Here is a 265,604-nt window from a genome sequence, read left to right as displayed (position 1 = left end):
CACTAAGCCACCAAATAGGTCTGAAAGGAAAATATCCAAGCTTTTTTTTGAGCAAAAAAAATTAAAAAAAGTGTCCATTTTGAAAAAAAAATCAACAAAGTTTTTGATTTTGCAAAAAATGTCAAAAATTGCATGTTTTGAGTTACAAAACATTTTTTTTGATAGATATCAAACTCGCATCCCACTAAGCGACCAAATAGGTCTTCAAGGAAAATATCTAAGCTTTATTTTAAGAAAAAAAAAGGGCCCATTCGGAAAAAAAGTTTTTGATTTCGGAAAAAAATATTAAAAATTTTTTATTTTTTTTTTAAATATTTTTTTTTCGAAAGAATGAAGAAATAGCTATCTAACTATTTGGAACACATTTTGCTATGAACAATAGGTAATAAGTTACATGGATGAGAAAAATCACATGTTTGGCTACTCGTTTTTTATTTCCAAATAATAGATAATCCCTAAATAAAATAAAATACCACAACATTAAATTGGTTGAAGACCTTCATAAAAATCTGTGTTTAAAAAAATCGCAACTGCAAAACTTTAACCCTCTAACCGGCCAATTTTAATTTGAGCGAAAAAAATATACCAGGTTATTTTTTGAAAAAAAAAAAAATAAAAATCGTTGGATTAAAAAAAACAAAAGACAAGTGCACAAGTTCATGTTTATCACAATAAGTAAATTGTTTGTCTCTTTACACATATTTACCGTTATAACGGCAAAAATAAGCAAATAAAGCAGCATTACATACTAGAGATGAGCGATATTTCCATACCTGTGATTTAATCACTGTGATTGAAAAATCACTGGTAACAACAGTTACTGAATATTGCAAGTAACAGATACAATTAAGTCGTTCTTTTATATTTTTCAACATACTGTTAAATGTTGTTCTTTTATTTTCTTCAACATTCGCAGGCAACGTTTTAGAAAAATCACTGGAACAACTGTAGTAACAGGTACTTTTAATATCGTTCTTTCACATTTTTCAACATACTGTTAAATGTCGTTCTTTTGTATCTTTCAACCAGTGATGCCGTTTGGTTACATTTGTTACATTTTTCGTAACTTTTCAACCATGTACGTAACATGTAACATTTTCTTGTTTTGGACCATATTTTCGTAACTTTTCAGCCCTGCAGCTAAATAAAGTACTATCAATAAAAGTAGTAATAATTTTTAGTACTTTGCACACCAGTAAATTTCTAATAAGTACTTAAAAGCTGTAAAAAGAATTTCACGTCTCTGACAACCTTTTTCTTGTAGCATATCATTTCGTGATGAATAGGGAAGAATTAAGAAATAAAGAAAAAGAAAAACGACATTTACAGTTAAAAATTTTGTTTGCGTTGTGTATTAGGTGACATGTGTATTGACAATAAAGTGTATTAAAAATAAAAACTAAATAAGTTGTAAAATATAATTATAATGGGTATGTGTAGTTTATATTAATAACATTTGAAAAGTTTTAAATTATTGTTGAAATTTATCCATCCTACAGCACAGTCAAACAAAACGTACAATTTCAATGATAAATGGCTATTACAAAAAGAATTCAATGGCTGGCTAATAAAAAAGGTTACCAAAAAAGAAGTAACAGCTTTCTGCAAAGTGTGCGATATAACCCTCGTAAACCATAAACCAGCTTTAAATAAGCACATGACTACCTGTAAGCACGTAACAAATTGGAATGCCATTAAAAAATGTAAATCCATTGAACAATTGCTTACAATAAATAATGACGATCATGCAATCAGGAGAGCTGAAATTAAAATATGCACTTTTCTTGCCCACAACAATCTTCCGTTTTCCCTGGCGGATTCAATTATTCCTTTTTTGCTAATACGTTTTTGGACTCCAAAGTTGCACAAAAAGTAACTTTAGGACGCACTAAAGCAACTAATATAGTAACCAGATTAATTGGTCCATCGTTTAAAAAAGATATGCTGAATATTATTAGAACACCAGGCAACTTTTTTAGTATTGTTATGGATGAAACCACGGATGTGTCTATTAAAAAACAATGTGCTTTATGTGTCATTTATTACCATCTGGAAAATAAAAGGGTAGAAACGCATTTTTTAGATCTTTTTGAGACAGACTCTGGAAAAGCGGAAGATCTAAGTAATGCGCTCTTGAGTTGGCTAAGATCCAATTTGGTGCCTTTACAAAATTTCATTGGGTTTTCGTCAGACACAACAAATGTTATGGCAGGATCACATAATTCCGTTTTTAGTCATCTAAAGAAGTCTGTTGAAAATATCGTATGCATTAAATGTAGCTGCCATCTCATACACCTAGTGGCCTCAAAAGCTTGCTCGAAGTTACCAGATTCAATAGAGGATATGCTGAGGAATATCGCGGGACATTTTTGCCGAAGCTCTAAGAGGATATCTAAATTTCAAGAATTTCAAAATTTCTTTCAATTAGACAACCATAAAATTTTAAGTCCAGCAGCAACAAGATGGCTCTCACTTAAATCATGTGTTGACAGAACTCTAGAGCAATACACTAGAGTTGTGTAGCTCATGAACGATTCACTCAACTGAGCGAAGTGAATCATTCATCATACTGAGCGTTTTCAGCTCAGCACTGAGCGTTTTCAACTGAGCACTGAGCGTTTTATGCTCATGTTTCTTTCAGTACTCATGAAAGAGCTGCACAAGCACATTCATTTTTCATCTTCAATGTTTCACATGTTTCACTTTACTCGTCAATTCTGTAACATTCTTTCGCTCACTGACATTGAAAAGTGAGTGAGTATTCTGTCCTACAAAAATAAAACGATCATTCGAATGTAGGTTTGTTATGTATGTATATGATCGTATGCTGCCGCGAATATATTTTTGCTTTGATATGATACAACGTTTGTATGAATTGTTTCAAAAATTGTTAGAGTTATTCAAATTGTTTTTGTTTTTATGAAAGAATTTTTATATGTGTGCTATTGAATGAGTGAGAATTTATTTATGGTATGGTGATGTAGAATGAAATAAAGAAAGAGTATTGCTACAGTTTGTAAGTATATTTCATAAAATAATAATGGAAAAGGGAAATACATAATTGTTATTGTTAAAATAATAATTGTAATTGAAATTATGTAATTAGTAAAAAAAATACTATTTCAAAAATACATTAGTGGGATTATATCTACCAAAAAACATAATTAAAAATATTTTTCCTTTTTAAAATTCTAGTTAATATCTTGAGTTTTTTGTTAATTTTATTATTTTGTGGTAAAATAATACCTTATAGTTAATGAATGATCTGCTTAACAAATATTGTCTAAACATCTGCTTACCATCGGAAATTACCAATAATAAAAAATTAACTCTTTTTTCCGCAAAAATATTAGTTTAAATAAAATACAATTTGATTTTTTAAAATTTTAATCAATTATTTCACGCATAAATCTCTAATTGTCAAAAGACTGTGTGTTTTTACAACTAACAACAGAAATAATTGATTTAATTCATTACAAGCAATTCTCAAAATGAAATGGTCATTATACAACATACTGAGCTAATGAGCTAAAAGAGCGACCTAGTTCATTTCAGTGAGCTGAGCTGAAAAGAGCGGTCACTTCACTGAGCTAATAAACCCAACTCTACAATACACAGCTTTAAAGGAATATTTTCGATTAGAAATTTTTGAAACCCCAACTACTGGCACAGAGAAAATATTTGATTGTTTAAACAGCGATATAACAAAAATATATTTGGAGTTCATGTCATACAATCTAGAACTTTTAAATGATTTCAACAAAATGTTTCAAACAGAAAAGCCGCTACTACATATTTTGCAAATAGAAGTGGAAAAATTAATTAAAATAATCGCAAGCAACTATTTAGATTTCTCCTATACCAAAACAACGTCTGCTTTTGAAATTGAATTTTCAAATCAAAATTATTTTTTACCGTTGGACAAAATGTATCTAGGAGTTCTTGCACAGTCGTCTCTTATGGATACAAAAGCAAGCCCGGAAGAAATATTAAGTTTAAAAAAAAGTTGTCTCTCATTTTACATTGAACTTATAAAGCAAATAATGGTTAATTTTGAGTTTAAAGATATTTTCAAAATCATTAAAGTTGTAAACCCAAGCGAAGCACAATGTTTCAAACAAAAAGATTTTTTTGATTTATTAAATCAATTTCCTAATTTAAACAAATTTGTTAATGTGCAAGCTTTACATAAAGAATGGCGTGAGCACGCACTCCTAGACCATGATAGCCTAGGGCTATATCCTGATTTAAGTGCTGACGAATACTGGGAAAGAGTTTTTAATCTAAAGAATGCTGCGGATGAACCAATATTTAAAAATTTAAAAAAAGCAATTTGCCTAATTTTTGTACTTCCATTTTCAAATGCTTGTGTGGAGAGAATATTTAGCCAACTAAAACTTATAAAAACTGATCATCGTAACCGGCTTAATACGGACACAATAGCTGCCTTGATGATAACAAAAGAAAATATTAAAGATCTTCCAAAATATGAGCCTTCTAGATCACTCATTACCAGCAATATAAAATTATATTGATGTATCAATATCTTTATAGTGTAAGTAAAACAAACAAAATAAGTTAAAAAAAAGTTATTAATCTTTTTATATTTTCAGGTAATACATATATTAATTAAAAACCAAAATATACTGCTATAATGTATGTAAGAAAGAGTACATACATACTTTTAATTTATTTTTCATTGTTATTTTTTTATCACTTTTTTCAACTGTGGAATAAATGTTTTGTGATTTTTCATAAAAACTACGTTATATAGTATTTATTTAAGAAAAATTTGTAAATGCAACTTTTTATGAAAAAATTTAACTTTTTTTACAAAAAATTTTAACTTTTACTAAGCTACCCCTGGCAACACTGCTTTCAACATTCATTAGTAACGTTTTTAAAAAATCACTGGTAACAAAACAAGAAAGTAACAGGTACTTTTAATGTCGTTCTTTTAAGTATTTCAACAAACTGTTAACGACATTTAATATTTTTCAACATTCACTGGTAACAACAGCCTATTTTTAGGCGCATAATTTTATTTATCTCCAACACTGTATAAAATAAAATGTTAAGTACCATATCACTTAATTCTCTTAAAATTTTGTTACATTTGCTTAATTTTGTTATTTTCCTATTAAAAAAAAAACGTTTTTAAATCAGTAAATATTAGTTTTTGGTTAACATACGAGCAGATTTAAGAATTCAAATAATACATAATATATTCTTCTTAACATAATTGTTATTTTGTTTAAAATAGACAAAACGTGATCACGGTCACTGTTTAAAAGAACAGTGATTTATAAATCACGTTCACTGAGAACGACGTTCTTCAAAAATCACGGGATCGCTCATCTCTATTACATACATTTAACATAGCCCGTCTAAAGGCAGTCTTGCCAGTTAGAGGGTTAAGTTTTTCCTTCTCCTTTAAAGTAATGAAAACATTAGATAGGGCCTTTCTATATTTAGGTATGTAATGTATGTATTCTTTTTAGTGTGTAATACAAATTAATTGCTAAATAAAAAATTTTGTTTAAATTGTAAAATCATATATATGAAAGAATTTTAAGTTTATACCAAGTGGTAAAGCAGGTACTCTGTTCATAATTTCGTGCTAAATGCTGTCAAACTCCATATAAAATATTTGGAATGAAATACAGTGTGAGACAAAAATGTGTAAATGATGGTCATATATTTACACTTTGTGACACCATTTTTAAAGTGCAATGTTTATAAAGAAACTTTTTGTGTTTTTTTAAACAATATTTATTAAGGATATTTTAGGACTAAATAAATAAAATATTTCCTTAATTATACTCCAGTAATCTAAAAAAAATAACTGCAACCCATTTACACACTTTTGGCGCAGATTACTAAAGTAACTTTTTTAGTACTTCGAATAACCTGCTTTCGCGTCAATGACAGTCTGAATTCTGGAGGGCATACTCTCCACCAGTTTGCGACACTCTTCTTGCATTATAGATCCCTAGATATCATGGGAGCGCTCCTAGTGCTGAGTTGTGTTTCTAAATGCATTTTGATAATTATAAACGCGACGTTTTAGAATTCGCACCAAATTCTCAATCGGATTTAAATTCTGAGATTGTGGGAGTCAATCTAGCAATGTAATTTTGGCGGTTTTTAAAAAATTAAGGGTCTTTTTAGACTTATGTTTGTTGTCGTTATCTTGTAGTATCACAGTGTTTTCAATTTGTCCACGCCAATCATTCAGACTATCCACATCTGTTGTCTTGATAATGTCTATATACATTTCTGCATTCATATTACTACCAATTTTATGAAGTCTTCCTACACCTTTCACAGAAAAACAACCACAAAATGGCAATATTCCACCACCATATTTCATAGTCGTCATAAAATCACGGTCTTTTAATGGCGCATTTCGTTTTTGGTAGTCATATTTTGGTCCATCAGTTCCAAAATGGTTAATTTTCGATTCATCTGTACAGATAACTTTTTCCCAATCATCAAAGGTCCATTTCTTAAAAAAATTTACAAATGTTAGTCGAAGAGACTTGTGTCTTTCAGTTAAACGAGGTTTTTTAACAATCTTTATTGCATAAAAACCACATCTTTTGATTTCTCTTAGAGATGCACGTTTTGAAATCTTAATTTGGTAGCATGAAGATAGTTTTGGTTGTACCTCACGGGGACTATTTTCTTCTCCTGATGCAACTAGACGTTATACAGTGAGACCATCTTTTAACAATAGAATTGAATTCCGTCCACAAATTGGTGCTGGAAAATCCAAACCACATATATTCGCTATGTTCTCAACAGATTAAAAGAAATATTGAATTTGGTGGATATTTTTCGATAGCAGATACCATTTTTCAGCTGCTCGGTAACAGAATTTGCAACTTCGGTGATAATCTTCTTCATATTCAATATTCCTTAAAGAATTGTAAATTGTTAACTAGTAACATGTTTTAACTAACTGTTTCAACTAATGAAATTGATTAAAATTGTTCTTTTTCTAAATAATAATAACAAGATTATTTAACTTTAAAGAACATGCGACAAAATTGTGTAATTCAGTTTTTAACTTTTTGATATCCTGGTATTTAAATGCCATTACTTCACATTCATTTTTTTGTATTGCTATACTTCACTAATCATGATCTTCATATTGTGTAAAAAATATTGTCAGATTGGTAAATGTTGAGCATAAAAATCCAAATTATAGATATTTCCAAAATTTATTTACACATTTGTGTCTCGTACTGTATATCGAGGGTTTATATTAGGGTATTCAATCGATTAACCGTTAATCGGTTAACCGATTAATTTTGGACGGTTAACTGTTCGAATAATTTAAAATTGCCGATTTTCAAATAACAAATAAACCGATTAAAATGTGTCGATTAACCGATTAACCGAAATTCCTTTTTTTGCACTTTAACATATCTTTTTGTATTTATTTTTCCATTTCAATTCAAATACAAATTTCAAATTAAAATTTTATATTTTTTCAAACATCCAAGAAAAATGTTTAGTGAGAATAACAACTGACATATTTAATTTACATGTATTTGAAACTTTGTTTGCATTTACATGTTTATTTTTTATTTTTTTTATTTTATTTTTATTTTATTCAGTAATAAAAAGCCAATTTGGCCAAAATAATATTACATAGTAATACAATAAACCTAAGTATAAAAAGGTTTAAATATTCAATAAATTTCATGTTACAATACTTTCAAATGGGCACAACTTAACGAAACTATCAAAAGTATTCAATATTTAAAACAATCCGATGATATAACGAAATATTTGATATGCTTAGAAAAAACTAAAAAAACCGAGATATTGGATATTCTTTATCATGCTTTCGATTTCTCCAACATCTACAATCATCGAGAGAGTTTTTTCCAAGTCAAGTTTTATTAAATCTAAAGAAAAAAATCGTTTAAGAGGAAAAAAATTAAATTATATTCTTTTTTTTAAAACATTATTTCAGAAGATCTCACTAAAATCCTAAAAAAAAATTTAGTTTTTTGTATACAAAAAGGATCTAAAATTTTTGTACTCAAAATTCGTGGTTGTATTTTCAATGTAAAATTAAAATAGACATTATTCGGTTAATCGAATAATTTTAAATTAACCGATTATTAACAGAATAAATCTAAACCCCGATTAATTATTTGCTCGGTTAACCGATTAAACTAGAAACCCGATTAATTGAATACCCTAGTTTATATGCAAATAGTGCTATACGCAAAATCAACATTTTACAGGAGAGCAAAACAAAAAACTGTTTTTTTCGTTAACTAAAGTTTTTTACAATGTTATGTAAAAACGACGTCTAAATCCTACATATGTTAAGTTTTTATTAATTCCTGATAATCGCGCTTATATGTTAGATAGCACTTTTTACAAGTTTAAGTTTTTTCGATTCTAAAAGTGAAATAAGCATATAGCTTTATTTGAACAAAAATAAAAATTAACTTTAATGTAAACTTTGAGGTTTTTATGTAAATATGACCCTTTCACACTAGGCAATTTAGTTGCGAAAGTCTCTTGCCCAACAACAAAACAGCATGAGAAATTTTCTTCTGCTTAACCCGACATTACCTCTAGCATCTACAAACACAAAAGACTTGCGTAACTAAATTACCTAGTGTGAAAGGGGTCTAATAGGGCCAGTGTTGCCAATTTAGCCCTTTTTGGGCTAAATTTAGCCCTTTTCAATTTTGTTTAGCCACAATGATGTGCCATCAGTGATTGTGAAATTAAGTTGGACACTAGAGTGCTCCAAGATTGTATGGACGAAAAAAACTTTTTAGGTACAGGCCGTCCCCCCTCTAGAATTGTTCTATGTATTGTAGAAACACATTGTGTAAAATATTAGGATGATAAGATAACGTTAACTGGTGGCGCAACGACGCTGAAGTTTTGAGGTGCATTTACAAGGGAAAAATATGCAATTTTTTCAGTTTTTGTAAAAATTTTGCCATTAAATAATGACTTTTACAATTTAATTTAAAAGAATCGAAATGTGTACGTAATTGTCGTTATAATAAGATATAAAAGACAAAAATTGGTGAAAAAATGTTAAAGTTATTAAAAAATCGCCAGGCCATTAACGTGTCTCAGGCCACTAGAACAAGAAATGTATGAACAAATTAACATATTTTGAGAAATATTAAAATAAAAGCTTATTTTTACTTAAAATATATCCATATTTACTTGTATATGAGTTTTTGTCCTCGTAGGATACCGTTAACCTATTCGCAGGTATGACCAAAAAAATTAAATTTTTTTAACGGCAGTTTCAAAACTCCAATATCAAATTTTTAAAAATTTTGTTAAACAAATTTCAGAATTTTCTGATCATCACATGGGGATTTATTGACAACATAATAGGGAATAAAAATGTGAAAAAAGTATATCAATACCTCCTACAGTTATTCCGTACCTGCGATATAAATTTTGCGATTTTCGAGAAAAACTAATTTTTTGGCCATATTTTTGGGAATGACCAGAATTTCCTTACTGTAATGATTTTTAAGTAAAAGCTATTCAGAATAATATAGTCCAGGTAATTTTAAATATAGTCTGAAAGTTTTACTAAAATCGGAAAACTTTAACCCTTAAATCGTGAAGGTCAAAGGTAAATTTTTTCAATATTTGGAATTTCTCATGGAAAGATTGCGAAATATTATATATTTTTGGGCCGATTTTGATGAAACTTAAGAAAAATATAAAATGAAGTCTAGTATTCACAATAACAGTACAAAAATGGAAATTAACCCTTAATAGCACTTGGGGTCCAAATGACCCTCAACTTTTAAAATCACGAAAAACACATTCATTTTGACCCCAAGTACTCTTAAGGGTTAATTTCCATTTTTGTACTGTTATTGTGAATACTAGACTTCATTTTATATTTTTCTTAAGTTTCATCAAAATCGGCCCAAAAATATATAATATTTCGCTATCTTTCCATGAGAAATTCCAAATATTGAAAAAATTTACTTTTGACCTTCACGATTTAAGGTTTAAAGTTTTCCGATTTTAGTAAGACTTTCAGACTATATTTAAAATTACCTGGACTATATTATTCTGAATAGCTTTTACTTAAAAATCATTACAGTAAGGAAATTCTGGTCATTCCCCAAAATATGGCCAAAAAATTAGTTTTTCTCGAAAATCGCAAAATTTATATCGCAGGTACGGAAAAACTATAGGAGGTATTGACATACTTTTTTCACATTTTTATTCCCTATTATGTTGTCAATAAATCCCCATGTGATGATCAAAAAATTCTGAAATTTGTTTAACAAAATTTTTAAAAATTTGAAATTGGAGTTTTGAAACTGCCGTTAAAAAAATTTAATTTTTTTGGTCATTCCTGCGAATAGGTTAACGGTATCCTACGAGGACAAAAACTCATATACAAGTAAATATGGATATATTTTAAGTAAAAATAAGCTTTTATTTTAATATTTCTCAAAATATGTTAATTTTGTTCATAAATTTCTTGTTATAGTGGCCTGAGACACGTTAATGGCCTGGCGATTTTTTAATAACTTTAACATTTTTTCACCAATTTTTGTCTTTTATATCTTATTATAACGACAATTACGTACACATTTCGATTCTTTTAAATTAAATTGTAAAAGTCATTATTTAATGGCAAAATTTTTACAAAAACTGAAAAAATTGCATATTTTCCCCTTGTAAATGCACCTCAAAACTTCAGCGTCGTTGCGCCACCAGTTAACGTTATCCTATCATCCTAATATTTTACACAATGTGTTTCTACAATACATAGAACAATTCTAGAGGGGGGGACGGTCAAAATTCGCAATTTTATTTTCTTGGAGCACTCTATTGGACACACACACTACACCAGCATGCTTGTACAAAATAAATGTTTTACCAACAATTTTGTGGAAAATGTTGTAATGAATAACGATAAAATTTATAATGCATTTATTATTGGTATTATCCTAAAACGAAAAAGGAGTAAAAAAGGCGTTTGATTGAAGAAATTGCAAGAAAACAAAGGAAAGCTAGTTTTTTTAACATCTATGAGCTAATTTTACAACACTCGATTCAATCATACTGGTACAATCAAAAAAAATCAAATTATTTTTGATACCAGCAGCTGGTACAATCACACCACAAGCTCATCTAATTTTTGGCGGTGTTTTACTCTACTTTTTATGCAAGTTTTCGATAATCACGCGGGTCCAATTTCTCTTTGTTTTCTTGTTACATTTTGTTTTACAACTTTTCGGTTGTCGAAAATCTTAAATATCGCAGCCCCTTCACACGATTTTTCTTATTTTCTAGTCGGGTTTTTGAAGCAGAAAAATGCACTCGTTTTCTTCTACGACAAGAGACTACATTATGGTTAATATGTTCATTCTCGGAATCTGTAATACATTTTTAGTTAAAGTCATGATACAACAATAACCAGGTAGAATCAGTAGGAAGAGTTTAAAATTGTATGCCTTGTTATGTCAAATATGAGAAAAAAATATATGAATAAAAATAAAGAAAATTTAAAAATTGTTTACATTTTAAAAACCTTATATCTTTTTGATCAAATGAACATTTACACACAGCACATTTCACACGCATATTTCTTGTTATATTTCTTGTTTAATATTTAAATTGATTTCTTCCCAAAAAATATTTGATAAACTTTTTTAATTTTTGATGTTTTATTTCTATTTTTTATTTTATATACATATGTAAGTCTGACAATTCAAGGCATGAAAAATTGAGAACTTACTTTTCTACTGATTCTACCTTGTGATAGTTATATTATGGTTAAAGTTATAACTGTGACAAATTTTGAACAACAAACCTGTTATTATATATGTTAAGATCGCCCTCATCTTCTTTAGATAAAATATAATCGATTGCAATACGCTGTAGGGAATTCATTTTTATTTTATAAAAAAACACTTTTAATATTTTATTATATACAAGAATATTTCATATGCATATAGCACTTTTTTACTAACAATACTAACAAAAAAAATAGCACAATACAAATTTTATGAAAAAAAAAAACATTAGAAATATTTTTTTTTTTTAATTAAAATGACAGATGACAAATTATTAGGGAATACGTTGCTAAAAAAACATTCGAGAAAATGTCGTATATCAGTATTTGAATATAAACCCTCGATATGCAAAAGCAGTAGAGTAACTTCGGGTAATGTGGACTACCGTTTTGTTTTTTCTAAATTTTGGCCACAATATATATGGATATTAAAAGAGTTGTGAAGCAATAAATTAGCTAATGTATTCTCTAATGGTTTTTGCAGTTGAAAATTTTTTCCGTTAAAGGATAAAAAATTTATGTGAAAATATTTTAAGGAACCCAAAAATCAGCATTAAAAAAATTGGAGGGTAATATGGACCACTATATGAGGGTAATGTGGACTAGTATTTAATACATAAAATTCATGAACCAGCTAATCATGAATGATTAAAAAATTTAATTTCAATCTATTTTTATTAATACAAACTAAAAAGTCGCGTTCTTGGCTTAGATAGATTGCTTACAAAGTACATAGTTATTGTCGGGTAATATGGACCAGTAGTACATAATCAAGTAATTTAAGTGGTCCACATTACACGAACTTGGGTTACAGTGGTAAAAAGTTATTTTTACCTAATAATCTAAATGTTCTTAAATTCTTACCAAATATATGCCAAACTACGTGTCCACTTTAACTATAAAAAACAACCAAACATTAAATTCTACCAAGTAACTGTACCAAATTTTGTTTCTTACTTGAGCCGAAAAAAATGTTGAGCAGGCGCATTAATTTCAATACAAGAATAAAAAGTCAACATATCAATAACTCATGAAAGCAAATGTGCAATTGTCGTTTCAAACAAATTGTAAAATGTACGACAAATCAGTTTTATCATACCTTCAATAGTTTCTGAAAAAAGACACTGGTCCACATTAGACGCATAGTCCACAATACCCGAAGTTACTCTACTCTGTTTGTTTCCTTGAAATATTTCCTCGAAAATATCGGATTTTTAAAAAATACAAATTAGTTTTTGGTTTTAAATATAAATGGGGTTTTATTAGTTTTTTCTTCGGGGTTTTATGTACTTACCGTACGCTGTGGGTGATCTTATTATAATAACAAAAATGAATGATCAGTGAACAATAACTGGCCATACACTGTGCGCATAAACATCTCGCCCCTTGCTTTACTGCACAGTGGGGCAGAATCGAATTTTTTGGAAATAAATCTGGCATTTCTAAACGGCTGGTCCGATCGGGATAAAATTTGAGTTGGGTGTAGCCAAGGAGTATTCGAGTTTAAGTCAATAAAAATTTCAAGTCAATATCTCAATTAGATTCAAAAATATGCCACTTTAAAACTCCGTCCTTCAAAAATATTGCACTTTTTCATACTAAAGAATTTGTATAAATTTTCTTAATGTGACTGAGTCAGAACCAATGATTTGTGTTGAATAAAATATTAAGAAAATTTATAAAAAAAAATTTTAGTATGAAAAAGTGCAATATTTTTGAAGGACGGAGTTTTAAAGTGGCATATTTTTGAATCTAATTGAGATATTGACTTGAAATTTTTATTGACTTAAACTCGAATACTCCTTGGCTACACCCAACTCAAATTTTATCCCGATCGGACCAGCCGTTTAGAAATGCCAGATTTATTTCCAAAAAATTCGATTCTGCCCCACTGTGCAGTAAAGCAAGGGGCGAGATGTTTATGCGCACAGTGTATGGCCAGTTATTGTTCACTGATCATTCATTTTTGTTATTATAATAAGATCACCCACAGCGTACGGTAAGTACATAAAACCCCGAAGAAAAAACTAATAAAACCCCATTTATATTTAAAACCAAAAACTAATTTGTATTTTTTAAAAATCCGATATTTTCGAGGAAATATTTCAAGGAAACAAACAGAGTAGAGTAACTTCGGGTATTGTGGACTATGCGTCTAATGTGGACCAGTGTCTTTTTTCAGAAACTATTGAAGGTATGATAAAACTGATTTGTCGTACATTTTACAATTTGTTTGAAACGACAATTGCACATTTGCTTTCATGAGTTATTGATATGTTGACTTTTTATTCTTGTATTGAAATTAATGCGCCTGCTCAACATTTTTTTCGGCTCAAGTAAGAAACAAAATTTGGTACAGTTACTTGGTAGAATTTAATGTTTGGTTGTTTTTTATAGTTAAAGTGGACACGTAGTTTGGCATATATTTGGTAAGAATTTAAGAACATTTAGATTATTAGGTAAAAATAACTTTTTACCACTGTAACCCAAGTTCGTGTAATGTGGACCACTTAAATTACTTGATTATGTACTACTGGTCCATATTACCCGACAATAACTATGTACTTTGTAAGCAATCTATCTAAGCCAAGAACGCGACTTTTTAGTTTGTATTAATAAAAATAGATTGAAATTAAATTTTTTAATCATTCATGATTAGCTGGTTCATGAATTTTATGTATTAAATACTAGTCCACATTACCCTCATATAGTGGTCCATATTACCCTCCAATTTTTTTAATGCTGATTTTTGGGTTCCTGATATTGCGGGGGTTGTTATTACATATACTGCTGTGGTCGTTGCTGTTGACTTCGAGACGGCGATTCACACTTGACATCATGCTAAATGAGTTAAATAAAAAATGGAGAGATTAGTCAGTTTCTGACTTTGGCAAGAGAACAAGCTTCACTATGGGCCAGGTAAAAATGCCCGAACCTGTTCTCATGTCCTTAGAGCGGACCTCAGTATCTTGCCCTACAAGAGTCTTCTCTATCCTACTTAAGCGCCATTTATTCGGGGTGGTACACTTGTGAACATGTTCAACAAACAAACGGGTAAAACTGGCTGCATAAGGCAGAATTTTAGGGTAACGCTCATCGTATGTTAAGCCAGGGGATCGAACTAATCAACTACTGATTCTGACAAAACCATTCGAGTCAATAAACGGGTTCAAAGTGAGTAAATTCCTCTTCGAAGATATGGGTTTACCTTTTGAGAGTAATGAATATTCAGGTATATAATTTTTTTGACATACTAGAACTAATCGATCAAGAGTAAATCTCTTTTCTGATTGGGTTAAATCTAAGGTGTTGTACAAGCATTTGCGGGTTTTCTGAAAAACGTTCCACTATGTCAAATTTTTGTTCAGTCTGAACAGAAAAAGGTTTAACTTCTAATTGTTGACGTTCGGTAACGGTATTTTGTGGCCAGTACTCTCGCGGTTGTCGTAACCACGAGGGACCATTCCACCACATTTCTTTACTATTAGTGCAACTCTGTTCTTGACAAAGTTTGGTCAATGACACGGGGGTTTTTTAAGCCAAGATAAAACTATAGTATAATCAGTCCACATATAAATCTTTCTATTGTCTAGATGTAATTGACTACACAAAGATTCTACCATGTTTGCCATCAAAGTTCTAAACGGGGTAATGTTTCAGACTTAACAGGAGCTACCTTCGTCGTTGCAGAGAGTACATGTGAAGTGATTTCATTCGACGAAATACTTCGAAAATAAATAGCACAGCCATAAGCCTTTTCTGAAGCATCAGAAAATGCATGGTTCAATTTCATGACTCGGGTGAAAATTAACCCATCTTGGAATGTTAATTTTCTCAATTTAAAAATAAGCGCCATTGCACAAGGTTTAAGGGTATTAAACTTTCATCCCAATCTGTCTTGTCTTTCCATATTTGTTGCATTATAATTTTTGCAACAATAATTTTTGGGGTGAGCCAACCGGCGGCGTTAAATAGCTTAGCTTATTCTGACAACATAGCACGTTTTGTCACAATTGGTCACGTTGGACGTATATTACAGGGTTTTCCAGCAGCATTTGAGGACCTCGTAGTTGAATGCAATAACAACGATAGCATAAATGGCATTTATAAATGGGGTTGTGATGGAAGTAGTGGTCCCTCTACTTACTGGCAATGCTTTAATGTTCCCGAAACGGGAACTATTGATCAGCATTTATTTGCTGTATGTATTGTACTATTGCTAATAAAAAATGGTTCGTCAATACTATGGGAAAATAATCAACTAGGTTCTGCAGACCTTTAAACTAATTTTTGAAAAAGAGACTTAGTTCGAGATGAGGTTGAAAATGTTAAGAGGCAAATTGCTCAAATTTTACCTACAACATTAAATTCATGTTGTATTCCATTTAACAATGATTGACGGAAAAGTTTTCAACACCATAGCGGAGTCATCATCACAGGCTTGCGGAATTTGTGGGGCAACTCCAAAATTGTTTAACAATCTGAATATGATTCAGTTGAGACAACCACAAGAACATTTCTACGAGTATGGGTTTTCAACACTCCAATGCGTGAATTCGCTGCATTGAGTGTATAATTCATATCGCGTACAGACTACCAATAAAAACCTTGCAAGTTTGTGGAAAAAATAAAGAAATTGTTCAAGAAACAAAAACAAAAATTCAACTAGAACTAAGAAAACAAATGGGCATCCTGGTGGACATTCCAATGACGAACTCAGGGAACACAAACACGGGAAATACTGCCAGAATATTTTTTAAGCAACCGATTTTGGCCTCTACAGTAACTGGCGTACAAATGGAATTAATTAGAAGATTTGGAATAATTTTGCGCACAATGGCGTGTGGGTATACAGTAAACACAGAAGCTTTTCGCATATATGCTTGGGAAACTGCAAATATATTTGTAAGTGAATACCCCTGGTTCTACATGCCTCCATCCCACATAGGTCTAGAAATACACAATTTATGGCCAAAACTCAAAAAGTGCAATATTTTTGAAGGACGGAGTTTTAAAGTGGCATATTTTTGAATCTAATTGAGATATTGACTTGAAATTTTTATTGACTTAAACTCGAATACTCCTTGGCTACACCCAACTCAAATTTTATCCCGATCGGACCAGCCGTTTAGAAATGCCAGATTTATTTCCAAAAAATTCGATTCTGCCCCACTGTGCAGTAAAGCAAGGGGCGAGATGTTTATGCGCACAGTGTATGGCCAGTTATTGTTCACTGATCATTCATTTTTGTTATTATAATAAGATCACCCACAGCGTACGGTAAGTACATAAAACCCCGAAGAAAAAACTAATAAAACCCCATTTATATTTAAAACCAAAAACTAATTTGTATTTTTTAAAAATCCGATATTTTCGAGGAAATATTTCAAGGAAACAAACAGAGTAGAGTAACTTCGGGTATTGTGGACTATGCGTCTAATGTGGACCAGTGTCTTTTTTCAGAAACTATTGAAGGTATGATAAAACTGATTTGTCGTACATTTTACAATTTGTTTGAAACGACAATTGCACATTTGCTTTCATGAGTTATTGATATGTTGACTTTTTATTCTTGTATTGAAATTAATGCGCCTGCTCAACATTTTTTTCGGCTCAAGTAAGAAACAAAATTTGGTACAGTTACTTGGTAGAATTTAATGTTTGGTTGTTTTTTATAGTTAAAGTGGACACGTAGTTTGGCATATATTTGGTAAGAATTTAAGAACATTTAGATTATTAGGTAAAAATAACTTTTTACCACTGTAACCCAAGTTCGTGTAATGTGGACCACTTAAATTACTTGATTATGTACTACTGGTCCATATTACCCGACAATAACTATGTACTTTGTAAGCAATCTATCTAAGCCAAGAACGCGACTTTTTAGTTTGTATTAATAAAAATAGATTGAAATTAAATTTTTTAATCATTCATGATTAGCTGGTTCATGAATTTTATGTATTAAATACTAGTCCACATTACCCTCATATAGTGGTCCATATTACCCTCCAATTTTTTTAATGCTGATTTTTGGGTTCCTGATATTGCGGGGGTTGTTATTACATATACTGCTGTGGTCGTTGCTGTTGACTTCGAGACGGCGATTCACACTTGACATCATGCTAAATGAGTTAAATAAAAAATGGAGAGATTAGTCAGTTTCTGACTTTGGCAAGAGAACAAGCTTCACTATGGGCCAGGTAAAAATGCCCGAACCTGTTCTCATGTCCTTAGAGCGGACCTCAGTATCTTGCCCTACAAGAGTCTTCTCTATCCTACTTAAGCGCCATTTATTCGGGGTGGTACACTTGTGAACATGTTCAACAAACAAACGGGTAAAACTGGCTGCATAAGGCAGAATTTTAGGGTAACGCTCATCGTATGTTAAGCCAGGGGATCGAACTAATCAACTACTGATTCTGACAAAACCATTCGAGTCAATAAACGGGTTCAAAGTGAGTAAATTCCTCTTCGAAGATATGGGTTTACCTTTTGAGAGTAATGAATATTCAGGTATATAATTTTTTTGACATACTAGAACTAATCGATCAAGAGTAAATCTCTTTTCTGATTGGGTTAAATCTAAGGTGTTGTACAAGCATTTGCGGGTTTTCTGAAAAACGTTCCACTATGTCAAATTTTTGTTCAGTCTGAACAGAAAAAGGTTTAACTTCTAATTGTTGACGTTCGGTAACGGTATTTTGTGGCCAGTACTCTCGCGGTTGTCGTAACCACGAGGGACCATTCCACCACATTTCTTTACTATTAGTGCAACTCTGTTCTTGACAAAGTTTGGTCAATGACACGGGGGTTTTTTAAGCCAAGATAAAACTATAGTATAATCAGTCCACATATAAATCTTTCTATTGTCTAGATGTAATTGACTACACAAAGATTCTACCATGTTTGCCATCAAAGTTCTAAACGGGGTAATGTTTCAGACTTAACAGGAGCTACCTTCGTCGTTGCAGAGAGTACATGTGAAGTGATTTCATTCGACGAAATACTTCGAAAATAAATAGCACAGCCATAAGCCTTTTCTGAAGCATCAGAAAATGCATGGTTCAATTTCATGACTCGGGTGAAAATTAACCCATCTTGGAATGTTAATTTTCTCAATTTAAAAATAAGCGCCATTGCACAAGGTTTAAGGGTATTAAACTTTCATCCCAATCTGTCTTGTCTTTCCATATTTGTTGCATTATAATTTTTGCAACAATAATTTTTGGGGTGAGCCAACCGGCGGCGTTAAATAGCTTAGCTTATTCTGACAACATAGCACGTTTTGTCACAATTGGTCACGTTGGACGTATATTACAGGGTTTTCCAGCAGCATTTGAGGACCTCGTAGTTGAATGCAATAACAACGATAGCATAAATGGCATTTATAAATGGGGTTGTGATGGAAGTAGTGGTCCCTCTACTTACTGGCAATGCTTTAATGTTCCCGAAACGGGAACTATTGATCAGCATTTATTTGCTGTATGTATTGTACTATTGCTAATAAAAAATGGTTCGTCAATACTATGGGAAAATAATCAACTAGGTTCTGCAGACCTTTAAACTAATTTTTGAAAAAGAGACTTAGTTCGAGATGAGGTTGAAAATGTTAAGAGGCAAATTGCTCAAATTTTACCTACAACATTAAATTCATGTTGTATTCCATTTAACAATGATTGACGGAAAAGTTTTCAACACCATAGCGGAGTCATCATCACAGGCTTGCGGAATTTGTGGGGCAACTCCAAAATTGTTTAACAATCTGAATATGATTCAGTTGAGACAACCACAAGAACATTTCTACGAGTATGGGTTTTCAACACTCCAATGCGTGAATTCGCTGCATTGAGTGTATAATTCATATCGCGTACAGACTACCAATAAAAACCTTGCAAGTTTGTGGAAAAAATAAAGAAATTGTTCAAGAAACAAAAACAAAAATTCAACTAGAACTAAGAAAACAAATGGGCATCCTGGTGGACATTCCAATGACGAACTCAGGGAACACAAACACGGGAAATACTGCCAGAATATTTTTTAAGCAACCGATTTTGGCCTCTACAGTAACTGGCGTACAAATGGAATTAATTAGAAGATTTGGAATAATTTTGCGCACAATGGCGTGTGGGTATACAGTAAACACAGAAGCTTTTCGCATATATGCTTGGGAAACTGCAAATATATTTGTAAGTGAATACCCCTGGTTCTACATGCCTCCATCCCACATAGGTCTAGAAATACACAATTTATGGCCAAAACTCAAATCTTGCGATGACATTTTTGGTACTGCAATGTTGAAGTAAACACATGAAATATACTTATTTGGACTTCTGTTTTTTTAAAAACCTACTACACTTAGACCGCCATGAAACAAAAATAAAATATTTTTCGAAAAAAAAAAATATATATTCCTATCATGTTGGTACTATGCTTATCCAACAGATTTTTTAGTTAAATAAAGAAAATAATAAAATATTTCTTATTTAGATTAAGTTGATGATATTTTATATGTCAAAAGTTAAATCTTAAAAAAATTTGCTGATGTGCAGAATATATTAGATATATTTTATTCATTATTATTTTTATACCCTCCACCACCATAAGTGGTGAATGAGAGTATATATAAGTTTGTCATTCCGTGTGTAACATTGAGAAATATTCATCTGAGACCCAACAAAGTATATATATTATTGATCCTTATGAAATTCTAAGTCGATTGAGCCATGTCCGTCTGTCTGTCCGTCTGTCCGTCTGTGTAAAACACGCTCACGTCCAAAATACGCAAACAAACTTAGTAGAGTTGCAAGAAAAATGTTTATTATTGTCCTAAGCAGTTTGGTACTGAAAATCAGCGAAATCGGTACAGTGGAACCAAAGTTATGAATGAAAATGTGGGACAACCTCAAAAAAAAATTGATAATTTTCACATATTTTTGGACATTTTTTGTAAATATATTGCAGCTAATATCATAAAATTTTGCACTCGTTACTTTTATGATAAAAGGAGTAACTCTGGTGAAAATTATAAGAATCGGTCCATGATTTCTCCTAGCCCCCAATATGGTTCTATGGTCTATAAATGCCTACAAAATAGGAATATCCACATGAAATTCAGCAAAAATAAGTTTCGTGGTAAAAGAAATTATATTACAAAATTTTTCGTGGATCGGCCCATATTTGACCATAGCCCCCATATAAAGTACACTTCCGAAAATCTCTTAAATAAGCATAAATGTCTTATAAATATCGCTATCAAGTTGAAATTCGACATGAATAATCCCCATATATACCAAAAATCGCTGTACCTAATTCTATGAAGATCGGCCGATAATTGGTTATAGCTCCCATATAAGGACCACTTCCGAAAAACACAATAACCTACATAAATATCTAAAAAATATCAATATCAAAACAAAATTTCACACACATCCATAGTTTATATTTAGAAATCATACTACTGGATTTTGTGAATATCGGTCCATATTTGACCATAGCTCCCATATAAGGTCCACTTCCAAAAATCAGTTAAGTACTCATAAATCTCTTATAAATACATTTATCATGCTAAAATTCCACACAAATTGTACTCATATATATAGATATCACTGTTCCAAATTTTATGCAGATTGGCCGATAATTGGTCATAGCTACCCTATAAGGCCCATTTCCGAAAAAAGATATTAACCTTAAAAAGTATTAAAAACATATCGATATCAAAATGAAATTACGCACAGATCCAGTAATTTGAATCCAGTAATCATACTTCTGGATTTTGTGAATATCGGTCCATATTTAACCATAGCTCCCATATAAGGTCCACTCCCGAAAATCACTAATATCCTCATAAATTTCTTACAAATATAGTTATCAGGTTGAAATTCAAAACAAATTTATTCAATATATACAAAAATCGATGTACCAAATTTTATGATGATAGGCCCATAATTGGTCATAACCTCCATATAAGAACTACTTCAGGAAAACACATTACCGTGCACAAATATCCATAAAAAATCTATACTGAACCAAAATTTTACACCGATCAGTAATTTGTATCCCAGAATCGTACTACAAGATTTTTTAAATATTGGTGCATAATTCGGCATAGCTCCCACATAAGGTCCACTCTTGTTAATAGCGTTGTTTATATGAAATTCTACAAAAAAAAGCCCTTAAATACTTAGGATCATAATAGGTCATAGCATCCATATATTTAACCAAAATGGTACACAGATCAGTAATTTGTATTCAAAAATCATAATACTGAATTTTGTGAATATTGGTCCATAATTGGCCACAGCTCTCATATAAATACATAAAAATCACGTAAAAATATTTTATGACAATCGAATCATAATAGGTCATAGCTCCCGCAAAAGTCCCACAACCAAATATTTTGAAATTTGTCTAAATATATTTGTATACCCTTTTTTTATACTCTGTTTCTTCACTTGAGGTTAAAAGGGAAAAATGTTGATCCAAACGTATTAACTAATTATTAAGTATATAAATTGTTAAATTTCATTTCATGAGGTCCAGACTTAAACTCGACAACACTTCCCCTTTGCGCATGTGAAATTTCATTAAAATCGGACTAAGGGTTTAGAAGTTACAGATTTATTTCCCTCTTTTTTTTCTCATACCACTGTGCGCCACTTTGACACTCAGATATTGTAGATCGTTTAACCCAGTTCCAACAAACTGTTAACGGTTACCTATGTAAGAAAATAATAATTTACACGAAGATTTAGAAAAATTAAGTTTAGACGACAATTTCTCAATTAAAAGACAATAATTAACTGTGTCAAACGTTCTAATAGGAATTTCAGTTATAAATTGCTGAATTAGATACAATTTTTTGTACATTTGAAATAAAATATCTTCTGCGTAAACTAGTCTTTCTAACAATTGTTATATTATTTCAGCTTTTATACCATCATATTTAGGTGGAGGGTATTTAAGATTCGGCACGGCCGAATATAGTACTCTTACTTGTTTTATTTTTATAAGTGTTGAAGAAATTATCAAATAGCGAACTTAGATTAATATGTTAGGAATTATTTGCAATCAATATATTTTGCCATAACTTGCCCGTGCTTCAAAAATTAATTTTTTTTAAAAAATTTAATTTATATTCATTAAAACTTCCACTTTTATTAAGAATAAAACAAAATGTTTAAAAATGTTGAAAAATATATAGTAACCCGAAATTAGGCAAATATGTTTGGAAATTTTTGCAATCAAATTATTTTATCATAACTTGCCCGTTGTGTTAATAATGGACACTAAAGCAAATTTTTACTTAAAATATTTGGTGTGAATTTGTATATAGACTTTAAATAAGAATAAAACAAAATGGTTAATAGCAGGGTTTAAAATTAGTTAAACGTTTTTACATTTGACTACCGACTGCGCAATAAATATGAATCATTTTCATATTAATGTGCACAAATACTGAAAATATACAAACTATAAACCAATGCCATATATGCACAAGCTTCATGGTAGAAATATTTGTCGCAGTTTTTCCAAAAATATTTTGCCTTACACAATATTTTACGTTGCAGCTAGAAGACAAAATGAAAATTTTTCATTTTTAAAACTTTTGCTACCTAAAGTTTGCGCGAAATTATCGTATGTTACAGAAACCAAATTCTACAGGAGAGCTTTATTATTCAATTTCTTTGCTTTGGCTAGTATCATCAATACCAAATTTTAAATGCGATACAATAACCGATTTAGTAAATTAAATTTCACATACGTTAAAATTAACTTAAGTAGTAATATTTCCATAAATTTAGCGAATATCGATATAATATTTTACTATGTATAAATGTGACATACGATAATTTCGCGCAAAAGGGTCGATATGTATATTTTTGGTTAGCAAAAAAATGAAATTGCTTGTGTATAATATACAAAAAAATTACTACAAAAACATCATACATGCAAACAAATTGCAGCGTGAAAACCATAAACTGCAAACGATATGCGCAGTGAAAAATTCAAATAATGAAAATATGGAAGATGCTAAAAGTAGACTGCCAAACCATACGAAGTTGAAAAATGTAAAATACGAAATTGTGCAAAGTTAAAAATGTTTAAAGCGAAAATGTTTATTTTTAAAATATTTCCGCCGCATATATGGTTTTGTTTTGCCGCATATAGTCATTGAGTAGAAAAATGTGAAAAAAACTATGAAGTTGATTTGGGTGTACAAAATAAAAAATTGTACTGAAATGTGTGTTAATAAAGAATTTTAGTGCAATGAAATAGAAGTTTTATTTTTTGAGGTATATAATTGTATGTATTGTGAAAGATAAATTAAATTAAATAAGATTCTGATCAAAGGATAGCTAGCGGAGGATATTATTATTTAATTTTTTGATTGATTGGCTTTTTTAATACGAATTCAAATGTATTCATGCTGGTGGTAATAGGAGTCCAGAAAAATTAGTAAGAAAAAAAATAATTTTGTATGTAAAGCGGTTAAAAAAGGATATATAATGCAACAACAAAATGTGACAACAACAGCCAAATACCATAAATAACAGGATCATTCATTTTATGAATAAAATCTATCATAATAAAGTGTTGTACATTCAAATGTTTCCTTTCGTAAAATTTGTAAAAAAATGCCAAAGGCCTTGCAATACTAAAACTTTTAACGTATTATACATTTAATTTACACATTTTAAATATTTCAAAATTATAACACATATTATTTAAATTGTAGTCATGTTACAAAAAGTAATAAGTAGTGAGCAAAAACATTTTTCTTTCAAAATTTCAATAATTTATTTTCGTGAGTGATTTTCAGAAGTGGGCAGCTATGACCAATTATGTACCGATCGCCATGAAACTTATTTGTGTTGAATTTTGTCGGGATACCAACACTTTTAGCAGTTTTATGCTCCTTAAAATAAGTTTTAGAAATGGGCCTTATATGGCTTATGGTCAATTATAAAACGATTCACACACAATTTTTAGATGTGACATATTTATGATTGTAGTGTAATTAAATAATATTCATCCTCAGGGTAATGATATAGCAGCAATAATATAATTTTAATTTAACTATTAATTTTGAAAGGAATCCAAATAGCATTTCACAAATATTTAAAACTTGGTAGGTTTTGGTAGTTTTTAATCTAAAAGTTGGTAGGAAAAATATTTTATGAGTGGCAACGCTGACTTATACACACAAGTAGGTAATTATCCCAGCAGTTAAGCAAGTAGTCAATGTATCCCTTAAAGACAGTAATTGTCACAAATGTCTTATCACTTGGCTAACTCCAATTTATATATTTTGGTCATTTGACACGTGTGTGCACTTTGTAGTGCAGAGAGAAGGCAATTGGTTACTTTATACATCCCAAGTAATCTAGCGTAAAGACAATTGACACTTAAGTGTCTCTAAGTAATCTGGAGTGTGGTCACTTTAAACGTTTTGTGAGTAATTCGTACAAACTGGTTATATACAAATTGTGTTGATATAATTCTCATACAGTTTATTTTTATTTTTGCTTAAGTATCTGGTATCCCATGTAACATAGCATGAAGTCAATAGTCACTTTAGTGTCTCTTAATAACCTATGGAGAAGTCAATTCATATTTTTTTTGTACTGCACTTTATTTTACCCACCAGAAGCGTTGACTACTTTCGATCAGCTATCAGATAGTCACATTATATCAAAAGAGTCAATTGAACCCCTACTTACGACATGTACGTGTTAAAATAACTAGTCAAGTAGCTGATCAAGTAACCAGTTACAAAGCTAGTAAGGTAACGGACGCTATGTAACCAGTATGTGAATCTAATGCGTTGCCTACTTTGGACCAGCTATTAGACAGTCCCATTGTAATCAAAAAGAGACAATTGACCCCCTGCCTAGGACATGCCCGTGTTAAAATGACTAGTCACGTGACTATCGAAGTAACTAGCTCCCACCCTAAAGGATGGGTAAAATCACTAGTTCGGTACTGTCTCCTCGAACTGCTGGGTATCCACTAAAGATTTACAGTCATCAAAACCACATAATGTTTTATCATTGTTTCGTCATAGGACCAAATTTGGAAACGTTGTAATTGCAGAATTTGAAGATGCATTTTTATACCTCCCAAAACAATACAACAATTTGAATGATAGCGTGCTTGAAGGAGTTGCTACTGAAAAATTTATACTAACGAAGAAGTTGGAAAACAACAATAACGTTTTAGAATTGGAAGAGTCAATCCCCGCCGCTGAAAAGGATAAGGATTTTGATGAAACCTTTTTCATTCCTAATCCTCAACCGTTTTTTAGTTGGGAAACACCAAAAGTATCTAGAATTAATTAATATTTTACATTAAATAAAAAAAAAATATTCTAGGTGTAAATATATGTAAACAAATTTATATAAATATTCAATTTAAATAAAAAATGTGTTCATTCAAACTAAAAATATTGTAGTAGTTAGTCGAATTCAAAAAATTCTTATATTTTTAAATGATTTTGATGATTTCATTTTTCCTGAGCATAAAAAATTGGTAGATGACTTTTTAATTTTGGATAAAAGACGGAATCACGATGAGATGATAAATTCAATGTATGGTGTTCATTATACAAGTTGTCCATGGTCGAGGAATGATGCTACTGAGGGTCCGGATAATTGTAGTTGTATGATGTATAATAAACTAAAATGCAATGTAGGGAATATAATGAACAAATATTATTTGTTATCAAAACGTATATAAAACTTTATAGTTGTATTTATTATTAAAAAAAATTATCTAATAGTTTATGAATATAAGTAAATTTTGAAGAAATGAAATGATTTGAAAATAAATGTTGTATAAAAATTATTAAACTTTGTTTTATTTTTATTACTAACTGATTAAAGCACACAATTTCTTAATATTTTCTTTGATATGTAAATATCAAACTATTGCAGGTTATTAACTTCTGCTTCCCATAATATTGTAACCTAATGCGACTCACATTACAACATGTGTTGTAATTGTTTAATAAAAAAATACTTAGTTGGTTTTAAAACATATTTCCACAATACTTAATTATAAATTAAAAAAAAAAGTTGAATAAGCAAAATTTTATTTTTGAAAAATAACGAATAATTGACTTTTGATTTTAATTGAAGTCTAGCACTCAAATTGAACGTTTATTAATTTCACATATATTATAGAATTTAAATTCACTTATTTAAAATCATTTTTATTTTAAAAACCAAAAAAATAACTGCAAAAATTAAAAACCAAAAAAGTGTGAAAATTTACATAAACTATAATTATTTATACATTACCAACAAACATTTAAAAAACAATACTATTTAAAATGGTTGCTTCCTTCAAGTGTTCCGAATGTCTAAAATCTTTCTCCAGCATAGAATTTCTCCAATTGCATGAAAGGACTCATGCTTCAACTTCCAGGAGTAATGTAAACCCATCACCAGTGGTTGTGAAGAGAACAAAGAGCGCATTCAAATCGAGAGTTGTAACTCTCTCATATAAATGTGCTAATGAGGAATGCCTAATACCTGAGGTATTTTTAAAAGAATCATATGAGGCATTTAGGAGCGAAGTTAGCTACTTCCTTAAAATGCACAATGCCTTAAAATTCAACATAGAGCTTCATGGATTATATGCTAAGCCAAATTTGGATGATTTGGAAAATACACCATTGGAAATAAAAACATTCCAAACTAAAATGGTTCGAATTTATGAAATTGGAGAATTTGAGGAAACCTTTACAAATAAGAAGGAAAGTATTGTTAAAAAAACAGAAGAGTTCCAGGAAAAGGATAGTGGTTGGACTCTAGTTCAATTGATAAAAGTTGAACTAAATCTGAATAAATACTAGGGTATTCAATTAATCGGGTTTCTGGTTTAATCGGTTAATCGAGCAAATAATTAATCGAGGTTTAGATTTAATCGGTTAATTTAAAATTATTCGATTAACCGAATAATTTATATTTTCATTTCAAATTGAAAATACAACAACGAATTTTGTATACAAAAACATAAAAAATGGCAAATAAGGTATTTGAGATCATTTTTGTAAACATATCGCCTATTTGCTGCAACAACATCATTACTCAAAATCCGTGTTTATTGAACTGAGTAATACAAAATATGCGCTGTTCTATAATCTTTCATATAGTTTTATCAGTTTTCAAAAAAATAAATTATTTTTTGTGTGAGGGTGTTTTTTTGTTGTAAACATTGTAAAAATTCATGTTTTCTCGTATATTTGATAAGTAAAAATTTGGGTTAAATACAGGTTAGAAAGATATTAAAATCTCCTATTTAAATTTCTGAAATCGCATGACTTGTTGAAAATTTATTTAAGAAATAGTAAAATGTCATAAAATATTCAAAGATGTTTTTCTCGAAACGACTTTTTTTAATTATGACGTTGTTGCAGCAAATGAGCGATGTGTGAGTTTTTTATAGTTTTAGTGAGATCTTTTATAAAAAGAATATAATTTAAACGATTTTTTTCTTTAGATTTAATAAAACTTTTCTTGGAAAAAACTTTCTTGCTGATTGTATATTTTGGAGAAATCAAGAATATTCCTTTTTGGATTGTTTTAGATATTGATTAATTTAATAGTTTCGTTCAGTTATGATAAAAGACTCATTTCAAAAAAAAGTTTCGTCTATACATGTAAATACAAACAAAGTTTCAAATACATGTAAATTAAATATGTCAGTTGTTATACATACTCACTAAACATGTTTATTGGATGTTCAAAAAATATATAATTTTAATTTGAAATTTGTACTTGAATTGAAATGGAAAAATAAATACAAAAAAAAATTTAAAGTGCAAAAAAAGGAATTTCGGTTAATCGGTTAATCGACACAAATTAAACGGTTTATTTGTTATTTGAAAATCGGCAATTTCAAATTATTCGAACAGTTAACCGTCCAAAATTAATCGGTTAACGGTTAATCGATTGAATACCCTAATAAATACGCTCCACTGAAAGGATCAAGTTTCATACCTCTTCCCAAAAAACTGCATTTAAAAAAAGCATGTATAAATATCAAAAATCAGGATGAATTTTGTTTTAAATGGGCTATAATTTCTGCAATTGGTGATGTAAAAAAAGATGCTCATCTTCCGTGTAAATATAAAGTAAATATTAGAGCAAACATTATTAATCTAAATGGACACAATATAAATTTTAATGGGTTATGCTTCCCATTAAAAATTAAAGATATACCTATTTTTGAAAAAAATAATGCAACATTTAGCATTAATGTTTTCGGATATGATTCCGAAAAGGATTTAGTGGTTGGACCTCACTATAAAACACATCAAACAAAATCAAACCACATCAATCTGATGTTTCTACAATCAGCCAGTGGGGATAATTCACATTATGTGTGGATAAAAGATATGTCTAGGTAAGTTTAATAATATAACTAAATATAAATACATACATATATGATTTTTAAAAAAATTATATATTATTTTTAGATTAATCAAAGCTCAAACAATCATATGAAGGAAGCATTTTCATATGTAATGATTGCTTACAGCATTTCCATCAAGAAGAGAAGTTGGAATCACATAAAAAGAATTGCGGCAAAAAGGTTTCATACGTTCCCGAAAAAGATAAGTGCTTTTTAGAATTTAAAAATTACAACAATACATTAGATGTACATTTTGTTATATATGCAGATTCGGAATGTATATTTGAAAATATTCAAACTTGCATTCCGAATGAGGATTCTTCATCAACAACACTTGTTGATAGACATATCCCCTATGCATTTTCCTATTTTGTAAAATGTAATTTCAATAATAACTTAAATAAGTTTAAAAGTTTTAAAGGTATAGACTCGGCTAGATTGTTTGTAGAGAGTTTAGTTGAAGATGTAAAATATTTAAATGACAATTATTTAATGAAAATTATATTGATGACACCCTTAACTGAAGAGGAAAATTTAGATTTTTCTTTAAATGATATATGTCACATTTGCTCTAAAACTATTTCAAATGAAAATAAAGTAAGAGACCACTGTCATTTAAGTGGCAAATATAGAGGACCAGCTCATAATACTTGTAATATTAATTACAAAATACCTAAATTTTTCCCAGTCATTTTTCACAATTTTTCGTCATATGATTGCTAAGGGTGTCAAAAACAATGTAGTTAGAAATTTAAGTCTATCAGACTATAAAAATTGTTTGTTTAATTAAAAAGTATATTATGGCAATATGATTGTCTTCAAGTCAAAATTACATGAGTTGTACACAGCACATATAAATAAAATTAGTTTAAGTTATTTAGATAATAAACGTTTCATATGCAATAATAATATTAATACCCTAGCTTGGGGTCATTATAAACAACAATTTTTAATAAATAATGATGAAGATCATTTTATGTTAGATTTAGATGAAAAAATGAAAGAAAATTGCAAAGAAATATTCATGAATGATGAAAATGGAGATGATTTATTGAAAGAAATATATACAATAAAAGAGTCATTCATGAATGATCAAAATTGCGATGAATATTTTATGGAAATAGAATATTAAGATTTTTTTTATAGAAACAAACAAATTATTGTTATTTATTTAATAAGACCTTAAATGTATAAAAAAATACAAAATGCTCATATTTTAATCATTAAATGTGTTTTATTTTTTAAATATTTTTCCATTGTACATTTTCTATTATATAATCTAACTTTTTACGATTTCTAGTTAGTCGAGGAGAATATTGGTATGGTAAAGTTGATTGCTTCAAATCTTTGTGTTTTTCATCCTTTGACAATATTCTTATTTTTGGTGTTCAATTATTTGAAAAATGTTGTTTAGCTACTGAAGAGGCAGAAGTAGGATTCAGTTTTTGAACTGTTGTATCCATATCAATTACATCATAATTATCATTAGCATAAATGTCCTCAGGTAAATTTATATTGGATTGTGTTGTTACACTACTTGACTCTGGTTGCATTGTTTGAGTTTCAATATGTTTCTTATATATTTTCCTTGTTTGTGTTTCATTATCACGTAGGTTATTCAATTTCGAACTTTTAGTTTGATGAGAAGATGGTATTTGGCTTCCAATTAAATGTTTGGCTAATTCTTGTTTAATGTAATACCATTTATTAATATCTTTTAGTGTGTGTGAACCATATAATGGTAGTAGTTTTCGATGTAGAAAATCAGAATCCGAATATTTAATTTTAAATTTATCGTAAGTTGATGGATTAAGAACTATTATTTTGGATAAATTATTTGACATTTTCTAAAATTTTTCCAATAACTCCACTTAAAACTGATGAAATAATAATTGGTAGAAATCCTCCTTTTTAAATTAGATGTTTCCTCTTTTGTTTCATTGAGGTTTCTGGTGAACAAACTTTTCTAATTGTATTTTTATATGGTTTTGTTTTGTAAAGAACTGATTTATTGATTTTATGGTGCTCATTAATTATATTAAAAAGTATTTCATTTATTGTTTTAATAACAACATCATCAACATGTTTAAGTATTGCATTTCGTAGTTTAGGATCTGCTTTCTTAAGAACATAAAGAATATGTTTGTTCTCCTTCAACAGTTTTAGGTTCGAGGTCATTGTTTATATTTGCAAATATTAAATAGTGATTTTTTATTGAAAATTTCAGTTCTGAATCCTAATGCGTTGTGTATTTGTTGAGTAAGATAAATTAATAAATAACCATGGGCTTGTTGCGTACAGTTATTATATACATCAACGAGAGCTTTTGAGTTTTCTGGGTATACTTGGCGAGCTAAATATTGAAATTGTAACTTATCCCTCGGATTTTTAAACATAACGATATATTTTGAGTTTAAAGAAATATCTCTGGAATAAGCACCTTTATGAAAAATGTTTTGTGTTACTAAAATCACAGCTAAATTTCTATGATGAGATCGCTTAGTAAAAAGTTCACACACTTCTTTATTAGATGATTCAAGCATTAAATCTTCCAATATTGTTAAAGCCGATTCATTTTCAGCAGTAGCAAAATCCTCTGGAATACCTTCAATAAACTCTACATTGTTAATTCTCGGAAGTGAATTTTTTCAGCAAAACACCAAATAACTCGATCTATGTTTTTAGATATTAAATGTTGATTTTTTATCAAATTCATAATAAATGTAGATTTCCCACAAATCATCATAGTAAATGGATATATAAAGTGTTGAAACATGTTTACACTTTAGTACACAACATTTAAATGAAGTGAAGCATTAACATTCTATAATTATAAATATGAGAAAAAAAATTCTTGTTAATGAACTACATCGTCAAGCGAGAAAGAACTTTCAGCGTCGACGATTTAATCAAATGGATATTTTAGATACATGGCAGATTGACTTAGTGGAAATTATACCGTATGCAAAATTTAATAAAGGTTTTAAATATATGCTTACTATAATTGATGTATTTTCAAAGTATGCATACGCATTACCATTAAAAACTAAAACAGGAATAGAAATTTCGAAAGCATTAAAACATATTATAAAATTGAACAAAGGAAAATCTCCAAAAAATATCCATTCTGATCAAGGAAAAGAATTTTATAATATCAACTTTAGAACTCTTATGAAAGAATATAAAATTAACCATTACCACACTTTTTCAAGTATGAAAGCATCAATAGTTGAACGGTTTAACAGAACTTTAAAAAATAAAATGTGGAAACAATTTAGTATGCAAGGAAATTATAAATATTAGATAAATTAGTGAAAGAATACAATTCTTCATATCATCGTTCAATAAAAACAACACCCAATTCAGTTAACAAGAAAAATTAACAAAAGCTTCTTAATAGTGTATACAGTAATTTAAAAGTTTTCAAGGGAGGAAAATATAAAATAAATGATTTAGTTAGTTTAGTTAGTAAATATAAAAATCAATTCGAGAAAGGATATACACAAAATTGGTCTACAGAGGTTTATAAGATAAACAAAATTTTAATAACCAATACTATAACCTATCAACTTGTAGATTTTAATGGTAATATAATTAAAGGTGGATTTTATGAAGAGGAATTGTTAAAAACAAAAGCTTCGAAAATTTTTTTGATAGAAACAATTTTAAAGCGAAGAGGAGAAAAACTATTTGTAAAATGGCTTGGTTTCGGAAAAGAATATAATTCATGGATTCATCAGAAGGATATTAGTAAATAATATATGTATAACAAACAACATACTATATTAATCATTCCTTTTAAAGATGGCTTCAAGTACACAAGAAGACGATATTTATGTTACTTTATTAAGTAATAATTCAATGGGTATTTATAAAAATACTCCAAACACTTTTACAAATTTGCTAACACAATCTCTAAATTTGGATGATCACTGGGTAGTTGGATTATCAGATATTTCATTTTCGTTACTGGAAAGAAATAAACAAAATATTGTCAAACGTAGAAAAGCAAATACTTCAAATGTCGATACACAACCTACAGTACATGGAAAATCAAAAATAGCAAAGCATAGTGCAAATAATGAATATGAAGGCGTTAAGTTAAAATTTCATGAACTCTTAGAAAACTCTGATGATTTTATGATAACAAACCCCAATCTGAATCATAAAACAAAACTTTTGAATAAATTAAATGTTACTCCAAAAAGTAATGTATCCACAGAAAAAAATGATTTAGGTGATAAAAAATCAGATTCTTTAAATAAGTTAAAGAATGATACCTCACAAACAAATTTTAAAATAGAAAAGACAAATAATAAACATATAAACAAATCTTACAATGAATTTAATTCTCATACTAGTAGACGTGAATTGGAAAACGTAGAAAAAGATTCAATTTTAACATCAACAAACCACATTATGCAAAACTCTTTAAACAAATTTTCAGATAATATGACACATTATTTTACTAAAGTTTTATCATCAGATATAAATGAAATTGTATTTATTTACACTGACATAATTAAACCACGACATGTGGGTAATAAAAAAACTAAATGTTTAAAAATATTTTCAACATCAACATTGAAAAATTATATTCATTTTAATCGAATTGAATACTTTCCTATTGAATCTTATAACATTAATAATATATCTATAATGATCCGAAATGATGAAGGACGAACAATAAATTTTGATGAATTCTTACCAGTTTATTGCACTCTGCACTTTAAAAAACAAAAAATGTATAAAATAAATGTTCAGTAAAATAATAAATCATTTTTATTATAACCATGGATGTGTTGTATACAAATTATTATAATAACCAGTCTGGAAATAATGTGCAGAATATTGGTGAAATATATCATACACCAAGGTTTGTGCAATATGGACGATCACTGATCACTGTTTTCATCTCTGTTCTCACACCTAAAACCATTCTTGAGGACAGGATTAAATTATTTAAAAAATAAGTCATTAGACATTGGAAAAGAAATTTTGAAGGAAATCGGAACAAAACCTGTGAAAGATATTCTATTTAATCAGGGGAGAAAAATGATGAATAATATTAAAGAAGCTACTATTGAAAAAATAAAAACAATGCAGAAAGGTAAAGGGAAGCATATAAAACATAAACGTTTAAAACAAAAACCGCATAATAAATCCAAACGTTGTAGAGGAAAGAAGTTCAAAGATATTTTTGGAAATTTAAAATGTCGGGATTTGTAGAATAAATGATAAGTGAATTGGATTTATTTGAATCTCCTCCAATTCAAACTAGTGTAATTAAAAAAGGAAGAAATATGTTATAATCCAATTGCTACATTGGACAACTCTAGTACTATTGAATTTGTATCATTGGGGAATGGTGAAACATATAGAGACCTTAATAGTATTTATCTCAGATTAGTCGTTGAATTTAAAGGAAGTGGAGGTGTTGTTAATAACATGTTACATTCCATATTTAGGAATTGTACAGTTCATCTTAATAATAAAAATGTGTCTCAGCCTGACAACAATTATCACTATAGAGCATATTTTGAAACATTATTAAACTATGGAAATGACGCTACATCTACACATCTAGAATCGTGTGGTTGGTTTGCTGATTTTAGTAAAATTAACTCATTAATCGAGAAAGAAAATCCTGGATTAGATAAAAGAAAAAAAAATATTTAAAAATGGAAAAAGGGTGGAGCTTTTTGGGAAACTTCATGTAGATATATTTAATCAGCAAAAGTATTTGCTTAAAAATGTTGATCTTAAGGTTACATTAAATTTGGAGAAGCCAGAGTTTTATATTTTAGAAATTGGAGAAAAAAATGAATCTCATCTAAGAATACATGAAGCTAATTTATATATAAACCATCTTACTATCAATAGTAGTATATTAATGGCACATCATAATGTATTACAAACCAAAAATGCTACTTATCCATATAAGAGAGTAGAAATTAAAACCTTCACTTTACATCCAGGAAATCACTCGTTAACTCTAGATAACATTATACTTGGACAACTACCAAACTTTTAATTTTTGGAATGGTATCTAACAAAGCATATACTGGAGATAGAAAAGAAAATCCATATAACTTTCAACATTTTAATTTACAAAGATTTAATTTGGTTGTTAATGGAGTACAATTTCCCCCACAGCCAATAGAATTTAATTACAACAACGGTGGAATATTAAGCACTCGTGGATATCAAACTCTATTTAAAGGCACTGGAATTCATCATTTCGATAAAGGCCATCAGATTACAAAAGAACTTTTTGATAGCGGTTATTTTTTACTATCATTCGATTTAACACCAGATCATAATAATAACTCAAATTGTGGAAATTTAATAAATCAAGGAACTATTCGTATAGAAGGACGTTTTGGAAAACCAATTACGAAGGCAATTACCTGCTTAGTAATTGAATTTGACAGTATAAGTCTCGCAATATAATTCAAACGGTGTTTGAATTATATAATAATGGTGTTTTTGCATGCAATAAATTACCAACGAAAGCAGTCACAAAACCATAATTTTATATTGCTAATACTGATCCATCTTATAAACCTCGACAACACTGGGTTGCTTTTTACTTTCCTCTAAATAAACCAGCTGAATTCTTCTGTTCTGCAGGTCAACCACCAATTCAACCATTTATTTCATTTTTAAATAGAAATTCCAAAACATTCATATGCAATAAAAGACGAATACAAAGCGAGTCTTCAATTTTATGTGGTGTTTATTGTTGTATTTTTATTTATTTAAAATGTAAAAATATATCTTTTAAAAACATTTTAGATATATTCAATTATTTTAATTTACATGAAAATGATATATTAGTCTTAAGTATATTTAATAATATTTATAGATAAAAAGATATATAAAAAATATATAACAATGAATTAATAATTATGTTGGTTTTCTTTTCAAATTCTAATAAGGCATCTAAAAGTATGTTGTCGACAGGAACAGTGGAATATCGATGGGGGGAAGGATAAGAACCTCCCTTATTTCAATGACATCCTTTTTTGGTTTGTTGATTTTTTCGCCTTCTCCAGTTGTATTCATTTTTGATTTTTAGTGGTTGTTATTTATTGAATTGATAATTAAACAATAAAAGGTTTTACAACCATTTATTTTTTATTAGTATTGTTTTCGAGTTTTTCTTGAAATTAACCTTGACCATACACAACAAAATTAAACAAAGTATTTTGTTACACTTAAGGTTAATAATCTTTGAATATAAACAAAAAAATATGTAAATGTATATTTCGACAAATTCTCATAGTTGAAACTATGTATGTATGTTAAAAATTTCTAACTACAATAATTTTTTATTTTAAATATTAAGGTGTTTTAAATTACATCTTAATTATGGCACGCGACAAAAAAAAAAAACATACATACACATATGTATTTAAATATTAATACTCAAAAATAATATGGGAAAATAAATTTTCCATTTAATTTTTTATTTTCAAAGTTGAAAAAATATATTTTAATATTGACCAAATGCATTTTCCCACCAAAATATTTTTTTTTTTTAACGGAAATAGTATGTTGCTTCGTTAAGCACTTTTAAATTATCGGAATTATTGAATGGAAGTAATTATGTTGCTTCGTTAAGCACTTTTAAATTATCAGGAATTATTGAATTGAAAGAATAATTCATATTGGAAAGGTGTATTAATAATTTTAATAAATAATTGTTAATTTAAAATTACTTTAAAAATGGCCAGTAACAAGTTTAGTTGCGAATTTTGTCTGGATAAAACATTTTCCACAAAGTGGAACAAAAAGCGCCACTTTATGGAAGTACACAATTTCCATAGAAAGAAGGCGCGAAATTTTGAGGCGGCGGAGGAGACCGTTGGGAATATGGAAGACGCTATAGAGGCAGCAGTGGAGACCACTGTGAATATGGAGAAGTCTATAGAGGCCGCAGTAGATAACAAAGGCAATAAGGTTCCAGAGGAGTATGAAGATCTTATGAAAGAAGATGAGGATCTTCTACTGCATTTGATATATAAATGAACATTTAAATGTCATGAGTATTAAATAAAAATAATATAAAATTAAATAAAGACTATTTTAATTTAATATTAAACAAAACTGTTTTATTTATTTATTTATTTATAAAATTTTAGCTATAATTAAGTTCAAATATTGCAAAACCATTTGAAGATTGACGACCTTTGTAAATAATAGTCCAGTTTTTATCATTCACTTGTGTTAAATAGGGATCCTCCTTATTTAACAACTTCACAAATCTTTGCGGAAGATAAAACCATTTATTGTTATCTAAATATATGATAACTTTTGATCTATAATGCGTTTCTTTCCACTCGAATTTTAAAATTTTGAATAGCTGGTGTAAGGGAATATCATCAATTTTTGTATACTCCGCCTTAATACCCAGAGCCAATTTAATAATTTGTTCATATATCTGAAAAATAAAAATAAGAAATATGTAAATATATAAAGACTTAAAAGCATTTTCCAATAGTGATAGCTTACCATTCTGTTAACTATACTTTGAAGTAATCTTCAGATCAATGATAACAAATATGATATGATACCTCTTTTTATACAAATTTAAAATTATTTCTCTTTAATATTGCAAATTGAGAAAATCTTAATGAAAAAATACTCCCATTAAAATTGTATACCCTAATGTAGACTAATTAAAAGAAAATAAACCCTCTTATTAAAACTGCATTAAAAGCCTCTACACAATACTACAACAAAACTAATGAAATAAAAAAACAAAATCAATTTCAGACAATACAACACACAAAGCATTTTTCTACATTACTCAAATTACGTTTAAAAGTTTTAAAGGTATAGACTCGGCTAGATTGTTTGTAGAGAGTTTAGTTGAAGATGTAAAATATTTAAATGACAATTATTTAATGAAAATTATATTGATGACACCCTTAACTGAAGAGGAAAATTTAGATTTTTCTTTAAATGATATATGTCACATTTGCTCTAAAACTATTTCAAATGAAAATAAAGTAAGAGACCACTGTCATTTAAGTGGCAAATATAGAGGACCAGCTCATAATACTTGTAATATTAATTACAAAATACCTAAATTTTTCCCAGTCATTTTTCACAATTTTTCGTCATATGATTGCTAAGGGTGTCAAAAACAATGTAGTTAGAAATTTAAGTCTATCAGACTATAAAAATTGTTTGTTTAATTAAAAAGTATATTATGGCAATATGATTGTCTTCAAGTCAAAATTACATGAGTTGTACACAGCACATATAAATAAAATTAGTTTAAGTTATTTAGATAATAAACGTTTCATATGCAATAATAATATTAATACCCTAGCTTGGGGTCATTATAAACAACAATTTTTAATAAATAATGATGAAGATCATTTTATGTTAGATTTAGATGAAAAAATGAAAGAAAATTGCAAAGAAATATTCATGAATGATGAAAATGGAGATGATTTATTGAAAGAAATATATACAATAAAAGAGTCATTCATGAATGATCAAAATTGCGATGAATATTTTATGGAAATAGAATATTAAGATTTTTTTTATAGAAACAAACAAATTATTGTTATTTATTTAATAAGACCTTAAATGTATAAAAAAATACAAAATGCTCATATTTTAATCATTAAATGTGTTTTATTTTTTAAATATTTTTCCATTGTACATTTTCTATTATATAATCTAACTTTTTACGATTTCTAGTTAGTCGAGGAGAATATTGGTATGGTAAAGTTGATTGCTTCAAATCTTTGTGTTTTTCATCCTTTGACAATATTCTTATTTTTGGTGTTCAATTATTTGAAAAATGTTGTTTAGCTACTGAAGAGGCAGAAGTAGGATTCAGTTTTTGAACTGTTGTATCCATATCAATTACATCATAATTATCATTAGCATAAATGTCCTCAGGTAAATTTATATTGGATTGTGTTGTTACACTACTTGACTCTGGTTGCATTGTTTGAGTTTCAATATGTTTCTTATATATTTTCCTTGTTTGTGTTTCATTATCACGTAGGTTATTCAATTTCGAACTTTTAGTTTGATGAGAAGATGGTATTTGGCTTCCAATTAAATGTTTGGCTAATTCTTGTTTAATGTAATACCATTTATTAATATCTTTTAGTGTGTGTGAACCATATAATGGTAGTAGTTTTCGATGTAGAAAATCAGAATCCGAATATTTAATTTTAAATTTATCGTAAGTTGATGGATTAAGAACTATTATTTTGGATAAATTATTTGACATTTTCTAAAATTTTTCCAATAACTCCACTTAAAACTGATGAAATAATAATTGGTAGAAATCCTCCTTTTTAAATTAGATGTTTCCTCTTTTGTTTCATTGAGGTTTCTGGTGAACAAACTTTTCTAATTGTATTTTTATATGGTTTTGTTTTGTAAAGAACTGATTTATTGATTTTATGGTGCTCATTAATTATATTAAAAAGTATTTCATTTATTGTTTTAATAACAACATCATCAACATGTTTAAGTATTGCATTTCGTAGTTTAGGATCTGCTTTCTTAAGAACATAAAGAATATGTTTGTTCTCCTTCAACAGTTTTAGGTTCGAGGTCATTGTTTATATTTGCAAATATTAAATAGTGATTTTTTATTGAAAATTTCAGTTCTGAATCCTAATGCGTTGTGTATTTGTTGAGTAAGATAAATTAATAAATAACCATGGGCTTGTTGCGTACAGTTATTATATACATCAACGAGAGCTTTTGAGTTTTCTGGGTATACTTGGCGAGCTAAATATTGAAATTGTAACTTATCCCTCGGATTTTTAAACATAACGATATATTTTGAGTTTAAAGAAATATCTCTGGAATAAGCACCTTTATGAAAAATGTTTTGTGTTACTAAAATCACAGCTAAATTTCTATGATGAGATCGCTTAGTAAAAAGTTCACACACTTCTTTATTAGATGATTCAAGCATTAAATCTTCCAATATTGTTAAAGCCGATTCATTTTCAGCAGTAGCAAAATCCTCTGGAATACCTTCAATAAACTCTACATTGTTAATTCTCGGAAGTGAATTTTTTCAGCAAAACACCAAATAACTCGATCTATGTTTTTAGATATTAAATGTTGATTTTTTATCAAATTCATAATAAATGTAGATTTCCCACAAATCATCATAGTAAATGGATATATAAAGTGTTGAAACATGTTTACACTTTAGTACACAACATTTAAATGAAGTGAAGCATTAACATTCTATAATTATAAATATGAGAAAAAAAATTCTTGTTAATGAACTACATCGTCAAGCGAGAAAGAACTTTCAGCGTCGACGATTTAATCAAATGGATATTTTAGATACATGGCAGATTGACTTAGTGGAAATTATACCGTATGCAAAATTTAATAAAGGTTTTAAATATATGCTTACTATAATTGATGTATTTTCAAAGTATGCATACGCATTACCATTAAAAACTAAAACAGGAATAGAAATTTCGAAAGCATTAAAACATATTATAAAATTGAACAAAGGAAAATCTCCAAAAAATATCCATTCTGATCAAGGAAAAGAATTTTATAATATCAACTTTAGAACTCTTATGAAAGAATATAAAATTAACCATTACCACACTTTTTCAAGTATGAAAGCATCAATAGTTGAACGGTTTAACAGAACTTTAAAAAATAAAATGTGGAAACAATTTAGTATGCAAGGAAATTATAAATATTAGATAAATTAGTGAAAGAATACAATTCTTCATATCATCGTTCAATAAAAACAACACCCAATTCAGTTAACAAGAAAAATTAACAAAAGCTTCTTAATAGTGTATACAGTAATTTAAAAGTTTTCAAGGGAGGAAAATATAAAATAAATGATTTAGTTAGTTTAGTTAGTAAATATAAAAATCAATTCGAGAAAGGATATACACAAAATTGGTCTACAGAGGTTTATAAGATAAACAAAATTTTAATAACCAATACTATAACCTATCAACTTGTAGATTTTAATGGTAATATAATTAAAGGTGGATTTTATGAAGAGGAATTGTTAAAAACAAAAGCTTCGAAAATTTTTTTGATAGAAACAATTTTAAAGCGAAGAGGAGAAAAACTATTTGTAAAATGGCTTGGTTTCGGAAAAGAATATAATTCATGGATTCATCAGAAGGATATTAGTAAATAATATATGTATAACAAACAACATACTATATTAATCATTCCTTTTAAAGATGGCTTCAAGTACACAAGAAGACGATATTTATGTTACTTTATTAAGTAATAATTCAATGGGTATTTATAAAAATACTCCAAACACTTTTACAAATTTGCTAACACAATCTCTAAATTTGGATGATCACTGGGTAGTTGGATTATCAGATATTTCATTTTCGTTACTGGAAAGAAATAAACAAAATATTGTCAAACGTAGAAAAGCAAATACTTCAAATGTCGATACACAACCTACAGTACATGGAAAATCAAAAATAGCAAAGCATAGTGCAAATAATGAATATGAAGGCGTTAAGTTAAAATTTCATGAACTCTTAGAAAACTCTGATGATTTTATGATAACAAACCCCAATCTGAATCATAAAACAAAACTTTTGAATAAATTAAATGTTACTCCAAAAAGTAATGTATCCACAGAAAAAAATGATTTAGGTGATAAAAAATCAGATTCTTTAAATAAGTTAAAGAATGATACCTCACAAACAAATTTTAAAATAGAAAAGACAAATAATAAACATATAAACAAATCTTACAATGAATTTAATTCTCATACTAGTAGACGTGAATTGGAAAACGTAGAAAAAGATTCAATTTTAACATCAACAAACCACATTATGCAAAACTCTTTAAACAAATTTTCAGATAATATGACACATTATTTTACTAAAGTTTTATCATCAGATATAAATGAAATTGTATTTATTTACACTGACATAATTAAACCACGACATGTGGGTAATAAAAAAACTAAATGTTTAAAAATATTTTCAACATCAACATTGAAAAATTATATTCATTTTAATCGAATTGAATACTTTCCTATTGAATCTTATAACATTAATAATATATCTATAATGATCCGAAATGATGAAGGACGAACAATAAATTTTGATGAATTCTTACCAGTTTATTGCACTCTGCACTTTAAAAAACAAAAAATGTATAAAATAAATGTTCAGTAAAATAATAAATCATTTTTATTATAACCATGGATGTGTTGTATACAAATTATTATAATAACCAGTCTGGAAATAATGTGCAGAATATTGGTGAAATATATCATACACCAAGGTTTGTGCAATATGGACGATCACTGATCACTGTTTTCATCTCTGTTCTCACACCTAAAACCATTCTTGAGGACAGGATTAAATTATTTAAAAAATAAGTCATTAGACATTGGAAAAGAAATTTTGAAGGAAATCGGAACAAAACCTGTGAAAGATATTCTATTTAATCAGGGGAGAAAAATGATGAATAATATTAAAGAAGCTACTATTGAAAAAATAAAAACAATGCAGAAAGGTAAAGGGAAGCATATAAAACATAAACGTTTAAAACAAAAACCGCATAATAAATCCAAACGTTGTAGAGGAAAGAAGTTCAAAGATATTTTTGGAAATTTAAAATGTCGGGATTTGTAGAATAAATGATAAGTGAATTGGATTTATTTGAATCTCCTCCAATTCAAACTAGTGTAATTAAAAAAGGAAGAAATATGTTATAATCCAATTGCTACATTGGACAACTCTAGTACTATTGAATTTGTATCATTGGGGAATGGTGAAACATATAGAGACCTTAATAGTATTTATCTCAGATTAGTCGTTGAATTTAAAGGAAGTGGAGGTGTTGTTAATAACATGTTACATTCCATATTTAGGAATTGTACAGTTCATCTTAATAATAAAAATGTGTCTCAGCCTGACAACAATTATCACTATAGAGCATATTTTGAAACATTATTAAACTATGGAAATGACGCTACATCTACACATCTAGAATCGTGTGGTTGGTTTGCTGATTTTAGTAAAATTAACTCATTAATCGAGAAAGAAAATCCTGGATTAGATAAAAGAAAAAAAAATATTTAAAAATGGAAAAAGGGTGGAGCTTTTTGGGAAACTTCATGTAGATATATTTAATCAGCAAAAGTATTTGCTTAAAAATGTTGATCTTAAGGTTACATTAAATTTGGAGAAGCCAGAGTTTTATATTTTAGAAATTGGAGAAAAAAATGAATCTCATCTAAGAATACATGAAGCTAATTTATATATAAACCATCTTACTATCAATAGTAGTATATTAATGGCACATCATAATGTATTACAAACCAAAAATGCTACTTATCCATATAAGAGAGTAGAAATTAAAACCTTCACTTTACATCCAGGAAATCACTCGTTAACTCTAGATAACATTATACTTGGACAACTACCAAACTTTTAATTTTTGGAATGGTATCTAACAAAGCATATACTGGAGATAGAAAAGAAAATCCATATAACTTTCAACATTTTAATTTACAAAGATTTAATTTGGTTGTTAATGGAGTACAATTTCCCCCACAGCCAATAGAATTTAATTACAACAACGGTGGAATATTAAGCACTCGTGGATATCAAACTCTATTTAAAGGCACTGGAATTCATCATTTCGATAAAGGCCATCAGATTACAAAAGAACTTTTTGATAGCGGTTATTTTTTACTATCATTCGATTTAACACCAGATCATAATAATAACTCAAATTGTGGAAATTTAATAAATCAAGGAACTATTCGTATAGAAGGACGTTTTGGAAAACCAATTACGAAGGCAATTACCTGCTTAGTAATTGAATTTGACAGTATAAGTCTCGCAATATAATTCAAACGGTGTTTGAATTATATAATAATGGTGTTTTTGCATGCAATAAATTACCAACGAAAGCAGTCACAAAACCATAATTTTATATTGCTAATACTGATCCATCTTATAAACCTCGACAACACTGGGTTGCTTTTTACTTTCCTCTAAATAAACCAGCTGAATTCTTCTGTTCTGCAGGTCAACCACCAATTCAACCATTTATTTCATTTTTAAATAGAAATTCCAAAACATTCATATGCAATAAAAGACGAATACAAAGCGAGTCTTCAATTTTATGTGGTGTTTATTGTTGTATTTTTATTTATTTAAAATGTAAAAATATATCTTTTAAAAACATTTTAGATATATTCAATTATTTTAATTTACATGAAAATGATATATTAGTCTTAAGTATATTTAATAATATTTATAGATAAAAAGATATATAAAAAATATATAACAATGAATTAATAATTATGTTGGTTTTCTTTTCAAATTCTAATAAGGCATCTAAAAGTATGTTGTCGACAGGAACAGTGGAATATCGATGAGGGGAAGGATAAGAACCTCCCTTATTTCAATGACATCCTTTTTTGGTTTGTTGATTTTTTCGCCTTCTCCAGTTGTATTCATTTTTGATTTTTAGTGGTTGTTATTTATTGAATTGATAATTAAACAATAAAAGGTTTTACAACCATTTATTTTTTATTAGTATTGTTTTCGAGTTTTTCTTGAAATTAACCTTGACCATACACAACAAAATTAAACAAAGTATTTTGTTACACTTAAGGTTAATAATCTTTGAATATAAACAAAAAAATATGTAAATGTATATTTCGACAAATTCTCATAGTTGAAACTATGTATGTATGTTAAAAATTTCTAACTACAATAATTTTTTATTTTAAATATTAAGGTGTTTTAAATTACATCTTAATTATGGCACGCGACAAAAAAAAAAAACATACATACACATATGTATTTAAATATTAATACTCAAAAATAATATGGGAAAATAAATTTTCCATTTAATTTTTTATTTTCAAAGTTGAAAAAATATATTTTAATATTGACCAAATGCATTTTCCCACCAAAATATTTTTTTTTTTTAACGGAAATAGTATGTTGCTTCGTTAAGCACTTTTAAATTATCGGAATTATTGAATGGAAGTAATTATGTTGCTTCGTTAAGCACTTTTAAATTATCAGGAATTATTGAATTGAAAGAATAATTCATATTGGAAAGGTGTATTAATAATTTTAATAAATAATTGTTAATTTAAAATTACTTTAAAAATGGCCAGTAACAAGTTTAGTTGCGAATTTTGTCTGGATAAAACATTTTCCACAAAGTGGAACAAAAAGCGCCACTTTATGGAAGTACACAATTTCCATAGAAAGAAGGCGCGAAATTTTGAGGCGGCGGAGGAGACCGTTGGGAATATGGAAGACGCTATAGAGGCAGCAGTGGAGACCACTGTGAATATGGAGAAGTCTATAGAGGCCGCAGTAGATAACAAAGGCAATAAGGTTCCAGAGGAGTATGAAGATCTTATGAAAGAAGATGAGGATCTTCTACTGCATTTGATATATAAATGAACATTTAAATGTCATGAGTATTAAATAAAAATAATATAAAATTAAATAAAGACTATTTTAATTTAATATTAAACAAAACTGTTTTATTTATTTATTTATTTATAAAATTTTAGCTATAATTAAGTTCAAATATTGCAAAACCATTTGAAGATTGACGACCTTTGTAAATAATAGTCCAGTTTTTATCATTCACTTGTGTTAAATAGGGATCCTCCTTATTTAACAACTTCACAAATCTTTGCGGAAGATAAAACCATTTATTGTTATCTAAATATATGATAACTTTTGATCTATAATGCGTTTCTTTCCACTCGAATTTTAAAATTTTGAATAGCTGGTGTAAGGGAATATCATCAATTTTTGTATACTCCGCCTTAATACCCAGAGCCAATTTAATAATTTGTTCATATATCTGAAAAATAAAAATAAGAAATATGTAAATATATAAAGACTTAAAAGCATTTTCCAATAGTGATAGCTTACCATTCTGTTAACTATACTTTGAAGTAATCTTCAGATCAATGATAACAAATATGATATGATACCTCTTTTTATACAAATTTAAAATTATTTCTCTTTAATATTGCAAATTGAGAAAATCTTAATGAAAAAATACTCCCATTAAAATTGTATACCCTAATGTAGACTAATTAAAAGAAAATAAACCCTCTTATTAAAACTGCATTAAAAGCCTCTACACAATACTACAACAAAACTAATGAAATAAAAAAACAAAATCAATTTCAGACAATACAACACACAAAGCATTTTTCTACATTACTCAAATTACCTGAAGCAAGAAAACAAAAATTAACAAATTGTCGCTGCCTTTTTCTCTGCCAAAAATTCCTCGTCATCAAATTTTCGCTGCCATTTTCTCTGCCAACAATTCCTCGTCATCAAATTGCTCTTCAATATTCCTCATACAAATTTTCAATATTACTCTTCTCTGGCAGTTTAGAGGAAAAAAATTCCTCTAAATCACGCCAGAAACGCTATATTTATACTACTGACGGGCGTTATATAGTTCGGCTTCCATTTAAGAAAAATTTTCCCCATGAAATATTTTTAGGCCCATCAAGAAATATGGCACTTGCACAATATCACAGGATTGAAAAAACTCTTGATAAATCATCTGATTTAAAAGTTCAATATATGAAAGTTCTCCAAGAATATTTAGATCTGCACCACATGGAACCTGTTGTACATTATGAGCCTAAAATTGAAAAGCATTCATCATTTTTTCTACTACATCACGCCGTCATAAAGCCCGAAAGTAAAACGACAAAAGTACGAGTGGTATTCAATGCCTCAAAAAATACGGGAAGTGGTTTCTCCCTGAATGATTGTTTGTACCAAGGACCCACACTTCAAAAAGATTTAATACAAATTATGCTACGTTGGCGAAATTATAAATACGTTTTTACTGCTGATATCCAGAAAATGTATCAGCAGATTTTGATTCATGAGGATGATCGTTCATACCAACGAATTTTATTTCGCAACAAAACAGACGGGTATGTGAATTCGTTCAAATTGAATACTGTTACTTTTGGGGTAAATAGTGCTCCATTTTTGGCAATCAGGACTCTCCTCGAGTTGAGTAAAGATTGCAAAAGTTTGTATCCTACGGCATCCGGCATCTTGGAAAATGAAGTATACGTGGACGACATTTTGTCTGGCGAAGATTTTTTGAAACTTGATGCTCCAGCACGATGAAAACACTTGGAATTCGATGGAATGCAATAACGGATTCATTTTATTATGTTGTTGATACAATTGAAGTTACCCCTCCACTACAAAAAGAATTTTGTCGGTAATAGCAAGGTTATTTGACCCTCTAGGTTGGCTCGACCCAATAGTCATAATTGCTAAAATACTTATGCAAGAATTGTGGGAGGAAAAATCCGATTGGGATGAAGGTGTTCCTCCACTCATACTTACACAATGGAATTAATTTTTGAAGAATTTGCCATTTGTAAGAAATATTAAGATTCCTAGATGGATAGGTTTCTCACCACAGTATCGCATAGAGATACATGGCTTCTGCGATGCCTCAGAGAAGGCTTATTGTGGTTCTGTGTACATCAGCACGGAAAGCTCAGAAAGCCAAATTGATAGTAATTTGTTAGTTGCAAAAACGAAGGTAGCTCCAATTAAGAGGACAACAATTCCAAAGCTCGAGTTGTGTGGAGCTTTATTGCTTGCTAAGCTGATCCGAAGGTTAGGTACGAACTGCCAGTTCACCTACGAATTGTTCCTGTGGACAGATTCGTCTATAGTATTAGGTTGGTTACAGAAACCACCAAACACATTGAAAACCTTTGTTGCAAACCGTGTGGCACAGATCGTTAATATTGCAAGTACTCATCACTGGAAACATGTAAAAACTGAAGAAAATCCTTTAGATATAGGAACACGAGGATGCTCCCCGCAGGAACTAAAGAATTATGGTGGAATGGGCCCACCTGGCTGAAACTCTAAATCACTTCGGCCAATTCCACGTACTTTTGATCCAACAGACTTGGAAGTCAAAAATACTACCACCTTCCACTTAGAAGTAAAATATATTGATTTACTTGAAGAATTTTCTTCCTTTGAAAGGGCGTTGAGAGTTCTATGCTATAGAATTCGATTTATAAACCGCATTCTTAAAAAACCCTTCTCAATTGAAATGTTCATTACTTTAGATGAAATAAGCTCCATGAAAATTCGACTTATCTCTATTGCTCAAATGACATATTTTAGCGAAGATTACAATCGTTTAAAGGAGAACAAATCAAGTCGCAAAAGCAGATTGTTGTCATTGAGTCCATTTATTGATAAAGATGACCTTTTACGAGTTGGCGGTAGGATTGGTAATTCGGGTTTAAGCTATGGAGAACGTCATCCGATTATTGTTCCAGAAAGGTCTCATCTTGCAAAACTACTTGTTAACTTTACGCATAGGATTCTACTTCACTCTGAGCACCATATAATGTTACGAGCAATAAGACAAGGTCACCAATAACTGAAAATTCAAATGAAGTCTTACCTTTAACTCCAGGTCACCTCCTTCGAGGAGCCCCTATCACAGCTCTACCAGAAGTTCCTGATGAACCTCCAATAGAAAAAGTACCTTTTTTGAAACGCTGGGAAAGACTAAAGGCACTTCAACATATCTTTGCCAGAAGATGGAAAACTGAATATATAAACGAGCTTCAACGCCACTTTAAATGGCAAAAGGAACGAGACAACTTAAAAACAGATGATATTGTTGTAGTCAAGGAAGACTTTTTACCACCTACTGAGTGGCTTCTAGGTCGTATCACCAATGTCATTCGCGGAAGTGATAGCAAAGTGATAACCAAAAACGGAACTATTTTGCGCCCAGTTGTAAAATTATGTTTACTTCCAACTAATAAGCCCACTCAATGCAATATGCCACCTAATAATCCGCCAAATGTTCATACCCTCATTAAATACTTAGAGATCTCAATTGCACTGAATATTATTTTATACTGTACCTATTTCTTTTGTCTCCTTCTTTCCTAATCTAGACAACCGGAAAACCAAAATGCCATATCTGTGGTCTGAATCATCAGTTAATGTACTGTCGAAAATTTAAAGAATGGAGTGTGGGGATAAGACGGTTGACAATAATTAACAAACGCTATTGCCTTAACTGTTTGTCTTACGATCACATACGTAAGTGGTGTCCTTCTCGGGAGCGATGCCAATTTCAATATGGAGCCAAAAAACTATGCAATGCTAGACATCACACTATATTGCATCAATAAGAACGAGATCTCCTGTCTTCTAGTTTTGAGGATGATATGCAAGTGTCATGGAAAGATATCGATGAACCAGAACACAGAGAAAAATACGCAGCGAACATTACTCTCCCTGACGCCTTTTCAACCCTTAACTTAAGCGAAACTATGCCTGGCCCTGAAAATACACACGCAGAAATCATTACTGCGAATAGTCCTCCCCTAGAGGCTCCAGCTGCAGAAAAATTGTCTGCGGACACATTTCTTCCTGAGATTGAAGCAGAAGGTGTTTTACCAATCCATCAACATAATACAAAACCGGATCTTGTTAAAATATCAACATCACCAATTACAAGCAAAGGTGCTATAAAAAATGTTAATAGATCACGGCAATCAAACATCCATTACCTCAGACCAAGCTCTCAAAAAACAACAAAATCAAATTGTTAATCTGACAGGAAATCAGCCCACTTGGCCAATTCAACCTCCACTAGTGCCAACATACATTAACTATAAAGGAGCAAAAATGTACGCATCCTTTCTATTGAATCCAAGAGTCAAGGACTCCTATGTTCTCAATGAGGTGGCAAATTGCTTGCCAGAATTTAAACCAAAGAGAGACAAAATTGGTAGACTATGCGGTCACTTCGTTTTGGAGCCAGCACACCCTCATAATGAAGCTGATAAAATCGAAGGGGAAAAGCTTATTAAACATTGCCTTGTTGTCACTGTACCGGAATCCATAAACGACCATGCGATGATGATACATTTTAAGCAATATAAACCACTAAGTCATCCCTTTTCCAACATCTGGAGAGAAGTAGATGGAGTGCTTGGTAAAGATTTAGCTAAACTCATCGTTACTAAACAAGAGGAAGTTCCTTTAGTTGGTGGTCCCATTGCGCTAGGATCTAAGGTTGGTTGGATCGTCTACGGCACTTGGAAAGGGTGCTCCTGCCATCCCCTCGCGGGAGTATGTTGAAGCGTCTTCAACTGATTTCTTTAAGTGCAATTAGCATTCAGTTTTTGTATTTTCTTTTAAAAATGTACTCATTATTATTTTTTTTTTGTTTTGTTGCAGAATTAGATTGAGTGTTTTTTTGTTGTTTTAAAAATATGATTTTATTTTGAAGCCATAGCCTAAATGGTTTTTAGTTTAAGATTTTGCGTTATTATCAATTTTGTACCAGAATTGTTAAGAGCAAACAGCAAGAAGCTGAAAAATAAATTCACTTGAATTGGAATTTGTGGTGCCTTTTCTTTGCAAGGGATGTTAGCCTGGGGAAAGGGATCAACCAGTTCAACACTCCTAATACAATTGTTCTTCGTTCTTGTGGTTGTGCTCAACATAATTCCTGGCAAGTAAGCAGTTACCAGCTGTTAGCACACTTATTCCTGCCTTACAAGTTTTATTCCTGTATTTACTTGTACTACTGAATACCAACTTTTCGACATTCTGAACTAAAAAAAAGTCATTCTGAAAAGTAATTTTTATTCTTTACAACTTTCTTTGCACTGCGAAGATATCATGATCTTAACTCTGCGAAATTATCACTTCAACTGATATCACAATTTTTTTTGTGAATGGAAATACAAGTTGTTAATATATCGGGAAATAATTTACAGATTTTTCGTTTTCTTTATAAATTAAAAAATGAAATTATCCCCCAAAATTTATATTGGGGACTTATTTCATATTGATTTTTTGGGGTATTATTTCATATGAAATAATCCCCCAATTAAAAAAATGAAATAATACCCCAAAAATGTAATAACACCCCAAAAATCGTTGTTGTTGCACTCTGTACTAATTTTTGGGGAGTTATTTCATTTTATTTTTGGGGGTTTATTTCGTGGGGAGTTATTTCATGCCGCCATGAAAACCCAATAGATATCATTCATTCCGATTCGCCTGAATTCAATTCAAGGATAATAAACAGAATTAATGACGTGCAGGAAAGGCAGTTGGAGTATTTTAATAGGAATAGAAAAAGTAGGAAATAAGGTTTTTGTAAGGAATAATAGACGACTAGGAAATAAGCTAACACCATTATATGAGGAAGCTGATATGAGAACGACCGTTCTCATAAAAGGGAGGGTGGTCCATAAGGACAATTTAAGATAGAAAATTATTTTATATTTTTCTTTTTCAAAAAAGCAAACAGTTTGCTAATTTATATTTATCTTATAGGTTTGCATTGTTGTTTCTTCCCATCGGCAAGAATAATTGATTACTCGCATTCCGATTACATCCCCGTAATAGACGGCGACGTCATGACTTGGGATAAGTACGGTTACCTCAGACACACAATTAACCTTACTATTTATTATGAGATTGTTGATGAGATGAGGAAACTGCTAAGCATATTTCCGCATTCACATGTAATGAAAATCTTGATATCCGATATGCAACATATAGAAACGCTGCTATCAACTCTTTACGTTCATCATAGGCACGCATGAAGTCTAAACTTCACAGGGAACGATGCTGATGATCTTGAAGATTTAAGGTTAAGTCAACGACAGCTAATTGACTCCTATAATAGACACCCAAATACAGATCCAAATAGATAAGTTGACAAACACAGTTAATTCGATAATTCGGAATTCAAAAAAGGAACTTTTTGAATCTCTACTAACCAGAAATAGAATGATTTTGATGGAACTACAGAATTTGATATCCTCTGTGACTTTGGCTAAGGTAAATGTTGTGAATCCAACGATTCTGGACCAGGAGGATTTGATTTTTTTAATTAAAAATGAGCAATGTACCAATATTAGTATTTCTGATTTAATGGATGTATCTAGTGTTAAGGTTATATTAAGTCAAGCATACATATTTGTCTTTTATTATTAAACTAGCTGACCCGACAGACGTTGTCCTGTCCAAATTAGAAAAAATGTTTGTGTTCGATTTGTGAATTTGTGAGAAGCTGTGAATTGTGTAAAAAATAATGAAAAAGAGAAAAACCACGTACTTTTAAAAGATAATTTGTATTTATATAGGTTTGAGGTATGTTTAAATTACATTTGATTTGAAAATATATACAATATGTTGTTATATTTACATTTTGATTGAAAGATCATATAGGAACCAATTAGAATAAAGAAATACTTTTTTCTGTTGCTTTGCAGTGATATCGTAGTTTCATTCATTGCAATGCTTTATGATACACGACAATTTTTAGTTTTGTTGCCTGGCGCGTAAATAAATAATGCTGATGGTGTTCCTACACGCGAACAGGCGACATACAATTGACCATGCGAGAAGCATGGATTTTCAAGGTTAACGCCGCAAACACGCAATGACTACCCCTGAGATTTATTAATTGTCATAGCGAATGCAAGCCGTACCGGAAACTGCAATCGTTTAAAATCGAATGGCATGTCGGTCAGAGCCATTGGGATCCGTTGTATCAAAACGTCTTCTCCTTTGTACTTTCCTTTAAGTATTGTTGCTTCGATGACGTTATTCATCAGGTTTTTTTCTGCAAGTCGGGTGCCATTACAAAGACGTGTTTGGTTTATGTTTCGTAACATTATGATTACCGATCCGACTTTTAGTTGGAGATTGTGAGGCGGTAATCAGAGTAATTCCAGCGAGTTTAAAAACTCGGTTGGATAGTTGACATCATTTTGGGAAGTAACGGAATCCACCGATTTGTACGTCATCAATTCGACAGCAATTTCACTTTGAATCTTAAAATTCAATTCTTCGACATCAATGTTTTTCGCAGCCAATATAGCGCGTTCGCTCAACCAATCATGATTTTTGTAATTTTGTGCAATGTTTGGAAATACCTTTCGGATTAGTTCGGATTTTGATTCGGTGAACTGGCAGAAACCGGGGGGAAATTGAATGCAACCGGTCGAAATGTCAACCGGGATTTTGCCGTTGCCAATGTCCAGCAATTGTTTGGAAAATACTTCTCCAGATTGATCGTTCTGCAGATCGACACGCATGTTCACAGTCAATTTGAGTTTCTTGACGTGTTTCCACAAAACGGAAGACTTCAAACATGCATTAAGTTCATCGGCTGGCGTTGACCGTGGAATCACTGGCAATGTTTGCCGAAAATCCCCTGCCAATAGAATCATCGCACCACCAAAACGGCTTTGATTGTTTCGTAAATCTTGCAAGGTTGTATCTAATGCCTCCAAAGACTTTTTATGCGCCATCGTACACTCATCCCAAACGAACAGTTTGCTTTGCTGCAAAACTTTGGCCATTGCACTGTTCTTAGAAATGTTGCATGTTGGATTTTCAACTTCAATGGCAACTTGAGCAGTACGACCGCCTTCCAACAACGTAGCTGCAATTCCTGATGAAGCAAGTGCAATATCATTCTGCGAGCGTATCGTGGCCAAAATCAACGCGATCAACTCGTTGTAATACATTCTCCTCAGTAAAATAAACTCTTTGACCATTTTCCAAATGTACAGCTAAATGAATAACAGTGGGATGTCTTTAATGAATGGTGTTAAGCCACCAATTTAGCTTTCACAGTTTTTTGTGGGACCTGTAAAAGTTTCTATCAAATTTCCAAACAACTTGATAAAACTATAAAAAGAGGGTTGATTTTAGACACAACAAATTGTATGTTTTTATTGTAAAAGATAACACTTTCCTTTCTTTTTATGCACCTTTAGTTGTACAATATTTAGGTTTTTATTACCAAATTCAAATTAAAAACCGATTCGATATAATTCAAATTTAAGAAAATTTAACTTTACTGTACAAAGTTCAAGCAACGAATGTTAAAAAATATGTATATCTACCAAAATTAATAAAAAAGGGAATATAAAAAACTTAACGAGAAGTTATAGCTTAAAAATAGTATATGATTAAAACTAGCGCCCTCTCAAGGTTAGTTCACAAGGATGAATGTGGCACTACTTATGACGGGCAACCAAGGATAGAAGTACCAGCAGTTTAATAACTCAAACATGAACATCCCGCCGGCCTTGCTGTACAGCAACTAAAAACACCCAATCCACCTAACTTAAAAAAAAGAGAAAAAAAACTAAAATAAAGACATTGAATTCAAAACTAAAATCTATGATTTTTATTCCATTAGTAAATGTAAATGTATTAAAAAGTTCCTGTTAATATGAACATTATGGTAGCCCTTAATAAACGAAAGTTGGATTTTGGCCATTCTCACCCCCCAGTTTGGTGAACATTAGTAAAAAAATCATCCATTTTTTGTAAAAATTTTGCCATTAAAAAATTACTTTTGCAGTTTAATTTAAAAGAATAGAAATGTGTATGTAATTGTCGTTCAAATGAGAAATAAAAAACAGAAATTGGTCAAAAAATGTTAAAGTTGTTAAAAATTCGCCAGGCCATTAACGTGTCTCAGGCAACTAGAACCAGAAATGTAGGAACAAAATTAACATTTTTTGATAAATATTAAAATAAAAGCTCATTTTTACTTAAAATATATCCATATTTACTTGTATATGACTTTTTGTCTTCGTAGAATACCGTTAACCTATTCGCAAATTCTGAAATATTTTAACCACAAGTGCCATTAAGGGTTAATTTCCATTTTTGTTCTATTATTATAAATACTAGACTTCATGTTATATTTTTCTTATGTTTCATCAAAATGGGCCCAAAAGTAAATAACATTCCGATATCTTTAAATTAGAAATTCCAAATATTGAAAAATTTGACCTTTGACCTTCACAATTTAAGGTTTAACGTTTTTCAATTTTAATAAAACTTTCAATGTCTATTTAGAATTATTTGGGCTATAATACTCTGAATAGGTTTTATTTAAAATTCATAACAGTAATGAAATAGAGCACATTCGCCAAAAAATGGCCATATAATTGGTTTTTCTCGAAAATTTCAAAATTTAAATCGCAGGTACAAAAAAACTATAATGCCCGTTAACACCAACAAAATTAAACCAAAGTTAACACTAACATACACTTTTAACAAAAGATTAAAAAAAAATCATTAACACAATGCCTTTGTTAGCCCTAATTATAAGTTAAATTTAATCCAAAATTTTCTTCTAGTTAAGTTTTTAACTGACAAATTTTTAAAAATATAATAAAACAAATTTTAAATAATGGCACATCGTTTAAATAATTTCAGCCATTTATTTAACATATATAATGGAAAAAATAGAGCTGGACGAAGAAAATATATCCACAAACCCTACTTTAACCATTTTAGTATCGCGGATGAAGAGTTTATAAGAAGATACAGACTATCCAAGGAGAGCGTTCGTTATGTTGCTCAATTGATATCGAGAGATGTACAAACAAATACAAAGAGGTATAGTCTGTTATTTAGATGTTAATATAGATCACTTAAACACTGATGTTTTTAGAAATCGTGCTTTAAGTGTTAATGAAATGTTGTTGTTGACTCATCGATTTTACGCATCAGGAAATTTTCTAATAACTGTCGCCGATTATTGTGGAGTTAGTGTTATGACAGCAAAGAGAACCGTGAAAAGGGTATCAAAAGCATTAGCAAAACTATATCCAAAATTTATAGAAATGCCAAAATTAACAGAACTCCAAAATAATGCAAATGAATTTTACAATATTGCAAGATTTCCAAAAGTTCTTGGAAGTTAGATTGTACCCATATACGTATACAATCCCCTGGTGGAAATAATGGGGAATTGTATCGAAACAGAAAGGGGTATTTTTCTTTTAATGTACAAGTAGGTATATAATTATGTATATATTTCGCTTCATATCATGTTTATTTTCCAAAATAATGTTTCAGGCTGTTTGCAACGCACATTTAGAAATTATGGATATTGTTTGTAGGTGGCCAGGATCAGCTCATGATAGCAACATATTTAATAATAGCAAAATAAAAGCAAAGCTAGAAAATGGGGAGTTTCAAGATTACTATTTATTAGGTGATAGTGGCTATGCCATTAAACCTTATTTGATGACTCCATTGGCTAACCCGCTAACACATGCAGAAATCTTGTACAACGAGTCACAAATACGAACACGAAATACTATCGAACGATGTTTTGGCGTTTTGAAAAGGCGATTTCCGATATTAAGTTTAGGCATGCGTATATCACTAGATACAGCAATGGCTATAATTGTGGCATGTGCAGTATTACATAATATAGAAAACAAAAATAATGAAGAAGAAGAGTCTAGTTTGAATTTGGGAACTACGGACGATCAAAGTACTACTAATACTGAAGACTTTTCAGCAAACATAACACAATCCCATGTTAGAAATCATCTCATAAATAACTACTTTGCAATGCTGTAATCTGGAAAAATTAGAACCATTTTAAACTTTGTAACTAAAGTTGTCATATGTACAGAATCCAATATCCAAACTGTTAATTATTTTAAAATACACATATATGTAGAGTTTTGTTCATATTTGCTCTCATTTTATTAATATTTAATAAATTAATTACATACATATGTATGTATAAACAATTATCTTTGTGTTTTGTTCTTTTCTCTTTCAATTTTTATATTAATTAATTCGAGTTGTTTGTTTTTTAACTCCTCCTCCCACATTTTTCGTTTTTCATTTAAGTCTTTTTCCCATATATGACGTTCCGCAGCACGCATTTCTTCATTTTCGAAAAAAGTGGATTGTGCCTTTGTGACTTTGCAGTTGCTATCCTTATAGTTACCAAGTTTACGCTTTTTTGGTACACAAAGTTTTAGTGTTTTTGTTGATTGCACATCTGTTGGATTCCATGAGGAACATTTTTTATTCTGCAATAAACACACATGTACGTTAATAAATATTTGCATATAGGAATATGTACATATTTGTAAAATTACTGTTTGCTCTTCTGTTGTTATATTTACACCTTCATCGGTAAATATCAGCACCTCATTAATGTCTTGAACCTCATCAACTACAGAAGGACATTCAATTTCATGTAGTTCAATTCGGTCTCCATCAAAAGCATTTTCCAGCCCAGTTGCACTATCACCCATTAATGCAGCCAATCGATTGGTTGTAGAACTAGATTCTATATTAGTGCTCAGTCCACCGCCCGTAATATAGAGTTCTCGTTTTTGGGATGACATTAAAACCTTTGTTTTCTTTTTCATGTTCTCATATTTTTCACGTAGCATCTTCGAAGTACGATGAGTATCTGAATGGGCACAAAATTCTTCTTTTATTTTTTCCCATGTCTCTCTTTTCTGTTTCGAAAAAACAGCATCTGTTTTTTTGGACTCAATTACGCCTTTATATTTCTCAACTAAAGATACCAGCGTATCTTCTTCACGAGCAGAAAAGTTTTGGCAACTATAAAAAGTAAAATTAATTTTTGTAATATAATAACCATTTTTGATATATATTTGCATTTACTTACCGAATTCTTTTTTCTTTTTGATTCATTATTTTTTTATAAATGTTTAAATAAATTTAATTTTTGTAATATTTTGACTTTCAGGTTTCAATCATTATTCACAATAATACTAACTGAAAGTTAAATAACTTTTGCTTACTGTTAATGATAGTTTCTAACTTGCTGTTAAGAATTCTTGTTAAATTAACTGAATGTTAGGTAACTCTTTGTTTAATTTAACTTAACCATACTTTGTGTTAACGGGCATAAGAGATATTTTCATAATTTTTTCACATTTTTATTCCCTATTATATTCTCAATAAATCCCAATGAGATGATCAAAAAATTCTGAAATTTGTTTAACAAAATTTTTAAAAAATTGAAAATGGAATTTTGAAACTGCCGTTAAGAAAATGTTATTTGTTTGTTTGGGCACTACCAATTACATTTTGTAATTAATTACAGGACCAATTACCAATTACGTGTAATTGGTAATTGGCAATAACCAATTACCAATTATAAGTAATTTGTAATTGGCAAATGCAAATTACCAATTAAATGTAATTTCCAATTACTGAATGCCAATTACCAATTACATATAATTGGTAGTTGGTTATTGCTAATTACTAATTACATGTAATTGGTATTGGGTTATTGTCAATTACAAATTACATGTAATGGGTAAAAATTAATTGAAATTGATAAAAAATATGTAATGATTACTTTTAAAGTATTTATTACCAACAATGTAATTATTAAATAACTCGTACATTACACAATATACAAAAAATAAAAATTAATAGACACCAAACATGTTATGTTATTAATATGTAAATGCATGTTTTTTCTCGAACGTCCAAATAAAATGTAGACTAATTATCTATTAGAATCGCACATTTTGCTGTAAAATGGCATTGATTTGTTAGTGCATATTTTATTAATAATGCATATTTAGTTATATTAAAGTTCAAAATGCATATTTATGTGCATATTATCCAAGTTTTTAATAAAAATAGAATTTTTTGTTTCAATGGGCAACATATTTGTCGAATTTGTTATAGAAATAGCTCCAAATGTTGTCGACTAGCTACGTGACTAGTTATTTTAACACGTGAATGTCCCAAGCAGAGGGTCAATTGATCCTTTGTATTACTTAGAGACGAATGCATTACTTAGATTACTTAGAGGCACTTAAGTGACAATTGTCTTTACGCTAGATTACATGGGATGCATAAAGTAACTAATTGACTAATCTATCTGCAATACAAATAGCACATACGTGACCCAAAATATATCAATTGGAGTCAGTCAAGTCATCAAACATTAGTCTATAAGGGATAGATTATTACTTTACAGCTCGATCAAAATATTGATGATTTTAAAAGACAATTTTCTGAAAATAAGTGAATTCACTTAATTGAGGCTTTGCGATAAAGCAATAAATCTGAACAATTTCTGCCGTGTAGTGGTTTAGAAAGCCTCTAAATTTTTTTTCGATTTTGTTTTTGAAAAATTACGAAAAAAAATATACATTTTATGAAAGCTTAATTCTTTGCCTCTATGTACTAAAGTACTAGGATCTAACCTTTTAAAACGGTTTTAGTATGTCCTCACCTAGGCCTACAACACCCATTAGGCCGATTTTCAAGTTCTGATAAAAAGCGTTATTTTGTAGCAGAGTGTTATTATTTAATGTTGTTTAGAAATTTAGAAAAAAATTTAAATGTAATTACCTTTCATGTAATTAGAATTACTTTTTTATCAATTACTTGCAATTAATTACCATATACCAATTACTAATTACAGTAATTGGTAATTGATAAAAGCCAATTCCAATTACTTGTAATTGGTATTTGTTGGTTGCCAATTACAAAATGTAATTGGATTTGTAATTGGCAAATTTCAATTACTAATTGCTAGTAATTGGTAATTGAAAAGTAATTGGCAACGCCCAAGACTGGTTTGGTCATACCTACGAATAGGTTAACGGTATTCTACGAAGACAAAAAGTCATATACAAGTAAATATGGATATATTTTAAGTAAAAATGAGCTTTTATTTTAATATTTATCCAAATTTTTTTAATTTTGTTCCTACATTTCTGGTTCTAGTTGCCTGAGTCACGTTAATGGCCTGGCGAATTTTTAATAACTTTTACATTTTTTGACCATTTGTCTCATTTGAACGACAATTACATACACATTTCTATTCTTTTAAATTAAACTGCAAAATTAATTTTTTAATGGCAAAATTTTTACAAAAACTGAAAAAAATGCATTTTTTCCCCTTGTAAATGCATCTCAAAACTTCAGAGGGCTTAACCCCAACCGATTTACCTAAAATTTTCAGGATGATTTTTTTACTAATGTTCACCAAACTGGGGGGTGAGAATGGCCAAAATCCAACTTTGGTTTATTAAGGGCCACCCTAATGAACATGGTCCAGAGATTAAGTAGCCAAATATCGAAAATTGGGCCAATGGTTTGCCTAGGGTTCCTCCATATATGCCGTTTCTAATTATTTGACTGTACACTTCACCTCCTATCATCATCATAACTGGAGAAGCTACATTAAATTGTGGGTCAGCTAACTGAAAACCCGGAAATTCATCCACTATCTTGCCTTCAATTGATTTGGCTGGAGTAACGATCTTGTAATTTTTCCTTATCTCAGCATAAGTCTCTATTGTGGCACTAATGCCATATTGTCCACCAAGTTTCACGAAGCATCTTTCCTTCTCCGCAACCCGAACTCTTCGACCAGAGATACGACGCACCAACTCATCCGAAACGACTGAACATGCAGCACTTGGATCAATTAACACACGTTCATTCACAAATCTTCCAGCGGCTTAATCTTATTATCGCCGTGGGCTTAATCAGTATTGTTTCCCTAATTTGAAGCACTGGCAAGGTCCCAATGTACTCGTTGACGATTCGTTTGGCGTGACTCGAACGGTTAGATTTTTCTCGAGGGCGGGTGTGTCGGTTCTTTGATGAACTCAGAACCAGAGCTTGAGACGTACTGGGTATCTCATCATCATGACCAACGGGCGAACGAGGCCCTCTGGCGGAGTTATCGGACGAACTAGGTCCTTTATTTTCATGCCACGACGTAAACGTTTAGTATTCTTTCGGGCCGACGTACTAGGTCTTTTACCCTTGTGCAATAATGTATGATGCATATCACCACAATGTTTACATTTTCCAGTACTCTCGCAGGTACGCCAGGTATGGTCGTGACTTAAACAGCCCGCACAATATCGATAGATCGATACCAGCCGCATTCTCTCCTCATATTCAACTTGCAAGAACTTCCGGCAGAAACGTAAAGGATGATCTTTCAAGCAGACTCGGCAAACCATTTTCTTTGTCGTACGACGACCTTCAGCATATTTACTAGGCTTGACCATGTTCCTAAAATAAATATAAAATTAAAGCGCTAATAAGTTGGAAGAACTACGAGCTTCACAACTGGTCTTATTATTGAGCCTCGTGCTGTTTATGTAATTTTTCCTACCTAAACGCCATTCATTAGTCGACATGTTATCTTCCTTAATAACTACCATATCACCGACTTGCAGATCTTTCAGGGCAAATTTCCACTTATTGCGTTTTTGGAGATCTTTCAGATACTCATCCTTCCATCTAGAACATAATCGTTGATTTAACGCTTTAAACCTCTGCCAGCGATTTATAACAGAAATTGGACTTTCCAAAACTTCAACTTCTGGGGGAGCAAGTAGTGGTCCACCAGTAAGAAAATGGCCTGGGGTTAAACAATCTAAACATTCAAAACTGTCGGATAATGGGCACAAGGGTCTCGAATTAAGACAAGATTCAATTCGAGCTAGTAACGCAGAGAATTCCTCAAAGGTATATTTTAAACCCCCAGCAATCCTTCGAAAATGGTGTTTAAAGCTTTTAACACCTGATTCCCATAATCCTCCCATATGGGGAGCGCTAGAAGGGTTAAAATGCCATTTAATACCTTGGCGTACATACATAACTAGCATTTACATCGGAACCTACATCACGAAGAAAACAACGAAATTCAGTTTGTAGTACTCTAGATGCTTCAACAAAATTAGTAACATTATCTGAATACATATTCCTAGGACAACCACGACGGGAAAAAAATGCTCCTAATAACGCTGGAGTTGATAAGCTGCTAACGGCTTCTAAATGGATTGCTTTTGTAGCGAAGCAAATAAAAACACAAACATATCCTTTTGTTATTAAACAGCCTCGGCCAGTATAATTCTTAATTTCGAAAGGTCCAGTAAAGTCCACGCCAGTCGTGGTAAAGGGACGAGAGATAACAGTACGAGCTGTAGGAAGTGCTGCCATAATCTGACTGTGTGTCTCCTTTTTCCTAATTGTACATGTCTTACACCGACCAATCACAGTCCTTATCAAGTTTTTAGCCCGAGGTATGAAAAATTGTGTCCTTAATACTCTTAACATTAGCTGATTACCACCATGTAAAGTAATTTCGTGAATAAATTTCACAAGAAGTTAAAAAAAATGATTTAAATAAAAAAAAAAAAAAGTTTAGCAAAATGACAGCTGCTTGGTAATAAAATGGGAAATTTTTCATTGTATTGCAAATTTGGAGCATTGCCAAACGACCTTCTACCATCATTAAACCCTTTTCGTCCAAAAAAGGATTTAAATTTAGTACTTTACTTTTAGTTAAAGATCTTCTACATGAAAGTTCATAATATGCATGGGCAAACTCATGTTTTTGTGTGATTATAATTAATTTCTCTTTTACTAAATTCAATTCCTCAGATGATACCTCTAAAGTAGTAATCCAAAAAGCTCAAGACGGGGTAACGAAATAGTTTTAAGTGGGGCAACCCTAGATTTAGCTATCAGTAAATTTGAATTTATTATACCTTCACCATCATAAACCCGAATATAAATACAAGCCCCATATGCTTTCTCCGAAGCATCACAAAATCCATGCACCTCAAGAGTTGTAGAAGGCTTAAAACCAATCCAGCAATAAATCTGAATATCATTTATTGCTGGGTAATCACAAAGAATTTTTTTTTTTTTCAATTTTATTTTTTATTTATTGTATCTTCATTCATGAACTAACAACAAGTACTTCAAATCTTATATCTAATAATTATAATTTAATTAGTCCAGCCAGTGCCGGACGAAAAATTGTTTATTAATTTAGCTTTTATTAAATTGGCATTCTTCCTTCTATTCTTTGGATTAGGTCTGCTGTGTCCCTCCTTCTTAACCGAGTGTGGCCACGGTTATTTAATATGTTGCGGGCCAGTGGGTTTGGGTGAATTTCAAGTTTTTTTAAATATTTTTCTGCATTTTTCGTGATCTCAGTTTTTACAAGGGGCACGTTTAGATCTTTGTGTATATTCGCGTTTTTGATATACCAGGGGGCAACTGTGATCATTCTTAAAAACTTGTTTTGGCGTCTTTGGATCTTTTCAACATTTGACGCTGAGGCCGTAACACCATATCGGTTTTATGATCATGTTGTAAAGTAGAAGTTTACAATCTAAACTAAGCGTAGTTTCTACCAATAAGCCAATTAATTTGAATTGACTTCAATTTCATTTGAATCAACTTTGCATCTATATGACTTTTCCATGTAAGGCGACGATCGAGATGTATTCCGAGGTATTTCACTTCCGATTGTTGAATTATTGTTTGGTTATTGATATGAATAGGGGGGCATGATTCTCTACGCAATGTAAATGTTATATGGGTACATTTTTGCTCATTGACTTTAATTTTCCATTGTTTTAACCATTTTTCTAATTCAAATATGTGATTTTATAAGTAACGAGATGCTTCTTGAGGGTTTTCATGAATGCTTAGAATAGCAGTATCATCAGCAAATGTTGATGTATGAGTACGATTGTTAGTTGGCATATCAGACGAATATATCAAATATAAAAAGGGTCCCAGGATACTGCCTTGGGGGACTCCAGCTTCAATGGGTTGGGGACTACTTAAAAAGTCTCCTTCTTTAACCTTAAATTTTCGACCAGTTAAATAGCTTTCCAATAGCTTATGTGTGTTTGCGGGTAAATTTTGACTCAGTTTGTATATTAAACCATCATGCCATACTTTATCAAACGCTTGAGAAATGTCAATAAAGAGAGCGGAACAATATTTCTTTTCCTCAAACGCTTTTCTTACAATATTTACAAGTCTATGGGTTTGTTCGATAGTACTGTGTTTTCTTCTAAAACCAAATTGATGATTCGGAATACAATTGTTTTCAATTAACATCGGGTACAACTTGTTCATAAGTATCTTCTCAAATAGCTTTGATATATTGGACAATAGGCTTATTGGTCTGTATGATTCTACTTTTGTGTGATCTTTTCCCGGCTTAGGTATCATGGTAACCAGTGAAACCTTCCATTCTGGAGGATAATATTCAAGGTGTAATATAGCATTAAAAATAAAAAGAATTATTTTTATTGCTATCCGGGGTAGCTCCATAAGCATCTTGTTACTGATTTTATCAATACGAGGTGCTTTCTTGGAGTTTAAATCAACAATAGCCTTTTCGATCTCTCGAATCTCAAAACGTAGGGGTACGACTGCTCCAAAATGGGGTACAACAGGTGGCAACTCAATTGCTTCATTTGATGTTTTCGGTGTAAATACGTTTTTCAAATGATTAACAAACAGATTCCCTTTTTCAGTATCATTTCTTGCCCAACCACCACTTGAATTTCGCAAGGGGGGCTTACATATGACAGGTCTTTTAAGACTTTTTGTTGCTCGCCATAATGAGTAATCCGATTGCGGGGTTGCGTCCAGGCTTTCTAAATATTTATTCAATGATTCTATTTTTCGAAATTCCAAGAGCTTTTTAAGTCTTTTTATACAATCTTTAAGCTTCGATTTGAGTTGGGGGATCTGTGCAATTGCCACTCTCTTCGAACTCTTCTTTTTTCATTTAAGAGCCGTTCGACATCTGCAGAATAAATTCTATTATATCTGATTTGTCGGGGGGTTTGGGTAGCATGTTGAGCAGCCAGTTTGAGATTTTTATCGAAATTGATAAGAGAGTGATCGATGTTTTCTGGTGTTCTTAGCGGTATGTTTTCCGAGCAATGTGTACTGAGGTATTTTTTATATGAGCCAATCAATTCTTGTGCCTGTCATCGCTAAAGTACCAGTCGGGGATACAATTTCTCGGGGGCTCAATAAAGTAACAATAGTGGGTGAGTGATCTGAAGATAGTTCCATCGAGGATTCAACTTGAATCATTTCTCCAGGGATATTTTTCATCACGCTAAAATCAATAACATCCGGTATTTTTCGTGGGTCAGTAGGCCAGTAGGTAGGTTGGCCGCTCGAAATCACATTCAAACCCATTTTAGAAACTGTATCAAACAAAACACGACCTTTAGGGGTAATCAGTCGTGATCCCCAGAATGTGTGCTTAGCATTATAATCGCCAGCAGCCAGGAAAAGGGGGCCTAGTGATTTAAAAAATCTATTATATTGACTTTCTGTAATTGAAAATCTAGGGGGTGAGTATATCGATGAAATCACTAAGTTTCGATGAAAATCTTCAAGACAGATTGTAGTAGCTTGAAGATAATCTTCGCAAAGATCACACATTAAGTAGTGTTTGATTCGAGCTTTTATTAAAATTGCCGAGCCTCTGGGATCTTTGGTATCATATATTACGTATCCATTTATTCGAAATGAACTTCTGGACGTCAAATGAGTTTCAGAAACCAGCATTATATCAATTTGTTGGTTTCTTAAAAAATATTCGAGTTCGTTTTTGTGTTGGCGTATGCCGTTTGCATTCCAGAAACATATTTTCAAACAGTTCATGGCTTATTTAGGATAGCTTGTAATAACATGGATTGCATTTTAAGCATTTCCTGCATCATATTACTCATAGAGTTGGTAAAATTGTTAACCGATTTCACTAGGGTCTCTATTGTAGCTTCCAGTCGACTAAAATTAGAAGTGGGATGTTGGTCTGCAAATTCCACATTGATATTAGGGTTATTTTCTTTTCCTATTGGTGGGTTTTGAGCAAAAGTTGGATTCGTTTTTAGAACACTAGCGTATGAACCTTTATTATTCATGGTTTGCGAGATTTGGGGGTAATGGGTATCAACTAGGTTCTTTGATTGCACAGGATAAATACCGGGTTTCTGTGTTAATGTTCTTTTAACTATAGAATATACTGGGCATCCTCTGTAATTTGCTGTGTTATTTCCGCCACAATTGCTGCATTTTTTACTTTTGAGTCGTTTTTGGATTTATCGCATTGGGTAGAACAGTGCAATTCTCCACACACCACGCAAACAGGGGGTAGTTTGCAATATGCCCTAGTATGACCATATTCTTGACAGTTTAAACACTGGACTGGTCCCGATCTCTTATGTGGCTCTTCTATCGTAATTTTACGATGCAATAAATATTTTAAATTGTAAATTGGGTGTGTTTCATTTTTCTTGAGATTAACATCACCTGGTTCTAGTTCAACTCTAAACATTGGTTGGGGAATTTTCTCGCGATTTCTAATGTTGACTACATTTTTTATTTTAAACTTGTTATGTTCCAAAGCAGCCTTTATATCTTCAGGATCTACACAAGAGTCAATACCCTTAATAACAATTTGAAGCCCTTTGCTACTCTTCAATTGGTATGTGTATAAACTTTGTTTATTGTTTTCAAATTCGTGATTTACCTGTATCTTAGTCTCGCTTATGTTACCTCGCTTAAAAGGTACAACGTAAAAAGAATTTTCTCCGACCAACGAGATTAAATTCTTAATTAGAGCATTCGAATTTTGCTCTCTCAAATAAATAGGAGGGGGTTTGGACGACTTGGGTAATGTTGGGTGGTCAGCTGCTTCATTTTTCAAAATAGAAAATCTGTTTTCGGTAGTTTTCCTATCAATTTCCCTATCTTTAGGAATTTTTGCGGTTGATGCGATTTTTGAGGATCTTGGGCTGCGTCCTCTTTTCAGTACGGTAATGTACCTATCAATTCCCACTTGGATTTGTGCACTATATTTGGGCTGAACATTTTTAGGTATTGCTCCCGTACTATGGTTAATTGGGTTTATACTTACTGTGCAGGTTTTTGTTTTAGGGGGTGAATTATTTAGCATACCTTCAGGCGCTACTAAAAGTTTTCTTTTGGTTACCATATTTCCATCAACAGCTGTCAACGGCAAATTTTCTTTTGTTGTACAAACACCTTTCGTAAACAAAGCGGGGGATAATGAACGAGCTCGATCACTTTGTTTGGCGGTCAAATACAAGCTGTCATCAACTCTTGTATTTTTGTTTTCTTTCGAATTTTCTTCAACATTCACAAACACATATGCATTTCTGCCGTTCATGCTAAGCCTGCGCTCACTATGATTACCACTTGAGAAACTCATAAAGAGTATTCTCTGTTTATTTTTTTGCACTTGTGCTCTTTATTGGTGGAAAAAAGAAAACAAACACCAGAACGAAAATAATAAAAGATAACTTTAATTGGCACTTTTAATATTATATTTTATGACTTAATCAAAAAACGATTGTATATTTAAATATAATTTCGCGTCCATTCGCGTTAAAGATATATATATTCTTTTTTTTATATTTAATTTATTTTTAGCAGTCAATATCATAAAAAAACGAGATATTTGCGGAGATAGAAAAAAACACGTCCGTTTAGCTTAACTATACGCAGTGTACAAATAAATTGTGTCAATTTTATTAAGGCAGCCTCTGAAATATCATCATCCCATTTAGTTTTTTCGCTCCATATTTGTTGCATTAGTATTTTTGCTGTTATTACTATTGGTCCTAACCATCCAGCTGGATCGAAAAGCTTAGCAATAGTGGATAAGATCTCCCTTTTTGTAAATCTTTCTTTAGAAGAGATTGCGGAAGTGGAAAAATAAAATCTGTCAGTTTTCGCATTCCACCGTATACCCAAAGTTTTAGCTACGCTTTCGTCATTAATTTCCAAAAAATTTTCATTCAAAAGATCTTCTTTCGAAATACCTTGAAGAATTCGCTCATTATTTGATGTCCATTTCCTCATAGAAACCCCAGCGGATGACAAAGCTAAGATAAGTTGATCGCGAGCTTTTACAGCTAAAGAAAGTTCATGCGCTCCTGCCAAAGCATCGTCCACATACATCATGTGTCGTAAAATTTTGGATGCTAAGGGCCATTTATCTTCTTCTTCTCCTTCAGCTAATTGAAGCAACGTTCTAATTGCCAAAAAAGGTGCACAATTAACACCGAAAGTAACGGGTTTCAACTCATACTCTTTTAAATCTTCACTCGATTTTCTGCGGAACACAATTCTCTGCAATTTTGTTTCTTTAGGATCAACTAAAATTTGGCGATACATTTTCTCAATATCACCATTAAAAACATACCGATAAAAGCGCCATGTTGTTATCAACAACATCAAATCATTTTGTAAAATTGGTCCAGGGTACAAAATGTCATTAAGGATTAAGCCAGAAGAACTGCGGGCAGAAGCATTAAAAACCACTCTTACTTTTGTTGAAGAGCTTTCAGGTTTAAAAACTGCATGGTGTGGCGAATGCCCTAAATATCATATTGTGATATACATATTGTGGTTTGAACGGTAACGAAACCATATATCGTCCCTGAGGAGTTCTTCTCACATTTCTTTTGAAATGATCTTCACAATATTTATCTTCAGGCGTAATTGAAGAAAATTGTGGTGGCTCTTCCAAAGTCCAAAATTTCTCAAGCTGTTTGTCCAAACTGACATCCGTGTAATATGAAACGGCAGTGGTGTAAACTTCTTGTCCAGTAAGACTAGAAAGGGGACCCGTCAAAATCCAACCAAAATGGGTTTCTTGAGCCATCAAATTCCATATTAAATTTTTCCTAACACCATTGAGCATAATTCTAGGATAGTTATCACCACCAATCAAAATATCAATTATGACAACTTTTTGCAAAATTTGGATCTGCTAGTTCTAAATCCGATAAGGAGAACTTGGACACGTCCACTGAATCCACGGGTAGTTTACCAGTTAATTTTGGCAAAACAAGACCATTTGTCTCCAATCTAAAACATGAATCTTTAACAGAGCCCAGAACAAACGAACATTGTTTCTGAACAGATCCTGCTAATGCATCATTCAATCCAGATACTTTAGCGCTGATGTTACTAATAGGCAAATTAAGCTTTTTCTGCAGTCTTTCCGAAATGAAAGTAGCATGAGAACCAGAATCAATCAAAGCTCTAGCAGAAAAAACTTCACCACGGGATAAAATAGTTACCATGCCGTTCCCAATAAAACTTGTGGTTTGGCAGTTGCAAAACAATTTTGGATTGCTTGACTCTGTGTCGCTGCTTGACTGGTACTTGTCTTTCTTGGCTACTATCACTATTCGATGAGCTCGTAATTTCCCGGTGTAACATAGTATTATGTTTCAATTTACATATTAAACAACCATATTTACTACCACAACTATACAATTTATGGCCACTACCTAAACAATTGATACAGAGATTGTTTTTCTTAACCACCAAAAACCTTTCCCCGGGATTCATTTCAACAAACTTTGAACACAATGCATGATTTTTACATTTATTTTTCTATAAAGTATCAAATATTTAGTTGATTTTTATTTATTTTATTTCCTTTAGTTTGATTTAGAATTTATTTAGATGAAACTTTTTGTACTCCATTTGATTTTTCCGAATTAGAATCTGAATTAGTATCAAGCTTATATTCGTCTAAAAATAAGTGGAACTGGAATGTAGAATTGGCAACAATATGCACTAAAGGGTTAATAGATGGTTCATTGAACACAGAGCACAGGATTGTTTCGAGACCTTTGCTTGAAAAGTTCTAACCCTTTCACCAGAAAATTTCTTGTTTGCAAATAATCTCTTGTCGATTTATTTCTAGAAGAATGTCCAGAATTCTCCAAATCTGTCTTTATTTGACCAACATTCCTTATGTCAAAAACTGTTTCCAAAGACTGAAAACGATCGGTTAAAAATGCGTCCATTTGAGACCATTTAGGAATCTCCTTTTTATTTCTTACATTTTGTTCCCATAATGACAATGTAAGAACAGGCAAATTTATGGAACAAAGATATACAAAAATTGGGTCCCAAGTCGAAATATCTATGCCGTGTAAATTTAGGACAGAAATGCAATTATTTATATCCCTTTGTAGCCTTTTTATCTCTTTTGAAGTTTCAGTTTTAACGGGCACAAGATTAAATAGAATTTTTAGTTGGCTATTCGCTAAAATCCTCTTGTTTTCATAAGCCTCAGTTAAATTCTTCCATACGTTTGTAAATCCTTCATTTGTCAATGGGGAATCTTTAACAATTTCCAGTGATTCACCAGAAGTAAACTGTCTCAAATAAAACAATTTTTCAATGCCAGTTAGATCATCACAATTAATGTAAACTGCGGTGAACATATCCCGAAAAGATGGCCATGATTTATAATCGCCTTTAAAAACCTCCATCGTGCATGGTGGCAATTTCATATGATGGCTTGTTCTATTATTCACCACAGTAGCTGAAGCTTCGCCAGATCCTTGCCCATACTGAGTAGAGGTATGAATCGATTTATTAACAAAGGATTGCGACAGCTCACCCATTAGTGCAGCCACAGTAATGTAGGCCAATCTACATTCTTTAAAAAGTTGTTTTGCTTCATCACAATGATCATCAGAATCTAACATGGATTTACTTGTAATAAAAACCTCATAGGCAACTTTTACCTTCTCCCATAAAGATTTAAATTCTTCCTTCTGAATGTCTACAGTAAATGAGTTCTTATCTTCTTGTGGCATTTCGTTATAATCTTTCTCAAATTCGAGAAATAACGCTGCCGACAAATTAATATCAAAAAATACTATAAAAAGAGACTCGTTTCCTTCTCAATAATACCAAAAACTTAATAGAAACACTATTGTTTCAAAAAAGTCCAAAAATTTTCGAAGTTTCAAAAAGAACCAACCAAGAAATATTAACAATAGGTCTAGAAATCCAAAATCGTAGTGAAAACACCAAAAACTTTAAATGAAACACTATTGCTTCACAAAAGTTTCAAAAATTATAGAAATTAAAAAAAAAAAACAAAACAAGAAATCTCAACACAAAGAGTAAAAATTCTTAAAATTACACAATAAGTTTTAAAAAATGTCTTTATTTACGAAAATTTTCCAAAAACGTAAACGAAAATCTAAAAGCAACTTGTTTGTTTCTCTAAAAAGTTGCCAGAAACTTAAATAAACACTCTGAAACAAATTTCCAATAATTTATTTCAACAAATAAAGCAAAACCTTAAAAATGTTCACAAAAAGTTTAAAAAATTGTAGTGAAAACACAAAAAGTTTTACTTGAAAATCAAAATTTCCCAACACCAAGAAAAAAGACTTATAATTTTATGATGTTATTCAGAAAAAGATTGTAGATTAAACAAAAAAAAACAAATTTGTTAAAAAACCTTTAGCTTTAATGCCGGAGGAATATAAAACAAATCAAAGGAACTTATTCCTTTGCGTAGTTAAAATTATGTTTAGTAATTCCAATATTCTCATATATTATTCCGAATTTATAAAAATGTTCCTTTAAAGGCAAAAAGAATGCTTAAAATTCGGTTTAAAATTACGTAATTTAAAAATTTTTAAATTTGTACACTTAAAATCTGTTTATAAATTATATTTTAAGCTATTAAATGTTTATAAATATGATTTATAAAGGTCTGCCTAATAATGGTTTATAAACCTGTTTTAACCTTCGCTTTACCAATACCCACCCGGGTGACCACATCGATTTTATTGGTTTAATATTTTTTTTTAATTTTGTTTCGATTTATATGAAATTTGTACTCACTGAACAAATTCTAGAGTTCTATAGAATTTAATAGAACATTTTAAACTTTTTATAAGGTTTTTTCAATTTTTTAAAATTTTGTTCGTCGCATATATTTATAGAAGTGTAGTGTCCCCGGGTGGGTATTGGTAAACCATGTACATAAAAAACCTTTGGTAAAGCGAAGGTTAAGCGATTCTTAATTTAAAAAAAAACCAATGCAACTAAAGAAAATGATTAACATTTAGGCTTACCACTTGAACATTGAAACCGAATTGCCGGCTGGAAAAGTCCAATAGGAATGCCGCTTTTGTTGACACTGTTCTTGTTGTTGTTATTATTGTTTATATTTCTTCCAATGCTAAAAACTAAAACTAGTTTTTTTCTTTTTTGTTATATGATTTACTATTTTTATACTTTACTTTAGCAAATAGACAAAAACAACCAACCAAAGATATAAGAATGAAAAATGATATCTCAATTATTATTTTTTCGAATCTATTAAAAAATAAAATAAAAAAACAAATGCACCAGAATTTTTCAATTAAATGCCAACGTTAAACAACACACTTTTTAATGTGCCCTTTATCTCCGCCAGTACCGGTTTATTAGGATCTAAACAATACGATACTTTTCCCAAACGTAGAAAATCTACAGTCCGAAAGATGTTGATGTTGACTGGATGGTTGGCCTGGCTGATTGCGTGACTGGTTTTCTTTTTGGTTGAGATAGGTTTGATGTTTGATGGTTTCCACTAAAGTTTTTCCTTTATAAATTCAGCATAAAAATTGTATTTACAGCTTTTTGTATTTTCTGTTTGTATTTGTATTTTCTGTTTGTTTTTTACTTTTAATTAATTATATTTTAAGCACAAGTTAATTATTGGCACATGCTGTGCGAATTTTTTTCTTCTTTTATTTATATACAAGTAATCAAAACGTCAAAATATTGACATCTGTCATATGAAGCCAGTGTTGTTGAGCTAAAAACAGTACGACACTCAAGACACTTCCTTTGTTTAGTGTTGATAAAAATACTGATTTACTTTTAGCTAATACACAAACCACCATTGATAATGCAGATAACACTACATTACCTTATTGATGTACGACTAACAAAATAAATGTTTTGTTTTTGGTAGAATTTTATATTCTAACCAAAATATTAAACAAATAAAATTAAATATCACCTCTTTCTATATTTCCACAAAATGTGTCCCACCAAAATATCCGGTTCGAAGGACCAAATGTTAAGCCACCAATTTAGCTTTCACAGTTTTTTGTGGGACCTGTAAAAGTTTCTATCAAATTTCCAAACAACTTGATAAAACTATAAAAAAGAGGGTTGATTTTAGACACAACAAATTGTATGTTTTTATTGTAAAAGAAAACACTTTCCTTTCTTTTTATGCACCTTTAGTTGTACAATATTTAGGTTTTTATTATCAAATTAAAAACCGATTCGATATACATAATTCAAATTTAAGAAAATTTAACTTTACTTTACAAAGTTCAAGCAACGAATGTTAAAAAATATAAAAAACTTAACGAGAAGTTATAACTTGAAAATAGTATATGATTAAAACTAGCGCCCTCTCAAGGTTAGTTCACAAGGATGAATGTGGCACTACTTATGACGGGCAACCAAGGGTGGAAGTACCAGTTTAATAACTCCAACATGAACAAATGGTAAATGAAAAAATGCGCCAAATTCCTTTTGGAATTGAGTGACTTCATCGATGGAATTCTCCGCACTAACTCCAATCACAGCCATGTCACTACCTTTGGTCACATATTTGCAGTTATTTGATGGATTTCACGGTATGGCAAGATTCGACGTTGATATGTGCTTTGAATGTTTTGGAGAATAGTGGCGATTACGGAACAATCCAACGGTTATCAATTTGAATGTCCTGCTGATTCAATTTCACCATTGTTGATCTTCCATAGTCCGCAGTTGAACGGCGACGATACAGTGGGTAACCATCATTTCCGGTAATTGTCTCAGCTACTAATGGTCGTGGAAAACGCTTCGAACATTTGCCGTCGACCATACACGGAGAAAGGATATTTAATGATCCACAGGGACCATGAATCATGTTTTTAGTAACAACCTCGTGCAAGCCTGGATCTTCTACTTCATCAGGAATTTCAGCTGATATCACATCATCGATTTCACTCGGTCTTATCTTCTCAATCAACCAAATGAGGATATGTGCTTGTGGAAGTCCGCGTTTCTGCCACTCTACTGAATACATCCAGCATCGCGTCTCGCCGAACACGCGATACTTCACAATGAAATCCATCAGTGATTTTAATTTTTGTTTGAAGACTCTCGCGGTGACGTCATGGCGATCGATGGGTGATTGGCCAGGAAATAATTCTTGCCGAATTTCTATCCACTGTGGATTGCAAGTGAATGTTATGAATAAATCTGCTGTACCGTAGTGTCGATCGTAGGTTATGGCATCCTGAGCATATTCATGGCGCGGACTTCCGACGTACGTTGCTGGGAGTATCGTCATCCGGCCGATATTGTGTGCGTTTCCGTCCACATTTATGGCATCTCGAAGGTGTATGTACTCTTCGGAACGCAGTTTTTTCTGGTTCAATCTAATGAATGTCAATCTTTCTGTTTCTATTTTTACATACATATCTACAGCTTATTGGTGGAAAAGACGACGACATTTCAATATGTGATTGTCCTCATTTTCACGAACCATCAGTCGAAATGCATAATAGTTCATTGTACTTACTTTTTTGTTTGTTTCAGCGCCTGTACATTAATTTTCGCGTCAATAAAATTAATTAATCTTATAATAGAGAAAATATAGATTTGATATTCACCTGTAACCGTCTTCACCTTGCCAAAATATGATTGGATATTGTAACGCATCATATGATCAGTGCGTTTCGTACACACGCTGCTGCTGATTATTTCGTCGATGTAGAACGATATCACGGGATTCCAAATTTTCATCAACGACGACAATGGCGACATCATCAATTGTTGGTGCATTGAAACGTCTTGCGTGTTCTCCCGTAGGAGTCTTGTCGGCTCTGATAACAGTTTTGTGATTATCAGAGGGCATGCGGTCTAGTGCGGTTTTGAACAATGCAATCAATTGATTGTTTTGATGGAAAAAGGTTTGCAGTTGCTCAACAAATTGGTCTTTTTACCGAACCGTTGTATGCACAACGCTGTTCTACTTCTTGTGGAGCATTGCCCATGAAGTAAATCTGCAGAAATTTATAGTCAGCACCCGGAACTGGCAATAGCGAACCTGCTCGATGATATATTTGGTCTTGAATCTGTAATGTTTAATTTACATAAGTAAACAAAATAAAATGCTGTAAGTAGTGAAATTACCTTGAAAGTAGGCAAGAAATTATCCCGAATCACATTTGTTGCGCCAAATGAAGTCATTTGGAAACAATTGTTGTAATTCTGGATTTGTGTCAGGAAATGCTTAGAATGAGCCCCTGTTCCAGAAACCAATGAGCGCAATGGCTCTGGTGGTGGAATCAACGGTGTCAATTTCACTTTGCCACTTGCGCAACACAATCCAGGAGTTTCATTTTTATATTTCAATGCCTTACAATGTGGGCACACAACGCTCATCGAACCAATAGCAACGGAATGGTCTGCACTGTAATCAATTGTCCTGTTGTAATGGAATGCAGCTCGATGAGTATTTAACGCAAAATTTGTTTCTCTTCTTGCACGAACATTTGAATTTCTTATCACTCGGATGGATTCCATAGAACGATTGTGTCTCATTCGAAGCATATCTACTTCGTTTCCATACTCTCTTTCTTCTTGTGTACGTGCAGAACGTGTTTGTGATAATCCATTTCGTTCAATTTCATTTCGCTCTTCGAGTTGCTCCGCAGTTTGATTAGATCGAAAATACGCTTGATTTGAAGCATTGCGGGTTCTGCGACCTAAATTGCTCCTTCTTATTGGCGGTATTACAATGCGAGAGAATTTATTGACTTTGCTCTTACCTTTTAACCGTTTATAACTTCAAAACCCACAGTCTATAGTAGGTTAATCTATAAATTTGTTTGAGATAACACGATTTAACTTATTTCAATTAATGAATTGATTGCAATGTACTTACAATGGAATCTTAATTCAAAAAAAAAAACTTATCACAGTTAGTTAACTTTTTTAGAAACACTTTAAACTTTGTTTAATTCACAATTAACAATTACACTTCTTTTATTTTTCGTCCACCGATTAATTTGATCCACAATTTGACAATAAACAGTCAATCAACATTTGCATATTTAACAAAATAAATTGGATTGGAATGGAATGTAAATAAAAAATAGCGGTATTTTCGGACAAATCGCGAAACAATAAAAAAGTAATAACAAATGAGTTATTTACAACCTAAGAGTATCCCAGCAAAAACATTACTTACAAATAAGTCGAAAAATAATGATAATTTGACGATTAGACTACATATTTTTCGACTGGAGAAGTATTTATTTTTGTTCGCAATGTCCCAAAAGTAATTTCGGAGATATTGATGTATCATTCGTGTATGTAAGTTATTTGGGGGCTTCAGAAAGTTGATTTCAACACACAGACGGACATGGCTATATCGACTCCGCTATCTATAACGATTCAGAATATATATACTTTGTGGGGTCGCAAATGAAAAATGTAGAAATTACAAACGGAATGACAAACTTATACATATATATCCTTGCCACTCATTTGAAAAAAAGTAATTGTTTATATATTTGCTTTCCCAGCAAAAATTTTACTTACAAATAAGGGAAATAAGACTGGAGAAGTACTTATTTTTGTTCGCGATGCACAGTGGTCCAAATGCCCAATCTAGCCGGAAAAAAGTCATAGATCACTTTTTGGTACGTTTATACATTTCATCAATACAAACAATCAAAAAATCAAAAAATAAAAAATGTATATGTGTGTGCATTTTTATACCCTTCACCTTCGTGAGAAGGTTATATATAAGTTTGTCATTCCGTTTGTAATTTCCACAATATAATTTTTCGACCCTATAAAGTATATATATTCTAGATCCTTATAGATAGCGGAGTCGATTAAGCCATGTCCGTCTGTTGAAATCAATTTTCTGAAGGCCCCAGATATCTCCGGGATCCAAAACTTCAACAATTCTGTCAGACATGATTTCGAGAATTTTGCTATTTAAAATCAGCAAAATCCGTCCATAAATAACGGAGATATGAGCGAAAATCCGAGACAACCTCTGAAATTTTCATCAAAAAAACACAATTTATTGCATGCTTTGACATAAAAAGCAACAAACAACCGTATGTTTGGATTTTTGTTTGTGTAAAATGTTTGGCCCAAAATAAGTTGTTTTGTTATTAGTAGAGTTATTTATTGAATTATATATGTATGTATTAACAAACAAATAAAAAATATGACTACTTATTTTTCGACTGGAGAAGTATTTATTTCTGTTCGCGATATCCCAAAAGTAATCCTTTATATTTTGGTTTTATATAAGTTGATTTTTTAGTAGAGTCATTTATAGAATTATGTATTTAGAAACAAAAAATTAAAAAAAAAAGTCGCAACCACGAATCCAACCAACTGCTAGCACTCACTACACCACTGCTTACTTATTTTATTGAGCGTCAAATAATGGTTTTCACACAGTAATACTATATTATCTTCTGTATTTCTAATAATAAACTTGCAATAAAAAAATCTGCAAATTCAGAAACACTATTTGTTTATTTGCTTTCTTTGTTTATTTTGATTTTTTAGACTTTACAGTGCACTCGCTATAATATGAACAACTTAATATACGAACACTTTTTACTTCCATTGGCTATTGTAAAATATGAGCAGCTTATTTTTATTTTTTAACGGATTTTATCTATCTGTACATAAAATTACACGATTTAATAAAAGTGGGCGAATAAGTGGGAATATCAGTGGGCGTATTAGTGGGCGTGGACAATTTTTCTTTCTGTAAGTAACTTTTGTAAACTATTGAGAACATTTTAAAAATAATAAGACAAATCCGTCCAAACGTTCCAAGAAATTAGCCGTTTTCCGATTTTAGATAAATCGAAAAAAGTGGTAAATTTTTTCTTTAGTAAAATCTTATATAGGACTTTTACAAACATTAAAAAAAAAAATTAGCCAAATCGGTGCAACCGTTTTCCGATTTTAGATAAATCGAAAAAAAAGTGGGCGTGGTCAATTTTTCATTCCGTAAAAACCTAAGTTGGAGCATGACGAACATTTAAAAAAAAAAATTGTCCAAATCGGTCTAGAAGTTTTCAACTGATGCAATTACCAACGAACGACAATTGATTTTTATTTATATAGAATACCCAAAGCCCGATGAGTCATGCAAGGCTGAACAAATATGGTAGCTGATTGTGTAAATCGCACATACCCTATTAAGTGCTGCCAACAACATTCTGTAAAGATTTCAAGGAAACGACATGCGCTCAACAGTTGGTTTCTGGAGTTACGGCTCATTGCAGCACCCAGTCTGATTATCTGGTGAAGGTTAAAGAGGTCGATGATGGGATCATTATTATTAACGAGCCATGGTGAGTGTGAAGGAGGACGATCAGGCGGAGAGAACCGTGAATGGTACTTACCTCATCATGTTTGGAAATAGTGTTCGCATTAATGGGTCACTGTACCTCAATGAAAATAATACACCTAAAAGAAAACCCGGAACACCTACATTTCCTGAAATAAATATCACGGAACACCGGGAGGTTCTCGGTTTGCGACTGTTGCACGGTGTGAGCATGAAAAACCTGCACTGCATTGGCGAGTTACGATACGAAACCAAGATGTGGCCTTTGATTGTTGGATGCGCTATTTTTGCGATTTCGATTTTAGGCTGTATCGCAGTATTCATTATGCGGCAATGTTCGAAACGGCGCAGGCTGCGAGACCTCGGATCCGCTGTTGAATTCGTTCTGAAGAAGGCCGTGGACGGCCTACATTTGAGTGAAGGGGTATTTAATAGTGGTTGACTACACTGTTTTTAAACACACATGTCTGAGAGATACAACGTCATCATTCTCCCATCGAATGGCAGACGTACTACGATGCTTGAGAGTTTTGTTTATTGTAATTATTTAATTATCAAAACATTGTTAGTTTTTGTTTTTAGTTATAAGTTTTTTCAGTCGTAAATAAACACTCAAACAGAAAACATGTCAAAGTTACATTAATTTGTATTCATCCGACGGTACATGCAGACTGTTCTGCAGGTATTATTGAATTAGTTCGTTAGCAAAAGTTTAATGATTTCTTACGGGCTTCAATTTTCTGACATTACGGCGGTAGGAACAAAGATTTGATGTATAAATACTAGAACGGTATACTTGAGGTCAATGGCCCTTAGAGCAAAAATATTGATATATCATACATTAAGATCCGACTGTAAATGGCAAAGATATAACGAAAAATGTTAGTAACTGCCTTGCAGAACTACATTATATTAGGGAGTATACGGGGAATTTTTTTTTGAGGTACGGTCTATTGTTCATCCTTGGGTAGGGATATTTTTTAAAAATGTTAACGATTAAAACCGTTACATTGTTGTGCTTATAAAAATCTAATCGTAGCTTGATCGCTAAGGTATCTACAACATATTCACACATAAAAAGTAATATTTAAGAAATATATTTATTTGTAATATAAACAAAATTTTAAACACTGCGTTTTATTTATTCACACACACACAAGTGTATAAACTCTTTTTTCCCAAATTAATCAAATTACTCAAAACTAAGCTTTGAAGTTCCACATCATTAGACATTAAATAGCAATGTATATCAAATTCAGACAATGCAAGTAGATCATCCCAATCAGTCTTATTAAAGTCCCGAAACTCGATAAATTCACAACGTCGGAGAATGGGGAGACATTGTACCTGGTCCAAGAATAAAATGATCGACTGGTCACTTACTAGCAATAGTCTAATAGAGAAGCGCTAGAATGGGCCACATCAAAATAAGTCTATTTGTATTACCATTATCAATAAGAAAACAATACAAAGAAATTTGTTTTATTAATTGTTTATTGTAACGACCGATTAAAAATGCATATTACATAAAATATAAATTGTTAATTTGTTTCCTTCATAAAGTCAAAAAAATAAATATTTTGATTTAATATTTTAAGCAGGTAATAAATCAAAGTCATCGCTGACGTAAACTATTGGTACATGATCAGTTTCTACAATTATTTGTGAATTTAGATCACAAAGTTCGTATTTTTTTAAAGCTGTTTCCCAATCCATCAATTGAACAGCATGTAAACTCTCAGCTTCGTTATGGTGTCGGAGTACCATTGATTCCTAAAAAAAATGTTTATTAAGAAAACGTAACATATTAAAATTTTATAATATTTTTCGAACTTTTTTTTTAACTTTTTATTATGTATTATTGTTATGCCTATATCATTAGGCATAACAATAAGTGATTAAATCTTATAACTAAAATTAAAACTAATTGCTCTCTAAAGAGAGCATTTTTCGAACTCGTTTGAGTTTTGTTTTTATAAAACTCAATATTTAAATCATTTCCTTTAAATCAAACTCAAAAACTTAGTTAAGCTAAATGGACGTGTTTTTTCTATCTCCGCCATTATTTCATTTTGTTTTTAATGATATTAACCGATACAAATTTATATATCTTTAACGCGAATGGACGCGAAAATGTATTGAAATAAATAAATAAATAAAATATATTTAAATAAATAAAATAAATATATGTAGGGTACCTCCCTAATTCTCACATACCGACGATAAAGGGAAGTAACGGACTCTAGAAATTGCACTCAAAACAGCGGACAGAACAGACAAAGCAAGCTTCAACAAGCTTATTAGAAAAGACAAAGGTGAAGTTGTTGTGTGACCACGAGAAGAAGTTGTTTAATAAAAAGAAGAAGTTTAAAGAAAAAGAAGTTGTTTTAAGAAAAGTGAAACCAAAAGTGTATTTAATTTAATTACTAAGCTATTTAAACCAAATAATAATAATAAATAAACTGAACTGAATTTATAATATTTATTTCTATATAAAAAGTGTTTTAATTCAGACAAATTGTTCCGACCCTACAAATTTTTGGGGGCTCAACCGGGATTGGAACTGGTGTAACAAATAGCTAAAATAAATTAAATTAAAAGTCATGGATTGTTTTGAACAACAAATACAATTTGTTTAAAATAAATGTGTTAAGTGGAGTTTACTAGAATATTACAATAATAATATAGAAACTCAGTGTCAAATTATTGAACAAGTGTACGTGTAAAGCAGTAATGCGCAGCCCGTAGCACAATTGTGCAGAATCAAATCACACGTATTCTTATGCTCTTACATTTTAGTAGTCGTTGTCCACTCAACGAGACAACTAGGAATACGCATGAGCACTGGTGTATGACTTTTTCTTTATTTTTTCAGTTTTTGTATTTGTGTGTTTGTAGGTGCACTGAATAAAATAAAGAATTGAATGTGTTGGTGAGAGTAAGTGTATTGGTGAGAGGATTTATTTTTGCGAACCTCTGGTGTAAAGGAAATCAGACGTTACAACAACCTCATTGAATAAAGATCTAAGTGAAGAAAAATAGGAAAACGGTCGTATTAAAGTTGAAAGTGAAGAACAAAAAACAACAACATCGTGAAAGAACAAAACGAAAAATCAAGAGTGTGGAAAAAAAGAGAAAAAAAAGTTCCCACATTTACAACAATAGTGAACGAAAAGAAAAAAACAAAAACTCACCACCAAAAAAGTATTTGTTTTTTATGGGGACATAGTTGGGAGAAGAGACAGAGTTTTGAGTGTTTTTGAGTTACACGGAATTTAAATACAAGAAAAGAAGGAAGAAAGAACATTGATCGAGACAAACCTTCTCTTGAGTTGAAGATGAATGAGTAGAATAGAGCATACAACAACAACATAATAGACGAAAACAAATTGGTTGAACTGCGAAAACAGGTTTTGATGCCGTGTTGCTAATAGTTTTGTCGACGTCAGCAAAATTTAATTACTGATGCCTAGTGATTGATATTGCTATATTTTGAAGTTAATTGCGTTGCCGTGGGAGGAGTATATTGTGAGAGGATTGCTGCTAGAAGATTTGAGTGAAGTGAAGTTTTTTCTTGTGCTGTGTATGAGATGCTGGTATTAGCTGCAGTGGCGCAATAAGAAGTATAACAAAGCTGAATACAGTGGGGCTAATGTTGAAAAATTAGATAAGTATTTTTTATTCCATTAAGAATTTAATATCGTGTAGAGGAGTTAATTTAAAGATGAACGATGATTAAAATAAGATGAACGATGATTAAAATAAGATGAACGATGATTAAAATTAGATGAACGATGATTAAAATTAGATGAACGATGATTGGAATTAAGATGATTAAAATTAGATGAACAATGATTGAAGTTTAGGATGAAATTTTTATAATTGAGATTTGTTGAATTAGAGTAATTTTAAATAATTTGTATTGAATTAATTTGGAGAATTTATTTTTGGATTGAAGTAATTTTGAATAATTTGTATTGAATTAATTTGGAGAATAGATACTTTTGTGAACACTTACGGTTTCAGCTTATACTTTTGATTTGATTGATACGGTTTGGTTTAGTTGGACATGGATCGTGAGGAAATTTTAGGTTTGGCTGTTAGCGCCCTTAAGACTAAACTAACTGAATTAGGACTGAGTTCACAAGGTTTAAAAGAGGACTTACAAAATAGACTTTTAGAAAAGTATGGACTAAATTCTACAGAATCTGACGAAGACGATGTGATTGAGGGAGCAGTGGGGGGTAACGATACAGACGACCCTCCTGAAACGGATGATGGTGAGGAGGCCTATGCTTTCGCTCCTCAAAGGAGTATGTATACCCTTAAGGACGTGGAGGACAGTTTGTCACAGTTTTCTAGTACACCTGACATTATTCACTGGCTAAGCGAATTCGAGGAAATGGGTACAATATTGAAATGGTCGCCACTACAATTTTTCGTATATGGACAACAGTTACTGGTCGGTGCTGCAAGAATGTTTATAAGAAGTCAAAGAGGCATACGCGATTGGCGTTCATTGAAAGCAGCACTTAAAAAGGAGTTTGGTTTGCGGTTTTCCGTCAGATCCGAAATCGACGTTTTAACAGAAATGAAACTCTTTTGGAATATTTATACAGTATCATGGAGATTGGAGCTCAGATCGATTTGGACGAGAAAAGTGTGATCGAGTAATTCATAGAAGGCATCCAGGAGTCAAGAATGAATAAAGCAGTATTATATCAAGCTGATAATATCCAGGAGTTAAAGAAGCAAATTAAAGGAGTTAAAGAAGCAAAATCAATGAGAAAACGCGTCTCGCCACCCAGTCATCATACAAGGGAAGGAGTCCGTAAACAGCGTGAAGAATATTAGTTCGCCAAAGGTGGAGACCAGTGTAAAAGAAAGAAGATGCTTCAAATGTGGTGAAAAATCGCACATCGCCAAAGATTGTCCCGAAAAGCAGCATAAATATTTAAGTTGTCAAAAATTTGGTCACCGTTCCTTTGAATATACATTGAATAAAACGGAGAAAAAGGTTAAGGTGGAAGGCGATCAGGTGAACATGGTTCGAAAGGGTCCAGGATTGATATTCAAGGACATTATAATACGGGGTAAGACTTTATCGGCGTTAGTGGACACGGGTTGCGATATATGCATTGTAAGATTTGACATGTTGTTCATCTTGGGTAAAGTCAACTTTGTACCGGAAAAGGTCAAATTATTTGGAATAAGTGACAGCGCAATTGTCACAATGCACAGTGGTCGGTGCTGTATGGAGTCGGCTGCCAAAAATACTTCCAGTGTAGGTATCAACTTGTAATTTCGGTCACGGCTTTATAAATATGTCAGAACTGTTTAATGATAAAATGGGAGTGTTTGATGACTCATACCCACCCCCTACCATAACTTAGCATCCAAATTCACCACAACGCTCAGTGCGAGGTTATGACATTCTAGTTAATCAAAATTCCATATCTCGGTAATAAATAATAGTACATTTATAATTTTTGGTACAATATATAATAAGGATATTACACAATTTTTTTTCAAAAATGGGCGTAATTGTACAACTGCCACACCCACTCCCCATATAAGTGAAACTATAAACTTTTTTAAAATTGATAAAAAATTAAAAATCAATAAGAATTCTTACTAAAAAAATTGCAAACTAAATCTGGGTGTGGTCCGCCCGCTCATTTGAGTTTAATAAAATCGACTCCTTTTAGGCAAGCCAATCAGAATATGTATTTTGAACTTTTGTTTTTATACGATTGCATTTTTGCCAAAATTTGGAAATTTTTTTGCAATTAAAATTTAAGCGTGTTTCTAAATTACCTTCTTCAAATGTGCAGCCCTCATTTTTAATATAGTTTTTCACGACATCCTTCACTTTTCGAGCTTTTTCAGCATTTAAAGTACCAAATATCAAAAATATGTGAGCGCGAAAGTTTGCAATTATAAGATGTGACTATTGCAAAAACAATTTATAATAAGGACCAAATTCATAAAGTAAAAATATTAAAAGTCCGTGGAAAAGAAAAAAACAAACACAATTCTTTACATGCATAACAATAACAAAGCAACGCGAACATAAACAAACAAAACACCTCACAAAAATTCAAAGTTGGACATCAAAAACAACGAGGCCGCTTTGGTGTATGGGACATAAATCAAAGAGATGCAAAAGGATGCAGCTGAAATTTCCAATTTTAGAATCTTGGAATATTAACTAATAAACTTAAATAAAAAATCCCATTGGAGACATCAGGGGGAAACACAACTAAAACTCTAGTTGAAATTGAAATATATGGTCGAACGAACACTAAAAATGACACTGGGCAAATATTAATTTTATAAAAAATACACAAGAAGCTAAACACATTGTACTTATCTTAAAATTAAGTTAATACCTTCCAATTCAATATTCATTTTGGTTTATTTCAAAAAAACATTTTTTTATATGGTTTTAATTAATTTAAAGTTGCGCTTAATTTTTCACTCTGCAAAAACCAACTGTCAACATGCTCTCACTTTTGAAGCTATTCCTGAAGAGTATAGTTGGAATAAAACAAAGACAACTACAAATTTTAAAACCTTGTTTTTATAAGAAATAGTGATGACACATTTGGTGACAAACTTTTCACTTTGTTTTTTTATTTTTGGCCTATGGGATCGACCAGTGTGCAATGGGTCGTTTCGACGAAATTATTCGTGTTGACGATTTGGAATTTGAAGTTACTTTTTATGTAGTGGGAGAGCGTGACATCAATCACTCTATTCTGTTAGGCAATAGCCTAATACGGAAGGCTGACATCACTATAACGAATGGTGAAGTTATTTTTAAGATGCCAGTAGAGAAAAATTTACTGCTAGAAGAATTTTCTGGAATTTGTTTGAATATGGAAGAGTACGAACCAGATAGTCCAGTCGACATCGATCACATGAATGACTCCATTAAGAGCCAAGTAGTAACGGCGATTACCGAATACTGTCCAAAGCGAATTATAGATAGCCCGATCAAGCCATCGTCGATAAGCAGATCACATAATGGCTTGCAGAAGGAATAGTGCAGCCCAGTACTTCGGAGTATGCATCACCTATTGTTCTGGTTTCGAAGAAAGATGGTACGAAGAGATTATGTTGCGACTATAGGAGATTGAATCTGAAGATTGTTCGTGACCACTTCCCTATGCCGTTAATGGATGAGGTGATAGATAAACTACAGAATGCTAATATCTATACAACATTAGATCTGCGAAATGGATTTTTCCATGTGCCCTTGGAACAGTCTTCAAAGAAGTATATTGCGTTCGTGACACATAACGGGCAATATGAATTTATGTTCGCTCCGTTTGGTATAAGCAACTCACCTGCTGTGTTTACCCGATTTATATCGGTGGTGTTTAAGGACTTAATACGTGATGGTATCGTGATGGATCCCCACCGATCGAAAGATGCTTCAGAGATTTTTGGGACTAACTTCCTACTTTAGGAAATTTATTGAACAGTATGCAACAATGGCGAAACCTTTGACAGATCTGCTCAGGAAGAATAGTCAGTTCTTGATTACCGAGGAAGGGTTACTTGCTTGTCAACAGCTTAAAGACGCCCTTGTGAATGCTCCAGTTTTAAAGTTGTATGATCCAGATGCTATCACGGAGGTGCATGCAGACGCCAGTAAGTATGGTTACGGCGCGGTGCTCTTACAGAAGAGTTTGGACGAACAAGATTTTCATGAATTGATCGATTGATCGCTGCATCGAGTGCATTATCACCGATGCAAAGGTTGGCAAGAAGGAAGGTTATCTAAACCCTATAGATAAGGACGATCGACCTCTGACTACATATCATATTGACCATGTTGGTCCTATAGAAGTCACTAAGAAGGCACATAATCACCTGCTCGTTGTCGTTGACGGATTTACAAAATTTGTTTGGCTCCATCCAACAAAGTCTACCGATACAAAGACTGTAATAGAATGCTTGGAGAAATAGTCTTCTATTTTTGGTAATCCACGAAGAATTATAACCGATCGCGGGACGGCGTTCACTTCGAATGATTTTAAGAATTACTGTGTCGAGGAGAACTTCAGCATTTGTTGATAACTACTGGTGTTCCACGTAAAAAATAAACTGAACTGAATTTATAATATTTATTTCTATATAAAAAGTTTTAATTCAGACAAATTGTTCCGACCCTACATATATTTAAATAATTAAATATATTTAAATAAATAAAACAAATATTGAAGTGCTATTAAAATTCTTCTTTTTCTTCCGTGCTGGTGTTTGTTTTTATTTGTCTCCACCTATTAAGAGCACAAGTTCAATAAGATAAACAGAGATTACTCTTTATGAGTTTCTAAAGTACAAATTATAGTGAGCGGAGGCTTAGTTTAAACGGCAGAAATGCGTATGTGTCTGTGAATGTCAATGAACAAAGAAAAGAACAATATTAAGGTTAGCCCGTCAAAAACTTAAGAATGAGATAGCAGATGGGAATGGCTTTGTTATGATCAAGACCATTCCCTCTCTATAATCAATCTCAGTTTAAAAAAAACATTAATGAAATTTCCTCAAACCAAAAGATAAAAACTTTTATGTGCAATAGATATCAATGAAATGTCATCTGTCTCTAAATAAAGTATTTATTTCCATATTTAATGCCTTAAAGAAATATAAATTTGTTTGTTGTTTTTTTATTTGTCAACTTAATAATTTTAGTGTCAACTTAATCATCCCAAATGTAATATGAACGGCTTTGATTAACTTAATCAAAATTTAGCTTAAACGCGTTTAAAAGCCCAAGTGTGAACATAGCATTACATAATATTGGCAGTTGCTAAACAATTATTAAATAAGGAAGAAAACTGCTGCAATAGCATCAGAACAGTGAACATCGCATAAAACTCAACCCAGAAAACATATCCTCAAAAATGATAAACCAAAACATTGTCAACCGGCGCTCAAATGTAATTGGAGCCTGATAAACTGACAACAAAAAAGATATAAAATTTGCAGCAATCACTGATGCTACAACAACAAGTCATGTTACAAATCATCTTGCCCACAGAACATAGTATGAATTAGAAATGTTATTTATCCGGTCATTCCAAATTTAAAGCTGAGATTAACAGGAATCAGCACAAAGAACTCTACTATTTACATGCATATAAATGAACATTCAAAATATAACAACCAAATTCATTTTGGATAATGAACAGTTACCATTAACAAAATGATGTAGAATTTCCCTATATTATTCAAATACAATTTTTAAAATTAAATTCATGATTCGTGATCAAATCATCTAACAATAAAGACTAGTATAACCCGGTGCACTTCGCTACCCCTACCCTAGTAAAATTAAAAAAATATGAATGGAAATACGAAAATAACACATACATAAAATAGTCATTTTTTTAATGGACCTGATCCCGTCGGTATCAAAAATTAAAAATGTTTTTTTCATTTAAAATATTTGGCGTAAAGTTAGCTTTTCAAAAAGTACAAATTCATTATACATCCTCTTAGAAAATTTTTAGATAACCTTAAAAGAATAAAAGTACTTTTTTCCCAAAAAAAAATGCGAAAAATCGCCTTTTTTTAATTTTTTTATATTCAAATGCATGTAACTTTGGACACAGTCATGATTTTTAAACACTTCTTTCTCTATTTGATATATAGATAGATATTGTTAATCCTATAAAAGAAAAATGGATAAAATCGGAGAATATTTGGAATCGCGGTCACCAAAAAACTGGTGTAGGGTGGGTAAAAATGTTGAAAATTAAATTTTCAAATGCGAATATCTCCTAAGCTATAATAGATAACACAGAGGAACAAAATTGACATTTTGGTTTGGTGCCGCGGTAAATGTTATTGATAAAACATGTATGGGACATTTCATAGTCAAAACTATCTTTAGTTTTTTTTGAGCAGCTCTTGTTTTTAAGATATCGCGGTTTTAATTTTTTTGGTTATTCTGTATTTTTTTCTCTTTTTGTTTGATTATTTCATAAATGGAGACTAAAATTAAAAATTCATTTTTGTATTTGTTCGTAACTTGAATGTTTTACACTTGCAAGATTATACATAAACTAAAGATTTAATCAAAAATGTTTTTTTTTTTTTTGCTAAATATAATTTCTCTTGTTATATTATTTCATTATGGCTAGTAAAATGAGATGCTGTGTTAAAGATCCTAATATATTTTCTTATATTTGTGGCGAATATATATTAAAAGATCAGCGAAAATTAATAACATACACTGTTCTCCAATTGTATTTTGCTTACTTTGGTATTCAAATTCGCAACTTAGACAATGCCTGGATATATAATGTAGAAATAAATCTAAATGTTTGTAAAAATTAAATTTTTTCTATAAAATACTAGTGTTTTTAATAAAAAATTTAAGATATTTTCACCAAAAACGCTGTAAATCACGTAAATACAAAATTCGCAATATTTTAAAAACGTCAAATGAAGTATTTATATTGCTTTCGTTAGATTTACATGTGTATTAAGAAATAAGAGTAATGACTACCTAAAAATTTATTTATAAAAAAAAAATTGTTTTTTAGGATGTAAAATTTCGGGATATTATCTAGATATTTCATTAAATTTTTAACTAATTTTTCATTTTAATTAAAAACTATTTTCGCTATAATACCTTGAATGTTCAGTGCTAAACTTTTATTTAAAATTTTCATAATGCACAATTTTATTAAGGATAAAGCTAAAAGAGTCAAAATTCAACTTTCCTGAAAGATCAGACAAATATGCCAAAACATCCATTAGAATTATTATAGTCAAAAGAAGCATATGTTTACGTAGACTAGCCTCATGCTAAAAAAATTTCACATTCTTAGCTGCATTACCCAAAATTTTTAAGAAAAACACCAAAAAATATTGTATTCAATGAAAATATAAAAAACGCGAGCTGACTGGAAAAAAAACAAGTATAACATAGTAATGAGGGTTCATCAGTTTGTACAAAACATAGTTCAAATCTCGGGCACCAAAATCTCTGTTCCGCAGTGTAATTGATAGCTACGACGAGGTTTGATAGCTACGATGAGGAGATTCTGTATGTGTAATTGTTTTTAAATCAGAACACAAACGAAGAAATAGGATCATTTTAAAAATTGAACATACCCGATGTGTCCTACTTTGGGAACCGCTCCTGGTGGGGTCATGAGGTCGAAATTCAAAACATAAACTCGACTACACTTCCTCTTTGCGCATGTGAAATTTCATTCAAATCGGCGTAAGAGTTTAGAAGTTACAGATATATTTCCCTCTTTTTTTATTCTCATACCTCTGTGTGACGTCATAAGTTTTAGTATTTGATCAGACGAATCAAATTGTCCAATTCTAATTGCTGAGTTGTCATTTGTCATTATTAAATCGTAATTTACCTAATTAACTAAATTTGTCTTAAATAAAACTTAAATTTCACTTAAACTTAAACTTAACCTAAACTTAAATTTATATTAATTTAAAACTTTAATTCTACTTAGCTTAACGTAAATTATCTTAATATTAACTTAAAATTATATTAAATTAACTTCACTTACTTTATACTTAGTATTAGGGCATGGTAATGTGGGTGAAGATCAGTGCAAAGTGGGGCAGAATCAACATTTTTGGAAATAAATCTGGCATTTCTAAACGGCTGGGCCGAGCAGGATAAAATTTGAATTGGGCGTAGCCCTAGTTTAAATTATTAAAATTATAAAAATGGGCCCTACAAATACTCTAGGGGCGGCGCTATGGGGGCTCAAAGTAGGGTACCTTCGACATGTAAAATTTTAAAACACGTGCAATTTTTTTGTTTCCTATCCGATTTCAAAGAATTTTATATTTTTGAAAAGCGCTCGGCATGCTTGTGCTATTTATTTCTTATAATTTCCTAGTTATAGGCATTTCAAAATTTAAATTTTAAAATTTTGCCATACCTTGGTCCGCTTTTTTAAAAATATAGGGCGCACTTTTGGACCGAATGGACTCGATTTTTTTTGTTAGTTAGACAACTAAATTACCAATAACATACAAAAGATTTCAGAGCAATATCAATTACGAATCCAAAAATAACCGATTTTCAATTTAAAAATTCAAAAAATAGTATATTTTTGCTGTTTTTTTGGACAAAAAGGTGACTTAACTTTTTTTTTATTGAAAAACAACTTTCTTTAAGAACGTATAACAATTTTATGTTTTTCTATTGAGTTTCGTTAATAAATAAAGATTTTATTATATATTACATATTCATTGAGTTTCTAAAACTAAAATTTATATCAAAATTTTAATAGGATTGCAAATATTAGGAACAATTTGATCCACATTCATTCCGAGCTATATTTTTTTGTTTAGATAAGTATTTTTTGGTCTTACAAAAAAAATTTCAAGTTTATATCTCAATTAGATTCAAAAATATGCCACTTTAAAACTCCGTCCTTCAAAAAAATTTCACTTTTTCATACTAAAAAATGTCAATAATTCTGTCAGACATGCTTTCGAGAAATTTAAAATCAGCAAAATCGGTCCACAAATGGCTGAGATATGAGGAAAAAACCAGGACGACCTCGATTTTTTACCTATTTTTGACATATATCTGGGTTACTAAGTCATTAATATAGACGATATGGATATGTAATGATAGATATTTCAAAGACCTTTGCAACGACGTATATAAGACCATAGTAAATTGGACCTACAATAGGTCAAAATCGGAAAAAATATTTTTTAACCCGAATTGTTTTTCTCCAAAAATTGAAAAATTTGACATTTGACCAAAATTTTTAAAAATTTGAAAATGGAATTTTGAAACTGCCGTTAAACAAATTTTATTTTTTTTTTCATACCTAAGAATAGGTTAACGGTATCCTACGAAGACAAAAACTCATATATAAGTATATATGGACATATTTTAAGTAAAAATGAGCTTTTATTTTAATATTTATCAAAATATGTTAATTTTGTTCCTACATTTCTTGTTCTAGTGGCCTGAGACACGTTAATGGTCTGGCGAATTTTTAATAACTTTAACATTTTTTGACCGATTTCTGTTTTTTATATCTCATTACGACAATTACATACACATTTAGATTATTTTAAATTAAATTAAAAAAGTAATTTTTTAAAGGCAAAATTTTTACAAAAACTGAAAAAAATGCATTTTTTCCCCTTGTAAATGCATCTCAAAACTTCAGAGGGCTTGCGGCACGTCTTATCCCCAACCGATTTACCTAAAATTTTTTCAGTATGATTTTTTTTACTAATGTTCACTAAACTGGAGGGTGAGAATGGCCAAAATCCAACTTTCGTTTATTAAGGGCCACCCTAGTGTAATACACATTGAGTATATTCACCAATTATATTTTGTTTCTTTGTAAATCTTATTCTCTAACAAAATAGAGAGAGTTGTTTATGAGTTCTCATATGAGCAACTCTATCATACGTAAACAGCACAAACACCCAACAACATTCTACAACGTGGAATGAAATGAGAATTCCCAGCAGTCCGCAGGTTATTACAATTTAAAACACATCCAAATGTATACTATTATGTCAATAGGAAAACATAAAATAAAATTGGTTAAGAGTATACAACTAGCATCCGATTCAGATGAGTCCTATTGCTATTCCATTGTAAAATAAATACATATTAGAATTAAAGAACAGGACAAAATCGAATAAAATGTTGTTATCGTACTTGCATCTGAATTGGATGGCTATGTAATGTAGTATCATATTGTTAATATAGTTTTGTTGTTTGTTTTGGTTCAGCCGTTGTCCCGTTATTTATTTTTTGTTGTTTCTTTGTTTTTTTTCTATTCTTTCAAAGTAAAATTTCATATTGTAATGTGTTTTTGAAAGTACAAGTAGTTTAACCGTGATTGTGGCATTAAAAATAAATAATTAATTAAATAAAATAAATAAGTACAAATTAAAAATAGTAAGTGTTGTTGTGTGTTTTTTATATTAAAAGAAATGTTCGGCTTCATTAAAAGAAATTTAAGACGATTAAAAAAAGTCAGTGGATTTGGACCCATCCTTCGCTTACAATGTAGGTGGAGTTGGACCCATCCGACTTTCGCTTACATTGTCGGTAGAGTTGGACCCATATGACGACCTAGGCCATCGCTGTGTAAATGTAAGTGGAAACTGAATACAGACATTGGATTAGTCGCATCTACATTGTCATTGGTCTCAGTTGGAAGATGTATGGGTAAAAAAATCCGCTGGGCTATTACTTCCCAGCAGTTTGAAAAGTGCCAATTGGAAACCTTGCACTAGCTATATTACTACTTCTACAACTAACTACTTCGATGTGGCTGTTAAATTGGTAGTTAAATGGTTATCATTTGCACTACATTTCACCAGCATATTCAGTAATAAGCAATAGTCAGCTATTTGTCCTAAGTTTTTGAAAATAAATTCAAGAAAAATAAAATCCTCTAAAATATACCACATCGATGGCCACATGTAATGCTGAATGTGGCCGTTTGTGTTTTCGTTCTCAGTGATGATGTAGAAAATGCAAAAATTGATAGTAGACTCACATGTTATTCTTAATAACAATTAGAGAGCAGTACAAATAAGAGCTCTGTGGTTTAGTGGTTAGAGCATTTGACTAGAAAACGAGAGGTTATGTGTTCAACCTCGCTCTCAGAAAAATTTATTTTTTCTTTTTTTCTCAAATGCTGGAGTATTTTCACTATTGAATTTAATAGTGAAGTGTTATGCAGAGTGTGCCAATCGGCCACCCGCAATGACATCCCCGTGTTAAATTCACCAGTCAATAACATTGCGAGTGGGTTGAAAATTCACTAGTAGTAGTTCTCAGTGGCTAACTAATTCGACGTAGCGGAACTAGTGCAATGAACTGCAGGGTTGTTACTTGTTTTTTTGTTTATTTGTTTATTTGGTTTGTCGGTTTGGAAATTTGCTACATAATTTTTGAATAAATTATGTATCGAACACATAATTTTTGAATAAATTATGTATCGAACACATAATTTTTGAATAAATTATGTATCGAACACATAATTTTTGAATAAATTATGTATTGAACTTAGTTCAATCAAATAGAGGAAAGAACCATCCCATTTCCCTGAGCACTGCCGCACAGTGCGGCCAAAGGCACCTTTGTCCGGCCAAAAGTCGAAAAATGTACAAAATGATCCACAAATTTGTATATGGGTGTTTTTGGGGTCGCTGATTACGAATCCGTTATCAGAATTAGCAAATTCAAAATGGCCGATCTAATATGGCGTCATTTCATACAAAAAAAAATTAAGTGAATTTGCTAATTGTTTAAAAGTTTTTGTTTTGATATTATTAGGGTATATAATTGAAAATTTATTAAAAATTAACAAATTTACAATGGTGAAATGCTATATGGCGATGTTAGAGTGCATTCAACAAATACATGCGTATTTGTGTAGCTCTACCTTAGTTGACGTTTCTGTATTCGAGAGTTTACTGTATATTTATATATATAAGTGTGGTGTTGTATTTTATGTTATTTCATGTACCACCTTACAAATAAAAAAAAAATGCGCAGTTATCAAAAAAATTTTAATTTTTTTTGCCGAACGTAGGGCAACTTGCAAATACGTGCAGCTGAATTTTATTTTAGTTTTTAAATAATACTTTCACTTATTACCTCCAATAGCTTAGAGAACAGGAAAAAGAAATTTCACTCAATCACATCAATTTTGTTTAACAAATTAAAAATAAAAAATAGTCCTTACATATGACTTTCTAACAATTTACTATTTAGAAATTTACATTTAGATTTAGATTTTACGTATTATACTTACTTTCAGCTGTAGAATCCCTTTTGTTTCGTTTGATTTGCTTGATTACAAAAACTTTGACACGTGTTTAACGGAAACTCCTACTAGTCGATCTTTCCTACTGTAGTGTGCCATTCGTGTGAAGGCCTCTTCAAACTGAAATTATTAAGGGCATTTGAGGCAAGGGACCTTACTATGATAATTTTTTATTTCCTAGAACATTTCTTTAACCAACCCAATGACAAAAAACCCTCAACTAAAAACTCGTTTTTTCGACTTTTGGCCCGACAAAGGTGCCTTTGGCCGCACTGTGGGCGGTACTACAGGTAGCACCGCCTCTAGATGATTGAAGTCTTCTTTCACCCATAATAAGAATATTGGAATATCGAACAATAATATCAGATATTTCACCCACAAGTGAAACAAAGTCACCATGAGGAAGATATACAATCCCCACTAAAAGCTTTGTATCACCAAAAAGAATTTAAACAAAGAGACGCTCAACAACTCCATAGTTTCTACCTACATAAATGACCCTATAATCAAAATTCCTAGAAATATAAAGAGCAACCCCACCTACTCTTCCACATGGGCGATCATTTCTAAGACACACATACCCAGAAATATCAATAACGCTAGTAGAAACCGTTTCCCTCAAACAAGTCTCACTCACACCGAAAACATCATCCAATAGACGTTTAATCTCTGAAAATTTTGCAGAGTTTGGATTTAAATTCAGACTCGTACAATTTAAATGAGCTACGTTAAAGTTACGATTCTAATTATATAATTGAGATCGTAGTAAATTATTGTCTCTCGCAACATTTCCCAAATTATCTCGGGCAGACATATTAAATACAAATTTAAACAATATTCAAATGCTTAAAAAATAATTAAAAATAAAAATTAAATAATATGTATTTAAATGTATTTAAATGCAGTTTTTTTATTTACGATAATAATTATTTTGAATATTTTCTTGATATTGCTTTATTTTTGCAGATTATGCATGTGGATAAATACATACAGTCAGCGTCAAAAGAAAGTGTATAACTTGTTTTTCCATTAAAATTGTTTTGTTTACATATTAAAAAACAATTTTTTCTCCAGTTCTAGTATATTTAATAAAACATTTAATTGTTCTCTTACAACATATAAACAAAAAACTAAATTAGTTCAACAGCAACAAAAACAAAAATACTCCATTTTTAACGCGTCATTTCTTGTGGTTCTTGCGTATAGCATCCTAAATATATCAAGAAAACTTTTAAAAATTTTACATTTAAATACTGACGAACAGATTAAATTCTAGAAGTTACAAATGAAATGACAATCTTATATATGGGGCATTTCACGTCAAGTGAACCAACTTTTGAAATCGATGTCTTCCGATCGCGATGAAATGCACCAATGTTAGTTCTATTGGATAGTAATTCGGACACCATTTTTCAACAAGATCGGTCAAGAACTCTCTGAGTTATAGGAGGTCAAAATTTGACATTTTGGCCAAACAGGTGTTTTTTTTTATCCATATAACTTATTACCTATTGTTCTTAGCAAAATGTGTCCCAAATAGTTTAGATAGCTATTTATGCAATCTTTCGAAAAAAAAAATTAAAAAAATTTAATAAAATATTTTTGATTTTTTTTTTAAATCAAAAATATTTTTGACTTTTTTTTTCAAAATGGGCCCTTTTTATTTTTTTTAAGAAAGCTTAGGTCTTTTCCTAAGCGACCTATATGGTCGCTTAGTTGGATGCGAGTGGGATAACTATCAAAAAAAATATTTTGTAACTCAAGATTTAAATTTTTTGAATTTTTTTGCAAAATCAAAAACTTTGTTGACTTTTTTTAAAAAAAAATGGACCCATTTTTTAATTTTTTTTTTGCTCAGAAGAAAGCTTATGTGTTTTCCTTTAACACCCTTTTTGTCGCTTAGTGGGATATCTATAAAAAAAATGTTTTGTAACTCAAGACATACAATTTTTTACTTTTTTTTGAAAAATCAAAAACCTTTTTGACTTTTTTTTTCCAAAATGGACTCTTTTTTTATTAATTTTTTTTCTCAAAAGAAAGCTTAGGTCTTTTCCTTTAAAACCTTTTTGGTCGCTTAGTGGGATGCGAGTGGGATGGATATCTATCAAAATAAATGTTTTGTAACTCAAGACAAAGGTTTTTAAATTTGCACTATTTTAATTTTTTTTCATATTTGTGTGTAAACCTTAAAAATTAAACTTACGCAGAGAAACTAGACACATTAGCTTTTCCGATGGTATGTAACATACCCAACTAAAATTTCATAGCCTCGATACTGTAATACCCATAATATGTTAACCTCAGGAATAAAAATCACTTTTTTTCTATGGAAATGTTGAATAATTTAATTTTGTTATTTATTTGTAATAATAATTAATTTAATATATAATAATAATAATAAAAAGATGAATAATATAGTAAAATTTAATCTTAATCACAATAGATCAATTTATATAATAACTATTTTTACACTTAATTTATGAAGTTTTTAAATTTTCAAATATCCATACTTTTATCCTCCTTATTTGTCACCTTTATTAGCTGCTTTTTTTTGTCAATCCTTTCTTGGCGTTATTAGATTCAGCTACTGATTTCGCTGCTGGCTTCTTTTTTGTCTTTGGAAAGAAATCGCATTGAGTAGATGCAGAAAACTTTTTTAATTTGAGTCTTCCATCGACAAGCGGTATGAAAGCATGGTATTGAGCAGTGCCATCGATTGTTACCGCAGCATCGAATCTGCTCTTTAGTGTTTTCAATGTTTCCTCATGATCCTCTTTGCTACTAAAAACTATTTTAGTTTCTTTACAATAATTCTTTGCCCAATGGAATAAAGCAGTCGCATCTAAGATGCGATCTTGATGAGAGCACTGGAGGCTATACTTCACTGCATTTTTTTTGAGGTTTGCTCCAATACCATCACATGCTCCTTTACCATGAGCAGTAGGATGAAAATGCCACTCAGCTGGCATTCCAAAATCTTTTTCATGAGCTGTAAGATTTGCGAAGCTACTTTTGTTTTTAAAATGTTGACGAGCTCCGTCCGAAACGTAGTATTCCTTTTCTACTGTAAATTTTGATTTTAGATAATTAAGTATTATCTTCTGGTACTCATAAACTGCAACGGTGTCATGTTTTAAATCGTCGGATATGATTGCCATACTTTTGTGTTCCAGGTTTTCTTCTTTCATGTAGTCGTTATTGAAGTGGAATGCTTGTATGGAATCCTGAAGAACATATTTATAGTTCTCAGCGAAATCAAATGAAATAATGAATTCACCAGACTTCAAATGTGTTTTCAAGTCCTTGAAGAATGACCACTGCTCTTTGTCTAAAAAGTCATGGGTTCTCAAATTTAGCAATCCTCTACACAGTTCTTCCACAAAATCATCCACATTTAAAATTATGGTTTTCAGTGTGCATCTTTCAGTCTGAAGCCAAGATTCAAATTTTAACTCCTCAATACATTCTCGATCAAAAGAGTTGATTAAATTTTCTTTGATGGATGTGGTTTCCGGGCAATTCGAACATTCACCTAAGTGGCAAGAAGTTGTAGCATTAGGGCACATAGTCAATTTAAGGCAATCGCGGTAATGGTGTAAATCTTCTGATGAATCATCTTTTAAGTAATTTAAGTTGATTTCCTTCAACATCAATTTAACATTTTCATGGTAAATACAAACACATACTGTGTGAGTTCCGCTGCTTCCTGCCAAAACGCAATGTTTTGGCCTCAGTTGTGTAAATTTTGTGAATCCAATTTTGACATCCTCGTATTCAGATTGAAATGTGGCTATTATCGGTCAGTTGTTGTGGTTTTTATTTTTAAGGTTTTAGAAACACTTACACACAAATATGAAAAAAATCAATTTAAAAACATTTGTCTTGAGTTACAAAACATTTATTTTGATAGATATCCCACTCGCATCCCACTAAGCGACCAAAAAGGTTTTAAAGGAAAAGACCTAAGCTTTCTTTTGAGAAAAAAAATTAATAAAAAAAGAGTCCATTTTGGAAAAAAAAAGTCAAAAAGGTTTTTGATTTTTCAAAAAAAAGTAAAAAATTGTATGTCTTGAGTTACAAAACATTTTTTTTATAGATATCCCACTCGCATCCCACTAAGCGACAAAAAGGGTGTTAAAGGAAAACACATAAGCTTTCTTCTGAGCAAAAAAAAAATTAAAAAATGGGTCCATTTTTTTAAAAAAAAGTCAACAAAGTTTTTGATTTTGCAAAAAAATTCAAAAATTTTAAAAAAAATTCAAAAATTTTAAATTTTAAATCCCACTCGCATCCCACTAAGCGACCATATAGGTCGCTTAGGAAAAAACCTAAGCTTTCTTAAAAAAAATAAAAAAAAAAAATAAAAAGGGCCCATTTTGAAAAAAAAGTCAAAAATATTTTTATTACATTTTTTTAATTTTTTTTTTCGAAAGATTGCATAAATAGCTATCTAAACTATTTGGGACACATTTTGCTAAGAACAATAGGTAATAAGTTATATGGATAAAAAAAACACCTGTTTGGCCAAAATGTCAAATTTTGACCTCCTATAACTCAGAGAGTTCTTGACCGATCTTGTTGAAAAATGGTGTCCGAATTACTATCCAATAGAACTAACATTGGTGCAAATTTCATCGCGATCGGAAGACATCGATTTCAAAAGTTGGTTCACTTGACGTGAAATGCCCCATATACCAAACGAAACAAAACACCAAAAAAAGAAAAAACAAAATACGCAAAGCAATGAAACTAACACACATCCAAACATACGTTTTGTTACTTTTTTGTTAAAAAAAACAATATACGCAAAGCAATGAAACCAACACACATCCAAACATACGTATTGTTGCTTTTTTGTCAAAAAAAAAAAAACAAAATACGCAAAGCAATGAAACCAACACACATCCAAACATACTTTTGTTGCTTTTTTGTCAAAGCATGCAATAAATTGTCTTTTTTTGATGAAATTTTCAGAGGTTGTCTCGGATTTTTGCTCATATCTCCGTTATTTTTGCTGATTTTAAATAGCAAACTTCTCGAAAGCATGTCTGACAGAATTATTGAAAATATGGATCCCGAAGATATCTGGGGTCTTCAGAAAATTGATTTCAACTAACAGACGGACATGGCTTAATTGACTCCGCTATCTATAAGGATTCAGAATATATATATTTTATAGGGTCGGAAAATTATATTGTGGAAATTAAAAACGGAATTACAAACTTATATATACCGTTCTCACGAAGGTGAAGGGTATACAAATTATAGACAAACAAAAAAATTAGGAAGTTTTGAAGATTAGCCACGTGCCGGAAGACCAAGACGCCGTGAAGAAAGAACCCACAGTCTGGAGTGAGAGTTAGTACCGGTACATTTCGTCGAGCGCTACACGCAAATGGTCTATATGGTGGAATTCCAAGAGAAAAGCCCACATTTCCAAACGAAATAAAGAGCGATGTCGAGAATTTGCAAACAAGTATAGAAAACAAGAAAAATCGTTTTGGAATAATGTGCTGTTTAAGGACGAAAGCAAGTTTAAGAGTTTCGGAAGTAAAAAAGAAGTAAAATTTGTACTATTCACCGTAAAGCATGGTTGTGGTACGGTGATGATGTGGGCGTGTATGGCGGCAAGTGGCGTGGGAAAACTAATATTTATTGATATTTTGATGAACTAAACCGATTACCTAAACATTCTAAAATAAAACTTGGAACCCAGCGTCAGAAAATTAAATCTAGACCGAACTTGGAACTTACAACAGGAGAAGGATATCAAGCATTCCTCTAAACATGTTCAAGAATTGTTGTTTTATCATACACCGAAACAATTGGACCACCCCCAGAGTCACCGGACCTTAATGAGAGTATTTGGACAGACAGATCAGAAAAATAAATATTACCAGCAAAGACTCTCTAAAGGAAATCCTGCAGGAAGAGTGGTCCAAAATCCCAACAGAGGTAACATCAAAATTGGTAAAAACAATGCCAAGGAGGCTTGAAACTGTTTTAAAAGCCAAAGGATGTAAAATAAAATACTAAACACGTTTTTTTCTTTTAATTTCCCTAAAATGTACACTTTATTTTGACGCGTTAAAAATGGAGTATTTTTGTTGCTGTTGAACTAATTTATATTTTTGTTTATATAAATAAAGAAGTGGCCCCTTAAAATCGGTACGGATTAAAGCGAGCACAACTTTTAAATGAAGCAACATATGTTAACATTTTATACATGAAAATGTAATTTATTAAGCTTTAAAAAATATAACTGTAGGTTTATGTGTCTTTATTTCGAATAAATTTTCTGGCTTTTCTTTCTTTGCCTTCCATTAATAGCTGCACAACTTTCCCCCCAATTCTACTGTTATTCCAGCATATTTATTCCACTTTGTTCTCATCAAAATCTGGTTATTTAATGTACCTGCACTCTTTTTCAATTTACGTTTAACAATTACCCAATATATCTTAATTTGAAGAAGATTTGGGCAATTTGTTTAATTGATGTATTTTGGTCTAACATCAACTTTATTCTTATTATAACCACTTCATAGTTTTATTTGAGTAATGACAACTTATCATTGAGTAATGACAACTTGGCTAAAACTTTTATCAGATGTGTGATGTCTTATAAATGACAGCAATTGCTTTTCCAAACTCTCTTTTTGTATATAATTCTGATGTAATTTGTTAAACATTTCTGAAAAGCTTGACTCTTCAAACCGCAGCTGCGGATTGCTTGAAAAATTTATTTTTTTGTTCAATTTTACGTATTCATATTTAAAGGGCAAACAACCTCGAGCTGCCGAGACGTAAAATTTTTGACATGATGACTGCCGAAAATCAGATTTTAGGTATATTTTAAGCCGACAAAGTCGGATTAGTTATTTGTCCACAATTGCATCTCTAGTGTCACTAACGTGGACATCAAAGGTTGGAAATAAAAACAATCGTTTAAGGATTACTTTAATTTAAACAAAAATAATAGATTTATTAATTCATTTGTCCGTACGAATACGTTTTTAAAAATAATTATGTAGAATAAAATAAAAATGTAGGATGCTTCTAGACTGTTCGTATCGCGCGCTCTACTCTACTACTACTACTACATAGTCTACTTTCGAAAATAGAAAAGGAAAAGTTAACAACTATGCACAGTTGTATTTTCACAAGGTGACAGCTCGGCCCATTCTGATCCTAAATCGTCCTCGATTTCGCAAGATGACTCGTCAAGAGTGGAGCAACTGCTGCACCAGGGTTTGATCTTCTCAGCTGTATAGACTGAAGAGAACTTTCGGTTCGTGATTTGAATTCCGGGAATGTCTTTGAGAAGATACCTGTCATTTCCCAGAGCTTTGGTAATAATGTAAGGGCCTCGAAATTTTGGCTCAAGCTTCCTCGAATCGCCTGTAGCGGGGGTCTCATTCTCAATTACCACCTGACTTCGTCATATTTTCTGGGCGTTGTGTGTTTGGAGTTAAACCGCTTTTGCCATTTTTCTCGTTCTTTTTAATATTTAATATTTATTTATTATTATTATACAATTATAACTGAGCCCAATGGGCAATATATAGTTAAAAATTTTTAATAATAATGATATAATAAAAATTTAGAAAACTTATATCTAACCTTAAAAACTAGGGTATACAAATATTAAACAGAAAAATAAATAGTATAGATAGAGATAAATAAAAAACCAAACCAAAACAAATCTCAATTGCATACTGTATCAATTAGTTATACATAGTTAATAAAAATTATTATTTTCAAGATAATTAAGAATTTTGCTTTTGAAGGTATTATACGAATATTCAAATGTTTTAAGAGAATTTGGCAAACTATTAAATATCCTAGCTACTCTTTTTTCTACTTTTTGGACATTCTCTACTGCAGGGATACGTTTGTCGGCCATTGGGAGTTCGTTCTCCACAATATCATCATGGATGGCTGCTACTAAATGATTATTTATCACATCACGTAGATTAAAATCGAATATAAGTTCGTTGGGCGTAAAGCCAGTTGTTGAGTTCCTTTGAGAATTTACGGACCATTGAAGATCACGTAATGTCAGATCCCAGTCCTTTGGGTCTGCGACTGTACTACGAATGTACGAAAGAATGGTCTGATTTGCACGTTCGACCTGACCGTTTGCACTTGGAGTGCGGACAGCAGTTTTAATATGCCTTATCGAATAAAAGCAGTTCCCCGATCGCTGACAATACACTTAGGGAGACCAAAGTAGGTTGTCATTTCATTCAAAGCGTTGATGACCGGAGCTGTTTTTGTAGTTCGTACTGGTTTCGCAACCTAGTATTTGCTAAATGAATCGGAAATAGCCAAAATGTAACACTGTCCCCTCTTGCTTCTCGTAAAAGGACCCATGTGATCGATATGGACCTTCTGGAACGGAATTGGCTGGACGTCACTATAATGTAATTGCGCCTCGGACTACCATTACGGTTCTTATTGTAGCAACGAGCGATACAGCTGGCGATGTAGTCCTTCGTATATTTACGGATTTTCGGAAACCAGAATTTTTGTTGAATTCGCTGAATCGTCTTATCCAATCCGAAATGACCCATGTCGTCGTGAGAGTATTTCACGATTCTCCATCGGATGTCCTTTGGAATTACTAATTTTAGACCATCTTTGTCCTTGTGATAAAGTCGGTGATTACGTAAGGAGTATTCCGATCTTATATGTTTCTCCTGGTCTGACTTTAGTTCTCCTATCAGTACAGCCATTATATTAATAAGTTTTTCGTCTTTCAGCTGCATAGTAACGACCCAATCGTCCACCTCAACGGTGACCTTCATAATAAACCCAGCTGGTTCGATTTCGTTTGGCAGGTTATCTGGGGCACGGCTTAAGGCGTCTACATGTGCCATACGGCTACCTTCACGATGTACCAGAGTGAAATCATATTCCAGGAGCCTCATCCACCATCTAGCAATCTTAGGTTTGAGTTCCTTGTGAGTCTTACACTGGTAATGGCTGAACAATCATTCACCAAGCGCAAATGTTTACCCAACAGATAAATCCTAAAACGGTCAAGCGACTCCAAAAACGACGAGGACTTCAAGCTCGTAACTGTGATATCGACTTTCGGGATCAGTACAGTGGCGGCTATAATAGAAGACTGGTTTCCATTGATTACCATCAACAGACTGTAATAAAATACGAGCAAAACCTAAACTGCTGGCATCCGTGTGGACCTCATGCTGCGCGTTACTATCGTAAAGTGCAAGAACTGGTTGATTCGTGAGAACTTCAATAAGTTTTTCAAACGATTTTTGTTGATCTTCACCCCAAACAAAAACATCATCCTTTCGTAACATCATCGTAATCGGTCTCGAGATCATTGAATAATCCTGTACGAATTTTCTGAAAAACCCCGTTAAGCCTAGGAATCTTCTTAGCTCGGTTACGTTCTTCGGTGGACTGAAATTTCTAATTGCACTTGTCTTTTCGTAACCCGACCGTATACCATTGCCATCAATTATATGTCCCAGGTAGGAAATCCTCGTTGAAAGAAAAGAACATTTATCGAATCGTAAGGTGAGACCACTTTTGGTCAAGATGTCCAAAAATTCACCAAGACGAAATAAACCTTCTTCAATCAACTTACTCGGCAGCACAATATCATCCAAGTATGCTATAATTTCACCAGGTTTCATTCTGGATACAAGCTTATTCATGACAGATTGAAAAACGGCTGGGACATTCACGAGACCAAACGGCATTCGGTTGTATTCAAAATGTCCATAATAACAAAAGCGGTGTACTTTTTGGACTCTTCGTCAACTTCTATCTGATGATATCCCATGCGAAGATCTAACGTCGTGAAATATTGGTTGTTGGCAAGTTGAGCAAATTGTTCCTCCATAATCGGCATCGGGTAAGGTGATTTCTCCGTAAAAGCGTTTAGTCAACGCACATACGGTGTTCACCGTTGCTTTTGTTGACCAGAACTACAGGTGATGCGTAGGTTGAATCGGATGGACGGATGATTTCGTGTTCAAGCAGATCATTAGTGATGTTCGTCAATATCGAGCGTTTTGCGAATGGAACAGGATACGCTTTCGACTGGATGGGTTCATCAGAGGTAAAAAGAATCTCAATTTTACAGACGTTGCACTTTCCGAGATCAGAAGTATTTTCCGCAAAGCAACCACGATGTCTCAGAAGTAATTCCTTCAACTTGTCCCGCTCGGACGACGCTAGCTCCTCTGAGCCTTGAATACTATCAAGTTTCTCAAGACAACAGACATCGTCTTCGATTATTAATCGTTTACCCTTACCACATAAAACGTCTCTACCCAACAGAATATCCTCGCTTAAAAATTCATCCTCGACGACAAGTAAATCAACACCAAACGAATTGTCATCAATCACCAAGACAGCATGTACTTTACCCGTACATTTGTATTGTCCACCACCAACACCTTCCAAAGACACATTCGTTTCATCAACATTCCCGACTGTATGAGCATATGATCTACGAATCAATGACCGGTTACTACCAGGATCTACAAATGAATTTGATTCGTGTCCGTTGACATTAACATTTTTCACGATATCATTTTCAACTGTCGGTACTGATGTTGTGTCAATTTCATTCAGAGATGTTCTCTGCGTTGATTTTTCAGGGCATTTATCTACCGTGTGTGTAGTACGTTTACAGTTGGCACATCTGGGTTTCTTAGATGGCTCAGGACAATTTACAGAAAAATGTCCTAGTTGTGAACAGTTGTAACATTTTACCTTGCTCGATGAAGACGTAGTATTGTTGTTCACTTTAATACCTTTCGTACTGTTTACACTGTTCGCATTTGACGCCGTTGGTTTGACATGCCTTTGTACTGTTGCGTTCATGACTTCATTATAGTTGCAATAACTAATAATGTCTTTAAGCAGTTGATTACACGAATCATATTCATTCGAACCATTTATTACGTGTCTAGCTATGGCGGATTCGGGTAACCCACCTTTGAAATAATATTCATGCGGTGGTTCGTCAGAACGTCGTTTTGTGTGGCACATTTTAATATGAATATCGGCCGAATTATCTAAGAATAAGGAAAATCTCTCAAAAATTTGTACACAAACTGTTGCCATGAACCAAAAACTATTTTTAACGAGTCAACCTAATACATTGCAGGGCCCTGCATCTTCTGCTGTACCGCAAATATTAGATTTTGGTCATTCCACCCGTAAGCTGCCCTTAACACGTTAACACGCGTAACGAACTGAGAATAATTTACAGATTCCTCCATTGATGGATTGAGTTCCGGTAGAATTGCTATCATCTCTCTTACGTCATTATATGGGCTAGAAATATTACAGTTGTTAGGCGGCAAATATTGTTGTTGTTTTCACAGACGTTGAACGTTGACGCCGGGTACTGTCGTTGACTACCATAGTGCATTGGGGCGCAGTTTGACGATGGGCCTGCAGCATGAGCACCTGTTACGTAGCACGTAGCTTGTTGTGGCATCTGTATGTTGTTTGCAGAAAACGTATATTGTTGATCAATAACACGAGGCATTGTGGACGAAACACAAACTGGCGGCTGGTATGCATTACCACTTTGCGAAACATATTGTGAAGTCGGTAGCTGTCTGGCGGAGCTAGAAATTACGTGTTGTGTTAATGAAGGCAACATTTCAGGCTGATGACATGAGGAGCTTGCAGAAATAACGTGTTGCGTTGGCGTTCCCAACATTTGCAATTTGTCCGTATTACATCCATTTGCGGCTGTGGTTATTGTATCGACACCACTAAACGAGTTGCCTGACATAACAACAGGGGGGATATTTCCGTATGAAATAGCAACGTTTGTACTGCGCACTGGAGAACCTTCGATTGAAGCAAATGTCTGCATCGGCGAAGACGCTTGCGACGGTTGGAACCGCATTGACGTTGCACGCATATCCGCTAATGTCTTCTCCAACCGTAGCACTCGTTCCGTCATAGTAGGTAAATTACGCAATTCACCAATATCCTCCAGTCGTTCAATTAATTGTTTCTTATTTACCGAGCACGACACACCGACTTCTCTACACTTCGCCTGTTTATTCTTAACCGTCATACCATGTAAGTTTTCCATGTTCGTGCGTTTCGTTTAAGTTCGTTGTCTAATTAGATTCCCAATTAGCGTTCGTATTTAGACTTATTGGATTTACTATCCCACTTCTGAAATAATGTCACTAACGTGGACATCAAAGGTTGGAAATAAAAACAATCGTTTAAGGATTACTTTAATTTAAACAAAAATAATAGATTTATTAATTCATTTGTCCGTACGAATACGTTTTTTAAATTAAGTATGTATAATAAAATAAAAATGTAGGATGCTTCTAGACTGTTCGTATCGCGCGCGTCTCTACTACTACTACATAGTCTACGTTCGAAAATAGAATAATAGTATAAAAAGGAAAAGTTAACAACAATGCACAGTTGTATTTTCACAGGGTGACACTAGCTTTTTTTCCATCCAACTAAACATAATGACTTGCAATTCATTGTAGAATAACGGTAGATTTGTTATTAAAAACATATGTAAATCTTTTTCCATTTTGATAACAGGGGGCGTTGTTATGATTACTGAAGTGCGTACCGATTTTAAGTGGCCACTTCTTTATTGTAAGAGAACAATTAAATATTTTGTTAAATATTAGAACTTGAAAAAAATTTGTTTTTCAATATGTAAATAACGCGTTTTAAATGTAAAAACAAGTTGTACACTTTCTTTTGACGCTGACTGTACATATTAATTATAATACAATAACAATAGGTGTATAACCTTTTTAAAAATAAAAATTGGAAATAATAATTATTCTTAATAAATAAATTTTTTATCGAATAAAAGTTATAACTATTACGTCCTTGCTATTAAGTCTCCCTTTGTGCATTAATACTAATTCAGGATAACATGTCTCCAGTTTCGTGTTTATTGGTTCATTGTATTGTGGATTATTTTTTTTTGGTTTTTAATAAAAATAGCTGATGGCAAAGCAAAACGCAAAAAGCCAGGGTATCCCACACAAAGGAAAAAAAACACGGGAAAACGTTGGGCATTGAAAAATGCCTACTTCCTCTAGTATAACACTGTTAGTGACTAACGGTTGATTATTTCCTAAAACTTAAAAACGATCTCGTATGTTAGCTTCCTTAATGAAACTAATTAACTGAGAGTATATACCGATGTCATGAGAATTTAATAAGTCAAAAAGTTTAGTAAATTTACGAAATAATTGGTGTTTAATTCTAATATCATTGAATTCAGAACAGTGAAAGATAAGATGCTCAGAATTGTCGATCATGTTACAAAAATCACAAACATCAGACCAGGTAATCTACCCTCTTATTGAACCAAACTCCAACATGGGCAGGAACCCATAATATATGTACCTCGAGGATATGAGAATCAACTATAGAATTAATAATATCCGATACTATAAAGTTCCTCGAACTAGCACGTCCCAACAAAATACACGCATTTCTACTATCAGTGTAAATAACAAGACGCGAGTTATTATCCTCAATGGCTATATTAACAGCCCTTTTGATGGCAATTAATTCTCCAGACAGTGATGAAAGTCTCTCACGTGAACTGTACAAAAAGAAACGTCCAGTGAGAATATTAAAAACAGCACATCCAGTGCCATTGTTCATAATCGAGGAGTCAGTAGCAACCAAAGTAAAATTCCTCATTTTATAGAAATCAACCGACGAACGATAGTGAGCTCCAAGGACCTCCTTCGACATACCTCTGTTCCTGTTAAAGGATGACTCAATAATAATCCTAATCTTGTTACTAGTGCCACATTCACCAAGTGACGGAATAGAGTCAAAAATATCCTTGTATTTCCCGTAGACAAAAGAGTAACTGTTCTTTAGATATGAGGGTGCCGCTCTAATCAAATCCATAAGAGACGGGTTATAACACGCAACCTTTAAAACCTCCTTGGACGCAAGATAGACCGATCTAAGATGAGATGGCAGTTCGTTGGCCAATACATAAATGGCCTGTATCGGCGTGGAGGGACACAGTCCTAGACAACGTCTTAGACTTGAGTTCTGGAAGGTCTGAATCTTCTTGTCAACATAACTAGGGGCGTGGGCAGAAGTAGACCTCGCATACTCAATCTTACTCTTTATAAAAGCACGATAAAATCTCAATCCAATCTGAGGCCTTAGACCTCCTCTGATGCCCGATAACTTCTTGAGAAGATTGGTAGCTGAAGAGGATTCCCTCAAAACACGATCATAATGATCATTAACAGTCAAAGTATTTCTTATGGTCAGACCAGGGTACACTTAAAAAGGTGACTGCGATGAAACAGCTGATTATTTTTTATTTTTTCGTAGAATATTCTTATTGTCAAAAGTTGTTATTATTTTCATTTTATCATGTCAAAAGTTTTTATTGTTTACATTTGAAATTGTGAAAATTGTGAAAAAATAAATCTATGGGGAATTTCACGTCAAGTGAACCAACTTTTGAAATCGATGTCTTCCGATCGCGATGAAATTTGCACCAATGTTAGTTCTATTGGATAGTAATTCGGACACCATTTTTCAACAAGATCGGTCAAGAACTCTCTGAGTTATAGGAGGTCAAAATTTGACATTTTGGCCAAACAGGTGTTTTTTTTTATCCATATAACTTATTACCTATTGTTCTTAGCAAAATGTGTCCCAAATAGTTTAGATAGCTATTTATGCAATCTTTCGAAAAAAAAATTAAAAAAATTTAATAAAATATTTTTGATTTTTTTTTTTAAATCAAAAATATTTTTAACTTTTTTTTTCAAAATGGGCCCTTCTTATTTTTTTTAAGAAAGCTTAGGTCTTTTCCTAAGCGACCTATATGGTCGCTTAGTGGGATGCGAGTGGGATATCTATCAAAAAAAATATTTTGTAACTCAAGATTTAAAATTTTTGAATTTTTTTGCAAAATCAAAAACTTTGTTGACTTTTTTTAAAAAAATGGACCCATTTTTTAATTTTTTTTTTGCTCAGAAGAAAGCTTATGTGTTTTCCTTTAACACCCTTTTTGTCGCTTAGTGGGATGCGAGTGGGATATCTATAAAAAAAATGTTTTGTAACTCAAGACATACAATTTTTACTTTTTTTTGAAAAATCAAAAAACTTTTTGACTTTTTTTTTTCCAAAATGGACTCTTTTTTTATTAATTTTTTTTTCTCAAAAGAATGCTTAGGTCTTTTCCTTCAAAACCTTTTTGTTCGCTTAGTGGGATGCGAGTGGGATATCTATCAAAATAAATGTTGTGTAACTCAAGATAAATGTTTTTAAATTGATTTTTTTCATATTTGTGTGTAAGTGTTTCTAAAACCTTAAAAATAAAAACCACAACAACTGACCGATAATAGCCACTGGAGGGGTGCAATATGAGGCCGACCGCTTTAATTTTCCACCCCCAAAATTTGTCTGAGTTTTGTATCTTGCGGCTTTTTTAGTCAATCCTAGAGGTAGTTTTCAGCGCACGTGATTTTCATTGTTAAAATATCAGGTGCCCCAGAAACAAATTTTTGGAATCAAGTGGAAATATTTGATGGCCCTTCTCCGAAGTACCAGTTTATTTATTATTTTATGACATTTGACTTTAAGAAGTGGGTGGAGAGGTAGAAGTTGACAGGTAGGTTATTTATATGGTGGTTTATTTTTATTATTATTTGTAACATTTGATTAAACTAGGTAAACTTAGTATGTATGCATCTTTCAGTCTGAAGCCAAGATTCAAATTTTAACTCCTCAATACATTCTCGATCAAAAGAGTTGATTAAATTTTCTTTGATGGATGTGGTTTCCGGGCAATTCGAACATTCACCTAAGTGGCAAGAAGTTGTAGCATTAGGGTACATAGTCAATTTAAGGCAATCGCGGTAATGGTGTAAATCTTCTGATGAATCATCTTTTAAGTAATTTAAGTTGATTTCCTTCAACATCAATTTAACATTTTCATGGTAAATACAAACACATAATGTGTGAGTTCCGCTGCTTCCTGCCAAAACGCAATGTTTTGGCCTCAGTTGTGTAAATTTTGTGAATCCAATTTTGACATCCTCGTATTCAGATTGAAATGTTGCGAATAATTCATTCAGGTTACAGAGAACCATTCTCTTCTGCATTTGAACTTTCTTGCCATCGATTCGTACAGACATCCAGTCTTTCATCCCTGGCATCAGGCGACTCATATCATCTCGCTGATAAAACTGAGTTATTAGAGATTTAGTATCGCACTCCAAAGTTTTTGCCTTCTTTTTGTTTGGGAGTGTGAGAATCCCATGCTCAGCAACCAATTGTTTAGCAATTCTTGCTTTTCGTTGAGACGTTCCAAACTCAGTCATTGTTTTTGCAGAACTCCATGTTCTTGGAGCAAGCGTGAGAAGTTGAATTCTTTCAGCTTCACTCTGTGACGTTTTGTATTTCTCTTTTATTTGTTCAAGAACTTCTACTGCATCCTTATGGTATTGGTTTCGACACTCATTCGTTGAATTTGAAAAGTTAGAATAACCATCATCATCAACAGTTCTGTCTTCATTCTCGGAATTTCTTTTGTCTTCATCTGGAATAACTTCAACGCAAGGCTCATTACTATTCAAATTCGGTAATTCGTTCAACTTTCCGAGCTCTTTCCTGCATGATCCACAAATTTTCAATCGTTTTGACAGCGTAGGGAATTTTTTTAATAAGCCGTCGGAAATATTTCTCATATCTGATGATCTGTGCTTCATTTTGTTAAAGGGATTAAAATAAAAAGACGAATAAATTTCATTTTCAACCTTAGCCTTTTTAGAAGTCGTAGACATTTTGAATTTTGTAAATATTTATGTAAATAACACACGTCTTAACTTTAACGCTGTTTCTAAAAAACTGATTTCCGTATGTCTTCAGAATGACAATAAATAGTTTTTTAAGATCATATAGGTAGTACGTTTTAATGAATGAGTCTAAAATATTTTATTAGGGTCAAGAAGGGCTTACATACTAAAGTACCTAGTTTAACCAAATGTTACAAATAATAATAAAAATAAACCACCATATAAATAACCTACCTGTCAACTTCTACCTCTCCACCCACTTCTTAAAGTCAAATGTCATAAAATAATAAATAAACTGGTACTTCGGAGAAGGGCCATAAAATATTTCCACTTGATTCCAAAAATTTGTTTCTGGGGCATCTGATATTTTAACAATGAAAATCACGTGCGCTGAAAACTACCTCTAGGATTGACTAAAAAAGCCGCAAGATACAAAACTCAGACAAATTTTGGGGGTGGAAAATTAATAGCGGTCGGCCTCATATTGCACCCCTCCAGTGGCTATTATCGGTCAGTTGTTGTGGTTTTTATTTTTAAGGTTTTAGAAACACTTACACACAAATATGAAAAAATCAATTTAAAAACATTTGTCTTGAGTTACAAAACATTTATTTTGATAGATATCCCACTCGCATCCCACTAAGTGACCAAAAAAGTTTTAAAGGAAAAGACCTAAGCTTTCTTTTGAGAAAAAAAAAATTAATAAAAAAAAGAGTCCATTTTGGAAAAAAAAAAGTCAAAAAGGTTTTTGATTTTTGAAAAAAAAGTAAAAAATTGTATGTCTTGAGTTACAAAACATTTTTTTATAGATATCCCACTCGCATCCCACTAAGCGACAAAAAGGGTGTTAAAGGAAAACACATAAGCTTTCTTCTGAGCAAAAAAAAAAAATTAAAAAATGGGTCCATTTTTTTAAAAAAAGTCAACAAAGTTTTTGATTTTGCAAAAAAATTCAAAAATTTTAAATCTTGAGTTACAAAATATTTTTTTGATAGATATCCCACTCGCATCCCACTAAGCGACCATATAGGCCGCTTAGGAAAAGACCTAAGCTTTCTTAAAAAAAATAAAAAAAAAAAATAAAAAGGGCCCATTTTGAAAAAAAAAGTCAAAAATATTTTTGATTTTAAAAAAAAAAATCAAAAATATTTTATTAAATTTTTTTTCCAAAGATTGCATAATTAGCTATCTAAACTATTTGGGACACATTTAGCTAAGAACAATAGGTAATAAGTTATATGGATAAAAAAAACACCTGTTTGGCCAAAATGTCAAATTTTGACCTCCTATAACTCAGAGAGTTCTTGACCGATCTTGTTGAAAATGGTGTCCGAATTACTATCCAATAGAACTAACATTGGTGCAAATTTCATCGCGATCGGAAGACATAGATTTCAAAAGTTGGTTCACTTGACGTGAAATGCCCCCTATATATTATATTTACAAACGTTTTTTTAAAACACATATAATATGGTTAACTGTGCCCTGTGTAACAAAAAGGCACAGCCAGGCAATGGCACATTCTTCACCGTTCCAAAAGATGAGAAGAGGCGGATGAATTGGAGTGCAATTTGCCAAAAGCGACTATACCCAAGTTCTCGCATTTGCGTGGATCATTTCGATTCGTCCCAACTAATTACGGCTGGGCGAAAGCAGCTCTTATTACCAATAGCGGAGCCAAAAGCACCACAACAGTAAGTAAAACCGAATGAGCCTATATTTATATGTTGAATTTCATGGTTAAAGTCATTTTCTGAGGGGCAGGTAGGGTCATTTACGGACCGATTGATAGAGATTTTATATCCTATACGACTTATTTGTGTAAAATTTTAGCATTTTACACTGACATTTGTAAGCTAGTATGTGGGTTAAAGTCAGTTTTTGAGGGGGAGCTTATATGGCAAGTAGGGTCAATTATGGACCGTTCGTCACAAAATTTAGTAGATAGATTTTGGATCCAACTTTTTCAGTTATTTATTCTTTAATTTAGAATGCCAAGTTTCATAAATAATGAAAACATTGAGCCAACCAATATGGAAGTAGATGAGTTTGTATATTTAAATAATTCAAGTCTTCCATGTACAGCCAATTCTGTACTTTTGGAAAAAAATTTGTTGAATAATCCAGCTTGTTTAACGAATGACCTGTTTGTCTCTTGGACAGCAAATGCTGTACCAACAACAGTAGTACAAACTTGTAAAACGTTTGTAAATCAAGAAACCCAAACAGAGTAAGACGTAATACATATGTATATATAAACGTTTGCAATTATATTTTAACATAATAAAAATTTAATGTTTTAGCCCAGACATTTTTGCTGCGGAATCTGCAAAATATGTCGAAAAAATTCGCACATTAGAGAGGGAGAACAAAGATTTACGGGTTGAACTTCTCAAAACAGAAATGGCCAATGATGGCATAAAACAATCCGTAAAAAAAATATTTACTGAGGGCCAAATAAGAAAGTTGGAGGGGTCGAAGAAAATTGTGTGGAGATGGGCCGATATCTCCAATGCAATTTGTTTGAATGCTGCTGGGCCTAAGCTTACAACCACCTTTATCATAAAGGATTTCCGTTACCACACGTAACCACACTACAGCGCTGGTGCCAAAAAATAAACATTTCTGAAGGAATTCTTTACACGTCGATATGTTTCATAAAACAAGCTGCAGATCTGGCACTCGACGACAAAATTTGTATCCTTGCGTTCGACGAAATGAAAGTTGCAGAAAGTTTTGAATACGACTTCATTAATGATGTCGTTAGACAGCCCAAAAAATATGCGTGGAAATCGTGGAAATCGTGGAAACAGCCCGTCTTCTACGATTTTGACTGCAAAATGTCTAGAGAACTTTTGTTAAATATCATTTCAGAAGTCTCAAAGGCTGGGTTTCCGGTGGTGGCAGTGGTTTGCGATATGGGTCCCACTAATCGTAAGTTGTGGAGTGATTTGGGTATAACAAAAGGTAAGTATTTTGAAGCACAAGGAACATGTAAAACACACCACACACCACTTTTTAAATATGGACAAAGGCTCATTCGATTTTTGTGTTCGACTATGTACAAGGGATTTTGATATTACAACAACTGGTCATCTAAATAATAACCGGTAATTAAATATACAAGTGTAGTATAATCGAGTTTTAGATTTATTAAGCTTTAAAATTCAAATTAAGTTAAGATTCGGTTTTAAAATTTCTCGATTATGCACGTTATAATCTTTTACAAATATTACTTAACATTAAGTTCACTAGGATTTGTTTAAAAATAAGAATAAAATATGATTAAGTTTTGCACTACACTATAATAAGCTCTAAGATACACAATAAGATTATACACTAAGATAATATTATTTGCTGTTATGGATCGTTATTTATTAAATATATTTTATTCTATTTTCCCTTTATTAGATAAGCCATGGTTCCCTCACCCTATAAATTCTGAGGATAAAGTTTTCACTTTTGTGGATGTTCCCCATTTATTGAAATTGGTAAGGAATCACTATATAGATACCGGCCTAATATGTAACGACGAGCACCTAACACCGCGCACCATCGCTGACGTTTTGAAACATACTGGTAAAAGTGATGCATCCATCACATTTAAACTTAATGATGAGCATCTCTTAGTCAAAGGCACAGGTAGTGATGCATCTATTTACTTATTATATACAAAAAATAATAAATAGCCAATTAATTTACAGGTAGACAAAAGGTAAAACTGGCTGCTCAGTTATTTTCAAATACAACTGCAAGTGCAATCCGTCGTTGTTATGCGCACGGATTAGATATTTATAAACCAATTGAAACTGCTGAATTTTTTCAGACAATTAATGATTGGTTCGACGCCCTTAACTCGTCGATGAATACGTTTGGACTCCCTGGTAAAGTAAGTGATTTCTTTTAAGTTTTTAGATAATATTAAAATAAACGTAAATACCTATAGGAACCATACGGGAATGATTTGGAAAATCAGAAGGAAAAGTTAGATAAACTAAATCAAATTATGTCCGTCCCAATCGTGCCAGGAAAAAAAAGCCTTGAACTCTTCCAAAAAGGCATTCGTATAACTAATTCTGCCTTAGTAATGTTCCACGAATATCTAAAAAAGTTTGGCATGTCGTATATTTTAACGAACAGATTGAATCAGGACATTCTTGAGCACTTTTTTGGAGCGATTCGAAGCAAGGGTGGATTGAACGACCATCCTTCTCCGCAAGATTTTAAGTATAGGCTAAGGAAGTATATATTAGGTAATTTTGATATTACATTTAATGCTATATAACCCTTTATACCATTAAACATTTAGCCCGAAATACCGAACAGTTAAGTGGCAGAAGGAATGTGGAAAATGACGAAACGGAATGGCTCAACTCCACGAGTAACAATTTAAATCGCTTCGAAAGTTTGCCAGAAGTTATCTTCGAATCGGAAGAAGTCCTCACTGATGATTTCGAAACTTCGGTACCAACCCCATCACAGATGGAAGACCTTGACGGCGAAGATTTAGAAGACATTGCTATTCTTCAAGAGGATGCTCTTGAATATATATCCGGTTATATGATTCGAAAGCTAAATCTTGAGGAATACCAATGTCATGAAAAAACATTCACTTGGGTCGACGAAGTTTCTAAGGTTCATTAAAAAAACCATCCACCTATTTATTGGAAAAAGTGAAGCAGTTAGAAAAGGTATTCTACCGAATCAATGGTAGCGAAATATCCGACTTGGTAAATCTTCGCCAGCATTTGGTGGACCAAAGCTTGTCGATAGACCTGCCGGATCATGTAAAGCAATTCTATTTCAAATGTAGAATATTTTTTCGCATACGATATTTAAATAATCGCCTCAAATTCGAGAAGAAAGCAAAAGCAATAGCCTCCAAAAAAATTAAAAAAATTGTTTTATAAATGTATGTAAGTATTATTCATTAATATGCATACGGAATACTCAGAGTTGGAAGATAAAAACATATCGTTACAAAAACAAGTCTCAAGTTTAAGAAGTTCACAGGTGGGTAACGATTGAAATCAAACTTTTTTCCTTTAGAATTTAACAATTTACTTTTAAAATTTTAGGTTGAGTGTGAAGGTATAAACATGAGATAAGACGTCTAACCGATAAATTGGAATTGTTAAAACACAAATTATAATTACAAATATTAAAACTCAATTTAGATTGATCTTATGTAATGTGCGAAGTTTTGGAAAACTTAAAATGTTGTGTATAAGTAGAGATAAATTGAAAATTGCAGTGACAACAAACAAATTTTAGAAAATTAATAAAGATGAAATATATTTTTGCGTATAAAATTTAATGGATTTTTTTGAGCTTTACTATGTTTTTTAAATAATTTATTTATATAAACCAGTAACAAATTTAATCATACAGACCTTGTTTTTAAGGATTAATAATCTTTCTTCAAGATTGATGTTTTTGACAACCTAAATAAATGGTGGTTTTAAAAATATATGAAATTTTCTATATCAAATTTCGATTTGTTATAAAAATCGCTTCAAAGGCATACATATTTCCGAAACTAGAGGAAAAACAATAAGTCTTAGATCCCGTCCAAAAAACGACAACTACCACGATTTTTTTACTTATTTTTCACCAAAATATTTTTTCGCAATTTGTAGATGATTGCAGTGGCATGATCCCAGTTGAAGAAGTTTCAGATGTCCACATACAATATTGCTTTAGGTCTATTGAAATTAATGTTTTAAAAACATTTAAAATACATATATCATAAATCTTTTATTAATACAAAGTCATAATTTCATAAACACTTTTCAATTACAATAAGTATAAATTAACCTTTACAAACTTACAAAATTTAGGCATTATTTAAATACTAAGTACCCGTACTTCTGCGCAATCTCTTTGTAAACTATAATTCGAAATTATCTTCATAATTGTCCTTAAACAATAAAATATTTTTCAACGCCTCTTTATATTCATCCTCATCTAAGCCACATGCTTTAAAACGATGCAACTTAGCTATTTTTATTCTCTTTGCCTCCCGGTGTAAAGTTTCTAAGGTGTCACCCAACTCACTGGACGATTGTATGGCGGCTACACAAGGAACCGTATTGACCATGTCATCTTTAGCGCGTTTCTCATAGGGATTCACAAAATCTGAAAAAGTTAGGTTGTCCCCAAATATTTCACATGGATAGGGAATACGTATAGGCATGGCGGCTTTAATGAAGTAACATGAGCCATAACATTATGATTACAACACTTTAAATACAATTGAAATATTTCAGATACTGAATCACAGCGGTATGCTGCCATGCGCATTTCGGTTTCAATGAGGTAAAGAACCTTCGAATTTATCCAAGCAATCAATACGATCCATTTCATATTCCATATTAAAGAGGAAGATTTCTCTCGTAGTATACGAGTAGACGTACGACAAATAGTGCAGGAAATTTTTTATCACGATTAAAATAAACTAATATCAAAATTATGCTATTTTTATGAAATAGAAATAAAATTTGTTGATAGAAAAAACAAAAACATTTTTTGTTTTTATAACAGCTGATTTTGACAATAAGCAGATTCTAGAACAAAAACAAAATATATGTTGTTTTTGTATTGTTGTAGTGATGCAGTCACCTTTCTAAGTGTGCCCTCAGACCAAGAAACTTAAGCGAATTCACCTGGGTAATAGAACAACCATCCACAGTGAGTCCCATATCAAAATTAGCCCGTCTGCCAAAAAACATACATTTGGTCTTTGATGGATTAATACGCAAATTAAGGGAGGAACAGATCGATCGAAATTGACCAACTTTAGAATCAAGGTTAGATACCGCCTGGTCAAAAAAGGAATCAAAGGAGAGAATCAGAAAATCATCCGCATACTGAAAAACCAGGGTCCTATCATCCTCAAGAGAGTGAATACCAGCAGTGTATAGGTTAAAAAGTATCGGACTGAGGCAACTTCCCTGAGGAAGTCCATTAAAAACACTGACGGACATGTTACCCATACACAGCTCCCTTTCAGAGAGAAAACATGATATCCAATCAATCAAATCCAACGAAATAGCCTGACTGAGTAGAATGTTTCTTAGTATGGAAACATTCACACAGTCGTAGGCATTGCTGATATCGATAGATGCCAACACAACTCTCAAACCCGTTGACTTGAGATATGACACCCTGAAAAGAAACTCATTCAAACACGTTGTCGTCGACATTTTCCCTCTGTAAGCAAAAGAACGAGCGGGTAAGACTCCCAAAGCATCAACAGTCGTAGTCAACCTTTTCTTTACCATCATATTCAACAACTTCAAAAAAAACTGAGATAAGAGCAATCGGCCTAAAGTTCCTAAAATCATCTAGTGGTACATGCCTCTTGGGAATGGGAACAACCTTAATCTTCCTACAATGTGGATGCAAAGTACAATCAAGAAACAATATATTGAAAACGTGTAAAAGAGTGAACTCCTTAATGAGAAAGGTGTAATATTCATATCAGATGTTTTGTTTTCTCTACTTCTAGAGAAATTTAAGATATTTTCACCAAAAACGCTGTAAATCACGTAAATTCAAAATTTGCAATATTTTAAAAACGTCAAATGAAGTATTTACATTGCTGTAGTTAGATTTAAATGTGTATTAAAAAATAGACTAATGACTGTCTATTTTTTAATACGCATTTAAATCTAACTACAGCAATGTAAATACTTCATTTGACGTTTTTAAAATATTGCGAATTTTGAATTTACGTGATTTACAGCGTTTTTGGTGAAAATTCTTAAATTTTTTTTTAAAAACACTATTATTTTACAGAAAAAAATAAATTTTTACAAACATATAGATTTATTTCTACATTATATATCCAGGAATTGTCTATGTTGCGAATTTGAATACTAAAGTAAGCAAAATACAGCACAGTGTTGTAATTAATTTTCGCTGATCTTTTAACATATATTCGTCACAAATGTAACAAAACATATTAGGATCTTTAACACAGCATCTCATCTTACTAGCCATAATGAAATAATATAACAAGAGAAATTATATTTATAAAAAAAACAGGTGTAAAACATTCATGTTACGAACATTTATATAGTTTTTTTAATATGAAATACATATGAAAAATACTGTAAAACTTTGAGTTATTTGCCAAATAGTTTAGTCTATTTTCAGCGAATTTTCAATATTTTTATATAAATTAGTTTATTGCGTTTTTAATTTTAGTCTCCATTTATGAAATAACCCAACAAAAAGAGAAAAAAATACAGAATAACCAAAAAAATTAAAACCGCGATATCTTAAAAACAAGAGCTCCTCAAAAAAAACTAAATATAGTTTTGACTATGTAATGTCCCATACATGTTTTATCAAAAACATTTTCCGTGGCACCAAAATGTCAATTTTGTTCCTCTGTGTTATTCACTTCCTCTATTCTTTTTTTGTAATCATCACTTCTAGCTTTCCGAGCCGCCAATTTCCAGGCTTCCGAAGCATTTACAGAATCCTCCAGATTCTCCTGTGTTGGATATTTAAGTGCCTTACTCTTGCTGCAATATGTTTCCTGAAGAGACATGAAAGACCACCATTCCACCAAGCCTTGGGCACAAATTTACCGGACTTGAATGTTGCATTAGAAATTTCATTCCTAAGGGAGTTCATAATACAATCCATATCTGGTTCCAGTTCTATTGTCGACAGATTCTGCAAGAGTCTGCGTTTGGAAAGAAATTTGGTCGGTGAAACCGCAACAGCACCAATCTCAATAATAATAGGAAAATGTTAACCGCCAGACCACATGGGACAAGTTCGCCATTGGACTGACATAGAAGATAGCCTAGCAAAGGTCAAATCTAAAACAGTCCCTCTGTCGCTATCTAAATGAGGAAGAAAAGTGATGGAACCATCATTCAAACATACAAAATCTGATCGACTGAAAATGTCTTTAAAACAACATCCTCGGGAAGAGTCCAGCCTGTCACCCCAAAGGGAATTACGAGCGTTGAAATCTCCTCCCATTATAACATTGCGCATGCCCTCAAGAAAAGACAATAAACGCGACAATTCAGCTGCACAAGTACCAGTGGATAGACTGGGTGGAAAGTAGATCGATACAAAAGTAAAGTTTTGGTCCAAATTAAGGGTTTTTACAATAATCACATCCAGATTGGTTGAAAAACCTATCCTTCTGGCACGTATAGATTTCCTGACGCATATGGCACAACCGCCATAATTATCAGGACGAGTTTTGGAAAAATATTGTAATTCAAATATTTACAGTTGGGATCTGAATCGTCAACTTTAAAAATCTCAGAAAATAAACAAACATCAACGTTATAATTGTTGATGTAAAACTCAATGGAAGACTTGTTTGATCTTAAACTCTGGACATTGTGCTGTAAAATCTTCATTATTAATTAGAAGGAGAAGACGATGGATCACCAGATGTAAGTAATTCAGAAAGAGCATTAGATATTTTATTGTTGAAATCATTAAGTACACGAAGGTGGGAACCACTGCCCTCCTTGGTAAAGAAATCCTTAACAAAAGACGAGAATTCGGCAAAGATTTTTCAAAATCCGAAACCTTAGCTTTATTCTCCCTGTAAATCACCGGCATTGAAGGATCTGTATCAACAGGTTGAAGAGGTACATAAATAGGTACAGGCCTAGGGGGTGGAGGCTTCGCATACACTACACGATTATACCTCCGTCTGGTAAGAATCCTATTAACTTCCTGATCCCTATCCTTCACAGGGGTAGACTTAGCCACCGGTAGGGATGGGAAATTCCCATCATATTCATTAAATATATCAAACCGATTAGTCGAATAAGATTTTATCACCTCAGTTCTAGAGAGGCGTTTAATGGTCATAATTTTCAAATTATCGTCCGCGCGCCATTTGGGACACAATTTCCTATCTCTGCTGGAATGAGATAGACCTCCACACAAAAGACACTTCTTAATGCAATTGCCATCACAAATCTCATTAGAACAATTCAAACATCTTTTCTTGGAACGACAACCTTTAGATGTGTGACCAAGGCGACCACAATTGTGGCATTGTCTGAGTGGGGGATAGTAAATATTAACTTTAATATGTGAAAAATCTAAAATAATGTGCTCCGGAATGTTGCCTGAGCGAAAACCAATCTTCACAGAGTACGTTGGCGTTTCCTTACCACTGTCCTTATCCTTCTTAACAAACCTCTTATCAGACACAATATCAACGTCAGAAGTTGCAGACTCACAAATATAATCTTCCGACAACTCCAAAGGAATGCCATGAATCACCCCATAAGAATAAACAAAGGTATCTGGAATAAAAGCCTTCAAACCAATCTGACTCAAATCCTTACCAACAAATTCATTAGCATTAGCAGCAGAATCAAACTTAATGCGGTACAAAGTTCTACCTACAGGAGTGATAAGACGAATGCCATTAACTCTTTTTCCTTTCTAATCTTCTGATATAGAAAAAGAGAATTACGAATCTTCTCATTGCCAGGGTCAGCATTAGAGGAATCAACCAAAACTAAGAAATCACCCTCATAAAAAATGGTAAAAATTTTGTCTAGAAATTATAGTGTCACCCTGAAATACCCCAGATTGTCCATTGGGTACAACCTCAACTTCATTACATACCTCCGGAACTACATCCATTCTCAAAAACTGAGGTACAGTGTCATCTAAATCCGTCAGGGAAGAACTGAGATCAGATGGAATTGACGAATTTAATGAGGTTACCTTGTTGTTCTTGGCCAAAGGTGCCGCGACATCAGGATTAGAATTTGTCCTCTTCACATTACCACGCGACTTTCTAAAATCAGTAATCAAATTCGATTGAAAGAAATTTTCGAAATCCGGCTGTGATGATGTGTGAGCAACAGGGGACGCAGCGTCGTCCCCCATCCTCGAGATTTTTTTAACACGCAACTAAGATATTAATAATCACGTAAAAATTAGAAAAAAAACACCAATTCAAATCGAAATTACAGATCTTTATTACTTTGTAGGAAAATTCCACAGTAAAAAGTAACTGTAAACACTAACACGCTTTTTATTTTTTTTTTAATTCTCTTAAAAGTCAACCGTACGCCACAAGCGAATAGAGAGAAGTGTATTGTGGATTATAGCTCATTCGAAACGTATTATTAGAATAAAAAGTATCATCAAGACATTTTGTATTCCCACTCAGCATCATGAATGCCTAATTTCATATTTCTGTGTCCATTACACTGTACAACACCAAAAAAAATTACAAGGTCAGACCAATAAATTTTGATAGAGACAAAAAATAAGACACGTGTATCGGCGTTTTGAAAGTTTACATCTGAATTTCATTTGAGGGGGGTTAAAGTTTCCCAATTCTGGCACATTCTTCTTTTTAATCGGCATAAGAAACCATGTGATCCTTACATTTTAGGTATAAAATGTGTTATGTAAAATTTTACGGAGAACATTTTTGTAGAATATGTTAACCCTCTAAATCCTCAAGGCGTGGGTCTTTTTTGTCCTTCTTTTAAAAAAGAGCAAAAAACATAATTAAAACAGGCAAAAATATTGTCCGTGAAATTTTATTATAAGTCCCTGAATACACCAAAACGGAAAATTCAATCAGAAAGACAGAAATAAGACACAACAAAAGAGAGCTTAGGGTTAATTTCGCTTTTATTAAGAATCTGGATAGGAAGTATTCATTAATTACATTTTTTTAGCTCTAGGCAATTCCACTTCATTAAGATACAATGTCCAGTATATTTTAGATATAAGCGTTCTTCAATGGGTGCGCATTGGGGATATAACTAATTTTGAAAATGAAAATAATTTTTTTTAGATCATTTGGAATCAAAAACAATACACCAACATCAATTTCTAAAATAAAACAAATTTTGCTATCGAAGGTAAAATAATAGAGATATTAGTGATTTTTAGTTAAATTTTAACTATTTTTTTCATGCTAAATTTTGGGGGTACTTTAAAATAAAATTCTTAATAAGTAAGAAATTAACCCTAGGATTTATAGGGTTAGCATATTCTACAAAAATGTTCTCCGTAACATTTTACATAAATTTGATGAACACATTTTATACCTAAAATGTAAGGATAACATGGTTTATTATGCCGATTAACAATAAGAAATTGTCAGAGTTGGGAAACTTTAACCCCCCCTCTGATGAAATTCAGATGTAAACTTTCAAAACGCTGATACATATGTCTTTTTTTTTGTCTCCTCTATCAAAATTTATTGGTCTGACCTTGTAATATTGGAAAAAATTTGATTTTGTTGTATAGTATAATCATGTGTCTCAATTTTTATTTTTAGGTTTATTATTATAAAATAGTCAAAAAGTACCATTACAATAAACCATAACCATAAATCATCTAGGTACATCCTTATAAAATATTCAAAAAGTATTATAGTTGGAAAAAGTACCTGTGAGTTCCTTTTTAGATTATAACTTGGTCAGGAACATATGTGTTTAATTTTCAGCTTATAGATTCATTATTATAGAAATTTCAAAAAATACGAAGAACGAAAAAATACTAACAGTTTAGGTTACCTCAATATCATTCCCTTTATTCAGAAGCATATCAGCCAACTATTATGTATATAAGTAAAATAATTTAATATAATAAAAAGTACCATTAGATTTCTCAAATTTTCCACATTTGAACACCCGTCTAGTTTGAAATCAAAGTAATTTCCTGATTCTAGTTTCAATATTATAGAAAATTCAAAAAGTACAATTTTGAAGGACCAAAAAAGTACTCCTTGTATCATGATTATTTCTTTACTGAGAAGCATATTAGCAAACTTTAATGTATATAAGCTAACTAATTTAACATATATATTAAAAAAGTACCCTTAACACTTAATATTGATTAAATTATCACAAAACAGAGTCCGATCGATTTTCAATTTTTTAAATCCGAAACCGTGGTTTTTAAAATCTTCGGAAACTCTACACGCAAACGATATTATATATGATAGTTTATATCATCTATATGATATCGTTTCGATATCGTTTGGTTTATTGCAAAGTATGTAAACATTTAATTTAATATACAATTGGGGGATTCAAACGGTCTCCTATTAGGTAGTATTGTCATAATGTCATAAAATATTTTTTTAGTTTAAATAAATTTTTGTTGGGTTTTAAACAAAAAATTTATAAACTAATTAGACTTTTAGAACTATGTTTATTGGTTTGTCTTAAAATAACACTTTTTTGTTTGCAGCACAACAAGAATTTGTTTAAACTAAAAAAATATTTTACGACATTATGACAATACGACATAATAACAGACCGTTTGAATCCCCCAAATAATTTGGAAAATTTTTAGTTTTATTATATTAAAAACTAAAACATAATTTATAGAAAAAATGTACCTTGATTTTTTCCCATTTATCATCAACATCTTGAAGCCAGCTTAACAGCAATCTTCCATTAAATCTGCATCGAGCGTTTTTCTCCTTGTCGTCCAGTTCCGGTGTAAGCATATTATAAACTTCTTCGTCCTTAATGTATGTACATACTGAAAATGGTAAGGACTGATAACTCATGCTTCTAGCTGCTTTGGAATGAATTCTAATAATTTCCTGCTCAACATTAAGGCAGAGCTTTTCTTTTTCAACTGTATGACGTTGATAAAGATCAAATCTTTCTTTTTGTTGGATTAAAAATATATCTCTCATTTGAAATGAGATTGAGTTTGGTATTTCTGGACAGTTTTTATTTTGTCGAGGATATAAAAGATATTTTTTTTTGTTAATTAAATACTCGTTAAACCCTTGTGGGGGTCTCGGTTTAACAGAAAAAACATTTTTCCATTTTTTTTCAATTTGCTTTCTTATTGTCATATACATTTGAAAACAGTTTGTAAAAGGTATATCATGAGGATGAGAATCAGTACATAATATTGGATCACTGTTTACGTTATTTCCTGTATTGGACGATTTTACCTCATCATTTTTTGCTCTAATTTTCCTTTTCCTAGGATGAAGTTCTGCTATATTTCCCATTGTTTCTTTTGATGATGAAGTAGACGAGGTAGAGGGACTTGGGAGGTTTAATATATTATCAGCTTCAAATGATGTACTTTGGTGTGTGGGACTGATATTTGCATTAGAAAAGCCAATTTTTCCTTCAACCAAATCGATAGTTGTAGATGAAGCTGGAGAGGGAGAATTGCTCGGAATTTGTGGCGAAGAATTATTCGAATTTCTATCATGAGTAGTTAACCCAATTCGATGTGCACTCCTTAAAACTCGCAAATTTTTCTCTTCATTCATTAGTTTGCAATTTTTATCGTCTCCTACTGTACACGATAGATTAATCTTGATGGGACTATCTCGGGGACTTGTATTTAAAATTGAAGCATCCCGTTCATTTGAATCGCTATTCGAACTAACAACATATGGCAGTGCGGCATTTCTTGAAGTACTAATTTTACCGGTTCGTGAACCATTTCCATCATTATCAATAGCACAACTTTGTTGGGGAATCACAATTTTTAGAGGGGGAACTTTTAGTCCTCCATTGCAGAGTGGATCACTCTTTGAATCATCGTCATCTAAATCCGTATCGTGGAATTTATTTTTAACTTCATCCTTATCACATAAATACAAACTTTTATTGGAAGAAGTTGTAGAATTTTTAGAATTAATCGCTTGCTTAAAATTTTTATCCAATCTGTTTGGTATACGAATATTATTTTGTTTTGTGTCCTTAGTATTTTCCAGATCTTTTCTTTTTTTCTTTTTAGTATCATCAATTTCATCGCTTTCATCTTCATCAATATCAGAAAAATGTCGCTTTGTGAAATTATTTGTTGATTCAGATGCGGAAATACTTTCAAAGTTAATCTCCTTTTTAGCATCACTTAAAAGATCATCACTCTTTTCTTTAACATCGACTTTTTCAACCGCACTAGAGTCTTCGAAGTCCTCATCCTTTTTATATTCTTTATTTTTTTGAGTTAATCGAGAGTTATCTATAAAGTCATTAATAAAAAACATAAGTACAATATATAATAACTGTTTATTTCTAATAAATTCTTATTTATGTTTATTTTAATGAAAAAAATAATGAAAATTTCTGTTAAAGTCAATATATAATATTAAACGAACTACGCAAATTTCGTATTAATTTATATTTAAATATGTAGCAATGAGTGCAATGAGTATTTGGAAACATTGAGTTTATATTTATGTGTATTAATTTATTTAGCCCATAGAGCAGGGATGTCCAAAGCAGACATGCGCAGCCCATACCACCGGCGCGCCGCTGGTATGGGCTGTCGCACAACTGTAAAGCCGCGGCGTTACCGTTGTGCGACTAAAATCGCATTTTGACCCTTTTTCAGCTAACGTGCCACTTTTTGTGTACCTTTCCTAAAATGAACTAAATCTGCCACTTTTTCAGATTTTTTACCCTTTTTTGGTTTGTCCACAATTACAAAATTTTTTTAAAATTTTTTAGTATATCGAGCCCTAACCGCCAAAATAACGTAAGCGCCAAAAATCAAATTTTATAGGAGAGGGTTTTTTTCGTTTTTATTTTAAGTTGTGCGAAGGATTTCTTTCAAAATTAAAATGTGTCCTATTAATGGTATCATACATGCGATAAGTGCATTTTTAAGTTTATTTTGTGAGCAACTAATTTGTTTTGGAGCTTACGTTATTTTTACCGTCTCTATTACAGGCAGCTGAGACTAAATTGTGGCGCATACGATAAATGCTTTACAAAGAAAAAATATTTTCTTAAGTTTCGAAAAAATATATTTTCTGCAGTAAATTAAACATTTGTTATAAATCATAGTAAAGATTTAACATAATATAGTAGGTGCATAGGAAATTAAGGCACATCTTCTTCATATATTTCGTTTAAGGCGTCTTTAATATTTTGGGAATGTTTTAGGGCAATATATTCGTTTTATATCATTGAATTTATGTGACGAAATTTTAATTCTGTGTTGTATAGCGAGAAGTATTTAAATCAATGTTAATAGTCTTTTCCTCGCTATTGTCTAAATAGCTGTATTTAATTGTAATCACGGTTATATCAAAAATTGCAGACAACATCGGGCTTAATTTTACTATCTTTGGATGAAGCAGATCAGAAAACATTTTCCAGTTTAGAAAATCAGAGTGCTTTAACGATATACACTCATAACCGTAAGGGTTTGTTCTTGCACTTCGAATAACTGTAGACCACTCACTTGGAGCCCATACAGTTCGGTTTCGAGTAAATGATTATATTGTGTAGTGAATAGAATCAACAGGCATCATGGTAAGACCTGGTAGTAAGTAATTTGGATGATATATGAATTTGGATGAAATAAACTATCATGGTTAACATGGCTTTATTATGAGTTTGCAGGCACAGCTATCGGTATACAAACATAAATCGTTCACAGTTTTCCGTTCATGTATAAGGAGATATTTGTACATTGCTGTACAAATTTCATTACAACATCGTTTGCCGTCTTTTTCACCCCATAAAAAACACAATCCAAAAACGCTTAAATTGTAATACTAGTATTTTCTTGAATAAAACAGTGTAATATTTATACCCTACACCACCATATTGGGGAGGGTATTATGCGTTTGTGCAGATGTTTGTAACGCTCAAAAATATTTGTCTAGCATCCACCTTAAAGTATACCGATCGACTTAGAATCACTTCCTGAGTCTATTAAACGATGTCCGTCTGGCTGGCTGTCCATGTAAAGCTTGTGCGCAGAGTACAGGTCGCAATTTTGTACATATCATTTTTCGGCCCAAGGACGGAGCCTATTGGAACTGGCTAAAATCGGTCCATTATTTCACCTAGCCCCCATACAAATGTCCTACCGAAATTGGACTTTATGGGTTATAAATGTTTAATTTATATGGATATATCCACAAATTTTGCTCCAAATAAGTTTTATATATACGGAATTCATGTCACCAAATGTTATTGTGATCGGCCCATAATTAGTTATAGCTCCCATATAAGACCCGCTTCCAAAAATCACTTTAACGTGCATAAATCTCTTAAAAATGTTGGTATACAAATAAAATTCAAAATAAATAACTATTTTTTTTTTTTTATTTATTTATTTATTATTTATTTTCAACAACCTAGCCTATTGGCCATAACCGGTTATAAATTTCTACTTAAAACTTTCATGTAAACATAAATCACACGACCTAATTTCATGGTGATCGGTCCATAATTGGTCATAGCTCCCATATAAGGCCCATTTCGAAAATCACTCAAAAATATAAATTATTGAAATTTTAAAAGAAAAATGATTTTGCTCTTTTTCTTAGAGTAAGGTATTATATGGTCGTGCTTGACCAACCATACTTGTTTTACTATGAGGCATATTCAAAACTTGTTTAAGGTCGAAACTAGCACATAAAAGCAAACCATTTTCCCTCCTTTGTTTTTGTTCCTTCAAACAATTCTTAAACTTAAATGCTGTCTAAATTTGTTCCTTGATCACATTTAGTACATCTATCTTTTTGTATTTCAATTTCTTTTGATTTTCTCTCTAGTTCTTCGGCTACTCTTACTTTCATTTACTGCCCCATTTTGCTTTTATGTCGCTTACGTTATTTTTGCGGTAAGGCAAAAAGGTGAGTGTCGCTTACGATATAATTGAAATTGCGATATCTCTGTATATATAAACATTTAATTTTCATTATTTCGGGTGTTGATGCGCACGAAAGTTTTCCATCGATTTTCATTAAAAAGTCAATTTTGAAAAAAAGTTCGCTTACGTTATTTTTGCGGTTAGGGCTCGATATATACTTAAAACTATGAACAAATTAAATACAAATTTTCAAAGCGAATCATCGCAAATAATATATCTGGTTTCTAGAACAAAATATATTGTATTAGAAATATTTAAAAACTTTGTAAAAATAAATATAGAAGAAATTGATTTTATGGGCGATTCACATGTTAAAGAACTACTAAAATATATATTGGACCTGAGGCAGCAACGGAGATATGTTCCGTTTCTTGTAGTATTGATATAAAAATCAATACATTAAATTTTTATTACAAACTCTAAAGAAATAATTTCAAGAATTGAAAAAAAAATTATAAAGAGCTTTCAGCATAGACAACAACTAGATTGGTAACTGGGAGCCAAAAACCTGTCTGTTGTCAGAAACCTAATTCATGAGAATGTATTGCATGTATTTTGTTTTTGTATCACCCGTATGTGTGAAAAGAGAGTAATTTTTTACTCTCTCCTTCCGTTCCGGAAATAAACTTTTTTGAATTGATTTCGGAATTCAATATGTATAATAAATGACCCAGATACTAATTTGATAAAACATATGAGGATATATTTAGAATTTCTAATTTGGAAGAATTTAGGCACAGAATAGGAAATTTAAAAAATACGCTCAACAAAAATTTAAATTAATTATATTCTTTTGCTACGTACGTAGTGCGTCCACTGACAGAGTATTTTCAAAATTAACTTTAATGAAAAATAAATAGGCTAAAAGTGGACACATGTGAGTCCATGTTTTCAGTACACAATTTGTTGAATGAAGATTTGGAAAAGTGGGTGCCAAGTGATGGGCTTATCGATTAGTATAATAAAAAAAATAATTGTTAAGATTTTGTAAATAATATGATCAAAATTAAATATATCACAATTCCGAAAATTAAATATGGGCATTTCCACCGAAAGGTCCACCGAGACCAGAAAATTAGAAGTGTTTGAAAACACTTTGTTTTATACTATTTTTATAGGGAAACAATCAAATTTAAATAATGTAAAGAAATTTTCAATTTATTCATAACCCATTTCGAGATATTCGAGGGCAACTTTTCTGATTTGAATATTTATTATGCACATTTTGTTTTGATACAAGTTCTTAAAGTGAAACGTTATGCATTAACTTTTGATATCTAAAATCTTCCTGAGGGTACAAAGGTCAAAAAAGAATGCATAAGAAACTCTGCGATTGCAAATACCTGTAAGTTTTTGCTTTGCATTATCAGATATTTCGATGTCCCGTGCGACATTGATAAACAACATTTGGTATCAGTGCGTCGAAAGTATATGCAGAAAGATTATCAAATATTGAGTCGAAACAGAGATTTTTTATGCATTTAAAATACATGAAACTTTACTGAAAAATAAGAACTTTTATGATTTTGGTACTCATATAAAGTTTGTCCAGTGCGACATCATAAGTGTGAAATTTAAAAATTATTTTTTCTTACATAAATGAAATAAATCATGTAAATATGCACCACATAAATATAGTAAAATCAGATCAGATTAAAAATCATTCCTTGTTATATAATTTAGACAAAAATGGAGAGAAGTGAAAAGCATTCCAAGTATAGCCCAGTTGGACTACTTTTGTTGCAATGGGCAACAAAAGTAGTAAATATTTGTCTGGTATAGGCAGGGGCTTATTCGTATATATTACGAATAAGCCCCTGTGATATGTTGCCAGTACCAACATATCGTGTAGACACATAATTTTGTCAACATACGTATGCTTAATCCCATATGATGGGCATTTGTTAACAATTCCAACAAACGTATGTTCACAAATTTAGCATATCGTTTAGACAGCATATATTTCCTTTTTAACAAATTTCAATCGTTTGTTAAAAAGTGTATATAAACTTTTCAGCATACGACAAAATTTGCTAGCATATAAAATATATATTTTAACATGTAGTCTTGCCTGATTTATCAATTTACTGCAAATTACACTTTACTACTGATTTAAAATGTAAATATATTGAAAATATATATTTGTTGGAAGACATTTATGCGCCTAAAATATGTTTCAAAAAAATCTTTGTTTTAGCATAAAAATATAAAAAAAAAAATTAAGGTACAAAGTGATCTTTATGAGCTATTGAAAGTGCCTAGACACGATTTGTATCAGATTGTATTGATATGTTCACAAGAGTTGTTCAGCTTTACCGTAGCTTGAATTTTTTTCATCAACTGAATTTTAAGTGCGATAGAGCCAAAATAAAAGTACCTCTAAGGGTATGAAATTTATTATTAATATTTCTAGTTTCTGAAAAATGTTTGGCAAAATCGGTAAAGCATATATGGACAAAGATATGTGGAAATACGTTGACCTACCTCATTGAACATCCGCTGTTAATAACATGATATGACCGAAACTAATGGAACTAAAAATACGAAATTTGGTCCGAATATTTTATAATAATAAAAATATAATGATATAAATGTGAGAAAATATGTTTATTTAAAAAAAATTTTTTTGGTCAAGTTGTAGAAAAATTGTATGTGTTCGTGGTGAATATGTATGAATTGACACAGTCGAATAAAACACACTTTTGTGTTAAAACAATCCTCATGCATACATATTTGTGGAAATATTTGAAAAAATAATTGACAATCACGTGCAATTTAGCAAACAATTTTTGTCTTAAATTCCTGGCCACCACTGTACATATTATCATATGAAATTCAACATATCGTGTAGACACAACAATTTTATGCTAACTCATATGTTGAATTATCATTTGCTGGCATATGTAAAATTAAACAAATTTGCTACTTTCATCATATCGTGTAGACACCTAACATATTGAATATGCTGATAGAGGTATTTGTTGTTATTTTTAAGCATATGCGTTTAAGCACACATTTGCTGTTACAACATATCGTGTAGACTAAGCTTTATATTGATATTATATTGAAATAAATACATTGAATACTTCTGTTAATTTAAAACGTTTATACTAAGCTTGTTTATATACTATGTCGTAAAAAAAGTAAATGAAACCACATAAACAACATAATGGAAAAAATGTCCCGTGCTACTCTGATTAAAATTTATTTTAAAAAAAAAGTATAACTAATTTTTGCGTAAAATCAAAATCATTTTAAAGAGACATCAATTCACAACATTCTAAAATTAGTCACATTGAAATATTGCCTCTGGTTTTGCTGAAATTGGCGTTTGAATTGTTGGCCGCGAAATTGACTTCTGTATTTGTCCCGTGCGCATGCCTCGGTTTTTTTGCAATTATCTTGAAAATTAAAACTTTCCCAAAATCAAATTTAGCACCAATTATAGGGCTAATTAAGAGCTATAAATTAAGCTTTTATCAAACTAAAAATTCGATTTATTTTGACTTTTTTCACTTTAAATGTGTACGACGGTCCCGTGCGACATAATGGAATTGCCCATATACATTAGGGTGGCCCCTAATAGACGAAAGTTGGATTTTGGCCATTCTCACCCCCCAGTTTGGTGAACATTAGTAAAAAAAATCATCCTGAAAAAATTTTAGGTAAATCGGTTGGGGTTAAGACGTGCGCAAGCCCTCTGAAATTTTGAGATGCATTTACAAGGGGAAAAATCCATTTTTTTCAGTTTTTGTAAAAATTTTGTCATTAAAAAATTACTTTTGCAATTTTATTTGAAAGAATCGAAATGTGTACGTAATTGTCGTTCTAATGAGACATAAAAAAGAAAGAGAAATTGGTCAAAAAATGTTAAAGTTATTAAAAATTCGCCAGGCCATAACGTGTCTCAGGCCACTAGAACAAGAAATGTAGGAACAAAATTAACATATTTTAAGAAATATTAAAATAAAAGCTCATGTTTACTTAAAATATGTCCATATTTACTTGTATATGAGTTTTTGTCTTCGTAGGATACCGTTGACCTATTCTTAGGTATGAACAAAAAAATAAAATTTTTTAACGGCAGTTTCAAAACTCCATTTTCAAATTTTTAAAATTTTGTTAAACAAATTTCAGAATTTTTTGATCATCTCATTGGGATTTATTAAGAATATAATAGGGAATAAAAATGTGAAAAAATTATTAAAATATCTCTTATAGTTTTTCCGTACCTACGATTTAAATTTTGAAATTTTCGAGAAAAAACAATTATTTGGCAATTTTTAGGCGAATGAGCTCTATTTCCTTACTCTTATGAATATTAAGCAAAACTTATTCAGAATATTATAGTCCAGATAATTCTAAATATACTCTCAAACTTTTACTAAAATCGGAAAACGTTAACCCTTAAATCGTGAAGGTGAAAGGTCAAATTTTTCAATATTTGGAATTTCTCTTGGAAAGATTTCGAAATGTTCGAAATGTTGTATATTTTTGGGCCGATTTTGATGAAATTTAACAAAAATATAACACAAAGCCTAGTATTGTCAAAAACAGCAGAAAAATTAAAATTCACCCTATATAGTACTTGGTGTTAAAATGACCCCAAACTTCTAAAAACATAAAAAAATTATGATTTTAAAAGTTTGGGGTCATTTTAACCCCAAGTGCTATATAGGGTTAATTTTAATTTTTCTGCTGTTTTTAAATTTATTAGTTGGCTAGAAATATTTGAAATTTGCCAAGATGTCAAAGAAAACAATTCACATTTTTTTCTAACCCATGCTTATAAAAGGGTACGTGTTACACCAAGACAGGCCACATGAATATAATCTAACCCAATTTGGTTTATCATATCTATTGGGAGACTTTCAATTGCTGTTGTACTATGAGTGTTATGGTGCTCCCCATGAGTTCGATTTCTGAACGTCTAATCGTCTCTTTGTTTTCAATATAAGAGAAAACTACATGGTTTTTAAACATTTCTCCTTTCTGGGTACATCGAGTGCATGAAAAATAACCACTGTGGCCTTTGATACCCAACACAAAAGCTCTTGCTGGAGCATCCATTACAAAACATCGGACTTTTATAGAAAAATATTTATCTTCGAAATAAATCCCACTTGCTATCAAATTATTTGCTTCATTGACAAATTCAGTCAAATATTCGTTTTGCATTTTTGGGTTTGCAATAGCCTTCATACACGCCAATTAAAAATAGTATGGATAGCCGGGCACATTGTCTAAAATTGGCCACACTTGTTTGTTTGAGCATTTTGTTAAGGGCAGCCCGTCTATATTGAAATCTAGTTCTATTGTATCCGATGTGTACTCATTTGAAATTAAAAAATCTGTTAGTGGGTTTTCTAGCCCATAATGACAATAGAAACCATCACACAAGCTGCGACTCACAACTTCCATTGGAGTCCTCTTTAAAGTTCTGGCGTCTTTTGGCCAACAATTCATTTAATGCAGCATTGCATATGTTATTTTTAAGGGACCATTCTCTTAGTTGTTTATTAAAAATTACTAAAATCGGAAAACGTTAACCCATAAATCGTGAAGGTCAAATTATTTAATATTTGGAATTTCTCTTGGAAAGATTTCGAAATGTTCGAAATGTTGTATATTTTAGGTCCGATTTTGATGAAATTTAACAAAAATATAACACAAAGCCTAGTATTTACAAAAACAGCAGAAAATTTTAAATTAACCCTATATACCACTTGGTGTTAAAATGACCCCAAACTTCTAAAACCATAAAAAAAATATGATTTTAAAAGTTTGGGGTCATTTTAACCCCAAGTGCCATTAAACGTTAATTTCCATTCTTGTGCTGTTATTATAAACCCTATAGATTACGTTATATTTTTGTTAAATTTCATCAAAATCGGCCCAAAAATATACAACATTTCGAAATCTTTCCAAGAGAAATTCCAAATATTGAAAAATTTTACCTTCGACCTTCACGATTTAACGTTTTTCGATTTTAGTAAAAGTTTCAGAGTATATTTAGAATTATCTGGACTATAATATTCTCATAATATATTTTCCAACGGCAACACTGCATACCACAATTGTGGAAAATAAAATCAGACGTATTCTTTCGCTCTTACATTTTAGTAGTCGTTGTCCACTCAACGAGACAACTACCCAACATACCATATAGTAATCAAACTGCAATACAATTTGAAAATAAGTTTACATAAATAGTGGTTTTTAAGCTTTTCTTAATTTTATTTATAATAATGTTTTTATAATGTTAATTCTCAAGCAGTTTTTAACAAAGCTTTATAAACTCTTATTATACACAACTTTTTCTACAGTATGCTTATAAATGACGAATATTGCACAAAGCAGTATGACGATTGAAAAATAATTATCTTTTACAAAGCATTCTACAGTCTTGTTGTCTTTGTTCTACACTTATAATGAAGTTATAATGCACTTATAATGTACTTATAACGACGCGTCAACAAGTACTGTTACATTTTTTTTAGTAAATTTGTTGAAAGTGTTTTGCATGTACATTTGGTTATAAATTTTATAGTGAGTGGACAATAATTGTGCAAATAATTGGTAAATAAAAAAATTGGACTTGAACGGGACCATATACATATGAAACCTTATGTCATATATAGTAGAACCGCGTTTTTAGTTTTTCATTTTGTGATCTTTTCTCCTTTTTAAAGGACTTAAAAGTTTTAAGGATATAGAAATTTCTTAAAATTTATTTAAATAGTTCTGCTCATTAGTTTTTCTTTATATGGATATCAAATGAAAGGGGACAATTTCTAGAAGTAGATAATTTTTTTTATTTTTACTTTTCAGGACGAAAAGTTGTAAAAAATGTTCTTTGAAAAATGTATCCTTTTATATCCTTGAGAATTTCCAATATATTTTTCTAAAAAAATATATATGTTGAAACCATGCATATACTTTAACACATGCTTAAATTTCGTTCTTATAGCTTTATAAGTTAAGCCTAAACAGAAAAAAACATATTATTAAGTTCATTAAAAAAAAATAATTTTATCGATACAGCAATTAAGATTACAAAAATATTAGATAGTACTTTTTGGACTTGAACAAGTCCACATACACATGAAACTGGAGATCGTATATAGTAAATCTGCGTTCTCAGTTTTTAATTTTCTGATCCTTTCTTCTTTTTAAAGGACTTCAAAGTTAAAAAAGACAATCATTGGAAATGAAACAAGAGAGTTACTTAAATTTTATTCTTTCATATTTTAGTATAATTCTAACAAATTCCCAATTAGTACCAGCAGGAACAATTATTATAAAAAAATTAAATTTATATAATAAAAAAAATATTTAAGCTATACTAAATACTAAATAAAGATATAAAAGAAAGAAGAAATATAAAAATATATTATGGAGAAAAATGAAGACGTTTGCTCTGCCGTTTGTATGGAGTATGTGAATCTCGACATATCGACCAACAGTATTTAGCGAGCATGCGACAAGTGCTCTTTCCTCTAAAGCGATTTTCAATAATTGCTAGGTCCTGGTGGAATCGTTCCCCATGTTCGTCACTAAAATGACCCAAATTATCGGGGAAAAAATCTAGGTGTCTATCTAAGAAGTGTATATTCAGTGACATATTCACACTAAAGACGTGCACAGTTACAACTGTTTGTACAAGTTTCTGGGTGTTTACTAAAGTGAGTGAGTATTGATGAGTATTTTGTTGTTTCTGTTATAAGTTGGTATTGTTATTATTTGTAGCAGTTATTGTATGAGTGGATAAAAAGAGAATGAGAGTAACATATTGGTTTTCCTATGTTTCACACAAGCAAATACTAGTAGATAAAGATGGAATACAATAAGTAACTTATTGTATGATGCAAATAAAAACTCGTGTGTATGATTTATAGAAATTTTACCAACAAATAAGTATGTATGTCTGTTTCTTTATTTGTTTGTGAATTATAGGAGCCTAAACCACTATAAATATATGAAAAAGCATAAACATTTTCTAAAGGGGGCAAGGTTTTTGGAACTTTTGAGGAGTAAATAAAGGCCTTTTTATATAAGTATTTGACATTGTTGAAAACCATACGACTTGAAGATTGATTGATATTTTAGTAAAATCAAATCATTTTTTGGGACGTTATTTACCTAAAAACTTAAAAAAATATAATATGGTGATTTTACATGGAGAAAAATATACAGTTTGAATTAATGTAAAATTTTAACGGTTAAAGATATCATAACAAGATTTGGAACTAATATAGACTCAATTATCCTTAAATAAACCACATTATAATTTTTAAATTTTTTTATTTTTAAATACCGAAATTCCTAAACCGGGTAAAATGTGTTACAAAAACTGAGTTTTTTTAGAAAATTGCCTACTGTGATGTTATTTACCGTGTGATAGAAAAAAAACTTTGTAGATATTTAAGAAGCATATACGGTTATACAAGTATGAAGCTTTTTCGAGGATCGGTGCTTTGCCTTTTTAGAATTTTTTACTCAAATCTAATTTTTTATTTAAATTGGCCAAGTTTGGATAGGTCTTGGCGGTGTTGTGTCCGCTTAAGTGAGCCAAAATTTACTTTACACGCTTTTGTATTATATAAAAATTTCCGGATCATATAAAAATTGTATATAGTCCCGAAGAAAATTTTTTTCTACAAAAGATAAAAATATATGGTTTTTTTTTGGGAAAAAACTTCAAAAATACGGCACTTTTTACATGTTCCAACGTTGGATGCGTTTAACTTTTTATGGGGACAAGTTAATTGTTAGCAAGTTTTTTTTTTTATTTAGATTTTTATTGCCAATATACATAGGTGATATTTTAGAAAAAAATCGACCCTCCGCCATATCTAAAAAACCATAAAAAAATCGAGAAAAATTAAAAATAAATAAACGTAAATAACTCTTCAACTAATGGAGATAACCTGCACATGTAAGCTTATTTGTAGATCTTCTTAAGCGCTATTTATATTTTTAATTTCAGCTCATTCGGATCATAAATGAATTTTTGCCGATTTATTAAAAAAATTGAGATCCGAGGTGACCAACTTTGAGGGGCAACTCACTGGCCTCCATTAGCGCTAGGAAACTGATCAACTGCAAATCAACTCGAAAATACCTCAGCTCCAACCATGAGAAATTTTGTATTAATATCTCCAATAGTTCCCGAGATACCGAATTATTTCCAGAAATAAACGTTTCTAAACCACTGCGTGTTGTTCATTTTTAAACATAAATTTTCGCACATACACATCAACTCACCAAAGTTCACTTGTATATTTGTTTCACCTACAATATTTTATAATACTTCTAGTTACAACAGCTATTTGTGTGCAAAAAAGAAGTTTATGACATACTCAATACAAAACAATAAACAACTGTTTTTGTTTTTAAGAGTATAGTGTGTGTGCAAAAGCAAAACCATACAACATTAGTTATACTCATTCTCATATTTATACCCATAGTAACAGCTATGTATATGGTATATTTGTTTTGACAATACTTTAAGTTACACTCTTGCACGTCTATAATTCACACCCATTTCACAAAAGTTGCGAACGAGATTGCGGACGATTTATTCGTAGTTTTCAGATTATCTATTACCTAAGAAATTTTCTATTATGGCATCTAAACTCCTCCAACTATTTTTCTCAATAGATGATAGAAGGTTTGGAAATTCCTTGCAATTTAACAATTTTTTTAGTTGGGGTCCATTAAAAACACCTTAAAGTATAAAAATTACTTAGGGTAATACAATAATATAAGTATTTAGCAATCGAACCTACTTTTGCTTCGCTTAATTTGGGAAACAATTTTTTCAAGTGCACCATAGCTTCACTGTCAACGTCGAGTGCACGAACAAAATTTCTTATAAGTCCCAATTTAATGTGTAGCGGTGGAAGTATTATTTTTGATGACGGCACGAGCGGAATATTCTCAATGCTATCCTGTCCAAGCTGATGAACAATACGATGCTGCCATTTGTGGTCGGTGTAATGAAGATCTTTGCGCCGACCTTCCCAAAGACACAAAAACATTGGTGTTTGGCAAACCCTTTTTTAAACCCATTAAAATAGCAACTATTTTCAGGTCAGAACAAATCATCCAATAATGTCGCTCATAATTTATTAATTTTAGAATAGCGCTTATATTTTCATAATTTTCTTTAACATCTGTACCATAAATAATTGGCACTGATGGATACGCATTACCTACGTGAAGCAACACACCTTTGAGGCTCTATAAAGAGGCGCCATTCATTTGGGTCATAGGAATGGCCAATAGTTTCGAAAAGTTTTTCAACATCATCTGCGTAAGTGATGCCAGTTTGGTCATCCACTTTGAAACATGCGTCAAATGATTGCTCGTTTGAACGCTTTCGGACTGATGTTACCCGAAAATCTTCAGAAACCAATTTCCACTGCTGTAATCGGGAACCTAATACTTCAGCACTTCTTTGCGAAATATTTGTGTCACGCACGAGATCATCAAAATCCGCTTGGGTTATAAAATGCGGCGATGGATCGGCTAGCATATTTCCTATTGGTAAAAATTCCGAATAAAGTTCTGATCTAGAGCCGATACTCAGTAAATCTAAATCATCACATGGAATTGTGCGAACCTCTTCCGATGGAGCCTTTGGATTTGATGTTGAACGTAGTACCGCGGGCTGCACTGAATCACATTTATGGTAAACGATTTTCTCCCTATCTTGATTCTTCAGCCTGAAGGTATTCGGCTGATTTCGGCAAAAGTAACACAAATCGCGCGTGCTCACTCCGCTTCAACCAAATTACTGGGTACACATATTTTATTGGGAACTGCTTAGATCGTAGTAACCCCTTTAACAGTAATTACACACAACTTCTGGTATATACCATGCCTTCGGAACCATGTTTATTAAAAAATATTGTTCATACTTATCCACAAAAGCTTTTGTTAAATTTTTTCCTTTATTAAAAGGTACAAATAAACCACAAACAACACAAAATTTGTTTTTATTAGGACATTCATATTACTTTTTAAAAATGACCACTTATTAAAAATTATTTATAAGAATTTTGACGTGTCAATTCATAATTACTATGCTTGATGTCACATAAGATATTTAACTTTTTATATACAATGTATCCTGATAAATAAAAACGAATTAACTTTTAATAGACTCAACCCTTTTTTAAAATTAGTAGGAAAATTATCTGGGACATGAAAGAAAAAATGTTTAAAGGATTTTCCTTGAAATTTGTTGTCCTGAAAAATTAAAAAAATATTGTTTCCATTTCTGGTGACCGTCTTCTTTTATTTGACAAACATTTATAAAAATATTTATTTAATTTTTTATAAATTTGTACATCCTTAAACTTTGAAGTCCTTTAAAAAGAAGAAAGGATCAGAAAATTAAAAACTGAGAACGCAGATTTACTATATACGATCTCCAGTTTCATGTGTATGTGGACTTGTTCAAGTCCAAAAAGTACTATCTAATATTTTTGTAATCTTAATTGCTGTATCGATAAAAGCATTTTTTTTTTAATGAACTTAATATGTTTTTTTCGTTTAGGCTTAACTTATAAAGCTATAAGAACGAAATTTAAGCATGTGTTAAAGTGGTTTCAACATATATTTTTTTTAGAAAAATATATTGGAAATTCTCAAGGATATAAAAGGATACATTTTTCAGAGGACATTTTTTACAACTTTTCGTCCTGAAAAGTAAAAATAAAAAAAATTATCTACTTCTAGAAATTGTCCCCTTTCATTTGATATCCATATAAAAAAACTAATGAGCAGAACTATTTAAATAAATTTTAAGAAATTTCTATATCCTTAAAACTTTGAAGTCCTTTAAAAGGGAGAAAAGATCACAAAATGAAAAACTGAAAACGCAGTTCTACTATATATGATCTCAGGTTTCATATGTGTATAGTGTCGTTCAAGTCCAACAAAAAAATGTAAAATTGTATCACGGTGTATTAATAAAAAAAATAATAATTAAGAATGCCTAATAAATATAAAAAAGTGTTAGAAAAGAAACTAAAGAAGTAATAGATCTTCTTTTAATTAATAAAAAACCAAAAAAAAGTGAATTGTAGGAAGATTTCAGTACTGGTGTTCCTTTTGTGGAAAACAATATTGAATATGAAAGTGCTTGTGAATGATCTGTTGACAATTATAAGGAAAATAGAACCAAGCCTACCAAAAGACGCGAGATCATTGAAAAAACACCTAGAGATGCACCAATTGTTCCACTTGCAGGTGGTGAATATGTGCACTATGGACTAAAGGACTGCTTGACAGATTTCTTGACTCATTCATCATATAATAGTCATACTATTGAATTAAATATCAATATTGACGGGTTACCAATAGCTAAAAGTTCATTGGCTCAAGCTTGGCCTATATTGGTGAATGTAAGCGGTACAAAGCCTGTTTACACTGTAGGCGTTTATTCTGGAAATAGTAAACCCAAAGATGTCAATGAGCATAGAGAACATAGAGCGGAAACTCTAAAAAAACTCAAACAAAAAAATTACTCAAAAAAGTTACACATACGAGTGTTGTTTTTGTTTTCATATAGTTTTTTCTACTAATACATTCTCACCACTTAGGTTTTTGACAACTAAGTTAGGTCTTTGACAGGAGAGTTTCCGCTCTATGTGTTTTCTCTATGTCAATGAGTTCTTAACACCATTCGTTGAGGAACTAGATGACGTTTTTGTGTCTAATTTTTCATGCAAAGTCAAAAGTTATATAGTTAGCTCCCGGTCATTTATATGCGATGCGCCAGCAAGATCCCTAGTAATGGGTATCAAAAGTCATACCGGTTACAATTCCTGTCATAAGTGTATGCAAAGTGGAGAATATGTTCAGAGGCGCATGATTTTCAAACTAAAAAATAATGCTTTACGTACTGATGAATGTTTTAGAACACGTAAATATTCAAATCACCATATAACAAATTCCCAAATGGCAATAGAGAAATTACCAATAGACGTAGTGAAATCATTTCCATTTGATTACATGCACGTTGTTTGCCTTGGAGTTGTTAAGTCCTTGATGACGGCATGGATTAACAAAACATTTTTCATTTTCGCTGCGACCAGCACAAATCAAGTTGTTTGATGAGCAACTGCAGCACCTCAAATCTCAAACTCCGCGGAAGTTTTGTAGAAGGCCACGAGGATTAAAGGAATTTGAGCGATACAAGGCAACAGAATTTCGCCAGTTCCTTCTTTTATATTGAAAAATATTTTAGACGAAAAAATTTATTCGCATTTTTTACAATTAAGTTTGGCCTTGCGCATTTTATTAGATGAAAAAAAATGCAAAACACAATGATTGCGCTCAAGCTTTGTTAACAAATTTTGTGAAGCATGTTCCAGTGAATTATAGTGAAGCCACAATAACATACAACTTTCACTGCCTAACGCACCTAGCAAGTGATGCTTTATTATGTATATAGCTCACTGGAAAATGTTAGCGCCTTTAAATTTGAAAACAAATTGGGACAAATAAAACGACTTCTAAAAAAAACCACATATCCGCCCAGTTATATAATCGCTTGGTTGAACAAAACTTGAACAATTCACACTCAGAAGATATTGGGAAATTAGAAAAAAAAAATACAAATACTTTTGTTCAGAATGAATATTTATATTTGTCAATTTCTTCACCTAACAATTTTTATAGCGTTTGGACAAGAAGTTTTCAAAGTTTCATCAATTGACTCCACATGAATACAAAAAGTGTTTGGAGCAAAAGTACTGAACTTGGAACCAATGTTTCAATATCCACTGAAATCTTCTCTCTTAAATATATGGCAAACAACGCACTTAACTTTATCAGAAACAACTCAGGGACACTTTTTACATCAAATAATTAAAATGATTTCCTTTTCGAATGCCACTAACATAGATTTTCTACCACTAATTCACCATGTCTGAAGACTTCAGCAACTATTTTACAAATCCGCAGAACAATAGTCTTTCTCAGCGAAACATAACTCTAGAATCATCAACAATAAACCAGCATAATGTAATACATACGCATTTCGTTCCCACGACAATTGGATCTCCGTTCCGGAACGACCCGAATCATATTCGGCCAAAGATTGTCAACTCAGCGACAGCTGTACAAACCGAAAGTTTTTTCCCCAGGTCAGCAAAATATGTCGGCAATTTTGCTCAAAATCCTTTTAATTATAGCCGGCGTTGAACAGAATCCAGGTCCCAGTATTTGGCTCTGTTCAGTATGTCAACAACGCATAATGCGTAACACCACCTCAGTACAATGCACCGTTTGTAATAACTGGTGTCACCTGAAAAGGTGCTCAGGACTCACCAGTCACCGCGACTGGAACCCCAGCTTCGTAGGATCTTGTTGTAGTACGCAGCCTCAAAACCCCAGCACTACCCCCATAATTACGATCCCACAATCTCGTGTCCAAACTCCACCCCCCGGACAAAATTTTGTCCAATCCCCAACCCCCGGACACAGCAGACCCTGTTCAAATCAATGGACATGTTCTGTCTGTCAGGACGTAATTAGAAGGAACATAACATCAATTCAGTGCAACGGCTGTAAAAATTGGTGCCATATGAGAAGATGCTCTGGATTACGCTCGCACAAGGACTGGAGTTATAGCTTTTTAGCCCCCTGTTGCATAAACATAACCCCGGCGACAGTTGCCACCCCAGCCACACCTGTGCAATTCACCCCGCACAGTGTTGTGCAGACACCCCAACATCTGCCTCTACTACAACAACAAACCCCGGCAATAATTCCACCTCAACTGCCAAGTATATTAAATATACCACCCCATCAGCACCATACCCGGCGGTCTTTGCATTTCGGGGATTCCCAAGTATCGTTTAAGATCATGCAGTTAAACTGTAATGGTCTTAGAAATAAGGTCGTGGAAATCACCAATTTTATGCATGTTAATAACATCCTCATTGCAGCCATTCAAGAAACGAAGCTAACCAGGGATTGTAGACTCTCGGCTTCCAGTGATTACAACATCATTCGGAAAGACAGGGAACGTGATCATGGCGGTGGCCTTGCTTTTATCATAAAGCGAAGCGTCAATTATACATTGACAGTACCACCGCCCTCCCCCTCTCCTGACCCCTACCTGGAAGTAATGAGCATCTCAATAAAAACTGGAGATATTGAGTTATAAATTGTCAATGTATATATTCCACCCGTAAACAGCATTGGGACTAGTTATCATCACAGCATAGCACACCTTTTGCAAGGAGATAACAGAATAATACTTGGTGATTTCAATGCTCACCACGAGAGTTGGTACTCCCAGCTACCAAACGATCCACGCGGTATTTCATTATCAGACCAGATAGACGACTCGGACTTCGCTGCAATTAACGAAGACTTCTCTACGAGAATAACTGCTCGATGTTCAAGCTCCCCAGACATTTCCATCGTCTGCATGTCGCTTCTTGCCCATACCACCTGGCAAGCCCAAACGGCATTAAACTCCGATCACATCCCTATCTTGATCACAGTAGAGAAGTCTAGCGACTTTGTGGAGCCAAAGCTGACTGGCACTGCTTTACAAACTACATAGACGATACACTACGTCACTTGCCGCCCCCCACATGTGCCAGAAGGGGTGAAGCAATCTTTAGAAAGATAGTCCTTCAGGCGGTAAGGCGCTTTATCCCCGCAGGAAGAATACCGAATATTAGACCAAATTTTCCATCACAGGCAGCACGATTGGCTCAATAACGCGATCTCCTGCGTGCTAGCAATCCAGCTAATGCGCAAATTGAGCAGTTGACGGCTGAAATTGACTTTATCGTCGACGAACATCGCCGCAACAAATGGTTGGACCTCCTGAATCATTGCTCAACAGACTCTAAATCGCTATGGTCTACTATCAAAAGTCTATCTGGAAACAATAATCGAAATCAAAACCTCGCTGCTATTGCGTTGAAGAACTTGCAACATACAGATGCCAAGAAATGCGCAACGCAACACCCCGCCACGCAGAACCGGACCAAAAGGACTATAGTTCGGAGAACTAAGAATCTTACTCGAGATCCTCAGCCATGCTCCTTCACCTCCCGTGAAGTCGAGTTCATTATCTCCAAATCGAAACCTTCCAAAGCTCTAGGTCCGGATGGTATCTCAATGATAATGCTAAAGAAGCTCGGTATAGTAGGTCTGGAATATCTCACCCACCTTCTGAATCTCTCGATTCACCATTTGGTGATTCCAGATATCTGGAAAGTGGCTCGAGTTATCCCAATTCTAAAACCGGAAAAATCAGCTACCCTAGGAGAATCATACCGCCCCATGTCCTTCTTGTCACCAATAGCAAAGATTTTAGAATCCCTACTATTACACCACCGCTCGCCACACATCAACATGGATTCAGGGAAGCGCATAGCACAACAACGGCTCTAACTCAGATAACCTACCAGATCGCCAATGGCCTCAATCAGCAACGACCGTGTCAACGCACCATCGTCGCCGCACTGGATTTATCCAATGCATTCGATACGGTCGATCACTCGATGCTGATTAATGACATCGTGAACTCCACACTCCCAAATGATGTCAAACGCTGGATAGCCAACTATCTATGTGGAAGACATGCGTTTGTCGAGTTCAGAGGCCAGAAATCAAAATACCGCAAGATAAAGATGGGCGTGCCACAAGGAGGAGTACTATCTCCAAAGCTCAACATATATCTTGCCAAACTTCCTGAACCCCCCCAAATGTCTCTATGGTGTCGTATGCAGATGATTGCACTATAAATTCATCAGGTGTCAACATCGACGACATAAGTGCCAAAATCACCCGATACCTGGCCACCATAACTGACTTTTTTCAGGAACGCAAACTCAGGTTATCTGCTCCGAAATCCTGGGTTTCTTTTTTCACCTCTTGGACTAAAGAAGTAAGGACAGCGCTCAACATCTCAGTCGAAGGTCGAACTATCCCCACGGTTCAAAACCCGAAAATTTTAGGGGTAGTCTTCGACAGCCTCCTTCACTTTTCAAGGCACGCAACCTACATCAACCAAAAGGTTAAAAATAGGAACAAGGTCCTTAAAGCTCTAGCTGGCACCTCTTGGGGCATGAACAAAGAGACGATTGTAGCGACATACAAAGCAATTGGTCGCTCTCTTCTCAACTATGCTGCCCCAGTATGGACCTCATTCCTCAGTGACACCCAATGGCGAGGTTTACAAACGGCCCAAAATAATGCTCTCCGGATCGCAACCGGTTGTGTCAAGATGACGAATGTGGATCATCTACATGAGGAGACCAGGTTACTGTCGGTCAGACAACATAATGTGTTGTTGACTAGACAGTTCCTGTTGGCATGCCATCTGCCGAGTCACCCCAACCATCAGATTCTGATGCAGGATCCTCTTCCCCGACACATCCGGATGGACTTTCGACACTTTCGCAGCGACATCCAAGACGTCATACCATCGGACGTCGACAGATTGTCTATTGCAAGTGCTCGGAAATTGTTGCATCAAACGGCGGTTACTGAAGCCATTAATGGCAACAGATGCAACAGAGTCCTAAATGAACACCCCCCTGCGATATCGGATTGTGAGAGACAATTACCAAGGCATCAAGAACTATATTAGCACAATTAAGAGCCGGTTGGTGCAGTTTCCTCAACTGCTACCGAGAACGTATCGTTCCTGGCACTTTAAACCGTTGCCCCGCCTGTCATCAAAGTCCTCACGATACAATGCATTTATTTAATTGTCCCACCAGGTCTACAAATTTGCGCCCCATAGACCTGTGGTTAAGACCAGTTTCTCCAGCTCCCACTACCACCTACTGACATCAACACAAATAATTAAAATATTCACTCTTATAATTTCAGGAAAAAACAATCGGGCACAGTCGAACTGTTACAACAACAACATACGCATTTACCAAAGGTAATAATTTATAGAAAATGTCTTCAATAAATAAAATTTATTTAATTGATGTTGATGGCTGACAAATGAAGTGCTAAGTTTGCGCAAGGAGTTGCAGGAACTGAAAAAATAAAAAGTTGAAATAAAACGTGTTATAATGCCTGAACAGCCATTGAAAGAAATTGAAGTGTTTCTTGAGTTTGAAATACGTCTGCAAGAAAACGGCGAAAACGTTTTTACTTTTGTAAGTTCTATTCGTAGCCTATGAATTACTTATGCACTTATATGAAATCTAATTTTGTTATATTTTGACACTGGAACTGACACTGGTTGCCAAGGCACCAAATTTTATAAAAAATTGTTGGAGAAAACTTCTAACAGACGAACTAGGTGAACAGCTATGTTGGAAAGGTACTGACACCAAAAAAAGTGTGCGAAATCTAAGCACAACAAAAGTGATAAGAAGTAAGTTAAATAAAACATTTTAACTAAAAGAAAATAAACATAAAATTTCTATATATAAAAGACACCTGAACATTCTTCCATTTCGCGAAAAATCGTATTAAGCTAAGAAAAAACTATAAAAATGCTAAAACTAATTAATTAATAATGAATACTATTAATAGTTAAGTAAATTTAAAAGAAAAAATAAAGATTATTCTACAATTACAAGGATAAGCTTATAGTAATCATGCAGGGTTCCGTTTTGTAATACCCTTCAGCTTCGTGAGAAGGGTATATATAAGTTTGTCATTCCGTTTGTAATTTCTACATTTTTCATTTCCGACCCTATAAAGTATATATATTCTGGATCCTTATAGATAGCGGAGTCGATTAAGCCATGTCCGTCCGTCTGTCTGTCTGTCTGTCCGTCTGTCTGTTGAAATCAATTTTCTGAAGGCCCCAGATATCTCCGGGATCCAATTCTGTCAGACATACTTTCGAGAATTTTGCTATTTAAAATCAGCAAAATCCGTCCATAAATAACGGAGATATGAGCAAAAATCCGAGACAACCTCTGAAAATTTCATCAAAAAACACAATGTATTGCATGCTTTGACAAAAAAGCAACAAAACGTATGGTTGGATGTGCAAGCTTTGCGTATTTTGTTTTTTTTTGTGTTTTGTTTCTTTTGGCGTTGTTGTTGTTTTTTATACAACTAAACGTTTGTTTGGTTGTGTGTTGGTTTTTTTGACAAAAAAAACTACAAAACGTATGTTTAGATGTGCAAGCTTTGCGTATTTTGTTTTTTTTTGTGTTTTGTTTCTTTTGGCGTTGTTGTTGTTTTTTATACAACTAAACGTTTGTTTGGTTGTGTGTTGGTTTTTTTGACAAAAAAACTACAAAACGTATGTTTGGATGTGCAAGCTTTGCGTATTTTGTGTTTTTTTTGTGTTTTGTTTCTTTTGACGTTGTTGTTGTTTTTTATACAACTAAACGTTTGTTTGGTTGTGTGTTGGTTTTTTTGACAAAAAATCAACAAATCGTATGTTTGAATGTGCATGCTTTGCGTATTTTGTTTTTCTTTTGTGTTTTGTTTCTTTTGGCGTTGTTGTTGTTTTTTATACAATTAAACGTATGTTTGGATGTGGTTTCATTGCCTTGCGTATTTTGTTTTTTCTTTTGGTGTTCTGTTTCGTTTGGCGTTGTTTTTTGTTGTTTTTTGTGTTCTTGGTAAATTTAGGATGCTGTAAGCTGAAAGTGGGCAATACCTATATACTAATTATAAAAAAATAATAATGCATCCACAACAAAGGTGAAGGGTATATAAGATTCGGCATAGCCGAATATAGCACTCTTACTTGTTTTTTCTACAATTGTTACGATAGCCTTTTTCAATACTTTCTAAAGTCTTTTTCAAGCTTAACGCTTGTGTTGGTAAGCTTATTATAATATTTTATTCAAGTCATTCGGTATGTTGGGTAGAAATACGCCCTGCCAACAATTACTATCCAAAAAGTGTCCCAAACGTATCATCTTGAAGTTGAAACTCATCGAATATGATATCGCTTTCTTATCGTAATAGTGTCACAGTGCGGGAAAAAACGTGCCACGCATATGATACCTACCAATTCTATCCATTTAGTGTATTATTATATCTAAATTTATGACTAAAAAGTGTCCAGAGAGAAGATAATGTTTCCAATTCTGCTTCTTGCTTTGATAAAGTCGTTGGTTAATATATCTATTTCATTACTTGAATTTGTTGATTGTTGTGCCTTATAATACGTTATTTAAAGGAACAAAATAACAATGCCTGGAAGAAAAGTTCTATGCCAGAAATGTAGAAAAGATATTGGCAAATCTGGGAGTATCAGATGCAAAAGCTGTGATCTTTGGTTTCATCTACCTTGCGCTGGACTGGATGATCAATTTTTAGCTCTCTCCTTGAAGAATAGTGGTGTTTTCTATAAATGCAAGGATTGCATAGATAAACCTGACAATTTTAGTTCTGAGATTAGTCTTCTCAACACAAAATTAGGCAATCTTTCAGAGAAAATATCTAATAACAATAATACTATAGATAAAAAACTTGAAAGTATTGTCGTTGACATTAGAGGAGAGTTTGTTTCTCGATTTGAAAGGCTGGAAGAAGTGGTTGAAGACTGTAATGCGCTTGTTAAAGGTATTGATGCTAATGTTGATGTTAAGATGAAAAAATTGGAGGATGAGAATAATACGTTACATCATAGAATGAATCGGACTGATGTAGTCATTACTGGTTTACCGAAAGACATTTTAAATTTAGAGGACACTATTAACCTTCGCTTTACCAATACCCACCCGGGTGACCACTTAGTTTTTATTGGTTTATTATTTTTTTTAATTTTGTTTCGATTTAAATGAAATTTATACTCACTGAACAAATTTTAGAGTTCTATAGAATTTAATAGAAACATTTTAAACTTTCTATAAGGTTTTTAAAATTTCGTTCGTCGCATATATTTACAGAAGTGTAGTGTCACCCGGGTGGGTATTGGTAAACCATGTACATAAAAAACCTTTGGTAAAGCGAAGGTTAAAAATGTTTTTATACGTGATAAGCTAATGGCCGAATATCATAAAACACGATCATTTAAATTGGATGATGTGAATAAAAGTGGAATATCAACCCGAGTCTATCTTAATGACCACTTTGCTCCGATGGCTTCAAAGTTTAATTTTATATGCAGACAACTTTTAAAAAAGAATAAGATTAAAAAATTCAAGATTTTTAATGCTCATAATCCTAAAGTATGTATAACTTATTCTAATGGAAAGGAAACTGTAATGGGATATGAAAGATGTGTGAAGGAACTTCATCCAATGATTGATGATTAGTCTTATGATTTAAAGCAAACATATTATTTTTGATCTCTATATTATATAATTTTTTACTTTACAAATTTTATTTTTTTTATAAATTTTTTCTTTTTTGATTAGCTGTTATATATATGATTATTGATACTTTGGAATTAAATACAGTTTTTATGTTGAATTTAAATAATAATTGCTATTGGTTCCCCTGCCATTTTTTCTTATATAATTTTATTAGATAATGGCTAATATCAATATTGGTAAAGTTATTTTAAAAACCAGTCTGAATGGCGTAATGAGTAATCTTAACATTGGCCATGTAAACTGTCAGAGCATTTGTCCATCGAATGGCCCTAAATTGGATGAATTAAGTAATGTAATGGAGGGTTGTTACTTAGATATTTTTGGGGTTACAGAAACTTGGTTAAAGCCTTACATTTCCTTGTCGGTGAGGGATATTGCATATAAGGGTTATATTGAAGATCGCACTTCGAGAAATTGGAGAACATATTGCAGATATAGAAATAAAGCTAAATCCATTATAAGAAAAGTTAAAAGACAAAATGGAATACAAATTTTTGAAAAATATGATAATACTAATGTGTGGAAAGTGTTAAGGAATGCTGTTTGTTTGAAAAATGAAAAGGTTTTATCTGACTCAGATTTGAATGTTGAAGAGATTAATGAACACTTTGTTGGTGTTTCGGATACTTTGTCGGATAATTTTAATTTTGATTCTGGAAGCTTTTAGCAAAATAAAATCCAATGCTGTTGGTGTTGATGGTATTCCATTAAAGTTTATCCCCCATATGCATAAACAGTTTTTAAATTTATCAAAGGTTTATAAAACAGATTTTGTATGGAAAATTTGTTTTATAAATCTTTTATAAATTTAAAAATTGTTTATGCATATGGGGGTATATCTTTTATTTTTCCTGTTATTAGTAGACATTTTCTGCACATAGTGAATACTATATTTACCACGTGTGTTTATCCGTCATCTTGGAAAATTTCGAGGGTTATTCCTATCCCTAAGTCTGGTAATGGTTTATCTATCGAAAATTTAAGACCCATTAGCATTCTTCCAGTGGTATCTAAAATTGTTGAACACTTACTGAAGTCTAAAATGTTGGAGTATTTAAATAGAGAAAAGCTTATATGTAGTAGCCAATATGCTTACTGAAAAGGTTATAGCACATCGTCTCTATTGATTGAAATGACAGATTTCATCAGAATGGAAATAAATGAAGGTAATGTTTGCGTGTTGGTATCACTTGACCTTTTGACTGTATTAATCATGGTAGACTCATTTTAAAACTACGTGATAAATTTAAATTTTCGAAACAGCTTTTAAACTTTTATTTTCCTATTTACGTGATCGCTCACAATTCGTTGATTTTGAAGGAAGGGTAAGTGATATACGTGAGGTTACATGTGGGATTCCACAAGGGTCAGTCATCGGTCCTCTCTTATTTGTATTATATTTGAATGACATGGTCGATGTTATTGTGGATACAGATAAATGTAGACACTTCATTTTTGCGGATGATGTTCAATTGCTTTTCAGTCGCGACAAACATTTTTCGGATGTTCTGGAAGCTGTGACTAATTTCAGTCTTGGAAAAATTTCGTTATGGATGTCAAACAATCATTTTAGTGTAAATTTGGCTAAATCGAAATGTATTGCTTTGGTAATACTCATAATTATGATTTTAATATTTTTTTTAAATAATACTAAACTACAGTTAGTAAACAATTTAAAATGCTTAGGTATAATACTTGATGAAAGACTTTGCTTTAATAAACATATTGAGGTTTTAACACCTAAAATTATTTCTTCAATACGTAGATTGTTTAATGTTGATATTTATTTGCCATTGCATATTAAAAACAAGGTGGCTTTAGACCTTTTAACATCGCAGTTGTAACATCTGGTACTGTTTCTTCGTCTTTTTCTAGATTGAAGAAATTACTCAATGATATTGTTCGCTTTGTTTTTAATGTACGAATAAGGGAACACATACATATCTTCGTATGTAGTAAAGTTTTTAGATTGTTCATTTAGAAAATTTGTAGAATATAGATCGTTACTATTTTATAGGCTTATAGTGAGTACGACACCACCTAACCTGCGGAATACTTTTCACTTTTCTAGATCAAGTAAGAATGTACAGATTATTGTACCACGTATTATCAGTTCTACTTATGAACGATCTTTTCTGGTCAGAGTGTCTCGTCTATGGAATAAATTACATATTAATTTGAGGAATTTTCAATATTCAAAAAATAACTTTAAAACTATACTTTTCTCATATATTTGTGGATCAATGTTTGTTTTTATTTAAAATTTATTAAAACTCTTCTTTCCAACAAACCCGGTTAGAGAGACTCGTTAATATTTACTAGGGTATTCAATCGATTAACCGTTAATCGGTTAACCGATTAATTTTGGACGGTTAACTGTTCGAATAATTTGAAATTGCCGATTTTCAAATAACAAATAAACCGATTAATTTGTTTCGATTAACCGATTAACCGAAATTCCTTTTTTTTTGCACTTCAAACAATTTTTTTGTATTTATTTTTCCATTTCAATTCAAGGACAAATTTCAAATTAAAATTAGATATTTTTGAACATCCAATAAACATGATTAGTGAGTATGTATAACAACTGACATATTTAATTTACATGTATTTGAAACTTTGTTTGTATTTAAATGTATGGACGAAACTTTTTTTGAAATGAGTCTTTTATCATAACTAAACGAAACTATTAAATTGATCAAAATCTAAAACAATTCAAAAATGAATATTCCTTATCATGCTTTTGATTTCTCCAACATATACAATCAGCGAGAGAGTTTTTTCCCAAGAAAAGTTTTATTAAATCTAAAGAAAAAAATCGTTTAAATTATACAAATCATGCGATTTCAGAAATATAAATAGTAGATGTTAATATCTTTCTAATCTGTATTAAACCCAAATTTTTACTTATCAAATATACGAGAAAACATGAATTTTAATTTTGATGTTTACAACAAAAAAAGCACTCTCACACAAAAAATAATTGACTTTTTTGAAAACTGATGAAACTATATGAAAGATTATAGAACAGTTCATAAAACACGGATTTTAAGTTATGACGTTGTTGCAGCAAATAGGCGATATGTTTAAAAAAATTATCTCAAATACCTTATTTGCTGTTTTTTATGTTTTTGTACACAAAATTCGTTGTTGTATTTTCAATTTAAAATGAAAATAGAAATTATTCGGTTAATCGAATAATTTTAAATTAACCGATTATTAACCGAATAAATATAAACCTCGGTTAATTATTTGCTCGATTAACCGATTAAACCAGAAACCCGATTAATTGAATACCCTAATATTTACCCCTAGAACGTCAAACCATGGATTTTTTTTCACTTTTTCCTTTTTTTATTTATAATAAAATAAAATTTGCTAATTTTTGATAAAAACTTTTCAAAATTGAAATTTTCAAATAAACCTTTTTAATATTTTTTCATTATCATTTGCTTTGACGTTATAGAAAATGTAAAATTGATAATATACTTTCTAATAATGGTACCTTTTTAATTCTGTCATGGATAATATACAGTTTTTCGCTCACATGGACCTTATATATTTTTTATTATTTGTGTGAGAATTATTCTCGCAGTGATGTTGTATACTGTTTTTTTTTTGGCTGGGGGCCATAGTTTTAATATCTTTAAATTTATTTGATAATGTATATACATACATATTTATTTTTTTAAGGCATATGAATTTGTTAAACTTAGTAATATTTAGTATTAATATTGGTATTGAATGCATATTAGTATTAGTATAATTGGCCAAATGTGGCTTTAAATATTACAGTAAATGAAATGAAAATGAAAACACTATGCATATACTTATTTACATTATTTATTTATTTAATTCGCCAATGAAATTACAATTTCTTACAGGTTAGCATAATTCTTAAATCTTAATTAAAATTTATTTGCTATAGTAAAATTTAAAAAATACAAAGTTTAAATGTCATCAGTTTAATAAATGAATACTCCGTTTGATGACATTAGGATCAGTCGAATAGTCAATAAGATGATAGAAGTTATTGAATTGAGCACTAACTCTACGCATTGGATCAAAGTTTGCATAATTTGAACGGAAATATTGGATCTTAAGTGGGATATAATTCCTTGTTGGTCGATTTGGAACTATGAATTCGATTTTACGAAGTAGGAATTCCGAATTAGTGGTTCCATTCAGTAAATTAATCATGAATGAGATATTCATATATATTCTTCTACTTTTTAGAGTAGGGAGTTTTATGAGTGCTAATCGACTTTCATATGATGGTAGATTAATGTTTGAATTCCATGGGAGTTTACGAAGGCAAAATAAAAGAAATTGTTTTTGGACGGATTCATTTTTCCTTATATAGGTATCGTATTGCGGATCCCAGACATCACTAGCATACTCTAAAATTGTTCTGACAAGTGACGTAAACAATTGCTTTGTGACATAAGGATCATCAAACTCTTTTCCCCAGTGTTTGATGAAACCTATTACCCCTTTGGCTTTTGTTAATAGTTTGTGAAATGTGAGAATTCAAACATAATTTATTATCAAGTAATACGCAAAGATCATGGAATATCTCAACTGTATCAAGTTGACGATCATTGATTAGTATCTACAGATTACTGGACTTCGTCTGTAGAATGTCAATTGTTTAAATTTTTTCAAATTCAGATCCATTAAATTCTTATTACACCATTGGTTAAAATTATCCAGATCAGCTTGAAGTAAGGAACATTGGTTAGATTGATTTAAGCTAAGGACGAGCTTAACGTCATCGGCATACATTAACATTTTGGAAAATATGTTATCACTGAAGTTGTAAATTCCAATAAATTAGTGGTAGCTGAACAACCTTTTCTAAATCCGTGCTGGAATGGAGATAGAAATGATGCAACTTGATGTGATAATGTTTCAGTTACTATTTTCTCAAAGAGATTGGGAATAACACTCAATTTAGCTATACCTCTATAATTAGAAATATTGGATCTGCTTCCGGATTTGAACAAAGGAAAAATGCCAGCAATTGGAAGTTATTTTTTGGATATGTATACTAAAATGTGTCTGTTTTGTGTCGCAAAAATGTTACTCAGCATATAAAAAACCATTTTACAAAAACAAATTACATTACTATCGAATTATGCTCATCTTAATGTACATTTTAGTTATAAACAAAGATCCCTAAAAATTAACTTAAGAGACAACATTAAAGAGTATATTATGATACAAAAACGATGCATTTTAGTATACAAAAGAATATAATTTTTGGATAGTAACAAATTTTACAATAACAAATTACATTACTATCGAATTATACTCATCTTAATGTACATTTTAGTCATAAACAAAGATCCCTAAATATTAACTTAATAGACAATATTAAAGAGTACATTATGATACAAAAACGATACATTTTAGTATAAAAAACAAATTTTACAATAACAAATTGCAAATTATGCTCATCTTAATCGACGCATTACAGAATTTAAACAAAAACAATATTAAAAAATTAACAGTTACATTCGAGTTCAATTGAAAACAAAATGTAACAATGAAAGAAAGCTATTAAGTTCACGTCTGATTTCGGAAAGCTAAAGTCGAATAAATAAATTAAAAATAAATAAATAGTGAATAATTTAAAAGTGAGAAACACCATTATTTAGAAGTGATAAACAACATTTATTATATATGTAAATTAGACCACCAAAATTTACAAAAGTTTTATTTTTTAAAGTTTTTTAGAAATATGGGTGGTCTAATATATATGCATTAATCAAATATTTTGAAAACTAAAAAAAAAATTAAATATAGGTATATGTGCAAGTGACAATATTTGAATAATCATTAAAGTAAAAGACAAAGGTTAAAATTGATTTTTTTTAAATAAATAGGTAAGTCAAACAAAAACATTTAATTATCTCTTTAGAATAAATCATAATTATTTCAGAATATTTATTCAAATAATGGTTATTCAAGGACAAATTTAAATTAATTTGCTTCTTCTGAATGTTTGAGCATATGGTGGGCCATTTAAAATTATAAATTTGAATCGGATATAAAAAATAAGTATTGATTATTTTTCCAAATTTCTGGTTTTATTGTAATCATTTGAATGATATTGTGTTCCATTCCTTATTGACAAAGTTCAAAATTTCCAATAAAACCAGAAATCAATACTTATTTTTTATAGAAACAGGGTTTTGTTCTGCGTAGAGTTTTATTTAATTTTGTATGTAGACTCTCCAAGCCATTGGGAATAACTGTATACAACTGAAAAAGTAACAACTCTCCCACAAATCACATGACTAGTACATTAAGAGTTAGGTTTTTGAGAGCAGACTTAAGTTGTCTTCCATTCAGTAACGCTTCTATGTATATTTAAAGCTGTGGTGAAAACATTGTCAAATATTTTGACTTTAAAAAACAAAACTTAAAAATAAATTATGGTTTTAAAATGTATATACACTCTAATACATTTTCATTTAAATTCCCTACATTATTAGTAGGTAACTTTTCTCCTACTATAATTAAGGAGCCGCAGAAAAAAAGATTAATTGAGTTTTGTTTATTTCACCCTTTTAAAAAAACTGCATGAACCAGAAAATGGTAACAAGTTTCTTACTTATCAATATATACATCTAAATGTTCCATATAAATGTTCCATTATTATATTGGAAAAAGTTAAGCACCATTTTTTTAGAATCCATTTACTTAGTAAACAAATTTAAACAAATGTTGCTAACTTGATTGTTTCTTGATTGTTGCTAACTTGATTGTTTCTAGAATGTTGCTAACTTGATTGTTTATGGTAAAAAATTACAATTTTTTTTAATAAAGCTTTTTGTTTTTTAAGAAATAGTAAAATGTTTAACATTTTTATATTTAGATGTTTATTATATTATAAACATTCAAAATACTAAATTTTTTGTGTACTTTTGCAGCTGAAAGTATGTAATTGATTTTGATAAGCATATGGTTAAATTTACGCATATTGTGCAATGTTGCACAGTGGTTTAGAATTTTTTTTTTCTGGAAATAATTCGGTATCTCGGGAACTATTAGATATATTCGTACGAAATTTAACATGTTTGGAACATACATGTTACTCATTTTGCATGCAATATATGAAAAAACGTACAAATTTGTTAAAGGGAGCAAGGTTTGTGGAACATTTGAGAAGTAAGTAAAGACTTTCTATATATTATATTTGGTATTGTTGAAAACCTCAGGACTTGGAGATTGATATTTTAGTAAAATTAAATATTTTTATAAATTTTTTGGACGTCATGTACATTAAAAATTAAAAAAAATTTAATATGGTTATTTTCAACGAAGAAAAATATAAAATTTTAATTAATGTAAAATTTTAACGGTCACTGATACCATAACAAAAATTTAGAAGTAATGTAGATCCAAGTGTCTTTAAATTAATAGCATTTTAATTTTTGACATTTTTTACTTTACACGCTTTTGCATAAAGTTTTCTTTTCGGATCAGATAAAAATTGTATATAGTCCCGAAGAAATTTTTTTTTTACAAATGCAAAAATATATGGTCTTTTTTGGGAAAAAACGTAAAAAATACTGCCCCTTTTACATGTTCCAACTTTGGATGCGTGTAACTTTTTATAGGGACCAGATACCTGTTAGCAAGTTTTATTTATTATATTTAGAATTTTATCACCAATATAGCTGATATTTTAGAAATAAATTTGGAGCCTCCGTAGGCCCGCCATATCTAAAAAATAAAAAAAGATCGAGCAAAATTAAAAAAAATCAATAAACCTAAATATCTCTTCAACTGATAGAGATAACCTACACATGTATTTTTTGTAGATCTTCTCAAGGACTATTTATATTTTAATTTTCAGCTCATTCAGTTCATAAATGGATTTTTGAGGATTTTTTTAAAAAATTTGAGACCCGAGGTGACCAAAGCTAAACGAACGTAGATCAACTCGGAAACACCTCAGCTCCAAACATGTGAAATTTCGTAAGAATATATCTAATAGTTCCCGAGATACCGAATTATTTCCAAAAAAAAAGTTTCTAAACAACTGTGTGTTGCATGAAAACTTATATGTACTTACTTTATATATATGTAGTAATAAATTTACATGCATTTTTAGAGTGTAGTTTAAGATATTAGCAAAGAGTGATGGCCCTAAGTGAATGCTATACATTAAATAAATGAAAATATTCCTAGCATCATTAACTAAAACATTTTTTTTTTCAAATTTAGAAGTGGAAAGAAAACTCTTTTATTTTATAAACCTAAGGCTTACACACAACTAAATTGCATTAAAAAATATTTAAATTTGTAAGAACAAATACAAATAAAAATCAATTATGGGTAATAAAATAATTTTCTCATAATTTTATTACATATTTAATTTTATAATTGTCAAAGACAACTTTGTAGCCTAGATTCTATTTTAAATCAGTTTTGTACATTTCATTCCCGTTCTCTCTGAAATTGTTAAATTAAATATTTTTTTTAACCAATTACTCTTCTAAACAATAATTTATATGACCTGTTTTATAAACACGAAAGAAAAACCATTTTCATTTTTTTGTATGAAAAAAACTCAAAAATTATTTAAAAACTGAGTGATTTTCATACAACAATTTTCTGAATTAGGCCCTAAGACATAGGCCCTAATTTTATAAAACGCAACGCCTCCATTTTCTTTGCGTTGCATTAAATTACAGTTTGCAAATCACTGCGTTCAATCAAGTGACTGCTCGCGTTGTAACATCTGATTCTTACGTTATTGTGATTGCAGTTGTTTGAAATTGTACATTTTATACAACGCAACGCTTACTTTTTTTGTCACTTTGATTGTCAAATTTAACGCTTGAATTTTCTTGGCGTTAGTTTAAAAAGTGGTCAAATATTCTTAAAAAAAATAATAAATATTTAAACATTTTTAAATATAATTGTTTCTGAAATAAACATACTTAACCCTGCTGTTAGGTTTGGACCATTTTGGTCAAATTTTTTTTTATTTTTTATATAAATTTGCAATGGCTTATCGTATCAACTTAAAACGTCTGCTCAGGTATTATTTTTCTATTTTAATGATTTTAGTTAGTTTTTAGCTATATAGGATAACATAGAACAGAAAAAAATTAAAATTTACAAATCTTAGTTTATGGACCATTTTGGTCCATGCAATATATTTTATTCTTTATATGAGTAAAAGTAAGAAAAAACAATTATGGCTTATTGTTATTTTCGAAGCAAGATGAAAAAATTGTTTTTCGATTCGATTTGCATACAAATATGTTGGATATAATGCATTTGGCATTACATTTGAACTTACATCAATTGCAAATTCCCCATTTTCTAGTAGCTGAAATTTTTATATCAACTCTTGATGGCGAAGCTTTTTGTTGAGTCAATAGCTCTGCTGCAAATGGATTTTTAGGTTTGACTGTCCATTTCAAAACGTATTCTTCTGATAGGCACATAGCTAACTGGCGTAAAAACTCGGATGTATCATCTATATTTGAAAATACATCATTTTACCATCTATTTAATTTTCTTTTAGTGTTGTAGTAACTAATCGTTTGATAAGCAGTATCAATGCCTCCTAAGATAGATAAAGGAAACAGTTATAATAAGAAACGATTGCAGGTATCTTGTTATGATTATTGATGGAGCTTATCAATATAGTTCCTTTAGTTTTATGGCCGATATATATAGCAAACAAGTGCTGCGATTTCACTAAAAGCAAATGCGGATGTATATAAAGGAACTCTTTTGGACATAAACAATTTCGGTGGAAGTTTTGTTTTCCCGAAATGTTCCCATATATGTCCGTCTCCTTTGCATCTTACTCAAAAGATGAAGTTATCACCTGTTATCAGGATGTTATAAAACATTGAAAGAAGAGTTTCCCAATTGTCCCATAACTCAAACTTGTCACTACTTTTTTGTTGTCTTCTGTTGACAACATCATCCAAGCTGAGAGCATATATGTCCGTCTCCTTTGCATCTTACTCAAAAGATGAAGTTATCACCTGTTATCAGGATGTTATAAAACATTGAAAGAAGAGTTTCCCAATTGTCCCATAACTCAAACTTGTCACTACTTTTTTGTTGTCTTCTGTTGACAACATCATCCAAGCTAAGAGCACTTGTATCAATATGCCAAAACTTGCATCAAACTAATCTTCGTTTTTGCCACTGCAATATAAAATTATTATGATAACCTAATTACGTATACACAAGACCAAAATCTTAGCAAGAATTAGAACACCAATAAATCTTTCCATTTGCTTTCAAATTTAAGTCTACCACATTTATTCGTATTATCCATGATTATTTTCACACCACAAAGCGTTAAACCTGGTGGTAATGATGTAATATTCTCCGCTGAAGCTCCAATGTGACGTGGTAAAGGAATCCATTGAATTTTGGTTTTCGCAATGTATAATGCATCTACAGCATAATCTGCTTCATTTTCTTCACCATTGTTCATTTCACATTCATCAATATGACTTTCTTTCAATATTTTCATCTAATATGGACAAAAATGAAATATCTGAATCAATTTCATTTAGAATTTCGGCAATATCACTGATAATATTTCCATTTTCATTTTTTTTAATTTTTTTTATAAAAATTTATATATTCACTTTTATAAATATTTAAAATGTCTGGTCAAAGAGTTTTATGTAAAATTTTTTATGAAAAATACAAAGAGGACCAATATGGTCCCTTACCTAAGATTCGTAAGTTTTTTTTAACCTAACAGCAGGGTTAAGTAACTACTTTAGGTTTGGACTAGCATCAAATGTCTGCCCAGTACCGCAATTCTGTAAGTCTTTATATATTCCTACCGATGTCGGTAAGTAACGAAAAATATCGATTGCTCTAACGAATTTAATATTCAGTATTTGAAGTTAACTATTTCTCTCGGTAATACATATTAACGACGAATATAGTTAAAAATATAAATTTCAATATTTTTAAAATTAAAAAATCATTTTTATTTAATAAAATGTTCACTGTATTTTCGTGTTGGTAGATAAAATTGTAGTCGTGTGAATAAATAATCGCATTTATATTTAAAAATCAAATACCAGCTCCCCCAAATACATATATTCGCGAAATCTACTGAAAACAGAAGAACAAGAGTTTTTTTTCTAAAAATCAAAGTAACCCAGTGTATTCCATATGTCTATGCCACCACAAGTGATCATTGATTCAGAATTTAGATATTAGTTGTTATAAGGACCGTCGAAAAATTTGGATGAATTTCCTTCTAAGAAAACGGTCTTAAAAACGATTTTTCAGCTTTTATATAAGTTTATACTCGTATCACATCGCTAAATAAATTGCTCACTAGGAAATTTTAATATAGGGATAAACATTATACACTCCAGAAATGCGTTAAATAAGGATATTATGCCCCATATAAAAATTGCTCTTAAAATTCGAATACTATTTTTTAAAAGCAAATGATAATTAAGGCAAGTTAATTTGTATATTTAAAACTCAAATCAGTCTGTATCTAACGAACACAAAAAGGTTTACCAATCGTACTTTCAAAGAACGGCTTATTTCAAATATTTATGTTACAAAACTAACTTCTTAACAATTATCGTTATGGCTTAACTAGAACATTTTATTTGTTGTTAACCTGACAATGTCGTTATTTATATAATCCGTATAATTCAATTCGGAGTATCTCTTAAGGATAAGTATTGTTAACTTATGAATTTTGATAACTTAACGACAAAATTTTGTCGTTAAAAAGTTACAGAATTCCGGTACTGAGCTTCCACAAGTATCGTTCTCTACCCCAGGAGAAAACTCCACTTTTATGTTTTTAATATTTATTTTGTTATATTTTTGTGTCTTCTTTGAACAAATATTTTATGGATTCAAAAGTAAATAAACGCCATACAGCTGTTTTGCTTACAGCATTGCCAACACGATATAATTACATCTTTTCGTATATTTTTATTTTAAATTTTAGTATCAACTTATACAATGGCAACCACGGCTACGTAGAGATTTGACAATAGAAGTGACATCGTAATATTTCGGCGTTGACTAAACGCAATGCCGTAGTGATTTATAAAATTTTATATTTTTTGTTACGCGTTCACACAGCGTTGGTGAAACGTTTAACGCAAGTGATTTACACAATTAGGGCCATACTATAAGCTGGAATCTAAAAGTCCTGCATTTTTAAATATCAGTTAAAAAAGAAACAAAAACTGTAGTATAGCTTCCATTTATTTGATATAGTATATAGGAGGTTAAAAGATGCAATAATAAAATGTGTGGCAACTACAACATGTGACAATAAAATATAGAGGTCGATTATGACAGAAGATGGTAGCAAGATTTAAGTTCATATAAAACTTGTTCATCCGAAACAAATGTTGCTAATTTTTGCTTAGTTACTAAAGAAATCTATTTTTTCTATCTTTTCTTAGGACAAATATTTATTTAAATAATTATATTGTTTGGCTATTTTAGCACTTTTGAAAATATTCTAATATTGTTTAAGTACAAATCTATTATTTTCGGTATTGTTTTGCTAAGTGTAAATCCTTTTGGTTTACTACATTGTTGGAAAATTATTTTACATCATTGTTGGAAAACTATTTATTATTTACATCATTGTTGGAAAACTATTTTCAACGAGTAAACCGTTAACGGTATTTAAACTTTGTTTGTCACCAACTACTTAGAAATAAGTTTATGCTTCATTCGTCGTTTGGAAGCCTTTTACTGCACTTCGTGCTTTATATATTGAAAAAAGGTAAAATTTGATTTTTAATAAAGGAAAGAGATTCTGCTCTTTTATTTTGAATTTTTAACTATTTAATAATTCTTGTGTTTTTATTTTTATTGATTTGGAACGGATATACGCCGAAACATTGGTCCTTCTCCCACGGATAAAACACAAACGAATTTCATCCTCCAACCCAAAAAAGGAAGTCTCCTTGCCAAGGAATTTTTGTGCCCTTTATTTGGAATTTATAGAACCAGCTTTTGAAAAATAAAGGTTAGTAAATTGATATAAATAAAGTGATAGTGTTCAAAATAAGGAAACTACATAAGCATACATAAATTTGTGTGTGTTTGCCAAAAAGAATAAAGAAAACAACAAGTAGTTATTGTCAAAATAAAAAGGAAATTTATTACATTGTGAATTAATAAATTACTGTGCATTGATTTTATCAAAAAGTGTATTAATTTATACAGTAACTTTTGACATTTTGCGATCGGTACCAATTTAATCAAGGCTGAGTTTGTTTACTTGGACGGACAGCCATAATTAATAATTAATATTTTCGTGCTTTTACAAATTAAATAAATAAATAAAGTAACACAACTTCCCGCAGTTTTTAAAAAAAAATATTTATAAAGAAAAAAACTAATTAATTTGAAGTGGATAAATATATTGTGCATATTTTGTTTTGTGTGCTATTACGGCAAGTGGTTATATGCACATAATTTAAATTATTGTGATATTTATAGCAAAATACATACATATCTATCTTTATTTCATTAATTTAAAATTTATTATTCCTTTAAGCCTAGTACTCTGTTCATATTTACGAAAAATTATGGTTTTTTCATGCGAAAAATTGTATATGCTGTTTGACAGTTTTAATTTCATGCGAAAGAAGTGCTGCTTATGTTATTTCGTGTGGAAAAATAAGGTTGCCAGGTGTATTTCACATGTTTTCCACAATAAAAACAGAGTACTGCTTTTGCGAAATTATTTCGCATATATTTCATTCCAAATATTTTATATGTAGTTTGACAGCATTTCGCACGGAATTTTGAACAGAGTACCTAGCTTTAGAGCATATTAGTTTGTTGCACTTTACGGTGATTTTGTTGAATTTTATTAATTAATTAAATATTATTGTGTGTCGGTAATTTCTTATTGAGATTCATATCTTCTTCTTCCTTCTTTTGCTAATACATCAGTAGTCACCCTACTGTCGGTCGATTTGATTATTACATTTTTTTATTATAAAGTTTATATAAATTTGCATTTTTTTTGTAAATTTTAAACATCGCTTCATTGCTTGTGGGTTGTTCACTTCTTTGCTAATATTTATTTGGAAAATTGAAAATGCCATTGACACCTCTTGAACGTTTTATACGCGCTTCAACGCTGTTATTAAATATGAGGCAAATTTTAGTACGATTCGTCTACGTCTACTATATAGAAGTTTTATATAGTGAATTGAAATTACTATGGGAAAAAGTGAAGATTACTTTCGAAAAGTGTTTGGATGATCTTGAATCATCTGATGCCGCAGAGCCAGAGGATATTCAAGCGGCTGAAAGTAAATATCAGAGTACCCTTAATATTTTTGCGCGGTGTTCAGAGACAATGAAGATCAAAATTGATGAGTTAGAGGCTAAGTCGAAACGCAAAGATTCGTCTGCCGAAAATAGTGAATTAAAATTCGATAACGTCTGTCATAATTTACTGCTTCCGCCGTGTGATACGGACATCTTCAGTGGTGATTATCTTTCATGGCCTACATTTAGGGATCTTTTTACTGCTTTGTATATTAACAACAGCCGCCTCAGTAATATTGAGAGATTATGTTATTTGGTAAAAAGAACTGATGATGAGGCAAGAGAGATTGTATCTAAATGTCCGTTAACTAATGCAGGTTTCGATATCCATGGAGAAATTTAGGTGGAGAAGGCAGGTGTACGAAAATCCACGAATGTTAGTTAATAATCAATTGAAGTGTTTGTTTGGTTTGGATATGATAACTACAGAAACTAGTTCATCACTCAAAAAGTTACAGCGCGGAAATAAATGGCTTCTTAACTGCTATGTCAGTTTATGAGATTTCCACTCAAAATTGGGATCCGATAATAGTTTTTATTTGTATACAGCGACTACCTTCTCAGACAGTTACACTTTGGGAACAAAGTATTAAGGATAAGACTGTCTTATCTTTATGGAAAGATTTGGACATGTTTTTAACCGAAAGAATTCAAACTTTAGATTGCATTCGCGATCTGACATGTTCCGAAACTGACAGGAAAGGCAATGAACGGAAGGTAAAGGCTCATGTTTCAAATACAAGTACATCGAATACTTGTGTTTTATGTAATATCCAGGGTCATTTATTACGTTTTTGTCGTCAATTTAAAAGAATGTCTGTTTCTGAGAGATTTGCTACAGTCAAAAAGTTTCACTGTTGCGTTAATTGTCTCGCGAGGACACACGAAGTTAAGGATTGTAGGAGTGAACATAGTTGTTTTATTTGTAATAGGAGACACCATTCCCTATTTCATCGTGAAACGGTAGATAATAATTCTGCACCATCGTCGGCAGCTAATAATTCTGCACCATCGTCCGCAGCTAATAATTCTGCACCATCGTTCCCAGCTAATAATACTACATCGATACCAGTTGTTCGATCGACTGAATTGACATCACAGGGGTCAACTACTTCTGCCGCCGCTCTATCTAATGTGAATCGCCAAGTCTTTCATATATCACAGAATTCGTCTGTGTTATTGGGAACTGCTATGGTCTCCATTATTTGCAATGATACCACGTATCCGGCAAGGGCCTTAATCGACCCAGCTTCAGAAGCATCTTTCATTTCGGAACATTTGCGAAATCAACTGCGACTTCCGTCACATTCTACGAATGTAACGATTTCCGGTGTTCATGAGGAAGCTTCTACAACTTCGAGAAAGATTTGTACTATTCGTGTTGGTTCTCCTTTAGATAAAAGTATTGATTTGGAGACTTCTGTTATCGTTTTACCTTCAATATCTAGTAATTTGCTTTCTTTTAATTGTCCTTCGGATATAAGAAGTGAATTACCTAATTTGCAATTAGCAGATATTAAATTTTATCAAAGCTAGGAGCTGATTTATACCCGCATCTAATACTTGGCGAAGTTCAGAAAAATATAATTGGAAATTTAATGGCTCAGAAGACTGTATTTGGTTGGGTTCTGACGGGACCTATTGATGTTTCGCGAAAAAAGTATGTTAATGTTTTTTCAACAACGGTTACCCTTTCCGAGGAAGATAATTTGAACAGAAATCGTTATCGTAAACATAAGGTATTCATTCATCAATTTTGTAAAAGATGGAAAGAAGAATATTTAGTGAATTTGCATAAAGGATTTAAGTGGCAAGATAGTGGAAGATATTGCTATAAATGATCTAGTCGTCATCAGAAATGAGCAATTACCGGCAACTGCGAGGAAGTTAGGCATTGTTGTGAATGTTTATACTGGTACTGATGGTCGCGTTCGCGCCGCGGATGTTCGCACATCAAATGGTGTCGTTTATCTAACTATAACTAAACTTGTTGTTTTGTATGCTTAATTCACTTATCACGTTTATATCAATTTCCTTTTACTAACCTTTCCTTTTACTAGAAAATGGACGCTGCTACCAAACATATGGATGTTGCTACCGACTTATTTGACGATGGTCTTTTGGATTACGATGATGCGATGGATGTCACCAATACCGCATCGGTTCCGAACATCGATTTATTGAAAGTAGCAACGATAGAAATAAAGCCTATGCCAGCTCCGTCTATTTCGGCGACTTCAGAAAACGTCGCACCTGTTATTGTTTGTAATACGCCAACTATAACAGTTGAAGTGGAACCATCCATAGTTCCACCGCCAAACCATCCCGCTGTTGAACAGGTGTAAGCTTCGGGCTCGAATTCGACCGGTCAAGGTTCTTTGAGCAATCAAATAAATCGCAAATGTCCCATTTGCAATAAGAACAATCCTCTTCGATTTTGCTACAAATTCAGGGACATGAGTATGGAACGCAAGCTACGAACGGTAGCGTTGCATAGAATTTGCTCCCGCTGTTTGTCAAGAGGACATACAAGCCAAAATTGCAAGAGTATTGCCTCCTGCAAATATTGTAAAAAGAACCATAATTCCTTACTCCATTCACATAACACCTCGAAGACTTAAAAGCGACCGATTTCCAATCATAATCACGTCCCAATACGTAAGGCAGTTTCTTTTTCGCCGACTTTACAAGTCAATCTGAGTTTGCCCAGGTCTAAAATTTTGATACGATCCGCTTTAGACTTATGTTGTCAACACAGCTACATATGTGCCGAATTGACAGCCAAACTGCACTTACCTGTGATCAAAATAGACAGCGACGAATATTGTAGGGTGGAAATCGAGTCACTTCATGACTCTTCTCAACGCGTCGTTATAATGGCTAAAGTTAAAAAAATGAACCGTGTTAAGACTCCCCCTGTATCAGTCCCGGACATGATATTGGAACCGTTCCTAGGGTTTCAGTTAGCGGATCCAACTTTTAATCACTCGGGTAATGTAGCGTTAGTTTTGGGACCTGAAGTTGCTCCGCTTATTTTAAAAGGGAAGATACATACGAGCCCTGGGCTTCCACTTGCTCAATACACCATTTTTGGATGGATTATTTCAGGATTATCCCCATATTAATTTAAGTAACGATCTCTTTGATCGCAATAGGAGTCCTTAATGGCTCAAAATTTAATAAAACAACAGGAATCCTTAATGACTCACATTTATTTGAAAAAAAAGATATATATTCATTTATTACAGTCCATAGGAGTCCTTAATGGCTCAATCGTCGAATTTATTTCAACAGGAGTCCTTAATGTCTCAAATTAGTTATTATTTAATTACAACACTCTTATGTGTTGCAAGGTGGCCGGCAATGTTTAAGTACAAATCTATTATTTTCGGTATTGTTTTGCTAAGTGTAAATCCTGGTTTACTACTTTAGTTTACATCATTGTTGGAAAACTATTTTCAACGAGTAAACCGTTAACGGTATTTATACTTTGTTTGTCACCAACTATTTAGAAATAAGTTTATGCTTCATTCGTCTTTTGGAAGCCTTTTATTGCACTTCGTGCTTTATATATTGAAAAAAGGTAAAATTTGATTTTTAATAAAGGAAAGAGATTCTGCTCTTTTATTTTGAATTTTTAACCATTTAATAATTCTTGTGTTTTTATTTTTATTGATTTGGAACGGATATACGCCGAAACAAATATGAAATAAACATTTGTTGAAAATATTTATTACGTTTTTCGTCAAATATTTGATTAATGTGAACGTACCTTAGGTAGTCATCATTGAATATTAAATATGAGATTATTGTAACGATTTTTATACCATCATTTTCAAAATCACATTTTTTCCATCATATGGACTCAATTTTAATTTATTTTTTTTTGTGTCCTCTGTTGGAATACATGATATATGAAAAGTCGTTGGACAAAAAACCTCATAATTTTTGATAAATTATTAAACAAATCTAGCTTACGAACTTAGCTAGCAGGAATTTGAAATGGAGATCGCAAAAATGATTCAATGAAGGGTATATTATTTTATTAATAAATACATACAGTATTGGCCATAACTAAAGCACCCCCTTAATGGATTTTTTCAAATCATAATTTTTTGATAAAAACGGCTTTTTTGGGATGTATTTTGTATATTTTTTATTAACTAATATTGTTAATGTTCATTTAATATTTATTTAGTAAAAGATCATTTTATGAAAAATTAATTTAAAATTATAAATCATATAAAAACTCAAAATGCAACGGACAAAACAAAAGCACCCTCTTATAAGATGTTTAAAAATTTGACTCGCTACAGCATATTTGCAATGTGAGTTATCGGGAATCACAATGAATGCATTTAAAAATTCCAAAAGATAAAAATAATGGAAAACGTAGTGTATAAAATTTAAGTTTTATACAGTTTATTTTGAAAAAAAAACAATGACAAGCAACAAGTACTCCAGTGAATTTAAAATTAAACTTATTGAAGACTGGAAGACGGGCTTATCACTACATGAATTGAGTAAAAAATATTCAATTAACAGATCAGTTATTACCAGGCTCGTTTCAAAATTTTTTAATACTGGTCGCATATCACCGGTGCATTCTGGAGGTCGTTTGCGTAAAACCACACGATATAATGATTCCTTGATCAAAAGAGCAATACAAAAAGATTCTACAGCATCAGCTAGTCAAGTAAGAACAAGTTTAAGATTATGCGTTAGCGAAAGAACAATCCGTAGATGAGTAGTAGAAGCCCGATTATTCAGCTGACGACCAGCAAAAAAAACATTTCTATCAGCTATGAACAAGAAAGCTAGACTGAAATTTGCCAAAGCCCACATCGACTGGAGTGTCCAAAAATGAAAGACAGTACTGTTCCCTGACGAATCCAAATACAATTTAAAAAGTTCCGCTGGAATCAGGCTTGTACGCAGACCAAAATGAGAAAGACTGAATCCTAAGTATTGCACAGGAACAATTAAACATGGAGGAGGCAATGTAATGGTCTCGGGTCGCTTTTCTGGTCAAGGATTTGGGCCTAATCATAAAATTTATGGGATTATGGAACGGTTCATGTTCCGTGATGTATTGAAAGATGTACTGTTGCCTTATGCAATTGAATAGATTCCACTTATAGGGAGCTTCCAACAGGATAACGATCCTAAGCACACCTCCAAAGTTTGTAAGACTTGGCTACAGAGCAATAAGATTCAAGGTCTTCATTGGCCTGGTCAATCTACCGATCTCAATCCTATTGAGAACTTGTGGCACATTGTTAATATGAAAATAAATCGTGAAAATTGCTGAAATAAGGATCGGCAATTTTCACGATTTTTTTCATGCCGTTAAAATAGCCTGGGAAGGAATATCGAAAAACGCCATAAAAACATAATATCTTCTATGCTAAGAGATGTTCTTGTGCCATCCAAAACAAAGGATTTGCAACAAAAAATTGATTAACATTTTTTTATAGTATATCCTTGAAGGGGTGCTTTAGTTTTGTCCGTTTCATTTTCTACCTTAAAATATTTTTTGATTTTAAGTTACCTCTTATAGAAAGGTTAACTTGAAAGTATTTGTTTATCAATAATAAACATATTAACAAATGAAAATAATACTGTTGGGATGTTATAATAAAACAACTTGATTTCGGAACAATGTGTAAAAGGAATAGACAAGTTTATTTAAGAATGTATAAAAAGGAAGTAAGATGAGGTTTGTATAAAAAACGTAGTAACTAAGAACAGGGTTGCATCAAGGATGTATTACATCAAGAATTAGAAAGTTGCCAGATTTTCAAATACCAACACCTCCACTAAAAGCTGGCTATAGAATCGAAAGTCCTTGCACATTTCAGGTGTTTTTCCTTGACTACTGGCTTCGTTAAGAAATCAGAGGCCATCTCAGCCCACTCCTTATATTCCAATATAAGTTGTCCATCAATAACTTTGTCTCGCAAAAAATGATGTCGAACATCTATATGTTTAGATCGTCCATGGTACGCATCACTTTTGGCCAAACTTAATGCACTTTTGTTGTTGCAAAAGTTATCTTTGTTTGGGAATCATTCCATATATTATTATGCAGCTGACGTAACCATTCTGCTTCTTGAACAGCTGAAGACATGGCCATATATTCTGCTTCGGTGGTTGAGAGGGCCACAGTTGATTGGCGTTTACTACACCGACTAATTGCACCATTGTGTAAGAACACATATCCTGTACAGGATCGCCTATCTGTTGTGTCACTGGCATAGTCCGCATCACAAAAACCATATATTTTAGAACCATTGCTGTTTGAATAAGTAATTCCCAATTTGATAGTGCCTTTGAGATAGCGAAAAATTCGTTTAACTGCCACCCAGTGCGAATTGTCAAAATTGTTGTTGAATTTACAAAGGTAATTTACAGCGAATGCAATATCCGGACGAGTTCCTTGCGCCAAAAATAGCAAACTGCCTATAGCTTCTTGGTAGGGTATATTCTTAAAACTCTGTAGATTTCTTTCGGATGATGGATTTGTCAGCTTTACGTTGATATCAAAGGGGGTTGAAATGGGATTACAATCGAACATGTTAAATTTATTTAAAATTTCCGTTGTGTATGCTGATTGGTCAATATTTATTTCACCATTTTCGCGACTTCTTGTAATATGAATACCAACGCAGCTCCTAGCCTCCCCCAAATCCTTCATAAAGAACAGCTATTGTAGCCTATTTTTTACCTTAGACTTTAACGAATTGTTGTTGGAGAAGATTAGTAAATCGTCGACATAAACTGCTATAAAAAATATTGTATCATCAGAAACTTGAAAATAAATACATGGATCTAGCTTTGACCGTTGTAAACCCGTTTCCTTTAAGGCGTGATTCAGTTTGAGGTTCCATTCACGATTTGCCTGCTTTAATCCATAAATGGCTTTGTTTAGCTTACAAACTTTATTTTCTATACTAAGGTTGATGCCATCTGGGGGTTCCATGTATATTTCCTCTGAAAGATCACCCTGTAGGAATACGGTTACTGCATCCATTTGCACAACGTCTAGATCAAACTGTGATGCAACTGAAAATAAATACCTTATTGAAGTATACCGCACAACTGGTGAATATGTTTCTTCATAATCAATTCCTGGTTTCTGTGCGCAACCTTTTACCACCAGTCTTGTTTTGTATCTGATTATCTCCCCAAGTTCATTATTTTTTGTTTTAAATATCCATTTACTTTTGAATGCCTTTTTTCAGGGGGCAAGTCTACCAACGTCCACGTATGGTTATCTATTAATGCCTTTATTTCCTTTTCTATAGATTGCTTCCAGTTTTCGGCATCATTTCTGTTTAAGGCTTCTTGCATAGTTACTGGATCATCATATGAATTTGCCTCCACTGAATATGAATAGTAGTCAGGTCTATTAATGGGTCTTGGGGTTCGTTCTGAACGACGTACAATGGTGGTTTCATTTTCAGCCAATTCTGTATCACTTTCGCTGTCGACTGTTTCATTTGGTACATAATCGGACGATTGATCTTCAACTACTGTAGAGACATCACTACTTTGATTAAACGAAAATTCACCAAAGTTGCTGCTTAAGTTATCAATGTTTACCTCTACTGAATCATTATCACCTTGATCAAAAAAATTTACCGTCTGATTTTTATGAGGATTTTTGATTTTATATTGAAAATTTATTTTCAAAGAATTTTACGTCCCGGCTTTTTACTAGACGCCATCCATCTGGATTCAGTAGCCGATAGCCTTTAGTGTCTTCACAATATTAAGTCTTGCCTACAAATATTAAGTCTTGCGACTTCGGGTCCCACTTTTTACGTTTTTCGTCCGGTATGTAGGCTATAGCACGTGAGCCAAAAACTCGTAAATGGCTTAAATCAAGTCTGACACCTGACCACACTTCCTGCGGTATGTTTTTATTATATAAATGATATAAAATACTTAGCTTTGGCTATTGAAACCTCCTCCATAGGGCCGCAAAGATCCGAATGAACCAATTGAAGTAAATCAGTGCTTTGAGTTTCTGAAGAGTAGAATGGGCTTTTGGCCATTTTTCCTTTGATACACGCTACACAGCTTTCGGAGTTTTTTTCTTGAAATTGCATTCCTGTTACTAACTCTTTTGTTTTTTCAAATCAGAAAAATTAAGATGACCCATACGCTCATCACAAGATATTTTGATACCAGAGCTTTCAATGCCCATTATCATGGGAGCATATTCCTCAGGAAGGCTTGCTAGCAATAGTGTTCCAATCCATTCATCGCTCACGGCATATCCACTTCTTTTAATTTGTGAGCCGTTGACACAATTTTACTTAAGTGATCTTCAATCGAATCAGAACTAGAAAAACTTGTGTTGATTAGGTGCCGCAACAATCCAACCCTCCTTGTAAGGCCAGAATCCTGAAAAGCCGCTTTCAACTTATTCCACACTTCATGGGAAGTATTTGCATCTTCGATGTGCACATAATTTATTTTGTCTACCAGCAAAATAATTTTTGTTTTGGCCTTGGTGTCTACTCGCGCATTCATCCCGGTTGATGGATATATACCTTCTACGGTGTCCCAGAGTTCCTCATGTTGCAGCAAGCTTTTGACTGCAAACGACCATGTGGCGTAGTTTTCTCGCCCAATTAGCTTTTCAACGTTAAAATCCACGGCATATCCAAAAAATAAATTTAAATTACTTAATTTCAGTTCCTTTGCACTTGTTTAATCAAGCTCTGGGCCCATAACCTGTTGGGATGTTATAATAAAACACCTTGATTTCGGAACAATGTGTAAAAGGAATAAGACAAGTTTATTTAAGAATGTATAAAAAGAAAGTAAGATGAGGTTTGTATAAAAAACGTAGTAACTTAGAACAGGGTTGCATCAAGGATGTATTACATCAAGAATTAGAAAGTTGCCAGATTTTCAATTACCAACAAATACATACTAAAAGCTTTGATTTTATACAAAAAAATACCATATAAAAAAATTCACTGAGGGGGTGCTTTAGTTATGACCAATACTGTATATATATCAAAATATTTCAAAATAATTAAAAAATATGTATTTTTTAACATAATTTCTAACCGAATTTAATTATGCAATTTTGTGGTATACAAATATGTAAATAATTTTTCTTTAATTTAATAAAAAAGAGTTTTGTTTCCATTTCAAAACTAAAAAAAAAATATACGTTAACACTACACATGTTTTAATTATGTGACCACCACGGTATATCCTTTTTGGAACAATTTTTAAATCACCCACATCGAAAATTATGTCAAATTCTTCAAAGGCAATACAGATGAAAAACTTATTCGGAAGTTGTACTTCTGATAATTCCCCTGCACCCTACACATGCTAATTGTGAGGAAATTGTAGAAACTTCTAATTTCAGCAAATTAATTGAAAATGATTTAGAAAATAGAACGTCAAGCGATTCTGAAAATCCCATAGATACGGAAATTGACAAAAATTAAGTTTTTAATAAACAACTAAGAGAATGGTCCCTTAAAAATAACATATGCAATGCTGCATTAAATGAATTGTTGGCCATATTAAGAGAACGCAATCTTTGTGTACCAAAAGACGCCAGAACTTTAAAGAGGACTCCAATGGAAGTTGTGAGTCGCAGCTTGTGTGATGGTTTCTATTGTCATTATGGGCTAGAAAACCCACTAACAGATTTTTTAATTTCAAATGAGTACACATCGGATACAATAGAACTAGATTTCAATATAGACGGGCTGCGCTTAACAAAAAGCTCAAACAAACAAGTGTGGCCAATTTTAGACAATGTGCCAGGCTATCCATACGTGTTTTTAATTGGCGTGTATGAAAGCTATTGCAAACCCAAAAATGCAAAACGAATATTTGACTGAATTTGTCAATGAAGCAAATAATTTGAGAGCAAGTGGGATTTATTTCGAAGATAAATATTTTTCTATAAAAGTCCGATGTTTTGTAATGGATGCTCCAGCAAGAGCTTTTGTGTTGGGTATCAAAGGCCACAGTGGTTATTTTTCATGCACTCGATGTACCCAGAAAGGAGAAATGTTTAAAAACCATGTAGTTTTCTCTTATATTGAAAACAAAGAGACGATTAGACGTTCAGAAATCGAACTCATGGGGAGCACCATAACACTCATAGTACAACAGCAATTGAAAGTCTCCCAATAGATATGATAAACCAAATTGGGTTAGATTATATTCATGTGGCATGTCTTGGTGTAACACGTACCCTTTTATAAGCATGGGTTAGAAAAAAATGTGAATTGTTTTCTTTGACATCTTGGCAAATTTCAAATATTTCTAGCCAACTAATAAATTTAAAAACAGCAGAAAAATTAAAATTAACCGTATATAGCTCTTGGGGTTAAAATGACCCCAAACTTTTAAAATCATAATTTTTTTATGTTTTTAGAAGTTTGGGGTCATTTTAACACCAAGTACTATATAGGGTGAATTTAAATTTTTCTGCTGTTTTTGACAATACTAGGCTTTGTGTTATATTTTTGTTAAATTTCATCAAAATCGGCCCAAAAATATACAACATTTCGAACATTTCGAAATCTTTCCAAGAGAAATTCCAAATATTGAAAAATTTGACCTTTGACCTTCACGATTTAAGGGTTAACGTTTTCCGATTTTAGTAAAAGTTTGAGAGTATATTTAGAATTATCTGGACTATAATATTCTGAATAAGTTTTGCTTAATATTCATAAGAGTAAGGAAATAGAGCTCATTCGCCTAAAAATTGCCAAATAATTGGTTTTTCTCGAAAATTTAAAAATTTAAATCGCAGGTACGGAAAAACTATAAGAGATATTTTCATAATTTTTTCACACTTTTATTCCCTATTATATTCTTAATAAATCCCAATGAGATGATCAAAAAATTCTGAAATTTGTTTAACAAAATTTTTAAAAATTTGAAAATGGAGTTTTGAAACCGCCGTTAAAAAAAATTTATTTTTTTGTTCATACCTAAGAATAGGTCAACGGTATCCTACGAAGACAAAAACTCATATACAAGTAAATATGGACATATTTTAAGTAAACATGAGCTTTTATTTTAATATTTCTTAAAATATGTTAATTTTGTTCCTACATTTCTTGTTCTAGTGGCCTGAGACACGTTATGGCCTGGCGAATTTTTAATAACTTTAACATTTTTTGACCAATTTCTCTTTCTTTTTTATGTCTCATTAGAACGACAATTACGTACACATTTCGATTCTTTCAAATAAAATTGCAAAAGTAATTTTTTAATGACAAAATGTTTACAAAAACTGAAAAAATGGATTTTTCCCCTTGTAAATGCATCTCAAAATTTCAGAGGGCTTGCGCACGTCTTAACCCCAACCGATTTACCTAAAAATTTTTCAGGATGATTTTTTTTACTAATGTTCACCAAACTGGGGGGTGAGAATGGCCAAAATCCAACTTTCGTCTATTAGGGGCCACCCTAATGTATATGGGCAATTCCATTATGTCGCACGGGACCGTCGTACACATTTAAAGTGAAAAAAGTCAAAATAAATCGAATTTTTAGTTTGATAAAAGCTTAATTTATAGCTCTTAATTAGCCCTATAATTGGTGCTAAATTTGATTTTGGGAAAGTTTTAATTTTCAAGATAATTGCAAAAAAACCGAGGCATGCGCACGGGACAAATACAGAAGTCAATTTCGCGGCCAACAATTCAAACGCCAATTTCAGCAAAACCAGAGGCAATATTTCAATGTGACTAATTTTAGAATGTTGTGAATTGATGTCTCTTTAAAATGATTTTGATTTTACGCAAAAATTAGTTATACTTTTTTTTTAAAATAAATTTTAATCAGAGTAGCACGGGACATTTTTTCCATTATGTTGTTTATGTGGTTTCATTTACTTTTTTTACGACATAGTATATAAACAAGCTTAGTATAAACGTTTTAAATTAACAGAAGTATTCAATGTATTTATTTCAATATAATATCAATATAAAGCTTAGTCTACACGATATGTTGTAACAGCAAATGTGTGCTTAAACGCATATGCTTAAAAATAACAACAAATACCTCTATCAGCATATTCAATATGTTAGGTGTCTACACGATATGATGAAAGTAGCAAATTTGTTTAATTTTACATATGCCAGCAAATGATAATTCAACATATGAGTTAGCATAAAATTGTTGTGTCTACACGATATGTTGAATTTCATATGATAATATGTACAGTGGTGGCCAGGAATTTAAGACAAAAATTGTTTGCTAAATTGCACGTGATTGTCAATTATTTTTTCAAATATTTCCACAAATATGTATGCATGAGGATTGTTTTAACACAAAAGTGTGTTTTATTCGACTGTGTCAATTCATACATATTCACCACGAACACATACAATTTTTCTACAACTTGACCAAAAAAATTTTTTTTAAATAAACATATTTTCTCACATTTATATCATTATATTTTTATTATTATAAAATATTCGGACCAAATTTCGTATTTTTAGTTCCATTAGTTTCGGTCATATCATGTTATTAACAGCGGATGTTCAATGAGGTAGGTCAACGTATTTCCACATATCTTTGTCCATATATGCTTTACCGATTTTGCCAAACATTTTTCAGAAACTAGAAATATTAATAATAAATTTCATACCCTTAGAGGTACTTTTATTTTGGCTCTATCGCACTTAAAATTCAGTTGATGAAAAAAATTCAAGCTACGGTAAAGCTGAACAACTCTTGTGAACATATCAAGATATCAAGAATAGGTTAACTTTAAAATTTTTTGACCAATTTCTGTTTTTTATGTTTCATTAGAACAACAATTACGTACACATTTCGATTCTTTTAAATTAAATTACAAAAGTAATTTTTTAATGGCAAAATTTTTACAAAAACTGAAAAAATGCATTTTTTCCCCTTGTAAATGCATCTCAAAACTTCAGAGGGCTTAACCCCAACCGATTTACCTAAAAAAATTTCAGGATGATTTTTTAACTAATGTTCACCAAACTGGAGGGTGAGATTGGCCAAAATCCAACTTTCGTTTATTAAGGGCCACCCTAATATACATAGTGACGCAAAATCATATGGTAGCCTTGAAACAATAAGCGCTTTTAAATTTGAAAACCACCTCCAAATATTGAAGAAACAAGTAAGAAAATGTAATAATGTTTCTGCTCAATTATATAACCGACAAGTGGAGAGAAGTTTAATTTTAACAGAAAGTGTTAGAAAAAATGATATATGTTTCAGCAAAAAGACACAATGTAAGGAATGCGAATGCTACTACTATGTCAAAAGTAATAACTTCCATTATTCAATCGATGAGCCAAACAATTACTGTTTTGTAGGTGATAAAATTGTTAAAATTTAAAATATTACAAATGTTAACAACTTACCATGTTTGAAAGGACGCTTGTTGCAAAATATAAAACCATTATTTAATGAACCTTTGAACTCCAGTATTTCAGAAATATATGAAACAGATGAACTAGTTTTTGAATCAGAAATCACTTTCTCAATTGCAGAAATAAAAACTAAAGCGGCTGTTTTGAAAAATAATAGTTGTATCGCAATATTTCCTCTTCTATTATAAAAATGTCATCAAACAATAACGGTAAGTTTTGTTTTAATTTTTTAAAAGTTACTAATAAAAAATTAAAAAAAAAATTGAAAGCACTTGAAAACAAAAATCTACGTGGCTCTGTAAACACGATGGAGGCCATGTCATGGTGTGGAGATGCATGTCGTCAACTGGGGTCAAGAATTTAGTATTTATCGATGACACTATGGACAAAAATGTATATTTTAACTTACTGAAAAATAATTTATTGCAAAGTACTGAGAAATTGGGTATATGAGACGATTTTAGGATTTAACAGGACAATGACTCAAAGCATACGTCGCAACTTCTATGAACATGGCTTATTTTTAACTGTCGCAACATCTTTAAAACTCCAGGTTAACCACCAAATATCAATGTTATTGAGAATTTGTGGAGATTTCTTGAGATAAATATTGGAAAACATTAGATAAATACATGAATGGCAGAAGATAACGACGGAATATACACAAAAACCGGTTAACTCTATGCAATCTAGACTTAAATCAGTTTTAAAACAAAAGGGATATCCCTCAAAATATTAGTTTTCTTTAAAATATGAATAAAATTGTTTTAATTTATTGTTTGTAATAAATTAATTTAGTAATTTAATATGTGCACGAAATAAGCTGTGAGGTTATTTTTCTTGAAATTTCGTTTTTATGTTAAATATTTTTAATAAATGAATTGTTTTTAATTTTTTTTTGTTAATACAATAAATAATACCATATTTTCAAATATTTGTCGGTGTTCTTTTTTTAATATGTGAGATAATTATAAAAATACTAGCTGACCCGGTGCGCTTCGCCACCCCAATTAGAAGAAAGAAATAGTACTATTAAGTCTCCCGCTCACTCGGGTCCATATAATCTTTATTTCATGTTTCTAGGTTCATTGGTGAAGAAATTACAAAAAAGTACCATTCGAATAAACCAAAAAGTCTCCCCCTAGAATTCTCACTCACTTAGGACCATATATGCTTAATTTCATGTTGCTAAGTCCATTGTAATAGAAAATTCAAAAAGTACCATTAGAAGAATGAAAAAGTACCTATGTTCAGTTCTCACATTTTGGTACTTAAATATAATCCCTTATTTCTAACACTAACTTCACTCAGATACATATCAGCTAACTTTAATGTCGATAAGTAAATAATTTAAAATATTAAAAAGGTACCATTAGGAGAAAAGTACCAATTTCCCTTTTCCTCCTTGAACACCCCTCAAGTTTGAAATTAAAAAATATTCCATTTTGCAAAAGTTGTTTATGCTACAGACATGTCTCAATCGATTAAAATCTGGGTTAATGTGCACAATAATAAATATGTTTTAAAAAAAGTACCAAACTATTTACCCGGATTTGGCCTAAAATACACCGTGGCACTCGAGTTCCAAATAACAACCTATTAGTTAATTTTTGTATGAATCCAGGTACCAATGTTAAAAAAATTATCAAAATTGGCTGAATAATTTCAAATATAATGTATTTTCCCGATTTTATGCCCTTTTTGGTACCTTTTTTATCCCCATTGCGGTGGTAAAATATTACTAAAATAATTTTCTGTATCGTGGTGGGAGCTCATAGTAAAATATTCGAATGTCTACGTCAAATTATAGAAAAACATATTTTATGAAAAAGTACCAAAAATAAACACAATTTTTATCCCTTAAGGGTTCGAATTTCCAAAAAGTACCAAACTTATATTTTTTATCTTTTGATAAGTAAAGAATACGATTTAAATTTTATTTCTATGTTTATTGGTTTAAAAGATACATAGATAGGGTGCCAAAAAAGTACAAAAAGAACCCACAGTAAAAATTTCATGATTCTAGCTTCAGTCGTTTGGGCTGTGGGATGATGAATCAGTCAGTCAGTAACGTTACTCTTTTATATATATAGATAACGAAATCTTTTATAAAAATTCATATGCACGAAATAAGCTGTGAGCCACTGTATGTTTGGTAGGTATGAGAATAGGTCGTAAAGTATATTTCATACTGCTAGGTCATTAGGGGGCCCTATCCAGAAAAATTGTTTCCATTTTTTTGCCAAAAACTTTTTTTCGCATTTGTTTTATTTGGAATCAAAAAATACATATAACCCCAAATCTACACATTTTTAATCGCGATTTAAGTATTTTTATATTAGCAAAATATCAAAATAATTCAAACAGAACGAAACGGCTCTACCGACTTTTATGAAATTTTGTATGTATAATTGGTAAGAATGAGAATGGAGTATATTTATACCGCTGGAACCAAAATATTCACTAGAAATAATTTGTATGGCAGAACAACGTTTGCCGAGACAGCTAGTTTGTTAATATATTTATTATTGATAAACAAATACTTTTAAAGTTAACTTAAAATCCAAAAATATTTTAAGGTAGAGAATGAAACTGATAAAACCAGGGTTTAATATTCAGCACCAAAATAAATAGTTTCATGTAACGACTGAACTGAAAAAAGTTTAAGTCTTCAAATTCAACAATTTGCTTACTGAAAACAGTTGACTGTGCACACACATTACAACAGCAAGCAGCAATCGATTTTGTTTTTTTCCAGCAGCCAAACGAATCAGCAGCTGCCATGTTTCAGTTTTCAACTCTACCGAACTGATTACACGACTTCAGCATCAAAAACATTTCTGTGTGTGCTGCTTACGCATTGTCAGTTTCGAGTTTTGTTTTTCGTACTACGCAGCGTAACAAAAACTGCTAGCTCGACTGAATAGTACGACTGGCTAGTTTGGCTGGTTGTTTAAAATGTGTGTACAACAACACACACTTTATGAAACTAGGTTGAATCGTATGATTTTTTGGTTTTTGTGTTTATTTATCACAGAGGAAATTTAAATGTTATTATTGTTAATAGAAATAAATAGGAAATTCTTATATTTATTATATCTTAATTAAAAATACTTATTAAAAAATAAATTTAATAAAATTATTAATTAATAAATTTAGAATAAAAAATTATTGATATTTTTTTATTATATTTTATATTGAATAATGACCAAATGCTTTATGATTTTTGGAATATGGGGCATTTCATGTCAAGTGAACCAACTTTTGAAATCGATGTCTTCCGATCGGGATGAAATTTGCACCAAGGTTAGCTCTATTGGATAGTAACTCAGACACAATTTTTCAACAACATCGGTCGAGAACTCTCTGAGTTATAGGGGGTAAAATTTTGACAATTTGGTCAAACAGGGGTTTTTTCTTATCCATGTAACTTATTACCTATTGTTCTTAGCAAAATGTGTCCCAAATAGTATAGATAGCTATTTCTTCGATCTTTCGAAAAAAAATATTTAAAAAAAAAAATAAAAAATTTTTAATATTTTTTTTCCGAAATCAAAAACTTTTTTGACTTTTTTTTAAAACACGTCCTTTTTTTTTTTTTCTTAAAATAAAGTTTAGATATTTTCCTTGAACACCTACTTGGTCGCTTAGTGGGATGCGAGTGGGATATCTATCAAAATAAATATTTTGTAACTCAAAACATAAAATTTTTGACTTTTTTTGCAAAATCAAAAACTTTGTTGACTTTTTTTTTTCAAAATGGACCCTTTTTTAATTTTTTTTTTTAGGTCAAACAAAAGCTTAGATATTATCCTTGAAGACCCTTTTGGTCGCTTAGTGGGATGCGAGTGGGATATCTATCAAAATAAATATTTTTTAACTCAAGACTTACAATTTTTGACTTTTTTTTTTGCAAATACGATTTTTTTTCCAAATGGGATTTTGCCAAAAAATCAAAAATTGTATATCTTGAGTTACAAAATATTTATTTTGATAGATATCCCACTCGTATCCCACTAAGGGACCTAAAATATCTTAAAGGAATGGACCTAAGCTTTCTTTTGACTAAAAAAAAATTTTTAAAAAAGGGCCCATTTTGAAAAAAAATTCGAATTTGCAAAAAAAAGTCAATAATTGAATGTCTTGAGTTACAACATTTTTATTTTAATAGATATCCTACTCACATCTTCCTAAGTGACAAAATAGGTCTTAAAGGAAAAGACCTAAGCTTTCTTTTGAGCAAAAAAAAATTTTTAAAAAAAAGTCCCATATTGGAAAAAAATTTCGATTTTGCAAAAAAAAATTAAAAAATTGTTACAAAATATTTATTTTGATAGATATCCCACTCGCATCCCACTAAGGGACTAAAAATATCTTAAAGGAATGGACCTAGGCTTTCTTTTGAGCAAAAAAAAAAATTAAAAAGGGCCCATATTGGAAAAAAATTTTGATTTTGCAAAAAAAAATAAAAAAATTGTATGTCTTGCGTTACAAAATATTTATTTTGATAGATATCCCACTCGCATCCCACTAAGGGACTAAAAATATCTTAAAGGAATGGACCTAAGCTTTCTTTTGACTACAAAAAAAAATTTAAAAAAAGGGCCCATTTGGAAAAAAAATCGTATTTGCAAAAAAAAAAGTCAAAAATTGTAAGTCTTGAGTTAAAAAATATTTATTTTGATAGATATCCCACTCGCATCCCACTAAGCGACCAAAAGGGTCTTCAAGGATAATATCTAAGCTTTTGTTTGACCTAAAAAAAAAAATTAAAAAAGGGTCCATTTTGAAAAAAAAAAGTCAACAAAGTTTTTGATTTTGCAAAAAAAGTCAAAAATTTTATGTTTTGAGTTACAAAATATTTATTTTGATAGATATCCCACTCGCATCCCACTAAGCGACCAAGTAGGTGTTCAAGGAAAATATCTAAACTTTATTTTAAGAAAAAAAAAAAAAAAAAAAAAAAAAAAGGACGTGTTTTAAAAAAAAGTCAAAAAAGTTTTTGATTTCGGAAAAAAAATATTAAAAATTTTTTATTTTTTTTTTTAAATATTTTTTTTCGAAAGATCGAAGAAATAGCTATCTATACTATTTGGGACACATTTTGCTAAGAACAATAGGTAATAAGTTACATGGATAAGAAAAAACCCCTGTTTGACCAAATTGTCAAAATTTTACCCCCTATAACTCAGAGAGTTCTCGACCGATGTTGTTGAAAAATTGTGTCTGAGTTACTATCCAATAGAGCTAACCTTGGTGCAAATTTCATCCCGATCGGAAGACATCGATTTCAAAAGTTGGTTCACTTGACATGAAATGCCCCATATATTTATTAATATATATAAAAATTAAATGGTCCATGTATGTAATGGCATCACGTGAGAACGGCTGGAACTATTTGGATGATTTTTTTTTATTCGATTCGAAATTTTCTGAAGATGGTTTGTAAAGAAAAAAATTGAAAATTCCGGGTAAAACTCGAGTTACGCCTTTTTTATATTAAGCCATCGATATGTATATAATTTTATTAATTAATTTAATTTTTTATAATGAAAAATTTATAAATATAATGAAACCAAAATTAATGTTAATCGAATATATATATCTATATTAAATTTTTTTCTGAAAAAATAAGAATTTTGCATTTATCTCTATTAACAATAACAACACTTAAATGTTCTTTGTGAAATGTAAACACAAACACCATACGATACAACTTAGCTTCACAAAGTGTATACAACAACAAATTCTAACCAACCAGCCAAGGCGAATTTATACAAGGTGGAGTCAGTCAAACAGCTGATAATTTTTTTTTTCGCTTTTTGGTTCTAACAACTGTCAAAGCTAGTTTTTATATTTAAATATCTACATATTCTAAGCTTATTAACAAAATATTTATTTTTTACATAAATAAGTAAAGCCCTCACTATTCAATTATCTACATTATATTAAGTTTAAATACTTATTTGTTTAATTCTTCATTTTGGTTTTTTGACATTTGTTAAGACCAATCGTTGTTTTTGTAGAACTGACACCACCTTGTATTAATTCGCCTTGCAACCAGCCAAACTAGCCAGTCGTACTATTCAGTCGCGCTAGCAGTTTTTGTTACGCTGCGTAAAACAAAACTCGAAACTAACAATGCGTAAGCAGCACACACAGAAATGTTTTTGCTGCTGAAGTCGTGTAATCAGTTCGGTAGAGTTGAAAACTGAAACATGGCGGCTGCTGGAAAAAAACAAAATCGATTGCTGCTTGCTGTTGTAATGTGTGTGCACAGTCAACTGTTTTCAGTAACCATGTGATCAAAAACTGAAACTAGTTACTGTTATTTAAGCATGAGACTGTAAAAAGTTAACTATTCAGTAAAATGCGACTGCTTTTAGTAGTTCTTCGAAACCCTGGATAAAACTAAAGCACCGATTCATGGATATAATAAGGCAACATTACATCTTTCAGTATATCACGGTACATGAACCGATCCACAATCCCATCAATTTTATGAATTGGTCCAATTCCATGACCAGAAAAACAACCCCAGGCCATTATATTGCCTCCTCCATGTTTAATTGTTCCCTTGCAACACTTAGGATGCAGTCTTTCTCGTTCTGGTCTGCGTACACGCCTTATTCCATCGGAACTTTTTAAGTTGTATTTGGATTCATCAGAGAACATCGACTAGAGTGTCCATTTTTGGACAGTCCAGCCTAGCTTTTTCTGTTCTTAGCTGATATAAAGGGTTTTTTGCTGGTCATCGGCTGAATAATCCGGATTCTACTGCTCTTCTACGGATTGTTCTTTCGCTAACGCATAATCTTAAATTTGTTCGTATTTGACTAGCTGATGGAGGATCTTTTTGTAATGCTCTTTTGATCAAGGAATCATAATATCGTGTACTGTAATATGTACTGTAATGGAGTACTTTTCCCTTGCCATTGCTTTTTTTCACAATAAACTGTATAAAACTTAAATTATACACACTACGCCTAATACTACTACGGTACTAGTCAAATTTTTAAACATCTTTTGTTTTGTCCGTTGCGTTTTGTGTTTTCATATGATTTATCATTTTAATTTAATTTTTCATTAAATTATCTTTTACTAAATGAATGTTATATGAACATTAACAATATAGGTTAATAAAATAATGGCTGTTTGTTTTCTCTACAAACAGACGTTTTTTAGTGCAAATAAAAATTTTAAAAATTAGCGATTGGACGCTTTGAAATTATATTTGTGTCTAGTGATAAATATAAAAATTTGCAAAAGCAATTTTGTTAAAAAAAAAGAAAAACAACTGGTTTAAAAAAAAACAAGTAAGAGAGCTATATTCGGCTATGCCGAATCTTAAAATTAGCGATTGGACGCTTTGAAATTATATTTGTGTCTAGTGATAAATATAAAAATTTGCAAAAGCAATTTTGTTAAAAAAAAAGAAAAACAACTGGTTTAAAAAAAAACAAGTAAGAGAGCTATATTCGGCTATGCCGAATCTTATATACCCTTCACCTTTGTTGTGGATGCATTATTATTTTTAATAATTTAATAAATATATGTATGTACATTGCCCACTTTCAGCGTACAGCATCCTAAATTTATCAAGAACACAAAAAACAACAACAACGCCAAGCGAAACAAAACACCAAAAGAAAAAACAAAAACAAAATACGCAAGGCTATGAAACCAACACACATCCAAACATACGTTTAATTGTATAAAAAACAACAACAACGCCAAAAGAAACAAAACACAAAAGAAAAACAAGTAAGAAAGTATGGTCGGTCAAGCCCGAACATATAATACCCTACACCAAGTAAATGAGTAAAAATATTTTTCTTTTAAAATATCAATAATTTATATTTTTGAGTGATTTTTCGAAGGGGCCTTATATGGGAGCTATGATCAATTATGGACCGATCACCATAAAATTAGGTCGTGTGATTTATGTCTATATGAAAGTTATTTATGTTGAATTTTGTGTGTATACCAACATTTTTAAGTGATTTATGCACATTAAAGTGATTTTCGGAAGCGGGTCTATATGGGAGCTATGACTAATTATGGACCGATCGTAACAAAATTTGGTGACATGAATTTTGTATATATAGAACTTATTTGGAGCGAAATTTGTGTAGATACAATAAATTAAGCATTTATTACCGATAGCCAGCCAGCCAGCCAGCCAGCCAGCCAGCCAGCCAGCCAGCCAGCCAGCCAGCCAGCCAGCCAACCAGACGGACGGACGGACGGACGGACGGACATCGTTTAATCGACTCAGAAAGTGATTCTAAGTCGATCGGTATACTTTAAGGTGGGTGCTAGACTAATATTTTTGGGCGTTACAAACATCTGCACAAACGCATAATACCCTCCCCACTATGGTGGTATAGGGTATAACAAAATACGCAAAGCATGCACATCCAAACATACGTTTTGTTGCTTTTTTGTCAAAACAAAACCACATACGCAAAGCAAAAAAACCAACACACAACCAAACATACGTTTAGTTGTATAAAAAACAACAACAACGCCAAAAGAAACAAAACACAAAAAAAAACAAAACACAAAAAAAACAAAATACGCAAAGCATGCACATCCAAACATACGTTTTGTTGCTTTTTTGTCAAAGCATGCAATAAATCGTGTTTTTAAGGGTGTGAAGTTAAATTCGTAAGTTAAATACGTCCCACATATATGTTAACTACTTAACATAGCACTGTTAAATAAAGTAAATTTGAAAAACATAGTTTTTTTTTGGCAAAAACATAATAAAATTAATTATTTTTATTCACCAATTAAAGAAAATACTTTAAATTTAAACTTTTAGTTAAAAAATAAAAAAAACGTCTTCATATTAAGATTAAAATTACAGTTTGAATATGTAGTATTAAAGTTCATTGGCGGGCCACTTAGGACAGACCTGAATGAGGTTTCGACATACTGGGTGAAAGCTGGGAGGGAGTAGATATCAAAATTATATAGGGCATATCCAGTTGTTTCTCAGGAAGGGCGCTACGAGGGGCGGAATTTGTTCGATTACTTTGTTAACATTAATGTTCAAAGCGTTATAGGGGCCATTTAGGACAGACCTGAATGGGGTTTTGAGATACCGGGTGAAAGCTGGGAGAGAGTAGATGTCAAAATTATATAGGGCATATCCAGTTGTTTCTCAGGAAGGGCGCTACGAGGGGTGCAATTTGTTCCAAAATTGTTGTAATGTTAAAAGTGTTATAGGGGTCATTTAGGACAGACCTGAATGGGGTCTCAACATGGTGGGTGAAATCTGGGATGGAGTAGATATCAAAACTATATAGGGTATATGCAGTTGTTTCTCAGGGAGGGCGCTACGAGGAGTGGAATTTGTTCCGAAATTGTTTGAACATTTATGTTCATAGTGTTATAGGGGCCATTTAGAACAGACCTGAATGGAGTTTGGACATGGTGGGTAAAAGTTGGGAGGGAGTAGATGTCAAAACTATATAGGGTATACCCAGTTGTTTCTCAGGGAGGACGCTACTAGGGGTGGAATTTGTTCCAAAATTGTTGTAACATTTATGTTCAAAGTGTTATAGGGGCCATTTACGACAGACCTGAACGGGATTTGGACATGGTGGGTAAAATCTGGGAGGGAGTAGATATCAAAACTAAGTAGGGTATACCCAGTGGTTTCTCAGGGAGGGCGATATGACGGGTGGATTTTGTTGAATTACTTTTTTAACATTAATGTTCAAGGCGTTATAGGGGCCATTTAGGACAGACCTGAATGAGGTTTGGACATGGTGGGTAAAAACTGGGAGGGAGTAGATATCAAAACTATAGAGGGTATACCCAGTTGTTTCTCAGAGAGGGCGCTATGAGGGGTGAATTTAGTTGAATTACTTTTTTAACATTAATGTTCAAAGTGTTATAGGGGCCATTTGGGACAGATCTGAATGGGGTTTGGACATGGTGGGTAAAAGCTGGGAGGGAGCAGATATCAAAACTATATAGGGTACATCCAGTTGTTTCTCAGGGAGGGCGCTACGAGGGGTGGATTTTGTTGAATTACTTTTTTAACATTAATGTTCAAAGTGTTATAGGGGCCATTTGTGACAGACCTGAATAGAGTTTGGATATGATGAGTGAAAGCTGGGAGGGAGTAGTTATCAAAATTGTATAGGGTATATCCAGTTGTTTCTCAGGGAGGGCGCTACGAGAGGTGGATTTTGTTCAATTAGTTTTTTAACATTAATGTTCAAAGTGTTACAGGGGCCATTTAGGACAGACCTGAATGGGGTTTGGACATGGTGGGTAAAAGCTGGGAGGGAGTAGATGTCAAAACTATATAGGGTATAGCCAGTTGTTTCTCAGGGAGGGCGCTACTAGGGGTGGAATTTGTTCCAAAATTGTTGTAACATTTATGTTCAAAGTGTTATAGGGGCCATTTAGGACAGACCTGAACGGGGTTTGGACATGGTGGGTAAAATCTGGGAGGGAGTAGATATCAAAACTAAATAGGGTATACCCAGTGGTTTCTCAGGGAGGGCGCTATGAGGGGTGGATTTGACCTGAATGAGGTTTGGACATGGTGGGTAAAAGCTGGGAGGGAGTAGCTATCAAAACTATATAGGGTGTACCCATTTGTTTCTCAGGGAGGGCGCTACGAGGGGTGGATATTGTTCAATTACTTTTTCAACATTAATGTTCAAAGTGTTATAGGGGCCATTTAGGACAGACCTGAACGGGGTTTGGACATGGTGGGTAAAATCTGGGAGGGAGTAGATATCAAAACTAAATAGGGTATACCCATTTGTTTCTCAGGGAGGCCGCTATGAGGGGTGGATTTTGTTGAATTTATTTTTTAACATTAATGTTCAAAGCGTTATAGGGGCCATTTAGGACAGACCTGAATAGGGTTTGGATATGATGAGTGAAAGCTGGGAGGGAGTAGTTATCAAAATTGTATAGGGTATATCCAGTTGTTTCTCAGGGAGGGCGCTATGAGGGGTGGATTTTGTTGGATTACTTTTTTAACATTAACCCGGCAATTCCCATACCCTCGCCAAAGGGAGAAACAATTTGTTTTTATTAAAAATAGTAAAAATACGTCTAGTTTACACTATAAATAAGTTTAAAATAAAAAAAATATAGCTAGTTGCGATTTTATAGCGGGGGTCACCAATAGGTGACACTGGGCAGAGAAAAAATAATTTTCTAAAAATACTTGCTGATATTGTTAGCCTGAATATCTAGCAGTATTTATTAAAAAAAATTATTGTGATACTTAACCGTTTGGCATTTTTATAACAACTTATTTATCATAAAACACACATCAGTATGTTAAAATCAAAAACACTGCTTAAAGATTTTTAAAAATCCCCTAGTTAATAAAATTCTAGCGTTGCCAAAATAAAATCAGATATAAAACAGGATCTTGTCTGTATATAAATAATATCATTATTTATCAATGATATCTGTTTCCATGTTTAAAACTACCGTCAATCTTTGTCACCTGTAGGTGACACTGGGAATTGCCGGGTTAATGTTCAAAGTGTTATAGGGGCCATTTAGGACAGACCTGAATGGGGTTTGGACATGGTGGGTAAAAGCTGGGAGCGAGCAGATATCAAAACTATATAGGGTATACCCAGTTGTTTCTCAGGGAGGGCGCTACTAAGGGTGGAATTTGTTCCAAAATTGTTGTAACATTTATGTTCAAAGTGTTATAGGGGCCATTTAGGACAGACCTGAACGGGGTTTTGTTTGGTGGGTGAAAGCTGAGAAGGAAAAAAAACTATATACGGTATACCCAGTTGTTTCTCAGGGAGAACGCAATATTCAAAAAAACCTACCGTTTTAGAATTTTTACAAAAATACATGTGAATAATATAAATTTCTTGTACGTTAACGTCAAATACTTTGTAAATTACAATGCTTTAAAAAATTAATTAGCGATTTTGTGTGACCAAAAAAAAAATAAAAATTCAGTTTTCAAATTTTGTTAAACATAATCTGGCAACGCTATGCCTGTGTAGAAGTGTTTTTTGTGCATCTAATCATTTGCTAAAAAATTTACTTAATTTCTGGCTAAAAATAAATTAAGAAGCTGTATTCCAGCTTGTTTAACAAATTTGGAGTGATATTTAATTACATCAATTGAATTTCATATGTTTTATGCTGTTTACTGGATAATTAATTGTGTACTGGTGTTGTATGCTGCTGCCTGTTACTGTTTGGTCGTTGTATTTTTTTTGCACTGTTGCCAAATCTACTTTTGTATACCTATTTAACATCAATATGTCGCCGCCAACTAAAACCTTTAAATGTGGAGCTTGTGAGCATTCAATGTAAAAACTGTTCCCTATGGTTTCACATAACATGCGCCAAGATACCTGAAAAGGTCCTTTCAGCTTTGAAGGATAACAGGTTATCGTTTACATGCACCTCCTGCAACAAGGATCCTCGTTCGGGATTTGAAACTATGCTGAAAAATGAAATAGGTTCTTTAAACAATAAAATTGATGATTTTATAAATAAGGTTGACAGCGAGCAGATATCAATTAAGAACGCTTTGGCTGATACGGTTGCTTCTTTAAAATCCGAAAGAGCTTCTTGTCTCAAAGAAATGAAAAGTGAAATTATTGACTGTAATAAGTTAATACATAGTGTTGATTTATCAACTTCCAACAAAATTGCTGCTTTGGAGGAGGACAATAATAGCCTGCACAGGAGAATTAATCGTGCGAATATGATAATTAGTGGTTTGCCATCTGGTATTGTTGATCTAATGACTCTTATTATTAAGATGGGGTCAATTTATGATATTCCAATTTGCACAAATGATGTAAACTATATTTGCTATATAAATAATCGAAAGTCGATATTGGTTAAATTCAATAATGTTTTTATACGAGATAAAATAATGAATGAATATTTTAAAACCCGGTCATTAAAAGTACGTGATCTTGTTGATGGAGATATTGATTTAAGAGTCTATTTGGATGACCACTACTCACCAGCTGCAAGCAAACTTAACATGCTATGTAAAAAGCTACTACGGAAAGAACTAATTAAAAGATACAGAATTTTGAACAGTGACAGATTGAGAGTCAAATTAACAATGGCTGATTATAGTGAGGTTGTCTACAGTCCTGCTCAATGTGGAGATTTACTTGATGCTGGCCGTTAAAATATTATCCTTTTTTATTATTTATTCTATTTATTATTTTAATATTAAACATTTATATATATGCGTACATGGGAATATTAAATTAGTTTTTGTTTTCATTATCAATTTTTAAATTTGTCATGGATTTATAGAACTGGCTTTTCATGCAAAATGATTTTTATAAATTTAAAATTTGATTATGAATTAAGTTCGTTAAGGTATTTTCAGATTAAAATACTAAGTCAAATTCTGAGTCAAAATATAACTCAGAATTTATTATCATATTTAAAAAAAAGTACTTATGAATTTGTTTAACAGATTAGTATTCTTACATTTTATTTTTTTCTTTCAAATCTTTTAATAATGTCATGTAAATATGTATTCTTCTTACAGATTTCTTGACGTATTAAAAATTTTAATTTTTTTTTTAATTTGTCTTACCTGAAAATATCTTAAACAAGTCCCATGGATAACATATACTTAATTATATTTACCTTTTCTTCTTTATACGAGTATATATTATACGTTGAATGTTTATCGTTCTTAATTTATCAATATTTGATCAATATTTTTTAGCTAATGATTAGCTGCAAAGTTATATTATAATTGTAATTTTGAATTATTATGTTTATTATATATATATTTTTAACTATTTATTTTTCTTGGTTCCCCACTGTAATCTTTGTCTCTTATATTGATGACTTCTGACTCAACAAATGGTCCTATACTCAGTGTGAATACTTGCTTTAATATTGCATTACAACGTCATGTACTTAATTTTAATATTGCTCATCAAGCCTTCGACTAATAATTCGAAGTTTGATGAGTTGAAATCACTTTTTACTGATTCGTATATAGATGTTTTTGCAGTTACTGAAACATGGTTAAAACCATATATATCATGTCGTGCTGTGGAGATTCCCGGATTCAAAATTTGTAGGAATGATCGGTTAAATTCAAGAGGTGGTGGAGTTGCAATCTACATTTCCAATCAAATTAAGTACAAAAAAGTCTTTCAGGTTTCGGAGTTAGGAACTTGCGAGTCTTGTTTGTTGAAATTTACCTTAACAATGTAGTGTTTCTATTCGGAGTAGTTTACTTACCCCATGGTGACATTTGTTCTTTTGAACAGTTCCATTATAACCTTTTTCTAAATTATTCTAATATTATTATTGTTGGGGACTATAATTGTAATTTGTTTGATATTGTAAAATCTAACTATATGCGATCTTTATGCTTAAGATGCAATTTATCGATAGTTCATAACTCAAAGCCCACACATTTTGACATAGCTCATGGTTCAACGTCACTGATTGATTATTGGCTAGTTAGTAATTTTTCTATGGTATGTCTGTCAGACCAGATACATTGTCCGTCCATGACTGTATTTTTGCGTCGTTTATGATGAAGGTTGACAGGAGTGATGAGTTAATAGAATTTGATGACTATAAATCCATTGATTGGGATAACATACTTCGTTGTCTTTCTAATTTTGATTATTCTCAGTTTTATTACAGTGATGTTGATGAACAATTTAATGATTTTTCTTCTCTCTTAAATCTACTTTTTTCTTTTGTTCCTGTTGTTAGGAGGAAAATTTGTCGTGGCAATGTGAATTGGATGAATTGTAGAGAGATTAGATATGCTCAGAGTCTTAGAGACCTAGCTTATAGAGCATATTTGTCTAATCGCTCAGATGTGAATTGGAAAATTTTCTGCAAACATCGCAATAGGGCCCAGAATATTATTCGCAGAGTGAAGAGGTTACACTTTTCTAAAGTTTTTTGGGGACTGGATTCATCTTCTCTTTGGAAAGTTCTTAGAGGAGCTGGATGTGTTGGGACTAATTCAATGGTATATGAGGATGATATTGATCAATTAAATGATTTTTTTGTTTCTGGTGATAGTGGAAATTCTAATTTTGACTTTTCATTCCTTGATAACTCGATTGGTTCTTTTTCATTTCGATGTGTTGATGAAAATGAAGTGATGGTAGCGTTGAATAAAGTTAAATCTAGTTCGGTGGGCATTGACAGCATCTCTATTCGTTTTATTAAATTAATTTACCCATTTGTTTCTAATTATATGCTTCATCTGATTAACTCTATTTTGACCACATCTACTTTTCCCACATGTTGGAAAACAGCTAGGGTTGTACCTATCCCTAAATCTAATGTAGTTCATGGACCTGAAGATCTTCGCCCTATATCAATTCTTCCTGCGTTATCAAAAGTTGTAGAACATGTAATCCGAAACCAAATTCTTGAATCAGTATGTGACTGCATTTATGACAAACAATACGCTTTTCGTATTGTTTGTCATAAGGAATAATGTAAATAATAATGAATTCAGTGTTCTTATTTCCGTGGATCTGACTAAGGCGTTTAATTCTTTAAATCACTACCAACTTATTAAGAAACTTCAGAGTGAGTTCAATTTTTCTAAATCAGCATGTAAACTTATGTTTTCTTATTTTGTTGGTAGATCGCAATTTGTACAGATCAATGGAGCTAGTTCAAACTTAAGGTTTCTATCATCTGGTGTCCCCCAGGGATCAGTCTTAGGACCTCTTCTGTTTATTTTATATGTAAACAGTCTTCCCCGTTGTGTTAACTCTTCGATATGCGAGTCTATTTGCTGATGATGTTTTTCTGCTGTTCAGAAGCTGTTTGGACTTTAAGGATGTACTAGTATCTAACATAAACTTTTGCTTAAAGTGTATTCTTGAGTGGACATCGGATAATTTCTTAAGCATAAACCATACTAAGACCAAAGCCATTGTTTTTGGACCTACTAATAGATTTTTTTCTGATTTTAATATTTTCTTGGGTGATGTTCAGATTGATTTTGTTGAACATCTTAAATGTCTGGGAGTTATATTGGACTGCAAACTTTCTTTTGTTGATCACATTGATTCATTAAGTTTTAGAGTTTTTGGTATCTTAAGGCGATTATACTCAACTAATTTGTATTTGCCATCTAGAATTAGATACAAATTAGCTTATGCACTGTTGATGTCGCAGGTATTATATGGACTTGAAGTTGTTTCTGGTACTTGTGCTGTATACTTGAATAGAATCAGACGTTTAATTAATGAACATATATCGTCCTATGTTCTACGTTTTCTTCACTGTTCATTTCATGATTTTGTAACTTATCGTAATTTGCTTTTCTTTTATAGAGTCATTAAAACATGCAAACCACTTTCATTGTATAACTCTTTTATGTTTACTAGATCCACTAGAAACCCTCAAATTTTAATACCTAGAATATCATCTTCTTTTTTGGAAACTTTTTCCCAATCTAATAATGGTTTTAGACTAAAACTCTTAAGATCTTTTTTGAATTCTGGAATTTAATTTAACTTTCTTGGTACTATTTAATTATATAAATTTGTTGCTGAGTGGACCAATTTTAATATTATTATCAATGTTTTAAACTTTTATACGACTGGGGAGCCAAATAAAATTAAATATTATAAATGAAAAAGAAAAAAAAAATAATAATCTAAATAATTTACTTATGTATGTAATTTATGAAAATACTTGAATGAATTTATTTTTATAATTATAAAAAAAAAAAAAAATTATAAAAAAAACATCTGTTTTAATTTGCGATTCAAAAAATCAAAAAATTCTTTTAAGGTTTAATGGTTTTTTATTTTTCGAATCTCAACTATAAAAATCATACTGAAAGAGAAATGGTACGTCTATAAGGAGTACACCAACATGATCCTTGTTGGACGGACTTGCTTTAGCCGAATTTAACTGTATTTGCTTAAAAAACACAACTAAACTCAACTGTGAGTTTTATTTTCTGCTTAAAAAATAACAGTTATTTTTTGGAGTTTTATTTTGTTTTTTAATTTTTAGGAAAATTTTTTTTTTCGAATTATGTATGTATTTTAAAATTAAAGAAAAATTCGGTTAAAAAGAAAAATTCGGGTTAAGAAATATTTTTTCCGATTTTAACCCATTGTAGGTTGTACTATGGTCTTATATATGTACGTCGTTGCAAAGGTCTTTGAAATATCTATCATTAGATTGGTGGTGGCCACCAATTTAAGACAAATACTTTAATTTTTTTCATCAACTGAATTTTAAGTGCGATAGAGCCAAAATAAAAGGACCTCTATGGGTATGAAATTTATTATTAATGTTTCTAGTTTCTGAAAAATGTTTGGAAAAATCGGTAAAACATATTTGGACAAAGATATGTGGAAATACGTTGACCCACCTCAGCGAACATCCGCTGTTAACAGGGTTCTCAGATTTTTTTCGAGACTTATCCCCAAATTTAAATTTTTCATCCCCGAAATTCTCCAAAAAACAATTTGTGATATCCCCAAAAATCCCCAGCGAAAATAATAGTTTAATTTTAATTATACAGATTTATATATACTTTGTTTCACAATTCTTTTTATTTATGTAGTACAATAATTTAAAAAATAAAATGTATAATATATAAAGGTTATTTATTTACAAAAATGGAAAATTAAACTCTGATTTTTCTACACTTTTACACCAGAAAAAAATCCACAAAAAGTTGTATTTTTAACAAATTATAACCAAGTGCAAAAAAGTTCAGAGTGTAATTTTCCATTTTATTTTGAAATGAATACCCTTCCTTATATACATTTAAATTTCAGATTTTATTCCATAAGAAATACCAATCTTCACTTTCCCAGGTGGAATTATGCTTTTTTGCAGTTGCAATTTTTTTTATTGCCGTTTTTAACAATACAAATTCTTCTTCTAAAACAAACATTCACGTCTATTGATAACACATAATAAAATTTGTCGACTAACCAGACTTAAATTTATAGTTCAATGTTTTCTATTGATTTAAAATAAACTCCTACATAAATTAAATAGAACAATTCAGTAAATACGAAAACTAAAACGAAAAAATCAAAATCCCCAAAAAGAATCCAAAAAATCCCCAAAACATACAATATTGCCCCAACTGTTCCCCATATCCCCAAACCAAATTATTTATCCCCATTTACAAAATAAAATCCCCAATTTGGGGGAAAATCCCCTAATCTTACTAACATGATGTGACCGAAACTAATGGGAATAAAACAAGTAAGAGTGCTATATTCGGCTATGCCGAATCTTATATACCCTTCACCTTTGTTGTGGATACATTATTATTTTTTATAATTATTATATATGTATGTACATTGCCCACTTTCAGCGTACAGCATCCTAAATTTATCAAGAACACTTTTAAAAATTGTAGAAGTTACAAACGAAACAAAACACCAAAACACAAAGCAGTAAAACCAACACACATCCAAACATACGTTTTGTTGTATAAAAAACAACAACGCCAAACGAACCAAAACACCAAAAGAAAAAACAAAATACGCAAGGCAATGAAACCAACACACATCCAAACATATGTTTTGTTGGTTTTTTGTCATAACAAAACCAACATACGCAAAACAATAAAACCAACACACAACCAAACATACGTTTAGTTGTATAAAAAACAACAACACCGCCAAAAGAAACAAAACACAAAAAATAAAAACAAAATACGCAAAAGAATGAAACCAATACACATCCAAACATACATTTTGTTGTTTTTCTGTCAAAGCATGTAATAAATTGTGTTTTTTTGATGAAATTTTCAGAGGTTGTCTCGGATTTTTGCTCATATCTCCGTTATTTATGGACGGATTTTGCTGATTTTAAATAGCAAAATTCTCGAAAGTATGTCTGACAGAATTGTTGAAGATTTGGATCCCGGAGATATCTGGGGCCTTCAGAAAATTGATTTCAACACACAGACGGACATGGCTTAATCGACTCCGCTATCTATAAGGATCCAGAATATATATACTTTATAGGGTCGGAAAATTATATTGTGGAAATTACAAACGGAATGACAAACTTATATATACCCTTCTCACGAAGTTGAAGGGTATAATAAAAAGTGTTAATTCCTTTTGTTTGTTTTAAAAGAGCACATGAATTCTCATGGTGAGAGGAGGTTCTTTATGAACATATTTCTTAACGGGGAGAGTGATCAAAACAAAAAAATAAATGACCCCAGCTACAACAAAAACGCTCTTGTTCCCCCATGATACAATTACATGAACAAAATAATACACAAACAATATCACCAACCAATTTATGTTTAGAACAAAGCATAAAAGAAAATATGAAAAATTTAAATACAACAACAACTATACCAGTTTTAAAAACACAGACAAATACTGTTAATAAACAAGCTTGTGATCCATTAACAAAGAATAGTGAGAGTTTGAATGTTTTTAACACTAAACAAACCACAATAAATAATGATGGTACACTGAAGGGCGCTATACCAAAAAAAAAAGATAAGTACATTAAAATCACAAGTACTGCCAGGCAGTGTTTAAAAAGCTACGATAACTAACAAATTTTTAACTGTTGCTACAACTACTGTTTCAAAAAAGTGTATGTAGCGGTAGCAGTAGCATTTGTCTTTTTTCGTTTTCTTGTTTTTTTAAAACTACTGCTACCTTCAAAATATAAAACTCTTAACAGAGCAGTAGTAATAAAACATGAATTGTAAATGGAGTAGTAGCATAAAAATACAAATCATTGCTACTGCTCTATATCGAGTTTTAATTTTTAAGGTAGCAGTTGATGCAGCAGTTAAGGTAGCAATAAAAGTAGTCAAAAAAGAAAATCTGCAGTCATAACACCAAAATTGACAAAATTAAACACTGTGTGTTGGTTTTGTTTTGAGAGAGTTTGAACGAATTATTCGTTTTTATTCGTCTCAGATGTTCGTGTTGCTAACAGAACGATCGTGTTTTCTGTGTGTATAACAAAAAAACCGAACTTTTGTTTACAACACGACCAACTTACACAAATATACATTCACAACAACACATAATATACTTTTTTGTCTGAAGATTTTTATTTTTGACTTATTTTATTGCTACCTCAACTGCTACTTAGCTGCTACTTCAACTGCTACTTCTTCTACTAAATCAACTGCTACTTCTATTACTACTAAATTTTAAAAGTAGCAGAATTAATAAAAAACTAATGACTGCTACATCAAAACTTTTTCTTTTTTAAGGTAGCAATAGAAAATAAATTACTCTGCTACTTTTAAATTTTTCTTTTATTAGTGCTACTACAACTACTGCTACCAAAATGTGAAGGTAGCAGTAGCTGTAGTAAATATTGACTCCGAGTTTTTATTAATTTTTTAACTAGACTACTTGTGTTTTTTCGTTCCTACTGCTACTTGTAGTCTAGTTTTTTAAACACTGCTACCAGGTAAGCTTAGATATGTAAATATTAATAAAAAAAAAATTAAGTCCCCAAAATAATGGAACGTCTGTCAAGAAACAGAAGATAGTTGATAATCGCTTGATAGGCAATCGTTTCGCACTCTTGAGCGAGGATAATAATAAGAGTATAAAATATGGTGCTTACGAAAAGAAATCATTAAAGCCACCATCTGCGTGAGCCCAGCTCGAATAATTTGGTCAAAATATTTGTTGAACTCATTGGAAAAAATAATTTCCAAATTGGCTTAAATATAAAAAATATATAAGCAGTCATATCCACACAGATCTTTGTATTCAGTGTGAGAAAGATGTAGATAAAAGTGTCAATGACTTTACGTCATTAATTGTATCGGCTCTAAATCATTCAAAGAGTCAAATATTTCCTAAAACTGATATGCACATATCCAACTCAGATATTGAACGACTTCTTTTAGAAAAGAGAAAACTCAGAAGAGAATGGCAACAAAATATATCACCTGCTGCAAAGCAGAGGCTGTCTGCTGGTAGTAAAAAAAAAAACTAATGCTTAATAATGACTGAGTGCAGTGCATGCCAGTCAGTAATAAGAGGAGAAACGGGAATAAGATGCAATGGTGTATGCGAAAAAATATATCACTGCACCAAGAAATGCTCGGGTATAGATCAATATTCTATCGGGGTGCTGGAATCCAATAACTTTGTACGTTTTATTTGTGAGGATTGCATGCAGTATATAAGAAATGTTGATCTTGTTTTGGGTGAAATTCAAGATGGTGTAAGAATAAATAAACAAAACTTAAAAGAATATAAAAGGGAATTTGAAACATCACTGAGACAAAATGAAAATGAAATCAAACAATTACTGCAGGCAATAGAAAAACGATATGAAGAAAGACTTAAAATAATTGATAATACACAAAAAGCTCGCGAAAAAAACGTATATGAAATTAAAAAACTCTACAGTACTATAAAAGACAATGAAAACAAAAGCCAAGAAATGTGTAACAATATAGAACAAACAAATGTAAGGATGTGTAACGAAATAAAAAAGGTGATAAAAGAAACAAATGTCAAACAAAATAAGTTATCATTCTCTGACGCATTGAAAACCAACATGGCATTGCCAGAAGTGAAAAATCAAGTACCTCATTTTTCATTTTTAAATTCATCTTTATTTACAGGTTTTATTTACATATTTACATTTTTTCGAGATTTTATCTATAGATATTACAACGAATTATTTATATAATCACAGACATTGAAAATTTTGTTTTTATTTTAATTATATTTAAAGGAAAAATAGGAAAACCTTTATTTGATAAAATATAGATTCAAATACATTCAGAAAATATAAAAGTATATAATTATATTATCTAAAGATATTATATATATACAAATAATTTTCAATTTGTTAATTTTTAACTTAATAATGCCTTCAAGCCGATTCTAGACATTCCCTTATCAGTCGATAAGAAGAATTTTCTATAGATTCCTTATATTTATTATTGATTTTTTTAATGAAGTCGTCAATTAGTTCATATCCAGTTTCATTGTGAAGAAGCTGCGTAGAGTATCTCCAATGTTTGTTATTTATAATCTTAAGGCATTTGTTTTGAATTATTTGAAGTTTTTTCAGGTGTGTTCTTGCTGCTTTATACCAGATGGGACTTGCATATGTCAAGGATGGCCTGATTACACTTTTAAATATTAAATTCTTATTTTTCAAGTTTAGTGTTGAGCGATTACATAGTATTGACCACAATGCTCTAACAGTTCTCATAGATTTTTGACATGTTTCTATAATATGTTTTCCATAATTAAGTTTCTTGTCGAGACACATTCCTAGATATTTAACATTATTTTGAATTGTAATGCTTTCATTTTGCAATCTTAACTGACGCTGGGGTAGTCGCTTGGGTGAGTTGTTGAATGGAAATATAATGACCTGAGTTTTATTCGGGTTAATTTTTATTTTCCATTTGTAAAAATATTTTCTTAGTGCCTTCGTGAGTTTGCTGGACGTAAGAAGAGCAGTATCGTCTGCATAGTATGCAACTTTTAAGTAAGGAGGTGGTGAAAAATCAGAAGTATAAATTGAATATAATAATGGGGATAATATTGATCCTTGAGGTAAACCGGTTATAATTGTTTTGGGAGATGATAGTGTGTTATTAACAGCTACTGAATAAGTTCTTTCCGTAAGAAAATCAGCCACAAGCATACATAAATAGTTTGGTATATTGGCTTGAATTAATTTGTATATAAGTCCATTGTGCCAAACTGTATCAAAAGCTTTTTCCACATCCAAAATTATCATTCCTGTTGATCGTTTGCTTTGTTTATTAACTTTAATTATATTTACGATACGATTGATTTGATGTACAGCACTGTGTTGTTTTTTGAAACCAAATTGTTCGTTAGCTATTACTGACTCATTTTCAATGACATTGCAAATTCTACTTTGAATTGTTTTTTCGTAAATTTTCCCTAAATTGCTCAATAAACTTATTGGCCTATAACTATTAGGATTATTGGCGGGTTTATTAGGTTTTGGAATTGGAATTATTTTTGCTTTTTTGAAATGTTTGGGAAAGTAATTTATTTTTAAACAGCTATTAAATATAATTGTTAATAATTGTATGGCCTTTAAAGGAAGATTTTTAATTAAAACGTTTGAGATCTCGTCCAGCCCAGGTGATTTGGATGCTTTAAGCGACGCAATTAATAAATTAATTTCATTTATTGATATCAGTGCTAAGTTTTCAGAGCGAACGTTTGCTGATTTTAATAAATTGACTTTGGAGTTGACAATTTTATCAAAAGAGTGTTTATATGTAGCTGTTAGGTTGTAGGCAGATGAAAAGGAATCCGAAAGTAGTTGGGCTTTTTCATTATCAGTAATAATTTTCGAATTTCCTTGAATAAAATGTGGTATTTTACTGTTTTGTTTGCCTCTTAAACTACGGCTGATCTTCCAGAATGATTTGTCGCCTGGTCTTAATTTTGAAAGCATGTTATTCCACTTTTCATTGCGGTATATTTTTATTTCTCTGTTGATCATATTAGTCAGTAGTCTAATACATTGTTTGTAAAAGATTAAATCAGATGGAATTGAAGTTCGTTGGATTTTCCTATTAAAGATTCTCCTCGTAGATATCAAATTAACGATGTCAGTAGGTAAGTTTATTTTACCAGTGAAACTTAACCTTGGTGTACATTCATTTCGCGCTTCCAGTATAATATTAACAAATTTCTCAATTTCAGCATCAATTGCTGTTTTTGAATTGTAAGCGTCAGTGTTAATGGTGATTTTATTGTTAATAATATTCCTGAATGCAAACCAATTTGTAAGTTTGTAATCAAAATAACTTGTTTCTAAGCCATTTGCAGTTGCATTTACGATTGTACAAACAATAGGCCTGTGATCTGATGGAATGTCACAGTCGAGTACATCTAGATTTATATTTAGGGAACTGTTGCTTAACACAAGATCAATAACTGAAGTGTTTCGGTTAGATTGATATGGATAAAAAGTGGGGCCATTAGGATAATATACAAAGAAATTATTCGATTGTTCAAGATTAAAAAGAACATTGCCAGCTGTGTTGTTCTTAGTGCAATTCCACGACGAATGCTTAGCATTAAAATCTCCTAATATAATAAAATCATCATGTGTTGAAGTTAATTCGGTGATATCATTTGCAAAGCTCCTTTTATATTTCGGCGAATAGGCAGTAGAAATTATAAGTTTCCTGTTGTTTACTTCAGTTTCAATTGAAAGATTTTCTATTCCTAATGTATTTCTTATTGCTAGTAACCTATGTTTGACAGATCTGCGGTCAACTATAGCCACACCACCCCCTCTCGAATTTTGTCTGTCATTGCGGTATATTAAATAATTTTTGAAATAGGTTTTGTGATTTTCATTAAGATGAGTTTCATTTAAAGAGGCAATATAAATATTTTCTCTTTCAAGTAAATATTCGAATTGAAGTAAATGAGAATAAGTAGTAATGCCATTTGCATTCCAATGAAGTATTTTTAAGAGATTTTGTTTACCGAAAACCATAAGCATACTTAACCATTGACATAATTACTTGAATTTGTTCTATTCTCGTTGTACAATTTTGAAGGTCACTTAAAGCGGTTGAGAATATATTAAAGAGTTCATCTATATTAAATAGATCGTTGTTAACTCTCGTACAGTCAGCATATGATAAATTATTACGATATGTGCAGTTGTTGTGGTTGTTGTTGTGGTTATTGTTGTTATTATTTGTGGGAAGATTAGTATTGATGTACTGTGGTGATGTTTGTTTGTTAGCATTACGTGAGTTTTTGTTGGTTGCTTTAGCTCTTGTTTCTAAATAAAGAGAACGGAATGGGCAATTAATGTCATTTGCAGAGTGGTCTGTGCGCTCTTTACCATGTTTTTTGCAATTAAAACACGAAAATACAGCAGGAATTTTTTCTTGATTCCGTAGTGGGCAATCATTGGTGTGGTGTTGATTAGCACATATCATACAAGCTGGGAGACGATTACAATGTTCTCCACCGTGACCATACATCAGGCAATTCCAACATTGTGTTGGATTGTCGTTTTTTTTTTGGCTTATATTTTTTCCATGTCACAATTACGTTGCATATAGCAGTTACATTACCTAAGACTTTTGGATTGAAATTTTTTCTCGAAAATTGTACTTTGTAAACGGCATTGTTAACCGAACTGTATTTAGTACTAATTTCGGTAATGGATGAAGGAGTCAAATTATAAGCTTCGATATCTTTCTTAATATCATCGGTGCTTAGTTTGGGAAGTCCATGTAAAAAAACTGTATACAAACGGTTTTCTTTTGAATTGAAAGTGTGGAATTGAATTTTTTTATCCAACAAAATTTTCTTACACTTTTCATAAGATTCAGTAGTTTGTGGAAAAACCTTTGTTCCAATTGATGTACGTTTATATATTGAATCTTTATCCAATAACTCTTGAAGATCCTTCAGAGTAATTTTGTCATCTACTACCAATGGAGGAGGTTTAACTTTTTTGTCTACATTTACATTAGATACTGTTTCCGTTTCCATATCGTTGAGATCGGCGAGAAGACCGAACCGATTTCTTGAGGTTGAAGGCAAGTCAGAGATCATGCCAATAGGCAATGGCCGAGACCATTTCTGTCTCTTCATATTTGACTTTTTTAAATTTAAATTATTAGATTTGGCCCCCGGGGCCATAGCAGCGTTGCTATACCGGCTTATTTATTGTAATTATTCACAAGTGCGAGTTCAATAAGAACAACAAAACAATAATTACAAAAATAAAAGTTTTTTATGTCGTTATAAGCTTGAATTTGCTTGTTATTTTTAACTATCCGTTACTTATTAAGAGATGACCGATCACTATGAAATTATGTATCGAACTGAAAAATCAAGTACCTTTAATAATTAAACCAAAAGAAAAACAAAAAATTGAAAAAACGAAAGACGATTTAAATAAAAAAGTAGATCCGGTAAATTTTAAAATAACAAACATTGAAAATAGGAAAAATGGTACATTAGTGATACAAAGTGAAAATATAGATGAAAGAGAAAAAATAAAAACCGCGATTGAAACCAAAATGAGTGAAAGTTATGACATAAAAGTCCCAAATGAGATCGAAATGTCTATTGTCTTAACTGATATGAGTTTTAAATACGAAGATAGAGATCTGATTGAAAAATTAAAAAAACAAAATCAGATTTTGGAAAACAGCAAGATTGAACTAATTAAAGTGTATGAAATTAAGAGAAATAATAGAACCATATTTAACGCAAAATTAAAAATTGATAGTGAAACATACCCAAAAATAATATCGGCTCAAAAGCTCAACGTCGGATGGGAGAAATGTAGAGTTTTTGATGGAACAGAAATACAGTACGGGCTCGATTTGTGCAACCGAAAAGAAATCGAGGTTGTTGCGATATTCGAAATGTTGCAATAAGCAACCACTATATACGCTATTATTTTTCATTCTTTTAACAAAAACATGCAATTTAATTAACAAAAAGTAATTAAGTCATTTATTAAACATAACAAAGTAAAAATAAATGGTGTAAATAAATAATATTTTATTTTAAAAAATATTTTAATAAAAAATAACTGTGAATAAACAGCCAAAATTCATTATGAGAGCAGTGTCGTCGTGAAAGTATTTTTTAGGTGCCTATGATTTGGTAAATAGTTTTGAATTACGCTTCTGATTAAAAAAACAACCAGAATAAATAGAGAATAGAATAACTTCTGAATAATATTACATATGAAAAAAAAAATAAAGTTGCACTTAAAGACTCTAATGTTAAAAAATAGGCTGTTGCGCTAGTCGGTCAGTTGCAATAATAGGTAGTTGCACAAATCGAACCCGTACTGTAATACAATGTTTTAAATGCAAGGGTTTCAATCATAAATCTGTGGACTGTAAAAATGATGAAGTATGTTTTAGATGTAATGGAAACCATAAAACAAAGGAATGTAATAAAGAATATATAAATAAATGCATTAACTGTATCAGAAGTAATAAGAGGCTGAATTAGGCGAGAATCATGCAACCATAAGTAAAGAATGTCCGGTGTACAAAAATAAATTAAAGTTAAAAAAGAGAAGAATGGGATTAATGGATTAACAATTGAAGAGGCATTCGGTTTTACACTTCAACAGAGCAACAACCGCGTCTGCGTACTCTCGAAACCAATTTTTTTTATGTGCTTTTTTCGCCGTCTACATAAAGTAACGGTTAAAATTTTAGTGCTAGTATATGTGAGACAGAGACTCCATTTCATTTCTTATTGTGAAATATTACAAATCACATTGTGTACTTTTAAAAATAAAAATTAATATAAACAGAGACAGTGACTCTTTTCCGTTCGAAAGTGGCTTGTGTATTCCTAACGTGGCTATAAAAACAAAAAGTGTATAAATAGATAGAATCCTCAAGTTTCAAAGTTTTTTTTTGTACAGTAACAAGTGGTTTGGAATTTTTGTTATTTAACGTCTAAAACGAAAAACTATAAAAAAAAGTTAAGAAAAGGTTTCTAAAATCAATTTCTACGGATGGAGGACGAGGAGGGCCTCCCACCGGGAGGCTGGAAACGACCTCTTGAAGGAAGTGTAAAGGGTGGAGGAAAGAAGCAGTTGAAGGACAATGCCGGCAACCCAATTGGTAGCACTGAAGATCCCTCTTCAGCAGAAAACAGCAGCAATCATAATTCACAGTCGACTATGTCTGACCACAATACTAATGGTTTAGATGGTGATAGTTCCGGAAACAAGCCTACACATGTGGACATGATAAATTGGTACCCAGCGACCCACACGGGTCCTTTTAACGTCCTTGTGCAAACGGAGGATAAATTGGCGAACTCAAGGAAGAACATCGAGTTATTCCTGCATGAAAAATTCAGGAAAAACAACATAGCGGTCAATGTCACAATAAAGGAGGTAGGTTTTAATTTATACAGACTAACCTTTAAGAATGCTGAGGAAGCAAATAAATTTGTCTTAAATGAGAAATTGAAGGAAGTAAATCTAAGGGCCTTTATTCCGGATAGATTTATACAAAGATATGTAATTGTGAAAAATGTCCCCACATCTTTCACTGAGGGTGAAATAAGGGAGGAAATTGAAGATAATAATGGTCTTGATGTCATCTCCGTTTACCGTTACAAAAGAAATGATGAAAATGGCAAACCTGCCCAATCCTCGACAATAAAAGTAGGCTTCGGTTCATTAGCCTTCCCCAAAACCCTTAAGATGTTTAACACCATTGTAAATGCTGAACTATATGTACCTCCACTACGCCAATGCAAGAATTGTGGTCGTCTCGGTCATATAGCCATAAGATGTAGATCAAAGAAAAGGTGCCTAAACTGTGGGAAATTTCTGATCTGTGAGGACTCTGAATGTAAGGACCATAGATGTATATCATGTTTGGAAAGAACATCCTGTACACCATCTTGTGATGAAATGAAATGCCTAAATTGTAATTCTAATGAACACATATCATTGGATTCAAGAAAATGCCCAACCTGGAAAAGGGAAAAGAACATTAGAGAGATCATGGCAATTTCAAACTTATCGAGAAAAGAGGTAATTCAAAACTACTGTAACGACACGTTTTCGCTCTCGGCTGGGGTATACTCGCCGGTGCCAGTGGTTCAGTACAAAAATTTATTTTTGCGGGTTGTGAAAGAAAAAATATAATGGGATTTCAATAAAACGTTATAATATTTATTTCTCTTAAATTATCTCTTAAGCGACTCTCTCTAGCAGTTCGCTCTTATACACCACAAATGTTTTGTAAACGGTATAATCACCGTACAAACAATATATGTGGTTAGCCGACAGTGTATCAATAGGCAAGCGCACCGAAGCGGTATAACCACCAGACGCTCTAGCTTCTCAATACTCTGGGGTTGGGCTAGTGAGTATTGTTAGACGGGAACAACGAAGCGGTATAACCACCAGAAGTTTCCTGCTTCACAATAGCTCACTCTTATGCGAGTCTCTCTAGTAGTTTACTCTTTATCACCACAAATGTCTTGCAGGCGGTATAACCACTATACAAACAATATATGTGGTTAGCCAACAGTGTATCGATAGGCAAGCGCACCGAAGCGGTATAACCACCAGACGCTCTAGCTTCTCGATACTCTGGGGGTGGGCCAGTGAGTAACTCTAGCAGTTCGCTCTTTATTACCACAATTGTATTGCAGGCGGTATAACCACCGTACAAACAATATGTATGGTTAGCCGACAGTGTATTAATAGGCAAGGGCAACGAAGCGGTATAACCACCAGATGATCTAGCTTCTCAATACTCTGGGTGTGGGCTAGTGAATATTGTTAGACGGGAACAACGAAGCGGTATAACCACCAGATGCTCTTGCTTCACAATATTTCACTTATAAGATTAATCCGGTGCAGGCGGTATAACCACCGTACAATGATTAGTCTTACCTAAGCGAGAACTGGGCGCAGACTGCTTTTTCAATGAACACAACTCGCCTTTTATACACTTTTGTCTACCATAGTTGTTGTTGTCTTACATTTTATGTTAGTTGTAGCAAATAGTAGTATCTTAACTTTAGAGTTGTATTCTATAGTACGATCTCTGTCCTAATTGTAATTATTCACATATAGATGGCGACACTTATACATAATACGTTAATTTCAAACAATACGTTAATTTCAAACAGAACAAACATTACTTCAACTTTAATTATAAACCAAAAGAAATTAAATGATATAAAAACAAATAATAATTCAATTATAAAAATAAATAGTTGTATGGTAAAAACGAGGGACGACTTTTATCCTTACACTACTCATTAAATTCGAACTACTATGATATTTTAAACGAAGATGATTACAAAACTAATTTCCCCAGCCTCGATCCAAAACAGTCCACCAACACCAGAAACAGTAACGATGAAATCAACCGGAGAGTCACCAGCATAAGATATAGCAAAGTGGCTGCTCTACGACCAAAACCTCACTTAACCAATATTCAACCAACAACAATAGTGCCCTCAGCTCCAGTTTTTTCTCAACCTGGTCATTTCAAAGTCTCGGATGTGGAGAAAATAATTAACACATTTATCACACATCTCACAACAATACTCCTACAAACAAACAAAGATGACAGTGAAAACATTCTCGATGACGTAAAGCAATCAATTTCAAAAATTAAACTACAAAATCAAAATGAACCATGCTCATCAAAATCCACCACATAAAACCCCAAAAATAATAACATATCGTAATACAAATTTAAATTTTATAAACTGTACTTTTACCCCTTTTCAATTCACATTTTTTAATACCAAAACAGCTTTACATATCTATCTCTCAATATTAAAACCAAACAAATATAATAAAATTCATATTCAAAAACTAAATTATAACATTATTCGAACAAAAAATATAATATCTCAGCTTAATTTACAACAATTTATTTTGATCTACAAAACTACAAATATAACAACAAATAGCAAGCATTTCTCCAAAAATATTAAACTTTTGGTTTTTTCTCTGCTAAATGGTACGTATCCTACAATATAACATACAAAGCCTATCTCGCAATAAAAATCTACTAGAACACTATTTGAACAAACATAATATTGACATTTCTATACTAAGTGAAATTTTTGACTATGATGACAATAAACATCTCAGTAGTTTTATTAACTACAACATTTTTATGAAAAAACGTACAAACAATAGCTATGGTGGTGTCGCCTGTATCTTCAAGAAATCTATAAAAGTCAAGAAAATCTTGTTTCAAAGCCCTTTTGAGATCCTGATTTATGAAACTGTCAATCTCTCATCAAACATTACAATAGTCTCGTCATATTTTCCTCCGAACATCATGATTGGGGATTTCAAGGATGCCATTCAAAATCTAACCGATTTTTTGGAACCGAAAAGCAATGTATTCCTATGTGGTGATTTCAACTCTCGTCTAATTGCCTATGGGGATACAATTGATTGCAATCGAGGAAAAGCTCTACATACCATCATGGAGGCCTCCTCTTTCACCTGCCTAAATGACCTAAGTATAACTTTTAAGAGATCGCTAACGGACCCATTATGCCGTGGATCTGTTCTGGACCTAACATACACAAATACTCACATCGCTGTCAACTGGTGTGTCTCTCAGATCACTATAGGTGGAAGCCATCATTTTCCTATACATATCACCCTAGATGAAATATCCCAACGTGACACGAATTTTCTATCAAAATACAAGGCCCTCGCGGTTTTTGGCCAAGCTGTACTTTTGCCCAACTTTGATTTCATAGAAGAAACAACAAATGGTATTCTCAAGGAATCGATATTAAGGATTAACAGTAACACCCGTAGGTCTCCAAAAGGTTGGTGGAATAAAGATGTGGACAGACTGTTTCGCTTAAAGGCCGCAGCTCAAAAGAAGTTTAACCTTATAAAGAACACCCAAAACGCCTCCTTACTATCACTAGCGATTGAACATCTCCGAAAAGGCATAGCTTTTGCTAAGAAGACTGACTTTGCCTCAAAGACTGAAGAGTTAAATAAAATCTCAAATTCAAAACAATTTTACAAGTTTATTAAAGCTTGCAAAACTTCAGGAATGCAAAATTCTTTTTCAAAATGGAACAATGATAACAATCAATCCTATCTTGAGTACATACGGGACCAAGTACCTGACAACACTTTTATCGCTCAAACGATGACAATTCTAAACACTCATGATGAACCGTTTTCATATGAAGAATTATCAGCCACACTAAAACAAAAAACCAAAGAATCTGCTGCAGGTACAGATGGAGTCACGTATTCCATGGTAAAGAAACTTCCACCACAATCAGCTTTAGCACTATTAAGTGCGATAAATCACCAATGGACACAGTGCAAAATACGTGACGCTTGGCGCTCCATACGCATTGTCCCAATCTTCAAAAAAAACAAGGATCCTGATCTTATCACGAGCTATCGTCCAATCGCGCTAATCTCAGTTTTTCTTAAAATTATCAACCTAATGCTTAAAGATAGACTTGCAAATTTCATTGAGGATGGTAACGTACTCCCACATAGATCATATGCCTACCGAAAACACCGATCTTCATCAATCTGCATTAACGACTTATTACACACAATTTGCATTGCTAAGGAAAGAAATCTTAAGGTAACGCTGGTGGCGTTAGACAAGAAAGCTTACGATTGTGTCAACCTGGGTAAATTACAGACAATTTTGAATCACTTTGCTCTCCCGCCCCACTGGACTAAATGGATCACGGAGTTCCTCAGACACCGAAAGCTAATCCTTGGAAAAAAGCAGATAGATATTTTTAATGGCCTTCCCCAAGGCAGCTGTCTAAGTCCTCTGCTGTTCAACATCTATACAGCTCAACTTCATAATATTGCTGATGACGCCACCCATGTCTTCCAATTTGCTGATGATTTCATTATAGCCTCTATACATAAGATCTTTGACTCTGCTGTATTTAACTTGCAACGCAAACTAGATATGTTCAATTCAGCGGCCAACAACCTCAATCTACAACTCAATAAAGAGAAAACTGTTGCAATGTATGTAGCAAAAGGAGCCCGTCTCAAAATTAGGATACTCTTAGACAACAACCCAATAGCAAATGTTAACTGCATTAAATTCCTAGGAAGACACATCAAAAATAGTTTAACTATGAAAGACCATTTCGTATGTATAATATATAAAGGTTATTTATTTACAAAAATGGAAAATTAAACTCTGATTTTTCTACACTTTTACACCAGAAAAAAATCCACAAAAAGTTGTATTTTTAACAAATTATAACCAAGTGCAAAAAAGTTCAGAGTGTAATTTTCCATTTTATTTTGAAATGAATACCCTTCCTTATATACATTTAAATTTCAGATTTTATTCCATAAGAAATACCAATCTTCACTTTCCCAGGTGGAATTATGCTTTTTTGCAGTTGCAATTTTTTTTATTGCCGTTTTTAACAATACAAATTCTTCTTCTAAAACAAACATTCACGTCTATTGATAACACATAATAAAATTTGTCGACTAACCAGACTTAAATTTATAGTTCAATGTTTTCTATTGATTTAAAATAAACTCCTACATAAATTAAATATAACAATTCAGTAAATACGAAAACTAAAACGAAAAAATCAAAATCCCCAAAAAGAATCCAAAAATCCCCAAAACATACAATATTGCCCCAACTGTTCCCCATATCCCCAAACCAAATTATTTATCCCCATTTACAAAATAAAATCCCCAATTTGGGGGAAAATCCCCTAATCTTACTAACATGATGTGACCGAAACTAATGGAAATAAAACAAGTAAGAGTGCTATATTCGGCTATGCCGAATCTTATATACCCTTCACCTTTGTTGTGGATACATTATTATTTTTTATAATTATTATATATGTATGTACATTGCCCACTTTCAGCGTACAGCATCCTAAATTTATCAAGAACACTTTTAAAAATTGTAGAAGTTACAAACGAAACAAAACACCAAAACACAAAGCAGTAAAACCAACACACATCCAAACATACGTTTTGTTGTATAAAAAACAACAACGCCAAACGAACCAAAACACCAAAAGAAAAAACAAAATACGCAAGGCAATGAAACCAACACACATCCAAACATATGTTTTGTTGGTTTTTTGTCAAAACAAAACCAACATACGCAAAACAATAAAACCAACACACAACCAAACATACGTTTAGTTGTATAAAAAACAACAACACCGCCAAAAGAAACAAAACACAAAAAATAAAAACAAAATACGCAAAAGAATGAAACCAATACACATCCAAACATACATTTTGTTGTTTTTCTGTCAAAGCATGTAATAAATTGTGTTTTTTTGATGAAATTTTCAGAGGTTGTCTCGGATTTTTGCTCATATCTCCGTTATTTATGGACGGATTTTGCTGATTTTAAATAGCAAAATTCTCGAAAGTATGTCTGACAGAATTGTTGAAGATTTGGATCCCGGAGATATCTGGGGCCTTCAGAAAATTGATTTCAACACACAGACGGACATGGCTTAATCGACTCCGCTATCTATAAGGATCCAGAATATATATACTTTATAGGGTCGGAAAATTATATTGTGGAAATTACAAACGGAATGACAAACTTATATATACCCTTCTCACGAAGTTGAAGGGTATAATAAAAAGTGTTAATTCCTTTTGTTTGTTTTAAAAGAGCACATGAATTCTCATGGTGAGAGGAGGTTCTTTATGAACGGCAGAAATGCCTACATATTTCTTAACGGGGAGAGTGATCAAAACAAAAAAATAAATGACCCCAGCTACAACAAAAACGCTCTTGTTCCCCCATGATACAATTACATGAACAAAATAATACACAAACAATATCACCAACCAATTTATGTTTAGAACAAAGCATAAAAGAAAATATGAAAAATTTAAATACAACAACAACTATACCAGTTTTAAAAACACAGACAAATACTGTTAATAAACAAGCTTGTGATCCATTAACAAAGAATAGTGAGAGTTTGAATGTTTTTAACACTAAACAAACCACAATAAATAATGATGGTACACTGAAGGGCGCTATACCAAAAAAAAAAGATAAGTACATTAAAATCACAAGTACTGCCAGGCAGTGTTTAAAAAGCTACGATAACTAACAAATTTTTAACTGTTGCTACAACTACTGTTTCAAAAAAGTGTATGTAGCGGTAGCAGTAGCATTTGTCTTTTTTCGTTTTCTTGTTTTTTTAAAACTACTGCTACCTTCAAAATATAAAACTCTTAACAGAGCAGTAGTAATAAAACATGAATTGTAAATGGAGTAGTAGCATAAAAATACAAATCATTGCTACTGCTCTATATCGAGTTTTAATTTTTAAGGTAGCAGTTGATGCAGCAGTTAAGGTAGCAATAAAAGTAGTCAAAAAAGAAAATCTGCAGTCATAACACCAAAATTGACAGAATTAAACACTGTGTGTTGTTTTTGTTTTGAGAGAGTTTGAACGAATTATTCGTTTTTATTCGTCTCAGATGTTCGTGTTGCTAACAGAACGATCGTGTTTTCTGTGTGTATAACAAAAAAACCGAACTTTTGTTTACAACACGACCAACTTACACAAATATACATTCACAACAACACATAATATACTTTTTTGTCTGAAGATTTTTATTTTTGACTTATTTTATTGCTACCTGACTGCTACTTAGCTGCTACTTCAACTGCTACTTCTTCTACTAAATCAACTGCTACTTCTATTACTACTAAATTTTAAAAGTAGCAGAATTAATAAAAAACTAATGACTGCTACATCAAAACTTTTTCTCTTTTAAGGTAAGGCTGCCTCCCAGTTGATGTTGAAACTGTGAATGGGGCTGCTGATTCTGTTGCTCCGTGTGAAAACTCTGTTCCGGTGAACAGAGAAAGAATTCAATGGGCAATTAAGAGCTTCGACCCATTTAAATCCCCTGGGCCGGATGGCATTATTCCTGCTGATCTTCAGAAGAACGAAGAAATAGTTGTACCATGGCTCATTAACATATACACAGCGTGTATCAAATGGACCTATATTCCCACGTGGTGGACGAGGTGTAGAGTAGTCTTCATTCCTAAAGGAGGCAAGGCGACTCATACTAAACCAAAGGACTACAGGCCAATCAGTCTCGCATCCTTTTTGCTGAAAACCCTAGAAAGGGTGATTGATGTATACCTGAGTATGACCATTCCGACTGAACTCATCTCTAAATCCCAACATGCCTATACTAAGGGCAGATCTGTGGAAACAGCTCTACACTCGCTAGTTGGCTCCATTGAAGAGTCGCTATCACATAAGGAGTATTCACTTGTTGCCTTCCTTGATATTGAAGGAGCTTTTAATAATGTCAGACCCGACGCCATCCTATCTGCGATGGAGGAACTTGGGATTGACATTTGTATACGCCGGTTAGTCGGAAAGATACTCGGCTACAGAGTCATATGTGCTACCCTAGGTGGTACAAGTGTTTCAAAAGTGGCCAATCGCGGAACCCCACAGGGTGGTGTATTATCTCCACTTCTGTGGAACCTGGCTATGAATACCCTGTTGGTCAGGATGGACAACAGAAGGATTAAAACAGTCGCGTACGCTGACGATGTAGCAGTTTTTATATCCGGTAAATTTCTGGATACAATATCTAGTTGTATGGAATCAGCATTAAGTATACTGAGTGAGTGGAGTATATCGAGTGGACTTAGTGTGAACCCCCAAAAAACGGAACTGGTTCTCTTCACTAGGAGGTATAAGATCGATGACTTTAGACCACCTAGACTGAATGGAATCAGTCTTGAAATTAGGGATAATGCAAAATATCTTGGCATCATTCTAGATAAGAGATTGTCCTGGAATATGAATATTCAGAATAGGATTAACAAGGCCTACGTGGCCATCTACTCCTGCAAAAAGGCAATTGGTACTAACTGGGGCATTATGCCGAAAGGTATCAATTGGATCTTCAAAGCAGTCGTCAAACCCATCTTGTTCTATGGAGTATTGGTGTGGTGGCAGGCATTGGATAATGTTACTCACCGGAAAGCCGTTGAACGAGTTCTAAGGACTATTGCGATACTGATTACAGGCGCTATAAGGTCTACTTCCTCTAAGGCACTTTTTACTATTCTAAACTGGCTACCAGTGGATTTGATGGTGATACAAATGGCTCTCAACTCTGCTGTGAGACTAAAGGCGGGGGGTTCGTGGTCTGGTAAGGATCTTGGACACTCTAGGATAATGAATTACTATGGGTTTATACATGGTAATATCGATTACTGCATCGCAAAACCTTTTTTCGATAGGCATTTCCATATTATGATCCCGAATAGGGATCTATGGCAGCGCGGACTCTTCCCTCCTGCTGATGTCATACGGATATATACGGATGGCTCTAATAGGGGTAATAGGGTCGGTGGAGGTTTCTATATTGAAAACTTTGGGATAAGATCCTACTTCAGGCTACCTAACTTCTGTACTGTTCTTCAGGCGGAAATTACTGCCATTAAACGCGCGACCAACTGGCTGAGGTATTATCGAATATCTGGTGATATATGTATATTTACTGACAGCAAGGCTGCTGTTAACGGAATAGCGGGTGTCTTTACGACATCTAGGTTAACCGAGGAATGCCGGGTATCTCTAAATGAGATAGCGAGACATTCTAGGATAACGCTTATATGGGTCCCTGGACACGATGGAAATCAGGGTAATTGTATAGCAGATGATCTGGCCAAAAGGGGTGCGATGTTGAGTGAGGAGGCGATCGACCCCTTTTCTGGTATTTCCCTTGTTAAATGCAAGATGGCTGTTCAGCAGAAACTGTATGAGACTGCACAAAACAGGTGGACTAATGAACCTTCCTGTGCCACAGCGAGGTCGACTTGGCCCGTATATGATGCCAACAGGACGAATCTACTTGTAGAATACCGTCGTGAGCAAATAAGGCTAATTGTCTCCTTTATTACAGGGCACTGTTTAATCGGGACACATGCTAGAAGATTGGGCCTACGGTACAATGATTACTGTAGAAGCTGTCATAATGAAGAAGAGGAAGAGACTGTATATCACCTTTTCTGCCAATGCCCGGCTCTTACAAACCTGAGGGAACGCATCCTTGGATTTCCATTCCTATCATGCTTGGACGAGCTATCGAGGATGAATCTTAGACGAATCTACTCCTTCATCCGGGAATCTGGCTGGTTTAACCTGGAGGCAACGGAAGTATTATAAATACCCTGTTGTCTACCCCTTGGGTATCACAATGGGATCAGATTTAAATGGACCCAAGTGAGCTGCTTGAGGAGCAGCAGCCCATGGAACCTAACCTAACCTAAGGTAGCAATAGAAAATAAATTACTTTGCTACTTTTAATTTTTTCTTTTATTAGTGCTACTACAACTACTGCTACCAAAATGTGAAGGTAGCAGTAGCTGTAGTAAATATTGACTCCGAGTTTTTATTAATTTTTTAACTAGACTACTTGTGTTTTTTCGTTCTTACTGCTACTTGTAGTCTAGTTTTTTAAACACTGCTACCAGGTAAGCTTAGATAAGTAAATATTAATAAAAAAAAATTAAGTCCCCAAAATAATGGAACGTCTGTCAAGAAACAGAAGATAGTTGATAATCGCTTGATAGGCAATCGTTTCGCACTCTTGAGCGAGGATAATAATAAGAGTATAAAATATGGTGCTTACGAAAAGAAATCATTAAAGACACCACCAATATATCTGCGTGAGCCCAGCTCGAATAATTTGGTCAAAATATTTGTTGAACTCATTGGAAAAAATAATTTCCAAATTGGCTTAAATATAAAAAATATATAAGCAGTCATATCCACACAGATCTTTGTATTCAGTGTGAGAAAGATGTAGATAAAAGTGTCAATGACTTTACGTCATTAATTGTATCGGCTCTAAATCATTCAGAGTCAAATATTTCCTAAAACTGATATGCACATATCCAACTCAGATATTGAACGACTTCTTTTAGAAAAGAGAAAACTCAGAAGAGAATGGCAACAAAATAGATCACCTGCTGCAAAGCAGAGGCTGTCTGCTGGTAGTAAAAATCTGAAGAAAGCCCTTCAATTAGAAGAGGTTCGCAGAAATAGAAATGACATTCAAAGTTTAACAAATATCAAACACACAAATTTTTCCCTTTGTAAGGCAACGAAAAATATCAAGCCACCGGTAGAGGGGCAAATCCCTTTAAGGAAAGCTGACGGTACCTGGGCTCGCAGCACGCGGAGGAAAAGGCTAAAATATTTTCCGATCACTTAAGTACAGTCTTTCAACCAAACTCGCCAACAACTGTTTTTGAACTTGAAGAGCCACCTGTGTCAAAATTATCTAATGATGACATATTAGATATAAGCCCAGAAGACAATAACGAAGTAATCAAGGATAATATAATATTAAAAAAATCACCTGGAAACGATTCTGTTACACCTACTATGATTAAAAACCTACCGAGTGTGGCAATAAATAAAAGCGATCGAAACGATAAGAATATATAAAAGCGATCGAAACGACAAGAAGCAAAAACGAAAGCTCTGAAGAAAATAATACAAATAAATATATACAAGTGTTTTAAAAATAGAAAAAAGACTATTAAACATTTAAATAACCATAAACCTATACGTGGAAGATATATTTTAATAAACAATTTATTTCCTGGTGAATAAAAAAACAAAAAAAAAAAACTAATGCTTAATAATGACTGAGTGCAGTGCATGCCAGTCAGTAATAAGAGGAGAAACGGGAATAAGATGCAATGGTGTATGCGAAAAAATATATCACTGCACCAAGAAATGCTCGGGTATAGATCAATATTCTATCGGGGTGCTGGAATCCAATAACTTTGTACGTTTTATTTGTGAGGATTGCATGCAGTATATAAGAAATGTTGATCTTGTTTTGGGTGAAATTCAAGATGGTGTAAGAATAAATAAACAAAACTTAAAAGAATATAAAAGGGAATTTGAAACATCACTGAGACAAAATGAAAATGAAATCAAACAATTACTGCAGGCAATAGAAAAACGATATGAAGAAAGACTTAAAATAATTGATAATACACAAAAAGCTCGCGAAAAAAACGTATATGAAATTAAAAAACTCTACAGTACTATAAAAGACAATGAAAACAAAAGCCAAGAAATGTGTAACAATATAGAACAAACAAATGTAAGGATGTGTAACGAAATAAAAAAGGTGATAAAAGAAACAAATGTCAAACAAAATAAGTTATCATTCTCTGACGCATTGAAAACCAACATGGCATTGCCAGAAGTGGAAAATCAAGTACCTCATTTTTCATTTTTAAATTCATCTTTATTTACAGGTTTTATTTACATATTTACATTTTTTCGAGATTTTATCTATAGATATTACAACGAATTATTTATATAATCACAGACATTGAAAATTTTGTTTTTATTTTAATTATATTTAAAGGAAAAATAGGAAAACCTTTATTTGATAAAATATAGATTCAAATACATTCAGAAAATATAAAAGTATATAATTATATTATCTAAAGATATTATATATATACAAATAATTTTCAATTTGTTAATTTTTAACTTAATAATGCCTTCAAGCCGATTCTAGACATTCCCTTATCAGTCGATAAGAAGAATTTTCTATAGATTCCTTATATTTATTATTGATTTTTTTAATGAAGTCGTCAATTAGTTCATATCCAGTTTCATTGTGAAGAAGCTGCGTAGAGTATCTCCAATGTTTGTTATTTATAATCTTAAGGCATTTGTTTTGAATTATTTGAAGTTTTTTCAGGTGTGTTCTTGCTGCTTTATACCAGATGGGACTTGCATATGTCAAGGATGGCCTGATTACACTTTTAAATATTAAATTCTTATTTTTCAAGTTTAGTGTTGAGCGATTACATAGTATTGACCACAATGCTCTAACAGTTCTCATAGATTTTTGACATGTTTCTATAATATGTTTTCCATAATTAAGTTTCTTGTCGAGACACATTCCTAGATATTTAACATTATTTTGAATTGTAATGCTTTCATTTTGCAATCTTAACTGACGCTGGGGTAGTCGCTTGGGTGAGTTGTTGAATGGAAATATAATGACCTGAGTTTTATTCGGGTTAATTTTTATTTTCCATTTGTAAAAATATTTTCTGCAAGCTTCGAAACCTCTTTCCATTTTCTTTATTAGTGCCTTCGTGAGTTTGCTGGACGTAAGAAGAGCAGTATCGTCTGCATAGTATGCAACTTTTAAGTAAGGAGGTGGTGAAAAATCAGAAGTATAAATTGAATATAATAATGGGGATAATATTGATCCTTGAGGTAAACCGGTTATAATTGTTTTGGGAGATGATAGTGTGTTATTAACAGCTACTGAATAAGTTCTTTCCGTAAGAAAATCAGCCACAAGCATACATAAATAGTTTGGTATATTGGCTTGAATTAATTTGTATATAAGTCCATTGTGCCAAACTGTATCAAAAGCTTTTTCCACATCCAAAATTATCATTCCTGTTGATCGTTTGCTTTGTTTATTAACTTTAATTATATTTACGATACGATTGATTTGATGTACAGCACTGTGTTGTTTTTTGAAACCAAATTGTTCGTTAGCTATTACTGACTCATTTTCAATGACATTGCAAATTCTACTTTGAATTGTTTTTTCGTAAATTTTCCCTAAATTGCTCAATAAACTTATTGGCCTATAACTATTAGGATTATTGGCGGGTTTATTAGGTTTTGGAATTGGAATTATTTTTGCTTTTTTGAAATGTTTGGGAAAGTAATTTATTTTTAAACAGCTATTAAATATAATTGTTAATAATTGTATGGCCTTTAAAGGAAGATTTTTAATTAAAACGTTTGAGATCTCGTCCAGCCCAGGTGATTTGGATGCTTTAAGCGACGCAATTAATAAATTAATTTCATTTATTGATATCAGTGCTAAGTTTTCAGAGCGAACGTTTGCTGATTTTAATAAATTGACTTTGGAGTTGACAATTTTATCAAAAGAGTGTTTATATGTAGCTGTTAGGTTGTAGGCAGATGAAAAGGAATCCGAAAGTAGTTGGGCTTTTTCATTATCAGTAATAATTTTCGAATTTCCTTGAATAAAATGTGGTATTTTACTGTTTTGTTTGCCTCTTAAACTACGGCTGATCTTCCAGAATGATTTGTCGCCTGGTCTTAATTTTGAAAGCATGTTATTCCACTTTTCATTGCGGTATATTTTTATTTCTCTGTTGATCATATTAGTCAGTAGTCTAATACATTGTTTGTAAAAGATTAAATCAGATGGAATTGAAGTTCGTTGGATTTTCCTATTAAAGATTCTCCTCGTAGATATCAAATTAACGATGTCAGTAGGTAAGTTTATTTTACCAGTGAAACTTAACCTTGGTGTACATTCATTTCGCGCTTCCAGTATAATATTAACAAATTTCTCAATTTCAGCATCAATTGCTGTTTTTGAATTGTAAGCGTCAGTGTTAATGGTGATTTTATTGTTAATAATATTCCTGAATGCAAACCAATTTGTAAGTTTGTAATCAAAATAACTTGTTTCTAAGCCATTTGCAGTTGCATTTACGATTGTACAAACAATAGGCCTGTGATCTGATGGAATGTCACAGTCGAGTACATCTAGATTTATATTTAGGGAACTGTTGCTTAACACAAGATCAATAACTGAAGTGTTTCGGTTAGATTGATATGGATAAAAAGTGGGGCCATTAGGATAATATACAAAGAAATTATTCGATTGTTCAAGATTAAAAAGAACATTGCCAGCTGTGTTGTTCTTAGTGCAATTCCACGACGAATGCTTAGCATTAAAATCTCCTAATATAATAAAATCATCATGTGTTGAAGTTAATTCGGTGATATCATTTGCAAAGCTCCTTTTATATTTCGGCGAATAGGCAGTAGAAATTATAAGTTTCCTGTTGTTTACTTCAGTTTCAATTGAAAGATTTTCTATTCCTAATGTATTTCTTATTGCTAGTAACCTATGTTTGACAGATCTGCGGTCAACTATAGCCACACCACCCCCTCTCGAATTTTGTCTGTCATTGCGGTATATTAAATAATTTTTGAAATAGGTTTTGTGATTTTCATTAAGATGAGTTTCATTTAAAGAGGCAATATAAATATTTTCTCTTTCAAGTAAATATTCGAATTGAAGTAAATGAGAATAAGTAGTAATGCCATTTGCATTCCAATGAAGTATTTTTAAGAGATTTTGTTTACCGAAAACCATAAGCATACTTAACCATTGACATAATTACTTGAATTTGTTCTATTCTCGTTGTACAATTTTGAAGGTCACTTAAAGCGGTTGAGAATATATTAAAGAGTTCATCTATATTAAATAGATCGTTGTTAACTCTCGTACAGTCAGCATATGATAAATTATTACGATATGTGCAGTTGTTGTGGTTGTTGTTGTGGTTATTGTTGTTATTATTTGTGGGAAGATTAGTATTGATGTACTGTGGTGATGTTTGTTTGTTAGCATTACGTGAGTTTTTGTTGGTTGCTTTAGCTCTTGTTTCTAAATAAAGAGAACGGAATGGGCAATTAATGTCATTTGCAGAGTGGTCTGTGCGCTCTTTACCATGTTTTTTGCAATTAAAACACGAAAATACAGCAGGAATTTTTTCTTGATTCCGTAGTGGGCAATCATTGGTGTGGTGTTGATTAGCACATATCATACAAGCTGGGAGACGATTACAATGTTCTCCACCGTGACCATACATCAGGCAATTCCAACATTGTGTTGGATTGTCGTTTTTTTTTTGGCTTATATTTTTTCCATGTCACAATTACGTTGCATATAGCAGTTACATTACCTAAGACTTTTGGATTGAAATTTTTTCTCGAAAATTGTACTTTGTAAACGGCATTGTTAACCGAACTGTATTTAGTACTAATTTCGGTAATGGATGAAGGAGTCAAATTATAAGCTTCGATATCTTTCTTAATATCATCGGTGCTTAGTTTGGGAAGTCCATGTAAAAAAACTGTATACAAACGGTTTTCTTTTGAATTGAAAGTGTGGAATTGAATTTTTTTATCCAACAAAATTTTCTTACACTTTTCATAAGATTCAGTAGTTTGTGGAAAAACCTTTGTTCCAATTGATGTACGTTTATATATTGAATCTTTATCCAATAACTCTTGAAGATCCTTCAGAGTAATTTTGTCATCTACTACCAATGGAGGAGGTTTAACTTTTTTGTCTACATTTACATTAGATACTGTTTCCGTTTCCATATCGTTGAGATCGGCGAGAAGACCGAACCGATTTCTTGAGGTTGAAGGCAAGTCAGAGATCATGCCAATAGGCAATGGCCGAGACCATTTCTGTCTCTTCATATTTGACTTTTTTAAATTTAAATTATTAGATTTGGCCCCCGGGGCCATAGCAGCGTTGCTATACCGGCTTATTTATTGTAATTATTCACAAGTGCGAGTTCAATAAGAACAACAAAACAATAATTACAAAAATAAAAGTTTTTTATGTCGTTATAAGCTTGAATTTGCTTGTTATTTTTAACTATCCGTTACTTATTAAGAGATGACCGATCACTATGAAATTATGTATCGAACTGAAAAATCAAGTACCTTTAATAATTAAACCAAAAGAAAAACAAAAAATTGAAAAAACGAAAGACGATTTAAATAAAAAAGTAGATCCGGTAAATTTTAAAATAACAAACATTGAAAATAGGAAAAATGGTACATTAGTGATACAAAGTGAAAATATAGATGAAAGAGAAAAAATAAAAACCGCGATTGAAACCAAAATGAGTGAAAGTTATGACATAAAAGTCCCAAATGAGATCGAAATGTCTATTGTCTTAACTGATATGAGTTTTAAATACGAAGATAGAGATCTGATTGAAAAATTAAAAAAACAAAATCAGATTTTGGAAAACAGCAAGATTGAACTAATTAAAGTGTATGAAATTAAGAGAAATAATAGAACCATATTTAACGCAAAATTAAAAATTGATAGTGAAACATACCCAAAAATAATATCGGCTCAAAAGCTCAACGTCGGATGGGAGAAATGTAGAGTTTTTGATGGAACAGAAATACAGTACGGGCTCGATTTGTGCAACCGAAAAGAAATCGAGGTTGTTGCGATATTCGAAATGTTGCAATAAGCAACCACTATATACGCTATTATTTTTCATTCTTTTAACAAAAACATGCAATTTAATTAACAAAAAGTAATTAAGTCATTTATTAAACATAACAAAGTAAAAATAAATGGTGTAAATAAATAATATTTTATTTTAAAAAATATTTTAATAAAAAATAACTGTGAATAAACAGCCAAAATTCATTATGAGAGCAGTGTCGTCGTGAAAGTATTTTTTAGGTGCCTATGATTTGGTAAATAGTTTTGAATTACGCTTCTGATTAAAAAAACAACCAGAATAAATAGAGAATAGAATAACTTCTGAATAATATTACATATGAAAAAAAAAATAAAGTTGCACTTAAAGACTCTAATGTTAAAAAATAGGCTGTTGCGCTAGTCGGTCAGTTGCAATAATAGGTAGTTGCACAAATCGAACCCGTACTGTAATACAATGTTTTAAATGCAAGGGTTTCAATCATAAATCTGTGGACTGTAAAAATGATGAAGTATGTTTTAGATGTAATGGAAACCATAAAACAAAGGAATGTAATAAAGAATATATAAATAAATGCATTAACTGTATCAGAAGTAATAAGAGGCTGAATTAGGCGAGAATCATGCAACCATAAGTAAAGAATGTCCGGTGTACAAAAATAAATTAAAGTTAAAAAAGAGAAGAATGGGATTAATGGATTAACAATTGAAGAGGCATTCGGTTTTACACTTCAACAGAGCAACAACCGCGTCTGCGTACTCTCGAAACCAATTTTTTTTATGTGCTTTTTTCGCCGTCTACATAAAGTAACGGTTAAAATTTTAGTGCTAGTATATGTGAGACAGAGACTCCATTTCATTTCTTATTGTGAAATATTACAAATCACATTGTGTACTTTTAAAAATAAAAATTAATATAAACAGAGACAGTGACTCTTTTCCGTTCGAAAGTGGCTTGTGTATTCCTAACGTGGCTATAAAAACAAAAAGTGTATAAATAGATAGAATCCTCAAGTTTCAAAGTTTTTTTTTGTACAGTAACAAGTGGTTTGGAATTTTTGTTATTTAACGTCTAAAACGAAAAACTATAAAAAAAAGTTAAGAAAAGGTTTCTAAAATCAATTTCTACGGATGGAGGACGAGGAGGGCCTCCCACCGGGAGGCTGGAAACGACCTCTTGAAGGAAGTGTAAAGGGTGGAGGAAAGAAGCAGTTGAAGGACAATGCCGGCAACCCAATTGGTAGCACTGAAGATCCCTCTTCAGCAGAAAACAGCAGCAATCATAATTCACAGTCGACTATGTCTGACCACAATACTAATGGTTTAGATGGTGATAGTTCCGGAAACAAGCCTACACATGTGGACATGATAAATTGGTACCCAGCGACCCACACGGGTCCTTTTAACGTCCTTGTGCAAACGGAGGATAAATTGGCGAACTCAAGGAAGAACATCGAGTTATTCCTGCATGAAAAATTCAGGAAAAACAACATAGCGGTCAATGTCACAATAAAGGAGGTAGGTTTTAATTTATACAGACTAACCTTTAAGAATGCTGAGGAAGCAAATAAATTTGTCTTAAATGAGAAATTGAAGGAAGTAAATCTAAGGGCCTTTATTCCGGATAGATTTATACAAAGATATGTAATTGTGAAAAATGTCCCCACATCTTTCACTGAGGGTGAAATAAGGGAGGAAATTGAAGATAATAATGGTCTTGATGTCATCTCCGTTTACCGTTACAAAAGAAATGATGAAAATGGCAAACCTGCCCAATCCTCGACAATAAAAGTAGGCTTCGGTTCATTAGCCTTCCCCAAAACCCTTAAGATGTTTAACACCATTGTAAATGCTGAACTATATGTACCTCCACTACGCCAATGCAAGAATTGTGGTCGTCTCGGTCATATAGCCATAAGATGTAGATCAAAGAAAAGGTGCCTAAACTGTGGGAAATTTCTGATCTGTGAGGACTCTGAATGTAAGGACCATAGATGTATATCATGTTTGGAAAGAACATCCTGTACACCATCTTGTGATGAAATGAAATGCCTAAATTGTAATTCTAATGAACACATATCATTGGATTCAAGAAAATGCCCAACCTGGAAAAGGGAAAAGAACATTAGAGAGATCATGGCAATTTCAAACTTATCGAGAAAAGAGGTAATTCAAAACTACTCATTAAATTCGAACTACTATGATATTTTAAACGAAGATGATTACAAAACTAATTTCCCCAGCCTCGATCCAAAACAGTCCACCAACACCAGAAACAGTAACGATGAAATCAACCGGAGAGTCACCCGCATAAGATATAGCAAAGTGGCTGCTCTACGACCAAAACCTCACTTAACCAATATTCAACCAACAACAATAGTGCCCTCAGCTCCAGTTTTTTCTCAACCTGGTCATTTCAAAGTCTCGGATGTGGAGAAAATAATTAACACATTTATCACACATCTCACAACAATACTCCTACAAACAAACAAAGATGACAGTGAAAACATTCTCGATAACGTAAAGCAATCAATTTCAAAAATTAAACTACAAAATCAAAATGAACCATGCTCATCAAAATCCACCACATAAAACCCCAAAAATAATAACATATCGTAATACAAAATTAAATTTTATAAACTGTACTTTTACCCCTTTTCAATTCACAACAATTCACATAATACCAAAACAGCTTTACATATCTATCTCTCAATATTAAAACCAAACAAATATAATAAAATTCATATTCAAAAACTAAATTATAACATTATTCGAACAAAAAATATAATATCTCAGCTTAATTTACAACAATTTATTTTGATCTACAAAACTACAAATATAACAACAAATAGCAAGCATTTCTCCAAAAATATTAAACTTTTGGTTTTTTCTCTGCTAAATGGTACGTATCCTACAATATAACATACAAAGCCTATCTCGCAATAAAAATCTACTAGAACACTATTTGAACAAACATAATATTGACATTTCTATACTAAGTGAAATTTTTGACTATGATGACAATAAACATCTCAGTAGTTTTATTAACTACAACATTTTTATGAAAAAACGTACAAACAATAGCTATGGTGGTGTCGCCTGTATCTTCAAGAAATCTATAAAAGTCAAGAAAATCTTGTTTCAAAGCCCTTTTGAGATCCTGATTTATGAAACTGTCAATCTCTCATCAAACATTACAATAGTCTCGTCATATTTTCCTCCGAACATCATGATTGGGGATTTCAAGGATGCCATTCAAAATCTAACCGATTTTTTGAAACCGAAAAGCAATGTATTCCTATGTGGTGATTTCAACTCTCGTCTAATTGCCTATGGGGATACAATTGATTGCAATCGAGGAAAAGCTCTACATACCATCATGGAGGCCTCCTCTTTCACCTGCCTAAATGACCTAAGTATAACTTTTAAGAGATCGCTAACGGACCCATTATGCCGTGGATCTGTTCTGGACCTAACATACACAAATACTCACATCGCTGTCAACTGGTGTGTCTCTCAGATCACTATAGGTGGAAGCCATCATTTTCCTATACATATCACCCTAGATGAAATATCCCAACGTGACACGAATTTTCTATCAAAATACAAGGTCCTCGCTGTTTTTGGCCAAGCTGTACTTTTGCCCAACTTTGATTTCATAGAAGAAACAACAAATGGTATTCTCAAGGAATCGATATTAAGGATTAACAGTAACACCCGTAGGTCTCCAAAAGGTTGGTGGAATAAAGATGTGGACAGACTGTTTCGCTTAAAGGCCGCAGCTCAAAAGAAGTTTAACCTTATAAAGAACACCCAAAACGCCTCCTTACTATCACTAGCGATTGAACATCTCCGAAAAGGCATAGCTTTTGCTAAGAAGACTGCCTTTGCCTCAAAGACTGAAGAGTTAAATAAAATCTCAAATTCAAAACAATTTTACAAGTTTATTAAAGCTTGCAAAACTTCAGGAATGCAAAATTCTTTTTCAAAATGGAACAATGATAACAATCAATCCTATCTTGAGTACATACGGGACCAAGTACCTGACAACACTTTTATCGCTCAAACGATGACAATTCTAAACACTCATGATGAACCGTTTTCATATGAAGAATTATCAGCCACACTAAAACAAAAAACCAAAGAATCTGCTGCAGGTACAGATGGAGTCACGTATTCCATGGTAAAGAAACTTCCACCACAATCAGCTTTAGCACTATTAAGTGCGATAAATCACCAATGGACACAGTGCAAAATACGTGACGCTTGGCGCTCCATACGCATTGTCCCAATCTTCAAAAAAAACAAGGATCCTGATCTTATCACGAGCTATCGTCCAATCGCGCTAATCTCAGTTTTTCTTAAAATTATCAACCTAATGCTTAAAGATAGACTTGCAAATTTCATTGAGGATGGTAACGTACTCCCACATAGATCATATGCCTACCGAAAACACCGATCTTCATCAATCTGCATTAACGACTTATTACACACAATTTGCATTGCTAAGGAAAGAAATCTTAAGGTAACGCTGGTGGCGTTAGACAAGAAAGCTTACGATTGTGTCAACCTGGGTAAATTACAGACAATTTTGAATCACTTTGCTCTCCCGCCCCACTGGACTAAATGGATCACGGAGTTCCTCAGACACCGAAAGCTAATCCTTGGAAAAAAGCAGATAGATATTTTTAATGGCCTTCCCCAAGGCAGCTGTCTAAGTCCTCTGCTGTTCAACATCTATACAGCTCAACTTCATAATATTGCTGATGACGCCACCCATGTCTTCCAATTTGCTGATGATTTCATTATAGCCTCTATACATAAGATCTTTGACTCTGCTGTATTTAACTTGCAACGCAAACTAGATATGTTCAATTCAGCGGCCAACAACCTCAATCTACAACTCAATAAAGAGAAAACTGTTGCAATGTATGTAGCAAAAGGAGCCCGTCTCAAAATTAGGATACTCTTAGACAACAACCCAATAGCAAATGTTAACTGCATTAAATTCCTAGGAAGACACATCAAAAATAGTTTAACTATGAAAGACCATTTCGAAAAAGTGATTGCTGAAACATCTTTTGCAACAAGAGCGATTAAGATGTTAACCCCTATAAAAGGTGGTCTACGTCCGGAAATTGCTGTCAATTTAACCAAGTCTCTAGTTTTTTCAAAAATGGAATATGCCCGTGCTTCAATGGATCACGCCCCAAGATACATTAACAAGAAAATTATGACATTCCAAAACCATATGCTTCGAAGATGCCTCGGACTAAACCCCTCTACACACGTTTTCAAAATCTACGCACTATCACTTATTTTACCGCCAAAACAGAGATCAGAATATCTCGCCTTTAAAGAATTACTGAAACAAAAATTTTTCAACCGACCTGTATACAATTACATAGCTAATAATCCAACACCAAAATCCAGTCTGGGTACAATTTACACAAAATTCCAATCCATCTTAGACAATTCTTGCACTGATTATAACAATATTAAATCGAACAATATTAATATATTACTCAACCTACTACCTCAGTCAAAACACGAAACTTCTACTGAAATGATTAAAGCGATATTTTATGAACGAGTTCAAGACTACAAGAATAAAGGCTATGTAATAATATCAACAGATGCGTCTATTAATCCTGACTCCACTGGATGTGCTGTCTGTAACATATCTTGTGGGGAAAACTTCCTGTTCAGAATTCCCAGCAGTGTCTCCTCTCTAACGGGTGAACTTTACGCTCTTAAAATGGCAATAGAAAACATTATAGAACATGGTTTTACAAATGCAGCTATTTTTACGGATAGTAAAAACGCATGCCTGCTCTTGAAGAATAATACATCATACAACTTTATTGTATCAAACATAATCCACAAAGTGGAAACAGCGACCACACAAAGTATCGACTTCATATTGGCCTTACCTTCAACGAATTAGCGGATAAATCTGCCAAACTTGCTGCTATTGTAGGTCAGGAAATAACTCCAAAATTCTCATACAAGGATGCTTGTAGTTTAGTGTTTAATGAATTGTGGTCTCAATGGAATAGCGAATACAAAACTCTGGCTCTACAAAAAGATCAACGTTTTCTACAATGTTTTCCAGAATTACCTAAATCACACTGGCATCTAACATCGGGTTTATCACCTGTAAATATAAAATTAATAAATAGACTGCTCACTGGTTCAACATATAATAAACCTTACTTAAAACTGATAAACGTTGAATCGTCTGACGTATGTGAAATCTGCAACACACAAGAAAATGACAATCACATTATCTTCCAGTGTTCAAAATACAACAATTTAAGACCTCATTTCGATATTTTTAACAAATTCCACAACATTCATGATGTTCTCAAATCCAGACAATATGACGCCTTTATGCAACTCACCAACTTCATTGAAAGAGCCAAGATCCTGCTGTAAATGTAGGCCTTCCATTCTCAATTCTCCATTAAATAACACTACATTCTCTTCAACAAAAATCATCGCCAGCCACAATCATCCACATTGCTTTTTAAACTCTACCGCTCAGCATAAACTCATAGATGTATCTACGAAAACAAATCCGTACCTACACGATACTTTTTCAAACAACCAAGTTCTGCCACTACTGAATTGCACAACCACTCACCTCATAGCCACAAATGTATCTCGCACTTCAATGATATCAAAATATTCAGCAGTTCAACCACGAACTTACAATTTTTACTTCAAATAACAATAAAAGTTAACACACAATCTTAATTTTAATTTGTGAATAAACTCTTTTCGGTTTTACTAGTCCTGGCATATAAGTAACCATTTACTTAGCCAACTCAAACAATAAAACAAAAAAAACAAAAACAATTGAAGAGTATACATGGAATTTACACTAACATACAAGGTCTAACTAACAACTTTATTCAGTTGGAAGCAATTGCAAATACGGATAAACTAGATTTTATTATATTAACGGAAACTCATTTAACAGAAAGAGTATATGAAGATGAAATACAATTAGAAGGATATCATCAATTTGCAACATTGTCAAACTCTACGAGAACAGGTGGATTAATCATATATTTCAATAAAGAATGGCAAGTGAACTTATTACAAGAAAGCGTATGTGATTCGAAATACTGGATAAGTGCATACACTGTTAAATACAAGAAAATCTCAATGATAATAGCTGCTGTATATAGATCACCTAGCAGTCAAGATTCAGAATTTTACGAAGTATTCGAGGAAACAATGGAAGAACTTAGTGAAAAAACAACGGATATAATTGTTGCAGGAGATTTTAATATTGATTGGGCCAAAGAAAGTGCATATAAGAAGATATTAGAACCAAGGTTGCCATCTCTTCAGCTCAGAAAATGGCTAGATTTAGAATTAAAAATGGCTAGAAATGGCTAAAACCCAAAATGACTGAATACAAATTCATAAATATTGTCTTTTTATATAGTGAGATCGACTTTACTAATATATAAAATATTACATTTCTTAACAGATTAAAAAATTGTAATATCAATATAAATTGGTTCCTTTTTGATAAATTAAACAACTTTCTGGGCACTTATAAACAAAATCGGATCCATTAAATAAATGCAAAATTGATTTTCGAATATGACTGATGTGTTTGCTTTGGAAACAATTACGCAGACTGTTCTCATCAAATCCACTACGTAAGATTTTTTTTAAAAAAGACTATTTCTTTGTCATTTGATTCAAAATATTGGTATATTTTTTAAAAAATTTCAAGAAAAGTTTAAAATAAAAAAGGCTAGGACAAAATAAAATGGCAAAATCTTCCGGCTAGATTAAATCTAGCCATTTTTTATGGCTAAATGAAAATAAAATCACTAGATCTAGCCGGAAAATGGCTAAATTGGCAACCTTGATTAGAACAGATCATTAATGATAATGGATTAAAGCAAGTGATAACAGAATATACAAGAATAACACGTAATTCAAGAACAATAATTGACTATGTTATAACAAATAAATTAAATATTAAATAAATAAGTAATCTTTATTGAATCCTTTATAAAAATAAGTATTTACAATGATTTGAGGATTTACTTAAAAGTATTACAACAATTAACAACTAAATAATCAATGAAAGAAACTACTAATATCACAGTAATTAAGGAAAAGTATTATAAAAAACCTTTAACAATATTTGAACGTTATAAGAAATCTTTAAAAATAATTACTAATTACAACTCTTTTGATGCAAAAGAGTCTTAGTAATTATTTATCAAATTTCTTATTATTTCAAAAGAAGACGTTCTGCATTTTTCCCTAAATGACAGAGTCAGATCCCTTACAAATGAATTAAACATTGTATGTTTAAAATTACTATGCAATAACTCAGTAGAGTAACGGGGGTGTAAGTTATGAATTATTTTCAGGTTTTTGTTTTGAATAATCTGTAATTTTTTCGTATATGTTTTAGCAGCTTTTGATACCAGACTTGGCAACCGTATGACATAATTGGCCTAATGCACATTTTGAAAATAAGAATTTTATTCTTTAAATTAAGTTTAGATCTTCTATTGAGCAATGGGTATAGGGCTCTACCGCACTTAATAGCTTTTTCACAAGTATAATTTACATGATCTTTAAATGACAACTTCTTGTCTAATATAATTCCTAAATATTTGATCTTATCCAACAGGGGGATAAAGACACCATTATAATATAAATTTCTAGTAGGAATACGTTTTTTCGATTTATTATATGGAAATATAATTGCCTGGGTTTTGCCATCATTAATCTTTATTTTCCATTTATCAAAATATTTGTGGGTAAATTTCAGACCATTTTCCATTTTCCTAATTATCGCGTTAGACACTTTACCACAGCAGATAAAAGCGCTGTCATCTGCGTAAAAAGCTACTTCATGATTTCTACGAATAGTGATATCAGAAATATATATTGAGTAAAGGGTGGGTGATAATACTGAGCCTTGCGGTAGACCAGCTTGTATTTGTCTGTCACTAGAGAATGAGTTGTCGATAGATACCACAAATGATCGATGTTCCAAAAAGCTTTTTATAATTTTCTGTAAGTACAGGGGATAATCAAAACTATTAAGTTTAAAAACAAGGCCATCATGCCAAATCGAGTCGAAGGCCTTTTCGATATCAAGAAATATAACACCAGTACTCTTCCGATCTGCTTTGTTGTTTTCAATAAAATTAACAACTCTTTTGAGCTGATGTACAGTAGAGTGCTCCTTGCGAAATCCAAACTGACGGGAGTTAATAATATTATTCTGATCAGCAAAATCTAAAATTCTCCTATGTATTACTTTTTCAAATACTTTATCCAATAGGCTCAGAATGCTGATTGGTCTATAACTGGATGGTAATTTAGGATCTTTTCCCGGTTTATGAATAGGAATTATCTTAGCTTTCTTAAAAATCGTAGGAAAGTATCCTTCTATTAAACAGGCATTGAAGAGTTTACTTAAGATTTTTTTATTTTATTTTTTTTTATTTTATTTAATTTCAATACAAAGAAGCCTTCGTGGCCAAAAAATACATGTATTGTTAAGAATATATCTATGTATGTAAGTAACATAAGTAAATATTTAAAATAAAAAATTAAAAGGCTCCCCAGCCATATAAATATTGCATAAAATTTAAAAATTAAAGGTTTCTATAGCCAAAGTTTAAACAATATAAATGGGTAATGACATAAAAATTAAGTATAGTTTAATTTTGATCTCTATTAAAGTAGTCCAAGAGTTTCTTCTTGTATGTAAGGTAAGAATACGAAAAAAGTTTGAGATCATTGGGAAGTATACTCCAAGTTCGGTGAATTCTTATCAAAAAGGAATGGTCAAAAATAGAAAGATGTCCTAGTGGAACATCTATCTGAATGTTGCGTATTGAATTAATAAAAGAAAACATATTCAAAAGTAATTGAGGTTGTCTATATCTCATGATTTTGTAGAAGTGAAGCAAAATACGTAGGTTAAGATAATCATAAAATTTACATTTTAAAAATATAGGAACAAGCGCCGAGACTCGATCATGTTCTTGTATATTTACATTAAAAACATAGCGTACAATTTTTCTGACAACTTCCTCAATAATATTCAAATTATAGGCCCAAGTCCCAGAAAAAACCTCAAGGCAGTAGTTAACTCGTGACATTATTAGTGAAAAGGCCAGTCGACTCCTGATGTGTCTTGGTGTATAAGCTTTTAAACGGTACAGATTTCTCAAGACCAGACAGCATGAGTTAGCTATGGAATTAACATGATCTGAAAATTTGAGTTTCGCGTCTAAAATAACACCAAGACATTTTAGAGAATCAGTAAAGCAAATTTCACGACCACTGATGAATAATCTGGGGGATGACAAATTCCTATTAGATGAATTAAATTGTATAGCTTTTGATTTGGTAGGATTAATCTCAAGCAAGTTCATATACATCCAAATAGATAAAGAGTTGAGGTGATCATTTAAAGAATTTTCAAAATTGATTAGTCTAAAATCAGAAACATACAACAAGAATATGTCATCAGCAAAAACATAGGGCTGACAAATGTCATTATTCATAATTGAAATCCCATCATTCAAATAGATAAGAAATAATATAGGTCCAAGAACTGACCCTTGGGGTACCCCCGAAGTAACTAGACCAGTACTGGAGCAAGATTCATTTAAGGAAACGTATTGGAATCGATCAATGAGATATGAGTATATTAATTTGCATGCTGATTTCGAAAAATTGAAGTTCTCATGGAGCTTTTTTATGAGAATATTATGATTGATACGATCAAAAGCCTTAGTAAGATCTAAAGAAATCATTGTGCAATTTTCATGACTGTCAAGCTTTCTCCTAATAGATTCAGTAAGTGAGAGTAGTAAAGAAGTAGTATTAAGATTCCTTTGAAAAGCGTATTGATTTGGATTAAATAATGAAAACTGATTACAATAGGATAAAATCTGTATCTTGATTAAATTTTCTATAATTTTAGATATAGCCGGTAAAATAGTTATAGGTCTTAAATTATCGTAATCAAAATTGCCATTTTTAGAGATTTCCAATTTTCCAATTTGTGGGAAACTTACAGACAGTAAATATTGTATTTATGATATGTAAAAAACTAGAAGAAATAAGAGGGAAAATAATTTTTATAAATTTAATAGGAATGTTGTCATGTCCGGTAGCATTAGATTTAATGGAGTTTAAGGCTATAAGAATATCAGTTTCAGTAACTGGATCAAAAGAAAAAGATTCAATACTCTCAGAGAAGTTACCAAATTCAAATTCACCATAAATATTAGGCCTCATGTTATTAAGAAATTTGTTAGCTATTTCCTCTACATCCATATTATCAGCTTCAGGTTCCACACGACCAGTAATACCCAACCTACGTATCCTACTCCACATTTGATTATTATTAATCCCAGTAAACAAACGTTCACCATATTTCCGACGAGTCTTCCTAATTATAGATTTAGCCTTATTCCTAAGTCTACAGTAGCTCTTCCAATTTGCATCAGTTCTATTCCTAAGGTAAGCCCCATAAGCATGATCTCTTTCAGATCTGGCATGCGTAATATTTCTAGATTTCATCCAACTGAAAAGAGACGAGTTTGGTCTAACTGTGGATGTGGGGACAAAGTTATGAAGGCCATCAATTAAGTCAGTCAAAGTTGACAATTGGAAATCAACATCATTAGTACAAAAAATAGGGGATATGTCGAATTGCTCAAAATATTGGATTAGATCATTAAAGTTAACATGATTATAATTTTTAAATCGAACTACGTCATTGCGTAAATGCATAGAAAATTTGATGGAAATTAAAATAAAACTGTGATATGATGAGAAAAACGGAAATTGCAATTGGGTTTTATTAATAACAGTAGAAGGTTGGCTAATTAGGAAAAAATCTAAGAGAGAGGTGGAATTATTAGATAAATGAACATGAGTTGGCAAACAGTTATGAGTAATGTGGAGGCCACATCTAGAGACTATTCCTCGAAAGTTATTTGATTTGACTGGGTTAAAAAGATTACAGTTGAAATCCCCCATAATGATAATATTAGAATATCTATCTAATAAGTCACTATGAAGGCTTTCAAATGAATGTATATCACCACTAGGCAAATAAACAACACCAACAATTGCAGAAACATCATTACCAAAAATCTCAACAAATAACGATTCACAAACACCATATTGTCTGCTCCTAAAAATTATTTTGTAGCGTAGTTTATTAGATAAATATAAGCAAACACCACCAGCTCTACTAGGAAGATTACTTCGACTTGTATTTCTTGGGCGATCATTTGAAAAGCACCATTATAGTGCCTTCCCGTAAAAATGCACTATAAGAAAATATTTCCGCGTATGACGTTTCATAAAGCACCATAAATAGCGCAAAAAGCACTAAGTTGGCAACACTGATTGTTGTATGGGATGAACATTACTGGTATAAAAACAGTCAGTCTCGCATGAGCATTGATAGAAGCAGGTTGTGTTACGCTTTTGTGTTTGTTTATTTCATTATTTCAGCTATTTGTTTTTGCCAGAGAAAAATTCTCAACTCATACAACTACAATATCTAAAAACTGTAGTGGTGTGAGTTTGCATTTCGCTGCCCTAAATAAATAGTGTTTGTGCATGAGTTTCTCTTAAGGCTGGGTTAGCCGACCGTTGATGTAATGTAACCGTAATGTTGACTTAACGTAACACTTTAGTGCGATTATAGAACATTAAAAACGTGTCATATGTTTTTGACATAAACAAACAAATTTAAACAGCTGTTTGAAAGTGTTATCAACACAATTGTTCTAAATACTGTTCAAGCGATTTTATAATTTTTTTCTGCGATTTTAAAAAAAAATTATTAAACTTTTTTGGTAATAGTACTTACATATAAACCGTATATTGTTACACATAATGTATTCATCATCATTGTGAAGTGCTTCGAAGTGACTTCATATATGTTTATATTAACCCATTAGGAGACAATTATAAATATTATTTATTACCTTGTCATACAGACTTTATTTATTAAAGGTCCGATAACTTAAAAATTAATTAATATTGTATTGTACTTTATACTAAGGGCCATTTGCCTTTATGTTCGCAATAGTAATAGTTAACTTTAAGGGTACCTTTTTCTATTGCTAAAATTTTAACCTTTCACTATTTCGAACATAAAGGCAAGTTGTAATAATGGCCCTAATTTGTTAATTTAATTTGTCTATACAAAATATTAATTTAATATTTTCAAACTTATTACTTTCGACTATTATTAGTATACATTTTATAAATGCTTGTGTGAACTAATTTTTTTTTTTTTTTTATATATTATTTATTTTCAACAACCTAGCCTATTGGCCATAATCGGTTATAAATTTCTACTTAAAAAAATAGTTTACATTAAAAAATTTAAATATAAAATAAATTAAATAATTATGATATAAATTAAATAAATATTATAAATAAAATTGAACAAAGTCAAAACTTAAACTCAAACATATTACATTATAAAACATCATTATTAGATAATGATTCTTTAATTGATGTCAGTAAATTAGCAACTTGATAAGAAAAACTAGTTTCCACTAGGAAAAAAGAAATTTGATAAGTATATGTGTAACAGAAATAATCAACCATATAAAAGAGAAAATGGTACTCAGTACAACCTAGAAACTATAAGGGCCAAATATATGTACATATATATAAATATTAGTCACTGAATGTCTGTTAGTTGATACCACCTTCAGAGATATAAACAGTAGAGGGACCAACCTATATGACAAACAATGCCTCATTATGGACTCATCCTGTTGAAGTAGCTCAATTTCTTGGACTTGAACAACATGCAGAACCACCAGAACATCCAGATTGATTATTGTAAATTGTTCATGCTGCTACAACAACAACAACAACAAACAATGCCCGTTCCCACGACAATTGGATCTCCGTTCCGGAACGACCCGAATCATATTCGGCCAAAGATTGTCAACTCAGCGACAGCTGTACAAACCGAAAGTTTTTTCCCCAGGTGAGCAAAACATGTCGGCAATTTTGCTCAAAATCCTTTTAATTATAGCCGGCGTTGAACAGAATCCAGGTCCCAGTATTTGGCTCTGTTCAATATGTCAACAACGCATAATGCGTAACACCACCTCAGTACAATGCACCGTTTGTAATAACTGGTGTCACCTGAAAAGGTGCTCAGGACTCACCAGTCACCGCGACTGGAACCCCAGCTTCGTAGGATCTTGTTGTAGTACGCAGCCTCAAAACCCCAGCACTACCCCCATAATTACGATCCCACAATCCCGTGTCCAAACTCCACCCCCCGGACAAAATTTTGTCCAATCCCCAACCCCCGGACACAGCAGACCCTGTTCAAATCAATGGACATGTTCTGTCTGTCAGGACGTAATTAGAAGGAATATAACATCAATTCAGTGCAATGGCTGTAAAAATTGGTGCCATATGAGAAGATGCTCTGGATTACGCTCGCACAAGGACTGGAGTAATAGCTTTTTAGCCCCCTGTTGCATAAACATACCCCCGGCGACAGTTGCCACCCCAGCCACACCTGTGCAATTCACCCCGCACAGTGTTGTGCAGACACCCCAACATCTGCCTCTACTACAACAACAAACCCCGGCGAGAACTCCACCTCAACTGCCAAGTATATTAAATATACCACCCCATCAGCACCATACCCGGCGGCCTTTGCATATCGGGGATTCCCAAGTATCGTTTAAGATCATGCAGTTAAACTGTAATGGTCTTAGAAATAAGGTCGTGGAAATCACCAATTTTATGCATGTTAATAACATCCTCATTGCCGCCATTCAAGAAACGAAGCTAACCAGGGATTGTAGACTCTCGGCTTCCAGTGATTACAACATCATTCGGAAAGACAGGGAACGTGATCATGGTGGTGGCCTTGCTTTTATCATAAAGCGAAGCGTCAATTATACGTTGACAGTACCACCCCCCTCCCCCTCTCCTGACCCCTACCTGGAAGTAATGAGCATCTCAATAAAAACTGGAGATATTGAGTTAGAAATTGTCAATGTATATATTCCACCCGTAAACAGCATTGGGACTAGTTATCATCCCAGCATAGCACACCTTTTGCAAGGAGATAACAGAATAATACTTGGTGATTTCAATCCTCACCACGAGAGTTGGTACTCCCAGCTACCAAACGATCCACGCGGTATTTCATTATCAGACCAGATAGACGACTCGGACTTCGCTGCAATTAACGAAGACCTCTCTACGAGAATAACTGCTAGATGTTCAAGCTCCCCAGACATTTCCATCGTCTGCATGTCGCTTCTTGCCCATACCACCTGGCAAGCCCAAACGGCATTAAACTCCGATCACATCCCTATCTTGATCACAGTAGAGAAGTCTAGCGACTTTGTGGAGCCAGATAAGCGCACGTTCGTTAACTACAACAAAGCTGACTGGCACAGCTTTACGAACTACATAGACGATACACTACGTCACTTGCCGCCCCCCACATGTGCCAGAAGGGGTGAAGCAATCTTTAGAAAGATAGTCCTTCAGGCGGTAAGGCGCTTTATCCCCGCAGGAAGAATACCAAATATTAGACCAAATTTTCCATCACAGGCAGCACGATTGGCTCAGGAACGCGATCTCCTGCGTGCTAGCAATCCAGCTAATGAGCAAATTGAGCAGTTGACGGCTGAAATTGACTTTATCGTCGACGAACATCGCCGCAACAAATGGTTGGACCACCTGAATCATTGCTCAACAGACTCTAAATCGCTATGGTCTACTATCAAAAGTCTAACTGGAAACAATAATAGAAATCAAAACCTCGCTGCTATTGCGTTTAATAACTTGCAACATACAGATGCCAAGAAATGCGCAACACAATTCTGCAGGCAATTTATAGAACACCCCGCCACGCAGAGCCGGACCAAAAGGACTATAGTTCGGAGAACTAAGAATCTTACTCGAGATCCTCAGCCACGCTCCTTCACCTCCCGTGAAGTCGAGTTCATTATCTCCAAATCGAAACCTTCTAAAGCTCTAGGTCCGGATGGTATCTCAATGATAATGCTAAAGAAGCTCGGTAAAGTAGGTTTGGAATATCTCACCCACCTTCTGAATCTCTCGATTCACCATTTGGTAATTCCAGATATTTGGAAAGTGGCTCGAGTTATCCCAATTCTAAAACCGGAAAAATCAGCTACCCTAGGAGAATCATACCGCCCCATCTCCTTATTGTCACCAATAGCAAAGATTTTAGAATCCCTACTATTACCCACCCTGAAAGAGCATTTCCCGCTCGCCACACATCAACATGGATTCAGGGAAGCGCATAGCACAACAACGGCTCTAACTCAGATAACCTCCCAGATCGCCAATGGCCTCAATCAGCAACGACCGTGTCAACGTACCATCGTCGCCGCACTGGATTTATCCAAGGCATTCGATACGGTCGATCACTCGATACTGATTAATGACATCGTGAACTCCACACTCCCAAATGATGTCAAACGCTGGATAGCCAACTATCTATGTGGAAGACATGCGTTTGTCGAGTTCAGAGGCCAGAAATCAAAATACCGCAAGATAAAGATGGGCGTGCCACAAGGAGGAGTACTATCACCGATGCTCTTCAACATATATCTTGCCAAGCTACCTGAACCCCCCCCAAATGTCTCTATGGTGTCGTATGCAGATGATTGCACTATTATTTCATCAGGTGTCAACATCGACGACATAAGTGCCAAAATTACCCGATACCTGGCCACCATAACAGACTTTTTTCAGGAACGCAAACTCAGGTTATCTGCTCCGAAATCCTCGGTGTCCCTTTTCACCTCTTGGACTAAAGAAGTAAGGACGGCGCTCAACATCTCAGTCGAAGGTCGAACTATCCCCACGGTTCAAAACCCGAAAATTTTAGGGGTAGTCTTCGACAGCCTCCTTCACTTTTCAAGGCACGCAACCTACATCAACCAAAAGGTTAAAAATAGGAACAAGGTCCTTAAAGCTCTAGCTGGCACCTCTTGGGGCATGAACAAAGAGACGATTGTAGCGACATACAAGGCAATTGGTCGCTCTCTTCTCAACTATGCTGCCCCAGTATGGACCTCTTTCCTCAGTGACACCCAATGGCGAGGTTTACAAACGGCCCAAAATAATGCTCTCCGGATCGCAACCGGTTGTGTCAAGATGACGAATGTGGATCATCTACATGAGGAGACCAGGTTACTGTCGGTCAGACAACATAATGTGTTGTTGACTAGACAGTTCCTGTTGGCATGCCATCTGCCGAGTCACCCCAACCATCAGATTCTGATGCAGGATCCTCTTCCCCGACACATCCGGATGGACTTTCGACACTTTCGCAGCGACATCCAAGACGTCATACCATCGGACGTCGACAGACTGTCTATTGCAAGTGCTCGGAAATTGTTGCATCAAACGGCGGTTACTGAAGCCATTAATGGCTACACATGCAACAGAGTCCTAAATGAACACCCCCCTGCGATATCGGATTGTGAGAGACAATTACCAAGGCATACAAGAACTATATTAGCACAATTAAGAGCCGGTTGGTGCAGTTTCCTCAACTGCTACCGAGAACGTATCGTTCCTGGCACTTTAAACCGTTGCCCCGCCTGTCATCAAAGTCCTCACGATACAATACATTTATTTAATTGTCCCACCAGGTCTACAAATTTGCGCCCCATAGACCTGTGGTTAAGACCAACTGAGGTGGCGCAGTTTCTCCAACTCCCACTTCCACCTACTGACATCAACACAAATAATTAAAATATTCACTCTTATAATTACAGGAAAGAACAATCGGATACAGTCGAACTGTTACAACAACAACAACAACAAACAATGCCATCAAAAGGGTGTATATCTAATTTGTATAATAAGTAAATATTATCATAACAATAAAAAAATTTAGTTTTTAGTAAGAATTGTGCTAAATTTCCCAATTATTGATAAATTCACTGACATTTATTGTTGTGGGATATGCTAGTTCCCTTATCCCCTTTTATAATGTTTTTTATTTATATATTATTGAAATATTTAAAACATTTTTAGAACATTGAAAATATTGTTAAGCGTTCTGAGCAAAGAATAAAAAGAAGGGAAGGCTCTCTCTTTTTCTACAACAACAACCTCTCTCTCTTCTCACATACAAGTAGTATGTGAATTCAACACACTTGAGAGAGAGATTTATCTTCAAAACTTTTTATTGAAAATTGCGATAAAATTGCAATTCTAACACACACTTTCACAAACACATACAATTTTTTTATTTTTTTCTACACATTTAAACCATTAAATTAACCGAAACATTCTTATTTGGCGCAAACGAAAAATATATTTTTTTATTTTTTTTGACATTCAATTTTTGGGTGTTGAAATTAAAACTGAAAAAAACACATTTGTAAAATTTCGTATTAAAAATTAATACAAAATTCAAATAAGTTTAATTTTTGCAGACATTATTGAATAAAAAGATGAAAAATCTATTTATAAAACCTTTCCAGGTCAAATATAAAATAAATAATTTGAGAATTGTTCGAATTTTTAAATTTAATTGTAATAAAATTTTGTTATAATTTTTAAGGTCGCTTTTTTACAACTATGTGTGTTTGAGGAGTGTGGTGAAAGTGTTTTTTTCACCAATACATATAAACAATATATTACTAATACATTCATATAGTTATTTTTTTTTTGACAACCGACTTAGGTTTTTTTTGACAGCGTTTCACTTCTTGTTAATATTCTTTGGTTCTGAGCATAAGTATTTTTTATACAAGACTTTAAAATCAACAAGTTGACAACACCGTTAGTAAATGTCACGTTGAAACGTAAAGAAATTCTGTTTTTAACAGGTTCAGACGTTACAGTTACGTTACATTTTGTCACTATAACTGCTTTAACTACTTTACACACAATAGAAACGATCAGCTGTTCCGTTCCGTTAAGGTTACATTACATTACAGTCGGCTAATCCACCCTTTACTCTCCAACAAGTGGAAGGAGGCTCAGCAGTAATGGAAATAATGCATACATTGTTGTGAGCTCTCCATACAACCAAAGTAAATTAATAAAGTAGACTCAGTAGAACAGCTGACTATTTTTTATACCCTTCAGCTTCGTGAGAAGGGTATATATAAGTTTGTCATTCCGTTTGTAATTTCTACATTTTTCATTTCCGACCCTATAAAGTATATATATTCTGGATCCTTATAGATAGCGGAGTCGATTAAGCCATGTCCGTCTGTCTGTCTGTCTGTCTGTCTGTCTGTCTGTCTGTCTGTCTGTCTGTCTGTCTGTCTGTCTGTCTGTCTGTCTGTCTGTCTGTCTGTCTGTCTGTCTGTCTGTCTGTCTGTCTGTCTGTCTGTCTGTCTGTCTGTCTGTCTGTCTGTCTGTCTGTCTGTCTGTCTGTCTGTCTGTCTGTCTGTCTGTCTGTCTGTCTGTCCGTATGTCTGTTGAAATCAGTTTTCTGAAGACCCCAGATATCTTCGGGATCCAAATCTTCAATAATTCGGTCAGACATGCTTTCGAGAATTTTGCTATTTAAAATCGGTCCACAAATGGCTGAGATATGAGGAAAAAACCAAGACAACCTCTATTTTTGACCTATTTTTTACCTATATCTGGATTACTAAGACATTAATATAGACAATATGGATATCTAATGATAGATATTTCAAAGACATTTGCAACGACGTATATAAGAATATAGTAAGTTGGACCTACAATGGGTCAAAATCGGGAGAAAAAATTTTGAACCCGAATTTTTTTTTTTTTAAAAAAAAAAATTGAAAAAACAAAAAAAAAATTTTTAAAATTTTAAAAAAAAAAAAAATTTAAATTTAAAAAAAAAAATTTTTTAAATTTAAAAAAAAAAATTTTTAATTTAAAAAAAAAAAAAATTAAATTTAAAATAACAATCGAAAAATTTTTTTTTCAAATAATTCAAAAAACAACTGGAAAAAAAATTAAATTTTGTTTACCTAAAAATATTTAAAATTTTGAAGTATAATTTGGTGAAGGGTATATAAGATTCGGCACAGCCGAATATAGCACTCTTACTTGTTTTACTTTGGTCTGAACTGTCAATTTACTTGTGGTTGTTGTGGCGAAAAATACAACAAGCCCAAAAGCAAAAACAACAACAGGCAACTTTGACAGCTCAGACCTTAAACCAAAAACAAAATTGCTAGTGGTATTTGTAAATGTTGTATTTGTTGTAGTACTGTCGCTACTTTATTAATTTACTTTGCATACAACAATAATAATCAGTGTTGCCACTTCATGTGTAATTACACATATTGTGTGTAATTTTAACTTGGATGTGTAGCCCATGTGTAATTGAGTGAATGTGTAATTCATGTGTAATTTTAAATTCCAATTATATCCAAAATATATTGTCAATGAATGTCTTTTATCTATATTTTGAATTGTAATTGAATGAATGAATTATGGATTGTTCAGATTACAAAACCGACTGAAATAAATATGTACATTTATATAAGGGAAAGTAGCTATATCCTCTATTTTAGTTGATAAAAAAAAATCCAGTATCTCTAAATGTATTCATATTTATTATATTGTACTCGTTTTTTACTCAGTATAATAGAATTATATGTACTAGGATCGCCCGGTGGCCGAAATTCGAAAACCATATTTGTTTTATTAATATTGGTGGACAATAACTATTTATATATAAGATGAAGTTTGAACTAAATTAACATTAAGGTTTACAGAAAAATACGATAAGTAATTTGGAGATTGCTATGTTTGGTTTTCCAGGTGGACATTTCGCCGTTTGTGATAGTTTTGTTTGCGTAATATTGGCAATAAAAACTAAATTTTAGTTTATATATAAGACTTTTAATTCCAACATGAAAAAAATGTAAAACAAAAAATACTATTCAATAACTATACATTTTTACAAGTTATTACAAATTGTTATTGGAAAAACGTTAATTTTCAAGATAACCCAAAGTCGAAAATATGTATTTTTATAATTTTAAATTGTTTATAGAATAAGGGTAACGGTATTTACAGATAACGGTATAAACTATTATATCGGTAACGGCAATTGCAGTTATTTCGGGGTAACGTTAGCCAAACTTAAGAGAGAAAAAACAAGAATGTAGGAATTTGTGTGAGAACAATTTATTTACAAATTGTTACTAGTTATTTTTTATACCCATAAGAACTGTTTTGTGTTTATGCTATTGTCTGTCTGGTTTCTGGTTTGTGTTTTAAATAATAAACAATAAAATTGACTTACTATTTTGGAAGCTTTATTTCAAATTTCTAAATACAAATTTTAAATATATAAACGTTATAAGATTTTACTGGGAAGGAAAATGATCAGAGCTATAATTTTTAAACAAAAAATAAAAATATTTATCTTTGAAACTGAAAACAAAACTGATTTCAAAGCACTTAATATAAATTAGGAATAAATTAAAATTCGAAAGCAAACAATGTGCTATTTATCCCTACACCATCATAGTGGGGAGGGTATTATGCGTTTGTGCAGATGTTTGTAACGCCCAAAAATATTAGTCTAACACCCACCTTAAAGTATACCGATCGACTTAGAATCACTTTCTGAGTCGATTAAGCGATGTCCGTCCGTCCGTCTGGTCGGCTGGCTGGCTGGCTGTCCATGTAAACCTTGGGCGCAGAGTACAGGTCGCAATTTTGAAGATATTTCGATCAAATTTGGTACATATTATTTTTTCGGCTCAAGGACCAAGCCTATTGAAACTGGCTGAAATCGCTCCACTATTTCACGTAGCCCCCATACAAATGTCCTCCCGAAATTGGACTTTATCGGTCATAAATGTTTAATTTATATATGTATCTCCACAAATTCCGCTCCAAATAAGTTGTATATACACAAAATTCATGTCACCAAATTTAGTTACGATCGGTCCATAATTAGTCATAGCTCCCATATAGACCCGCTTCCGAAAATCACTTTAACGTGCATAAATCGCTTAAAAATGTTGGTAAACACACAAAATTCAACATAGTTAACTTTAATATAGACATAAATCACACGACCTAATTTCATGGTGATCGGTCCATAATTGGTCATAGCCCCCATATAACCCCACTTCCGAAAATCACTCAAAAATATAAATTATTGAAATTTTAAAAGAAATTTTTTTTTTGCTCTTTTACTTAGTGTAGGGTATTATATGGTCGGGCTTGACCGACCATACTTTCTTACTTGTTTTTAAATATTTTTAAATTTTTAATAGAAATGTAACAATTTTCAATGGAACAATCTCCGAATGGACATTGATTAATATTTGTTAAAAGCGTATTTGGGATTGACATATTTGACTGATCTCAAGAATTCATTAAATTAGAAAAGTTCACTAAAAAAAAGAGATTGCTAACCTTGCTTTAATACCCCTCATATATCCAATTATTGGATAAATTAAAATCAACGCAAGTGAAAATTGCCCATTGCGTATTTGGCGCAAACATCCCAGAGTCCACTGTCACAAACCTTTTATATTCATGACAATTTTAGACAATTTCTCCTATTGAAATCACGAAAAATTTATTTACATGTGTAATTTTTTCTCGTATGTGTAATTTAGGCATGAGGCATGTGTAGTTTATAATTTTCTTGGTGGCAACACTGATTGTGAATCTCTATTCAATGATACACATAACGATCAGATTGTTTTCCAAATATGTATATGAGAAATGTACTATTATATGTATTGACTTTAAATTCCTATAACTCTTAAACTAAGAGAGAGCAGGCAAAAATGTTAACGTTTTGTGCTTCTAATTATGAGAGCTTTCAACCCCAAAAAAATTATAAAAATACAAGCTGTTTCGCTGATCTTGATTTATGACAAAAAATTTATTTTACAAGGATATAAATACACATAGTATCGTAACTTGGAAAAATAGATTTACGTTTTAAACATACCAGATGAGGCTGTCATTTGAATTAAAAGTGCCATTTGCTGTCGCTCTGACATTGGAGTATTTGTGTTCGGTCTTGCTGGTGCAATTCCAGTGCTACATCCAATAGCCCGTGGTCTTGGGGGAGGCATACTATTTTTCTCAATATTTTACGTAATTTAACACTTAAAGTTATTATATTTTGCACAATATATAAAACACATTGATAAATTTACTTGAATATATTGGGCAAAACAAAATTGTATATTATTTGTGTTATTGCTCTATTAATAAAGTTGTAAAAGCACTGATTATATGGGTACTGAGTACTCAATCGGCGTTAAAAAACAACTAATGCATTGAACACATTGAAGACAGCAGGCTACCAACTACAATCTGTCAAAATTAGAATACACACCAGCGTTGCCACTGAACAAATCTTATTCCTACCAATTTTTTGTCAAAAAACTACCAAAATCGTTTTAAACCTACAATTTTTTTAAAATCATATACATATGTATGTCAAGAATAAAAAATAAGTTTTGATTTTATTAGACATACTTTCTGCCAGTTCTGCTGCTCTTATATCATTAAAACGTGATATAAAATACAATTTTAAACTGTCCCATTGTTCTATAATTCTTACAATAACACCTTCTAAAGATAACCATCTTGTAACCTGTACCTAATATTTTATGAGATTTTACAGAACAGTATTCCTGAAATTCTTTAAGCTCGTTAATTCTTTTGGGACTATGAGAGAAAAAAGTATATATATTACCACAAAGAAGCTCAATATTTTTTGGCAACAAGTTACATGCATAACTGGAGCAGAGTTGGAGTGAGTGACATGTGCACTTAATGTAAAACAAGTCAGTTTCATTAGTAAGTAACGTCACCAGCCATAACGTTAGCACCGTCTGTTACCAATCCGATCAAGTTTTTTAAAGGAACGTTATGTGTAGGGTTTTTATCCCGGTACAAATTTCCCGGGAATTTTGCCAATTTTTCACTACCCGATTCCCGGGATTTTTAGTCGGGAATCCCGGGAATTAAAAACTGACGAAAATACATTGAAAACAACTAAGAACTCCATTTTTTTCGCCAACAAACAGTGAAAAGTTTTTTTTACAGTTTTTTGCTTATATCTTGGCAATAATAGATCGCTTACTATTATTATTTATTTGTGGTTTTTCGTATGATTTATTTAAAAAGTGAATTCATTATTTATAGAATTTATTTCTTATTGAATCATTCTAAAAATAGCTTCTCAAATTTATTAATTGATTAAGTTTTTCTTCAATTCAAATCTAGTACAAAAAGGCTTAAGAAAAATTTTTTCAATTAATTTTGTAAATGATTTGATTTAACAAAAATTTAGTCATTCAAAGTTTGAATAAATTCTGCCATTAATTAACTTTAAATTTAATTCAGTTTAAATAAAGGCTTTGGAATGAATCTAAAAAATTAAATATTAGGAATGGATTTATGGAATAAAAGGCTGACATTTTTCAATTACGGATTAAGATTTTAGTGAATTAAGCTCAAATTTTATTAATTAATTCGAAGCTCTGATATTTAATAATTATAACGCTAAGTTTTTATATGAAATTTGGCTATAATATTCCTAATTTACAGTATCATTATATATTTCGGGTACCCGGGAATGTAGAAAAAAATTTCCCGATTCCCGGGAATCAAAAAAGGTCGGGAAATTAAAAACCCTAGTTATGTGCCGAAAAGAATCTGTTATAAGTTGGAAAATTGAAACTGCATCTGCCTTATTGATCTCTAATAATGCGATAAATCTATCTTGTAAATAAATACTTTTTGATCCAACCTACCAAAAATCAATTTAAACTACCTTCCTACCAAACGAAAAAAATCCTACCAAATTTGGTAGGAAAAGCCCAAAACGGCAACTCTGATACACACCAAGGCGAATTTATACAAGGTGGAGTCAGTCAAACAGCTGATATTTTTTTTCACTTTTTGGTTCTAACAACTGTCAAAGCTTGTTTTTATATTTAAATATCTACATATTCTAAGTAGGGTTTTTAATTTCCCGACCTTTTTTGATTCCCGGGAATCGGGAAATTTTTTTCTACATTCCCGGGTACCCGGCTATTCCCGAAATATATAATGATACTGTAAATTATGAATATTATAACCAAATTTCATATAAAAACTTTGTGTTATAATTATTAAATATCAGAGCTTCGAATTAATTAATATAATTTGAGCTTGGATTAGCCGACTGTAATGTAATGTAACATTAACGGAACGGAACAGCTGATCGTTTCTATTGTGTGTAAAGTAGTTAATGCAGTTATAGTGACAAAATGTAACGTAACTGTAACGTCTGAACCTGTTAAAAACAGAATTTCTTTACGTTTCAACGTGACATTTACTAACGGTGTTGTCAACTTGTTGATTTTAAAAGTCTTGTGTAAAAAATACTTATGCTCAGAACGCTTAACAATATTTTCAATGTTCTAAAAATGTTTTAAATATTTCAATAATATAAATACATAAATAAAAAACAAAATGTAAGAAAGATAAACTCACTGTTTATTGTTGATTTTTTGTTTAAGCTTTGATATTTTTACAAATAAAGCTTGAGTGTCTGTAATTCTCATTCACTCTATAGTTTGATTTGTATAATATCTTTAGTTTTTCTAAAGCCTTTTGGGAAAAGGTTTTCTGATGATCTGGCCTAAGCAACCAGTGAAATGCGCATAGTCTACGTTTACAATGCAGAAATTGAAAGGTAGACAGACGAAGTTTGAAGGCGAGGTGTTAAAGAGGTACAGTGTGTATTACACAGGTTTAGGTTAGTTCAAAAGAGAATGAGAAAAATGTCTGCCTTTCAATTTCTGTATTGTAAAAGGGGACAAAGGAACTAGCATATCCCACAACAATAAATGTCAGTGAATTTATCAATAATTGGGAAATTTAGCACAATTCTTACTAAAAACAAAATTTTTTTATTGTTATGGTAATATTTACTTATTATACAAATTAGTTCACACAAGCATTTATAAAATGTATACTAATATTCGAAAGTAATAAGTTTGAAAATATGTATTAAATTAATATTTTGTATAGACAAATTAAATTACCAAATTAGGGCCATTATTACAACTTGCCTTTATGTTCGAAATAGTGAAAGGTGAAACATTAAGCAATAGAAAAAGGTACCCTTAAAGTTAACTATTACTATTACGAACATAAAGGCAAGTTGTAATAATGGCCCTTAGTATAAAGTACAATACAATATTAATTAATTTTTAAGTTATCGGACCTTTAATAAATAAAGTCTGTATGACAAGGTAATATTTATAATTGTCTCCTAATGGGTTAATATAAACATATATGAAGTCACTTCGAAGCACTTCACAATGATGAATACATTCACCCCTATCGGCAATAACATGTGAAATTTTAAGTTTTTCTTCAATTCAAATCTAGTACAAAAAGGCTTAAGAAAAATTTTTTCAATTAATTTTGTAAATGATTTGATTTAACAAAAATTTAGTCATTCAAAGTTTGAATAAATTCTGCCATTAATTAACTTTAAATTTAATTCAGTTTAAATAAAGGCTTTGGAATGAATCTAAAAAATTAAATATTAGGAATGGATTTATGGAATAAAAGGCTGACATTTTTCAATTACGGATTAAGATTTTAGTGAATTAAGCTCAAATTTTATTAATTAATTCGAAGCTCTGATATTTAATAATTATAACGCTAAGTTTTTATATGAAATTTGGCTATAATATTCCTAATTTACAGTATCATTATATATTTCGGGTACCCGGGAATGTAGAAAAAAATTTCCCGATTCCCGGGAATCAAAAAAGGTCGGGAAATTAAAAACCCTAGTTATGTGCCGAAAAGAATCTGTTATAAGTTGGAAAATTGAAACTGCATCTGCCTTATTGATCTCTAATAATGCGATAAATCTATCTTGTAAATAAATACTTTTTGATCCAACCTACCAAAAATCAATTTAAACTACCTTCCTACCAAACGAAAAAAATCCTACCAAATTTGGTAGGAAAAGCCCAAAACGGCAACTCTGATACACACCAAGGCGAATTTATACAAGGTGGAGTCAGTCAAACAGCTGATATTTTTTTTCACTTTTTGGTTCTAACAACTGTCAAAGCTTGTTTTTATATTTAAATATCTACATATTCTAAGTAGGGTTTTTAATTTCCCGACCTTTTTTGATTCCCGGGAATCGGGAAATTTTTTTCTACATTCCCGGGTACCCGGCTATTCCCGAAATATATAATGATACTGTAAATTATGAATATTATAACCAAATTTCATATAAAAACTTTGTGTTATAATTATTAAATATCAGAGCTTCGAATTAATTAATATAATTTGAGCTTAATTCACTAAAATCTTAATCCGTAATTAAAGCATGTTAGCCTTTCATTCCATAAATCCATTCCTAATATTTAATTTTTTATATTCATTCCAAAGCCTTTGTTTAAACTGAATTAATCACCCCTATCGCGAATCAATATTTCACATGAAATATGTTCCCTTTTCCCATTTTTCTTTCATAATCTTTGTTCACGTGAAAAAATTCCAAATGTTGTGAAATTTTTAGATGGAATTTTGTAAACAATAAACCACTGTTACGAACAAAATCAACTATTGTGAATGAAAAGTTTAGGGGAATATCACGATAGCAATTTTCCCTTCGAGGGAAATGGATATTTCATGGGACCAAAAATCAACTATTGTGAATGAAAAGTTTAGGGGAATATCACGATAGCAATTTTCCCTTCGAGGGAAATGGATATTTCATGGGACCAAAAATGTCACATATTTTTCACGATAGGGGTGAATTTTAAAGTTAATTAATAACAGAATTTATTCAAACTTTGATTGATTAAATTTTTGTTAAATCAAATCATTTACAAAATTAATTAAAACAATTGTCTTAATCCTTTTTGTACTAGATTTGAATTGAAGAAAAATTTAATCATTTAATAAACTTTTGAAGCTATTTTGTTATGGATTTGAAGAAGAAATGTAAAGAAATTAGAATGATTCAATAAGAAATAAATTATATAAATAATGAATTCACTTTTTAAATTTTCATACGAAAAACCCCAAATAAATAATAATAAAGCGGTCTATTATTGCCGAGATATAAGCAAAAAATTAGAATGATTCAATAAGAAATAAATTATATAAATAATGAATTCACTTTTTAAATTTTCATACGAAAAACCCCAAATAAATAATAATAAAGCGGTCTATTATTGCCGAGATATAAGCAAAAAACTGTAAAAAACTTTTCATTGTTCTAACTTGTTTTCTATGTATTTTCGTCAGTTTTTAATTCGCGGGATTCCCGACTAAAAATCCCGGGAATCGGGTAGTGAAAAATTGACAAAATTCCCGGGAAATTTGTACCGGGAATTCCCGGGATAAAAACCCTAATTCTAAGCTTATTAACAAAATATTTATTGTTTACATAAATAAGTAAAGCCCGCACTATTCAATTATCTACACTATATAAAGTTTAAATAAGTATTTAAATTTTTCATTTTGTTTTTTTGACATTTGTTAAGACCAATCGTTGTTTTTGTAGAACTGACACCACCTTGCATGAATTCGTCTTGATACACACGTTTATATGAAGACGATTCTTTTGACGACAGCACAGCTACACGGCCATACGATTGTTTTTGCCGCTTTAAGGTGGATTAGCCGACTGTAATGTAATGTAACATTAACGGAACGGAACAGCTGATCGTTTCTATTGTGTGTAAAGTAGTTAATGCAGTTATAGTGACAAAATGTAACGTAACTGTAACGTCTGAACCTGTTAAAAACAGAATTTCTTTACGTTTCAACGTGACATTTACTAACGGTGTTGTCAACTTGTTGATTTTAAAAGTCTTGTGTAAAAAATACTTATGCTCAGAACGCTTAACAATATTTTCAATGTTCTAAAAATGTTTTAAATATTTCAATAATATAAATACATAAATAAAAAACAAAATGTAAGAAAGATAAACTCACTGTTTATTGTTGATTTTTTGTTTAAGCTTTGATATTTTTGCAAATAAAGCTTGAGTGTCTGTAATTCTCATTCACTCTATAGTTTGATTTGTATAATATCTTTAGTTTTTCTAAAGCCTTTTGGGAAAAGGTTTTCTGATGATCTGGCCTAAGCAACCAGTGAAATGCGCATAGTCTACGTTTACAATGCAGAAATTGAAAGGTAGACAGACGAAGTTTGAAGGCGAGGTGTTGAAGAGGTACAGTGTGTATTACACAGGTTTAGGTTAGTTCAAAAGAGAATGAGAAAAATGTCTGCCTTTCAATTTCTGTATTGTAAAAGGGGACAAAGGAACTAGCATATCCCACAACAATAAATGTCAGTGAATTTATCAATAATTGGGAAATTTAGCACAATTCTTACTAAAAACAAAATTTTTTTATTGTTATGGTAATATTTACTTATTATACAAATTAGTTCACACAAGCATTTATAAAATGTATACTAATATTCGAAAGTAATAAGTTTGAAAATATGTATTAAATTAATATTTTGTATAGACAAATTAAATTAACAAATTAGGGCCATTATTACAACTTGCCTTTATGTTCGAAATAGTGAAAGGTGAAACATTAAGCAATAGAAAAAGGTACCCTTAAAGTTAACTATTACTATTACGAACATAAAGGCAAGTTGTAATAATGGCCCTTAGTATAAAGTACAATACAATATTAATTAATTTTTAAGTTATCGGACCTTTAATAAATAAAGTCTGTATGACAAGGTAATATTTATAATTGTCTCCTAATGGGTTAATATAAACATATATGAAGTCACTTCGAAGCACTTCACAATGATGAATACATTCACCCCTATCGGCAATAACATGTGAAATTTTGTTCCCATGAAATATTCATTTCCCTCGAAGGGAAAATTGCTATCGGGAATATTATGATGAACTTTACATTCACAATAGTTGATTTTGTTCGTAACAGCGGTTTATTGTTTACAAAATTCCATCTAAAAATTTCACAACAAGGCGAATTTTTTTTCACGTGAACAAAGTTGATGAACGAAAAAAGGAAAAGGGAAAATATTTCATGTGAAATGTTGATTCGCGATAGGGGTGATTATGTGTAAAAAAATACGGTTTATATGTAAGTACTATTACCAAAAAAGTTTAATAATTTTTTTTAAAATCGCAGAAAAAAATTATAAAATCGCTTGAACAGTATTTAAAACAATTGTGTTGATATCACTTTCAAACAGCTGTTAAAATTTGTTTGTTTATGTCAAAAACATATGACACGTTTTTAATGTTCTATAATCGCACTAAAGTGTTACGTTAAGTCAACATTACGGTTACATTACATCAACGGTCGGCTAACCCAGCCTTAAGGCTGAATTTTTTTGCAAAATCAAAAACTTTGTTGACTTTTTTTAAAAAAATGGACCCATTTTTTAATTTTTTGTTTTTGCTCAGAAGAAAGCTTATGTGTTTTCCTTTAACACCCTTTTTGTCGCTTAGTGGGATGCGAGTGGGATATCTATAAACAAAATGTTTTGTAACTCAAGACATACAATTTTTTACTTTTTTTTGAAAAATCAAAAACCTTTTTGACTTTTTTTTTCCGAAATGGACTCTTTTTTTATTAATTTTTTTTTCTCAAAAGAAAGCTTAAGTCTTTTTCTTTAAAACCTTTTTGATCGCTTAGTGGGATGCGAGTGGGATATCTATCAAAATAAATGTTTTGTAACTCAAGACAAAGGTTTTTAAATTTGCACTATTTTAATTTTTTTCATATTTGTGTGTAAACCTTAAAAATTAAACTTACGCAGAGAAACTAGACACATTAGCCTTTCCGATGGTATGTAACATACCCAACTAAAATTTCATAGCCTCGATACTGTAATACCCATAATATGTTAACCTAAGGAATAAAAATCACTTTTTTTCTATGGAAATGTTGAATAATTTAATTTTGTTATTTATTTGTAATAATAATTAATTTAATAAATAATAATAATAATAATAATAATAATAATAATAATAATAATAATAATAATAATAATAATAATAATAATAATAATAATAATAATAATAATAATAATAATAATAATAATAATAATAATAATAATAATAATAATAATAATAATAATAATAATAATAATAATAATAATAATAATAATAATAATAATAATAATAATAATAATAATAATAATAATAATAATAATAATAATAATAATAATAATAATAATAATAATAATAATAATAATAATAATAATAATAATAATAATAATAATAATAATAATAATAATAATAATAATAATAATAATAATAATAATAATAATAATAATAATAATAATAATAATAATAATAATAATAATAATAATAATAATAATAATAATAATAATAATAATAATAATAATAATAATAATAATAATAATAATAATAATAATAATAATAATAATAATAATAATAATAATAATAATAATAATAATAATAATAATAATAATAATAATAATAATAATAATAATAATAATAATAATAATAATAATAATAATAATAATAATAATAATAATAATAATAATAATAATAATAATAATAATAATAATAATAATAATAATAATAATAATAATAATAATAATAATAATAATAATAATAATAATAATAATAATAATAATAATAATAATAATAATAATAATAATAATAATAATAATAATAATAATAATAATAATAATAATAATAATAATAATAATAATAATAATAATAATAATAATAATAATAATAATAATAATAATAATAATAATAATAATAATAATAATAATAATAATAATAATAATAATAATAATAATAATAATAATAATAATAATAATAATAATAATAATAATAATAATAATAATAATAATAATAATAATAATAATAATAATAATAATAATAATAATAATAATAATAATAATAATAATAATAATAATAATAATAATAATAATAATAATAATAATAATAATAATAATAATAATAATAATAATAATAATAATAATAATAATAATAATAATAATAATAATAATAATAATAATAATAATAATAATAATAATAATAATAATAATAATAATAATAATAATAATAATAATAATAATAATAATAATAATAATAATAATAATAATAATAATAATAATAATAATAATAATAATAATAATAATAATAATAATAATAATAATAATAATAATAATAATAATAATAATAATAATAATAATAATAATAATAATAATAATAATAATAATAATAATAATAATAATAATAATAATAATAATAATAATAATAATAATAATAATAATAATAATAATAATAATAATAATAATAATAATAATAATAATAATAATAATAATAATAATAATAATAATAATAATAATAATAATAATAATAATAATAATAATAATAATAATAATAATAATAATAATAATAATAATAATAATAATAATAATAATAATAATAATAATAATAATAATAATAATAATAATAATAATAATAATAATAATAATAATAATAATAATAATAATAATAATAATAATAATAATAATAATAATAATAATAATAATAATAATAATAATAATAATAATAATAATAATAATAATAATAATAATAATAATAATAATAATAATAATAATAATAATAATAATAATAATAATAATAATAATAATAATAATAATAATAATAATAATAATAATAATAATAATAATAATAATAATAATAATAATAATAATAATAATAATAATAATAATAATAATAATAATAATAATAATAATAATAATAATAATAATAATAATAATAATAATAATAATAATAATAATAATAATAATAATAATAATAATAATAATAATAATAATAATAATAATAATAATAATAATAATAATAATAATAATAATAATAATAATAATAATAATAATAATAATAATAATAATAATAATAATAATAATAATAATAATAATAATAATAATAATAATAATAATAATAATAATAATAATAATAATAATAATAATAATAATAATAATAATAATAATAATAATAATAATAATAATAATAATAATAATAATAATAATAATAATAATAATAATAATAATAATAATAATAATAATAATAATAATAATAATAATAATAATAATAATAATAATAATAATAATAATAATAATAATAATAATAATAATAATAATAATAATAATAATAATAATAATAATAATAATAATAATAATAATAATAATAATAATAATAATAATAATAATAATAATAATAATAATAATAATAATAATAATAATAATAATAATAATAATAATAATAATAATAATAATAATAATAATAATAATAATAATAATAATAATAATAATAATAATAATAATAATAATAATAATAATAATAATAATAATAATAATAATAATAATAATAATAATAATAATAATAATAATAATAATAATAATAATAATAATAATAATAATAATAATAATAATAATAATAATAATAATAATAATAATAATAATAATAATAATAATAATAATAATAATAATAATAATAATAATAATAATAATAATAATAATAATAATAATAATAATAATAATAATAATAATAATAATAATAATAATAATAATAATAATAATAATAATAATAATAATAATAATAATAATAATAATAATAATAATAATAATAATAATAATAATAATAATAATAATAATAATAATAATAATAATAATAATAATAATAATAATAATAATAATAATAATAATAATAATAATAATAATAATAATAATAATAATAATAATAATAATAATAATAATAATAATAATAATAATAATAATAATAATAATAATAATAATAATAATAATAATAATAATAATAATAATAATAATAATAATAATAATAATAATAATAATAATAATAATAATAATAATAATAATAATAATAATAATAATAATAATAATAATAATAATAATAATAATAATAATAATAATAATAATAATAATAATAATAATAATAATAATAATAATAATAATAATAATAATAATAATAATAATAATAATAATAATAATAATAATAATATAATAATAATAATAATAATAATAATAATAATAATAATAATAATAATAATAATAATAATAATAATAATAATAATAATAATAATAATAATAATAATAATAATAATAATAATAATAATAATAATAATAATAATAATAATAATAATAATAATAATAATAATAATAATAATAATAATAATAATAATAATAATAATAATAATAATAATAATAATAATAATAATAATAATAATAATAATAATAATAATAATAATAATAATAATAATAATAATAATAATAATAATAATAATAATAATAATAATAATAATAATAATAATAATAATAATAATAATAATAATAATAATAATAATAATAATAATAATAATAATAATAATAATAATAATAATAATAATAATAATAATAATAATAATAATAATAATAATAATAATAATAATAATAATAATAATAATAATAATAATAATAATAATAATAATAATAATAATAATAATAATAATAATAATAATAATAATAATAATAATAATAATAATAATAATAATAATAATAATAATAATAATAATAATAATAATAATAATAATAATAATAATAATAATAATAATAATAATAATAATAATAATAATAATAATAATAATAATAATAATAATAATAATAATAATAATAATAATAATAATAATAATAATAATAATAATAATAATAATAATAATAATAATAATAATAATAATAATAATAATAATAATAATAATAATAATAATAATAATAATAATAATAATAATAATAATAATAATAATAATAATAATAATAATAATAATAATAATAATAATAATAATAATAATAATAATAATAATAATAATAATAATAATAATAATAATAATAATAATAATAATAATAATAATAATAATAATAATAATAATAATAATAATAATAATAATAATAATAATAATAATAATAATAATAATAATAATAATAATAATAATAATAATAATAATAATAATAATAATAATAATAATAATAATAATAATAATAATAATAATAATAATAATAATAATAATAATAATAATAATAATAATAATAATAATAATAATAATAATAATAATAATAATAATAATAATAATAATAATAATAATAATAATAATAATAATAATAATAATAATAATAATAATAATAATAATAATAATAATAATAATAATAATAATAATAATAATAATAATAATAATAATAATAATAATAATAATAATAATAATAATAATAATAATAATAATAATAATAATAATAATAATAATAATAATAATAATAATAATAATAATAATAATAATAATAATAATAATAATAATAATAATAATAATAATAATAATAATAATAATAATAATAATAATAATAATAATAATAATAATAATAATAATAATAATAATAATAATAATAATAATAATAATAATAATAATAATAATAATAATAATAATAATAATAATAATAATAATAATAATAATAATAATAATAATAATAATAATAATAATAATAATAATAATAATAATAATAATAATAATAATAATAATAATAATAATAATAATAATAATAATAATAATAATAATAATAATAATAATAATAATAATAATAATAATAATAATAATAATAATAATAATAATAATAATAATAATAATAATAATAATAATAATAATAATAATAATAATAATAATAATAATAATAATAATAATAATAATAATAATAATAATAATAATAATAATAATAATAATAATAATAATAATAATAATAATAATAATAATAATAATAATAATAATAATAATAATAATAATAATAATAATAATAATAATAATAATAATAATAATAATAATAATAATAATAATAATAATAATAATAATAATAATAATAATAATAATAATAATAATAATAATAATAATAATAATAATAATAATAATAATAATAATAATAATAATAATAATAATAATAATAATAATAATAATAATAATAATAATAATAATAATAATAATAATAATAATAATAATAATAATAATAATAATAATAATAATAATAATAATAATAATAATAATAATAATAATAATAATAATAATAATAATAATAATAATAATAATAATAATAATAATAATAATAATAATAATAATAATAATAATAATAATAATAATAATAATAATAATAATAATAATAATAATAATAATAATAATAATAATAATAATAATAATAATAATAATAATAATAATAATAATAATAATAATAATAATAATAATAATAATAATAATAATAATAATAATAATAATAATAATAATAATAATAATAATAATAATAATAATAATAATAATAATAATAATAATAATAAAAAGATGAATAATTTAGTAAAATTTAATCTTAATCACAATAGATCAATTTATATAATAACTATTTTTACACTTAATTTATGAAGTTTTTAAATTTTCAAATATCCATACTTTTATCCTCCTTATTTGTCACCTTTATTAGCTGCTTTTTTTTATCAATCCTTTCTTGGCGTTATTAGATTCAGCTACTGATTTCGCTGCTGGCTTCTTTTTTGGCTTTGGAAAGAAATCGCATTGAGTAGATGCAGAAAACTTTTTTAATTTGAGTCTTCCATCGACAAGCGGTATGAAAGCATGGTATTGAGCAGTGCCATCGATTGTTACCGCAGCATCGAATCTGCTCTTTAGTGTTTTCAATGTTTCCTCATGATCCTCTTTGCTACTAAAAACTATTTTAGTTTCTTTACAATAATTCTTTGCCCAATGGAATAAAGCAGTCGCATCTAAGATGCGATCTTGATGAGAGCACTGGAGGCTATACTTCGCTGCATTTCTTTTGAGGTTTGCTCCAATACCATCACATTGTAACGATTCTTCTGTCGAGGTGTATCTCCTTTTGGGCAGGTCTACCTAGTAATACCGGCCGTGCTCTGGGTTGGGGTGTGTTCTTGCCCAATCAGAGTTACAATCGAATCGAAAACAGAAAACTTTACTTTAGGTAGCAAGAAAGAATTGCACAATTTCTACAAAAAGCGATTCTCCATGTAAAATAAAAGTGATAAAAATCATAAATTAAAATAATAAACAAACATAATTATTATTGAGGACCTTTTTTGAATAGAGAGATGGTAACCTCTATTCAATTGTTAACCCACCCACCATGCCGAATACTTCATTAATGTCAGCCCAAAATCTGCCATATCCTAGTCTATTTCCATGCTATAACTTCACCTTTCGTAATTAGTACGCAAAAATATTTAAAACTTCATAATTACACAATAACACAATTTATTAATAAACAAAGTAAACAAAATATTTAAACAAAATTTAAATGCAAAATTGTTATGATATAAAAAGAAATTGACAAAATATGGTCACCTTAATATAATGTGACATATGGAAACAATATATTAAGAATCTTTTGAAATATGAAATTATTATTTTTTTTTCCTTTCCTTTTTTTATTTAGTGTGTTAATTAATTTGCTATATATATGTATGTTTAATTAAGTTAAATTTATTATTAATTTTCGATACTTACTCTTAAACTTGACACTCGTATCTGCAGGCGCCGGAAGATGTAGAGTTTGAGTTTGGTAATTCAAAATTAAAAGTTTTTAGATATTTCCTTTAACTAATTAAACATAATGCTGATAGTGTTATAATATCAAAAGGTGTAAAAATTTAAATTATATCATATTTAGGTGACCATCACAAAACAATAGTTAAAATTTAAACAAAAATTAATTATATTTTACGTTAAGTTGATTTAAATTGTGAAATGTAAGTTAAATTTGGCTAATAAATGTTAAATTACTAAAATTTGATTAATTAGTTGAACTGAATTAATTACGTTAAAATTATGTTAAGAAAATTAGCAAAATTAAGTTAAATTAGGTGAAAATGTAACTTGAGATTAAGTTTTAAATGAATCAAATCTGATTTTTCATTTGTGTTTTCAAAATTAGAAATATGAAAATTAGTTTTTGATGAAAAGAAGCTGGTCACTCTAAATTTTGAAATTTTGAATAATTGTATTCCAAAATATATTTTGTTCTCGATGTATTTTGTATGAAATATTTCGTTTTTGATTGTTTTTTTTCCCAAAAGATTTTTCTTGTGCAATTATGTATATGCTGCAGCCAAAATAGGTTTCTTTTTTCCTTTTTGTTGCAACTTATCCTGGACATTCAATTTTGATCTATTGCTATGACCAATATTATAAAATCTAAAAGAAAAGTTTGACGGTCACTTATATAATAAATTTACCAACAAAACTAACTGCCTTACCGTTAAAATCAATTAGATAAACTTATTCCTCGCCTTTTTATTGATAAATAAAAACCAAATTCACAAATTCCCTGCTTCTTAATAAAATTTGACAAAAAAAAAAACTTTCAATCACCTTTACTCGCTTATATTTTCTTGTTAAATGAAAATTTTAATTTTACATTTTGAAAAGCAAAATGAATAGCCTTCTCGATTAAAATAAAAATGTTTCCAGTTTCATATAGATGTATAAAATTTGAAATATCTTAAATAAGTATTTACACTGAACAAAAAAAAAATTAAAAACAAATTTGGGGATTAACTAACATCACAACATGCTCCTTTACCATGAGCAGTAGGATGAAAATGCCACTCAGCTGGCATTCCAAAATCTTTTTCATGAGCTGTAAGATTGCGAAGCTATTTTTGTTTTTAAAATGTTGACGAGCTCCGTCCGAAACGTAGTATACCTTTTCTACTGTAAATTTTGATTTTAGATAATTTAGTATTATCTTCTGGTACTCATAAACTGCAACGGTGTCATGTTTTAAATCGTCGGATATGATTGCCATACTTTTGTGTTCCAGGTTTTCTTCTTTCATGTAGTAAATAACTACTGTGAATATAGTTGCTTGGTCGTTATTGAAGTGGAATGCTTGTATGGAATCCTGAAGAACATATTTATAGTTCTCTGCGAAATCAAATGAAATAATGAATTCACCAGACTTTAAATGTGTTTTCAAGTCCTTGAAGAATGACCACTGCTCTTTGACTAAAAAGTCATGGGTTCTCAAATTTAGCAATCTTCTACACAGTTCTTCCACAAAATCATCCACATTTAAAATTATGGTTTTCAGTGTGCATCTTTCAGTCTGAAGCCAAGATTCAAATTTTAACTCCTCAATACATTCTCGATCAAAAGAGTTGATTAAATTTTCTTTGATGGATGTGGTTTCCGGGCAATTCGAACATTCACCTAAGTGGCAAGAAGTTGTAGCATTAGGGCACATAGTCAATTTAAGGCAATCGCGGTAATGGTGTAAATCTTGTGATGAATCATCTTTTAAGTAATTTAAGTTGATTTCCTTCAACATCAATTTAACATTTTCATGGTAAATACAAACACATACTGTGTGAGTTCCGCTGCTTCCTGCCAAAACGCAATGTTTTGGCCTCAGTTGTGTAAATTTTGTGAATCCAATTTTGACATCCTCGTATTCAGATTGAAATGTTGCGAATAATTCATTCAGGTTACAGAGAACCATTCTCTTCTGCATTTGAACTTTCTTGCCATCGATTCGTACAGACATCCAGTCTTTCATCCCTGGCATCAGGCGACTCATATCATCTCGCTGATAAAACTGAGTTATTAGAGATTTAGTATCGCACTCCAAAGTTTTTCCCTTCTTTTTGTTTGGGAGTGTGAGAATCCCATGCTCAGCAACCAATTGTTTAGCAATTCTTGCTTTTCGTTGAGACGTTCCAAACTCTGTCTGTCTGTCTGTCTGTCTGTCTGTCTGTCTGTCTGTCTGTCTGTCTGTCTGTCTGTCTGTCTGTCTGTCTGTCTGTCTGTCTGTCTGTCTGTCTGTCTGTCTGTCTGTCTGTCTGTCTGTCTGTCTGTCTGTCTGTCTGTCTGTCTGTCTGTCTGTCTGTCTATCTGTCTATCTGTCTATCTGTCTATCTGTCTATCTGTCTATCTGTCTATCTGTCTGTCTGTCTGTCTGTCTGTCTGTCTGTCTGTCTGTCTGTCTGTCTGTCTGTCTGTCTGTCTGTCTGTCTGTCTGTCTGTCTGTCTGTCTGTCTGTCTGTCTGTCTGTCTGTCTGTCTGTCTGTCTGTCTGTCTGTCTGTCTGTCTGTCTGTCTGTCTGTCTGTCTGTCTGTCTGTCTGTCTGTCTGTCTGTCTGTCTGTCTGTCTGTCTGTCTGTCTGTCTGTCTGTCTGTCTGTCTGTCTGTCTGTCTGTCTGTCTGTCTGTCTGTCTGTCTGTCTGTCTGTCTGTCTGTCTGTCTGTCTGTCTGTCTGTCTGTCTGTCTGTCTGTCTGTCTGTCTGTCTGTCTGTCTGTCTGTCTGTCTGTCTGTCTGTCTGTCTGTCTGTCTGTCTGTCTGTCTGTCTGTCTGTCTGTCTGTCTGTCTGTCTGTCTGTCTGTCTGTCTGTCTGTCTGTCTGTCTGTCTGTCTGTCTGTCTGTCTGTCTGTCTGTCTGTCTGTCTGTCTGTCTGTCTGTCTGTCTGTCTGTCTGTCTGTCTGTCTGTCTGTCTGTCTGTCTGTCTGTCTGTCTGTCTGTCTGTCTGTCTGTCTGTCTGTCTGTCTGTCTGTCTGTCTGTCTGTCTGTCTGTCTGTCTGTCTGTCTGTCTGTCTGTCTGTCTGTCTGTCTGTCTGTATGTATGTATGTCTGTCTGTCTGTCTGTCTGTCTGTCTATCTATCTGTCTGTCTGTCTGTCTGTCTGTCTGTCTGTCTGTCCATAAATAACGGAGATATGAGCAAAAATCCGAGACAACCTCTGAAAATTTCATCAAAAAACACAATGTATTGCATGCTTTGACAAAAATGCAACAAAACGTATGTTTTTGGATGTGCATGCTTTGCGTATTTTGTTTTTTGTTTCTTTTGGCGTTGTTGTTTTTTATACAACTAACGGCCATTTTCACAATGTACGATTATTTCATTTTAACCGGAAAATTAACTAACTGTCGGTTTGTTTAACGGGGACCATTTAACCAACGGTTACCGATTTACGTTTCACCATCATTTGATTACTTAACCAAAGCATTCAGTAGAAAGTATGGCAATAATGCATACATTTGTTTACGAAAAATAGTGTAATGAAAGATTGAAATATAAAAAATTGTCTAAAAGACGGCATAAAAAATAATAGTTTGTGTTTTCTTAGTGGTATAATAAAAAAAAACGTATAAAACTCAAAAATATTAAGGTACCTAACTGTACCTACACTTTTAAAAATTATAAATATTACAAAAATATAAGTGTTTTTCCATGTTCTTTTATTATATTTCTTACAATTAAGATGCTAACCGGCGAAATTTGTTCGGTTATATTTAACAGCAACTTTGTTGTTAAATAGTGTCAATTAAGAATTAATCGTACATTGTGAAATTCAAATTAGCCTAACTTGCGGTTAAAGTTCACGTTAACTTTTAATCGTACATTGTGAGAATGGCCGTAAATGTTTGTTTGGTTGTGTGTTGGTTTTTTTGACAAAAAAGCAACAAATCGTATGCTTGGATGTGCATTTATACAATTAAACGTATGTTTGGATGTTTGTTGGTTTCATTGGCTTGCGTATTTTGTTTTTGTTTTTACTTTTGATGTTTTGTTTCGTTTGGCGTTGTTGTTGTTTTTTGTGTTCTTGATAAATTTAGGATGCTGTACGCTGAAAGGGGGCAATGTACATACATATACATATACTAATTATAAAAAATAATAATGCATCCACAACAAAGGTGAAGGGTATATAAGATTCGGCATAGCCGAATATAGCACTCTTACTTGTTTAAAAGTAAAAAAATAAAATAGCAAGCAAAACATTTAAACTAAAGAAATTCGTTTTTGAAATAATTATAAAATAAAAAAGAAAAAACTATTTGTGCCTTTGGAAAGGAAAATATCCCTTAAACAATCTCCTAGAAATAAAAAACACAAAAAGTAACTACTGCCTAATAGTGCATTTACACTTGTAATTTTTAAACTAGTTTATGATCATAAGCTACTTTCAAAAACTGTACCGTTTACATCAGCATTTTAGGCAGTTAAGAGGTTTATTTTTGACAAGTCATAAAACAGCTGACTTCAATATAAAAAAATTTAATACAAATATGGACGTTGTTAAGAAAAAACGGTGCTGCACGTACATATATATGTACATATAAACATACCTTTCATTTTCGTTGTCCATATTATATTCTTTTTAATAAATTTTTTAAACTTTTTCTTACAGTTTGGCTATTTTTTAAAAATTGAAAACTATATTTTTGAGCAAATGTCAAATGTTACCAGCGTTGCCAGAAAAATGTTGAAAAACAGAGTTGCATTAGCAAAAACTCGTTGTTTGTAACTAGTTTATCTCAAAAGCTAGTTACAAACCTGTTTTTGTTTTGTATGGGTACACAAGATTCTCCAACTAGTTTATCACCATAAACAACTTATAACATGTTTATGGCCAAGGCGAATTTATACAAGGTGGAGTCAGTCAAACAGCTGATAATTTTTTTTTCGCTTTTTGGTTCTAACAATTGTCAAAGCTTGTTTTTATATTTAAATATCTACATATTCTAAACTAATTAACAAAATATTTATTTTTTAAATAAATAAGTAAAGCCCTCACTATTCAATTATCTACACTATATTAAGTTTTAATACTTATTTGTTTAATTTTACATTTTTGTTTTTTGACATTTGGTAAGACCAATTGTTGTTTTTGTAGAACTGCCTCCACCTTGTATGAATTCGCCTTGTTTATGGCGTAGGTGTAAATGCAATATAACGATTCAAAATTAAACATATATTTAATTATCATAATGAATAACGATGCCGCAATGCACCAATTACACTATGCAACAAATGAAGACTTTTGGAAAAACACAAGATCATGACAGTATTGGTTCGACTCTACTACTAAAGGGTAGTAAAACCCTATACTCAGTTTGTCCATTTTGGTGACCGATTTTTTTTATGGGCCCCCAAAGTTGAGTAGGGCCTCTAAAAAAGGTGTCATCAGTTTTTGGTTAACAGCTAATTCAGACTTTGTGATACGGCTTAACTTTATATGGCAATAATATAGCTAAGAGTCCGCCAAATAAATTTTGTTAAAATTTGTTTCCAAAATATAGCTTTTTCGTGCACTTTTGTTGAAAAAATATAGGAAGAAATTTTTTTTTTTTTTAGAATAACTTCCACGGACTCCTAATTTTTCAATAACAATATTTTCCAAAGTTGTAGCTACGGTAAAGGCTCCATTAGTCTTTGCGTTCTGTAACGTTTCTGTTCTGTATGAACATATATGTTGAATATGTTGAAGGTCTAAATACAAAAAACACTAAAAA

General features: G+C 31.3%; 3 protein-coding genes and 2 pseudogenes across 3 annotated transcripts; 3 read left to right on the top strand and 2 right to left on the bottom strand.

The window, feature by feature from the left end:
* The first annotated feature begins 55,724 nt into the window (after positions 1–55,724).
* On the top strand, positions 55,725–56,721 carry LOC135955605 (putative nuclease HARBI1; annotated as a pseudogene).
* A 16,783-nt stretch (positions 56,722–73,504) lies between these two features.
* On the bottom strand, positions 73,505–74,152 carry LOC135955604 (uncharacterized). Its single transcript, XM_065505958.1, has one exon. The coding sequence runs from the start codon at positions 74,150–74,152 to the stop codon at positions 73,505–73,507; it is 648 nt and encodes a 215-aa protein (XP_065362030.1).
* A 5,523-nt stretch (positions 74,153–79,675) lies between these two features.
* On the bottom strand, positions 79,676–245,477 carry LOC135953365 (uncharacterized). Its single transcript, XM_065503240.1, has 3 exons — positions 245,189–245,477; positions 124,243–125,846; positions 79,676–79,972 (listed from the first exon to the last, which is right to left on the bottom strand). The coding sequence occupies exons 1-3, from the start codon at positions 245,313–245,315 to the stop codon at positions 79,793–79,795; spliced, it is 1,911 nt and encodes a 636-aa protein (XP_065359312.1). The 5' UTR covers positions 245,316–245,477; the 3' UTR covers positions 79,676–79,792.
* LOC135953798 (uncharacterized) lies at positions 141,468–142,444 on the top strand (annotated as a pseudogene).
* A 7,742-nt stretch (positions 245,478–253,219) lies between the features above and the next one.
* Positions 253,220–253,732, top strand: LOC135954772 (myb-like protein D; the record flags this gene model as incomplete). Its single annotated transcript, XM_065505002.1, has 1 exon — positions 253,220–253,732. A coding segment is annotated over one exon (513 nt), but the record flags the coding sequence as incomplete, so codon positions are not given.
* Between the last annotated feature and the right edge of the window lie 11,872 nt (positions 253,733–265,604).

Source organism: Calliphora vicina, chromosome 3 (genome assembly GCF_958450345.1).
Source record: "Calliphora vicina chromosome 3, idCalVici1.1, whole genome shotgun sequence".
In the NCBI taxonomy this organism is placed as follows: domain Eukaryota; kingdom Metazoa; phylum Arthropoda; class Insecta; order Diptera; family Calliphoridae; genus Calliphora; species Calliphora vicina.
This window is presented reverse-complemented; position numbering and strand designations above follow the sequence as displayed.

Bases quoted from the DNA above. Each gene is read 5' to 3' on its own strand.
- LOC135953365 (XM_065503240.1), bottom strand. From the start codon at position 245,315: ATGCCTCCCCCAAGACCACGGGCTATTGGATGTAGCACTGGAATTGCA. The intron at 125,847-245,188 runs GTATGTTTAAAA...ATGACTTTATAG, and splicing joins TCAAATGACAGCCTCATCTG to ATAACTCTCGATTAACTCAA. The intron at 79,973-124,242 runs GTACATTTTTTC...CATTTTTTTTAG, and splicing joins ATAAATGGGAAAAAATCAAG to GAATCAATGGTACTCCGACA.
- LOC135955604 (XM_065505958.1), bottom strand. From the start codon at position 74,152: ATGACGATACTCCCAGCAACGTACGTCGGAAGTCCGCGCCATGAATAT.